Raw genomic sequence first — 243793 nt, 5'->3', positions numbered from 1 at the left:
TAAATTAATTGCTCAATTTTACGATGGTGCAAGTGTAATGGCTGGCTCTTTAAACGGATTACAATCAAAAATTAAAGTAGATGCTCCAAAAGCAATTTTTAAACATTGTTGCGCTCATAGATTACATTTAGTACCTATTGCAAGACGGCTCAAAATGTAGTACAAATTGTAGGATATTTTTTGTCGCCTACCCGAAGTATATGTGTAGCCTACCCGCATACTGAGGTCACGAGCCGCCACTGACGAAGTAACGAAGTAATCAAAGTAATCAAAGTAACGATTCACCTCTCTGTATAGTAATCGTTACTTTCGGTATTCGTAAGTAGCGAGTACTTTGTAACGAATAGTTATTTTTTCAACATCACTAATGGAAGGTTTTTGCTTTTAAAGTATTTGGTAAGTTTGATTTAAATACTGTTTGTAATATATTACAGCTCCCGGAGCGAACCATGACCGGGGAGAGAAATTACTGTATAGAGATGAGGTGGGTGTACGACCGACGACAGCGTTTGTCATCGGCCATGGTTCGTTCAGGGAGCTGTATAGGTATATTGAAATAAATTAAAGAAACATAAAGGTTAATTTATATATTGCAAAAATATAATAATAGTGAATAATTGACCACAAAATTCGAACGGCTTACTATCAAACCTTCTTATTATTACTAGTTTCAAGTTTTTGGTCGAGACTTCTGCTGCTGGATCTCAAAGGAACAACTGATGCAGTTCTGTAACTTTTGTGAGATACCTCATTAGTTTTTTTTGAGTTTTTGCTTGCAGCGCTCAAAGTAGAAGATCTCTAAAAATGTTTATCATATAAGTAAATGCTTAGAAGATTTTAAATATTAAGCTAAATAAGCTTTAAATATTAAAAATAATACAGGAATATTAATTTGTGATTATTTTAAATCGAGTAGACAAAACCTAATACTATAGAACAACACTACGTATTACCCTTTTTTCCTTTCTCTTTTTCATCATAGTGCAAAATTCCTGATTTTTAGTAGTTCCAGGTGCTAAGAAAGGTATTACTTGTTGATCTGCAGATAAAAAATTAAATCGTTACTGAAAACCATAACTAACTACAAGATGGATTCTACAGAAACAATATACATAATTAAAATCTTCAGTAAAGTGATGTGGTATGCAAAGTGATTAAGTAGGTTAATATTTTCCTCATTCAAAAAGTTAAGTAGCTCAGCAGGGATTTGATCTGGTCCATGTGCTTTATTTGGCTTGCCGTATTGCTTTTCTTGACTTCTAATTTCAAGATGCTGTGACCTCTGTCTAAACGGTTGTCACAGGTAGTATGCTTCTTTTCATGAGCATTTTTCAGTGCGTCACAAATGATAGAAAAAAAGGTAAGTCCGTGATAATATACATTTATAACATTTATTCTAACAGGACATTTTAGTTAAATCTGACAGTTGTCACATTTTATTTGCAATTTGGCATAAAAACAAATCAATTGTGTTTATTGCATTTATAAAATGGTATTTTCTTTGATTTGTATAGTCTTATAAATTGTAGATTATGTTCGTAGATATATTATATAATTCGTAAATATTTTTTTCGATTATAGCGCCATCTATCGACAACTAGAATAAATGTTCTAAATGAGTATAATCACCGACGTACCTTTTTTCTGTTACTTCCAACTTAATGCGTTAGAAAGAAATCGAAAAACTGTGACGCACTGAAAAATGTCTATGAGAAAAAGAATATACAGTGAGGTGGAATAAGTGTTGCCCCCCCCCCCTGTTAACTTGTTTATTTTAAGAATATAAGCAAAACGCTCGGATATGTCGATTTTTAAACTAACCATAGTATATTATAGCATCAACGTTTCGAACTTTACGCGATCCCTCTTCAGGTGACAGCCATAACTTTGATTTTTTTAAATGGGAAAGTACATCATGTGACACCTCATTTAAAAGCTCTTAAAATACTGAGTTCAAAAATGTATAATATTTTAATCCTGTTTGAGAGCGTAGGCGAAAAATTTCGGTCGAATTCTTTCTAAATGCAATCATTTTTTTCGAATCCTGAAAAAACCAATAAATATTTTTGAAAAATTTAAACGCAGAATGAAATATTACAGTATTCTCGATGATCCAAAGTCCCTGAGAACTCCTATAATGTTTATTTTAATAAGTCACAGTGGTGGAAAAAAGAGAAAATTTAGTGTGATTTTTAATTTCAAATATATCATTCAAAATAAACTTTTTGTTTATTCTAAGGGACTGTCAGCCCTCGGTAATAATCTAATCTTTCATTCTGCGTTTAAATTTTTCAAAAATACTTATTAGTTTTCTCAGAATTCGAAAAAAATAAATGCGTTTAAAAAGAGTTCGACCGAAATTTTGGGCCTGCGATCTCAAAAAGGATTAAAGTATTATACATTTTTGAAATCAGTATTTTAAAAGCTGTTAAATGAGGTGTCACATGATGTACTTTACCATTTAAAAAATCAAAGTTATGCCTGTCACCTGAAGAGGGATCGCGTAAAGTTCGAAATGTTGATGCTATAATATACTATGGTTAGTTTAAAAATCGACCTGTCCGAGCGTTTTGCTTATATTCTTAAAATAAACAAGTTAACAGGGGGGGGGGCAACACTTATTCCACCGCACTGTATACTGTATGTGTATATGTAGCTTTTTCTGGAGAAACATCGTAAAAGAGGTTACTGATGTATATCTCTATATTTTTTGCACTATTTTAATCTGCGTTTTTAGCTACATGAGCATTTTCTTTTCTAATTTCGTATGTGTATTTTAATTTTTTGTGGAGGTTGAAACTGTCGTCTTTTTTTGGACATCTTCTATTTCTTTACATGAGTTCGAGAACTCTATTAGTTACAAGATTCTTTAGCTTACTTAATTTTTCTTATTACGAGCTTGTTGATTTCACGGTATTTGTTAATAGTTCTATTTTTATGTTTTCATTCAAACTTCCACCAGGTCTTGGATTTCCTGTGCCATCCACTCATTTTTTGTCAATATTGTAGGTGTAAGACTCTTATTTTCTCTAAAATCGAGTTTTGTATGTCATACCAACATTTTACGACTAGTGTATGTAGTTGTCATCAACAAAATAACTATCTGCAGGATATACATAAGTTATCAATTTTAGATCTAACTCATAAATATAGTTACTTGAAAATATCTCAATACCGAAGTACTTTCTATACTTATGAAAATCAAGTTTCACCTATGTATTCCCATGTATTAGAAGAAATTTTCTCAAAACAAATTAATACTTTTTTTATGGATATTAATTTAAATCCAGCCGTTTTTCAATCATTTATACTTCATAAATGGCCACATTATCAGTTTTACTATACAGATGGATCCAAAGTACAAAACAAAGTAGGATGTGCAATAATCAATATTCAAAGTGGATTTAAAAAATTATTCAAATTGCCTTGTGAATCATCGATATACACCGCTGAAATGATAGCGATACTTTTGGCTTTAAGACACATATTTAGTAACGAACCCTATAGCTGCATAATATTTACAGACAGTAAGAGTGTCGTTGATAGACTAACTAACGTACATAAGTACCAACAAAAACATCATTATTTCATGGATAAAGGGACACGCAGACATTAGGGGTAACGAAATAGTAGACAGGCTAGCCAAATCCGCTCTAGAAATAGGCGAAGAACTTCCCATGAACTTACTACCCATTTCGGATATTGATATTATTAGTAGACGACACCAAAAAGAAAATTGGCAAAGGTATTATCGAAACACGAGAACTGGTAGTAATTACAAACAAATGCAGCCTGAAATTCCCATTAAAAGATGGTTTCATTCTGTATCAAATCGCCATTTCATAAGAGTTATAAATAGATTGAGATGTAATCATGCTCTTACCCCCCTTCATATGTACAGTTTGGGTTTCACAGAGTCACCTAGCTGTGAGTGTGGAAAAGAAGGTGATCTACTACATATTCTCCTCGAATGTTCACATCAATCAGTAAATATAAACAAATTTTATGATAATCTTAATATATTAAAAATTCCCCTTCCCGTCTACCTGAACAATTTGATATTTTCTGAAGATATTAATATATTAAAAACAATTTACGAACATATCAAAAACTGTAAATATAGATTGTAGCAATAAAATTTACCCTGTATTTAAGAAATTTTGTTAAAACAAAGCAGGCATGTTTGTTAAAACAAAACAAACATGTTTGTTTTGTTGTTATTTTGTTTTAAACCCTGTAGATTTAAGTAATTATTGTATATTATAATTGAAAAAAGAAAAGAACAAAAAAAGAGAAAAGAAAAGAAAAAAAAAACAGAAAAAATAAAAAAAGCAACAAAAAAAAAAGAAAAAAAAACTAAGAAGATGTAAATCTCCGCGAGATGAATCGGGTTTACGTCTTAGCGTAGTAAAAAAAAAACAATTTATAAAAAATAACAATAAAAAAAAATAAAAAATTAACAATATAAAAAAATGCAACAAAAAATACAAAAAAAAATAAAAATTTACAAAAAAAATTAACAACCAAAACAGAGTATTATTTAGATAATAATTGTAGATAATAATGTTAGTTTGTTATGTATTTAGAGTTAGAAATACAGAAAAAATTCCTCTGATTGAAAAATCAAATTTGTTTGTTTTTAAAATAACAAAATGTCTGGCTAATTGGCTCGGCCAAGGCCATCAAATTCACTCAAAAAAAAAACAAAATAACTTTTAATACTTACTTTCTTTATAGACTAAATAATACTCCATTTTATTGTTAAATAGTTCTATACCTTCATAGTTTGGACTGTATAGTTGAATGTTTAAAAATTTCATTTTTTCGTCAATCATGTCGATGTTTTCTGAAAATTTAGAAATATATTTTTTATTAAAAACCCAAACAAATCTGATTTGAGAATGGCAAGTGAGTCCTTGCCGAAACATCGACAAGAAAATGATTTTTCCAAAAATTAAAATTATCCAAGTCTGAGTCAAACTAGGAAACAATGGTGTAAGTTGCGCAGTACAAACGTGCGTTGTACAAACATCACCGCTTAAACTGAGAGAACCAGAAATGCATACCTGGAAGAAACAATGCGCCTAATGAAGAAAAAAATGTGTGCCTGGATGGTTAAACCTCTGATAGGTGAATGCCAAGGAAGTCAGCCAAGACTATATCGACAATATAGCATCGAACTATTGATTGACATCAGGGAAAATGTTCTTTAAAACAGTATTCCCTCGTCGCCATTCACGATCCGATTATACCAATGCAAAATTACCTGAAATATATCATCAATGACACCCAGATCCAAAACGACGAGTGCCGATATGAATATCAGGATCAAGAATCCATCCAACATCTTATCATCTTATCAAGGGCTGCCAGGAATTTGCTGCAACTGAATATAAGGAACGACATGACTTAGTAGGAAAGATCATTCATGAAGAGATGGCTAACAAATTAGGACTTCTCAAAAACAACTAACTTTCCTATTAGTTACGCTTGATAATGGCAACTACAAGCTATACTGAGACCACACTGTGCTCAAAGACGTACCAGTTTGTAGCGCATAATACACCAGATCTTACACAAGTTTATAAAGTAACTAGACAAATTGATGTGGTAATATCTAACAAAAATAATCTGCGTCCAGAATTCTGGAGATTTAAATACGAGAAGACAATGGATAATGAAAAATAACCAGACGAAAGCCATGCAGAAAGCGAACCTTCTCTCGGCATCCAGACGTGTACGAAAGTTTTTGGAAGACACTCCAGCATATAAAGCCACCTAGCACTGGGCTTGATAACACGGAGAGAGCCACACCAGAGCTCTACCCTTTTGGTACCTTAGGCATCTGGGATGAATGAGTTTCCACTTAGAGGAAGAGAGAGCCATATAGCTTAAACCTGGATAATAAAATATAAATCAAATTACCTTTTTGATCTCTTGGTATGCCAACATGTTCAATAATATAGTCCAGAATAATCCCAATGAAACAGTCAGGATTAAATAGAAGTCGTTTGTTTTCTATAACAGCAGAAGCAGTAGCTTCATCATCAGATTTATAGTTTTTACGAAATTGACAAAAGTCAGTGTAAGCTGAAACATTGTTATTATTTAAAAAATTGTAAACTAATACATATATATCGCTATAAGTCCTAGTGGTAGGGGAGCCCCAGTGGGGATTTTTGCAGTAACTCGAGCGCGTCAAATTATCATTTGGGGAGAAACCTGGTACCCTGTAGATGTACCTCTACCATATATTGGCTCTAAACACAGGGAGTTCGTTAAGGGATGGGGGCGAAAAGAAAATCTATCCTTAGAAAAACTCGAAATCGTCAGATTAAGATAGGGTAAGTTAAGTACATGCAAAAGAGTGTATATTTCAAAAAATCTGACGATTTGGGCGGGGCGTAAGGAAATGGGTGAGTCCCAAAGTTTCACAAGAAAAAAGCGAATATTTCGCGAAATGAATGACAGATCGAAAAACTAAAAAATACATGCTCAATATTTGTCAAAAATATATCGAATTATACCAAACACGAATCCCCACGGAGAGGGGTGGGGGGTAAATTTAAAATTTTATATAGGAACCCCCCTTTGTTTATTGCAGGTTCGGATTACTTACGTAAAAATAAGTAACTTTGATTTGAAAGATTTTTTCGAATTATGGATAAATGGCGCTATAATCGGAAAAAAACGATTGTTTGAAATGGAAAATTAAATTAAAAGTGGAAAGTCCCCATTAAAATGGAAAACTCCACTTAACTTTTTTTGGTTTTAGAACCTACTCTTCACAACCCAATAGGTCCCCAAAGCGCTCGAGTGACTGCACATTTAGCATACTTTCCTCCCCTACTATAGTCATATTTACTATTTATAAAATCTGAACGGCAAAATGTTAGGAAAGGTGTACCTAGCATTTTATTGGTATATTTTATTTTTATGGCTTTTTGGTTTAAGTGAAAATATGGGCACAGAAAGCAAAAATTTTGGATTTTTTATATTTTGTGAATAAAAAATTAAACACAAGGTTAGTGACTGGTGCATATCGTGATTATGATACAAGGTAGGTACATCATGAACTGTGTGTGTGTGTTTGCGTTTTATTGGCACTGGTTTAAGCAACCAACTGGCCAGTCAATGTGTTTTCAGTTCTCTATTTTACAAAATATATGCTTAGTATCTAAATTCAAAACTATTACTACTACTAAGTTTTTTACTGTTTTTTTTTTATTATTTTTTAATGTATTTTTTATTTTTTTTTATTTAGTTCTTTTTTGTTTTTTTTTCTTTTGTTTTTATGTATTTTTTTGTATATTTTTTTACTACGCTAAGACTTAAACCCGATTCAATACATCATGAACTGACTGCAGCAAAAAAATAGACTCCTATGGAAAATGTCCATTATGGTCTGCTTTTCGATATATCTCGCCTGGACTACTAAGAAATAAATGGTTTTAAAAAACTGGTCGATTGAGAAATAAATCGCTTACAATCAATAGAAAATTCTTTGAACGGTAAAGTATTGTGGTAATTAATAACAGAAAATAATGGCAAATTCCATTAATATAAATTGCTCTTGTACTCTTTCGGGTGAAAACGGAAGCAAAATAGAGAGGAAGTATTTTTCAAACAGTTCAAAATTTTCAAAAAATCTTAAATTGTAGTAATATTTTAAAAGATTTTTATACTGATAGGAATTTATTTTGACAATTAGCCAATTTTGAATATTAGTCATTGATATTGATTATAATATTCGCGGTGTGCAAGTACTTGGAAGGGAAACGAGAAACGACCGTGCGCGAGTCGCGGAGAAATATTGCAACTATCTTAAATAATTCATATTGTCAATTGAAATTGTCAAATTGACGTATATTTCATACCTTCTGTCATTGAAGCAGAAAAATTATATATTGCTCCACAATATTGATATGATATGCAATTATTATATAAAGGTAAATTTAATTATTGTATTTTGCTTGCAGTAGTGCATTTTAATAACTAATTTTATTTACTACATACAATTGTTTACGTTTGCCTAACATAACCTGCATCTTATTTTTTCTTCTTATTATTTTTTTGGACTATGGCCTTGACAATTATCCAGCAACCAGGACTAATATAATTGGCCAATATAATTAAAAGTGCGAATAAAAGTACAGAGCGTAGAAATAGAGGTCGCTTTGCCGAACTTGCACGGTCCCAATAGGTCATCATCATCATTCTCTTTGCCTTATCCCTATGCGGGGTCGGCTTCCCTAATTGCATTTCTCCACACAACTCTACCTTGGGTCATATCAATGTTAATCCCCTTTACCAACATGTCCTGCCTTATCGTTGATTGTAATGTAGGTACTTTAAATAAATTAATCTTTGTTACTTGTACTAAGTTACTTGTACTTACTTATGTATTGGAGATAACAAAACATTGTACACTATAAATTCCGTATTTATGTTTATAAAAATTAATCTAAAAACACTAAGTTTGCACCATAAAAATGTAGCTACAAATGTCAAAACGACAATGATTTAAACGTCGTGTTTAATCACTTATCGTATAATAGACTTATCATTAAAATTTTTATTTCATTTTAATACGACACACTTCATCATTGCATTAAAATTTTTATTTCATTTTAATACGACACACTTCATCATTGTTACACAATTCACTATACACTACTTCTGCAATTTTTAAGCCCAGATGGTACTTTTGTACCATCGTTAGTGACGTCGGTAATTATTGTTTCTGCATGACAACGCAAAGACAAACAAGAGCGTTATGACAATGGTAAAAATTCATGCGTTGGGTTTCGAATTGCTTTCTTATCCGGCTTATTCCCCTGATTTGGTCCCCTCCGATTATGATGTTGTATATGATAATAACTAAGAAAACAAATATGCAAACAAGCATACATTTGGGAAATGTACCGATAGAAAGGGTTGGTAAATACAAATGCCTAGGACTCTGTATTTCAGACAATAATGATCAAACAACAGAAATAAGGGCCAGGATAGAAATAGCAAGAAATGCGTTTGTAAAAATGAAAATAATTATCTGTAACAAAGACCTTAGATTAGAACTGAGAGTAAGAGCTTTGAGATGCTACGTGTTTCCGATAGGTACTGCAGTATGGACATTGAAGTAAGAATACATAAAGCTACAGTCATTTGAAATGTGGTGTTACAGAAAGATGCTTAGAATTGCATGGACACAGAAGAATACGAGCACGGTATTATTGCGAGAAATGGGCAAAGAATACGAAATCATAAACACACTAAAAATTAGAAAGTTACAATATCTGGCAGACGTAATGAGAGGACAGCGATATGAAAGGCTAAGACTGATAATACAGGGAAAGATAAGAGGAGGAATGAGTATAGGAAGCAGAGTGTCATGCTTGAAAAATTTAAGGGACTGGTTTAAATGCAGTCCTATAGAACTCTTGAGAGTAGCGGTAGATAGAGTAAAGATAGTGATGATGATATCATGATGAGTGAGAGACGGCACTTGAAGAAAAAGAAGATTATGATGTGCTCGAAAAAACGTCAATACTAAATAAAATTTTATTTTAACTACAAGTAATCGTATCTTAAACATATTATTTTTGATTTATGCAGATATACAGAGTGTGTTTTATACAGTGATGAGCGTGCTAATAACCGGCAAAATAGCGCAAAAGATGGAAAACGTATTAAGTTGTAAGATAAAAAGAAATGAAACTAGTCGAGCTGGTAAATTTAGCGATATTAACATATAAATTTACATTATATTGATTGTTTCCCACCTTTACAGGTATCAGTGGAGTACGTCAACTAAAACTGTCACTGTGACAGTGGCATTTCTCAAACTCGTCCGATACGTCTAAAGGTGGGAAACAATTAATATAATCTAAATTTTGAGGTTAATATCGCTAAATTTCCCAGCTCGACTAGTTTTATTTCTTTTTATCTCGCAACTTAATACGTTTTCCATCTTTTGTGCTATTTTGCCGGTTATTAGCGCGTTCATCACTGTAGGTATATGAAACGTCTCAATTATCTCAGACACGTCTTGCATGAACATTTTAGGTTTTAGTGAGACTTTTAGAAAAACGAAAGATCTGACAACAATGTAAATACCATAATATCGGTTGCATCACAAGATCCTTACCGTGCAAGCCGTTTCCGAGATAATTAAGGCGTTCCATATATAAAACTCACTCTGTATTACCTATTTAATATTTTCAATACCATTCCACCCCGTAATTGAGTCATTTTTCTCATAAACTTTTTATTTGAACCCCCATTCCAATTAAAAACCAACGCTGCACTGGCTGACACCTTCATCCCTATTTGTTTGTATTTTTTTTGGTTCCTAAGCAACGCGTGAACTAATTGACCACTTTCTTGATTTAATGACATCTCCATAGCTCTTGTCTAGGAACTGCAGCTATCTTTTTTTCTCTTCGTATTTCTCTATCAACTGTCTTAAAGCAAACAAGGCATCTGTTGTCTTTCTTTCTGGTACAAACCCAAACTGTTCTCCTATCGATTTCTCTTTCCTCATCCTTTTTCTCTCTCAAATTTTCATTGTGTGCGACATTAACTTCTTTGGTTCTTACAGTCCTGAATGTCCCATTTATCGTAATACAATGACACCATCACACTCTCCCTACATACATTGGGCATCCTTTATTCCTCATCTATCCTACTTATCATTTGCATAAAATAACAACACTTTCCTCTCCTAAAGTCTTCCAAATCTCCACAGGTATTCCATCCAGGTATCTCCATCAGGTCCTACTGCTTTACCATTCAGAGGTGTAACTAGGATGATCCTAAAGGGGGGGAGGTGACAACTGCTTGATCGTCTCTGGGAGGTATGGAATAGTAATGGTGTTAAGCGTATAGAGCTCAAAGTACATCCAAATGAGGGGGGGCTAACACCCCAAAACCGCCCCCTGGTTACACCTATGTTACCATTATTCATTCTATTTAACACCTCAACAACCTCGTATCTCACTATCCCTGGTATTACATTCTCATTTGGGATCCCTCATCTTTTGTCTCTCCTCTGGCCTCTGGTGTTCTTTGTTTAGCAACTTTCTATAGTACTCATACCATCTTTGCTTTATTTCAACATCGGTTCTTCACACTCCGTCCACACTCTTAATCTGCCGTATACAAGTTAAGTCATTTGATGACTTGTACCCTGCTTTAGCAATGCTGTATAACCTTTTCATCCCCTAGTGTGTTTCCAACTCTTAATACAGCCGTGCAGACGATCTTTCCTTAGCAGCAGCTACAGCTACCCTCATTGCTACCTTGTATGTCTCCTTATCTTCCCCTGTTTTAGTCCTGCCATACCTTTTTCTAGCCTCTTTCTTCTTTCTAACCTTCTGTTGCATTTCATCATTCCACCACAAAATTTATTTGTTCCTAGAAGACCCTTTACTAGATGTTTTTCCTAGCACTTTCTCTCCCACTCACCTCCTAATTTTAATTATAATTAATTGTGGTTTAATCTCGTCTTCAAAATGTCATTCTATTTTTAATTTAAGCAGATATTTATTTAATATTAACAATAACATTCCACCCCGTAATTGAGTCAATTTTATCATAAACTTTTTATTTTTTCTCCCCTTCCTTTTACCCCATCAGGGTGTCGGATTAGACTTTTTATTTGAACCCCCTATTCTAATTAAAACCAACGCTGCACTGGCTGGCACCTTCATCCCCATTTGTTTGTATTTTTTCTTTCGGTTCCTAGGCAACCTATGAACTGATTGACCCCTTTACTTTTTTACTGTCGATGTCCTGACAGATACAAATATAATAATTTCTTATATGGTTTTTTCAAAATATTTAAAGAATGGACTGGAAATATTTGCTTTCTGTTGATTTAGAAGAGTTAAATGATGACGAAAAAGATGATTTGTATAACAGTGTTACGTGGTTTGATGTTGATAGTGAAAATTTGGATGACAAAAGATATAAAGTCTTGGTTAGGTGAGTTTTATATTTTAGATTTTTGCAGATCGGTTTTATTATAAGGGATTTCTTCTTCTTTCTTTCTTTCTTTCTCATAATCCTTAGTTAGTGTCCTTCAGGGCTTCGGATGTAGGGTTACGCCTCGTATTCATTTCTTCCATGCACTTTACTGGTGGCCAGGTTCTTCATATCTTTTACAGTCATGTCTCTCTTTTCACCTATATTATGGATTTGGTCCATCCATGTCTTCCCCGGCCTTCCTTTTTTCTTTTGTTTCCTATTTTGGCGTCAAGTGGGTACCTTCTCTGTTAGTCTCTTGCTCCATTCGCTCTTAGACCAGGACTAATCTGTAAAAAAACGTGTATTTTTGGATGTGAGAGGTGGCATTCGGATTTTTGCAGATAAAGTTAGGTGACATCTTCAGTAATAATAATTGACTTATGCTCCTTCTCAAATATGCCCGGAACATTAATAAAAAAATAAAATATTTAAAAATTTCGAAAAACATCGATTTTTTCTGCTTTCTTTGCTTATAACTTTAAAACGGTTCGTTTTGGAACAAAGTCGTACAGAAATAAAATAAAGATAATTGAATTTTGTATGATACACGACTGGTCAAAAATGTCTTAAGGTATTATCTTTTCTGAAATATAGCAATAAATACAAAATAAGGGGGCAAAATACGCCTGTTGTTATTTAATGTTTCTTAACCACTTTGGTGGCACTTAGAACCTTAGTAATTCGCTTAGAAAATTCTTATAGCTTACTTAAATGTCTACCAAATTTCATTAAAATCGGCCTAATAGATTTTGCATAGTAAATTTGCAATGTAAATGTTTTAAAAAAGTTCAAATTTTTTAAAATCTTTCTGAACAAAAAGTAGACCATTTAGAAGTTGGCTAATTTTTTTACATACAAAGAGATGCTCTACCTATCTAATACACTGCTCTTATTTAACGGGCCTCAGCAATGTTTTAAAATTATAAACAATTTTTTGGCTTATAAACAAATAGCTTTTAGGTCTGGATCCCGCGTATGAAAAAAAAGTTGATTAATAGCAAGCTGACAATTTGTTAATAGCTTAAGGGTGTCTAGTCAGACAAACTTTGATATATGGGAACACTGGAACAGGGGCAGTTTTAATTGTGGAACAGGTTAAAAATTTGGAACGGTCACACCACGAAAACGGCACATGTATTTTGTCCGACAGAACAGACTTAAACTCTTCGAACAGAGGTTAAACTCTCATGCAAAAATCAGACTGCTATTTATCACCAAATGGGCGTTTTAATGAGTGGAACATGTAGAATATGTCAAATGACAGGAATTATGACAGGTGATAAATAGCAGTCTGATTTTTGCATGAGAGTTTAATCTCTGTTCGGAGAGTTTAAGTCTGTTCTGTCGGAGAAAATAAATGTGCCGTTTTCGTGGTGTGACCGTTCCAAATTTTTAACCTGTTCCACAATTAAAACTGCCCCTGTTCCAGTGTTCCCATACATCAAAGTTTATCCGACTAGTTACCCTTAAGCTATTAACAAATTTTCAGCTTGCTATTAAAAAAATTAATTTTTAGCAATGCAAATAATTAAAACCGGTATAATTTGACTTAAACTTTCAAATGCTGTCAGCAGAATTGCTATTTTATTTTTTAATTAAAAGTTATTCTCATTCAAAAATTGCATTTCGATTTTTTGAAAGTTCCACCGCGTTTATCTCGAAAACTATGCATCCTACGAAAAAACTTTTAAGAACATTTTTTGCTTAGAATTACCCAAGAAATACAAAAAAAAAATGTTTTATTTTGCGAAAAATCGATGTTATGTAATTTCTCAAGTTCTTTGTTTATAACAATCTTATCGACATCCGGATCAACTGTTACCCAAAGAATTCGTGTTCTACGGGTCAAAATACATAAAAAAAATTGGGTAAGTCCATCTAAATAAAGGAGCCCGTAGCACCCCCTCCTGGACACAGCACTAATTTGTTTATAAGCCAAAAAATTGTTTATAACTTTAAAACATTGCTGAGACTGCTTAAATAATCCGATTTCAATTCTGTAAAGTGCATTGGATAGGTGGAGTGCTTCTCTATATGTAAAAAAAATGACAAATCTTTGTATGTTCTAGTTTTTGTTGTGCAAGATTTTAAAAAATTTTAATTTTTTAAAAAAGTTTAGATTGAAAAATTATTATGTGAAATCTAGTTAGTCAATTTTAATGAACTTTGGTGGACGGTTTTAGCACATTACAAAAATTTTCTAAGCGAATTAGGAAGGTTCCAAGTGTAACCTAAGTGATGGAAAAACATTGAATAAGGACAGGCTTGTTTTGCCCCCTTATTTTATATTTATTGCTATTTTGCAGCAAGGGTGTTAAATTAAGACATTTTTAACTAATCGTATCTGATAGAAAATTTAATTATTTTTGTTTTATTCTTATACGACTTTATTCCAAATTGAATCGTTTTAAAGTTATAAGCAAAGAAAGTAGAAAAAAATCAATGTTTTTTGAAATTTTTTAAATATTTTATTTTTTTTATTAATGTTCCGGGCATATTTGATAAGGAGCATAAGTTAATTATTATTAACGAAGTTATCACCTAACTTTATCCGCAAAAATCCGAATGCCACCTCTCACTTCCACCTAAAAACAGATCTTTCCTGGTCTATCTATGTTGCGAAACCAGTTGAATTGTTTGTTTTCGATCTTCCTCATTATCGGTTCTTGCTCCAGCTTTCTCCCTATATCTTCATTCCTAAATCTTTCAAACTTTGTAACCATTCGTTTCAATGGTTCGTGACGTGGTAGATATTGAATCGATAATGCTAATACATAAGATAAATTAATGGATAAATATGTTAAACAGTACCTATGAGTAGCTCTCTAAGGCCTTTCCAATATTTATCATCCTTAATGTATTTTTTAACTGTTCCTCATTTAGCTTTTGAGTCACTAATATTTTCCTTGTATCTTCTCATTCCTTTGTTTTCTTTTTCTGTTACTTTTCCCTGTTCTCCATTTAGCAATCTGCTCAAAATGTTTCCTCCATCTTTCCATCATTACCTTATCATCGGAACATTATACTGTTTTGTTAATTATGTATTTTAATTTTATTTTCCTCCATTTTTCCTCCAAATTTGGTCCAACTTTTCCTTCCTCTAACTTAATAACTTTCTAAATATTTAATAAAATATATTTAGGACCTGTCAGGAGATTTTAAAATACAAGGGAGAACAAGTAGAAACTCTTTTACACGAATTAGAGGAGATGGCTATTAAGCAAGCAGAAGAAGAGGCTAGAAGACAAGAAAGTGAGGCTGACGTGAAAAGCTCCAAATCGAAAAAATCGAGTTCGTTAGAATACGAAAGTAAGTAGAAGTTAATTAAGAGCGTAGGCGCAAAATTTCGGACTAATGATTTTTAAATGCATTTATTTTTTTCGAATCCTGAGAAAACTAATAAACATTTTTGAAAAATTTAAACTCAGAATGAAAGATTACTTTATTACCGAGGACCTAAAGTCTCTTAGAATAAACAAAAAGTTTTTTTTAATGAGATATTTGAAATTGGAAATCACACTTTTTCTCTTTATTTTCACCCTTGTAATTTATTAAAAATAAACATTATAGAAGTTTTCAATGTAAGTAATATTTCATTCTGCGTTTTTTGTCAAAATACTTATTAGTTTTCTTAGGATTCGAAAAAAATTAATGCATTTAAAAAGCATTGGCCCGGAATTTTGCGCTTACGCTCTTAAATAATATATTTTTTTTAAATTTAAGTTCACATGTGTTTTTGTAGATTTAGAACACAAATATTTAGAATTAAAAGCAAAACACAAAAAGGCCGTTAAAATCAATGAAAAACACGAAAGTGAACTGACAAAGGTAAGGAAAATTTCAAATCAAATCAATAAAGGGGACATGAGAAAGTTATAAAAGTTTTAAAGTTTTGGTCCAATATTTGGACTACATAAATGAACAAAAGATGTATGTATATTTGTGATGCTGAATGATGTGAGTTCGATAAACGCTACACAACAAAAAATCAAAAGTATTTTAAAAATTCTGTATGGTCTACCAATATATGATTTAGGAAACATTGTTGATTTTTTGGTTTTATTAATTTTTCATGAGATATGCAATAATGTTTGAACTATTGAAAATTCCACAATTTCAGCGGCGCCCTTTCTTTTTTTTGCTTTGAATTAATTTATTAATAATTCCGTGCGTCGGGATGTCTCGGTACCTAGATCATTCAGTGACTTTTTTATTTCTTCATTTTAAATTAGTTTGGACAATTGGAACTCCAATAAGACAATCTTTTAAAAAAAATTATAAATTGAGAAATTATGTTAAAATGTAAATTTTTATTAATTACCGCGGAGGATCAATTGGTAAAAATTTGCAGGTTAACATAATATTTTAATTTATACTGTTTTTTAGACGACGATTTCCGGTTTGCAAATCGAAACGGCAAAACAAATGTAAAAAGCTCCACGTTGGGCGCCTTTATTTTGTTAAAAAAATGACGTATTGATACGTTAAAAAAAAAGAAGACAATAGTTACAGCCAGAGCCGTTTTATCATCGTCTTTTTTAACGTAATAATTCGTCATTTTTTTAAGTAACAGTAATTCTCATTACAATCCATTATGGTTTAGAAATATAATATTTTACTTAAACGTGCCACAATAAAATAATCTCTCCTTAGGTTTGGTTTACTGATATAGGAATATAGGTACGTGACTTGCATTGGTAAATGTAAAGAATTAAGAATTCGGATAATGTGTGCTGACCAAGCTTTAATTTGCTAAAATTCGTCATGAAATCGTCTGTTGTTTCAACTGGATCATTGTAAAGGACGGCGTAGTACCTATTAAGATGTATGGAGAGGTATTAAAGTGTAGTGAACCGATATTATTTTGATTTTGTAAGCGACGTATTTGATTTGATCCTCGCACAATAATTAGAAGATCAAGTTATATTTATGATTCGAAATATACTCTGTAATATGTCATATCATAATTTCTGTCTGTCATAAGGATAACATTAAAATTCCTTACGTGGCTTTTACTTCAGAAGTCCACGAAAGTAAATTTAAGTTTAACTTATTATCTTAAAATACATACATCAATTATTATATCAATGTCATATCAATAACACTGTGAATACCATTAAAAATTAGTGACATTGAAATGGAATAGTCTTTAATATCTTCTATAGAACATTTTATGACTTGTCAATCTTGCCATTTTTAGTTAGTATTACAAATTTCATTTAAAAATAACTCAAGCGAGAAAAATTTTCTTTTATTTGCAGTTAAACAATAAGCTAAAAGTTGTGGAACAAGAGAACAAGAGATTACAGAATGAGTTACAAACGATGCCGCACGATGCTGGTAGCGAATCCGATTATTCGGAGAGTATTAGAGACCGGCAAAAGGAGTTGGTGGAAACTTTACACAATAAAAATACACAGATATCCGATTTACTGAGGGATATCGAGGTAAGATTATTTAGTTAGCAAACTTTTAGATAGGGGTACACAGAAATTCTTATTACGAACGTACAGTGTCGTGAATCCATATACAGTGTCCCAAAAGTAGCAGAACGATCGAATATTTCGCGAAATGATTATCAGAACGAAAAACTGAAAAATACATGTTCAATATTATTCAAAAATCTATCGAATGACACCAAACACTATCCTTACTCCACCCCCTGGAGGTAAAGTAACTTTAAAATCTTAAATGGAAACCCCCATAATCGGAAAAAAATATTTATCGTGATACCATAGGTAAATTATAGAAACGGTCTAATATCTCGAGAAATACACTTCCAAATGAAAAACCAAGAAACACGTGTCTAATATTTTTCAAAAACCTATCGAATAACACCAAACACGACCCCCATTCCACACCCTGGTGGGGTGGGGGTAACAACCCCCGATTTTTATTGAAGTTTTGGATTCCTCATGAAAAAATAAGTAACATTTATTCGAAAATTTTTTTATAATTGTTGATAGATGGCACAAATATGGTCCTTTTCATAGGCATTTTTCAGTGCGTCACAAATGATAGAAAAAAGGTAAGTCCGTGATAATACACATGTATAACATTTAGACTAAGTTTTCAATTTAATAGCACATAAAACAACATCAAAAAAATCTTACTCTACATCCTACCAGACTGAAAACAAAGGGAACCTTCTCTGATTACACCTCCGAGGCTTCTACAGTTTGCAAGCAATTTTTACATTGTTATCAGTCCCGTAGGATGTAGAGTGATATTTTTTGATGTTGTTTTATATGCTATCAGATTGAAAACTTATTCTTTTGCTAGCAGTTGCCTCTAGGGCATCCCTGCCATTTCGTTCGCTTCAATCCGTGACTGCACGCCGAGGTTTGTCCTAGTTGGGTCAGAGAGAGCAGCATATGTGCCTCCTGATGAGAGACTAACAAGTTTCGAAACCGGTAGAGGTGCTGGCTGCACCCTCTGATTGAACTGGAATGATGATGCGACTGTAGTTTCGTGTTGCAACGAAATTGAAAATGGTTATTCATTTTTGATTTACATGTTTATTCTGATTGGAGTACGAAGGGAACCATTCTCGTTGGAACTTTACCGCGCTGAGCAGATGGGACGTGAATTATAAATTGTAAAATTCCCTCATCTTCTTTAGTCTCAGCATCCGTATGGCTTGCAAATTGTAGAAGCCTTGGAGGTGTAACCAGAGAAGGTTCCCATTGTTTTCGGTCTGGTAGAATGTAGAGTAACATTTTTTGATGTTGTTTTATGTGCTATTAGATTGAAAACTTAGTCTTTTGCTAGCAGTTGCCTCTAGGGCATCCCTGCCATTTCGTTCGCTTCAATCCGTGACTGCACGCCGAGGTTTGTCCTAGTTGGGTCAGAGAGAGCAGCATATGTGCCTCCTGATGAGAGACTAACAAGTTTCGAAACCGGTAGAGGTGCTGGCTGCACTCTCTGATTGAACTGGAATGATGATGCAACTGTAGTTTCGTGTTGCAACGAAATTGAAAATGGTTATTCATTTTTGATTTACATGTTTATTCTGATTGGAGTACGAAGGGAACCATTCTCGTTGGAACTTTACCGCGCTGAGCAGATGGGACGTGAATTATAAATTGTAAAATTCCCTCATCTTCTTTAGTCTCAGCATCCGTGGGGCTTGCAAATTGTAGAAGCCTCGGAGGTGTAACCAGAGAAGGTTCCCATTGTTCTCAGTCTGGTAGAATGTAGAGTAACATTTTTTGATGTTATTTTATGTGCTATTAGATTGAAAACTTAGTCTTTTGCTAGAAGTTTCCGCTAGGACATCCCTGCCATTTCGTTCGTTGCAATCCGTGACTGCACGCCGGGGTTTGTCCTAATTGAGTCAGAGAGAGCAGCATATGTGCCTCCTGATGAGAGACTAATAAGTTTCGAAACCGGTAGAGGTGCTTGCTGCACTCTCTGATTGAACTGGAATGATGATGCGGCTGTAGTTTCGTATTGCAACGAAATTGAAAATGGTTATTCATTTTTGATTATAACATTTATTCTTAATTATTTATATGGGAAATAAGCCACAATTAAAATGAAAAAAATAATTTTATTAACGTTTCGACGCCCAAATCGGGTGCCGTTGTCAAAATACAAAATATTACTAAAATAAACAAAAGTGTTGTTGTTAAGCAAAAAAATTTTTCTAATAATTTATTTAATCTCACTCATTTATATTGGCAATTCAGACATATATTCTACATTTTAAAGTAGAAGACTTTAAAATGATATTGCCAATATTTATGAGTTGCGTTCCTGGGACGACTTACTGAAAGATAGTTCATTCGATTACATGAAAGTAACCCCAACTCAAGAATATCCGTCATAAAAAATTATAGCATGTGATATGTCTTTAAAAAGACAACCAAATGCAACGACAGTAAAATTCTCGAGTTAGAGATTTCATAGTAAATCACAAGGGAAAACCAGGAAAAACCCTGTGATACTATCCCGACATCGTAAGTATTTGGTCTTACATTAATTTACTCTCAAAAAATAATACCAAATTTTTGAGAGTAAATTAATGTAAGACCAAATACTTACGATGTCGGGATAGTATCACAGGGTTTTTCCTGGTTTTCCCTTGTGATTTACTATGAAATCTCTAACTCGAGAATTTTACTGTCGTTGCATTTGGTTGTCTTTTTAAAGACATATCACATGCTATAATTTTTTATGACGGATATTCTTGAGTTGGGGTTAATTTCATGTAATCGAATGAACTATCTTTCAGTAAGTCGTCCCAGGAACGCAACTCATAAATATTGGCAATATCATTTTAAAGTCTTCTACTTTAAAATGTAGAATATATGTCTGAATTGCCAATATAAATGAGTGAGATTAAATAAATTATTAGAAAAATTTTTTTGCTTAACAACAACACTTTTGTTTATTTTAGTAATATTTTGTATTTTGACAACGGCACCCGATTTGGGCGTCGAAACGTTAATAAAATTATTTTTTTCATTTTAATTGTGGCTTATTTCCCATATAAATAATTAATCATAAAAATGCCACAAGGAAATAGCTTCAGAACAACATTTATTCTAACATGACATTTTAGTTAAATCTGACAGTTGTCACATTTTATTTGCAATTTGGCATAAAAGCAAATCAATTGTGTTTATTGCATTTATAAAATGGTATTTTCTTTGATTTGTATAGTCTTATAAATTGTACAAATTATATTCGTAGATATGTATTATATAATTCGTAAATAATTTTTTTTTCGATTAAAGCGCCATCTATCGACTTCTAGAATAAATGTTATAAATGTCTGTAATCACGGACGTGCCTTTTTTTCTGTAACATACAATTTAATGCGTTAGAAAGAAATCGAAAAACTGTGACGCTCTGAAAGATGTCTATGAAAAAAGATTAGATCACATTTTTCCGATTATAGCGAAATCTATCAACAATTTCAAAAAAATAGTTCGAATATAAATGTTACTTATTTTTTCATGAGGAATGATGTTATTCGATAGATTTTTGAAAAATATTAAACACGTATTTTCTGGTTCTACATTTGGAATTGTATTTCTCGAGATATTCCACCGTTTCTATAATTTACCTATTATGGTATCACCATTGTATCACGATAAATCTTATTTTATGATTATAGCGCCATATATCCACAATTCGAAAAAATGTCTCGAATGAAAGTTGCTTACTCGTTCGTAAGGAATCCAAATCTGCGATAAAACTGGGGGTTTCCATTTAAGATTTTAAAGTTACCCCCACTCCACCTCCAGGGGGCAGAGATGGAGATCGTGGTTGGTGTCATTCGATAGATTTTTGAAAATGATTGAACAAGTATTTTTCAGTTTTTCGATCCGGTTCATTTCGCGAAATATTCGACCGTTCAGCTACTTTTGGGACACCCTGTATAAGTTTTTTCGTTTTTCAGACGGAAACACGGTTTTGGAAATGTCAGATTTACTTATGACAGTGTTGATTATATTATTATAAGGATCTTCGGTGTCTGCCTCTCTTCTTTCTTCCTGTCGGGTTCCATTATGTTATTCTATTTATCCAAAGTCTTTTGTCTGCTCTTATGACATTTTTGTACCAGGTTAATCTCTTCTGTTCTACGTAATCTATTATATCTGAGTCCATTCCCATTCTTTTCTTAACCTCTATGTTATTTATTCTATCTCTTTTTGTTACTTTGCAGCTTCTCCTTAGGAATTCCATCTCTGTTGCTCTTATTTTGTTGTTGGTTTTCTTATTTATTGTCCAATTTTCACACCCATAAGTGAGGATACTTCTTGTCATGGTCTTATATATTCTTCTTTTTGTTTGTGTACTGATGTTCTTGTCTCACAGTATCAGGTTCAATTTTCTTATGCAATCTCTCGTTTGTCCTAGTCTATTTTTTATATCTTCTTCAGCTGTTCCTTTGTTTGATATTATGAAACCTAAATACTTGTACTTATCTGTTCCTTTGATTTGTTTACTTTCGTCTATTTCTAGCTGTTTTATTTTTGTATTCTCCGTTGTTAGGTATTCAGTTTTCTTTAGGTTTATTTCCATTTCATTCTTTGTATATTTCTGTTATAAAAGAACTATTATAAATTATTTGCTATTCTTAAAAGTTACATACTTATTTCAGGAAGTAGAACAGGAGAATATAGTTTTACGAGAAAAATTTACTAAAGTCAAGGATGAATTATCGTCAGTGACGAAAGATTTAGAAAAGCTCAAAGATTTGCTATCGGAAAAAGATGAGGAGATCAAAGATCAGGCAGGTAAATGTTGTTTTAATATTATTTCTCATACTGTCTTTTTAATTTTAGACAAATTTTTATCTTCGTATATCTATCTCCTATCTGTTTTGACAATTACTACACAAAGATATAGGTATAGCTATTTCTATACAGCTTAAAGTAATTCAAACCAAAAAGGTTTATAAAAAGCCGAATGAGGTAGCGCATGAAATGGTTAAAATGGGTATCCAGAATGAAAATATTTTGCGCTTTTATTACAAGGTGACAATGACAAACCTTGATCAAGAAACGATAGGTTATCGATCATATCTTTATGCCGAATTTTGAATAGAGTACCAAGAAATTTAAGTATCTGAACAAAGGGTAGCAGATCAATATTGGGTTATTATAAGAAACAATCCGAGAGACTAGACGTGATACCATTAGAAGCAAAGTCAAAAGGCAGATTAGTAACCAAAAGATAGTCGTAGATGAAATATATGAACAGATTCCTGAGCTTGTCATACAAGAAACTCAACCTGATAATACACAGTAGGACAACAACGAGTTGCGCGATAGTCTGGTAAGCGAAATGGCAGTATCGTACAATAGTTTAATGGAACAAACCCACTTAGCAGATCACCGCAACCAAGAATAAACTCTTGTAAGAAACTAGATGCGCTGTTACTTACACATTGTGAACAATGTGAACAAGGACAATTGCTAATATTATAGACAAAGATCAGAACACGACAGGGTACTAATACTGAAAGGACAGATAACAGAGTTGCACCCTGGGAAAATGGTTGCTAAGGAATCTTGAATCATTGCGTAGGGATATTGGTCAAATCACGGAATGTATTCGAGAAAATACAAGTAGAAAAATAATCAGAAGAGCTGAAGAAATAATGATGAGCACTGCAATACACCCGCAATATGAGGCAGAAAACCACACAGTCCAACACTGCCTGGATACATTAAAACAAAAACTATCCATTTATTCAGGACAACTAACTAAATACAAAGTTAGTAATAGCCGAAAAATCTTCCGCCATGTGTAATACAGTTATCAGTGCGCCAATAACCGGCAAAATAACGCAAAAGACGGAAAACATAATACGTTGTAAAATAAAAAGAGATGAAACTAGTAGAGATGGGAAATTATCAATAGAAACGTATAAATTTACATTATATTGATATTTTTTCACCTTTAGTTAGACGTATCAGAATCAAACTGTCACAGGAGCATTTTATAAAATTATTAGCGCACTCATCATTGTACATCTTTCTTCCATCAAATCTAATTTTATGTCGGTTAATGATTGTATAGTCCTATTTGTTATTAATATTATTATGTATATACGTGTCATCTATATGCGTATAATGCGTATATTTATAATTTAAAGATATGGGTTTTCTTAAAGGAAATATAAACAAAATTAACCAGGAATATGAAGAACTTAAGAAAACATTTGAAACCTGCCAAAAAGAGAAGCTACTGACCGAAAAAAAATTGAACGAAACTATTGAAGACCTAAATAAACAGGTTGCAGAATTTAAGGTAGTACTGAAAACAAAGTTGTAGTTTTATTCTATATCCAATTATGTTTCAGGAACAACTGCATGCTAAAAACGAAGAAATTGAAAATCTTAAACTACGTCTCAAAGAACCCAGCTTAAACTCTTCTTTATCCAGTCTTCCCAAAGACGATCCCGAACCTTCCCAAACGTTAATCCTCCAAAAGTCTTTAAACGACAAAGACCAACAACTTAGAAAACTTACCGATGTCGTAAGTAGATTCAAGAAAGAAAAAGATGATTTCACAGATATAATTCACAAATTAAAAGCTCAGAAGAAAGCAGGACAACAAAAACTTACAGGAGTTCAAGAGAATGTAGAAGAGTTAAAGAAACAACTGAAGACTGTACATGAGAGATGTCAAAAGTTGCACGATGATTTAGTATTTGCAGAAAAAAATGCTAGATGCAAGGACGAAGAGGTAAAATTAATATCAATGTTTTAAGATATTCAATAATTATATTCAATATGTTCAATCACGAATTAAATTTGTAATACAAATTTGTGATTTGTAATCTCACATTAATCTTAACGTACCATATACCTACATAATGTTTTACATGTTATGTAATGGTATCTGTAGAGTAGGGAGGGCTTGTCAAGTCCCACAGCACTAAGCCACAATTGACCCATTTGTTCCCCTAGGCTCCCAGGGGGTTGTCGTCCTTAGCTGATTGTCCATTTTCATACTTTTCTGATGCTGACTTCCCAAGGTTCCTTAGTGTTACCTTGGCAAGTCTTCATCTTGGTCCTTCTTACCATCTTTTCACGGTTTGCGTGCGGGAATCAAGTTTCGCGATTATTGTAGTTTACCAGCCAAAAGATCACCAGGTCCTAAGAGTCTTGGGTCCGCTGCTATCCTAGCTAGCTAGTCAGCAATGCGGTTGCCTTTATTTCTATTATGTCCTTTAGCATTTAACCCACCTCAGGATGATGTTGTTACCATCCGAAGTTTGGACTAGTGACTCATGATACTCCATTACTAGCCCTGATATGACACGGGGTCTATTCAGGGTTAGTAGCGCTTGCTGTCTGTGCAGATTATTATGGTTTTACCGGCTATACCTTTTCGGGTTATCTCTTTACGGCTATGGCTACAGCAGCCAGTTCAGTCTAAACTAGTTTCGAGCTTTCCGTAGCTAGAAAAATAAACTGATTATTGAACTGCAATTAGTCTTTTGTCAAATTGTTCATTTCATAAACTCTCAAAGTATTTTTCCGTGGTTTTTTTGGCATCTATTTCGTGAACTAGTATTTTATCTATTTTCGTATAAATATATCTAATCTGATTAATTTTTTTGCGTTTTTTGTTTTGTTTCATAATTTTATATTTCGCCCCTTTCAACATTTTCCGATATCAAAACTTTATATATTTCTTCTTAAGCTTTTGCTTAGAGTAGTTCTTTCTTTCTTTTTAGCTCATCACTTCATTTTTGTTTTCTTTTATATAGGTAATTTAAAAGACAAAATTTTATTCTAGTTAAAAGATTTAGTAAAACAACTTCACGAAGAGGGAAAAGACGAATTGGCTGTAAATATACAAACACTGTCAGAACTTAAATCAGAAAACCGCTCCAAAGAGAAACAAATTATTTCTCTGGTAAAGGCAACTAACAAATTACAAGATGTGTCTGATATTTTAGAAAAAGAAAATTGTTGTCTAAGGCAAGTATATCAATAACATTAGCTTGGATTATCTCATTATCACAATAAAATGTTTTTGTCTTGTTTTTTTTAGAGAAATTGTTGGCCTCTCTGAAGAAGACCAAGTTAATCTGTCGAGCTACACTTCAAAACAAAGAAAACTCAAAAAAGAAAACGACCATTTAAAACATCAAATGATGAACAAAGAAGAATCGATTCTACAACTTAAGACTGAGCTACAAAAATTAAATAGAGCCAATGCGTCACTGACTAGTCAGATATTAGAACTAGGCCACAAGCCTCTACACGAATCGAAAGTTTCTGCACCAACAATAGACTTTGACTCGAAAGAAGACAATAAAGCATTAGTTGAAGAGAACGAAGCATTACGAAAAGGTTTACATGAGGTAATGTCCTGTATAAACGACAAGAAAACCCACCTAGAGATAAAATCTGAAACTTTTGAAAAACTTCTTCGAGCTCTAGACGTTAAGCACATTACTGGATGGTATCACCCAGCGATGAGACTTCAAGCTGAAGTCCACAATTTAGAAGGAATCAACTCAGAATTAAGAGAACAGCTTAGACTAGCAAGAAAAGAAAACAAAAGTGCTAAAGTGTTTTCAAAAACAGAAGAAATACATGACGTTGAAAAGGACGATGTTGATTGTGTTACCTCAGATTCTGGAATACAAACAGAGGAATTGTCTTCAGATAATTTAGAGGGAAGTGTAAATGCTTTGTTTGCTAAAAACAAAGCTACAAAAGGTAGAGATCTTGAAATGATCCAGCAAAAAGTATCAGCTTGGTTAAAGCAAATTTTGTCTTCGAAAATTGAATTACAAGAAACACTTCAGTCTACACAAAAGAAATTTGACAACCTTAAAGATGAACATGAGCTTGTTTTAGAAAAATTGAAGATCTTAATCAGTGAAACTGATGAAGAAAAAGTGAAAAAAATCAATGAAGTGATCGGATCTAATGTTACTCTTAATAGAAAAGTGGTTTACTTAGAGAATGAAAGCAAAAAATTGGTAGGTAAAATAGAGCTATTAGAGAATGACTTCAAGGTGAAGGAAACCATATATTTAAAGAATATTCAAAACATTGAAAACGATAAGAAAACTTTAGAGAGTAGGTTAAATGTAGAGAAAAATTTAAATAGTACATCAATTAGTTTTGACAATTATAAAGATATGCAAAACAACTTAAATAGAATGACTGCAAAATATAGAGAATTGGCAGCTACCATTCAAAGACAAGAAGAAGATATATCGTTAGAATATACCATCCTTCTCGAAACCCAAAAATATTTAGAATCAGATAAAGAAGAATTAACAAAAAAATTAGTAACTTTAATGTCCAATCATACTCTTGTTGAAATTAGAGGAACTGATGATAAAATTGAAAAATTATCGCAGAAGTTAGCAGAGGCAGAGGTAAGAGAAATAAATGAAAGACAAAGGGCAAACCATATTAACAATCTGTATAAACTAGTGAAAGAACAGTTGAATAAATCCGAAGAGAAGTTTAAAGACTTTTCTAAATTTAACGAAGAACTTCTAAAGAAGAATATCAGTTTTCAAGAACAACTGAAGAAAATGGAAGAAACAATATGTGATTCTATCGATAGGTTAATTTACGAACAAGTCAAGAAAGAAAATAGCGAACTTGTCAAAGAAAACGAAAGCTTATCGATTAATTTGAATAATATAAAAAGCGAGCTAGAAATAGAGAAACAAAGTAAAGAATTCGAAAAAACTTGGAATAACTCCAAAGAACAGGAGTTGTTGAATCTGAAACATCAAATCGTTGATCTGATTTCAGTTTCTGATGAAAAAGTTATTATAGCCCAACTGAGTGGCGATGTTCTACAAAACAGGAAAGCAGTGGAATATTACAAAGTGAGTGCGAATGGTTTGAATGAAGAGTTGAAGAAAATGAACGAATTGTTTCAAAAGGAAAGCAAGAAGTACCAAGATGGTTTCTCTATGGCAGAAGAGAGGGAGAAAGTACTAAATGGGAAAATAAGGTAATGTTTTAGCGTCTATGAGTGTTGTTAGTCTTTCCTAAATGTTTTTTTTATTAATTTTTTGTTTTGCTTTTAGACAATTGCAAAGCTTATTAAATAATCAAAAACTTCAATTTTTTGGTTATGTTCCTATCGCATCTGAAGAAACATACATCAATAATCTTATCACAGTAAATCAACAAAAACACGAGACATTTTTGGCTCTTCAAAGAGCCAAACAAGTGGAAAACGAAACAGCTGTTTTGAAAGAAAAACTTGAAATTGAGCTAGATTATCTTTCACAACAAAAGGAAATGGGAACAGATAGTTGCAAACAAGCATATAATAAAATGGCAAATTGGATGCAAGAAAAAAAGAACTTCCAAATAAATGTAAGTACCTATATTGTTGTTTTAATATTGTCGTAATTAAAATAAAAAATTACTCTTTATTTCGACATGATGAAGCATTATGATGTAGAATTGCACAATAAGTTAGGTATTTTACATTTACATAACTCTGAAGAGCATTTTTTTTATTGCAGTAGCATTTTATAAAATCTTGTCACCCAAATTTAGAATCTCTTGCTCTGATTTTTCTTCAAAACAGCTGAATGTCGGACACATCTTCGAAATTAAGAAAATTCTCTTTGTATTCCTTTATTTGATTCCTCGATTAAAGTGTATTTATTGTTCCATGTTTCATCCCCACTCTGTATAAATCGTCAACTGTCCTATCTTGTATGATAGCCAAAACATTCTGAGCATCTCCTTTGCCTCTATCAAAGCTGAGAATAGGTATGTTAGTTGTTTCATAACATTAATCTACCATGAAGACCTTCAATCGCCTTGAAGCCTTCATAATCTGCACTAAGTGCGTAATCAGCTCACACAACATTTATAACTTTCTTCTTCTTACGGTGTCTATCGGTTCCGGATGTTGGCGATCAGTATGAATATCTTAACTTTGTTTGCTGATATTCGGAATAGTCCGGTTGCAGATGTATTGAACCAGTTTCTCAGATTTTGAAACCAATGTATTGCTCCTCTCCCTGGTCCTCTCTTTCCAAATACCTTGTGCTGAAGAATGAGCTAAAACAATTCATTTCTCATGGCTAAGATATTCTAATTTGCGCTCTTTGATGGTACTAATAACCTCACATTCCTTGCCCATTCTATGTAGAACCCCAACATAGTCACACGATCCACCTATGAAATGCTTAAAATGCGTATAACACCATAACTCTAAGACCTCGAGTTTTATTAAAGAAACTTCAGTAAGTTTCCAGCCTACCCCGTATAATAAATTAGAAAATACAAAGCATCTGATGCTAGAAATTTTGATACGAAGTGGTAAATCGTAAAGAGACTTCACCGTTGCAAACGCTAATCTTGCTTTTCCTATACGCTGTTTTATTTCAATAGAGTGGTCCCATTAGCTGTTTATGTTGGTACCAAGATATGTCTAACTGTCCACCCTGACAATAGGGAACTTGCATAAATTTTTTAATTCGAAAAAAATGTTATAAATCACAACACAACATAATTTAAAACATGTATCAAAGATAAAAAAAGTTTTGTTTGTCTTTCGTTTGGCCCCTAAAGACGATTAAAAATTCAAATTAAAACAGGTGGTCCAAAACGCTTCGTGACGTCACTTGGTTTTACATTTACATTTTTCCAATAAAGTAAACAGAATTTTAAATTAGACGTTATAAACGTCAGTAGAAAATACATTTATGTGACGTTACAAGTATTTTTGATCGCTTGAACTATTCATAGAAAAATTCGTACTTTTACAAAATGGTTTTATTTTCAATAGTAAACCTTCGTTCCTTTCCTTCAAAAACAGTATAAAACTACAATTTTAACAAACTGGTATGTATATATTATTACAATGACATACAATAAATGTCATTAGAATATAAATATTTTTGACTTATTCCACGACGATGAGCTTGCCAAATACCCAAGTAGGTGGAGGCCAATAAACTAAAGAAGGAGAAGAAGAATATACCTAAATATAAGGTTGTGTGTAGGTATACGTTACCGTGTACGCAAATAAAAAAGTTAGAATGTCAGTGATTTCTTATTTTTTATTTGCTTAGTGTTTGTTTTTAAATTAACTACGGAGTGTGGAAAATTATTTAGTTCTTTTAACGAGTTTAAGAACATTTTAAAACAGTACGAAAAAGATAAGAGACTATAAATTAATATATATTTTTTTTAGTTATAAATGAAATAGTATGTATTACCGTAAAAGATTAAAATAAAAAGAAGACCTAAAGCTTTCACAATAATAATTAACTTGTTCTGAAGCTATTATCCTTGTGGCATTTTTGTAATCAACTATTCTAAATGGGAACTAAGCCAAAATTTAACCAAAAAATGATTTTATTAACGTTTCGACGTCTAAATCGGACGTCGTTGTCAAAATACAAAATATTATTAAATTAAACAAAAATGGTGTTGCTTAGTAAAAAATTTTTCTAATAATTTATTTAATCTGAATAATTTTTGTATTTTGACAATGACATCCGATTTGGACGTCGAAACGTTAATAAAATCATTTTTTTAGTTCAATTGTGGCTTATTTCCCATTTAGAATAGTTGATTATAATAATTAACTTACGTATAAAAATTATTTTAGCAATATTTTGTACGTGTCATATCAACTAAATACATATATTTATTTTGATAACCTAAATATATACTTTTATATATACATTGATTTATTACAATTAAGTTTGAAGCATCTAAATAGTTCTGCTTCCCTTCCCTTAACAAGTATTTTTCTATCAAACAAACACTAAACATATCAAAATAGCATGTACCAAAATATACAGTCACTGCGCACGTTAAATAATGAAGTCACTGGCTTGATCAAGTTTAATTCGCGTGTACCTAACTTTTTTATTTGCGTACACGTTAGAGTGTACCTAGACACAGCGAAATATAACCATAATAATAACTAATGTAAAACTATATGACGTCACGGGTCGTATGAACTATTTTATACCGCAGAAGACTTTAAATATGTATTTCTAAGTTATTACGAGTTTTTGAAGCGTGAAATTTTGGAAATCTCATTTTTAAACAAAACTGAACATTATTATGTAACAAAAAAAAATGTGCAAGTTCCCTATTGGTTGTTGGTTAACCAAAATTCGTTTATTTAATATTTCGCACTTACTGACTACCATGTACTTTGTTTTTTTTTCGCATTGAGATCAAGTCCATATTCTCTATTTATATCTTATGTGGGTGACATTATTTTTTGCAAACCATTTAAGCAATCTGTAAAATCTACTGCGTCGTCGGCATATCTTGTTTACACGCACTCCGTGGACTAATACGCCTTCCCGTAGTTCTCCCAGTGCTAGCTCGAAGAGTTGCTCAGAATACATATTAAATAACACCAGGGACAGAATGTATCATTGTCTTACTCCTCTATACATGGAGACTGTCTCTGTTACAATACACATAACCTGATATTTAACAAATAATGCACTGAGTGCGTCTGAACCCTCTTTTTGGTAGATGGAACAAGCCACATCTGAAGAAGCAACCTTAACTATGGAAGCATTTTTATAACTGGCCTTTAAAGTATTTTTTCAATACATATTAAGTTTATTGTGAGTCAAACTTGTGAGATCCAGAGATTTGATTGAAGAACAAAGTTTAGAACCAGTGCATACTGCCGGTAACAACATATGGTTCCAAAACCATAACTTTGACTAAACATTCTGCAAGTAAATTAAAAATAACCCAAAGAAAAATGGAAAGAGCAATGTTGGGAATAACAAGAAGAGGTATGGTACTGTACAGGATTTATATTAGCATCCAAAAAAATAAGAGTAATCCATATCGATTTAATTTTTAAAAGTCTCAAACAAATATTATTTACATGTACTGTTTACATTACGTAAATGGGTGACATTGCTTCTGCAATGTAGGCCACTCGTTTTGAAAACAACGGAGTCAGCAATTATGTTATTATTAGTAATTCACGGTCACATTCAAGTATGGTCAATCATAACAAACAATTGGGATTTATTTATAGATACGTAGAAAGTAAAGAAAGGGATTAATCATTATTCAGAAACCGACGTGGTTAGAGTAGAGACATTATCCATCCCGACACCAACTAGTTACTGTCGTATTTAGTGTTCTAAATAAATATATTTCGGTAATTAGTGTTTCAACCTAAGCAACCTCATCATCGGGGTTAGCAACTCCCGTACCAAGATAGTACCAAATATGATAGTGAGAGAGAGGACCAAAGTGACATATCATAGAAAAAATCGCAAAAGCCAAATGGAGATGGGCTGGACAAGCACGTTTAAATGATAATAGGTGGACCAGAAGACATAGAGTGGAGACCTAGAGAAGATAGAAGACACCGAGGTAGACCACCAAAAAGATGGATGGATGACTTGAGAAAAACAGTGGAAAATTGGATACAGAAGGCACAATATAGAGAACAATGGAAGAATATGGAGAATACCAGACCTATATCTAATAGTGGATGCAACAGGTTGTGGAATGGTGATGATGATTAAGTTTATTGATTACCATTTTGCTCAGCACTGTTATCTTAAATAAATTGTATTTCTTCTCACATATATTTATTTCTTTTTGTAGGAGATTCGTCTAAAGCGCCAGTTAGAATTCAAACAAAGTGAACTCCAGCACTATATAGAAAGGTCCAAATTACAAGACGAACAAATACTAAAACTAGACCAAGAACTCTTACAAATCTACAAGTATTTAGATATACCAGATGGAGTTACACAAAAATCGTTACAAGTAGAGACCCAAGAGACTATTTCGCAGAAATCGCCAACTCCAGCACCCAAACCACGTACCCTAAAAGCTAGTCGGTCGGTAACTGTTCAAACAGAAAATCTAGAGCCAGTTTCATCTACTAAGGTCACTTCTGAGCAAAACCATATTGTAAATAACTTAAAAGCAGAACTATTAACTCTTCAGGAAGAGGTTAAAGTTAAGGAAACCCAACTAGATCAACTGAGAAGTAAAATAACTGAGCAAGAGATGACGATTAGTATGTTTCGCAAACAGATTGGAGATAAGCAAAGTCAGATTACTTTTTATGAGAGGCATATCATGGACCTTCAAAATAAGAAAGCGGAAGTGGCTTCTGCTGGAGCTGGTGGAGATAATGTTAATGTTGGTACCGAAACTGTCAGCCAGACACAAGAGCAAATAGCACTAAAGGTAAGATTTTCACAGTTTTCCCTGTATTCCTGCACTCAACCGTTCTCTTCAGTTCTTTCTCTTTCGCAAGTCCCCTTCCTGCAGATTTCTTCTTTCCATTGCTTCATCCACTTCATCTCCGAGAGACCTTCGGGGTCTGCCTCTATTCCTATTTCCTATTAGACTCCTCTCGGGTATACTGTTTATCCAACGTTTTTAATATGCTCTTGTAATTTCAGAATTCAGTGAAAAGTCTTCAAGAAGAAATAAAGTCTAAAGACGAACAAATTATGAAGTACCAAACTTTGTTAAAGAATGATAGAGATAAACACAGTCTAGCAGCAGCCAGGTTGCAAGAAGAGCTACAAAATTTACAAAAACAGTTGATGGAAGAAACTCAAAAGGCCAAAAAGTAAGTAACTTTTTTATATTATCCTACCTTTATTAGCATTTATTCAAATATACTACAATTGCCTGTGACAAAAGAAAAAATAGTGCTCATATAACCAAAAACCTTCCTTAATGAAATTCAACGTAGTTTAGACTTATAAAATAATATTTGTGTAGGTACTACTGTTAATTAAACGATGTTAAAATGATTTTTTACGTAATTTATTAGTCTTTATTTTAAATTTATTGAGATACAATTTACTAATCAAAATCAGCATTACAAGCTATTAGCGGTCATCCAATAAACCAATTCCGAAATGCCTTAATTGTAAACATTAAAAAATTAATTATGGATCTTAAACAAAGTAATGTAAATGTTTCGTTTATTTGGACGAAAGGACATTGCGGAGTGAAAGGTAATGAAATTGCGGATATAGCCGCAAAAGTACTCACAGTTGCCACCATATTGACAAAGTATTTAATTTAAAAGATTTGAATAATGCTCTCAAACCTAATATCAGAAGGAAATTGGAAACTGATTACAAAAGAATTGCAAATGAATCTACAAACCATTATTTCAGTATTCACCCTACACTTCCAAAAAACATTCCTCATTTCACCTTTAATTATAATAGAGCACAAATGTCAGTATTGACTCGTTTAAAATTGAACCATGGTCGTTTTCCATCTGACTTATATAAAATTGGAATACTTAAATCTCCTGTCTGTAGTTGTGACAATGTATCCATTGGTGATCTAAATCATATATTTCTAGAATGTTCTCTAAACTCTCAATCTTCTTCAATTCTGTATCAAGAAATAATTCATGACGAGTGTCCATTGCCGCTAAATATTACAGCTCTCCTTTCTTCCTCAGATAAATCGGTACTAGATTCTATCATTAATTTTATCAGAAATTCAAAAATAGCGGTATAGTTTAGAAATAAACAACATGAAAACATTTAACGTAATTAAGAATTTACGTGTTTTGTGGCAAATAGAATTTGTCTGATGCCAGGATCTCTCTCTCTCACACACACACACACACACACACAATTTACTAAAAATATAATTTATAAATATTTATTTTACAAAGTTTCAGTTATTATAAAACGAACGGTTCATATAATAATCGGAAGAGGAATGAATAATATCTATTTGTATAACAAGGGAAGAAAGTGCTACTTTTCCTCCCGAGAATGAACATTACTGCCCGACGCGTAGCGGACGGTAGTAATCATTCAAGGGAGGAAAAGGCACTTTACTCCTATGTTACACTTATGATTTTTCCACCTTCCTCAAATAACAAGTCATTTTTTCATTTTTAAATAATTTATTTATGTAACTAACTGACAAAATTTATTAGACAACTAAAACTAACAAGTAGGTACATTATAACTGTCAACTGTCAAGTATAAGTCAAATTATTAATGTAAACATTGTTAAATAAAAAAACAATTTACTGTTTTTTACCATTCTACAAAATATATAAATATATAAATAAACGTTAAAGTATATAGATACTTACAATAGATAATAGAATATTGTACAAGGCGTCAATAAGTTATTTTATAAATGACATACCATGACGTCACTTTTACTTTTACTCCTTAGGGAGTCAAAGTACTTTGTCTCCCTAGGGAGGAAAAGTACGACTTTGGTCCCTACAATCAGGTCAGGAAAAGTATACTTTCGGTTGAGGTAGGTGGAAAAAATTATTTATTGGGTCATTGGCAGGTAGTTACGTAACGTTTCATTCATTTGCAGTTTGGAGGAAACTTGTGCCAAAAATAGGCCAAACAGAGCGGCTTTGGAGCGGTACGTAAGTCAAGTACACGCATTAGAAAAACACGCTTCTGAGCTGCACACCAAACTGTCAACGTTAGAGGTGCAGCTGCAGTCTAGTCGACAAGAATCTATAAGGTGGAGAACTATGGCCAACGATAGACTGACTGCTATGGAAGACCTGCGGAAAGAGTAAGATTAAGTTTATTTATTTTTAGGTTAGATTTTAATTTCAATTGATTGTATAAACACAAAGTTTGTTCTCTAATTTATACCAGACATAGAGGACCTCTTCTTCTTCATGTGCATATCCGTGACGAATATTGGCGACCATCATGGCAATTTTTATCTTATCTGCAGCGGCGCACAAAAGCTGCATAGATGTTGTGTTGAACCACGTTTTGAGATTCTTTAACCAGGATGTTCTTCTTCGTTCTAGATCTCGCTTCCTTTCCTTGCAGGATGGCTTGTAGAAGTACATATCTGGATTCATTTTGCACATGGGTCTGAAGTATGTAACTTTGCAGATGATTTGATGGTGGTTAGTACTTCTCGGTTCTTATTCACTCTTATGAGGACCTCCTCATTTGTGACCCGGTCAGTCCACGGGATTTCAAGTAATCTCCGATACATCCAGATCTCAAATGTAATTTTCTGCACATATCTTTGTTCAAGATCCACCATTCAGCACAATAAAAAAAGACAGACAAGACATTGTATCACAGCATTCTTATTTTTGTAGCTCCTCAAGAAGGCCTCCATCCGGTTGAAGGTGGATCTAGCTTTTCCAATACGCGCTCTTTCTCTTGGCTTCATGGTCCATTCTTCATTAGTGATGTTGAAAACGTAACTATTCGTTACAAAGTACTCGTTACTTATGAATACCGAAAGTAACGATTACTATACAGAGAGGTAAATCGTTACTTTGATAACTTTGATTCGTTACTTCGTATCAATCGTATCAGAGCGAGCACCTATTTTGATTTTGAGTATTGTATCTACTCGGTTGATATCGGAGTCGGACCGGTATTTCACGAGTGTTCGGTATCAGTACAGTTAACTAAAATTTTATGTATGAAGGGCGAAGGCTACGAAGAGTTTTACAGGATTACAGAGAAGTAGCTGAAACAGAGGGAGGTATATCATTTAACAAAGCATGCACCCAGAAACAGATGTCTATACGATTTGTCGAGGTAGATAATTCACAGAATTTCACAGATGTTAGTTCTTTTGAAAATAAAAATGCAAAACATTAGATTTAAATAATAAATAAACACTATTCTTATCAGGCCTAGAAAAAAATAGCTTAGATTGACCGGAAAATATGTAGAAATGATAATATTTCTAGACTATGATCATCAACTTTAATTTTACATGTAGATATGGCATTGTTTTTATTAGACCAGGTTTAACACTAAAAACACAGGAATAAAATTATTTTTAAATATAGTAAGTGCATACAGACTTGCAACTTTTTGCTTTGTATTTTGGATTAGGATGACGTCTGGAAAAAAGTCTACAATTAAAATATAGGTGGAAATGCATTATTGCATTTTAAAGTGTATAAAACGCATCGAAAAATGCATAAACATGTTAAAATCAGTATATTAACGGCAGTGGCGGCTCGTGGCCTTGGAGACTGGGTCGGCAAGGTTTTTTTGTCTCCTCATATAGGTATACCATCAAACTAAAAGGCTTAAATCATCATAGGAGATTTTGTTGTTTTTTGCTTTTTTTTTATTTGATGTACTTGACATTCTATCTTGCTTCATGGTGTTTCGACAATACGTGTTGATTCTTTTGAGACAAGGTAAATCCCGTTTATTTGAGGCAGAAATTAGTGGTAATAAGAAAATTGATGAACAGTTTTTTGTAATGAATTGCAGTACTTACTACATAGAATTATACATACATATTTTGTAACTTATCCCACTTATTTGTCAGATACACGCACAGTCCTATAAGATTTGTACGCGGGCATGAGATTTTTTATGATTTAAGTTCAGATTTGCATCTTTTTTTTTTGTCATAAATATTTTATCAGAGTTCCATTATTGTTTTTATTGTATTATTATTGTATTGTATTATTTATTGTGTTACTATATTGTTTCTGTTTATTTTGTATTAGGATTAGGATTGTATTTTGTTTATTGCAACTGGCTGAATGACTAATGTCTATGCCATTAAAAAAAAAAAAAAAAAAAAAAAAAAAAAACTTATCCCACTTTCTGAAAATATTTGGATCCGCATAATTTTTAAGTACCTAACTTGTAATAATAAATATCTTGGAAATTCTTTGGCGAAGGTAACTTTTAAATTTTGAATCGTCAAAGAGGTCAAAAATTTGCAAATCTTTAAAATTCGAAAAACGAGTATCTATTTGCATATAATAGTAGGTATCCAAAATTTCAAGATATACTTACTCGTTTTTTGAGATATGTATCATGTCGTTTTTTTTGGATGGTTCGGAAATATCAAGCGAATCCAAAACGTCACTGCGTATATATTGGAAACTACTATCATTACGAAAATCTCTGAGATTTTGCACCAGCTTTCGTATTCTATTTTTGAAATAAATAATGTCAGTAGACTGATTTTGAACAACAAGGAATATCTTGGGCAAACTCTGTCTTAAAAATATTTAAAAGGATATTAAAAGAGTAATTATTATTTAATAAAGTTCTCAAACCGATTGCTTCACGGATCTAGGTATCGCCACTTTCAAAATCATCGCCTTCGATAATAAAATCAAAAACTTCCAAAAGCTGCTCACGAAAATCTGCTACAGATACTAAAACTACCAGAGATAATCCGCTTAGATAAAACTAACCGAGATTTAAAATTTCATCGCGTCTGACAAACTGTTCGCTTTTTTTTTCATCACTATTCTTCATTCGTTAAATACGCTAAAGGCAAAACATTCCTTGTTTCTTGAAATACTGCATTAAATTACTTATAATATTTTAATTTTTTTACTTTGTGATAATCTTGTCTAATTTGTAGTATTATTTTTACAGTTTAGATAAACAACATCAATCAGAAATGGTACAATATAAGTCTGATATAGAAAAATTGAGGGACCTTGGAAACGACGAAATAAATACTTTAAGACAATTAATACTAAGGCAAAAAGGAGAATTAACCGGAAGACTAGATATGGATATTCAACGGTTGATCAGAGAAAAAGATGATAAAATACATGAAATGATTGTCAAGCTCAGACAAGTAAAGGTAATAGTGTTATTCTCACAAAATAGTATATTTTCTTTAAAAAGAACTATTTTGTTAGATAGTTAATAATTTCTAACTCAATTTTTATCTCTCTTCAGTCCTGATCCTCCTGATGTCGTGTATTGTCCATCTTCAAAGATTTCTATCTCTTGTAATTTCTATAGCGGTACGCTTTAATTATTATTTTTGCTAATTTTATTTTCTTAATTTTTAATAACTTTTCTCAAAACGAAATAATATGGGTCATATAAATTCACATGTAAAAGACAAACCAGATGCTAAGAGGGACACGGTTTTACGAAACGGAATGTATCCTTAACCATATGTTTTTGGTGTGTTCAGTTTAACAAACTGAATTCTTCATAAATTAATTACCTTATCAGACCTTATGTCAATAACTCACAATTGGACATGCATTCGAAAACGTAAACTGCAGAAATGTTTCAACCTTTAAACGCCAGATCTAAATAATTTATTGCCCATCTGGTCAGATGGTAAAACACAAACAGATTAACGTTGTGGTTTCTTTTCAGCGACTCAGTCAGTCGGTTACAACACCCCAGAGGCATCGGCCGCTCGCTGGGCCGAAACAATAACAAACCCTCTTACGCGATGTATAAGCAAAACACCTTTTGTTACCAAAATAAATAAATATTTTACTGTTCTTCGTTAACTTATTTTTATTATTTTTAATTAATTCCGTCAACTCACACCTACCGGAATATTTCTTTCAACTGATGCAGAGGTCTTTTGCGTATTCCTGTTGTTTGGCCAATCCATCTTGTTGGGTATCTTCCTCGTGATTTCCGGCCTTCTATCTTTCCTTGGATAATAAGTTTTTCCATATTTTCTGTATCTGCTGTCATAAACTGTCCAAAGTATTTTAAATGATGCAGTTGGACTTTGCTGGAGAGCCGTTTACTGACCTTTAGCTCATTTAAAATTGAATTATTTGTCCTGTGGTCAGTCCACAAAATTCATAACTTTCTTCTCCAACAGACCATATCAGTGGCATCCATCTTCTTCTTCTTTCCGCTTGTCCTAGGATCCAAGATATAGATCCGTATGTCAGTACAGTAGAACCCCGGTCAACCGAAATCAGGTTAACCGGAACCCGGGTCAACCGGAACGTGAATATTTAAAAGTGTTTGTAATACTCCTACTGACGTCCTTCTAATTAAAAGATGGCGGAACATCGCTGCTCGAAAACCACTCGAAAACGATGTGAAGGACTTACGAAAAAACAAACAAAAATTACTGACTTCTGTATTAAGTAATGTACAATGCTGTAGTAACTTAAGTTATTCAGTTTATACAGTACATACTCTAGTAGCCTACTATGTATGTATTTAGCAATCCATTATTGTATTTTAAATATTTTGTATATCTGTAATAAAATACTGTATTACTGTGCTGTACATACTACAGTATATACAATATATATTATGCCTATATTATAGGCATTGTTTGTAAATTCATTTTCCCTATACGCCGTGTTATTAGGCTATTTTTAGCATATGACGGCTAAACCGAAAAATTGGTTATCCGAAACGGCTCTCCCCCCTTTATTTCGGTTAACCGGGGTTCTACTGTATTGAGAATATTAAGTAGTTGATCAGCCTTATTTTCAGAGTTCGTGAAATTTGAGAGTCCTTCCATATTTTAGTCATCTTTCCTATGATGAATTCTGGTAGATCACATCTATTATTCACGTTTTATTTCTTTACCCACATAACAATGATGTTCGCATCATGTTCTAAGCATATACTACCAACATTCGTCGGAGTATATTCTTTTTAGTATATGTGTAGTACAAGCATAGCATCTACCTTAAAAAACATTCTAAATTTCATGTTTTTTGCATATACTTCAAAGTATATTCTCGTACCGAATATACTAAGTATATTCGTGTACGTAGGATCTCGGAATATTCGTAAAAGTTTATTCTTAGAATATACCTTTATCGAATATTCTTAACACATACTTATAAGTACATTCTTAACACATACTTATAAGTAGATACTTTTAAAATACCTATCTTAAAAATAATTTGTATGTATAGGAAGTATAATATTAGCCTTATAGATTATCAACTTCGTTATTTTTTAGAACACATAATTAATAAAAATGTATGTAGGTAGTATTGGACGAATTTCATTTCAAAATTGTTGTAGGATAAAAAAGTTTAAACATTAATTGTATTAACGTTTACATAGATACTATTAAAAATTCGTTTTCATAATTGAAATGACTTTACCATTTCGAGTTTATCATGAATCATTAGTATTTTTACATCCTTGGAATTTGAATTTAGGTACATTCAATTCAATAGGCCATTTCGCAGAACCAAAACGTGTCAAACTGCACAACCAAAGCAACCAAAGGCTTTGGCGTTGCCAACCGTCGAGTAAGATTTTCCCGTCAATTTACCTTAAAAATTCCCACTTTTATAAAAAAAAACTTCCCTCCTGTTTACAAAATCTGAGAAGACATGTAATCAAATATTTTGATTTTTTCTTAATATTTTACAATTTGGACTGGAACAATAATTCCCTTTTGAGTTAACTTTTTCCCTTTATCACCTTTTCTGTTGAAAATTCCCGCAAAAAGGGAAATTTCTCTCCGTTTGGCAACACTGACCACCGATTTTGTTATTCCACAATACATTCATGACCCCCCCCATCATATTCTGACCATTTCTATTCTTCTGAATGGATCAGGGATAGGAAAAAACCGTAAAATATGAAAAAGAAAACAGGCATTATTTCATTATTTGTATCATCTATGGATCTATGCGTATGCAGGATGCAGGCAGTGAGGCACTGGCAGGCAGTGTTAAGGATGAAGGCGAATGATGTAGTACTAGGACTAAAGAACATACATAATCTGTTTATTTTGTTTGCGGTGCTTCAAAATACATATAATATATTTTGATAACTCAATATTACTTAAATAGGTAAGTACATATAAGTATTATATAAATTTTAGTTACTTATTATGCATAGTTTAGTTTAGCTAAATATTATGTAATGATTTATATAAATAACTAAAATTTATAAATATGTACTTACTTTTTAAGTAATATTGTAGAATGTAGGTACTAACTACATATTTGCAATTAAAATATGTAAATAGATATTTGGTAGAACCAGTAGAACCTAAGATGAGATTAGGTGATGCTGAAAACATACTTCTAAGCAATATAGCACTTGATAGCACTTTCTTAGAATATGTATTCTTAAAAATATAATATTCTTCCCATACAAAGATGTGCGGTAGTACGTTCTTAGTATATAAATAGAAGGTTTATAGCACTTCCTTGGAATATTCTAAAAAGTACCTTCTTGGTATAAACTAAAAAGATGTGCGGTAGTATGTTCTAAGTATACACATAGAAGGTTTATAGCACGTCCTTGGAATGTTCTCAAAAGAACATTCTTGGTATATACTGAAAAGAAGTGCGGTAGTACATTCTAAGTATATACATAGAACGTTTAAGTACTGTAATGTAGTATATACTCAGTATCTGCTCTGCACATTCGCAATGGTAATTACGCACATTCTCAGTATATACTTTTTCTGAAAAGTATGTTCTATGAATCTACTAAGAACATGAAATTGTTATGTGGGTAGTGACCCTGTGTTTGTGATCAATGATCCCAGATATAAGTATGAGCTCTGGGTAAGAAACAGAAGAATATAATGGAATGACCACATAAGCCGAATGGCAACAAATAGGATAGTCAGGACAGCGAGAGACGGTTCCCCAAAAGGAAGACGATTAGTGGGAAGACCACGAAAATGATGGAACGACAACTTACTAGAGGCACATTGAAAAAACAGACAGAGTCATGTCTACACAAAAAGAAGAAGAGAAGGAGAAGCATGAGCTCACAACCTCAAACCGCTCAATCGTGGTTATGTTTGGATGGTTGCTATGTAGTCTATCCACTAACATGATCTTTGTCTTTGAGATTATGTTGAGCTGGAGACCAAACTTTTAACTTTCGTTATCAAATACTCGTCTGAGATCAATTAACTCTTCTTGATTATTTTCAAGAAGGACTGTGTCATCTGCAAAACGTAGATTGTATATTTTTCGGCCATTTATGGAGATGCTCTTTTCCCATCCTTCAAGCGCTCTTCTTATAATATGCTCCCCATATATATTAATATAATACATCCTTGTCTGACACATTGTTCTGGATGGAATTCGTTTGAGAATACCTCAAGCACTTTTAACTCTTCTAGTAGTGTGTTCGTCTAGTTCAGTTATAAGCGAAATTGTGTACCTATTGTGGTACGCCTACCTCTTTTAGTATCTGCCAATAGTATTGCTATTTGACCCTGTCGACAGCTTTACGATAATCTATAAAACAGCATTTTGCTAGAAAACGAGCATATCAGGTGGTGGAATCCTCTGTTTTGGTCTAATAGAATTTACGAAACATATAGACTAATATATATTAAAAATATATTTTCTGCATTCTTTTTTCGCAGACCTCAAAGAAATCCGAACCTCTAGAATCAGAATCGACCTCAAAGTTTTGCGAGATGGAATCCGCAAAAGATTTACTTAGCAAAGAACACGATTTGCTGAAAAAACGATACGAACAGTTGTTGATGAAAGAAAAAAATGCTAGAGACGAGATAAGAGAGCTAAAAGCTCAACTGCTAAAAAAGTAAGATTGCATGTACAACATTTTTCATCAGTACTGCACCATAATTAGGTAACTTATATATTTAGATCTTCAGGAATCAATTAAGCCTAATAGACCAGGGCGGATCGGTGAAAACACGTATTTTTTGGATGTGCGAGGTGGCATTCGGATTTTTGCAGATAAAGTTAAGTGACAACTTCAACAATAATAATTGACATAATATGCTCCTTCTCAAATATGCCCGGAAGATTAATAAAAAAAAATAAAATTTTTAAAAATTTCGAAAAACATCGATTTTTTTCTATTTTCTTTGCTTATAACTTTAAAACGATTCATTTTGAAACAAAGTCGTAGGGAAATAAAATAAAGATAATGGAATTTTGTATGATAAACGACTGGTAAAAAATGTCTTATATTATTACCCTTTCTGCAAAATAGCAATAAATACAAAATAAGGGGGCAAATAAGCCTGTTTTTATTCAATGTTTTTGTTAACCACTTTGGTTGCACTTAGAACTTTCGTAATTCGCTTAGAAAATTCTTACAACGTACTTAAATCGTTCACCAAATTTCATTAAAGTCGACCTGATAGATTTTGCAGAATAATTGTGCAATCTAAACTCTAAAAAGTTCAATTTTTTTTAAAAACTTTCTGAAGAAAAAGTAGACCATTTAGAAGTTTTCTAATTTTTTTTACATATAAAGAGGTTCTCTACCTATCTAATACATGTTACAGAATTAAAATAGGATTATTTAAGCGGCCTCAGCATTGTTTTAAGGTTATAAAATTTTTTTGAAGTTATACTTCTTTACCGGCGATAGAGGGTGAATTTTTATATGTTAAAACCTATCAGCCCGGCGCATGCGCATTATAACTTTGTTCTGATTGGATGTTCAAATGACATGTCAAAAATTATCCGATATGGCAGCTGTAGGACAGCTGTGGTTTGGAGGTAAAGGTAAAGGTAAACAAATGTATAATATATTAGTTTCATTGTTGTGAGGACAGAAACAAAAAAGTTTATAATATTGTAGTGACTTTTAAATAGTTTTTAAAAGCAACAGGTACGTAATAATTGTTAATGTATCATGGGTATAAACCTACCTATTTGATCTGCCAAAATACATAGTATGTAATACTTTTATTTATATAATTTGATTACCATCAAAATTTCTATCAATATTCACCTAATATATTGTTTTCTTACTCTATGTTTTGTTGTATTTTTTCAATTCTAAATCATTTCAATTCAAAATTAAAATAATTTGATCAATTTTCAAAATATCAAAATATCACAAGTTTAATCCGTTTAGTTAGTCGATCTTCGTAAATAACGACACATAGTGTCCGTGGCTAAGCGTTGAAGGCGAATGAATTCCAATACCAACCGCGCTTATCAGCGCTGGTTCGAGTCCCAATAGAAACTTTCTTTTTTGTTTTTTTTAATACATTTTATGATTGTAAGTATATTTATTATATAATTTTATTTCCAGAAAATACGTATTTAGTTAAAAAAAATTTCGACAATTAATATTCAGACATCATTTGTGGCTTGTTTAATGTGTTTGTGTGTGTTTTATTCTGTTAATTTTTGGCACTGTTCTAATAAAAATGTTTGAGAAGTAGTAAGTATAAATTAGTTTAATATTTAACCCTTAACTACAGACATCCGGTATTTTTTACCGGCGGGCATTCCCAAAATGTGGATTTCGTGGTAACCTCACAACTTACAAGTTCATGTGTCTCTGTACCTCTCGGGCAGTTTGTATAACAATGCTAGTCAAAGCGTGTATTGTGTATTGTCAATATTTTCTTTTCTGGTACACATCAAAAATCTTAACCGGTAAAAATTACCGGATGTCTGTGTTAAGGGAGTATTTTTATATGAGTACTATATTTGTAAATCTGAAATGTTTACATTATTTTTTTGTGTTTTTGGGGAAAAAGTAAAGAAATGGACTGTGGAAGACATCCTGGACCTTCAATGAAGGTTAAATTTGAAGATAAAAATTTTGAGGCCACTTTGCAAAAATGGAATTGCCATTTAATTTTATTACAATTTTACCCCTTGCAGATTTTTTTTCATGGATGTAAAAATTTTCGTGGATGCTATTTTATATTTCCTTTGTGATTCTATGTTACGTTTATTTGTTAAAAAAAAGTTTAAATTTTTGTCCATAGCATTTATGGCCGTTTGTTTCAATAGACCAAAAATGTTACCAAAATTCTGGTTTAATAGATTATTCTTCAAAAATCTTGTCATTATATTATTAAAATCACTCATTTTACCATTTTTCCCATATCTAGAGACTCCATAAAAACACATAATGCAAAAAGTTTTTGTTTTTTATTATTAACTTTATATTTTGACTCTATTTTATAATGACCGGTAAAAAATACCGGGAGTCTGTAGTTACGTGATAATATTGGGATGTCTGTAGTTAAGGGTTAAACAAAATATAAATAAAAAGTACATTAATTTCGTTTAAATCATATAATAGAAGTATAACTTCTTACGTGCGTACAAAGTACACACACATTCTTTTTTTGACTTATAAACAAATACAGGCATTTGAGTTGACATAAATTCATTGTCTCGAGAATAGGCGTCTCTGGAGATAAATTCCGAAACAGGTCGATTTTTATCTTGATATTCTATTTTTTTGGTATATACATCATACTAGTGACGTCATCCATCTGGGCGTGATGACGTAATCGATGATTTTTTTAATGAGAATAGGTGCCGTGTGATAGCTCAATCGAAAGGCTATTCAATTTTGTATTCACTAATATAAACATTAACATAATTATTTATACAGGGTTTTAATTAAATTTTTTTTTAATAAAATTATTTCCAATATTTATATTACGTCATCACACCCAGATGGATGACGTCACTAGTATGATATTTATGCCAAAAAATTATAATTTAAAAATAAAAATCGATCTGTTTCGGGATTTATCTCAAGAGTCGCCCATTATCAAGAAAATGAATTTATTCCAAACTCAAATATCCTCACTGTATTTGTTTATAAGCCAAAACATTGTTTATAACTTTAAAACAGTGCTGAGGCCGCTTAAATAATTCGATTTTAATTCTGTAAAGTGTATTAGTTAGGTAGAGAACCTTTATACGCAAAAAATTAGCAAACTTCTAAATGGTCTACTTTTTGTTTAGAAAGTTTTTAAAAAATTTGAACTTTTTAAAAAAATTTATATTGCAAAATTATTATGCAACATCTATTAGGCAGATTTTAATGAAATTTGGTGGACGGTTTAAGTATGTTGTAAGAATTTTTTAAGCGAATTATGAAGATTTTAAGTGCAACCAAAGTGGTTGAAAAAAAGAATGTGTGTGTACTTTGTACGCACGTAAGAAGTTATACTTCTATTATATAATTTTTCAACGAAACTAATATACTTTAAACAGTTTATTTATATTTTATTTAAATATTAAACTAATTTTAATACTTACTACTTCTCAAAAATTTTTATTAAAACAGTGCCAAAAATTAAAATAATAAAATAATAAAACACACACAAACAAACACATTGAAAAATACCACAAATGATTTCTGAACAATGTAGGAAAAAATTTTAACTAAATACGTATTTTCTGAAAAAAAAATTATAAAAAAAATTATATAATAAATAAACTTACAATCATAAAATGTATAAAAAAAATAAAAGTTTCCATTGGGGTTCTAACCCGCTTATCAGCGCAGTTAGTATTGAAATTCATTCACCTTAAACTTTTACCCACGGAGACCATGTGCCATCATGTGCGAAGATGAACTAACTAAACGAATTAAACTTTTGACGGTTCTAAATTTAACCAAATTATTTTGATTTTGAATTGAAATTATTTAGAATTGAAAGAAATGTTAAAATACAACAAAACATAGAGTAAGAAAACAATACATATATCAGAATCAGGTGAATATTGATAGAAATTTTGATGGTAATCAAATTATGTAAATCAAAGGGCCGGTTGTTCGAAGGCTAATCAACAATGATCACTATCAAATATTTTAATTACTGTCACAACTGTCAATGTCAACTTTGGTTGGGCTGCTGAAAACATAATGATTATAATTATGAGATTAGTTAATCAATTAACATAACAATTATTAACATAATTGACTAACTAATTTCACAATTGTAATCAATAATTATGTTTTCAGCAACCCAATCAAAGTTGACATTGACAGTTGTGACAGTAATTAAATATTTGATAATGATCATTTTTTATTAGCGTTCGAACAACCGGCCCAAAGCATTACACTCTTTTGGCTGGTTCTTTTTAAATTTTCCAAATAGGTAGGTACCTATGAAATTTTTTATTAGGATACTGAAACATTTAAAATTATTACGTACCTGTCGCTTTTAAAAACTATTTAAAAAGTCACTACAACATTATAAACTTGCTTTCTTCTCTGCCATCACAACAATAAAAACTAATATACACAACATTAATTTGTTTATCCAAAATCTCCATATTGAACAATTATTGACAGATGATTTTAACACCCAATCAGATCCCGTATAACGTTTATACCACACTGTCTGTGTGCGCATGCGCGCAGTATTATGAATTTTACTCTCAATCGCGCCTAAAGAAGTATAACTTCAAAAACATTGAAAATAAACAGTCTTTTTTGTCCCCGTATTTTCTATTTATTGCTGTTTTGCAGAAAGGGTAATAATTTATGAAAAAATGAATCGTGTTAAAGTTATAAGCAAAGAAAGCAGAAAAAAATCGATGGTTTTCGAAATTTTTAAATATTTAAATTTTTTTATTAATGTTCCGGGCATATTTGAGAAGGAGCATAAATCCATTATAATTATTGAAGTTATCACCTAACTTTATCTGCAAAAATCCGAATGGCACCTCTCACATCCACCTCAAAACAGATCCGTCCTGGTCTATAAAACCATATTCTGTTTAGTTTCCTAATAATCATTTTACATAATAATCATTTTACATTTTACATGGCCAAAAAATGCAACACTTGGTCGGTTTTGGTTTACAGTAAATTTCATGAAAAGTTGAAGCTAATCTATCAAATCTAAAAGTTTGGAGAAGTTGGTCCAATGATGAGACTTATCGGCGTCGTGTCCGAGGATCTGGATGTCCTAGAATATTGAAAGGCCATAATTTGCGCCATCTTTGACTTCTTGCTCTCAGAAATAGACGGGACAGCGTACATCAAGAAAGAGATGATTTAGTTGCAGCTACAATCTAGTTGCAACTACGTCGGCTTGTGGTTTTTTTACCTTTGACACCAAAGTATAAGGATCGACACACTTAGAATGATGCAAAGCTCGGCAAAACTGGAATTGGCCAATGGAATTTTGTCTGATTCAATGATGACTCTACGTTTTTTTTTTGGGTGGTTTGGATGAGCGCATAAGGGTGAGACGTTTTCGAGGCGAGAGACTAAATATATACTTGTCTGTTGAATGTCATACAGCAAGACAACAAAGTATTATGGTATGGGGTGCTATATGTTTGGGAATCAGATCACCTCTAATTTTTATTAATGACACTCTGACAGTTCGACGATATATTGGTGAAGTACTGCAACCAGAATCCGGTATAGAGACTTTAGAGGGGCCATCAAGATCACCTGATTTGTCACCCATCGAACATGTGTAGGATATGGTAGGTCGAAAACTAAATCGATTGCCACGTTCTCCAACAAATTTAGAAGGCATATGGCATGTCATAAGAAGAATCTAAATGAGTATTCCATCATATGATAAAGACAATTAATTCGATCCATACCCCATAGAGTAACTGAGTACCTATATAGAAAATCAAGGAGGAGTCATCCATTATTAATTTTTTTACTAAAAAATAAATATTTAAAAAAATATTTGTCCTTCTTGGTGTTGCATTTTTTGGCCATCACTATATGTATTATTAATGAAAGATACATTATTTAATAATTCTTTTTCAAGACCCATAAGTGCCCGAAGTGATAAATCCGATAAATCGATTAAAGACCAACTTCAGAAAAAGGTTTCTTCATTAGAAAATGAAATTATAGATCTCAAACGGAATCTCAGCGAACAAATTGCCATCAACGAAGCTCACAGAGTACAAGCTAACGAAGATTTCGAAAAATGGAAGAAAATGAAATACTTTCAACAAACGGCCGAAAAGTTGAAGAATAAATTGAAGGAGAGGGACAACGAGTTTGAAAAGTTACAGCAAACTAATACAGGTAAGATTTTCACTTCAATTATACGTTCCAAGAACAATTTTTTATATTTTTTTATTTGTGTACAAGTTGTTTATTTTTAAATAGCTTTTGTAATATATTTAGCTCAAGGCTTTTCAGAGTGCTTTTTGATAATTTGGCTATTCTTATACGGTAGTGGGATTAATTTCTACGGGCTTGGGATGCCGAAAAAACTTTTTAACAAGCAAAATCTTTCTTTATCTCTGTTTGAATGAATTAGAAAAATAATTTAAGACTTTATATGTGTGTGTTTTTCACTGCAGAAACTTATAAATTTACGTCACCAACCATATAGACGGTAAGGTAAGAAATGTCTCAAATCGTGGCTCTTTGAGAAGATATACACTCGGCTCGGAAAAGCAAAGCCGAAGGGATACTTTTTTTAACTCCTTTATTCTTCAATTTTAACTCCTTTATCAACAAAGCGTCTTTGTTGATAAATGATTATGACATGTACAGGATGCTCCATTAAGCACCCTGTTTTATAATGTAGCTATTGCTAACTTTGTGGCATTACCTCTACTATTTACAATATTTTACTATTTACAAAAATATGTTTATTACAAATTACTTAAACCTATTAATTAAGTCTCTTGGTTTGAATTTTTTTAATCTGCTTTCTTCATGTTCATGTAAGTCTTCAAACAACCGCTTGGCTAACTCGTTAGGATGTTCAGACACTCTTTCGCGATACGTTGCACTATATTCACTTATCACTTCTTGCACTGTTGGAATTGCTAAGTCTCGTTGGATCACGTAGTTGGGTACGTAGTATGGAGCATCAAGAATCAGCCTTATCGTCTTGTTTTGGAACCTCTGTATTATATTTATGTTGCTATTAGAAGCTGCTCCCCAGAGCTGGATACCGTAAGTCCAAATGGGCTTTATAATGGCTTTGTAGACCAGTAGTTTGTTTTCTAGTGACAACTTGGAGTTTCTGCTGATAATCCAGTATAGACGGCTTAGCTTTAGTCCTAACTGTTTGCGTTTAGTGAAAAAAACAAAACAACAAATGTATCCTTATTGGTTTAATGAATGGTTGAAGATATATTATTAATTAGGAAATAAGAAGGGTCATGATAAATGTCTTATAGTCCAGAGAAATAAGATCTTTCTCGTGACACATCCCCCTCCAGGCCGAAACTAAATTTTTTGAGTAGTATGGACATCTATATTAATAACCTTTATGTTTCCTGCAGCCGATTTTGATGATATACATAGTTATAAACAAATAAAGATCAAAAAACGGTAAATTTTCGCTTTTTTCGTCTATAACCAAAAAGTTAAGCATTTTAAACAAATTTGAGTGTAAGAAACTCATAAATCTAAAAAATTTCAATATGGCGTTCGATGAATATGTCTATCCTTATTGGTTGCTTAAAAAATTGCAAAATAAATAATAAATTTTGAGTTTTTATAAATATTCATAACTTATGTAAAAATTAACTTAGAACCTTCTTATTAAACGGATTGCTGAGACTTCTGGTGCTTAAATTATATTTTAAATTTCAAAGCAATTGGTCAAATAGTTTAAAAGTTATTTAATTTGTTTATCCCAAATTAATTTTTTTTGCAACACTCTAAGTCAGAAAATTATGAGGTTACAGTAAGACTTCTGACAGTTTATGGAAGAAGAACAGAAGAAAAGTAATTTTAAACAGTGTAAAATTATTTTGCAAAAACACGTCGATTTTTTGCTTACTTATAAACAATTAGAATAACTTTTTAACCGTTACTCGTAGAAAAATTATTTTTTTGCACGATTGATCATTTTTGACTGTTTACCGTGACAGATTTTACGTCAGTAGGTGACATTTACTAGCAACTCGACGGTAAGTAATCCAACTCGACGGTAAGTACTCCAACTCGACGGTAAGTAATTCACTTACCGTCGAGTTAAAAAATCTCTTAATTTTAATTTATTTTTTGAAAGAATAAAGAAAACTAACGAATTATTTATTAATATTGAAACTTATGGTACAATTTGTTAAATTATTTAATGAAATCCCACTTGTTTGGGCTGTGGTTTCACTTCTAACAGAAACTTCTGCAGAATCGCATACATTAGTAGTATTACTAGTATTGCACAATATTTTTTCGGCAAAATCTATTTTATTTTGAAGAGAATCTTCTACATAGCTTTCTGCCACTGTCGATGAACGCTAACCTCCATGACGCTTTAATCCGAGGACATCAACACCTTTATTAGCCAAAAGCGTTGCTGATGTCCTACTGAACGAATGGCCAGTATAGTTCTCGGGATTAGGCAAATTTAAGAATTTGGCAATTTGAGAAGGCCAGCCCCAATTGTCCCTTTCCCTATTACTTGAGCACATCATTTTCCTTTGGCGTATCTTAAGAACAAATGATTTGATTTTACTTGTAATGGACGAAGTTTTATATACTTTAAAATTATTGACAACTAAATAAAAACTCAATTCTCCTTTGTTGTTATGCACCCTAGTTACTACCTAACAACCAAAGTATCTATCGTTGATAAAATGAATGAAACTAGTCAATATGACGAAAATGTTTAATTTTATAATTTATAATGGTATCAATCGTGCAAAAAACGTTATAAGCATGTCGAACGTTAAGGGTAACCGATCTCAGACAATAATTGGAGTCGTCGCTCCGCTCCTCCTCCAAACAATTGTCTTCGATCGGTATAAAATCCTTACCGTTCTCCATACTTAATATACTATTTCATATTTGGAAAGACTGAATTTTTATACACATTTAGAAAGAAAAACAATTGTCCTAGGACAATTAGGGACGAAGTTAGCCACCCCTTTTTTAATTCACATGTTTTTGCAAAATAATTTTGCAGTATTTAGAATTATTTTTTGTCATTTTTTTTAATTAAATTAATAGTATAAATCTTCTTCTTCCATAAACTATCCAAAGTATTAGTGTAACTTGATCATTTTCTGACATAGCGTTGCAAAAATAATTAATTTGGGATAAACAAATTAAATACCTTTTAAACTGTTTGACCAATTGCTTTGAAATTTAGGGTATGATTTAAGCACCAGAAGTCTCAGCATTCCGTGTAATAAGAACGTTCTAAGCTAATTTTTACATAAGTTATGAATATTTATAAAAACTTAAAATTTATGATTTATTTTGCAATTTTCTAAGCAACCAATAAGGATAGACATATATAGTAAACGCCATATTGAACTTTTTTATACGATTTATGATTTCCTTACTCTCAAATTTGTTTAAATTACTTAACTTTTTGGTTATAGACGAAAAAAGCGAAAAATTACCGTTTTTTGATCTTCGTTTGTTTATAACTATAGTCCTGTCGCCAGGGGGGGTACAACGGCCTCCTGTATTCAGATGGACTTACCCAAGTTTTTTTTATGTATTTTGACCTGTAGAACACGAATTTTTTGGGTAACAGTTGATCCGGATGTCGATAAGATTGTTATAAACCAAGAAGTTGAGGAATCACATAACAGCGATTTCTCGCAAAACAAAACATTTTTTTGTATTTTTTGGTCCATTTTAACCGAAAAATGTTCCTACAAATTTTTTCGTAGGATGCATAGTTTTCGAGATATACGCGGTTGAACTTTCAAAAAATCGAAAAATTGGAATTTGTGAACCCGAAAAACTTTTGATTGAAAAATAAAATAGCAATTCTGCTTACCGCATTTGAAAGTTCAAGTCAAATTATATCGGTTTTAATTATTTGTATTGCCAAAAATGTATTATTTTATTGTTAAAACAAAGCTGTAAACACCTAGTGCTTGAGTGATGTTTCAATGATTTCTCATTTAAAATCGAACGAGTACGTAGAGGAGGTAAAAGTGCAAGCGGGGCTATTTCTAAGTAGCATGCATTAAAACGCATGTATTAGGCACGGGAAACAGTATGTGTTTATAGCTTTTTTTAACAATCAAAAAATAAATTTTTAGCAATGCAAATATTCAAAACAGATATAATTTGACTTAAACTTTTAAAGGCGGTAAGCAGAATTGCTATTTTATTTTTTATTCAAACATTATTCGGGTTCAAAAATTGCAATTTTTCCATTTTTTGAAAGTTCAACCGCGTTTATCTCGAAAACTATGCATCCTACGAAAAAACTTGTAGAAACATTTTTTGGTTAGAATGACCCAAAAAATACAAAAAACTGTTTTGTTTTGCGAGAAATCGCTGTTATGTAATTCCTCAACTTCTTTGTTTATAACAATCTTATCGACATCCGGATCAACTGTTACCCAAAAAATTCGTGTTCTACGGATCAAAATACATAAAAAAAACTTGGGTAAGTCCATCTGAATTAAGAAGGCCGTTGTACCCCCCTGGCGACAGGACTACTATGTATATCATCAAAATCGGTTGCAGGAAACATATGGGTTATTAATATAGATGTCCATACTACTCAAAAAATTTGGTTTCGGCCTGGAGGGTGTTGCGTTACCAACAGGATATTTTTTTTCCTTATTTCTCTGAACTACTTAATAAAGAAATATAATAACAATTACAGTACGTGTTTTCTCATAACGTTCACTGACTCTTCATGGACTATTGACTTTATTTGTTTCCCATAAAACCATATTTTTATATTGTTGATAATTATTTTTAGGATATAGAATGGCGATAGAACGATTGGAACGCGAAAAACGAAATCTGGAAAATAGAGTCAAGACTCTAAAAGCTTCCAACCTAAACGTTAATGCAAATGCTGAATTGGAAATTTTAAGAAATGAAAATATAAAATTGCTCAACGATGTAGACATTTTAAAGCACAAACTGGAAATGCAACAGCACCATGCAGGAGCTTTGGGAGCTACGATGTTGCAGGAAAAGCTCGAGGGACAGGAAAGGAAGATTGCGATTTTAGAATTATCGGCCAAGGTAAGAATTTTTAAAGCTTTAGTTAAACTTTGTAGATTATTTACCACCTTACCATATCCATAATGTTGTCTGTACCACTGATATGAACATATTAAATCTGCTAGTTAGTTTTCTCAAAAGTAATAATATATATTTATAAATGTTTATAATATGAATTTATTTTATTATCGTACATAATTATCTTGATAATTATGACATAAAAAAATCTGTGACAAATGGACTTGCATCCAAGCCAAAAACAAGCACACACACACACACACACACACAAACTTTGTTTAAATTTTCGTGTATTTTTCTGTTTTAATTCCGGTTGTGTCGATATGGGCTGAATTTGAAGAGTCGTTACTTAACCAGTTCTTACTAATATGTCATTATCTGCCTTTACATCGGATTTTAGTCTTGTGTCCACTATTCCCCCAGGATAAACTGGGTTGAGAAGTTCTCGTCTCCGACATGGCACCTCCCAATATTCAAAAACCCCTGATTTTAGTTCATTTGTTAGTTTTTTGTCGAAATGACCGCTGATGTCAATTTATAAGTTTTTTAAGTAGTAAAAAACCACAATCTGTGGTTTATTATAATCCATTAAAACACGCTATTAGAAGTTCTTTTTTTAGATGTTTTTTTTGCAGGGCTAAGTTTCTTGAGCCAGCATTCATTTCCATATAGTCCGTTCTTTAACGGTAAAATATTGCAAAACCTCTAAATTTTAAAGAACTGCTTGGATTGACATGAAATTTGACATACACATAGCTAACAAGTCAAAGAAAAAAAGTGATATTGTGCCGATATGTGCTTTTGCCCTGGGGGTGGTTTTCACCCCCTTTTGGGGGTGAAAAAATATTCGTCCAAAGAAAGTCAGGAAATGGATAAACTGGCTAATTTTAAGTAACTTTTGTTCTATAGAGTTTTTTCACTAAGTCAATACTTTTCGAGTTATTTGACAGTGAATATGTTCATTTTTTCAACAAAATAACCACGCTTTTGGACGGTTTATCGCAAATAACTCAAATAGTAAGAATTTTGTCGAAAAAACATTCTTAGCAAAAATATAGCCTGTACAAAATTTAAAAAAATGGTGTATATATCACGTCTCTACACCTAGTAGAAGCAGAGTTATAGCTAATGGAAAATAGGTTAATATTCGTCAAATTCCAAATGGAATATTTTAACGTGAAATGACCAAAAATGAAGCACATTTCGGGGAAAACTCATTACAACTTATTTAAAGTGTTTAAAAAAAGCTTCATTTTTGTTTTATAAAAAAAATTTCTAGCATCAAAATTAAACAAGTTACGCTCAAAATAAAGTTAGTCCCTTTTGGTTTTGGTAAAAAAATCGAGAAAATCACCCCCTAATTAGTATCTTAAATGAACTTAATCGTTACGACTTCACAAGTTTCTAGACTCGTGTATATATTGTTTATATAATCTGTAAGTTTCATCGGTTCAAAGTCCTTATTATTGAAAGGGCTGTAGTTAAAAGGGGTTGAACGAGTCACTGATCACGAATGTATGCAAATTTAGAAACACCAAATTTTAATCAATTTTTGTCTAACAGAAAAACCAAAAAATACATGATATTCAGAAAAGCAAATCTGACTTTTTCTGTTTTTCGAGATTTTTGGTATCTCTAACAATTTTTAAGTTATTTTGAAAAAAAGCATATTTTTCAAAATTTAAATTTTTAAATATTTTACTTTGAAAACAATTTTTTTCGAAAATAAGCACTTTGAGTCGATTAAACTTACAGACCATATAAACACAACATAAGTAAAATAATTTGTGGAGCGGTAACGATTAATTTCCGACCAACTTTATTTTGAGCGTAACTTGCTTAAATTTAATGCTAAAAACTTTTTGTAAAAACAGAAATAAAGCTTTTTTTAAACACTTTAAAAAAGTTATAACGGGTTTTCCCCAAAAAGTGCTTAATTTTTTGGATATTTCACGTCGAAATATTCTATTTGAAATTTGGTGACTATCAATCTATTACGTATTTTTTTATGGGAAATAAGCCACAATTTTACTAAAAAATGAATTTTAAAATTTATTAATTTATTAATTTATTAAGTAAAATTGTGGCTTATTTCCCATAAAAAAATACGTAATTATAAAAATGCCACAAGGAAATAGCTTCAGAACAACATTATCAATCTATTTTTCATTGGCTATAACTCTGGTTCTACGAGATCCAGAGACCTAACGCGTACACCATTTTTTTTTTACTTTTTTATAGGCTATATTTTTGCTAAGAACTTTTTTTTCGACAAAATACTTACTTTTTGAGTTATTTGCAAAAAACCGTCTAAAAATATGGTTATTTTGTTGAAAAATGAACATATTCACTCGCAAATAACTCGAAAAGTGTTGACTTGGCGAAAAAGCTCTATAGAACAAAAGTTACTTAAAATTAGTCAATTTACCCATATCCGTGCTTATTTTGGACATATATTTTTTCACCCCAAGAGGGGGTGAAACTCACCCCCAGGGCAAAAGCACACATCGGCACAATATCACTTTTTTTCTTTGACATGTAAGCTATATTATGTATGCCAAATTTCATGTCAATCCAGGCGGTTTTTTAAAATTTAGAGCAAAAACCGTGAAAGAATGGACTAATAGTACCATTCTCTGCATTTTTCTTGTTAAGGGCACTAACTGAGTAAATCGACCCTTTACTTTTATTTGGTATGTAAAAATACGATTTAAAATTTCAAATATAATATAAATACAGTGCGGTGGAATAAGTGTTACCCCTCCCCCTGATAACTTGTTTATTTTAAGAATATAAGCAAAACGCTCGGACAGGTCGATTTTTAAAATAATCAAAGTATATTATAGCATCAATGTTTCGAACTTTACGCGATCCCTCTTCAGGTGACAGGCACAACTTTGATTTTTTTTTTAAATGGGAAAGTACATAATGTGACACCTCATTTAAAAGCTTTTGAAATACTGATTACAAAAATGTATAATACTTTAATCCTTTTTAAGGGCGCAGGCGCAAAATTTCGTTCGAATTATTTTCAAACACATTTATTTTTTTCGAATCCTGAGAAAACTAATAAATATTTTTGAAAAATTTAAATGTAGAATGAAAGATTACATTATTACCGAGACTGAAAGTCCCTTAGAATAAACAAAAAGTTTCTTTTGAATGAGATATTTGAAATTAAAAATCAGACTAAATTTTCTCTTTTGTTTTCACCCCTGTGACTTATTAAAATAATGATTATAGAAGTTCTCAAGGACGTTTGACCATCGATAATATTGTAATATTTCATTCTGCGTTTAAATTTTTCAAAAATACTTATTAGTTTTCTCAGGATTAGAAAGAAATAAATGCGTTTAAAAATAATTCAAAACAAATTTTGCGCCTACCACCTTAAAAAGGATTAAAGTATTATACATTTTTGTAATCAGTATGTCAAAAGCTTTTAAATGAGGTGTCATATTATGTACTTTCCCATTTAAAAAAATCAAAGTTGTGCCTGCCACCTGAAGAGGGATAGCGTAAAGTTCGAAACATTGATGCTATAATACACTATGATTAGTTTAAAAATCGACCTGTCCGAGCGTTTTGCTTATATTCTTAAAATAAACAAGTTAACAGGGGGGGGGGTAAATAACACTAATTCCACCGCACTGTATAATATTTTTATTATACGTGGGATTATTTATTCGCCAGACGAATGGAGAAGCAGTATACTGGTACCTGTTTACAAAAACAAGGGAGATATACAACAATGTACAAACTACAGGGCTATAAAACTGCTTAGCCACACCATGAAAATATGGGAAAGAGTAATTGATAGACGGATACGTGAAGAGACCGAAATATCCGAGAATCAATTTGGCTTTATGCAGGGTAGATCAACAACAGATGCAATTTTCATTATAAGGCATTTGATCGAAAAATATAGGAGTAAAGAAACAAACGCTCATATGATATTCATTGATCTTGAGAAAGCATATGATAGAGTTCCTCGAGAGATTCTGTGGTGGGCACTCAATAAGAAAGGAGTCCCTGGTGAATATGTAAAGATTGTGAGGGATATGTATGAGGGAGTAACGACTAGTGTTAGGACAGGTGTGGGAGAGACTGATAAATTTCATGTGAAAGTAGGATTGCATCAAGGTTCTGTGCTTAGTCCGTATTTATTCTCATTAGTTTTGGACCAGATAACAGCGAAAATACAGGGTAACATTCCATGGTGCTTAATGTATGCTGATGATGTTGTGTTAGTAGGAAATAGTGAAAGAGACTTAGAACAAAAACTGGAACAGTGGAGACAAGCTCTGGAGGAAAAAGGTTTAAAACTTAGTAGGACAAAAACAGAGTATTTGGAATGTTCATTTAAAGATGGAGCTACTACAAATAAAATGGTATCTTTAAATGGTGAAATGATTGTAAAAAGCAATCATTTTAAGTACCTAGGATCGGTATTACAGAGTAATGGAGAAATAGATGGAGATGCATGCAGTAGAATTAGGGCTGGATGGATGAAGTGGAAAGAAGCGAGTGGTGTGTTGTGTGACAGAAAAATTCCAATGAAGCTGAAGGGAAAATTCTATAAAACAGCCATAAGACCAGCTATGATGTACGGAACTGAATGTTGGGCAGTGAAAAAGAAAGAGGAACAGCGAATGCATGTGGCGGAAATGAGAATGCTTAGATGGATGAGTGGAGTGACAAAGAAGGATAAAATTAGAAATGAGTATATTAGGGGAAGTCTAGGTGTGGCACCAATTGATGCCAAAATGAGAGAGCATAGGTTAAGATGGTTTGGTCATGTTCAACGTCGAGACGTTAACCACCCAATACGAAGAATAGCTGAAGTGCAGATTCCTGGAAGGAGTAGGAGAGGAAGACCAAAGAAGAGCTGGGGGGAGACGATAAGGCAGGACATGTTGGTAAAGGGGATTAACATTGATATGGCCCAAGATAGAATTGTGTGGAGAAATGCAATTAGGGAAGCCGACCCCGCATAGGGATAAGGCAAAGAGAATGATGATGATGATTATACGTGGGATTATGTATTTACATTTTATTTTTATGTTGACACAAATGAATTCTTTCATACTTTTTACATCAATATTGTATCGTCACCTAATCTACTTTTGAAATATATCACACACATTATTTTTTGTAATTTCCGTACTCCTGATTTTAGTTTGGCTTATGGTCTCTCGGTTTTAATTTTAACCACAATCCACCTATAGGTGTTAAGATAATTCCTTTTGTTTCCATTTTCAAAGGTAGTTTCGTCTTTTCACTAAGTTCAAAATCAAAGTTTCTCAAAGTTAGAGATAGAGCTATTTTTGCCTGAATCATGGCAAATCTCATACCTAAAATTAAAAATATAATTAGGTAGGTATATAGTACAGTGGAACCTCGATAAGTTGGATTAATCGGGACTACGGCCGATCCGGGTTATCTAAAATCCGGGTTAGCCGTAGAATATAGTAAAAATTAATAAAATACGGTATCCTTAGAGATAAGCTCCATTATAATTGCAAAAACATGAAATACATTATGCACAGTACATGTGAATTACGTACAGTTATATACAGTATTGTTATTGTTCATTCCTTGGTAAAAATTTCAGTCAGTTTCGGTTGTCAGTATTACGTTTTTATTGTTGAAATGTTTGTCTGATGAAAATCGGTCCGGGTTAGCCGCGTTATCGGAGGCCGACTTAACGGGGTTCCACTGTACTTATTATTTTATTATAAGTAATGTTATTTAACTTGTTATTGAAAAATGTCAATATTAGTTTAGTTTATTAGTACAGTGGAACCTCGGTAATTCGAATTAATCGGGACCGCGGCCGATTCGGGTTATCGAAAATCCGGGTTAGGCGAAGAAAATGGTAAAAATTAATAAAATGAGGTATACTTACAGATAAACTCAGTTATAATTGAAATAACATGAAATATATATGCATAGTACACATCTGAATTACGTATTAATTACGCCTTTATCAATTCTACCTAATGCTTCTAGTTTCTTTTCCATTGTCACTACAACATTTTTACGTTTTGTTGCCATTACGTAGATAAAAAACACGCAAAGACAAAATCTGAATAGATTTACGAATTATTACAGAACGGAAGCGAACAGAAAGACTGTACTACACACAATACGGTCTCAATCGCAACGATGTTATGTTATTTAAGAACAGTGGAGACCAAGACCATTGTTTAAAAAATAATTTTTTAATAGTCCTTTAGTATTTTTTAAACAATGCTAAGACAGTTTTAAATAAATAAAGGATACTACAGGTGCCTGCTGTTTCCGATAACATGACAATGAACGTCGTCGTGTGCCATGAGTCATTTTTACTATCGTATATGTAGTTCAAATTACACAAATACCTATTATCTCTCAAATATTATATTACATACATTTTTATTGTTGAAATGTTTGTCTGATAAAAATCGTTCCGGGTTACCCGGACTTCCGGGTTATCGGGGGCCGACTTATCGGGGTTCCACTGTATTTCGGTTGACCAACGGTTACAAATTAAAATAAAACAGAGTCAAATTCCCAAATAAAGTATAGTGAAAAAGGGAACTCACCAATACAATTTCTAGGGCCATCACCAAAAGGTATGTATGTGCCTTCCCATATCTTCGATTTGTTTTCTTCTGAAAAACGATCTGGGTCGAACAGTTCTGGGTCTGGAAAATACTCTGGATCTCTGTGTAGACCATAACAAGGTATAAGTACCGATAAACCTTTCTCTATAACTACGTTACTGTTTGGTACTGGATATGCTTTTGTGCATTTTCTAAGAAACACGGGTGCTGGAGGATATTTTCTCATTGTTTCTGCAAATTAGTAAACTTTATTAGAGACAGTAGCGGATAGACGGTAGGTAAAAATGGGAAAATTCCCCCCTTCACAGCAAGGTCCAAAATTAAAGAAAAAAATTGTTGAAACAAAAATATGTTAGCTAACATGAAACTTTAACAAAAGACATACAAATCCAACCCAATAAAATCTCTAGTTAGGAAAATTAAGGAAAATACATCTGTGTTTCAATTATTCTTTATATATAGGGGAGTGCAATTAGAACGAAAATATGCATTGTTTCGGAAAAATTCAAACAAACTTATATTTTTCTAAAACTCTTTTTGTTAGTTTATATACATGTTAAAGTAAAAAGTTCTACTAACTTTGACCGCTAATTGTTTATTAATTGTTTAAACAATAACAATTGTTTTGTATAAATAATTTTAAAAACATCGTTAAATTCATTATTTTACTTTGATCATATATGATTCTATTTTGTTTTTGATTATGCTGATTATGGCATTGGAAAATTCTTACACAGAAGCTCTTATACAGTGTGTCTGCGTAGCTAGGAAACACATGGAAAACTTTTTAATTTTACGAAAAAAAGTTATTCTTAATAAAATGCTCTGGATAGTCAAAAATCTAAAACTCAATCATCAGATATCAAATTTTATTAATTTTATACGAGTTATGTCAAAAATATTAATTTCGTTAAAGAGTAAAGTACCTTTATATTCCAGAATATCAAAAAATGCTATTATGAAAAGTTGTTTGAAATTATAAACTACGTCTAAATATACAATTACATCATTCTAATCGAAAAAAAAATTCAATTTTTTCTCAAATTACGAATAATTATCATCATTTTATTACAATTATGATAACTATTTTATTATCACTTTTACGAAAAAAAGTTATTCTTCATAAAATGCTCTCCCTGGTCTAAAATCTAAGATACAATCATCAGATATCAAACTTTTTTAATTTTATACGAGTTATGTAAAAAATATTAATTTTTTTTAAGAGTTAAGTGCCTTTATTATTCACAATATTTTAATTAGAAGGATGTAATTGAACACTAAAACAAATTTTTTAATTCCAAACAACTTTTCTTAAAAACAATTCTCGATATTGTAAAATGTAAAGGTACTTTACTCTTGAGTGAAATTCATATTTTTTGACATACCTCATATAACATTAATTAAATTTGATATTTGATGATTGCATCTTAGATTATATACGATGCAGAGTATTTTAGAAAGAATAACTCTTTTTCGTAAAACTGATAATAAAAAAGTTATCAATAGGTTCCAAGTTACGTAGACATACTGTATAAGAGCTAAAAAATTTTTTGCTGAACATTTATTATTGTTGAAGCTTATTATTAAATGTATTTTAAGTAAGTTTTACAGAAAAAAGTTATGATCGCTTTGTATAAACATTTTTTTAGCTGTTAATTTTCGGTTTTTGTATTACATTTTTGTTATCTTTCTTAATTTTCTTAAAACGAAATAGTTTATTTAATTTCTAAAGTAAAATAATTTAGTGCATTTTAAAGATTACATCCTAAGCTTTAAAAAAGCACTTATAAAACTGTAATAGATCTGTTCAAATTTGAGTAATACCGTCTTAAATTGGTGGTAATTCTATAAAACTACGAAGATTTCAAAAATTACATTTTTTGAGACGTCATATCATTTGAATTAAATTTTTGAGATTTTTTTTTTGAATGAAACATCATTTAGTAAAATGATTTAAAAGTAAGTTGTGCAAAATTGAGAGTTTTATAAGAAAAATTGTATTAGTTACACATTTTTAAATCATTTTTAAACAAAATTCATGTAAGGCTCACTTTCCGCCCACACCGTACTTATGCCCATACATTTTATTTCTTTCTATTATAACCATAAAATAGCTTAATTATTCTTCTTTCATGTTCAATTTGTAGAATTTCATTTGATCTATTAGTTAAAGAATAACATTAAAATAACTCAACCGTGCACTTCGCCGTACGCTAGTTTACATACAGTGCGCCAATGTTTGTGAGAAGGGTGACTTTAGCGTTATAAATAAAAAATTGTAGAAGATACTGATTTAATTTTAGAAAATTCTTTATATAAGGTTTTTTTGTAAAATTTTCTGAATTTTTCAATGGTCAAGTCAGGAGTATTGTCGGAGTTATTTAAAAAAAACCATCTAATTTCGTAGTTTATTTGTTTAATAAAAAATGAAGCACCCACTTCTCCAGTAGAACTTTTTGATATGTTGTTTATTAAACATTTCTTAATGAAATTAGAAAAAGTTTTATCTTGTTTGATTTTTTGCGAAGTGAAAATCTATATGCACTCCCCTATTTTGTGTTCTTTATATTCTGTATTTAATACTTTAAATTAATTCTTTATGTAGTTTGGGTTTATCTTTTTTATGTCTTTTGGTTGGTGTTTCATTGGAAGTCTCTCCCTCCAGTGGCAAATGTTTAGATCTATCCCTGAAAAGAAATCAACTTTAAATAAAAAGTGAAATACTTAGAACTCAAGCTGAAATACCTTAGAGACTTCTTTTAATAATTCAGGTTTTTTAAATTTTATCAGAAATGAAATATGTGTACCAAATATTACTGTATCCAAATAATTCATCTCCATTATAGATTCATACGATAATTCCTGGTATTTCTCCAATAGTTCATCCACTTCTTTCCTCGCTTTATTTTGAATCGATTTATTCACAGCCATTTCATATAGAGCAAAGCTTATTGTGGTTGAAGTAGTTTCAAAACCAGCGAGAAAGAAAATAAATGCTTGGGCTGCTGCCTCTTCTATGGTAAGGGCTGTTCCAGGAGGCGGCTAAAACATATTTTTTGGTACAAAGGTTTTGTACAACAAAACTTGGGCCAGGGCCTATTAAATCTAAAATCTACATCTTATTACCTCTTTAAATTCATCAGCAACATCCTCCTCTAGTTGTCCATTGCGTCTTAGCTGTATCAACAACTGAAGAAAATCTGGTCTGGTTACATTATTCTTTTCTCTGAATTCTATAGTGTCTCTTACAACTCGGTTAAAAAAGTCTGTAACGTTTCCGGAAAATACACCAAGACCTAATAAACCGGCTACGGGTGGAAAACTCCGAATTACTACCTGTAAAACAAAAATAAAACGAAAAAATATCGTCGGTGATGTGACAATACATCCTATCTGTTTTTCATGAATTTTGTAGGAGATACGAAAAACCTTTTTTAGTCACCTCCTGTTTTCATATGTAAGTTTTGACTTGTTTTGCAGTAAATAAATAGTTGAATTTACTACAAAACGAGTCAAAAAATATTAGGAAAACAGGAGGTGACCCTAAAAAAAGTTTTTGGCCTCTCTTACAAAACTCACGAAAAAGCAGATAGGAGCATTGCCACATCATCGACGATATAATATAAGAGATAATCAAATGACCACAATGTTCCTCAACCTTGCACAATAAAACGGCACATTTTAGAACAAATCAATAAATTTAAGTTCCTGGAATGTTGGATCGATAGAAGCCTAAATCCTGATCTGTAAATAAGATCGAGAATAGAACAGGCCAGAAAATCTTTCGAAAAATCAAATAATGCTATGTTATTCCCGAATAAAACTCGAAATAGTCCATGTGGTGAGACCACTCCCGTCTGAAAAAATTTCTGATTCGGTTTCTTTTTGGATTCCTATTCAAAAATGTCCCCTTTAACACTGAAGGGTGCCGGTCGGAATTTTTGGGCAGACATTGTTTAAACAATTTTTTTAAACAAATACAAAAGATCACCTTTTTTTGTCCTGAAACATATATTTTTAGATTTTTTGGGTTATTCTAAAGAAGAAAGGTATCTTGTAATTTTTCTTAAAAATTAAGTTTTCGAGTTATAGGCGATTTAAAATCTGAAAAATGCCAATATACGCATTTTCGAGGCTTAAAACTCATATTTAAAGTAGTATTTTTGAGGTTGCCAGATACTTAAATTGAAGATTAAACATTCAGCTTCAAGATTCTGAAAAGTGATTGCGTCTAACCTTAATTTATACCGTTGTTTTTTAATTGTTAAATATGCGTGTTTATCCGATTTTATTGCCGGTGCGGCGCGCTCTATTTCAAAAATCACCTATTTTCCTCAGAAAAATATTTTTTCTAGATTCTTTGGGATATTCTAAATAAAATAAGTTTCTTGGCATTTCTCTTAAAAGTTAATAGTTTTAAAGTTATAAGCGATTTAAAATCCGAAAAATGCCAAAAAACGCATTTTTGGATTTTAAATCGCTTATAACTTTAAAACTGTTAACTTTTGAGAAAAATGTCAAGAAACTTATTTTATTTAGAATATCCCAAAGAATCTAGAAAAAATACCTTCCGGAGCAAAATTGGAGATTTTTGAAATAGAGCGCGCCGCACCGGCAAAAAATCGGATGGACATGCATATTTAACAATTAAAAAACGACGGTTTAAATTAACGTTAGACGCAATCATTCTTCAGAATCTTGAAGCTGAATGTTCATTCTTCAATTTAAGTATCTGGCAACCTCAAAAATACTAATTTAAATATGAGTTTTTATGCCTCGAAAATGCGTATTTTCGCATTTTTCAGATTTTAAATCGCCTATAACTCGAAAACTATTAATTTTTAAGAAAAATTACAAGATACCTTTCGAATGACCCAAAAAAGGTGATCTTTTGTATTTGTTTAAAAAAATTGTTCAAACAATTTGTGCCCAAAAATTCCGCCCGGCACACTTCAGATTTGTTTAAAGGGGACATTTTTGAATTGGAATCCAAAAAGAAACCGAATCAGAATTTTTTTCAGACCGGAGCGGTCTCACCACATGGACTAAAATTCGACTACGTTTATCAAAATGCTACGTCTGGTCGGTTCTTCTCTATGGAGTTGAGACGTGGACCCTAAAACATCAACCGTAAATAAATTGAAGGACTTTGAAAATGTGGATCTACTAGAGAATCTTCAAAATTTCATTAACATCGCATACCTCAAACGAATAAGTGCTGCATAGAATATGCAAGGAACGAGAAATTTTCAACACAGTGAAAGAAAAACATCTTACCTAGGCCACATACTGAGAACTATTGAGTACCAATATGCTCAACTAAGAGTGAAAGGAAAGATCAAGGGAAAGAAAGGACTAGGAAGGAAAAGACTATCGTGGCTAAGAAACATCCTACAGTGGACAGAGCTAAATTGTGAACAATGATTTTTACCATTTTTAAAACATCCCCAACAGTTTGGGTAAACGCTCTTTTTCCCATCAATCTAAACTCCGCTTCGGGATCAGTCATACAATGACATTCTAGTCCAAAGGCACACGAGCCTATTACATCGGTCGTATATCTAGCTAGAATTTCTTTGATTTCAACTTCACCTTTCTCGTTGGCGATTTCTTGTAGCTTTTTGGTCATGGTGTGGCCGCACTTATCTATGGTTCCAAACATGTATTTCAGTTTGCCGGGTGAGTACGCTGGGGTTAGTTTCGATCTCAAGTTTTTCCATTTGGTACCTACAATATACGAATTAAAGTATGTAAAGAACATTAATGATAATGGAAATGAAAGATAGTTAATATTTCATTCCGTTTCAGAGCAACCACCATCCTCTTACGTATGTTTCATCCTTTTGGGATCTTTAGAGAATTGCTACACTAAACTCGGCTTTGGAAAGAAAGATAGTCGAAGTTAGTTATGCAATTTGAAAGAAAGTGAAGAAAGTATAGAATAGAGAAGAAGGGAGGAAGAAGAATAGAATAGAGCACCGGCTAAGTAAGCTAGAAAAACAAGAGACTAAAAAGAAGGTGGGATTCGAGAGCCAGAAAAAGGAATAAAATTAAAACAGATTTCTTTCTGAAATAATTTGAGCGTGAAAGAAGGAGAGCTGGAAGAATAAAACAGAAATTAGATAAATAAAAACAGACAGAGATCCTGAACAAACTAAAATGGAGGGCGCCAGTCTTACACTTCAGCAAATTAACATATATATAGATTAACTAAACTTTCCTAATATAAAATTTATGTTGTTTCATCCTAAACCAACTACCCTTTGAAGTGAAACTGGAAAGAGATATGTAATAAGGAAAAACGAATTTTACTAAATTATTTATTACAATTTTCACAAATAGGAGTACAATTTACAACAGAAAATATACAATTTTACAGAGTGATACATATAGTTGGTAAATAATTGAAAATAAAAGTCTTAGTGAGATTTGATGGTTTAAAAATAGAATACCCTATCAGTTTTTATGTTTGTACTGTTCATTGAAATTTAAATAAACCCAAAAATAACATAGAGGAATATTTGAGATATATATTTTACCGCTTTTTGACTAGTAGCGATAGAAAATCCTCGATAAAGTCTCCCTGAAGACTTTAGTTGGCTGATATTCACATCAGCGATCACCACACCGTAATTGCGACGAAATTTAATGGTACTGGACCCATAAATTCACGTACGATAGAAGGAAACCATTCGATTTTCGGAAACGTCTAACCATAGACCATTCCAGACAGCCTCCAACCAAAAAGTAAGCCTATTTACTTTGAAGAAACGGAAAGTTTCCAGGTACGGAAAATATGTAGAAAAGCCAACAAAAACCAAAACCAAAACACTATAAGACCAAACTCCAAAATCTAAACTCCAAAACTCCAAAATCCAAACGAAAACCAAACCCTGAAACAATAGAATATTGTTTAGGATTTAGAAAACTAAAGTGACAATTTTTTACCGGGATAGAAAAAGAAATCAAAGAATTATTACCTTGTACAATGGATCTTCTCACAAACGACTGCTTGCCATCACAGCAAAATGAAGACAAATTAGATATTAGCGGTCTTTCAAAATAACGAACTTTAAGCCGGACTCAAACGACTCGTGTACTTGGCGAATAATCGTTACTTGCGTTACTTACTATGTCTTTTGGGAGGGTTACTAGAACAATTCTTTGACAATTAATAGTAGTATTAACATTATTATTATGAGTGTTTGACAAATAGTACAATAAAATTGTGCTAGTAACCCACTCACACAGCATTGCCAGTATACGCAAGTGACGATTATTCGCCAAGTACACGAGTCGTTTGAGTCCGGCTTTACAAAAACTAAACGATGTATACGCTGTGAGCTCGTACGTAGAGGGGATATTTACAAATTCGCGAACGCCAGTAGTGACAAGTTTGTAAACGTTTACCGGAAATTTGACATAAATGTCAAAGTGATTAATTTAAAATTAAAATTAAAAACATTAATTATAAACAATATTAGTTGGTCAAAGCTGTGGTATATATTTTTACCTTAAATATACTTACGTTTTAAATACTGAATTTAAGTTTTTTTAATGTTCCGTAATATCTAATTATAAATAATCTATTATACTCTTAGCGCCATCTACACGATTATTGTCAAAGTATCCGAAGTAAGAAATTGATATTTTATCAATAGAACGTCAAAATGATTAGAAAAATCTTAAAAAAATCGATTACAATTTAATTACTTTTTTGCGTTGTAAATATTAAGCGATAACAATTAAATAATATATTTAAAAATTACCGGTAAAAGTTGAATTAGTAACCGCTAGGAGCGACACCAGCGAAGCTCAGAGCGTATAGAGGTGGAAACGGATATATTTTTTGTAGAGGCTTTGTAACTGCACAACAAGATGCCTGTGATCTGCTATGAATCGTAACGAAAACCAACCGTCTTACTAAGTAAAATTATATAAAATAATTCGCTGTTAGACGCTGTAGCGACATCTATTTAAAACAATAAAAACCATGTTTCTGGTGACAACCTGAATTCGTTCCTTCTAATTCTATTCTTTCAAAGAAAAAAGTTTTGCAATGGCAACGCAGCTTATTCGATAAAGTATATATTTTTGGAGAAATGAGAAGTCCCATGTAAACAATAAATCTGAAACTTCTCGTGGAACCAATTTCTGAGTACATCCTTAATCTCTGCTTTTTATAATTAATAAGGCAAGGAGACGACGAATAAAGAAGACGAAAGGGACTTTACAATATGCAGTCACATTCCGTCTATTCGTCTAGGAAAAATTCCAACGAAAGTTAGTTCCGTGGACTCAAAATCTGAGTAAAATGAAAAATCAAAGACAGCTTACGTTATATTTCGGTTCAGAGATGAACCAGACCAGCATCCCCATCCGTATGTTTCGGTCTCTCCAGACTTCCTCAATGGGACTACATGAACACCTCTTCAATCTATATAGGGTGAGGCAGATAAAGGGCCTATTAGAAATATTTCGAGAACTAAAGGCAACTAAATTATGAAAATTAGAAGGGGGTTTTGAAGACTGATCCATTTAATGAAAATATTTTCATATACTTGGTACTTCCGGTTATACCGGAAGTTGCTTATAACTTCGTTTTTTTAAATGGGACACCCTATATATTTTTACATTTTTGGATTCTCCTCGATTTCTTCTTTCTTAAAATATAAGGTTTTGTAACATTATACAGGGTAAGTTAAAAGATAATTACGTTTTCTTAATAATTTAGTAGCAATGTTCACACCCTGTAGGATTGTAGTAGTCTGACATAATAAACTCTATTTATGTTCAAATGATTTTAAATATAGTCTACTATTGTTAACAATTATTAGTATAGCCAAATTTTTAATTTTAGTATACAGGATTGGTCGAAACTCGGAATGAGTATTTTCTGAGTTTTCTTAAATGGAACACCCTATATATTAGTATTGTAATGAAATGATATTTCACGGTACTTTTTTATTTCTTAAGCAGTCCCTATACCTAACTGCTTTAATTTGTGCTTAATTGTTAATCGCACCAACAATCTTAACTTCGATGATATTTTGATAGCTCAACCATTATTGGCAATTTTAAGTATCAGTCTAGATTAATATGTATTTATTTCCAAAAAATTATTTGTGATTGAATATTTTCACGGCCAACCTAATACAATTTCACATATTTTGTGTTGCAATTAATGTTTGGCTTGAATCACCAATAACTCACAAATTAAAGCAGTTTAGTATAGGGAATGCTTAAGAAATTGAAAAGTACCATAAAATAACATTTCATTATAATACTAAAATACAGGGTGTTCTATTTAAGAAAACTCTTAAGATACTCATTCCGAGTTTCTACCAACCCTGTATACTAAAATGAAAAATTTAACTATACCAATAATTCCTAACAATATTAGACTATATTAAAAGTCATTTGAACATAAATAGAGTTTATTATGTCAAACTACTACAATCCTACAGGATGTGAATGTTTCTACGAAATTAATAAGAAAACGTAATTATCTTTTAACCTAACCTGTATAATATTACAAAACCGTATATTTAAAGAAAGAAGAAATCGGGGAAAATCTAAAAATGTAAAAATATACAGGGTGTTCCATTTAAAAAAACGAAGTTACAATCAACTTCCGGTATAACCGGAAGTAGCAAAGAGACCAAAATATTTTCATTAAATAGTTCACACCTCAAAACCCCTGTATTCCAACTTTCATGATTTTCTTACCTTTAGTTCTCGAGATATTTCTAATAGGCCCTTAATGGGGATTCATTTTTTCGAATCCTGAGAAAACTAATAAGTATTTTTGAAAAATTTAAACGCAGAATGGAACACTACATTATAACAGAGGGCCGAAAGTCTCCGAAAACTTCTATAATGTTTATTTTAATAAGTTACAGGGGTGAAAAACTAAGAGAAAATTTAGTGTGATTTTTAATTTCAAATAACTCATTCAAAATAAACGTTTTATTTATTCTAAGGGACTTTCGGCCCTCGGCAATAATTTAGTCTTTCATTCTGCGTTTAAATTTTTCAAAAATATTTATTGGTTTTTTTCAGGATTCGAAAAAAATGAACACAATGTCCGTGGTAATATTTTCCAAATTTATCTTTGTCTTACAACGCACTCAGTCGAATAGAATATTGTCAGTCAGACAGTGACAATCAGTGGCAATTTTAAATATTTGACATGGCATCGGGAATATTTTGAGTTGTTGATTAAATAATGTTGATATATAGTGTATTTGATAAATAATTGATTTAAGGCGTGAACTTAATAATAAAAAGTTATTTATTGTGTAAAATCCTTTATAAAAGGTATATATTTAAAATCCCCAAAAAGGGCTACATCACAATCACATAACTAGTTTTCGACTGGTTTACCAGTCATCATCAGTGCTTACGTGAAGTTTACATGCTAACCACCAAGATATAATATAACAAAAATATGAGGGTCAAAGCTATGTATAAGTAATCCATCAAGGAACCATAGGTTGAAAATGCTAACTTAAGCGTGAATGTTTGAAATATTTTTACTAATATGCCCCAGGTAACATCTGAGCTGTGATTCGACTTGTTCACATGGTGGAAATGTGGCAGCAAGTGACAATGGAATGAATAGAAACTTCCGAACGATGACAACTTGTCCTCGTTCGGAGGTTTCTCTGTTGTTTGTATCTCTGCTCCCCCAAATGATGTGGTGAGCGTTGGAGTCGATTCCAATGATAAGTTCTGTATGCTTATTATTGGTGTATTCTAGAAGGTTCTCTAGGTTAGTCCCTGGAAGTTGTTATTTAGTGTCAATAGGAAAGTAAAGAGACGCAACAATCAACTCTGTAACCAACCCATTGCAATTCAGTTTAATTCTGGCAGCTGCCATGTCTCCCCTACAGAGCTCCATAACTGGTACCAGGTTAAGGTCAGATCTACAAAAGATACAAGTTCTGATTTAATTGTCAGGTACTCCCAAAATTAGTTCCCATCCCTTAACGTTTAATCCCCGTATCTTACCTTCATTTATCCACGGTTCTTGAATAAGCACCATATAAATGTTCTTCTCAGCTACTTCCTGGCACAAAAGTACCGAAGCTGTTTTTTTGTGCTGCAAATTGATCTGTATGATCTTAATTTTGCAGTTTATTCATTTTTGGGGTCTCTAACAGGCCCTCTTGTAATTTCTTCCACCTGCATAGATTCCTCTTCGGCCTTCTGCAGTTCGGAAGTAATCGTTGCAGGTTTTGGTTCCCCAATGTTCCCTGCCTGTCTTGCTTTACCCTCTTCCAACGGTATAATACTTGCTCGCTGTAGAAGGTAATAAGGCTTCCATTGAAGCCTTTCGAGCTGTGCCTCTGACTCCTTATCAATTCGGAGACTCACATACAGTCCTCCGTCAATGTCCCACCTCACATCTGATTTCAATTTTCTTTAACACTGTTCAATCTGTTCGTTAACACGTATAATACATATACATGCATAAATAAAATATTTGTAACATTTCTTTCTTTAACAGACATGTGAAAAAATAATATAAATTTCACTTACCAGCAATGGAAAATAAATGAGCACTTAGAGGATCTTTCTTTTCGTTATAGTAAATTCCCCTATCGTAAAAGTATTGGAAATCCTTATTTAAAATATCTTTAATTAATATTGGATCTAGTGGCAAAAATGCTTTCCGGCTAAAGAAATATAGACCAACAAACCTACAAATATAAACAAAATTATTTATTTGGTAATACCTAGTCCTCCAAAATTGAAGTTTATATCGGTAACTTATATTGCATTATTGGTGTGTTGCCATCGATTTATTCTCTCTCTCTCTCTCTCTCTCTCTCTCTCTCTCTCTCTCTCTCTTTCCTGCTATCACCATCATAATCTAACTGCTACAACCCACGGAGGGTCTTAACATCCCCAAAATTTCTCTGCGTGATACTGTCTTATTCTCTATTCAATTAGGAGCCAGTCCTCTCAGGATCTTGCGTTATTACCGATGTATCATGCATGATACGTCAACATGGCTATCCATCTGAATCTTGGTCTTCCAGTTTTTTCATTCTCACCGTGCCAATAATTTTTCTATGTATAAAAAACGATAAAATTCTTTATAAAAGGTATATTTGTTAAAATCCGTAAAAAGGGCTACATTACAGAACAGAACTAGTTTTCGATCGGATGACCGATCATCATCAGTGTTTACGTGTATCTAACATGCTACATGCTAACCACCAAAATAAAAATATGTGGGTAAAAACCATTTACAATTGATCCGTCATAGGAACATGATAGATGAAAGATGTGAAATTAAAAATGGATGTTTAAAACATCGATGTTTAATTTCACATTTTTCATCTATGTTTCTATGACGGATCAATTGTAAAGGGTTTTTACCCACATATTTTTTATTTTGGTGGTTAGCATGTAGCATGTTAGATTCACGTAAACACTGATGATGATCGGTCATCCCATCGAAAACTAGTTCTGTTCTGTGATGTAGCCCTTTTAGGGATTTTAACAAATATACCTTTTATAAAGGATTTTATCGTTTTTGTAATGTATGGTATACAGCCAACTACAGGTAAACTTTTCCTCGTGGATTTCCTATGTATGTACGTATAATGTGGTATCGTTTGCTTAATTTAATATATTAGTCTACGAACCAAAGCTTTTCATCTCGCAATTTTTACAGAATGGATCAATTTGCTTGAAAATTTGAGAATAAGTAGTGGATAGTCCATGGATCAAAGTCTATATGATGCCGACAGGCGCTTTTACCATGGGGGTGATTGCCACTTCATCTCGGGGGTGACAATTTTTTATTATATTTTGACCGCAAAAGTTAATAAAACATTCATTCTAAGCAAAAAATGTTCTATGCATTTTTTTGATAAAATTAATAGTTTTTGATTTATTCGCTATCGAAAGTGTTGGTTTTATATCTAAAAAATCAATGTTTTTCGATGGTATACTAGTATACTCATTTACGATTCACTCAATTTGTGCCCTAGAACAAATTTTATCAAACCAAGTTCTTGGAAATTAAATTACCTACAATTTCATATTTAAACATTTTTTCGTATCTCTGATGCTAATCTTTCTATTCTGAAAAAAATGGCATTTTTATCAAATTGCAAACATCCGTTATTCGCTTTAAACTTCAGTTTTTTAAAAACTAATCATTTTAAGCCAATCAAACTTCCAAAATCTATTAATAAATAAATAAAGAAGAATAAATAAGGCCAATGACTAAAAATACCGCTAACTTACATTATTATGCTTCCAATTGTATTTTTCCTTTTTTTTTTTCAAAAAAATATATTGATTTTTTAACCGTAACTTTTTTATTTTTTATCTTAGAAAGTTCTTTAGAATTTTGTAGGTTTTTAGAAGATCTATAAGGCTATTAATATTAAATCCTTTTAAAGTTCTCAGTCAAAAAAAGAGGTGGCATTGAAAGGGCTGGCAAAGGTGGTTTTTGCATGATATTACAAAGTTTTAATTGTCAACAGCTCACTCAGTTTTTGACGTAAAAAATTTTGCAAACCAAGTTTTTGGCAACCACTCCAACAAAAGAGTATTTTTTACCAAACTACTAAAACTCGCTATTCGCTTTTAACTCCATTTGTTTAAAAACTGATCATTCTAAGCCGATCAAACTTCTAGAACCTATTAACAATACATAAATCAAGAAAACCAAATCAGGTCAATGACAAATTTTAATTAGGGTGGTGATTAGGGGGTTGTTTACGATCACTTTTTTGCTGAAAAAAATAGGGACTGACATTCTTTTCATTATGTCACTTAATTTTTTTAGCTAGAAATTTTGGAGATACATATTTTTAAATACTTTAAATTAGTTTCAACAAGTTATCAGTAAACAATAAATATTATTGTTGTATAACATTTGGCGACTCTATTTGATAATACAATTACCTATGTGTAAAGTTAACATTGACCCATTGGTAACAATTATTAACACTTCATTTCTTGCCGATAACATAAACAAACGCATCTCATCTCGATAATAAAAAGGAAATAGCCAAGGTAAAAATGCGTATTCTCGTAGAGTGTCCATGACCATTTAGTACGTGAAAACGTCACTAAGAGAGAAATTTCAAAAAAGATTCATTTTATATTAAATCATGCAAAAAATATAACACATAAAATAGTCCTGTCGCCAAGGGGGGTACAACGGCCTCCTTTATTCAGATGGACTTACCCAAGTTTTTTTTATGTATTTTGACCCATAGAACACGAATTTTTTTGGGTAACAGTTGATACGGATGTCGATAAGATTGTTATACACAAAGAACTTGAGGAATTACATAACAGCGATTTCTCGCAAAACAATAGTTATTTATGAAACAGGTCGTGAAGTATGCTGAAGTACTTCACGCACAGTTTCATACAATATTTTATCTACAATAAACAAATAAAAAACTGTAACTTTTCGTCATTGGAATTCATTTCTATTATATAATTTTTAGAACTTTGACATTTAAAAATTCTAACTTCTTTCAAACCACAAAACTGTGAAAACTTTTATTGTAATTTATAGCTCACATGTCATCACCATGACAACGCGAAAGTTAAGGATATTTGATTATATAAAAGTGTGCCAAAAACAGTGCGAAAAAGTAAATCCCATTTAAAATACATTGTTACTTCACGCACACTTTATATCCTTCACGCTCTGCTATCTATAATGACAATGACAGTTTTCACAAACTAAAAACTTATACATAATATGAGATAGAGTAGATAAAACATTTTTTTGTATTTTTTGGGCCACTCTTAGCAAAAAATGTTCTTACAAGTTTTTTCGTAGGATGCATAGTTTTTGAGATAAGCGCGGTTGAACTTTCAAAAAATCGAAATATTGCCATTTTTGAACCCAAATAACTTTTGATTAAAAAATAAAATAGCAATTCTGTTTACCGCATTTAAAAGTTCAAGTCAAATTATACCGGTTTTAAAATTTAATTAAAAAAAAAATCTATACCATTTTCATTCAGTTGCAATGCGAAGGCAAAACAACCTTACTTTTCAATTAGAATACGGAGCGCAGTCCAGTCCCTTGAATCGCGATTTTCGGCTCTTATTGGAGCCTCATCGGAGAGAACGTAGGCACTGTTCTCCAAATCCTAAATGACCAGCACCGAGAGTTTTCCCACCCATTGCAACCGAAGTGAAGGTATTAGGTGACTAGCGTCATCTGGCAATTGAAAGATGAAGTAGTTTTCAATCCTAAAAGCAAAATTAATAATATTGAAAATATTAAAAACATTACTAAAAGATTTTTAAATTGAAAACTTATTGGTACACTTTCCTGGTAAAAAAAATCTTTTAGTAATGTTTGTTTTGCCTTCGCATTGCAACTGAATAAAAATGGTATAGATTTTTATTTTATAGTCGTATTACTCCGTAGAGTAACCAGGTGCATTTTCCGTTGGAACTTTACCAAGCTGCAGACGGGGGATGTGAATTGCATAGTGTAGAATTCCTTCCCTTTGTCTTCACTGCAGCATCCATGTGCTTGCAAATTGTAGAAGCCTTGGAGGTGTCACCAGGAAAGTGTACCAATAAGTTTAAGTGTTCAATTTAAAAATCTTTTAGTAATGTTTTTAATATTTTCAATATTATTAATTTTGCTATTAGGATTGAAAACTACTTCATCTTTTAATTGTTTTATTCTCAAGCAAAGCTATAAACAAATAGTGTTTACCGTGCCCAGGCATGCGTTTTAAGGCAAGCTACGTAGAAATAGCCTACAAACGGTTTGCCTACTCGTTCGATATTAAATGAGAAATGCATTGAAAACATCACTCAAGCACTATGTGTTTATAGCTTTGTTTAACAATAAAGAATTAATTTTTAGCAATGCAAATAATCAAAATCGGTAGAATTTGACTTGAACTTTCAAATACGGTAAGCAGAATTGTTATTTTACTTTTTAATCAAAAGTTATTCGGGTTCAAAAATTGCGGTTTTTCGATTTTTTGAAAATTCAACCGCGTTTATCTCGAAAAGTATGCATCCAACGAAAAAACTTGTAAGAACATGTTTTGCTTAATGATCCAAAAAATACAAAAAAAGTTTTGTTTTGCGAAAAATCGCTGTTATGTAATTCCTCAAGTTCTTTGTTTATAACAATCTTATCGACATCCGGATCAAAAAATTCGTGTTCTACGGGTCAAAATACATAAATAAAACTTGGGTAAGTCCATCTGAATAAAGGAGGCCGTTGTACCCCCTGGCGACAGGACTAAAAGAACAAAAAGATAATAAAACTTGAAAACTAATTCATTTCAAAATAGTCTGTTTCATAAAATATTTCTCCTTTCACTAAGATATTAACTTCTAAAGCTTGATACTTCTTCAGAACTATTCTTCTACGTTGTGCCAGTTGTCGCATCTTCTTGATGGGTCATTTCTTTTATCTCTTGATAGATTTGCTACACATTGCAGCATCAGCAGAATACAGCAGACTTTGGTTGTCAAGAATTAGAGAGGAAGTGAACAACAAGAACATACCAACAGTAGAGGAAAGAACGATAGGAGAATGTGAAACACAAGTCTATCATACACTATAGATATGCAACACACAATACACAAAAATACTTTTTACAATAAATTATGTCCCAATAATCGATATAATTTATGAATATCCACACACACAGAAGCACATAGCATAATTATTACACAAACACACAGAATATCCCATATAAACATAACATGTAACTTAGACATGCCAAAAGATAACAGTTCGTAACTTGAACATATAGCTCAATAGGTAATTTGCATAAAATTTTAAATTCGAAAAAAAATGTTATAAATCACAACAGAAGATAATTTAAAACATGTATCAAAGATAAAAAAGTTTTGTTTGTTTTTCGTTTGGCCCCTAAAGACGATTAAAAATTCAAATTATACCAGCCAGCCCAAAACGCGTCGTGACGTCATTGGGCTATATATGTTTACATTCTGAACCAACAAAGTAAACAAAATTGTATATAATTTTAAATTAGACATTATAACCGTCAGTAGAAAATGCAGTTATGTGACGTTACAAGTGTTTTTGATCGTTTGAACTATTCATAGAAAACTTGTACTTTTACAAAATGGTTTTATTTTCCATAGTAAACCTTCTTTCCTTTCCTTCAATAACTATATCAAACTCCAATCTCAACCAACTGGTATATATTATTACAATGACATACGATAAATGTCATTAGAATATAATTATTTTTCCTTTATTCCGCAACGACGAGCTGGCCAAATACCCAAGTAGGTGGAGGCCAATAAACTAAAGAAGAATCAGAAGAATATACTTAAATATAACCATAAACGGAACCATATCGTTAAACGATGTGACGTCACGGGTCGTTTGAACTATTTTAAAATACAGAAGACTTTAAATTTGTACTTCTACGTTATTATAAGTTTTTTAAGCGTGAAATTTTGGAAATCCCATTTTTATACAAAACTGAACATTATTATATAATAAAAAAATGTGTAAGTCTGCTATAGTAGACAATAAACAATAAACAAAAAATGCTCAAAGACATAATGATATAAAAATTACACCTTTCACTTACCTCCGACCTTTCATTTTGTCATATATTTCCTTTATTTTATCGCCCATATTTTGTTTCCTAAATATGGTATCGTACATATCTCCAAAGGGAAACTCTGGATCCAGTTGGGGCACTCCCATATTTTTCCAGTATTTGTAGGCATTTTTGTAGTATATGTATATTAGAAGGAATATTGTGAGAAATAACACTAAACCTAAATTCTCTTTGACAAACTCCATTTTGTGATCTAAAAAAAGTATTTTTTTAAACACTATAATCTTCGTTAAACAAAAGAATATTTTAGAAATATGTATTAATAAAAGTAATGATGTCAATCCGAAAAGCCAAAATGTACAACAATCTTGCACAATAAGTGGTACATTTTAGAACAGGTCAATAAATTTAAGTACCTGGGATGTTGGATCAATACCAGCCTAAATATTGACATGGAAATAAGATTGAGGATAGAACAGGCCAGGAAATCTTTCGATAAAATCAAAAGACTGCTCTCAAAAACATGTGATTCTCAAATATAACTCTAAGTTCGACTACATTTATCAAAATGCTAAACTGGACCCTTAAAACACTAACCTAAATAAATTGGAGGCCTTTGAAATGTGGATCTACCGGAGAATTCTCAAAATTGCATGGACAATGGACATCGCATAGCTAAAACGAAGAAGTGCTCCATGGAATAAGCAAGGAACGAGAACTTTTCAACACAGTGAAAGTTAGAAAAACATCATAGAAATAATAAGTACCGATATGTTCAACTAATAGTGAAAGGAAAGATCGAGTGAAAGAGATGACTAGGGAGGACTAGGATGGAAAAGACTATCGTGGCTAAGAAACATCCGATAAGCCTCTTATTTGTGTACCGTCCTTATTTTCAAGCGTTGGCTATGTCGTATTAACAAGCTGATGAAATGTTTCTCAGTCGGCAGCTATTTACAACAATTCCTCGACCGTTCGACCTGTCCATTGTCTAATGTTACGCAGCCAGGACAATTGTTTTCTTCCAACCCAGCGTTTTCCTTCAATTTTGCCCTGAATGATCAACCGGAGTAAGCGATATTTAGGTCCTCTCATTATACAGTCGAACCCGCTTATTAGAATCCTTGTTGTAGGAATATCTCGGTTTATGGAATATAAATTCGAGGTCCCGAAACGTTTCCATTTACTCCTTAATAAATGTATCCGTTTATTTGAATATGTTCTAATTAAATAATACCGCTTATAAGAATATTTTTGAGGTCGACGAATAAATTTTTTGTACAATTTACTAAAAAATTAAATATTATGGTTTGTCGTCAAGGGCCTGTAACATCTGTATTGATGGTTTATATATTATTAGGGTTTCATAATAAGTAGATAATAAAAATTTATTATTTTTTTACGAGTACCAATTCGATCTTTAGCCAACAAATGCATAGGTCATAAAGTAATTTTTATTTGTCTACAAAGTTCTATACAGGGTGTTAAGACGAAAATTTGATTCCCACCCCAGTAACTCAGAAACCAAGAGTTTTTTCAGAATAAAAAAAACATGTCAATTTGTATTGAGGAGGTGGACGAATTGTCATGCAAGGGGGTCATGTAGGGGGTTTGTCCCCCTTTCCCTGCCCCGCATCAGGCCCCCATTTTTTTATATAGCGAATGTAGTCGAGTGGCACATCATTTGAAAGGTATTTGCTTTCTCTACATGACCCTCGATTTTTTTTTAATTTGCGGAATAAACTTACAGCTAATTTTGGATTTAACTAATTTATAATAAATTTGTCAAGTCCAAAATTATCTTCAAACTTATTACGTAAATTAAAAAAAATAGAGCGTCGTTTAGAGAAAACAATTACCTTTCAAATGATGTGCCACTCGACCACACTTGCTATTTAAAAAAAAAGTGGGGGTCGATGCGGGGCAGTAGGGCGTTACATTTGTGGGCATGCATTTTGCATGAAAATTCGTCCCCCTTCCATTAAAAATTAACGTGTTTTTTTAGATTTTGAAGAAGCTCTTGGTTTCTGAGTTTCTGAGGGAGTCAAATTTTCGTTGGTTCAGACTGTACATATTGCCACCACTTAGTTGCTTGTTATAAAATTTTTAGAAGCAGTTTACATATTTAGAATTTACCCAGAGAGTACCTACTTGTTTGCAAGAAGTGGATCATGGCTTTGTTAAATTTGAAAAGAAAAGATCTTTAACCAGACTTGACGTTGAATAATGTAATGTAACAATCCATGTCTTGCCGCCAATACAACTTCGATTCAACCAATGGATTAAGGATGACCACAAGGATTAACAACAAAAAAAGATATAATTACCGATGATTTCTCAAGAAAAAATAAGTAATTTTATTATATATGCATCTTAATAAAAAAAGTATTTACATATCTATATATTGCATACATTTTATATTAAGGTGATACAGTAGCGATCAACAGGTAGCAAAAACGCGTTCCAAGATTTCGGCTGTAATTTTGAATATTTTTTTCGAGATATTTGGCACACGTATCCGTAATATAATAAAAAATGGCGATACAAAACCCAATTTGAAAAATATATTAATATGTGGAAATTGCTCTGTAATTAAATACAATATTAAAAAACGAGCCTGTACCGCCATTAAGAAGAACAAAAAAATACACTTTCTTCAAATAAACTTTTTATACTAAATTTTTTTATTTCATTAGTAGTTCCAAAATGACACAAAATCTAGGCATCGGATAAAAAAGTTTATTTGAAGAAAGTGTATTTTTTTGTTCTTCTTAATGGCGGTACAGGCTCGTTTTTTTAATATTGTATTTAATTACAAGTAATTTCCACATATTAATATATTTTTCAAATTGGACTTTGTACCGCCATTCTTTATTATATTACGAACACGTGTGCCAAATATCTCGAAAAAATATTCAAAATTACAGCCGCAATCTTGGAACGCGTTTTTGCTACCTGTTGATCGCTACTGTTTCCTCTTAATTACTTTCCATATTAATTACTGTATTCATTCACATACATATAATGTAATTTGGTATTTAATAAATAGATAAGTAGTAGTTACACTGCTGTATTATTGACATAAAAAGACGTAAAACCATATACATACATAATATACATTATACATATTGGCATAGTATATAAATATGTACTATTATTGCGTATATTCGGTACACTTATTTCGGCTAGCCACCAATGATCGGTTATTAGAATATCCCGGTTATAAGAATAATTTTGCCTGGCACGAAGGCTATTCCAATAAGCGGGTTCGACTGTATGACCGAAGTATTGAACCTTTCTCATTTTTTCGACGTTGATTAATTCTCGCTCTTTGTACATCGTCTCTAGCACACGTTCGTTATATGTGTGCTGTCCATGGGATTCCGAACGCTTCTAATTTGTTGAGATTCTTCATTTTTGTTGTCCAAGTTTCACATCCATAGAACAAAACGGACCAGACGTAGCACTCCAATACTCTTAGACGTGTGGTCAATGACAGACTTCTACTGCACAATACAGAACGCCAGCTAATAATGCTTTTTGTGCAAGTTCTATTCTAGTCGAAATTTCCTCATCACTTTTAACCCTTTAGTCAATCCAGCTACCCAGATATCTAAAATGTGTTCCACCCTTTCCAGGATTTTGTTATCTAATTTTAGTATTGAGTCTTTGATTTTAATTTTTCCGACCACCATCCATTCTGTTTTCTTTGCGTTGATTGTTAAGCCCTTTGCAATACATTCGTTGTTTACAGCGTTCAACAGGGTTTCAAAGTCTTCCAGAATCTCTACCATTATGCGTATCATAATGGCAGATATTTCACCACCGAGTTTAGCATCTTCGCGACGATTATTTATCGCTTCCTCAAAAATTGGTTCGGTGTAGGCATTGAATAATGTCAGCAGTGATATAACACATCCCTGTCTGACAACACGCTTAATATAAACTTTAGCTGAAACTTCTTGATCCAACTTAATACAAGCGGTCTGATTGTAGTAAAGATTTTTGAGAGAGATTAAAGAGAGATATTAAAGATCAGACAACGGACAGGGTTAAATTTTGAACAGCCAATGAGCAATAAAGGACATGATAATACAAGTCCCTTGAATAATTTTTAATATATTTATAATTTGTAGCATGGCCTATTAATCATTCACTGTGTTTTCTATTGTTTACTTTAAATGAGGGAGATAAATTTTTGACACATAATTAACGATTACATAATCATTTCAACTTCTTGAAACAAAATACCTAACGACTGTTTTACATCAAGATGAAAGCATAAAATATTTACTTCAAATAAGTTTTATGTCCATATTAAAAAGTCGTTAAAGCCTTTCCTTGCACTTTCAATAGTTTTAAGTATGTCATTCACATTATATTCGCACAGTTGCGTAATATTCGAGTTAAGCAATGAGTTTGTCACATACCAGATGGAGATTAACCCACAAAAAATGATCAAAGTATGTTACACACGTTTTCTTTATGGAACATTAATGTAGATGAATTCTTTAATAGTTCTGACAATAAAACACTGAAAACGTTTGTTTCCTATACTTCCACAAAATTTATTATAACTGTGACTACAGCTGTTTCGGCAGAGTGCCTTTCTCAAGTGATTTAGTTTACTATGGGTTTGCCTTTTTAAAGTCTTTAACTGAAGAGGTTGAGGAGTGGGGAGCTGTTTGTCTCGAGTTGGTCATTCAGAATTATATCTGTATTTTTTAATTTATTAATTTCCATAGATTCCAATAAAGATAGCTTAAGGCCTTTATTTTGAATATGCAGAATTTGAAACTCTTCATTAAAAGAATGATTATGATCTAGAAGGTGAAGTGCGTATGTAGAAGTGTCTGTTTTTCTATTGTTGAAAGCCCTTTTGTGTTCTGCTATCCGTTTGTCAAAGGTTCTGCCAGTTTTACCGATGTAAGTTTTCGGACAGTCACCACAAGTTAGTTTGTAGACACTACTCTGTAGTTGTTTTCTCTTTCGGCTCGTATTGTTCTTAATATATTTGCTTAAGTTGTTGTTAGTTCTGAAAGCTGGTGTTATTCCTTTCTTTTTTCCTCCATAATGCTGGTGTTCTCAAAATCCATATTAAATCCAACAGAACAGAAATACCTTAATATTATGAACCCACAACCTCCTAAATTATACTCTTTTATTAAGAGGATGGGTACGTTTTTTCGGCTGCAATGCTATTCAAATGGGGATTCATTTTTTTCGAATCCTGAGAAAACTAATAAGTATTTTTGAAAAATTTAAACGCAGAATGAAAGATTACGTTCTTACCGAGGGCCGAAAGTCCCTGAACACTTCTATAATGTTTATTTTAATAAGTTACAGGGGTGAAAAACTAAGAGAAAATGTAGTGTGATTTTTAATTTCAAATATCTCATTCAAAAGAAACTTTTTATTTATTCTAAGGGACTTTCGGCCCTCGATAATAATTTAGTCTTTCATTCTGCGTTTAAATTTTTCAAAAATATTTATTAGTTTTTTCAGGATTCGAAAAAAATGGACACCATGTCCGTGGTGATATTTTCCAAATCGAACATTCGCTATCTTTGTCATGCAACGCACTGAGTCAAATATAATATGATGACAAGACACAGTGGCAATTTTAAATATTTGACATGGCATCAGGAATATTTTAAGTTGTTGATTAAATAATATTGGGAGTGTATTTGATAAATAATTGATTTAAGACGTGAACTTAATAAAAAGTTAATTGTTTGTTATTTATGGAAGATCCAATCAGATAATACATCAGGATATATTCTGTGATCCAAGTATTTTTTTTGTTAAAGATGTTCAAAATTTTAAGTGTTCCATAGTAACAATATATGTATTATTAAAAAGTCACTTTACCACTTTTTCTCTTTTCTCGATTGAGTATTAGTTTTTGTTGTACATATAAATTATTACAATCACTGAATACATAGTTAGTGAAAAAATTATCACATTTATTAACTGAATTAATAATTTGCATTTATACAAATAACAGTTATTCAAGAACATTCAAAAGCCATCTCTTTAAAGTTAATAATGACATTGTCAAATAAAATGACATTCTAGTAATGTTTACATATCCATACCAGTGTGAATTTCACTACACGTAATTTGCCGTGTAAAGACAGAAAAAGTAGGGATAGCCGTAAAATATTTGCGAATTATGTACCCATGACCTTAAACTACACAAACCTGACCACCCAATAAGGCCTGCAGTTTTTTTATACAGTTCCGTCATATAAACTTTAAAAATAACTGTCAGATATTATTACAGAATACATAGTTATCGTAAATTTTGTGGAAGTATAGAAAACAAAGGTTTTCAGTGTTTAATTGTTAGATAAAATGAACTTACATCCAGTAACGGTCGAATCCATCAATTCTTTAATAGTTATTTATGAAACAGTTAGTGCGGGAGCACGCCAAATAGAATTCTATTTTGCTGACGTCACAAAATAGAATTTCTTAATGGGAGAATCGACGGTTGCTAGGCAACGTGACGTCACTAAAATAGAATTCTAATTGGCGTGCTCCCGCACCAGCTTTTCGAATATGTAAAAATAATTTTTCTACGGATAATATTTTTTATGTGAATATAATTACAAAATACTACAGAATTTCACTTTTTGACATAAATGTAATTGATAATATTGCAAATTTTGTACAATATTTTTAATAAATAAAGTCAATAAATGTTAAGTTAATTCAAATAAATAAATAATCGATTACTGCCATCGACCACTTGTTAGGTTAATTTGATTAAAAATCGCGGCAGGTAAAGTAAAATTCTTCTTTCAGTACATTAAAGTGATACTTTACTGCCGCAAATGAGGGCAAATGAGTACAATAATGAATGACTTTAGTGACGGTTGGCGATAAAATATATTTAATTCAGTCTCCAGAGACAAAAATGACACTGAACCTCTAAAGCTTGTCACGCACGGGAAGCTAAACTATCATATATATATATATATATATATATATATATATATATATATATATATATATATATATATATATATATATATATATATATATATATATATATATATATATATATATATATATATGAAACTTAAAGCTAAAATCAATATCAACAAAAGAATTAATATTAAAATTAAACTCACCAGGCTTCCGGGTTGAACCGCGTCGTTGGTTTCTAGGCCGAGCTTTCGACGTCCTCTCTGACGTCATCTTCAGGGCTTCCGGGGTCTCAGTCTCCTGAGGCTCCAGACACTACACTCACTACTCACTACTTCACTACTCACTGCAATACTGTTGTTGCTGACGCTGGGGCGGTCATTTATACCGTGGACTGATGTGACTGACGTGGCTGTCGATGACGTGGCGGAGTGGGAATTAGCGCGAAGACTATTTGGAGTGGCGCGAAGATTTTTGACGGCTGGAATTGTATTTGTAGATGGAGCGGACGATGTTTTCTTTAGGAGGGGTCTCCAAGTCGAAGGTAAACGGATGCCGTCATCTCTTTTATTGAGACAACTTGGCCGTTTTTCGATTTCTATGGCTTCTCGGATAATCCTTTGTTTATAGAAGCGGATGGGGGCTATGGTTCTGGAGTTTTCAAAGTCAATTTTGTGACCTGTATGAAGATGGTGTTGGCCTAGGGCTGAAACTGAATCGGAATTGCGAACAGATATGGAATGTTCATAAATCCTATTTTGGATTTACCCCCCAACAAAAACTTTCATCTCTTGTCCGATCCGTCAAAGACAACATTCCAAATGAACAACACGGAGTTTATGAAATTCCTTGTGCAGACTGCCCCCGATCTTACATAGGACAAACCAATCGTAGAATCCAAAATAGGATTTATGAACATTCCATATCTGTTCGCAATTCCGATTCAGTTTCAGCCCTAGGCCAACACCATCTTCATACAGGTCACAAAATTGACTTTGAAAACTCCAGAACCATAGCCCCCATCCGCTTCTATAAACAAAGGATTATCCGAGAAGCCATAGAAATCGAAAAACGGCCAAGTTGTCTCAATAAAAGAGATGACGGCATCCGTTTACCTTCGACTTGGAGACCCCTCCTAAAGAAAACATCGTCCGCTCCATCTACAAATACAATTCCAGCCGTCAAAAATCTTCGCGCCACTCCAAATAGTCTTCGCGCTAATTCCCACTCCGCCACGTCATCGACAGCCACGTCAGTCACATCAGTCCACGGTATAAATGACCGCCCCAGCGTCAGCAACAACAGTATTGCAGTGAGTAGTGAAGTAGTGAGTAGTGAGTGTAGTGTCTGGAGCCTCAGGAGACTGAGACCCCGGAAGCCCTGAAGATGACGTCAGAGAGGACGTCGAAAGCTCGGCCTAGAAACCAACGACGCGGTTCAACCCGGAAGCCTGGTGAGTTTAATTTTAATATTAATTCTTTTGTTGATATTGATTTTAGCTTTAAGTTTCATTGTATTAACCGCGGAAACCTTTCCGAACATATATATATATATATATATATATATTAATTAAACGAAAAGATTTCTCTGGTATACAGAAGAAATCTTTTTTTTGTAAAGTAAGAAACGTGGCTTTGTAGACAAATCTGTGACACAAAGAGGTGTCTTTTGTCGTTCATCGTCTTTTATGAAGACTTTGAAATTTACATTTTCGCGTCCGCTACGGAAAAGATTTCTTCTGTATACCAGAGAAATCTTTTCGTTTAATTAATATAGATGTCGTACCAAGTGTACTGAAGTCTGGTTATTTTATTATTACCAGAAAGGCCAAAAGCATTTTCTTACACCTCGACCATCCACCTAGATGTTCCTGACGAGAGCTTGACATGAGCTCGAAACACGTCGTGTAGAATATCGGTGGTGGTCGAAGTGAAATAAAATGCAATTGCCGTTTCCTTTCATATATATATATATATATATATATATTGTTATATTTCTATTTGATATGAAAATTAAATTTTGATAATTATAAACAAAATTCACTTTAATATAAAATATTTTTAATTTTCTCAACCTCGGGCATATAAATTTAGAACAACCTGTATACAACAAATTGTTATATTTAATTTTAAGAAGTGATTAGAATAAGCGTACGAAACTCGGAACAATGTGCTTAGATAAAAAAAGTGAATGACGCGTACCATTATCGTTCTTCTCGGAAGGTCGATCATTAGCCTATGCTAAATAAAACTCAGTGAAATAGATGATAGTTCATTATCGTTTTTCGCGGAAGGTTTCGATCATTAGCCTATGCTAAATAAGACTCATTTGAAAGAGAGAATAGGTCATTAAAATTTGTAAATAGTTAGAAAGTATTTTAGAATGGGAATTAAATATTTTCTTTTGAAATCCATTAAGCATATTTAGAAAGATTAAAAATTGGTTTTGAGGAATATTACGAATGAGAGTTGGTGGTGGAAGATTGATTTGTGAATCTGGAAGGGATATTTAGAAAGTAGGTGAATGAATGACAAAGGGAGATCAGAATGTTTTGAGCTGTCGAGAAGTGAAGTCGAGTAGTAGACGGTAGTGTACGGAGAGTGAGAAAGCCGGTATAGTTCCGTGAGTGTGGAGTATCTATCGTGGAACGAGAAGTAGGCCAGGTCGAGAGTAAAAGAACCTCCTTGAGCCAAGAGTGTCCCGGTAGCTGATAGCAGTTTCGAAAAAGGTAGAACACAGCATCACGACAAAAGCGGGAACGAGAGCTATTCGAGCTAGTTTTTCAAAGGAGAACATTACTGGAAGCCAGGACGAGGTTTGATCGCAGCCAAGGATAGCAGGAAACGGGTCTTGTGTGAGGACATTTTCAGTTCACCAGGAAAAGGTCAGTCTCATTTGTTTGGACATGAATGTATGGGTTTTTCGTATTAAATTCCACATAAAAAATTGAATAACATAATCAATAATATCAGAAAAGCTTCATCAAACTTAAATAGAGTTGTTCCTAATAACTCCTAATAGTTAAATGTTAATAAAAACTTTCAATTGAAAACCAAAAGGAAATAAGATTCCCATTTGTAAATGTTATGTTTAAGAATAATAAGAAATAGCAAATATTAAGCATTGATTGCCTTTTAAATAAAATAAAAAATATTTTGATTATAATTGTAACCCATATGTGTATTTTTTTTACTTTTTTCTTTTCTATCCCGATTAGGAACCATTAAGAAATATTTGAAGCCACGAAAGTAAGTAATTAATTTATAATTCGCCCTGAGATTGAAAACATATTGATATGTGATCTGGTTAATTAATTAGATTAGTATTAATACATTGATTAAATTAAGTGACATATAAAAATATTATCTCATATCAATAATCAAGATCACATCAATATATATATATTCTAGATTTATTCGTGCAGCATGCCCCGAAGTAGGCGTTCTTCCTCTGGGTAAGTTCAGGATACGTTTGGGGCATGCTGAGCGAATAAATCTATAATATATTGTTACATAATTTTTATGGGAAGAATTTGAAAATAATTTTATGTCAAAAGACCACGAGACCGTAGATTTTCATGACGCTGTATATGGTCAAAGTTTGTAAATAAAATAACTTGGCCGTAAGAAGTGTTTCGCGGAAGAGTAAAATTTTAGTGGTAAAGTTTCTACGAACATTTTATAAATTTCAACAAAACGGACTACAACGTTTGTTTAGAAAGTTAATGTATACCGCGGTTGATTGAACAATAGACAATAAAATTTCTAAATGGTTTCCCAGAAAGAAACGATAGTAAACATTTTTGTTTGGTTTAGGATAGAGGGTTTTTTTCGATTGTAAATAAAAATAATTTTAATATCTCTTAGAAATTGTGGAGAAAGATATTTTGTATACATTACTATTTGTTCTTAAGAAAAGAAAGTAGGGATATGATGTGTGGAGAATGCTTGTGATTGGCTAGGAGACCGATGGAAGGAGAATAGAGTGGTGAGTTTCCAATTGATGAGAGAAAAAATGAATGTATTGTGTAATTACCATCCAAAGCAATCAGTCCAGTTTGAAAGTAGTGTATTTGTGCAAAGTGTGTTAATTTGGTGACCGTGGAAGCAGATTCGTATGAGACGAAAACGAGATCAAGTCGAGAAGTACAAACTCCTTGTGTCCGAAAATATTCCAGTTTCTGTCATTAACAAGTACCAGTATTATATAAACTTTGCACGAGGATACCTAGCTGAGTGAAAAAATCTTTGGATTCTAAAGATTGATATTGTTTTTATCGAGTCAGATATTTTAATTTGAGGAGAGACTTCGAACAAGTGCTGTTTTTTTGAAACAGATTGAAGGAGAAGGACAGTTTGCAGAATCCGAGGAGCACGTTGTGGGAGAACCAAGGACAACACAATCCAGCAGAAGAAATAAGATAGAGATAACGTCGGCAAATGTTAGTCAGATTATTTGTGAAAAGAGAGAGTTGTTTTGTATTACATACCATATTTGTTTTTATTGAAAGCCACGTCAACTTAATAGTAAAACAACATAAATTATTCATTCATAAATTCATAGAAGATATAAGAAGTAATCTATTTAAAGAGTATTAAGATGTGTTTTCTTTTTATAATAATAATAAGAACAATCTACCGATTCAATAGGGAACTTGCATAAATTTTTAAATTCGAAAAAAATGTTATAAATCACAACAGAACATAATTTAAAACATGTATCAAAGATAAAAAAGTTTTGTTTGTCTTTCGTTTGGCCCCTAAAGACGATTAAAAATTCAAATTAAAACAGGTGGTCCAAAACGCATAGTGACGTCATATAGTTGTGCATGTACATTCTGCACCAACAAAGTAAACAAAATTGTATATAATTTTAAATTAGACATTATAAACGTCAGTAGAAAATACAGTAATGTAACGTCACAAGCGTTTTTGATCGTTTGAACTATTTTACATTGGCTAAGGGTTCTTCTAAACCAAGGCCAGAAAACAGAAAAAAATATATAGATTTTAAATTATCTTCTAAGTTATTATGAGGTTTTACCGCGTGAAAGTTTGGAAATATTATTTTTAAAGGAAACTGAATAATATTACGTAATAAAAAAATGTGTAAGTTCCCTCATAGGTTTGGCATTCGTTTTGACACTGACACTAAGTTTTATAAATATATTTGATAATTTCTATTTCTGATATATTTGAGTGTTTTTAAGTATTTTTATTGGGGTTTTGAATGCTTGTACTTGTACAGAATGTCACTAAACAATACTTATAAAGTTTTTCTTTATTTTCCATATTAATCTTTCTCTTTTTTCCTTCAAAAAACTGTAAACTCCAATCCCAACAAACTGGTATATTTTTTATATTATTACAATGACATACGATAAAAAATGTCATTACAATATAAATATTTTCCCATAAGTAGGTGGAGGCCAATAAACTAAAGAAGAAGAAGAAGAATATACTTACATATAACCCTCCCACATCACTGATATAACCATATAAAAAACTAATGTAAAACTATATGACGTCACGGGTCGTTTGAACTACTTTAAAATAAAGAAGTCTTTAAATTTGTATTTCTAAGTTATTATGAGTTTTTGAAGCGGGAAATTTTGCAAATCTCATTTTTATACAAAACTGAACATTATTATGTAATAAAAAAAAAATGTGCAAGTTCCCCATTGAATGAATTTGGTTGATTTGGTTCACAAAAGGAGACCCGTGTTGAGCTGGCCCCCCCCCCACTTGCAAAAATCAAAAAACAAATAGCCCTGATTTATGAGCTATTTATGAGCTCTCATATTCCGCAAACTAAAAATTTTGAGCTCGTTCCACTGAGCAGGAATTTGATACCTTAGTGGGGGGGGGGGGGCTGAGTCAGCCCCCCCCCCACTACTTAAAAATAGGAATATTGAATCGGTTTTTGCGGCAGAATTACGAGCTATTTATGAGCTCTTGAAATTATATAGTTTCGATTTTTGAGCTCATCCCCTTCACCCCCAAACAACCCTTTAATTGATTTAACTTAAGAGAAAAATGCTGAGAAAACTTAAAATATATCGTATTGCGGATATAATTCCTATAGGTTATATACTCTAAGAATAAGCTATTAAATCACGTGCATTTCGATTATTGAGCTACAACCCCTTCGCAAGAAAACCACCCTATCTTCCCGGCTTAATAGAAAGTTGTACTTAAAATGCAATAAACTAATTATTTGGCGACTACATATCATTTAATAATTCATAAGCTCCCAAATTACGCGCATTTAGATCAGTAAATTGCAATTTATTTTGTATAGTGCAGTCACTGAAGGTAAAAATCAACGATTACCTTCAATTTCGGTGAACCTTCATCGATTTTCACGAAAATTGGTCAGTTGTTAGAGGATACGTCAAGAAACAAAGGTGACATGGTACCACCTTGCGCCTTTACCCTGAGGGTGGATACCGCCCCTTCTCGGGGGTGAAAATTATTTTATTAAAAATAACTGCACAAATCAATAAAAGAAAAAATTAAAAGCAAAATTTATTATATAATGTTAATAAAATAAGTCAATACTTTTTAAGTTATTAAAGATCAAAGATTTTAATTATTCGTGAAAAAAATGCATGTTATGAAGCGGTTTTTCGTAAATCACTGAAAAGCTGTATGTTTTTACAAAAAAGTTAATAGTAGTTTAATTCGTATAGCTTATATTCTAAGAATAAACTCTTAAATCACGCGCCTTTCGATTATACAGCTACAACCCCTTCGTAAGAAAACCATCCCATATTCCCGGCCTAAGAGAGAGTTGTACTTAAAATAATTTAAATTAATTATTTGGCGACTACATATCGTTTAATAATTTATGAGCTTGCAAAATATACGCATCTCAATTATTGAATTGCCATTTTCTTTCTATAGTGCAGTCAGTGAAGGTAAAAATCAACTATGACCTTCGATTTCGGTAAATCTCCATTCATTTTCAAGAATTAACAATAACAACTTGGGGTTTTAACATGGGGTACATGTCACCCCTTGTCGGGGGTGAAAATTACTTTATTAAAAATAACCCCACAAATCGAGAGAGGGACAAATTGTAAGCAAAATTTGTTATATAATGTGATTAAAATAAATCAATACTTTTTGAGTTATTAAAGATCAAATATTTTAATTTTTGTGAAAGAAAATGCATGCTTTAAAGCGATTTTTCATAAATAACTCAAAAACTGTAAGTTCTTACAAAAAAGTGTTCATTACAAAAATTGAAGCTAATAAAAAATATAATAAATTGCTTACTTGAAAAACCCTTTAATGTTAATTTAAAGTAAGTTATTGGTAATTAAATGTATATTTTTTCTGCGACTATTCAAATCTAAGGATTTAAGCTTAAATAACGGGAGAGAGATGCGTTTTATAACACTTACGTACTAAATACTTGTCAAAGTACTTAGAAATACCTATCAAAAATGAGCTCCGGAAATAGTTGATAGCATCAAAATCCGCTCACCAATTTTCGTGAAAATGAATGGAGATTAACCGAAATCGAAAGTCATAGTTGATTTTTACCTTCAGTGACTGCACTATAGAAAGAAAATGGCAATTCAATAATTGAGATGCGTATATTTTGCAAGCTCATAAATTATTAAACGATATGTAGTCGCCAAATAATTAATTTAAATTATTTTAAATACAACTCTCTCTTAAGCCGGGAATATGGGATGGTTTTCTTACGAAGGGGTTGTAGCTCTATAATTGAAAGGCGCGTGATTTAAGAGTTTATTCTTAGAATATAAGCTATACGAATTAAACTACTATTAACTTTTTTGTATAAACATACAGCTTTTCAGTGATTTACGAAAAACCGCTTCATAACATGCATTTTTTTCACGAATAATTAAAATCTTTGATCTTTAATAACTTAAAAAGTATTGACTTATTTTATTAACTTTATATAATAAATTTTGCTTTTAATTTGTTCTTTTATTGATTTGATCAGTTATTTTTAATAAAATAATTTTCACCCCCGAGAAGGGGCGGTCTCCACCCTCAGGGTAAAGGCGCAAGGTGGTACCATGTCACCTTTGTTTCTTGACGTATCCTCTAACCACTGACCAATTTTCGTGAAAATCGATGAAGGTTCACCGAAATTGAAGGTAATCGTTGATTTTTACCTTCAGTGACTGCACTATACAAAATAAATTGCAATTTACTGATCTAAATGCGCGTAATGTGGAAGCTTATAAATTATTAAATGATATGTAGTCGCCAAATAATTAGTTTAATACATTTTAGCTCAATAATCGAAATGCACGTGATTTAATAGCTTATTCTTAGAGTATATAACCTATAGGAATTATATCCGCAATACGATATATTTTAAGTTTTATCAGCATTTTTCTCTTAAGTTAAATCAATTAAAGGGTTGTTTGGGGGTGAAGGGGATGAGCTCAAAAATCGAAACTATATAATTTCAAGAGCTCATAAATAGCTCGTAATTCTGCCGCAAAAACCGATTCAATATTCCTATTTTTAAGTAGTGGGGGGGGCTGACTCAGCCCCCCCCCCCACTAAGGTATCAAATTCCTGCTCAGTGGAACGAGCTCAAAATTTTTAGTTTGCGGAATATGAGAGCTCATAAATAGCTCATAAATCAGGGCTATTTGTTTTTTGATTTTTGCAAGTGGGGGGGGGGGGGGGCAGCTCAACACGGGTCAAAAGGAGATAATAGAATTAAAGGTTTTTTATGATTAGATCAGAAATTTTACAACAGAATAAAGTTTAGCATAAATTTGAATTTTTATATTTATGGTATAGTATATAAATAAATAGTAGTTATAAAATTTATATGAGTTTTTGAGTATATTTATTATCCCTGTTTTGTTCTGGATAAAGCAAGCAACGAGAAATACTAGAAGCCTAGAATAATAGAAAAATAAAGATAATACATAATATAATCAATTAGCCCTGAGAATATGTTTTTTATTGAAAAATTTTATTAAATTTTGGTTTTGTTTCATGAGTAGCAATTAAAATAATTAATTAATTAATCTAAGTAATCAGAGGCATCTTAATCTCATAACAAGGAGAAAATACGGAGCATAATACATTATACAGGGTGTTTCATTGGGAAAGTAACATACGTTAACTGCAGAAAGAGGGTCTTACTCCATTAATAACAAAGATACTGAGTGTTTTATCTATTTTGCCATTTTCTTAATTGGTTCATAACTTTTTAACCACACTGTATATTTATTTTATATTTGGCACGCAAATATCGTTTAAGGTGTACAATAAATTATATTATTTACAATTGTAAAAAATCCAGGTCCGGATTAAAAAAAATTGGAAAAATATTCCAACCCAAAAACAACACCCTGTACATTAATTTTTTTTAAAATGGATTTTTCAGTTGAAAAGAGGATGAAAAACTTAATTTAGTGGTATACTTTGAATTTTTGGCAAAATGATTTTTCTGGTCAAATTTTGAATTTAAATTCTGAAATTATGTGAATTTCGAGAGCTCTAAGTAGAAAAAAATTGAAATACAGCTTACATATTGTCAACCGCACTGTATATTCATTTTATATTTAACACGCGAATATTCTTTTAGGTGTCCAATCAATTAATTTATTTACAAATAAAAAAATCCAGGTCCGGATTAAAAAATATTGCATAAAGGTTCCGACCCAAAAAAACACCCTGTATATTAATTTTTTTTAAAATGGATTTTGCATTTGAAAAGAGGCTGAAAACTAAATTTAATGGTATGCTTTGAATTTTCGGCAAAATAATTTTTCTGGTAAAATTTTGAATTTGAATTCTGAAATTATGTGAATTGCGAAGCTCAAAGTAAAAAAAAATTAAAATATGATTTAATTTTAATTAATACCATTATTTAATCTAAATTGGTAAAATATTAACATTTTGACACATAACAATAATTTTTGATGGTGGTAATTTTGAATAAGTACTTTAGTTTTGAATAGTTATGCTGCACATTTTCTCTGTTTTGTTATAATTTTTAGATACTTTGTTGATTAAAGTGATGTATTCTTTATTGACTCTTTATTATTTATTCATTATTTAAAGATGAATATTCGCCATAAACTATTTGTCACAGATAATAAAAAAACACTGAAACATTTTACCAATTTAGATTAAATAATGGTATTAATTAAAATTAAGTCGCATTTTAATTTTTTCTACTTAGAGCTCTCGCAATTGACATAATTTCAGAATTCAAATTCAAAATTTTATCAGAAAAATCATTTTGCCGAAAATTCAAAGTATACCACTAAATTTAGTTTTTCATCCTCTTTTCAAATGCAAAATCCATTTTAAAAAAATTTAATATACAGGGTGCTTTTTTGGGTCGGAACAGTTTTACAATATTTTTTAATCCAGACCTGGATTTTTTATAATTGTAAATAAAATAATTGCTTGGACACCTAAAAGAATATTCGCGTGTTAAATATAAAATAAATATACAGTGCGGTTAATAAGTTGTAAGTTGTATTTAATTTTTTTTTCTACTTAGAGCTCTCGCAATTCACATACATAATTTCAGAATTCAAATTCAAAATTTGACCAGAAAAATCATTTTGCCGAAAATTCAAAGTACACCACTAAATTTAGTTCTTCGTCCTCTTTTCAACTAAAAAATCCATTTTAAAAAAATTTAATGTACAGGGTGTTGTTTTTGGGTCGGAACATTTTTCTAATATTTTTTAATCCGGGCCTGGATTTTTTACATTTGTAAATAAACTAATTTATTGTACACCTTAAAGTATATTTGCGTGCCAAATATAAAATAAATATACGGGGTGATTAAAAAGTTATGAACCAAATAAGAAAATGGCAAAATAGATAAAACACCCAGTATCTCTGTTATTAATGGAGTAAGACCCATTAAGTATGGTATTTTTGAGACCGCCCAAGTATCCTCTTTCTGCAGTTAACGTATGTTACTTTCCCAATGAAACACCCTGTAGTTTAGGTCCCATGCGTGACAAGCTTAAAAGTCATACGAAAAAGCTGAATTTTGAGGAGAATGTCAATGTTGTGACCCCAAAAAAGATGCAAAAAAGTTTGCCACCCCTACCCCTGGGCTTCCCTCAAACCAGCCCTCAAAACATATTTCAAACATATTTCAAACAATGTAGCTGAGATAATGTTGAACAAAAATGTTTACTAGCACTTTTTACGTAGAAGGAAATGTTGTCTCAGAAAAAACGCTTGAAGCGACAGGCAAAAATGTCCGTTGCGCGTTTGACATATTAACGAAAATCAAAATGCGTTTTAAAAGTATAGAATGCAGCGTTCGTATGCAATTTGTGCATTTTACCGCAAATGAAATCCCTTTCCATAAAACTCTAAATAGACAAATAAAAGTTTTTTGACGATTTTTGCCATTTTTACGATTTTCTTACGAATTTCTATTTGTTATAACTTCTGGTGTTTCTGGCGAGTTATAGAAAAAATATTGTATTATTCATGGGACAAAATGCAGATTTTTAGCGCTCTCATGATTACATCCGTCCGCTACGCATCGGGACGTAACTTCCATACAGGGTGTTTCATTAATAATTGTCCATATAGTAACTGGAGAAACCTTAGCACAAAATACGAAGATTTAACCTAAAACACTTAAATAAAATGTGGTTCCTTACTGAGCTCCAGGGTGTTTTATCTAAGAATTTAAAAAATATTTTTGCTCAGAATTTTAAAACTATTCGATGTATCCTTTTCATACTTGGCAGCTAGTATTGGTACTGTACAAGCTATTAAATTATGTTAAACAAACGTTTCTGGCTATTACCAGAGGCGTACGACTGGGGAAAGTGAATGGTTGACCCTTTCCAAATTCTACGCCACTGATTAAACTGCTATTTTAGCATAATTTTTAGATTCTCCAATACTTTCTATGCAAATAATATACTCTTCATTCGTAACGATAAAGTCATTAGATTTCGAGATCTTTGAAGTTAAAAATGAAACGACACGGTTATTTTGATTAATGTAGTGTGTCGTTTCATTTTTAGTTACAAATATCTCGAAAACTAATCATTTTAGCGTTACGAATGAAGAGTATATTATTTATATAAAAAGTAGTGGAAAATCAAAAAATTACACTAAAATAGCAATTTCGTCAGTGGGGTAGAATTCGGGAAGGGTCAACCAGCCACTATCCCCTGTCGTACGCCTCTGGTAGTAGCTAGAAACGTTTATTTATCTTAATTTAGTAGGGTGTACTGTACCTACATTTTCTGCCTAGTATGATAACGATACGCCAAATAGTTTTAAAGTACTGAGTACAAATAATTTTTAAATTTTAATCATATGAATCATATCATAAATTAATCAAAATAACTGTGCCGTTTCATATTTAACTTCAAATATCTCGAAAACTAACGACTTTATCGTTACCAATGAAGAGTATATTATTTACGTAGAAAGTATTGCAGAATCTAAAAATGGCACTAAAATAGTAATTTCTCCAGTGGCGTAGAATTTGAGAACGGTCAACCATTCACAATCCCCTGTCGCACGCCTCTGGTAGTAGCTAGAAACGTTTGTTTATCATAATTTAGTAGGGTGTATAGTAGTCGCACATTCTGACAAGTATGAAAAGGATACGTTGAACAGTTTTAAAATGCTAAGTAAAAATAGTTTTTAAACTTTTAGATAAAACACCCTGTAACTCAGTAAGGAACCACATTTTATTTAAGTGTTTTAGGTTAAATCTTCGTATTTTGTGCTAAGGTTTCTCCAGTTACTATATGGACAATTATTAATGAAACACCCTGTATATTGCTCTAAAATCTGCTATTTTTGCCTCTGATTTAAAAAATAAGTATTTTTTACTTTTAATGAGTGTTAAAAAACAAAGCAAAATCAGCTGAAAGTCTTCAAGGATTTGTTATTCATTGTCCCCCGTATGCCTTTTAGAACCCTTATAAACCTGTATAAATTTTTTACGTGAAATCAAATATATTTTCACAGATAGACTAGGACTAGGGTATAACTTTTGCAAATTATAAAAACTGATTTCTAAAATTGTAGCAAAACAAGTTAAAGTTTCTAATGATACATATAATTTTATTATATTGTAAATTGCAATCACAAAATAGGGCCTTCTTTTTGATTCGGGATACATTCATTAAAATATCTAATAATTCATAAAACTCATTCATAAAACAATAATTTCCGAGCAATTATTTTTAATAAAAAAATCACTAAAAATATCACTTACCTTTATGTATTTACTATTTCACATTACACAAACCAAACAATCAACTAATTAAAAAAATTTAAAACTCACGCAATTAATATATCGTTCGAGATATTGCGGACACCCAATATCTGCTAATATTCCAACCAGTCTATAATAAAGTGGTACCGTGGTACCGCGACTTCTCACAGACGACAGCAGCACGACCTAGTTTACACACAGGGCGCTGTCTGTTCTTGCAAGAAAACGAAGACATTTTTTTGTTTACGCATTTTCCAAGTACAAACTTAATGATGTACACAGGTTGTTGCTAATCGTGGATATTATGAAATTAGGAACATTATTTATCGGAAACAGTCACGCGAGTTGCGAAGTTATATCGTTTTTTTGAAGATAGAAAATAATCGAAACAATATTAAAACAGTATAACTCAACATCAAACAAATCAACTACAAATGTAAAGTATTAATCACCTAAGTACTAACATTTTAACAAAATAATTGTCTAAATATTATTGCAAAACAAAAATTTCTTGAAATTTATTATTTATTCCCTACAGAAAAAATTCCTAAACGAAAAATAGGGGGTATCAAATAAATCTACATTATTCGAGGTGTCATCGCAAAATCCCGAAGTATCTAGTAACATCTGGAATGTCAGAAAATGTATATGAATACAGGAAGTTGACATTTCAATTAACAGTAGGTAATATTTGAGTCTTTGAGGTTGATAGTTGCCATTGAGTTAAAGTTGTATTAAATATTGTAATTTTTTTGCTGTTTAAATAAAATGATTTTTAATAGACGTTTAGCATTGGTGACAGCGGTGTCACCAGCGGTTTAAATTACTTTTATTGAAACACCAATCATATTTTAACTTTAACTCACTATTAACTTCAAAAACTCAATTACTTATTCTTCTTTATCTTTTTATTGGCTTGACTCAATTAGTACTGTTATTTGAAATGTCAATTTCCTGTATTTATAAACAAGTTCTGTTGTTCCAGACTTCACTAATAGACATTTCAAGATTTTTCGACGACGCACGTCTCGAATATTCTAGAATTATAATACAGAGGCACTTGACGAAAAAAAAAAAAAAGAATTATTAAGAAAATCTGGAATGTTCGTGATTTCATCGAAGAAGCTTCGGGCCCCTGATATTCACCAGTAGCGGGACTCTGTAACTTTTATAGCGAAAGCGTAAGCGTGATTTCCGAACGCTGTAATCAAGTTATACTCTGTAAACTGCTGTCGGATGACGTCGGCAACACCGAATGGAGTTCGGAAGTACAGCGAAACGTGATTATTTGTGGTTTCGTTTCACCACGTTTAGCGCTTAGAGTGACGTTTAGAAGAAGAATTTGACAATTTTACTTGGTTTTGAGGTTGTTTTTTACTGCGTTTCGTTTTTTTGGCCGTTGTTGTTTATAAATACATAGTGTACTCGAGTTTTCAGTTTTCACAAATACATTTTTTTAACATGGAAATATATATAATGTTATTAATCAACGGTTGCAATTCATTAAAAAGGTAATGGAATAAACCTTTATTTAATCTAAACAACTCTATGAATCGTAAATCCGGCAAACCAAAATAATCACTTCTATCCCTTAAAAATCTACCTTCTTCACGAATCAGCCGTAACTGATCCCTACGTTCTTGTTCGGCGAAAATTATTAAATTTATAGGCAACATTTTATTTAATTTCATCAATAAACACTTGTTTTTGTTTACCTTATGCTTTTTTGGAATTATAGGTTAGTTAAATCTGTCAAATGTGTAGAATCACATCACATTTCCACAGGCCGGAGTTTATCTATGGCATAGAACAAGACAATTATTACAGAACTCTAAAATCTTGAAACGACGTGCTGTGTTGCCGTTAATTTTTACCCAATCTTTCGTTTCAATTCGGTCCAGTTCGTAGAGTATTGCGATAGTATAGCGAAGCGAAGTCACACAATACAGAGTACGATTCGAACTGAACCGTTGCTTTGCTACGCTTCGCTACGACTTGCTTACGCTTTCGCTATAAAAGTTATAGAGTCCCACTGCAGTAGGCTTAGTAACTACTGATCGTAAAAAGACGGATCTACTCGTTTTTGTGTAAACTAAATATTAAACCAGGTTACACAAAAATGCAGTTATCCATTGACAGAAAAGATGATACACTAAACATTTTATCAGGTGCTAAATCAGCTTCTGGCAAAAGTAGAAGTATTGTACAAGCAATCTATACAGGGTGTTTCATTAATAATTGTCCATATAGCAACTGGAGAAACCTTAGCACAAAATATGAAGATTTAACCTAAAACACTTAAATAAAATGTGGTCCCTTACTGAGTTACAGGGTGTTTTATCTAAAAATTTAAAAACTATTTTTGCTCAGTATTTTAAAACTATTCGACGTATCCTTCTCATACCTAGTAGGATGTATAGGTACTGTAAAAACTACTAAATTTTGTTAATCAAACGTTTTTGGATATTACCAGAGGCGTACGACGGGGGAAGTGAATGGTTGACCCTTTCCAAATTCTACACCACTGGCGGAATTGCTATTTTAGTTCAATTTTTGGATTCTCCAATATTTTCTATGAAAATAATATACTCTTCATTCGTAACGATAAAGCCATTAGTTTTCGAGATATTTGAAGTTAAAAATGAATCAATACGTTTATTTTGATTAATGTATTGTGTCGCTTCATTTTTAATTTCAAATATCTCGAAAACTAATCATGTTATCGTTACGAATGAAGAGAATATTATTTACATAAAAAGTATTGGAAAATCAAAAAATTACACTAAAATAGCAATTTCGTCAGTGGTGTAGAATTTGGGAAGGGTCAACCAGCCACTATCCCCTGTCGTACGCCTCTGGTAGTAGCAAGAAACGTATATTTACCTTAATTTAGTAGGGTGTACAGTACCTACACTTTTTGCCAAGTATGATCAGGATACGCCAAATAGTTTTAAAGTAATGGCTACAAATAATTTTTAAATTTTAATCATATAAATCATATCATAAATTAATCAAAATAACTGTGCCGTTTCATATTTAACTTCATATATCTCGAAAAGTAATGACTTTATCGTTAACAATGAAGAGTATATTATTTACGTAGAAAGTATTGGAGAATATAAAAATGGCACTAAAATAGTAATTCCTCCAGTGGCGTAGAATTTGAGAAGGGTCAACCATTCACTATCCCCTGTCGTACGCCTCTGGTAGTAGATAGAAACTTTTGTTTATAATAATTTAGTAGGGTGTACAGTAGTCGCACTTTCTGTCAAGTATAAAAAGGATACGTCAAATAGTTTTAAAATGCTGAGCAAAAATAGTTCTTAAATTTCTAGATAAAACACCCTGTAACTCAGTAAGGAACCACATTTTATTTAAGTGTTTTAGGTTAAATCTTCGTATCTTGTGCTAAGCTTTCTTCAGTTACTATATGGACAATTATTAATGAAACCCTGTATAGTGTAATAGGTAAGATTTGTAGCTTTGGGTTGTTCTTCTTTAATATTAGGCCGGCAGCTGGTGTTTTCTGGTAATTAAATATGTAGTTAAAAATATTTATTTATACTTAGGTAAATACCGTTAAAGCAAGACATAATATTGTATGTGTTAAGATTAATTTTATCAATTTTTTAATAACATTTAACCTCACAGGGACCGCCCTCTTACCGCATGCTTGCATTAATAACTGATGTAGAATAGCTTTTATAATTAATCTTGTTATTGTTAGAATTACTGATACTAAAAGAACTTTATAAAAACACAGTTAGATCTAAAATTACTTTAGGTATACAGTTCAAAACTTTTAAAATTCAGCACAAAATGCAAGCATGTCACCGCTCTTTTTTTATTTATTAAAAATACAAAATCTAAAAATATTTTTTTAACCGAGTCTTTTCATTAGTACACTTATGCTTGGAAAATGAATTGCACAACACAACAATTAAAATACTGATACTCTTAACTCATTTTCTCCTTCTTCCGTATTTTCTTCGTCACTATCATCGCCCAATTCAATAATAAATTTATTTCCACCATTAATGTGGAAGTGCCCAATCTTCTTATAATATTCTTCCACTTTGATCATTTTGGCGATTCTTTTCTGCCAGTCTACTTTGGTAATATTGGCTACTTCTTTTTTAATTATCTCAATTACCTTTTTGTCAAATTTAGGAAATGTATTTGAACGCCTTATACTTGGTTTTAATTGTCCCCAAATTAACTCAATAGGATTGAAAACACAAAAGTCGGGGGGAAGTCTCAATATAGTGTGTCCATGCTTTTCGGCAATACTCTCTAGAGCGTATAATTTTCTAAATTGCTTCGTATGTAGAACTTCAATAAGTTGTTTTTTTGTGTAAAAATCTTCGAAATACAAATCATTTTCCATTAAAAAATTTTGCAGGTCAGCTTTCTTTGAAGATGTATTTGGTATTTTAGTGAGCTGTCGGGAACGATAGGAAGCGTTGTCAAGCACTATTACGCTGTTTTTCTCCAAGTTTGGGATCAGCGAGTTTTCAAACCAATCTTCAAAAATGTAAGCTTCCATATTCTTGTGGTAGTCAACGTTACAATCTTCCATTTTCTTCCCACATAATTTTAAAGTATTCGAAACCCATCCCTCACTTCCTCCGCAATGTACAATAATTAGCCGCGAGCCTTTATTTGCATTTCTGGTATGCACATGCTTGAACCATCTGTCCATCCTTTCTTTACTGTATCGTGGGTATCATACCAAGTTTCATCTAAATAATAAATTCTCCTATTTTCTTGTCTATATTTAGTAATTTCTTCTAGGTACATATTACGTCTGTTGACTATTCTTTGGCTTTCCATAATTGCTTGACGTTTATTTATTGTTGACTATTCTTTGGCTTTCCATAATTGCTTGACGTTTATTTATTTTTTTGAACTTAAAGCCCATTTTTTTTATCCAATTTTGAAGAGTTTTCTCACAGCAGTTCATATTCGACCGGTTGTTTCCAATTTCTTTCTTATTATTTCTATTGTAGGTATTTCATTGCTTTTGTAGCAGTCGTATATTGTGGTTTTCAATAGTTTTACAAGTGAAAGATGTAAAGGTCTTGAAAATTTGTAGTCACATCGTTTCTTGCGATGATAGGGTTCATTTTTAACTATTTTATATACAGTAGAAAGTGGAATTTCTGTTAAATCAGAGGTGGCTTCTGCCAATAGTGTTTCATCGAAGCCGAATTTCGTACGTAAATTTTTGTATACATTCAAACATACTTGCTGTGTTTCTGCATTTAAATGCATTCGAATCTTCTTTACGAGCTCTTTTTTTTAGTAATTACATTCACACTAGCACTGGCAATTTCTACAATATCAGCGTTATCGTACACGATATTTACATTATCCCATGGGCGCCACATCACTATTCACATTAATTAAATTACAATAATCAACACTTGACACTCTCCAAACGAAATACTAAACCAATATTCAAAATAATTACAGCAAACAAAACACTCGTATCACTTAACACACGCACACTCCAGTACTACACTGCTACCGAACTAAAAGTAAGGTTTTGCACGAAACTTGTGAATAGATATGCGGGAGGTCTGGCCGTAAAAACACAGATGCGTTCAAAGGGCCGCTTCTTAAACGGTTGACCTAATATCTATATTTGAAGAATAACATTTTTTACCGGCTTAAAGCTATACCACAATATTTTTTACTTGGACAATACATCCTAATGATCCAGACAAAACAGCTTTTTCAACTGGCCGTGGTCTCTATAAGGTTCAGGTTCTACCATTTGGTCTTTGTAATGCTCCAGCTACGTTTGAATGTCGGATGAAGATGGTTTTAAGAAGACTTACCTGGAAAACATGTCTAGTATATCTTGTTGATATAATGATTATCTCCAAAACCTTTGATGAGCATCTGAATAATTTAAGCGAGGTATGTGACAGATAAAAAAATGCCAATTTAGATCTAAATTATAGGAAATTTTCACTATTTACAAGAGAAACGTACTATCTAGGACATATCGTTTTAACAGAAGGAATTAAAACTGATACAGAGAAGACTTCAATTATTACAGATTGACCTGAACCAGGAAATAAAAAGGAAATTAGAAGTTTTCTTGGACTCTTGAACTATGTTCATTTTACCGAAAAATTGAATATTTTGGCCGCATTGCTAAGCCCGAATTATTTATTAACTAACCGAGAACAACATTGAATTAAACTGGACACCAATTAAAAAACGTTTTACAACAGCCCCTATCCTAATGTATCTACGAGAAGATGGCAAATTTCTGAGTACAGGAAGACATAGAGGAAGCTGTAGCATAATTTAGTAAAACAGTAGCAAAGCCTGAAAAGAATTATTGCATTACCAGAAAATACCTCCAAGCTATTATAAACTATAAAATATTTTCACACTTTCTTTATTACATTCAGTACATTCAAATTTGTATATTTAATGACATTTTTACTTTTTCTAACAAATATTTTCTCATACACATTCAATTTAAAATTATTGTCAAATTTATATCTCTGCGAAAGTTTGAAGTGTTGAAATACTAATCATTACATCTTAAAATAAAAATACCATGAATATTTATAACAACAATTTATTTTATATATATAGCGACAAATGTATTTGTAATACTTTAATAAGAAACATTTATGATAATCCTTCAAATTATGTTAAATATGCCGCCATGAGAATGACGTAACAATAATGTTTGAATTATAACGATATAGTCGAGGAAATGAATCTGAAAAAATGGCAAAACCTCGCAATTTTTTCGTCCAGCATCGATTTGTACAAAAATTTGGGATTAGGCTCATTTCACCCTCTAGTTCATTTTCTATATTGAGCCGTTGTACGCTTTTGGTTTTTTAAGGGTTAAAACCACCCCTAATTGTAAACAATTATAAAATAACATTTTAAACTTTAATATTATCAACATTTGCTTCTTATTAGTTACATAATGATTATTTTGTGCTTGAAGATATAATATCACAATATTTCAACCTTAAAACCACCCTTGTTGGAGCTATATATGAAAAGTTTACTTATCCTAAAAGAATAATTTCGGCTTGCATCAATTTACATAAAAATTTGGGGTTAGGATCATCTTACCCTGTACTTCATATTCTATATCATGCTCAAGGGCGTTGATTATTTTTAGGGGTGTAAACTACCCTTATCAAAAATTATATAAAGACATTGTAAACTTTAATACATATAGGTAAAATTTGGTTTTGACTGATTAAATAATGATTGTTTTATGTTTTAGGATATAATATCATAACATCTCAACCCTTAAAAACCACCCTTAATAACATTGCAATTTTTATAAGTAGACAATTTAATAGATCTATACAGAAAAAAAAGTAGAATTAAAGAATTACAAAAACATTTATTTACACAAAAATACGAATTTACAAATATATTAAAATACACATACAAATAGTTTTTTAGTCATCCAGTATAAGAACCGGCTCTGTGGTATTATATAGGTACCGGGTGTCCCAATGAGAATGGCTCTCGGCCATATCTCAGGAACCGTTTATAGTAGAGCTTTGAAATAAAAAATTTTATAACAAAAGTTGCCTCAGGAAAAGCCTGGAAATTATTTTCATAATTGTGGGTCCACCGCTAGAGGGCGTAATTGAATATCAAAAATAAAAAAATCTAAATTTTACAAAATTTTCCTAATAAAGGGGCACTGGAAATCCGATTATTGTATTCTTCATCAAATTCTGCGCATATTTGATTTAACAAGTTTAACTCTACCTTTGAAAATAAAAGGTGGGGGTGAGTGGGAACCTTGTTATGAAAAAATGGCTGTAAGTCCGGTTCTGCTAAATCAAATTTTGAAAACTGGGTCTTGTTGAAGACAGATCTTTTTCTTCAATGTTAGCGTGATAATTTTGAACCATCCTAATAAGTAATAAGCCAGCTGGGAGGCGTTATTTAATTTTTTTCAGAAATCTAGTTTTCTTTGGAAAATATTAAATACAAGTATGCATTTTTAATCATACTTTATAAAATTAGATTAAATTAGCAATAGAATAGCGAAAACCGCATGTCGATACCTTTTTTCTATATCAAGATATCTCGAAAAACGTGTAAATTTTATACATAACTGTTACTATCACCGGTAAACTAAGTTAATGAAAAGTAGTGCGCTGTGGAAAAAAACAAAATAAAATTTTCCAGATGTCAACGTATAAAAATATAATTAATTAAAACAACAATATAAAGAGAAGCAATACTATTAAAATTAAATATAACACAGAACAAAAAGAACTACTTAGTGACGACCTAAATATTCAAATTGTTGCCCATCATACACTACTCTAGAATACATTATCCAGAGAATACTAAACGCCATTCAAAGCATATCGAGAGCAGAAATTGAGACTGCTGTTCAATCTACTCTTGAAAGAGTAAATGTTTGCAACGAAAATGATGGGCAAAAATTTGAACGTTTATGTCATCACTAAATAGTTTTTTTTATTTCTTTGTAATAGGGCTTTTCAACGCTTCTCATTTGTTTCGAGCCTCTGTCATATGCCGTATAATCCGTGTATAATATTAATATACGAGATATGAACGAGGCTCGAAACAAATGAGAAGCGTTGAAAAGACCTAATATACGTTGAGAGCTGGAAAATGTTTCTTTGTTGTTTCCATAGCACACTAGGTACTTTTAATAAATTATTTCGTTTACCGGTGACAGTAACAGTTATGTTTTTAAATTTACACGTTTTGTAAGATATTTCGAGATAGAAAAAAGGTATTAACATGCGGTTTTCGCTATTCTGTTGCTAATTTTGTCTAATTTTGTAATATGGTATTAAAAATGCATGTTTGTATTTAATATTTTCCAAGGAACACTAGATTTCTGAAAAAAATTAAATAACGCCTTCTAGCTGGCATATTACTCAGTAAGTTGGTTCGAAATCATAACTTTTACATTGATGAAAAAGATCTATCTTCAACAAGACCAAGTTTGCAAAATTTGATTAAGCAGAACCGGACTCACAGCCAGTTTTTCATAACAAGGTTCCCACTCACCCCCACCTCTTATTTCCAAAGGTAGACCTAAACTTGTCAAATCAAGTATGCGTAGAATTTTATGAAGAATACGACGATCGGATTTCCAGTGCCCCTTCATTAGGAAAATTTTGTAAAATTTAGATTTTTTAATTTTTGATATTCAATTACGCCCTCTAGCGGTGGTCCCACAATTATGAAAATAATTTCCAGGCTTTTCCTGAGGCAACTTTTGTTATAAAATTTTTTATTTCAAAGCTCTACTATAAACGGTTCCTGAGATATAGCCGAGAGCCATTCTTATTGGGACACCCGGTACATTGAAAATGCTCTATAAGGGGACTATTCGAATTTTTCGAAAAAAAAAAATTAGTTTTATAAACATAGCTCCTTTATTTTTGGCGATAAAAAGATTTTTCAATAATAGTTTTGTAGGATTTTAGAAGAGTAATAAGACTGTGTAAATTAAATTCCGTAATATCCATTAATTTTTAATTAAGGTGGGTTTAAAGGGCTCGAATAAGGGGGTGTTTGCTCGTAAATAGATGTTTTAAACAGCTTGCTAACTGTTCACTGTAGTAAAAATCTATGCATAAGGAAATTTTAGCTATTAAAAAAGCTACAATTTAGTAGTCTATTATTTTTTTCGTATCTTCAGTATTTTCGGAGATATTTTGAAGAAAATGATAAAAAATGCAAAATTGCAAAAAATCAATTTTTCTTTAAACTCCAATTTTTCTAAAATTAGGCTTTTTAAATAGGTCAAACTTCTTGGGTGTATTGATAATATAAATATAAATGGAATTACAGAAAGGAGAAGACCAATTTTTAGTTACAAGGGTAGTTAGGGGGTTGTTTTCACCTGTTTTTTTTTTCGTAGAGAAAAATAGGTACCGATTTTTTTTTGATCATAAGTTGCTCAATTTTTATGCTAGAAACTTTTTATTATTTTTTTCGAAAGACCTTATTGTATGCTTGAAAAAACATCATGTAAGTTTTTCTGAAATAATGCAAAGTTTTTCCGTTATTTGGCTTTGATTTTTTCAAATTATGCATTTGACGAAAAAAGCTAACCTTTAACATGCCGTATCTCGGTGTGTATTGGTCGTAAAAATATTATAGAAAAACAGTTCCATTTGTGTTACTAAGGGTCGGTTTTTCAGTACTGGGTTAACCTATTTATTTTTTGGTCACCGAAATATTTATGGTTAATCAGTTTTTCAGTAATAGGTTAGCGTTTAAACCCGTTTAAGTTGACCAAGATTTTAACCGATACCCATTAGAATAGATGGTTTAACCATAATACTATAAACAACATAAATAATTATTTATAGTATCATGATATTGGTTAAAATTTAAACTAGGTTAGCTAACCAAAATTTTAACCAGTTACTGAAAAACTGGGCCTTAAAGATACAATTTTGATATCTACAGTTTTTTTTTGATTAAATGCATATTTTTCGAGTTATTCTCCAAAAACCCTCTAAAAAAGTCGATTTTTCCGTCGAAAAACTGTTACTTTCAACCACGAATAACTCGAAAAATATTAGTTTTACGAAGAAAATGTAAAAAACATTTTTTTCTTAAAATTACTTTTTACATCGATTTACATGGTTGAAAAACGTAAAATGCAAATACTTGTTTTTTTATGGTTTTTTCGCAATTATTGCTACTTTGCAACAAGGGTGACAATTTTTAAAATTTGTAACCAATCCTATATTGTAGGAAATTTAATTACGCAACTTTTATATCAATACTTTGCTCGGAAGTGAATACTTTGAAAGTTATAATCAAAAACGAAGAAAATAATTGAATTTTTCCTTCATTTTTTGACATTTTGATTATTTAAACAATGTTCCGGACATTTTTGAGCGGGAGGATAACTCAAATATTATTATTTGAGTTATTTTCAAGAATTTTCTGTAAAAAAATTTGAGTCACCTCTCAACGTCCATCTCAAAACAGATGCGTCCTGGACTAATAGTCCAGTTTTTTATGTTTTTTATACAGGGTTAGTCATGAGGAACTGTACATACTCCTACCTCGTATAGAGGCCCCTATGGGGAATAACAAATGACCATTAAAAAGTGTCTGCTCCCATTGTTTAATAATATACAGGGCGAGTTTCGCATTTTGACAGAAATTTCTATTCGTCATAATTTTTGAACGGTCAGATCGGTGTGTCTCTTATTTTGGTCAATCGTTACACTATTGCCACCTAATCAACTGATTTATTCAAACTAGAAAAAAATCAGGTCCGGCTTTAAAAAAATTAGTTCGTTTGGGTCTTAGAAAAAATTTCACCCTGTATAAGCTTTTCGAAAACTCTAATATGAATTTTACAAATTAGAGAAATAGACAATTAAAATAACATATTTATTTTTTTCCGCACACGATTGCTTAATTTTTTATAAAAAAATCAAATTTGATTATGAATTAAAAGTTTACATCTTATCGACAGATGCAATAAATGACGTCAAAGTTAGAATAAATAAAATATGGAAAAAAGAATGGAAAAATATTACAAGCATGTCAAAAAATTTATATTTTTCTTTACATCAAGAACTTCCTCCGCCACCTGAATACATATTTAAATATAACCTGCCAAAGCAAGATATTTCTACTATCGTTAGATTAAAAACTCGACACGGCAAATATGAGGCACATCTGCACAAATTAGGAATAATTAATTCATCAGTATGTTTTTGTGATAATGTTTCGATTAGAGATTTAAACCATATTTTCTTGGAATGCAAAATTAACGAGAGATATATAAATCAATTATATTACAATTTACGACAAACACAAGTTCATTTTCCAATTAGTATAGAATATCTACTAAGTTGTCATAAAATGGAAATATTTAAATTACTCATAAACGACTTGAAAGAAACAAATATAATAATTTAAGTGAAATACGTATAAATATAACAAAACTAATAAATTGAGGTAAAAATAAAATAAAAATCTGTGGCTAACGGACTCACATCCAAGCCATTTTACACACACACACACACAATTAAAAGTTTGGTAAAGTGAACCATATATTTAACAAAATTAACTTTTATTACCAAAATTAATTTTTTTTTGAACAAATATTTAATTTTTTTACCACCAATCAACTGATTTATTCAAACAAGAAAAAAATCAGGCCCGGATTTAAAAAATAAGTTCGTTTTGGTCTTAGAAAAAATTTCACCCTGTATACGCTTTTTGAAAACTCTAATATGATTTATACAAATTAGACAAATAGGTAATTAAAATGGCATATTTATTTTTTTCCCCACACGATTACTTAATTTTTTATAAAAAAATCAAATTTGACTATGAATAATTAAAAGTTTTGTAAAGAGAACCATAGATTTAAAAAAAGTAACTTTAATTACAAAAATGATTTTTTTTTAACAAATATTTAATTTATGTTATCACCCAATCAACTGATTTATTCAAACTAGAAAAAAATCAGGCCCGGATTTAAATAATTAGTTTGTTTGGGTCTTAGAAAAAATTTCACCTTGTATACGTTTTTTCAAAACTTTAATATGAATTTTACAAATAAGACAAATAGGCAATTGAAATGGCATATTTATTTTTTCCCCACACGATTACTTAATTTTTTATTAAAAAAATCAAATTTGACTATACATAAAAAGTTTGGCAAAGTTTTTGCATAGATTTAAAAAAATTAACTTTTTTTACAAAAATTAATTTACAAAAACAACGTTTTTCTTAAAATTAAAAGTTTTACCATTTTTTTTTCTATAACACGTCTAGATCTAAAACTTCCCATAACACTTATTTTGGACTCTATAGTTTAACATAGACGTGATCAAATTGATAAATTTTAAATTTTTCCACCTAATTTTTGCGATTTACAAGTTTGCAACTTTTACAAGAAGAAGACTGAAAGTCTACAACAATTTTCATAGTCTTCACAATGGTAAGAGGTATGTCCTGTAAAAATTTCAGGAAAAAAAATATTAAAATGGAACAGAGTTGTTGCGAGTTAAACCGTGAGTTCATTTTTTTTTTCATTTTTAGGTTAAAATTCCGATTTTGACAAATTTGATTTTTTAATAAAAAATTAACTAATCGTGTGGAGAAAAAATAAATATGCCATTTTAATTGACTATTTGTCTTATTTGTAAAATTCATATTAGAGTTTTCAAAAAGCGTATACAGGGTGAAATTTTTTCTAAGACCAAAACGAACTAATTTTTTAAATCCGGACCTGATTTTTCTTTAGTTTGAATAAATCAGTTGATTGGATGGTAACATAAATTACTTATTTGTTAATTTTTGTAATAAAAGTTATTTTTTTAAAATCTATGGTTCACTTTACCAAACTTTTAATTCATAGTGAAATTTGATTTTTTTATAAAAAATTAAGTAATCGTGTGCGGAAAAAAATAAATATGCCATTTTAATTGCCTATTTGTCTAATTTGTAAAATTCATATTAGACTTTTCAAAAAGCTTATACAGGGTGAAATTTTTTCTAAGACCCAAACGAACTAATTTTTTAAAGCCGGACCTGATTTTTTTCTAGTTTGAATAAATTAGTTGATTAGGTGGTAATAGTGTAACGATTGGCCAAAATAAGAGACACATCGATCTGACCGTTCAAAAATTATGACGAATACAAATTTCTGTCAAAATGCGAAACTCGCCCTGTATATTATTAAACAATCGGAGCAGACACTTTTTAATGGTCATTTGTTATTCCCCATAGGAGCCTCTATACGAGGTAGGAGTATGTACAGTTCCTCATGACTCACCCTGTATAACCAGAGTGTTTTTTAGACGCTTCTTCGATGATGATAACAAAAATTGAAGGTATTTTGAATTGGTAATGTTAGAATAATTATTGATACTAAAAGAACTTTAGAAAAACATAGTTAAATCTAAAATTACCTTAAGTATACAGTTCAAAATTTATAAAATTCAGCAAGAAGCATGTCCCTGCTATATTTTTTGTTTATTTTAGAAATACAAAACATAAAAATATGTTTTTAACACGAGAGTCTTTTTATTTTGTAATTGGTTGGAATATTAATTGACACAACAATTGAAATACTGATACACTTAATTACACTCTAGTAAAGAAGAGCTCCCCAACTAAAAAGTTCGGACTTCGTACAACGAATTTAAACCAATCAGTATACACCTTCGGCTCCTAAAGGGTTTCTATTATATTTCTTACTTACACTATACCATAATGGAATTATTGGCCATTGTCGCACTAAAAACTCACCCTGTATATTAAATATCAAATTTTTCAAGTAATTGGTTTTTATTTCGACTGAATATAATACAACATTGATTATGTGTAGTTTATCTCCCACTTTTTGATTTGCAGGGAACTGTGGAAGTGCGAGCCGAATTAGACCGTCTGCAGACAGCGAATTCGAATTTGCAGAAAAGCAACTTGCGACTAGAAGCTGAGAACTTGGATCTGAAATTGGATCTGGAGAAATCTAATAAGGAAGTGCCTCATTTGCATCAACAAATTCAACATCTGGAAAAGTAAGAAAAATATCGGAAATGCAATTTTAAGACAAGTTATGCGTTTGATCTAATAGGGTGTAGATGAATAATTTTAAATTTATTTTTATTTTTCTTCATAGTAACAATATGTTTAATTTTACATCTTATTTGTTTCTAGGTTTAGACGGTTGTTGCCAGTTCCAGAATAAATCTTTGTTCTATATTTTCCAGTTTATAAATTGATATTTGTTTAGACGATTTTCGTTCATTGTCTTTATGTTGTTTAAAAATTGTTCATCATCATCATTATCATCTTTGACTCTACAATCCTCTGTGGATTCTGGCCTGTTCTAAGATTCGTCATTATATTCGGCTTATTAGGCCTGGATCCCGCGTACCAAAAAAAAGTTTATTAATAGCAAGCTGAAAATTTGTTAATAGCTTAACGGTGTCTAGTCGGACAAACTTTGATGTACGGGAAGACTGGAACAGGGGAAGTTTTAATTGTGGAACAGGTTACAGCTTTCGAACGTCAGACTATGCAAACGTTCCATGTATTTTGTCGGACAGAACTTCCCATTGATTTGTTACAATTTCATTAAACTCTCATGCAAAAATCAGACTGCTATTTATCACCAACATATCACCAACATGTTCTTCGTGTCGAACTTATTAAAATGCCCAACATATTTTTCGGACAAACATTTTTTCATATATATAAAGTTTGCTATTGAATAAACTTAAAAATCCACAAGGAAAAGAAAAAGGTTTTCCTGTAGTTGGCTGTATACCATCAATCACAAAATTGGAAAGAAATCCTTTGTAAAAGGTATACAATTTTTTTTTTATTAAAAATCCCTTAAAAGGGCTACATCACAACAAAACGTTTTCGATTTTTATAAAAAATCATCATCAGTGTTCGATAAACTGGATGCTAGCTGAGCCACAAAAGAAAAATATTTGGGTAAAAACCCTTTACATAAAATATAGATGCCTTAAAAGTGCATACTTCAGTAAAAAGGCCTGTGATGGTCACATGGCAAACAGGATAATGCCCTAAGGTAAGGTATACAGGTTTCCCAACACGTGGGATCCAAATTGAGTTGATCACATTTCAATGACTTAATTTTCAAAGAGTTGCCATTAAGTCATTGAAATGTGATCAACTCAATTTGGATCCCACGTGTTGGGAAACCTGTATACCTTACCTTAGGGCATTATCATGTTTGCCATGTGACCATCACAGGCCTTTTTACTGAAGTATGCACTTTTAAGGCATCTATATTTTATGTAAAGGGTTTTTACCCAAATATTTTTCTATTGTGGCTCAGCTAGCATCCAGTTTATCGAACACTGATGATGATTTTTTATAAAAATCGAAAACGTTTTGTTGTGATGTAGCCCTTTTAAGGGATTTTTAATAAAAAAAAAATTTTATACCTTTTACAAAGGATTTCTTTCCAAACTTAAAAATAACCTGCTATACTAAATTTACAATCAAGATGCAGTAGAAATAAACAAACCAAGACATGTTAAATGCTACTAGGAGCACTCCCGAATCATAATTTACAACGTATAAACTTTGGAAATCATGATTTAGGATTTACAATATATATACATTGTAAATTATGATTCGGGAGTTCTCCTAGTAGAATTTGAGATGTCTTGGTTTGTTTATTTCTACTGCATCTTGATTGTAAATTTAGTATAGTTTTCACAATCATAAACTAGTCAGGATGACAAGTTCCACAATTAAAATCACACTCCACAATTGAAGACCTTGGGACTGGGACCAGAAGGGGACAAGCCACAATTTCGTTAAAAATGAGTTAAAGTAGAAATCGCACACTTTAAGATCATATTAATGTCCAAAACAGAAAATTTCAGCTGTTTTCTCATAGATGGCGCCGCTGTAGTAAGTCCCGTTGTGCCACCATTACTTTATATTGCAACAGAAGGAGACAAGCCAGAAGCCACAGTAGTAATCAACATGGCGGCGGAACATTCCCGTGCATGTAAACGGAAAATAGACTTTTCTGAGTTTGATTCTGAACACAGTTACATCCGTTTTTAAATGAAAGCGAAGATGACAAACACTATTCGCGGTGTGCAAGTACTTGGAAGGGAATTGAGAAACGATCGTGCGCGAATAGCGGAGAAATATTGCAACTTTCTTAAATAATTCATATGGTCAATTGAAATTGTCAAATTGACGTACATTTCATATCTACTGTAATTGAATAAGAAAAATTATATGTTGCTCCACAATATTGATACGATATGCAATTATTATATAAAGGTAAATTTAATTAATTGTATTTTGCTTGCAGTACTGCATTTTAATAACTAATCTTATTTACTACATACAATTGTTTACGTTTCAATAACATAACCTGAATCTTATTTTTTCTTCTTATTATTTTTTTGGTTTATGGCCTTGACAATTATCCAGTAACCAGGACTAATATAATTGTCCAATATAATTAAAAGTGCGAATAAAGTTGCAGAGCGTAGAAATAGGTGTCGCTTTGCCGAACTTGCACGGTCCCAATACAGTACCCGGAAGTAGCAGCGATTCGGAAAATATAAACTCAGGAACAGTAAGTTTATTAAATGTGTGGCTTGTCCCCTTATGTTATATTTTTCGGACCTAGGATTGTTGTAAAGGTTTTTTGTGGCTTTTCCTTTTTTAGTAAAATACCTACTTTATTGTAGGAAAATGAATGGGTTTATACCCCACAGACTTCTGGAGGTCTTTTGTTAACTCCAGAAAAGAAGGCACCTCCTAAATGGAGACACAAGGATACCCAACGACATAAAAATTAAGCGCAAGACTACAAGAAATCAAGATTACGAATATATAAATACAAAAGAGAAGAAAATAGAACCACAAAAATTAGATGCACCTTGCGGTTGCACAAAACAGTGTAGGCAGAAAATGGTGCTTGTCAATAGATTCTACCAAATACTGAGAATACTGAAAATACTGAACTACTGGCCACTGGAAGACATTGAACATTTGGACGACTTTTCAGCTATTGAAAATATTGACAACTGAATTATTTTATTGTTGCATTTTATGTTCATTTTTTAGATTATAATTTTTTATTATTATGGGCCTTACTTCCGAGAAAAATGTAAAAATTGGTTTTCAAGATTTGAAAATAAGTTTAAAATATGTTTTCTTCAAAATATTGTTTGGTGGCATGTCCCTTTCTTCAGGTCCCAATGTCTTCAATTAAAACTTCCCCTGTTCCAGTGTTCCCATACATCAAAGTTTGTCCGACTAGACACCGTTAAGTTATTAACAAATTTTCAGCTTGCTATTAAAAAACTTTTCTTGATAAAATAACTTGTTATTGAACATAACAACTTATTGGCTATTTTGACAAAGATAAAATATAATAATGACTGTTGTTGAAAACTGTTGTTTTCAAAGCATTACATTATATTGGATAATCTCTCTCCTATCGCGCTACAGCCCAAATCGCGCCCTGCCCTCCCCCTCCCATCCACCTCCAAGTATATCTGTCCCTGGCTGTTCTCCTCCAGTTCACCCTCAATATCTTTTTAGTATCGGCTCTCACTTCGTCTATCCACTTCTTCCTTGGTCTTCCCACTGGCCCACGTTTCACCATAGTTCCACTAGGTATTTCTGATAATCCATTCTTATAAGCTGACCTGCCCAGCGCAATCTTTGTGTTATTGGATAATGTTAGTGTTTGTAATTTTGAGTTCATTTTCAGTTATATAGATGTCCTCAAGAGTGAAAATAGCAAACAGCAAGTGGAAGTTTCAAGTGATCCGCAAGCTTCTAGTCCTGAAACCAAAAAAGTTTCTGAATTAGAACGAACTGTTTTTATATTAAAACGAGTTGTAGAGAAGCTTCAAGCAGAAAATAAAAGACAAGTTAGTGGAAAAAGGCCTCTTTCTGATCGATCAGTAAGTATTGGATTATTATGTAGGAATGTAGAAGGTTATGTATGTAGATGTATGTAGAAGGTTATGTAGAAACAAAAATATCGGAGAGGACCACAAAAAATCAAGTGGTGGATGCTAAAAGATGAGAAAGAAGGTCTATTCAGGGAAAGAATAGTAGAAAAAATATGTTGGAACGTGAAAGGAAGCCCTAACACAATTTGGAGAAAATGGCCAATATTATTAGAGAGACGGCTATTGAAATACTTGGGAAAACGTCAGGAAAAAAGTTTGAGAATAAAGAGACTTGGTGGTGGTCAAATGAAGTACAAGGAAAAATAAAAGAGAAGGAAAACTTATATAAAAAGTGGCAAGAAACCAGATCGGACATAGATCTTCAAAACTATATGGTCGCCAAAAAGTAAGCGAAAGAAGCAGTAGAAAAAGCTAAAGCAGAAGCGTATTCAAACCTATACGATCAACTTGATACCAGGGAAGGCGAAGCAAAGATATATAAAATAGCCAAACAGAGAGCAAAGAAAGCAAGAGATTTTAATCAGATTAGACGTATCCGAGATGAAAATAATAAAATACTTATTCATGAAAAGGATGTCAAAAAGAGATGGAGAAAGTATTTTGACAGTTTATTAAATAAAGAATTTGACACACAGAATGTGAAGTTAACGGAGACAGTAACAGCAATGGTTACCAGAATAACAAAGGAGGAAGTGGCTCAAGCTCTTCAAAAAATAAAGAACGGAAAAGCAGTCGGACCAGATGATATTCCTGGGGAAGTATGGAGAGCATTGGGAGAGACAGGAATAAGTTGGCTAGCAGGTCTATTTAATAGAATTATGGAAGTTGGACAAATGCCAGACGAATGAAAAAGCAGTATATTAGTACCTGTCTACAAAAACAAGGGAGACATACAACAATGTACAAACTACAGGGCTATAAAACTACTTAGCCACACCATGAAAATATGGGAGAGAGTAATTGATAGACGGATACGTGAAGAAACCGAAATATCCGATAATCAATTTGGCTTTATGCAGGGCAGATCAACAACAGATGCAATTTTCATTGTAAGGCAACTGATGGAAAAATACAGCAATAAAGAGACCAACGCTCAAATGGTATTCATTGATCTTGAGAAAGCATATGATAGAGTTCCTCGAGAGATTCTGTGGTGGGCACTCAATAAGAAAGGAGTCCCTGGCGAATATGTAAAGATTGTGAGAGATATGTATAAGGGAGTAACGACTAGTGTTAGGACAGGTGTGGGAGAGACTGATAAATTTCAGGTGAAAGTAGGATTGCAACAAGGCTCGGTGCTTAGTCCTTATTTATTCTCATTAGTTTTGGACCAGATAACAGCGAAACTACAGGGTAGCATTCCATGGTGCCTAATGTATGCTGATGATGTAGTGTTAATAGGAAATAGTGAAAGAGACTTAAAACAAAAACTGGAACAGTGGAGACAAGCTCTGGAGGAAAAAGGTTTAAAACTTAGTAGGCCAAAAACAGAGTATTTGGAATGTTCATTTAAAGATGGAGTTACTACAAATAAAATGGTATCTTTGGATGGTGAAATGATTGTGAAAAGCAATAGTTTTAAGTACCTAGGATCGGTATTACAGAGTAATAGAGAAATAGATGGAGATGCATGCAGTAGAATTAGGGCTGGATGGATGAAGTGGAAAGAAGCGAGTGGTGTGTTGTGTGACAGAAAAATTCCAATGAAGCTGAAGGGAAAATTCTATAAAACAGCCATAAGACCGGCTATGATGTACGGAACTGAATGTTGGACAGTGAAAAAGAAAGAGGAACAACGAATGCATGTGGCGGAAATGAGAATGCTTAGATGGATGAGTGGAGTGACAAAGAAGAGTGTGGCACCAATTGATGCCAAAATGAGAGAGCATAGGTTAAGATGGTTTGGTCATGTTCAACGTCGAGACGTTAATCACCCAATACGAAGAATAGCTGAAGTTCAGATTCCTGGAAGGAGTAGGAGAGAAAGACCAAAAAAGACCTGGGGGGAGACGATAAGGCAGGACATGTTGGTAAAGGGGATTAACATTGATATGACCCAAGATAGAATTGTGTGGAGAAATGCAATTAGGGAAGCCGACCCTGCATATGGATAAGGCAAAAAGAATGATGATGATGATGATGTATGTATATGTCTAAAAATGATTGTAGTATGTTTGATCAAATGTAGCATTATGTCTAAATGTTAAAAAGTCATAAACATTTGTTTGTTTAATCAAGACAATTTTTTTTCTTGATGCGCCATAATATCAATTTTCCTACATTGTCGATCACCATGGAGAAGGCTAAACCGGTCTTCTTCTAAATGGAACAGTTCAGAATTCTATTTTTCTGGTGGTCGGAAAGTGGTCGCCCTGGTATTCCATAGGAAACAAAAACTGACATTTTTTTGTCGATGATTGAAGATAATCATAAGATCATAAGGCTACAAGAATAATTGTAACCGAAATTGGCATCCCTATAAAGCACAATTGTTACAGGAACTGAATGAAGACGATTCAGATCGCAGAATGTACTTCTGTGACACAATGTTAAATATATTTAACATTAATCCTTATTTTTTAACCAAGTCCTTTTTTCTGATGAGGCTATTTTCCATTTAAACTGCACGGTCAATAAATAAAACTGTAGGTACTGGTCAGATGAAAATCCGCATTGGATGGTGGAGCCACATATATGCAGTGTCGAAAAAAGATCAATATGTGAACAGAAATTATTAATAATACTATTATTGGACCTTCTTTTGAGATACAACAATCCTCATCACGTGAATAGATAAATTTGGTTTCAACAACTCGAAGCACCTCCTCATTATCTTCGAGACGTTCGTGAATTTCTCGACAATACATTTCGAAATCGTTGGATTTGAAGAAGAGGGGCTATCGTATAGCCACCAAGTTCCCCTGATTTGACACCTTTGGATTATTTTTATGGGATAATTTAAAGAGCAATGTATATGTAAATAGGCCACAGACTATCCAGAATCTTAAAGATACAGAATAGAGAGTACTGATATCTCCGGATCGATTACAACAGTCTTGGATGAATTTTCATCCAGAATGGATTTCTGCTTCCAAAGACAAGGTGGTCTAATGAACACCCCTTTTATTTTTTTTTCTTTAGGTGCTTTCTGTTTATACCCATGTTTTTCTTAATTTCTGCATATTAATGGTTAACATTTGCCATTAAAAGCTTTTGTTGCATGGGTAATAAAAAACTAACAGAATATTATAAAATATACAGATAGTCCCATTTAAAAATACACATATTATCGGTATTCTTAGAAACCGTACATTTGGCAACGTCGAAAATATAAACTTTTAAATTGGTGGTTACAATATCATAAGAGATGTCACAGATATTTTTCTGCTTTCGTACTGTAGCGTTTCTACAGTTAAAATAAAACATACATTCGGCATTATATCTATAACTATAACACCGCGCGCTGTTTAAATAGATATTACGTTATTTTCTAGAATATTCTGCCCATCTCTATAATGCCTATTAGTTTTCACGCGACCTTCGATATATCGTACGCCCTCCTTGCTGTCTCTTCGCTTTTTCTCTAGATTCTTCGGTAAATATCTCTGTGTGCAGAGGTGGAACTTGTTATACGGGAGTCGGTCAAAAGCACTCTTGTTACAAAACTTTACGCGCACTGTATGTATAATACAATTTATGTAAATACATGAATATCTACACAATTTACATTATGGATGTAATGGGGATATTTTTCATCAAATATTTATTTTAGGCTTCTGCTGATAAACTGAAAAGAGACCACGTCCGTCTAAAAGAGCAACATTTAGAATGCAAACAAAGAGTCGAACAACTAACAAAAGAATTAGAAACTACCAAAAATGCTCTGCATAGTCTTACTGTATCTAGGAATGAAAACGACAAGTCAGTTGCATTATCCAGGGAACTATCCAGCGTTAAAGATCAATTGGAAATTAAAGCATCACTATTGGAGAAGGTTAAAATATTGCTGCATAGAGCCGCTGCCAAAGAAAAGGCACTTATACAAGAGGTACATTATAAATATACAAAAATTTATAAGAATATATTTTATGGTTCATTATTCTTCTCCCTTTTCCATAATTATCAACCCAAAAACTTTTCTGACAATTTTTCTTTCAAATATTCTTTATCTTTATCTGTGAGGCACAAAACCTCAGCTGCTTATCTAGTTACTCGTTTGATTGCAACTCTGTATTTTTTCAGTTTTGTATTTCTAGATAAGTTCTTGTCATTTATTAGTCTATGGTATCTCCACTATGTTTTGTTCTTCTTAAAGTTACCTCTCCTATCGGAGGTTGGATATCATAATGGCTATGGTCACTTTGTTTGCTGCTGCTCTGAACAGTTGTAATTAACTACAGTTAAACCATTCTCTAAGGTTCCTCACCCAGGAGATGCGTCTTCTTTCTATGCTTCTTCTTCCGTGGATCCTTCCTTGCATAATAATTCTCAGCAACTCGTATTTTTCTCCTCTGGTAATGTGACCCAAATATTCCAGTTTTCTAGTTTTTATACTCTTCATAATTTCTAACTCCTTATTTAAACGTCGTGGTAATTCAACATTGGTAATCCTTTGAACCCACTGGTTCATCATGTGGTTAACACCACATTTCGAACGCTTCTATTCTTCTTATGTGTTGTCTCTTCAATGTCCAAGCTTCCATTCCGTTCTGAAGCTATTTCCTTGTGGCATTTTTATAATAAACTCTTTTTAATGGGAAATAAGCCACAATTTTACCAAAAAAATGATTTTATTAACGTTTCGAAGCCCAAATCGGGTTTCGTTGTCAAAATACAACTAAAATAAACAAAAATGTTGTTGCTAAGTAAAAAAATTATTCTAATAATTTATTTAATCTGGCTCATTTATATGGGCAATTCAGACGTATATTATACATTTTAAAGTAGAAGACTTTAAAATGATATCGCCAATATTTATAAGTTGCGTTCCTGGGACGACTTTACTAAAAGATAGTTCATTCGATTACATGAAATCACATGCTATGATTTTTTGTGACGGATATTCTTGAGTTGGAATTGATTTCATGTAATCGAATGAACTATCTTTTAGTAAAGTCGTCCCAGGAACGCAACTCATAAATATTGGCGATATCATTTTAAAGTTTTCTACTTTAAAATGTATAATATTCGTCTGAATTGCCAATATAAATGAGTCAGACTAAATAAATTATTAGAAGAATTTTTTTACTTAGCAACAACATTTTTGTTTATGTTAGTAGTATTTTGTATTTTGACAACGGCACCCGATTTGGGCATCGAAACGTTAATAAAAATCATTTTTTAATAATATTGTGAGTTTTAATTTCTTTGCTTTGGTAATTTTTGTCATCGACCCAGGTTGTTCTACTAATTTACCCAGTAAAAAAATTCTTCTAATAATTTATTTAATTTGACTCATTTATATCGGCAATTCAGATACATATGATACATTTTAAAGTAGAAGACTTTAAAATGATATTGCCAATATTTATGAGTTGCGTTCCTGGGACGACTTAGATCTCTAACGCGAGAATTTTAATGTCACCGTTGCATATGGTTGTCTTTTTAAAGACAGATCACATGCTATGATTTTTTTGTGACGGATATTCTTGAGTTGGGGTTGATTTCATGTAATCGAATGGACTATCTTTCAGTAAAGTCGTCCCAGGAACGCAACTCATAAATATTGGCAAAATCATTTTAAAGTCTTCTACTTTCAAATGTATCATATGTATCTGAATTGCCGATATAAATGAGTCAAATTAAATAAATTATTAGAAGAATTTTTTTACTAAGCAACAACATTTTTGTTTATGTCAGTAGTATTTTGTATTTTGACAACGGCACCCGATTTGGGCGTCGAAACGTTAATAAAAATCATTTTTTAAATAATATTGTGAGTTTTAATATCTTTGCTTTGGTCATTTTTGTCATCGACCCAGGTTCCCAGATATTGGAATAGAATAGAAATATGCTTTATTGTCATGAAAAATTTAACAATTTTATAGACAAAGCTTACAAGAATCATAAATAATAATAAAAACAATAACAAATACAATTTACTAAAATTATAAAAATCGTCAATATAAATAAAACATAAAAAGTGAGATCAAAATCAGTAACAATCTATTGCAAAATTAAAAAAAAAAAGAATGTGTGTGTACTTTGTACGCACGTAAGAAGTTATACTTCTCTTATATAATTTCAACGAAATAAATATACTTAATTGTTTATATTTGCATTTTATTTAAATATTAAACTAACTTTCTTACCAACCACTTTCAAAAATTTTTTATTAAAGCTACCAAAAATTAAAAAAAAACGTGAATCGTCCGGGATTTGAACCCGCGACCTCTCGATCTCTAGTCCAATGCTCTACCTCTGATCTGTTTCCTCTCCAGAGTTCGGAGCCGTTTTTTAATTATGAACAATTCATTGCAACTAAGTACATACTGTCTGTGTGCGCATGCGCGCAGTATTATGAAATTTTAGTCTCAATCGCGCCTAAAGAAGTATAACTTCAAAAAAATTGCAAATTGCGTAATCTACCTTAAGAAATTTAATAAGTTAAGCTGCTGCATATGACACTCAAATGTATATTAAGATTCTACTTATACATAAGAATACTGTAATTTCTTAGTTATTGGTTAAGAAACTCTGCTATTGAATAATATGGTCTTTCAGATAAATATACTTTTGTCATTTTACGGAACTTGGGGAAAGATGTTACAGATTTAAGTTGTATAGGGAGATGGTTGTATAGTTATTTGGCAGAATATAATATAGATTTCTTTACTAACTCACTGGACGGGATCGGTAAATAGATGTCAAAGGTAGAATTTCTGGTGGAATAGTCATGTCTAGGTCTTGCTGGAAAAGACATGTAGATGTTTACGAATTAAGCAAACAGTTTCTAAAATATATAAAGAAGGTAGTGTTAGAATCCTGTGATCATTGAAGTAGCTTCTGCAATGTGTTGTTCTTCTGAGGCCAAACAGATATCTTATTGCTCTTTTTTGTAATTTAAAAATAACATCGGATTGGGCAGCTGTACCAGAACCCCAAAAAGGAAGACCATATGTATGTCTTTACTTTTTCTATTTGGGTTTGCTCTTTCATTAACCTTTCATTTCCATGTTCTGTTTTTGAGACGATCATAAATTTAGTTTTTTTCTTGTTTATTTTTAGTCCGTATCGAATGCAATAATCGTTAATTCTATTTAGCAATTCTTGTAGCGATTCCAGGGTGTCTGTCATTATAACAGTGTCATCAGCGAATCTTATGTTATTTACTATTCTTCCGTTTATAGAGATTCCATCACTTAGCTCCGCTATCGCTTCCTGAAATATGGCTTCACTGTATAGGTTAAACAGTAGCGGCGACAGAACACAACCCTGTCTTACCCCTCTCTTTATATCAATATTCTCGGATTCTTGTTGTTCTATCTTTATATTGGCCTTTTGATATCAATACAGATTTATGATAATTCGTAAATCTCGTCTGTCTATATCTCCGTTTTTCAATAATTCTATTAGTTTTTCATGTCGGACCCTGTCGAACGCTTTTTCGAAGTCGATAAAACAGGAATAAATATCCAGGTTCATATCTAAGCATCTTTGAGAGAGGACATTAAACGCAAACAATGCCTCTCTTGTTCCAAGTCCTTTGCGGAACCCAAATTAGGTATCATCCATATCATATTCTAGCTTTCTGTATAATCTTCCATGAATCACCTTTAGAAATGTTTTGAGGGTATATTTTGTTGCTTGCTAGTATATCTCCGTTACTTCGTCATTTCTCTTATTTTTGCCATTCACAAGTACTACCAAGTATTTTAGTCCATTCTTTCACGGTTTTTGCTCTAAATTTTCAAGAACCGCTTGGATTGACATGAAATTTGGCATACATATAGCTTACATGTCAAAGAAAAAAAGTGATATTGTGCCGATGTGTGCTTTTGCCCTGGGGTGACTTTTACCCCCCGTTGGGGGTGAAAAAATATATGTCCAAAATAAGTCCGGAAATGGGTAAACTGACTAATTTTAAGTAACTTTTGTTCTATAGAGCTTTTTCGCCAAGTTAACACTTTTCGAGTTATTTGCGAGTGAATATGTTCATTTTTCAACAAAATAACCACCTTTTTAGCGGTTTTTCGCAAATAACTCAAAAAGTAAGTATTTTGTCGAAAAAACGTTCTTAGAAAAAATATAGCATATAAAAAAGTAAAAAAAAATGATGTACGCGATAAGTCTTTGGATCTCGTAGAACCAGAGTTATAGCCAATGAAAAATATATTCATATTCACCAAATTTCAAATAGAATATTTCGACGTGAAATTTCCAAAAAATTAAGCACTTTTTGGGGAAAACCCATTACAACTTTTTTAAAGTGTTTAAAAAAAGCTTTATTTCTGTTTTTACAAAAAGTTTCTAGCATTAAATTTAAGCAAGTTACGCTCAAAATAAAGTTGGTCCCTTTTGTTTTTGCAAAAAAAAAACCGTGAAGACCACCCCCTAATTAGCAACTTAAATGAAATTAATCGTTACCGCTCCATAAATTATTTTACTTATGTTGTGTTTATATGATCTGTAAGTTTCATCGATTCAAAGTGCTTATTTTTGAAAAAATTTGGTTTCAAAATAAAATTTTTAAAAATTTAAATTTTGAAAAAGATGCTTTTTTCAAAATAACTTAAAAATTGTTAGAGATACCAAAAATCTCGAAAAACAAAAAAAGTCAGATTTGCTTTTCTGAATATCATGTATTCTTTTGTTTTTTTGTTCGACAAAACTTGATTAAGATTTGGTGTTTCTAAATTTGCATACATTCCTGATCAGTGACTCGTTCAACCCCTTTTAACTACAGCCCTTTCAATAATAAGGACTTTAAACCGATCAAACTTACAGATCATATAATATAAACAATATATACACGAGTCAAGAAACTTGTGAAGTCGTAACGATTAAGTTCATTTAAGATACTAATTAGGGGGTGATTTTCTCGATTTTTTTACCAAAACCAAAAGGGACTAACTTTATTTTGAGCGTAACTTGTTTAATTTTGATGCTAGAAATTTTTTTTATAAAACAAAAATGAAGCTTTTTTTAAACACTTCAAATAAGTTGTAATGAGTTTTCCCCGAAATGTGCTTAATTTTTGGATATTTCATGTTAAATTATTCCATTTGGAATCTGACGAATATGAACCTATTTTTCATTAGCTACAACTGTGCTTCTACTAGTTGTAGAGACGTGATATATACACCATTTTTTAAAATTTTTTACAGGCTATATTTTTACTAAGAATGTTTTTTCGAAAAAATACTTACAATTTGAGTTATTTGCGAAAAACCGTCTAAAAGAGTGGTTATTTTGTTGAAAAAATGAACATATTCACTGCCAAATAACTCGAAAAGTATTGACTTAGTGAAAAAACTCTATAGAACAAAAGTTACTTAAAATTAGCCAGTTTATCCATTTCCTGACTTTCTTTGGACGAATATTTTTTCACCCCCAAGAGGGGGTGAAAACCACCCCCAGGGCAAAAGCACATATCGGCACAATATCACTTTTTTTCTATGACTTGTTAGCTATGTGTATGCCAAATTTCATGTCAATCCAAGCGGTTCTTTAAAATTTAGAGGTTTTGCAATATTTTACCGTTAAAGAACGGACTATTTAAATTGTTGAACTCTTTCAAAAGTGTAGTTTTCTATCTTGATTTCTCTCGTTTTGTTATCTTCTCTTCTGGGCAGATTAGTTATTTTGTTTTTCCTTTGTTAATTTCTAGACCTCTTTTCCGTGCTTCATTTGTGTCAAGGTTTATCTGAAGTCTACGGAGGTGGTGTGGTGTTCTATGTTTTGTTCGTGACATTTCTCGATTGTTTGTGTAATTATGTTGATCGCATCTGTAGTAAATCTGACTTCCCTGAATCCTTGCTGGTAGTCCCCAATTTCCCCTTCTCTGTGAATAGGGAACTTGCACATTTTTTTTATTAGAGAATAATGTTCAGTTTTGTTTAAAAATGAGATTTCCAAAATTTCACGCTTCAAAAACTCGTAATAACTTAGAAATACCTATTTAAAGTCTTCTTCGGTATAAAATAGTTCAAACGGCCCGTGACGTCACATAGTTTTGCATTAGTTTTGATTATGGTTATATTTCGCTGTGTCTAGGTACACGCTAACGTGTACGCAAATAAAAAAGTTAGGTAGACGCGAATTAAACTTCATCAAGCCAGTGTCGTCATTATTTAGCTTGCGCAGTGACTATATATTTTGGGACATGCTATTTTGATATGTTTAGTGTTTGTGTGATAGAAAAATATTTTTTACGGGAAGGTAAGCAGAACTATTCAGATATTTCAAACTTAATTGTAATAAATCAATGTAGTATATTATATATTTTATAAAATTATATATTTAGGTTAGCAAAATAATTATATGTATTTAGTTGACATGACATGTAGGTACAAAATATTGTTAAAATAATTTTTATACGTAAGTGAATTATTCTAATCAACTATTCTAAATGCAAAATAAGCCACAATTTAACTAAAAAAAATATTTTATTAACGTTTCGACGTCCAAATCGGATGTCATTGTCAAAATACAAAAATTAGTCAGATTAAATAAATTATTAGAAAAAATTTTTTACTAAGCAACAACATTTTTGTTTAATTTAATAATATTTTGTATTTTGACAACGACATCCGGTTTACACGTCGAAACGTTAATAAAATCAATTTTTTAGTTAAATTGTGTCTTAGTTTCCATTTAGAATAGTTGATTACAAAAATGCCACAAGGATAATAGCTTCAGAAAAAGTTAATTCTTCTTCTTCTTCTTCTTCTTCTTGTAATAGGACTATGTCCTGTTTCTTCTGTTACAGTCTTTGCTGCGATCCGGAGCTCCAACTCTCGTACCATCGTTTTTTGGGTCTTCCTATGGGTCGCTTGGTGTTAAAAAATTTAAGTTAAAAAAAGTCGCTTAGTTAAAAAGTTAATTATTATTGTGAAAGCTTTAGGTCTTCCTTTTATTTTAATCTTGGACGGTAATACTATTTCATTTATAACTAAAAAAATATATATTAATTTATAGTCTCTTATTTTTTTCGTACTGTTTTAAAATGTTCTTAAACTCATTAAAAGAACTAAATAATTGTCCACACTCCATAGTTAATTTAAAAACAAACACTAAACAAATAAAAAATAAGAAATCACTGACACTCTAACTTTTTTATTTTCGTACACGTTAGCGTATACCTAGACACAACCTTATATTTAGGTATATCCTTCTTCTCCTTCTTTAGTTTATTGGCCTCCACCTACTTGGGTATTTGGCCAGCTCATCGTCGTGGAATAAGTCAAAAATATTTATATTCTAATGACACTTATCATATGTCATTGTAATAATATATACCAGTTTGTTAAAATTGGAGTTTTATACTGTTTTTGAAGGAAAGGAACGAAGGTTTACTATTGAAAATAAAACCATTTTGTAAAAGTACAAATATTCTATAAATAGTTCAAACGATCAAAAACATTTGTAACGTCACATAAATGTATTTTTTACTGACGTTTATAACGTCTAATTTAAAATTCTGTTTACTTTATTGGAAAAATGTAACGTACAACCGAGTGACGTCACGACGCGTTTTGAGCCACCTGTTTTGATTTGATTTTTTAATCGTCTTTAGGGGCCAAAAGAAAGACAAACAAAACTTTTTTATCTTTGATACATGTTTTAAATTATGTTCTGTTGCGATTTATAACATTTTTTTCGAATTTAAAAATTTATGCAAGTTCCCTATTGTGCTTGCCTGATGAGAGTTATTAGAATTTTATATGTTATACAAAGTAGATATATTCCTCTACGGTTCCTACAGAATGTTACTTTTCCTTTCTTAAATTACAATTCTGCCTTCTTTCCAATTCTCGAGCATTTCTTCTTCTTCCCATACTCTATTAGGTTGTAGGTGTTTGTTAATAATTTTTCCCCTTCGTTTTAAATCAGCTCGTTGGGAATTTCATCTGGGCCAGGTGTTTTTTCTCGTTTCATTTTTTTTTTAAGATATGTAAATATTCATCACATGTTGGGATCCGTATTTCATTATCTCTCATGTCTTCTGTTCCGCATTATCCCTCCTCAGGGCTTTCCTTGCCTCTGTATAGTTTTGTGCATTTTCTTTGTTGAGCTTTAAGGTACATATATAAATAGTTTAGAGCTGTTGTTACTATTCTCTTCTCGGTTATTTATCAACTCTTCCATCCACAGCCTATTTTTGTTTTTGCAACATTGGTCTGCCACTTTCTTTTTTTTTGTATTCATTTCGTTGATATTCTTCAGTTGGTATCTGTTTATTTTTTGCTTCGTTGTTCTGTTTGATTTTGGTTTCGCATCATGTATCGATTTTTACCTTTACACGTTTTCAGAGAGAGCGAGAGCCATATGGCTTAAATCTTAAAAAAATCGGTTTAAAAATTTGTTTAATAAATGTTAAATAAAAAATCTATAAATTACTTTAGTTTCAATGAATGAATGTGGTTAAATTACAAGTTTTCCAAAGCTCATTTTTCAAATATTTTTTTTCTACAGTTTACGATAATTAATATAATTTCCTTTTTAATTCATAAAAAAAATTAAACCGCATAACATACCAAAGTTATGAAGAAACCAAACTGCTCATTATGCATTGTTTTTACGATAATACCAATATTATTGTAGGTAGTCAACGAACGAACAAGTGAAAGTCCCTACTACTTTACAAGTTGGCGTTTGTCTGTTTCATGCAAACATTGCATAAACTCTGTTTGTATAAATAATGATCCAGTCAATGAGATGTGGCGCAAACTGGAGTTATTTTAGTAAACATTATTAGGTACACTTGAAGGACTCTTGTTAACATAGAAGTCATGTTTCTGTGGTAATATACCTATATACATCGGAACTTTTCTTTTGGGGTTTTAAACGTTAAGCGAAATAAAAATGGGCACTAAAATATACCAAAAATTATACTTTATGATTAACTGAGATTATTTTAACTACAGAAATGATAAAGTGGGAGGGAAAAAGAAAAGTATATCATCAAGTAGGGGGCAAACAAAGCAAAGAGGATATGAAAAACACGATTTTGCTATGGAGAAAACATGGTGATCAGAAATTATATTATAAAGAAAAAAAAATACAATAAAGTATATTGGCATCTGCAGGAGAGAACACAATAAACCAGATATACCACTCGCTCATAGAAGAAAATATAGGCACTCATAGATTTATTTGGTCCTGTGTGCTATTTGATCAGGCCAACATACTCCTGAGACAAATTAGCTAGTAGGTCTCATTTTTATATTTACATTTATAGAGATTGCAAAGGATCTATCTATATTTATCTATAAGTACTGGTGGCCCTCGCAAAACCACGTGTAGGTGTCTTACCTATTATTGTTTATACTGTATGTATTAAGTTACTGATTATTATCTCTTGTATAACAATACTGCTCTAAATATGTATTTCGATGGTTATCTTCAATATAAATCATGTTTTAATTAAATTTTAAAATTTGAGTGGCCCTCGAAAGACCGTCGAAAAATTTACTATATAATTAATAGGCCTGGATCCCGCGTACCAAAAAAAGTTGATTAATAGCAAACTGAAAATTTGTTAATAGCTTAACGGAGTCTAGTCGGACAAACTTTGATGTACGGGAACACTGGAACAGGAGAAGTTTGAATTGTTACAAGCAAGCACGAAGTTTGGCCATAAATATATCCATAAGGGTTCCTGGCTAGCTGTAAGTGGCAAATATACCAAGCAAATAGGTCATGTACTTAATCAAAGAGAATATGAGAAGATGGTAACAGATAAAACATCTTACACAGGAGCAGATGCAGATAGCAATCATGTCCTGTTAATCGCAAAATTTAACTAAACGTTTGAAAGAAAAAATAAAGCAATTTAATCCTGGAAGCAATTTTAAATACACAACAGATAAAAGAAGAAACATGTGTAAAAAATTTGCAGATAAAATTGTAAATCTACCTACATTGAAGAATATTTTTATCTTATATCGGTATATGTATTTTTTTAATATCTTGTAATTATATGTGTAACCGGTTATACACTACGTAATCGTACAGCTGGATATAGGCAATGTACATTAAGTTGAGTGTGGCAACTGCGCTAATCTGTGTTAGTTGAAGCTTGTGTTCGAGTTCGAGTTTCTGGTGCAATACAGTTGTTACAACGAATAGAATAAGTGAATTTGTAAGCAAGAATGTCCATAAATAACTCAAAAACAAAGATTATGATTAATGAGTTAATAATTTTACTTTAATTTTTAAAATATTTTTTATTTAAAACTAATTACAAAATTAAACAGACACAATTTTCTCATTCCCCAGGCCAAAAATATTCAGCTACTATATTGTCATGTTTTGACGTTTATTTGTGTCAGTAGAAATGAATATAAACGAGGATTGTGGCTTCACGAACGGCGGTCTTTGCGTGTCGTAAGGGGTCAAAGGAAAAAGTGTTCTAAGTGGCTACCTTAGTATTTTGAGGATACTTTGACCTGTGACCTCTGATCGGTCACAATCCTTTGAGTAAAGTAAATTTCTCCTTTACAAACATGTCTAGCCGTTTTCACACCACTTGAGGTAAGCTAGCCAGTGCGTTGATCTTTTCTATTGTGGAAAGATCGTCCCCAATAGGCCTGCAGGAAACCACACCTATTTTTGTAAACTCTATGTAGAATTTTCTTTCATGAAAAAGACGCTATTACGTGTGAATCGAGGGAGGTAATTCTGCTACGTAAATCTACGTAAATATGTAATTTAAACTTATTAAAATGCAGTTAAAAACCTTTCAAAAATTTTATTGTGTACTATTAGACCAGGGTAATAAGACAAAAATATACCCTGTTCGTGACACTTCAGCAGCCAGGGTACTAAAGCGTTTTTTCGACAAGTAATACCTATAGGAACAAATTGTAACTATTTCCTGCGTAGGATCTGGCGACCATTTTTATTTATAAACAATTAACTGTCAAAAAATGGCATTTTCCCCTTTTTTTTCAAATCGATTGAAAACAATGAAACTTATGATTTCTTTAGTACAAATATCTTTGAGATTATAGAAAAATCTTTAAAATGACATATTGCAAAGTTTGATATACTCATGTATTGTTAATATAATTGAGAAAAAAGGTCGGAATTGCAAAAAAAATTATTTTCGCAATAACTGCTGTAAAAATTAGTGTACAGGTTTGAAATTTTTGTCAAGTGAGGATTCTTTGGTGCTTAATATGCGATAAAAATTTCAAAGCTATTCATTCAATTGTTTAAATTTTATTCGAATTGTTTATCTCAGAGAGCATTTTTTTTGCAATAACATAAGTCAGAAAAAAATGACGTTAGGACCATTCCACAGGTATCAAATGGAAGAGCATGAGCTATATTTTCAACTTAGTTTAGAGAAAGCGAATAAAAAATGCATTTATTAGTAATAAATAATTATGCAAAAGTATGTAAATCTTCCCTTATGAATAACTTTTTCCAAAAAAATAACTTTTTTTACCCTGTTTTAAGTGCACAACTACCAAGTAATGTTATTTATATCATACTTGATTAAAAATTGTAATAAATATATATAATTTCTTATATAACAAAATAAAAAGTTTATAAGGAAAGATTTACGATACTTTTGCATAATTATTTATTACTAATAAATGCATTTTTTATTCACTTTTTTTAAACCAAGTTGAAAACATAGCTCATGCTCTTCCATTTGACACCTGTGGAATGGTTCTAACTTCATTTTTTTCTGACTTATGTTATTGCAAAAAAAATGCTCTCTGGGATAAACAATTTGAATAAAATTTAAACAATTGAATGAATCGCTTTGAAATTTTTATCACATATTAAGCACCAAAGAACCCTTATATGACAAAAATTTCAAAGCTATACACTAATTTTTATAATAGATATTGGAAATTAATTTTTTTTGCAATTCCGACCTTTTTTCTCAATTATATTAATAGTCCTGTCGCCAGGGGGGCGGTACAACGGCCTCGTTAATTCAGATGGACTTACTCAAGTTTTTTTTATGTATTTTGACCCGTAGAACACGAATTTTTTGGGTAACAGTTGATCCGGATGTCGATAAGATTGTTATAGACCAAGAACTTGAGGAATCAAATAACAGCGATTTTTGGCAAAACAAAACAATATTTTGTATTTTTTGGGCCATTTTAAGTAAAAAATATTTCTACAAGTTTTTTCGTAGGATGCACAGTTTTCGAGATAAACGCGGTTGAACTTTAAAAAAATCGAAAAATTGCAATTTTTGAACCCGAATAACTTTTGATTAAAAAATAAAATAGCAAGTCTGCTTACCGCATTTGAAAGTTTAAGTCAAATTATATCGGTTTTGATTATTTGCATTGGTAAAAATTTATTTTTTTATTGTTTAACAAAGCTATAAACACGTAGGGTTTCCCGTGCTTTTACATGCGTTTTAACGCATGTAACGTAGAAATAGTCTTGATTGCACTAGTACCTATTCTACCTACTCGTTCGATTTTAAATGAGAAATCATAGAAACATCACTCACGCACTAGTTGTTTGTAGCTTTGTTTAGCAATAACACAATAAATTTTTAGCAATGCAAATAATCAAAACCGACATAATTTGACTTGAACTTTCAAAGGCGCTAAGCAGAATTGCTATTTTATTTTTTAATCAAAAGTTATTCGGGTTTAAAAATTGCAGTTTTTCGATTTTTTGAAAGTTCAACCGCGTTTATCTCGAAAACTGTGCATCCTACTAAAAAACTTGTAGAAATATTTTTTGCTTAAAATGACCCAAAAAATACAAAATATTGTTTTGTTTTGCCAAAAATCGCTGTTATTTGATTCCTCAAGTTCTTGGTCTATAACAATCTTATCGACATCCGGATCAACTGTTACCCAAAAAATTCGTGTTCTACGGGTCAAAATACATAAAAAAAATTTGGGTAAGTCCATCTGAATTAACGAGGCCGTTGTACCCCCCCTGGCGACAGGACTATAACAATAAATGAGTATATCAAACTTTGTATTACGTCATTTTAAAGCTTTTTCCATAATCTCAAAGATATTTATACTAAAAAAACCATAAGTTTCACCGTTTTCCATTGATTTGAAAAAAATAGGGAAAATGCCATTTTTTGACAGTTAATTGTTTATAAATAAAAATGGCCGCCAGATCCTACGCAGGAAATAGTTACAATTTGTTCTTATAGGTATTACCTGTCGAAAAAACGCTTCAGTACCCTGGCTGCTCGAGTGTCATGGAAAAAACCTTATTACCCTGGACTATATGCCCAACGAAAAACGAAAAATTATTATTCAAACTAGTTAAACACAATAAATAATTAATTTAAAGTCATTGAAAATCCAACAATACATTATACGGTACAAAATAATAAGTAAACTAAATGAAAGGTTCAAATAGACCACCTTGCTTTGCAAGACAATATCCTAGTCTATCATAAAATGATTGCCTCACGTTTTCAAGCTGTTGTGGCGTAATCGTAGTACAAGCGTTTCTTATTTTATTTTCCAAATCCTCTAGACTCTAGACCTAGACTAAGTGCCCTCTCGAGATCGTTGCCATAGATGGTGGATTTAATATGTCCCCAGAAAAAGAAATCCATGGGAGCCAAATCGGAAAATCTTGCAGGCCATTTAATTTGGTTGCTTGTTCCGCTTAAAATGCGATCTTGAAAAATTGTGCTTAAATAATTTTTCACGATACGCGCATTATGAACGGAACAGCCATCCTGTTGGTACCAGACATCTTCTTAAACGTACATCTGAGAGATTCTGAATAGCTGGAATAATGCTATCTTGTAAAAGAGCAAGATATTTAGCTGAATTCAGAACTCCCTCAATGAAAAATGGACCAATTACATGGTCACCTAAAATGCCGGTCCACACATTAAGATTTTGAGGGCATTGAGTCCGATGTACAATACTTCTATGTTCATTTTCCTGAGACCAATACCGCGTTCTGGAAGGATTGTGATGATCCCATACAGAAAATGACGATTCATCGGTGAAAATAATGTTTTTTACAAAATCTTCATTTTCGTGTGATGCATCCATTGCAGCTTGACAAAACTCCATTCTACGATAATGATATCCGGGAAATAACTCCTGGGTTCTCGAGTATTTGAAACTCTTAAAGCCATATTTTTTAGAACTTTATGAACTATGGTATGCGACACCTTTAACTCCTTGGCGACACTTCTGGTGGTTCTGGAGTTATCTACCTCAATTGTAGAACAAATATCTTCATCCCTTCTTTCGATTTCCTGCTGTCTTTCCGGGGACTTCTCTTTTCTTTTGTGACATTTTGTACAATCTTTTAAGCAATATTGTGTTTCAAAACTATTTATAACATTTGCAATTGTTTGTCTACAAGGTAAGGGTCTAGTTTCGAAAGTATTAGCAAATAGATCTACACATTCTACCAACGAATTACGTTGATTATTTCATTGATAGGAGATTCTGACCAATAGAAAGCTAGAGAAATCTAAATTAAATCGATAATTTTTGATAATTTCCCGTCGTCAAGTATATTACGTCAGATGCCCTTCGTTGCTACGAAAAAATACATTCAGTGACATTAATGACAATTAATGTTTTAAAAATGATAAAAGTGATGACTTTCAACCGTCAAATTATTATTTATAACAACTGTTTGTTTAATTGTACTAATTTGTACTTACATAAATAAATTACAATAAAATTTTGGTTTTGAACAGTTTTATTCATGAAATAATCGCAACAAATTGCACTCGATCTCTAAAATTAATATAAAATTTTAGAGCTCTTGTGCAATTACTACTGATAATACCATTTAATTATTTGCATCTTTTCTGGAGAAGTATAAATAAACATTTTAAACAATACTCTTTGCTTCGGGGTTCAGATGACAAACCAATAATACTTAACGTTTAACGAATTTTGAAGTTAATGCTAACATCCAGGATAACCAATAATTACTGACAAATTGTATTTGTAGCTCAGTTGCCACAATTATCTCAATATAATACAATGTATGGATTTATGTATCTAAATACAGAGAGAGTCTGTAAAGTGGAATAAATTCAATATCTCAAATACTAATTGTTTTTTTGGAAAATGCTCAGACCCGTCGATTAGTATTTCAAATTGTCCTTTTTGACATTCAATAAAAATGTATACAGGGTGTCCCAATTTAGAGATATGACGTCATCGTCGATTTTCTTAAATGGCAACACTGTCATTTTGATAGCTAATTTGATAGGGTTTGTAAAGTTATACATAACTGCAAAATATCAAATTTTTATTCTCTACCATTTACAAGATAATAGAAAATAACAAAGTTATATCTGTAATTTGGAATATATTCAATAATTAAAATACTAACTGTTTTTTTGAAAAATGCTCAGACCCGTCGATTAGTACAGCGGTTCTCAACCACCGTGTCGCGACACACTGGTGTGTCGGAAGAACCTATCAGGTGTGTCGCGAGATTTACGAATACGATATTTTATTTATATTTTTTTACTTATTATAATATACCAATCATGCATTCAACCATTTTTGTTAACTATTAGGTATATACCACGTTATACCAATCAATAAAGTGACAATCCGTAATTGTTTCTTCTCTGTAAGTGTTTTTAAAACTTGAAAAGACATTTGAAAATTCATTTGATGAAAAGACATTTGGAACAAAATCATCAAAGCGTTTCCCAAAAACCGCGCGAGTATTTTCAACGTCTACGTTGTTCCATTCAATCATCCTCAGTTATAATAGAAAAACGAATAAAACTCCCAGATAAGGCACTTTTAGCATCATATAAAGTTTCTGAATTGATTGCCAAAAAACAGAAAGCCCATACTATTGGTGAAGAGCTTATTTTACCGGCATGTAAAGAATTAGTTGCTACAATGTTAGGCCCGGAAGCTGTTGAACAAAAAATATCAAAGATACCTTTATCAAATGACACAGTCCATCGACGTATATTAGATTTATGTCAATCGATATTCAAAGAAATATTAGGGAGGTATTGGCAAATACACAATTTGCTCCACAACTGGACGAAAGCACGGACATTTCGGGAAAGGCCCAATTGATATATTTTATAAGATTTGTGTACGGACCGGAAATTATTGAACAGTTCCTATTCTGTCGTGAATTGGAAACAACAACCACTGGAGCTGATATATTTTCTACTGTTGAAACCTTCTTTTAGGATCACGGATTTAAGTGGACGGATTTTATTGCGATATGTACAGATGGTACTGCTGCAATGACGGGAAATGTCAAAGGATTTTTAAGTTTCGCACTAAAGAAAAACCAGTTGATAATAATTACTAATTGCTTTTTACATCGAGAAGCTCTGGTAGTAAAAACTACGGATGGAAGCCAACTGGGTGAAGTTATTCATACTGTTGTTTCTATGATCAACTATATCAAAACTCGTCCGATGAAATCAAGGGTGCTTGAGAAACTTTGTAAAGACATGGGCGCAGATCATAAAGTCTTGTTATTTCATAGTGAAATTCGTTGGCTTTCGAAAGGAAAAATACTAAACAGAGTTTTAGAACTTAAAGACGAACTACTCGAATTTTTTAAAACACAAGATGGCCAAAGTGATAAAACCCTCTTTGGTGTGCTAAGTTGGCTTACCTTTCTGACATTTTTTATAAGCTAAATTCTTTGAATGCAACTACGCAAGGACGAAAGGAAACCATAATACTCGTATCATCAATTGATAAAATAAGTGCGTTCTCCAAAAAACTTACATTCTGGAACTCGGTTATAGAAAAAAAAACGATTTGACTGCTTTTCCCGAAACCTCTATATCTTTAATTAATTTGAAATCTGAAGAACAGACTCTACTAAAGGAGAGCATGAAAGAGCACTTATGTAAGTTGCAAGAAGGGATAACTAAATACTTTCCCTCTGTCTTGAGTGCTAACTGTGAATGGTTGATTCCACTTATTGAAGTGTATTCTGACACAGTTTTAAAATCAAAATTTTGAGAAGTAGCTCCGGATGTTTTTTGGATTTCAGTTAAGAATGAATATCCAGAATTAGCAAAGAAAGCAGTATCCCTTTTACTGCCGTTTTAGACCTCGTAATTATGTGAATCTGCATTTTCTGCGATGAAAAATATAAAATCTAGCTACCGGTCTCGACTACTTGATGTGGACAGCGAGCTGAGAGTGTGTATGTCTACAATTCGTCCTCGGATAGATATATTTTGCAAAGTCATCAGGGTCAAATTTCACACTGATTTTATGTATTCTTTCTGTTTTGTTTTTTACTTGTTATGTTCTTACGAAATAAAAAATAATATGCTTAATATATTCATCTGTACTTACCTACCACTAGCAAAAATTTGTACATATAAGGGTGTCGCGAATCTGTAAGGAGTACGTTAGTGCGTCGCTGAGTAAAAAAGGTTGAGAACCGCTGGATTAGTATATCAAATTGTCATTTTTGACATATAATAATAATGTATACAGGGTGTCCCAATTTAGAGATATGACGTCATCGTTGATTTTCTTAAATAGCAACACTATCATTTTGATAGCTATTTTGATAGCGTGTGTAAAGTTATACACATCTGAAAAATTTCAAAATTTTATTCCCTACCATTTACAAGATAATAAAAAATAACAAAGTTATGAAGAACAAGAAGTAATCAAATAATAATTGAATTTATTTATTTCAATTAAGCAAATGCTCATAACGTTGCCCATTGACAATTTGACAATAATTGAGGGCAACATTATGAGTTTTTGCTTAATTTATTGAAATAATTAAATTCAATTATTAGTTGATTACTTCTTTTTCATAACTTTGTTATTTTTTATTATCATCTAAATGGTAGAGAATACAAATTTGAAATTTTGCAGTTGCGTATAACTTTACACACCCTATCAAAATAGCTATCAAAATGACAGTGTTGCCATTTAAGAAAGTCAACGATGACGTCATATCTCTAAATTGGGACACCCTGTATACATTATTATTATATGTCAAAAAGGACAATTTGATATACTAATCGACGGGTCTGAGCATTTTTCAAAAAAACAGTTAGTATTTTAATTATTGAATATATTCCAAATTACAGATATAACTTTGTTATTTTCTATTATCTTGTAAATGGTAGAGAATAAAAATTTGATATTTTGCAGTTATGTATAACTTTACAACCCCTATCAAATTAGCTATCAAAATGACAGTGTTGCCATTTAAGAAAATCGACGATGACGTCATATCTCTAAATTGGGACACCCTGTATACATTTTTATTGAATGTCAAAAAGGACAATTTGAAATACTAATCGACGGGTCTGAGCATTTTCCAAAAAAACAATTAGTATTTGAGATATTGAATTTATTCCACTTTACAGACTCTCTCTGTATATACGATGTATGTTTCCTATGTCCAGCTGAACAATTTACGTACTGTATGTATTGTACTTAAATATTTTAATACCTGATTATGTTTTGTCTCCTTTTAGGTCGCAGAGTTGAGAACCGAAAAAGGACTAGGCATAAGTCCCATACCGGAAGAATTAGAAGGAAGCAGTAGCAATTCTGAAGTTTAAAGTTTTATACTTTTATACGTTTATACATTAATTTAAGAATAAACTTTCAAGGAATGTGATCTATGTGTATGAATAATTATTTTAGATGAATATATCACCGCTACGTTGTTGAATTTTACCCTTTTTCCTACTCAAATTGGCTTCAAAACTTCATCACTGCCAGAAGATGCTTTAAAAAATATTTTGACTTTAGAAGATTTGGAAGTAGTAGAAACCCAGTCAAGTCCTGATTCTGAAGAACGTGAAGAAGCAGAAGTGGATGAACCAAATGAGCTTCTAATGAAAAGAAGAAGAACCAGAATATGATTCTAGAAGAACTATTTTCTAATCAAATTGTGGAAATGTGGAAACCTTCACTTATGGTTTCTAAGGAACACTGTCGTGTAGAAAAAAAGGGATGCCCAAGAACAAAATCAAATGGACAATAAACTCATTTGAGCCATTATAAATCACCGTGTGTACTGTACTATTTAAAGGTACTTTACTAAATGATAAATCTGATAAAATCCGAAATATCTTGCAACGAATAGTATTTAAACATGATTTATCCAATACTTCTACAGAAAGGAAATGACCTGTAAAAAAATATGTATGATACTGCAGGCTAGCCTAGCATTGGTGTACATACCAAAAGTATGGATGCTCATAAGAGTGGATTTTATACAAAAAAAGTCCGAGAGGAAAAAACTAAGTCCTTGAGGCCGATAAGTCTGGTGTCATTCGTACTGAGCACTATATAACTGCTCATAGGCCCAGTGTGGAGGGTGCATTGGTTTGAAGTCCAATATATCAGAGACAGTATGCCTATTGAGAAGAAGTCTTTACAGAAACGACGCTGCACCGTCTCGTACAGCGAGATAGGGTGGAGTACGATCTGGAAAACCAAGAGGTGATGTTGGGTGCATTTATCGATACCTACAGGGTGTTAGTAAATAAGTATGAAACATTTTAAGGGCTAATTCTACATGAAAAATTAATACCAGTTTGCTCTATAAACATATATCCGCAAATGCTTAGTTTCGGAAATACGGGGTGTTGAAATTTTTATTTCAAACTGCCAATTTATTTATTGCTCTAAGATCAGTTGAGCTATGAAAATGAAATTTGGTGAGTTTTAGGAGGTAGTTATTGCAAATTTTTGACCTAAAATTAAGAATTTTGTATTCATCATTGGCGCGCCTACGGGCAATGATCTGAATTTTTTTAAAGAAAAAAATAAAACGGCACTGAGATATTTCGAATTAAAAATTATTTTTAAATTCCACGTCTAATTTATGATAAAAAACCTTTCTTGCCTTTTTTTCATATGATGCACCGTTTTTATGAAGAAAAATAAAACATATTGGCGCGTATTTTTCATTTCTTAATACATCATCAAGAACTATCCAATATAATAATACTAAACTAGAACAATAACAGAAAATATTACTAATAAGATTTCAACTAGGTGCAAAGCTGCAAGAAATGTTTAAAATGATCTCCTTTACAGATAACAGAAGAGTATTATATTCATCATTGGCGCGCGTACTGGTAATGGTCTGAATTTTTTGAAGAAAAAATAGTACGCCACTGAGATATGTCAAACTAAAAATCATTTTTGAATCCCTCGTTCAATTTACAACAAAAAATCTTTCTTTCCTTTTTTTTCATACGAGGCGCCGTTTTTATACAAAAAAATAAAACATCTTAACGCTTACCAAGTATTTGAGGTAGTTTCCAATATGCATAGAAACTTAGTTCAAATACTTTGTAAACGTTAAAATGTTGTAATTTTTTGCATAAAAACGGCGCCGTATATGAAAAAAGGTAATAAAGATTTTTTGTCGTCAATTGAACGAAGAATTCAAAAATGATTTTTAGTTTGACATATGTCAGTGGCGTACTATTTTTTTCTTCAAAAAATTCCGACCATTACCCGTACGCGCGCCAATGATGAATATAAAATGCTTCTGTTACCTGTAAAGGAGATCATTTTAAACATTTCTTGCAGCTTTGCACCTAGTTGAAATAGTATTAGTAATGTTTTCTGTTATTGTTCTAGTTTAGTATTATTATATTGGATAGTTCTTGATGATGTATTAATTAATGAAAAATACGCGCCAATATGTTTTATTTTTCTGCATAAAAACGGTGCATCATATGAAAAAAAGGCAAGAAAGGTTTTTTATCATAAATTAGACGTGAAATTTAAAAATAATTTCTAATGCGAAATATCTCAGTGGCGCACTATTTTTTTATTTAAAATAATTCAGACCATTGCCCGTAGGTGCGCCAATGATCAATATAAAATTTTTAATTGTATGTCAAAAAATTGGTAATAACTATCTCTTAAAACTCACCAAATTTCATTTTCATAGCTCAACTGGTCTTAGAGCAATAAATAAATTGGCAGTTTGAAATAAAAATTTCAACACCCCGTATCTCCGAAACTAAGCATTTGCGGACATATGTTTATAGAGCAAATTGGCATTAATTTTTCATGTAGAATTAGCCCTTAAAATTTTTCATACTTATTTACTAACACCCTGTATACAGGGTGTAACGAAAATACAGGTCATAAATTTAATCACATATTCTGGGACCAAAAATAGTTTGATTGAACCTAACTTACATTAGTACAAATGTGCATATAAAAAAAGTTACAAACCTTTGAAGTTACAAAATGAAAATCGATTTTTTCCAATGTATCGAAAACTATTAAAGATTTTTTATTGAAAATGGACATATGGCATTCTTATGACAGTAGCATCTTAAGAAAAAATTATAGTGAAATTTGGACACCCTATAAAAATTTTATGGGGGTTTAGTTCCTTTAAACCCCCCCAAACTTTTGTGTACGTTCCAATTAAATTATTATTGTAGTACCATTACTTAAATACAATATTTTTAAAACTTTTTTGGCTCTTAGTACTTTTTCGAAAAGTCAGTTTTTATCGAGATATTTTGAAAATTTGTCAAATTTACCACATATTTGTATGTTAAGTACGATTATGGAGACTTGGTAATAATATGAAAATTTATGTATGATTTACATTTTTAGGTATATTTTGAACCGTATTAAAAAAGAAGCCATATCTCGATAAAAGTTGCCTTCTCGAAAAAATACAAAGAGGCAAAAAAGTTTTAAAAACATTTTGTTTAACTAATGGTATCGCAGTAATAGTTTAATTGGAGCGTACACAAACATTTGGGAGGTTTAAAGGAACAAAAGCCCCATACAATTTTTATGTAAACATATTAAAAAAGAAGCCGCAACTCGATAAAAACTGCCTTATCGAAAAAATACTGAGAGCCAAAAAAGTTTTACAAATATTGAATTTAACTAATGGTACCACAATAATAATTTAATTGGAACGTACGGAAAAGCTTGGGGGGGGGGGTTTAAGGGAACAAAACCCCCATACAATTTTTATGGGGAGCACAAATTTCACTATAATTTTTCTTTAAGATGCTCCTGCCATAAGAATGCCGCATATCCATTTTCAATAAAAAATCTCTAATAGTTTTCGATATATTCGAGAAAATCGATTTTCATTTTGTAACTTCAAAGGGCTATAACTTTTTTTATGTGCATATTTTTACTAAGGTAAATTAGGTTCATTCGAACTATTTTTGGTCCCAGAATATGTGATTTAAGTTATGACCTGTATTTTTGTTACACCCTGTATAGGGAGAATTTGACAACACCTCCTATGAAGCAATCACAAGGACGATTCGTACAAAGGAATAGACGAATGAAGCTGCAGATGTATAGACTACATGCTGCGGAGAGTAGTACTGTCAGCGGGAGCAGTTTTATAAAAAGGAATTCTAAACGCAACTTTTCCCACAAATTGAAAAACTAGATTCCCAATAAAATAACAGTAATAAAAAATGGGCTAAATATTACAACAACAACAGTTTAACTATTTTGCGTTTTGAACACAAGTTCCGTGCAAAACTGTTGTAACTCTAATGTAACAGAGTTACAACAGTTTTGCACGGAACATTGCAACGGATTCGATAACAAGCAATGAAAAAAGTAAGATATTTGTTATTTTAATATCTATATCTGTGGTGCTTAATTTTAATATACAGTGCGTCTACGCAATCCATTAATGGCTGAGACCATAAACAAAGATTTTCGAGACCAATCTATTCATGTAAATTTTATGTCCTTTGTGTGTGATATTATATTTATTTTCCATAAGACGTGTGCGATGTCGTTTGACCATTTATTTGTTAGATTGGATTAAAACCACATAAATTAAGACAAATTATTTACGACCAAAAAGTATTTTTTCTCATGAAAGGAAAAACACTAATCTTAAAACTTGTGTATTGACAATACTGAGAGGTCAAAAATATCTATTCTCAGAAAACTTGCCAAAGAACAGCCAAAAATTCAATTGGCCAAAAAGAAAGATTTGGTATACTTATGCCATTTGGGTTTGATACCAGAAGCCCACCATAGTTTTTATAAAAATATTTTGGCACAAGATGATGTACGAGAAGAGGACAACAACTACGGTAAAACCTGTCAGCAACGGCCACTAAAAATGAAAGAACTATTGGTCGGTATAGAAAGGTGGCAGGTATTGCCAGTTTTTGTATTCTAGATATACATAATTGGTTTGGGGAATTTTTAAACTGGCCGTTAGTACAGGTGGACGATGTTGGCAGGTGGCCGGTAACACAGGTTTTACTGTAAAAGTAAATGTGTCTACACTTTTTACAATTTTCTCCGTGCAAAACTGTTGTAACTTTGAAATTCTAAATTTTTTTTGCATTAATATTATTTTATTTAAATTTCTATTTTTGGTTAATGTAATATAGGCTAAAGAGCATGTTAAATCATAATCAAATGTTAATTTTTCTTAAAACTTGTGTCTTATTTCACCGATATTAGCACGAAAATAAACAAAATCGTCTTTATCTCGAAACTTACTTATTTTGACTTACTGCAGTCTTGCACTGAGGGTGCGATATGTACAAGCATATTCTTACATTTTAAATATCCCTCGTAATTTACAAAGAGCTGCAGTAGGCATTTTACGATTACGGTGAGAACAATGAAGTGCCTTCTTAATTACATCCACTTTTACCTGCTAAAATAATAAACGGTGTATACCTCCGTAGGTACCGCACAAAAGTTAATTAAATTTTTTTATTAATTGTTATTATGGTAATGAGTTTATCAAGGTTAATGTAAGTTTAACTTGACAAAGTTTGTGTTATCAACAACTTAGTAGATAGTAGTAAGTCTCTGCGTTTGGTAAGAGATTACTACAAGCAAGCGAGTTCCTGACGTTTGAGCAGAGGACGCAGAGTTCTTAGTGAAAATGTCTTTGAATAAACTATGTGTTAAGTGCTTAGGACCTTTGAAAACGGAAATTAGAGTTTTAAATGGGTTAGTGAATAAAAGAAATCATTTCGTTTACACGCCAGATACAAATAGTCCAGTCAAAGGTAGGTTCAAAAAATTTTTTATTCGTTTTTACAAAAATATCTAATATTGATCAAAAATGGGTCTAAAAATGTTTTTGGATATTAACAAAGGTGAAATAAAAATCATTGTGTGTATGGTTCATTACTAAACATAAAGTTAATAAAAATGTAGGAAAACTGTTCTTCTGTAATCTTCTATTTCCTTCTACACACTTTTGTTTTATTTCATTTATCTCTGTATTTTTTTATCCAATCAATCTTCTTTAGCTCATTTCTATCCAACTTTGGACATAGGCCTTCCCCAAATATTTCCATATCTCCATATCTGTCTGTCCTTGGCTGCGCTTTTCCAGTGCAGAGCCTATTTTACTTCAAATCCGGCCCAATGCACTACACAATTTTCGGGCCCCTAAATATAATTTAATAATGATAATAGTAACTTTTTTAAAATGTATTAATTATGTAATAGAAATATAGTTACACCAGAAATTTAAATTTTTATTAACAATACAGTCCCTGGCAACATTATTAGACGCACTGTAAGATTTTATAAAATATGTTAATTGTGAGGTGCTACTATATAATCATAGGTTTTTTTGTATGTACTAAACACAATGTATGTTATTTGGTTGACCATTTAATTGTCTATATTTTATCACAACTAAAACATTATTAATGAACAGTTGTGTATTCATTGACTCTTGAAGGAAAACGGAAACATGGACAATTAGATGTTAATACTTTATTGAGCTACCTTTAGCCGCTATTAGAGCTTCAATTCTGCGCGGCATACTATCAATGCAAACCTGTACGGTCTCCTGCATTTAAGGATGATGATGACACACGCGAATTATCCTTTCTATTTTCCAACTGGTTCCTCATTTGGTCACCAGTCTTGGAGCTGCGGTATGAATCGCCTTTGCAAGACATCTTTGTACTGGTCTTGCCTCATTATTCCTTTTACCACGCATGGACGTTCAGTTCCCTTGCCGCTAATGACTGGCCAAATGTCATTTTTGCAGGGTGTTGCAGTCTGAATAACACACTCAGGATGAAACATTTCTCGAAGACGACGACGCAAAAAACTGAGCTTTATTCTGCAACATTTCAAATGTGATTTTATCCCTGAAGCAGACCTGTCACCAATAAAAAATGCTGTGGAGCACCCTATAAAAGTGATGATTTGGTCAATCATTATCGGCAAGGGTACTGGACGTCTGTACGTGGTAAAAGAAATTATTCGGCAAGACCAGTACAAAGACGTCTTGCAAAGACGGTTGATTCTGCAGCTCCAAGACTGGTTTCCAAATGGGGAACCATTTATTTTTATGCAAGATGGAGCTCCAATCATTACTGACTTCAAATTGCTGCTTATTTGGTAAAAAAATCCCCTCACACTAGTCTAGTCTCAATTTTATTGGTAATACATATGTGAAACTTGTAAACACCGGCAACAAAAGTTATTCCGTTTGTTTATTTATATTCTCCTGAACTAACCTTATTCGTTGCGATTTCCTTACATCTCATTTATTTTTTTCCAATTAGCATATTATTTATTGGTACAGTGTTTCAATTTGAATTTTAACTTATAGTTTTTGGATGACCAAGTATAATAGATATAATATACATTAATAGAATAATAGAATTTGTTTACTCAGTGGATACTAAATTGTTTATGTTCTGATAACATAATTGGTTTGTTGATTCAAAATGCTTTAAAATAGTTAATGTTATTCTGAAGCTATTTTCTCATGGCATTCTATTATTTTCTATTTCTATATGCAAACAAAATTTTGATCTAGCAATGGGCTCTGCTTTTCCTCCATTATTATCGAATATATTTATGGAAGGGGGAGCCCTAGGCCTTCAGATACTGTTGAGCTTGGGGATGGGGATAGATAGGGATATTTCCCCCTAAAAATTAAAGAAAAAAATTGTAGACAAAATCAACCCAATAAAACCTCTAGTTAGGAAAATTAATTGTTAATGCATAAAAGTTATTATTTATGTCTTTTATGTAGGATGGTTTTATATTGTTTACGTTTTTTGGTTGGTGTTTCAATGGAAGTTCCCCCTACGACAAATTTTCCGTTCCAAGGTAAATGCAGTGCCAGATTAAGTGCTTAAGCCCCTTAGGCAACCCAAGCTAGGAGGCCCTTAATAAACTTTTGTATTTTCCTTCCAAAACATCGGATAACCCCTCCATCGCCGAGCGATATTCCTTTGATAATATATTGTTGGACATTTTGTAGATTTAAACTTAAATTTTTGTTCCATTTTGTAAAACATGTTGCTTGAAGAAATAAAATAAAGAAATAGTCAAGAAACTATTTATATAATTTTGCAATGAAAAACGATTTTAGTTTTTTTTGTTATAGTTATCAATAAACGAACGATTCATTTTAAAGTATAATATATAATATACTATAAAAATTTTTCTAATAATGAATAAAAAATAAGGTCGTAGAAAGAGTATAGTATTCTACTCACATGTAATGGCTATTACTCACTCTGATGAATAACGACACTCGCCTTCGGCTCGTGTCGCAAACTTGATCATCGTGAGTAATACTCATCATTACATGCTCGTTGTTATTACATCATTATGTAATATTAAATAATTATGGATTAAATTTAGTCTGAGTTTTCACAGCCTTATAAATTATTTAAATGATTTTAAACTAACTTTTCTGAGTTTCATAGAAACAAACTTAAACTACTTAAAATATCTTCAACTTCCAAATTTTCGAGCACATCATCCTCAATAGCCATAATTGAGTGAAATGCACCAATGCGAGATTATTTTGTGCCACTGTCGAATGGTGACAGATTTTAATAATTTTCATTGTTGAAAATGACCGTTCGCCTGTTGAATTTGTAATCATTAGCGTAAGATAAATCTTACAAGCGACTGACAAATTTCGAAACTTCGATTCGAATTTGTTCTCATAAATAACTCAAAAAGACTATGAAGCAGGAATAAATTGTTTTCGCTACAAGTCCTGGAGGTGGACTATAAAATATTTGAATTCCATTAGTTCATCTCAAATTTCAGGTCCAATATCATCAGTATTTATACTTTTCATGTAGTTTTGAAGCACACTCCGTTATTTGAATATCACAGTTTTGGAAAAACACACAAGACACCAAATACTGAGTTACTGACTCGTACGTTGTCAACTGACGACTCAACTCAATAATTAGCTTATCCAAAATTGTTAGATTCGTTTCAACCTTCAACTTTTCTCCACCCTGTAAAAAAACTTCATTGAAATAAGCAGCATCAAAATGTAGTTGTCTTGCTTGCGTTTGTTTACTCTCGTAGGTTAATTGAAAGTATTGTAGATCGCAGACCTTCTGCTCGTAGTAAGCAAAATTATCTCTTTGGGATTTTAAGAACTCCAAAAGTCATTTTAGAAGCTGAACTACAGTTTCAAGTTCAATCTCTTCTCTCTGTAATGATTTACTGACAGCGTTGATGAGTTCTAAAATTGTTGACCAAAACTCATTCATTATGAGTGTTACTGTTTTGACATTTCTTTCAACAAACACTTAGCCTCATTAACTGTTTCAGCTTTCTGATTAGTCTTCAGCAAGAGTATGCAGAACAGATTTGCAGGCATCGAAACCTTTAGACAAAGCTCTTGTTGCGTCAGCTCTTGCAGTCCATCTAGTGCTGCTTGTTCTTTTAAGGTCAAGGTTTAGATTGTGGCGAATGGGATCGCCTAGTTAAGTTTTATTTACGCATTTGATCGTAGCTTCCCAACGGTGGATAGAGGCTGAAAAAAATGTGTACACGGACTGAACAAATCCAAAATACGATATTGCTCCAACGGATCCAACGCAAATTTTAGCAGCATTTACTCCAACTAAAGCGAGTATGCGGCGCAAAAAATGTAAGTTTCAAGTTTGTTATTCTTAGAAAATGAGCCTGGAGACAATTGTATTTGCCTGACATGTAGTGAAAGGCATAATATGTGAAGGAGAGGGTAACGAGGGGCGCTAACTCATTTGTTGCTCTTGATCTTACTACTTTTCTAAGAAACCTTGCAGACTGATAGGCAGTACTGTTCCTTGGGGCGGAGGTAAATTCCTCACCAACCAGTAAAAACATATAATCCGACAGGTATTTTCCTCACCAAATTTAAAAGTTCCTATTAATCGGGTAGGTATTTTCCTCACCAACTCACTCAGGTAATAAAATAAAAATATAGGTTTAATTTAAGAATGTCTATTATGAAAGCATCCGAAATCCGAATACAAGACATTAATTTCCTTACATTATAATAATAGTTTATAATATAGATAATATGCAAGACGTATAAATTATTATTTAATATTTACTGTAATAAGACAGACACTTTACAAAATCCATTCTAGTCATTTGATTAGACTGATATCTTATTAATAAATTTACTATATTTTTCAATTTCAGTTTAACTAGTTTATCTTTGATAGGTTTTGAAATATGCAAACTTTAAATTTTAACATACGTATCTACCTGAAATTCTTTAATTTTTTCAAAGAAAATATATATGGATGGATGCGTATTACAAAACGATAAATTAAAATGCGAATGAAAATATTCGCAAGCATTCGTAATACGAATAACAAAAGAATTTGCCTCTGTCCACAAATATGGGGAGAATATGGCATTTTCGTCTATATAAGTTTAAACTAAATAATCAACATATCTATCTTAAATTTCATTTGGGGGCGTTCAAGTATTACGTAACGCAGTTTTTAACGTAACGTTATGCAAGACCCTCCTCCCCCCAAGGTGCGTTACGTTATACTTGAACGCTCCCTTTCCTGGTTTGCATGACATTAAATCAAACACAAAACAATCTGATCCGTCTACTGGTTTTATATGTAAGGCCAAATGTATGTTTGAGCCACTTGCCTCTTTCAGAATCATTTTTATATTCTGATATTAAATCAAGAGACCAAGACATCTCTATACCAAGCTTAGTGTAGGTGAAATTTACAACCATGTATTTCAGTGTTCGGACACATTTCAATAATTGCACTCCTTTTCTAAATCTTCAAAAATTTTACTAGCATTAAACTCAATTGTGAGAGCTTTAAAAATTTCTGATTTTAACAAATAAAAAATATTGTTGTAAATTTCTGTTTTTTTGTTTGGCAGTAAACAGTATAATAAAGAAATATAATGCCCATTAATTAGCCCATGAATAATGAATAATTGCAATGTGCCATCCATATAATAAAATTCAATGTGGCTAAAAGTCTTATATTTGTTTCACAACTAAATACAATTGTCCTACTTTTGACACAGTTTATAAAGAGAAAATTTTCTCTTTTGGTTGTTTTTTGAGCACACCCCGTCACAAATTCTTGAACCTCATCAATATTGGAAGGAAGTCGACCAGGCATCATTTTTCGTCGATAATTATATATTTTTTCTTATGTAACTGACAACAATCGTAGTAATTGTTTCAGACAAATTAGCTGCAAGTGCTTGGCGTATAATTTTGCTGGTTTTTCAATTCTCTTGGACTTTACGTTTACAATATTTATAAACAATTTTTCGATCTAACTTCTGACAATCTGGTTCATGATTATGTTGTCGGCTACTTCTAGATATTGTAAAAGTTGCACCAATAGTAAAAAATTTCGCACTACAAGTTGTTTTATCCTCCAGAATACTTCTTTACTTTTTAAAACTTTCACTTTATAAAAAATAAAATTTTCAAATACCAATACCGCGTAAGGTTTACCGCTTTCACTTTCTATTAAACATTCCATTTTTGTCAAAATTCCAATTGTGACTAAAAATAAAATACTATAATTAATTAATTAATTAATTATTATAATTATAGGTACCTACTGTAATTTAATAGTAGATAAATAATTCAATTGAATGCCTTTTAGTAAAATCTACCTGAAATAACCATTTTGGTCTTGGTGAGGAAAATACCTGTGGGATTATGACATACCCTTATAAACGCAGACAAAAGATTATTTTGGTGAGGAAATTAAAGCAGTTAAAACCATTTTTAAGACTTTTGCAATCATCTTTCAAAAATGACGATGTATGTAATATGATTTACAATTTTTATTTAAATCTAATTATTATTTTTTCATTTTGGGCCCTGCGAGGCCCCGTTTGGGGCCGAGGCCCCTAGACAACTGCCTACTTTGCCTATTGGTTAATCCGGCACTGGGTAAATGTCTAGATCCGCCACTGGCTGGGAACTGGAAACTTACCAAATAATAAAATGGAACAACATTCATTCGTTTTTTTAACTAGATCATCCAGTTAAAAAATAGTTTATTTTTAGTTAGGTAAAGCCAGTTCTTTCCCTACAATTCTGCAATGTAGTACACCACCTACATATACACTTTTCTGTTTTGTCCCATATATTTTAACATCTGAGTTCACAATCTGCAATATGAACAAAAAAACTTAATTTCGGAGCTTCATTTATATGTTTTGGGTTTTAATTTTCCACATAGCATCCACGTAGATACGGTACATTGCACATCCGTTATTAAACAAATTACTTGTTTATCTCGCCGAATTACAGGGTTGTCTCCATTTTTCATTAATTTCAACAATTTAAATAAATTAAATAAACAACAACATATTTTAAACTGTATATCCCTACAATAAATAAAAATAATTTTAAATAATACAAGGTCAGAAACTAAGATCTTTTCGGCAAACAACTACATCAATAATATACTTTTAGAAAAAAGAAAGAATTCTTTTTTTTTCTGATGTTACTCTATCTGTTTCTTCTCAACAAAACTCATACATTTGTCTACCTACATTTGTCTAAATGCAGTAAGCCGATGACTATCAAAAACCTGTCAACCATAAAGACAGTTTTACATTATGCTATTTTCATGCTAGGCAAGAGCCATGCAAGACAGATCATGCAACTGCGCATGCCCACGCGCTATTTCCATGCAGTTCCTGTGCTAGACGAAAAATTAAAAAGCAGCTTTACCATCAAGGCTATGCAAGTCTCATGCTATGTAGGTCCGTCTTGCATGGCATAGCTCTTGCCTAATCTGACCTTTTTACATCAGAGCTATTTCTGTGCAATTTTTAATATCGCTTTCATTGTTGCCAACAAAAGAAATATACCAAAACATTAACTTTAGATATTTCAGTTGGAAATTTCAGTCTAACATTAAATATATTCAAGTATAAATCACACACGGGATATAAGAATAATAAATAATCTGTATTATGAACAAGAAGCTGTCATAAGAATAAATAATTTAAACACCAATAAAATAAAAATCAAAAGAGGCGTTAGATAGGGCTGTGTCTTGTCGCCATCACTGTTTAATGCATACTCAGAAGAAATATTCAAAAAAGCATTAGAAGATAAAGTAGCAGGCATACAAATAAATGACCTACCCATATGTGAAATTAGATACGCCGATGACACTACTAATAGCAGAAACTATTACAGATCTACAAAGAATTTTAGATAAGGTTGTTACAACGAGTGAAGAATTTGGTCTGCCACTAAACATAAAGAAAACGAAATTCATGGTTATATCAAAGAAAAATATTAGAAACATCAATCTACACGGAAATAATAAAACAATAGAACGAGTTCAGAATTATAACTATTTAGGAACAAACATTACTGAAACAAACGATTATACCAAAGAAATCCGAATTAGAATAGAAAAGGCTAGAAGTGCATTCACTAATATGAAACAAATATTATGTAGTAGAGACCTCAGCCTAAATCTTAGAAAGCGAGTACTAAAATGCTATATATTTTCTGTTCTTTTGTATGGTGTGGAGACATGGACTCTCAATAAACAATGCCTCAATGGATTGGAAGCATTTGAGATGTGGACGTATCGAAGAATGCTGAGAATCTCCTGGACAGACAGAATAACCAATGATGAAGTACTAAGGAGAACACAGAACAGCAGGGAGATACTGGATTCCATCAAAATAAGAAAACTTCAATACTTGGGTCATATATCACGTGGTGACAGATATGAACTCCTAAAATTAATTATGCAGGGAAAGATTCAAGGAAGGCGCAGCATAGGTAGGAGAAAAATGTCCTGGCTGAGAAATCTCAGAGAATGGTTTGGATGCAGCTCAACTGAACTCTTTCGGGCTGTAGTGTCAAAGTCAAAAGTGAGAATAGCAATGATGATTGCCAACCTTCGTCGCGGAGATGGCACGTAAAGAAGAAGATAAATCACAAATTATTGTTACTTCCAATAAATAACATTTAAATTTACACAATAAGGTTAAGTTTTATTCTAAACTGTAAATTTTATTATATTGGCAACATGAAATTTGACAACTTGCATCAAAATAGCATGAAAAATAGAACATGTTTTAATTTTCGTCTAGCACAGGAATTGCATGGAAATAGCGCGTGGGCATGCGCAGTTGCGTGATTTGTCTTGCATGACTCTTGCCTAGCATGAAAATAGCATAATGTAAAACTGTCTAAACATGTTCTATTTTTCATGCTATTTTGATGCAAGTTGTCAAATTTCATGTTGCCAATATAATTTGCGTAAGTGCGTAATACCTACGTGTGTCTGCATAACTTGGAACCATTTTAAAACCTTTTTATATACTTGGCTTGGTTGGTGTCACGGACTCCGCAAATTTTGTAATCCATTTTAAAAATAGTTCTAGGCTACCTAGACACCTGAAATTTTCAGGATAGCTTAGAACTAGCTAACAATGCAATATTTAACTGCTATTATACAGGGTAATTAATTATATAGTGGCGTGAAGCTCCGTAGATCCGTTATAGTAATGTATAGCGATAAAACTTAATAAAAATAAAAAAATATGAAAAAAACATTTTTAAGAAACGCTTTTCTTTAGTTACGAGTGACATCAACTATTTTGCCACAACAAGATCCCATTGCTTATCTCCCTAATTCAAGAAAGGTCTCGAATTCATTCTTTATAAAACCAGTCGATAAATCTGAACTGATCCAAACAATCAATAGTATCAAAAGCAAATCCTCCTGTAGTACTGATGGTCTATCGATAAAAATTTTTTCTAATCTCCCAGAAAATATGTTAGAAGTCCTCATCTCACTAATTAATGATTCCTTTGAGAAAGGTAAATTTTCAGAGTGCCTGAAAACAGCCATCATTATTCCTCTTCATAAGGGTGGTGAAATATCTGATACCTGCAATTATAGACCTATTGCACTACTACCGGTACTCTCCAAAATTATTGAGAGACTCATAAAAGCCCGACTTATGTCCTTTCTAGTTGAAAACAACATTTTATCACAAAATCAGTTCGGCTTTTTAAATAATAAATGCACCACTGATGCCATCTTTTCTGTACTACATGAGGTTTATCAAGCACTGAACAATAATCTTCACACTGCCACCGTTTTTTGTGACTACGCCAAAGCTTTTGATTGTGTAAATCATAACATTTTGATAAGAAAACTAAATTTCTACGGAATTCGAGGTATTTCTTTAGATTGGTTCCAATCTTACTTGGATGATAGGAAACAACTGGTTAGAGCAAATGATACAGACTCTAGTCTCAAAAACATTGTATGTGGGGTACCTCAAGGTTCAGTATTGGGTCCTCTACTTTTCCTTATCTTTATTAATGACATCACTAGTTTAAAAATCGATGGAAAAATCTTTCTTTTTGCTGATGATACCAGTATCACTTGGAGCAACTCAAATATTGCAACTCTTCATGCTACTATAACTTCTGATCTACTTACAATAAAAACCTGGTCTGACTCTAATTTACTCTCGTTTAACGTAGATAAAACAGTAGCATTGTCTTATAAAGGAGTCCTTCAACCTTTACCTCTTAATAACAGCCAGATCAGTACCGTTGATTCTGTGAAATTTCTTGGTATTTTTTTAGACAGCAACCTTAAATGGTCCCACCATATCGATTTGTTAAGGAAGAAACTATCCTCAGCTTGCTATGCTATAAGATCTGTTTCGAATGAACTAAATTTAGCATCTTCCAAAATAACATATTTTTCTTTGTTCGAGTCACATCTTCGTTATGGTCTTCCTTTTTGGGGTTCTGGTACAGCTGCCCAATTCGATGTTATTTTCAAATTACAAAAAAGAGCAATTAGATATCTGTTTGGCCTCAGAAGAACAACACATTGCAGAAGTTACTTCAAAGATCACAGAATTTTAACCCTTCCATCTTTGTATATTTTAGAAACTGTTTGCTTAATTCGTAAACATCTACATGTCTTTCCACCAAGACCTAATCATGACTACTTCACGAGAAATTCTACGTTTGACGTCTATATGCCGACCCCGTCCTCTGAGTTAGTAAAGAAATCTATATTATATTCCGCAAAAAAACTTTACAATCATCTCCCTCTACAACTTAAATCTGCAGCATCTTTCCCCAAATTCCGTAAACTGACAAAAGCCTACCTATCTGAAAGACCATATTATTCAGTAGAAGATTTTCTTAATCAATAACTAAGAAATTACAGTACCCTTTGCACAAGTAGTATTTTTATTATCATTTTTTTTGTCTATATTTGGGTGTCATATGCAGCAGCTTAACTTTTAAACTTATTAATTACTAGGTAGACTATGCATTTGCAATTTACTTAAATTTTGCAATTGACTACTTCTGTTTAACTTCATTATTATTGTTATTATTGTAAATATATTGACGATTTATGTAATTTTAGTAAATTTGATTGTTATTGTTTTGTTGTCTTGACTTTTTATAAGCTTTGTCGATAAAATTGTACAATTTTTCATGACAATAAAGCATATTTCTATTCTATTCTATTCTAAAATTAAAAATATAAAAAAATCAACTAAAAAGCAAAAAATAAAAAAAAATTGAAAAAATCTAACACATCCGTCAAAGAAAATCGTGGCGCGTGTTCATCGAATAAACGGTTTTCGCCTCACGCTTTTCTTTAACGAATGTAGATTTTTTCATTTTTTTTTTATTTTTTGCTTTTTAGTTGATTGCTTTATAATATTAGTCACTCGTAACTAAAGAAAAGCTTTTCTTAAAATTTTTTTTTCATATTTTTTTATTTTTTACTTTTTAGTCTTACACTTTTCAAACATTAAAATATATCGTCATGTTTATTAAAATATGTATAAAACATATTATGATGTACTAACATGAAAAGTAGTCGGAATCGGCAAAAAATTTGAAACTTTATTGTTTATTTATAAAGCATAACGTATAAAATTAACGTAAAAAGTAAAATTATGTATTGTTCATATCATTAGCTGTACCGGGTGTCCCAATAAGAATGGCTCTCGGCCATATCTCAGGAACCGTTTATAGTAGAGCTTTGAAATAAAAAATTTTATAACAAAAGTTGCCTCAGGAAAAGCCTGGAAATTATTTTCATAATTGTGGGACCACCGCTAGAGGGCGTAATTGAATATCAAAAATTAAAAAATCTAAATTTTACAAAATTTTCCTAATGAAGGGGCACTGGAGATCCAATCGTCGTATTCTTCATAAAATTCTACACATATTTGATTTGACAAGTTTAGGTCTACCTTTGGAAATAAGAGGTGGCGGTGAGTGGGAACCTTGTTCTGAAAAACTGGCTGTGAGTCCGGTTCTGCTTAATCAAATTTTGCAAACTTGGTCTTGTTGAAGATAGATCTTTTTCGTCAATGTAAAAGTTATGATTTCGAACCAACTTACTGAGTAATATGCCAGCTAGAAGGCGTTATTTAATTTTTTTCAGAAATCTAGTGTTCCTTGGAAAATATTAAATACAAACATGCATTTTTAATAGCATATTACAAAATTAGACAAAATTAGCAACAGAATAGAGAAAACCGCATGTTAATGCCTTTTTTCTATCTCGAGATATCTTACAAAACGTGTAAATTTAAAAACATAACTGTTACTGTCACCGGTAAACGAAATTCGTTAAAAGTAGTGTGTTATGGAAACAACAAAGAAACATTTTCCAGCTGTCAACGTATATTAGGTCTTTTCAACGCTTCTCATTTGTTTCGAGCCTCGTTCATATCTCGTATATTAATATTATACACGGATTATACGGCATATGACAGAGGCTCGAAACAAATGAGAAGCGTTGAAAAGCCCTATTACAAAGAAATAAAAACAACTATTTAGTGATGACATAAACGTTCAAATTTTTGCCCATCATTTCCGTTGTAAACATTTACTCTTTCAAGAGTAGATTGAACAGCAGTCTCAATTTCTGCTCTCGATATGCTTTGAATGGCGTTTAGTATTCTCTGGATAATGTATTCTAGAGTAGTGTATGATGGGCAACAATTTGAATATTTAGGTCGTCACTAAGTAGTTCTTTTTGTTCTGTGTTATATTTAATTTTAGTAGATTGTTTCTCTTTATATTGTTGTTTTAATTAATTATATTTTTATACGTTGACATCTGGAAAATGTTACTTTGTTTTTTTCCACAGCACACTACTTTTCATTAACTTAGTTTACCGGTGATAGTAACAGTTATGTATAAAATTTACACGTTTCCCGAGATATCTTGAGATAGAAAAAAGGTATCGACATGCCGTTTTCGCTATTCTATTGCTAATTTAATCTAATTTTATAAAGTATGATTAAAAATGCATACTTGTATTTAATATTTTCCAAAGAAAACTAGATTTCTAAAAAAATTAAATAACGCCTCCCAGCTGGCTTATTACTTATTAGGATGGTTCAAAATTATCACACTTACATTGAAGAAAAATATCTGTCTTCAACAAGATCCAGTTTTCAAAATTTGATTTAGCAGAACCAGACTTACAGCCATTTTTTCATAACAAGGTTCCCACTCACCCTCACCTCTTATTTGCAAAGGTAGAGTTAAACTTGTTAAATCAAATATGCGCAGAATTTGATGAAGAATACAATAATCGGATTTTCAGTGCCCCTTCATTAGGAAAATTTTGTAAAATTTAGATTTTTTTATTTTTGATATTCAATTACGTCCTCTAGCGGTGGACCCACAATTACGAAAATAATTTCCAGGCTTTTCCTGAGGCAACTTTTGTTATAAAATTTTTTATTTCAAAGCTCTACTATAAACGGTTCCTGAGATATGGCCGAGAGCCATTCTTATTGGGACACCCGGTACAATCCGTAAGTTTCAAGTTTTTATTTTGTAAAAAACAAGAGAATTTAAGCGTTTTCCATTAAAATCGTTTTTTTATTTAAACAATTAATAAACATGAAAAAATTTTTTTATTGACTATTCCTGTATTGTTCCCGCGAATGCATATTATGTCTGCAAATTTTCATTCATTTGCATTGAAGAAAAGGCAGTCAAATTAACGTCTAAAGATTTGACGCAAACTATTGAACTAAATAAAAGCGTTTAAAAATTGTAGCGAACTTTGAGCTTCATATTACAAAATTAGTAAGAATGTTACAGGGTGTTCGATAACATAGTGGCAGACCAAACTTATGTTTTTTTAAATAGAACACCCTGAATTTTATTTTATATTCGAAATCTTCGTAACTTTTCGATTACAAAAATATTAAGGTTTGGTATGTTATATGGGGTATTTACAAAGTTATAACCAATTTTATATGAAAATCGTAACAGGTTTAACTAGCTGTATAAATAAAAGCAAGCACATGGTCAATAGTTTATTGACGTCATAATTTTTTATTTATTGTCAAAATTTTCGTAAATGTTTGTTTTGCTAATTTTCTTTATATTGAATACAGGATGAGTCAAAACGCAAGTACATTATTTTCTCAGTAATTTTAAATAGAACACCCTGTATTTTATATTATTATCGAAAAGTACCATTACCATACTATAATTTTTGTATAACATTCCCTATGTGTAAATTTATTAGTTTTCGAGATATTTTCATTTTTCAGAGCAAAATTATTAATAATTACGGGTCTAAATCTTTCCAAATTTTAAGTAAGCCATGGCTGAATATATTGTCTAAAACTTACAATTTACGATTACTGATTATCAATCTGTAATCAAAGTTGACTACAATTTTTGTTATTAATCTTTATTACTATCTATTACTTATATAACGGATCTACAAAGCTTTACCCCACTGACCAATTAGTCCTGTCGCCAGTAGGGGTACAACGGCCTCCTTAATTCAGATGGACTTACCCAAGTTTTCTTTATGTATTTTCACCCGTAGAACACGATTTTTTTGGGTAACAGTCGATCCGGATGTCGATAAGATTGTTATAAACAAAGAACTTGAGGAATCACATAACAGCGATTTTTCGCAAAACAAAACATGTTTTTGTATTCTTTGGGTCATTCTAAGCAAAAAATTATTTTACAAGTTTTTTGGTAGGATGCACAGTTTTCGGCATAAACGGGGTTGAACTTTCAAAAAATCGAAAAATTGCAATTTTTGAACCCGAATAACTTTTGATTGAAAAATAAAATAGCAATTCTGCTTACCGCATTTGAAAGTTCAAGTAAAATTCTATCGGTTTTGATTATTTTCATTGCTAGAAATTAATTTTTTTATTGTTAAACAAAGCTATCAACACATAGTGATTGAATGATGTTTTCAATGCATTTCTAATTTGAAATTGAACGAGTAGGCGCGCATACAGAATTTCTACATACATTACGTCCATTAAAACGCATGCATTGGGCCCGGGAAACACTATGTGTTTATACCTTTATTTAACAAATAAAAACTTATTTTTTAGCAATGCAAATAATCAAAACCGATAGAATTTGACTTGAACTTTCAAATTCAGTAATCAGAATTGCTATTTTATTTTTTAATCAAAAGTTATTTCGGTTCAAAAATTACACTTTTTCGATTTTTTGAAAGTTTAACCGCGTTTGTCTCGAAAACTACGCGGCCTACGAAAAAACTTGTAAGACCATTTTTTGCTGAAAATCACCCAAAAAATACAAAAAAATATTTTGTTTTGCGAAAAATCGCTGCTATGTAATTCCTCAAGTTCTTTGTTTATAACAATCTTATCGACATCCGGATCAACTGTTACCCAAAAAATTCGTGTTCTACGGGTCAAAATACATAAAAAAAACTTGGGTAAGTCCATCTGAATTAAGGAGGCCGTTGTACCCCCCTGGCGACAGGACTAAATCACACTTTATGGATAAATCGCTTTTTTTTTAATTTCAAACTATTTTAAAAATGTGACTAATGCAATGATATTTTAAAGTACGTTAATAAATCGATATCTACAAATTGATGGTGCCTCAGTGGCATTAGACTGCAGATCGAGAGGTCCCCAGTTGGAACCCGGCTGTTGCGTATCTTTTTTTTAATTGTTTTAATAAATAATTAAAAGTTTATATACTTAAAATTATATATACCATTTTAAACAACCATGATATTATAAAAAATACTATTTTATACTAGTGTAATTTTTGGAATGATAATAATTATAAATAACAGTTAATACACCTACTAAAAATTCATATTTTATAAGCTAATTATTCTTTCCAAACATGTTGTGTCCTACATAATATGTACATATACATATTATGTACATGTACAATAACAAAACCGTGATATTATAAAAAGTACTTTTTATTAGTGTAATTTTTGGATTTTTAAGCATTTTATCATTAAATCGTTTATCGTTAAATTATTTTATATTCTTTCCTATAAATAATAAAAAGGTTTTATTATAAAAAAGTTCTTTTTTATAAAAGTGTAATTATTTAATATAAATTTTATGAAAAAAGTCATTAGTTATAAAATGCTCTTCATGGTCTAAAACCGAAGATGCAATCATCAGATATCAAGTTTTGTCAGTAGTAGGTATACGATGTAAGTTAAAAAAATATGAATTTTGAATTTAAATTTCACAATATGGAAAATTGTTATTAAGAAAAGTTGTTTGGAATTAAAAATTATGTAATAATATGTAATTACAGATTTTTCTTATTACATATACCCAACATCATTTTTATTTATGATAACGCCGTTATTATTAATTTTACGAAAAAAGTTATTGTTTATAAAACGTTCTGCATGGTCTAAAAACTAATATGCAATTATAAAATATCAAATTTTATCAATTTTATACAAGGTAGGTCAAGAAATATGGATTTCGTTCAAGGGTAAAGTACCTTTTCAGACATAGTTTTTAATTCCGAACAATTTTGTATAACAATAATCTTAAATATTGTGAAATATAACGGTACTTTACTCTTGAACGAAATTCATATTTTTTGACATACCTCGTATAAAATAGATAAAATTTGATATCTTATAATCGCGTCTTAGTTTTTGGAATATGCAGAACTTTGATAAAGAATAACTTTTTTCGTAAAATTAATAATAACAGCGTTATCATAAATAGAAAAAAATGATGTTGGGTATCCGTAATTTGAGAAAAAAATTCAAATACTTTTTTTCAAAGAGAAGAGTATAATTACATATTAGAACATAATTTTTAATTCCAAACAACACTTTAATAACAATTTTCGATATTGTGAAATATGAAGGTACCAACTTTATTCTTGAGCAAAATTCATATTTTTGACATACCTCGTATATCATTAAAATGATTCTTAAAATTGTGCCTTTTTGACATTAAAATGTTAACAATTTACGAAGTCCACCAAACTCACTGCAGGAAACAAACGTTTTGGTTATCGAAGTCCTTAATACCCAAAAAAACTTGTCAGATATCTTGCCGGATTACAGTCCCCAACACTACCAACAGGGTACTTTTTGCCCTATTTTTCTGGACTATTATCCAAATAACACTTTTTTGCTTCCCGTAACATCATTAAGTGTGTCAAGTATTGTGTATCCGTATATTATATTATTATGCTAATTCAAGAAATGAAAAAATTGCATGTTTTTCATAAGCTAGTTGTTAACTCATTTACTTAATATTTCTGTAACTTGTTTTATCAGTAGTTCATGACGTAGTTATCTTAATTGCCCAATTGTTTTTACAAGCAATAACTATTTGGTTGTGAAAGGTTTTATAAATATATTAAAGATAGTTTAATTAGTGTTAATATCCAAAAACCGAGTAAATATAAAGAAATTGAAATTTTCTATATAATCGATCAAAATAAATGAATTATTTTCTGCAAATAAGCCTTTTAAAAACTTCTAGGTGTCCATCAAAAAATGTATATTAGTAAACTGCCACTCCTTTCCATTAAAAGGTATATTGTTCTTCTTTCATTCAATGGAAAATTCATATTTTTCTGTCTTCACTATTTATATATCTTCTTCTTCTTCTTCTTTCTTGAAACTCCTTATGCCCCTCAGGGGCGTCGAAGGTTTTATTCATCCTCTATCCAGATCTTCCATTTCTTGCGGTCCTTTGCTAACTCTTTAATTTGTTGAAGTGTTTTTCCTTTTTCCTGTCCAATTTCTATAATCTGATCGATCCATCTCTTCCTTGGCCTCCCTTTCCTTCTTTTACCATATCTTTTTGATTCCATCATCTTCTTTGGTAGTCTTCCTTGGTCCATTCTGTTAATGTGTCCATACCATTTTAATTTTCTTTTTTGGATCTTGGTTATTATCGATTCCTGTTTCAGTCTTTGTCTAATATCTTCATTTCTAATTCTGTCCAATTTCGATTTTCCTGCTATTTTTCTCAGCTGCTTCATCTCCGCTGCGTTTATTGTACTGTCTATTTTTGCATTGTTTACCCATGTCTCACTTGCAAATATTAAAGTTAGTACAGATATTGCATTGTATACCTTCAGTTTTATTTCTTTATCTATTTCTTCCTTTCCAAATATTGTTTTATTTAGTGCATAGTAAACTTATTTGCTTTTTTCACCCTGTATGAGATTTATTGATCTAGCTTTCTAACCTCTGATATTATTATTCCCAGGTATTCAAACGTCGAGACTATTTCTATTATTTCGTTTTTGAACCTAAATATCGTTTGGTTTATTTCTTCCCTTTTCTTTTGGGCTACTATCATGGTCTTCGTTTTCTTTACATTTACCTCCATTTTCAAATTTCCTATTTCTTCCACCCAGATATCGATTAATTTTTGTATTTTCTCTTTATTGTCTGCTATTATTACTAGGTCATCTGCATATAGTAATCCCTCCATTCTCACTGGTACTAAATTCCTGTACCCTATTGTTGACTGTAATTGCCTTGACTTTCTTTTAGCGCTCTTCATTACTCTATCCATTACTAATATAAAAAAAACTGGGCTGTGACTGTCCCCTTGTTTTATTCTTCTCCTTAAGTTTATTATTGGCGATCTGTTTCCGTTTATTTGTACTTTAGCAAGTATGTTTCTATATGTACTTTTTACCACGCTTACTATCTTTTGCGGGATTTGCAGGTCTTCCATTACTGACCATATTACTTCTCTTTTTATAGAATCAAAAGCAGCTTTAGTATCTATAAACGTAATATATAAGTCTTCTCTTATTTCGTTTTTCCTTTCAATTATATTTCTGAGTATGTATATATTATCTGTTGTTCCTCTTTCCTTCCTAAAAGCAGCTTGTTCTTCTTCTAATTTTCCCTTCAGTTCTTTCCTGAGCTTCCTTTCTATTATCCCGGTGTATATAAGCTGATGATAAGCATATAGCCCTATAGTTATCACATTCCGCTTCATCTCCTTTCTTGTGTATTGGTATCAATAAATTTTCTTCCCAATATTTCGGTATCTTTTCTGTTCTCCATGCTTCCCTCATTATTTCCAGTAGCCAAAACTTGCCTCGTTCTCCCACGTACTTCATCATCTCCGGATCTATGTCATCTGCACCTCCCGCTTTTCCAATCTTTATTCTTGCCAATCCTTCTTCAATATCTTTGATATGAATTTCGTCTACTCTATTGTCCCTATCCTCTTTCCTGCTGTCCTCTCTCCTCATTTTGTTGGTTGCTTGCCTCGAATTTTTCTTTATAGTGCTTATTCCATATGGTTAGTATGTCCTGTATGTTTGTTTTCAATTCATTTCGCTCATTTCTAATTCCTCTTATTTGTTTCCTTTTTGTTCCTTTCATGCTTCTTATTTTATTCCAAAACTGTTTATTGTTATTCCCAAAACCTTCGTTCAATTCTTCACCGAATTCCTTCCAGCTCTTCTTCTTCGCAACTTTTACTACTTAGTTCTTTCACTATATTTTTCTGTCTTCTGTATTCGTCTCTGTCTTGCTCTTCATTTGTGTTTATGTATCGCTTCCACATTTCTTTCTTCTTTTTTACTGCTTGCTTTATTTCCTTATTCCTATTTATATATTAAAATGAAAAAATAAGTCATAAAACATAAATTACATAAGACTGTCCCGTGTGGTACTTCATCTTCCGGGAATTCGTATTCAGACAGATCTGGTCCTATCTGGACCCGGAACCTCCTTCGGCACGAAGAGATGAGTTTCGTCATGGCACCGCCGTATCAATAATCTCTCATTTTGTATGTCAGTCCTTCATGCCACACTCTGTCGTAGGCTTAACTTACATCCAGGAAGGCTGCTCTTGTGTACTGTTTGTTAAATCCAGCTGCTATTTATTCTGTTAGTGTGAGTACTTGTAGTTCGCTGGAATGTTGAGCTCTGAATCTGAATTGTGCTTTTGGGATTAATCTTAGCCTGTCTCTCTGACTGAAGTCTGGTTTGGATGAATCACTTTACTATCTTACTGACTGCTGGAAGTCAGCTATTCCGCTTGTAATTTTGAGGAAATATGTAGTTATTTCTTGGCTTGGGTATCATTATTATATTATGATCTTCCTTCTATAGGTTTGAGAAGAGCCTGTGTTCCGTAGTGTTCACGGAAACACATAAATAGAATAATATTAATAAAACGCAAACAACTGTCAATAATATATTTATTTATTTTTGGTAAAAAAGGCGTGCTTTGTTTATATCTCGTAAGAGTTTGTTATTCTTTTGCCCAGCGAGGGTTTATGACCGACCGACGCCTGCTGGGTTGTGTGAACCGGCTGGAGGCTGTGTATCGACTGAACTAGACCACAAACACTAATCTGTCATTATGTGGTTCTACCATATGGCCAGACAGGCGACAATTTATTAAATCTGGCGTTTTAAAAACTGAAAACATTTCTGTGGTTTTTAAGAACTTGACATAAAGAGGGTGGCTAATCTGGTACCGTAATTTATTATGGAATTTGTGTTTCCCATGAAAAAGCCATTCATTTTATACATTCTGGTTTTCTATATTAGGAGCGAAACACATGTGCATTTTAAACGACCCATATTATTTCGTTTAGAAAGGAAAGTTAATATTTAAAATTAGCAATTAAAAAAATAGTAAAATAGTAATTGAGGCGTGTCGCTACACCTGTATCTTAGTATTGCGTTTGTTATGTTTGTCAAATACACAACTGCTTTCGAAGAAAGATACTTCAGAGCTCTGTTATTAATTTCATCTGGACCAGGTGTTTTCTTTCTTTGGTTAACTTTGTCTGATCAGTTTACTTATTTCAATTGATGATGTGGGATTTAGTATTTCTTCTTGTTCTTCGGGCGTTTCTAGTTCTGTTTCTTCGACTACTTCTTGGATAAAGTCTATGTTTTCGTCTTCGTAATAATTCAGTGTACACTTTCTTTCATGGGTCCTTCTCATCACCTCTGCTTTCTCTTCTACTGAGTAGACGATTCCTTTTTCTACGTGTAGTAGGGGAATGGGTTTTCTATCGTTTCTTAAAGTTCTTTGGAGCCTCCATATTTCTTGCATATTTTGGCTCCTTTCTTTCATTTCTTTTACGTAATTATTTTTGAAGTTATACTTCTTTAGGCGCGATTGAGAGTGAATTTTTATTATTCTGGGCGCATGCGCACAAAGACAGTATGTTGGTAATTGCTAAATCATTCAAGTTATATATGCATCAGTGCAAATAAGGTTTGAAAAGAATGTGTTAGTGTTTTTAGTAAATAAATATATTTATTATAATTTTTGTGGCTTTGGATTTGTCTTCCTCGGGAGTAAGATCATAAGTATTAAACATTTTTATATTTTTATACATCACTTGATCTATTTGTCACCGTGGTTTGTAATTACGTCCGAGAAGTTGTGTACACAAAGCCCTGATGGGTTATTGGTAGAGCATTCGACTACGCATCGCGGAGGTCCCGGGTTCAAATCCGGATACGGACGATTCTTTTTTTTTAATTTTTGATATTGTTTTAATAAAATTTTTTTGAAAGTGGTAATATCAAAATTAGTTTAATAATTAAATAAAATAGAAATAAACTGTTTTAAGTATATTTATTTCGTTGAAATCATATAATAGAAGTATAACTTTTTACGTGCGTACAAAGTACACACACATTCTTTTTTATTTGTCTTACTTTTGGCTTCTGTGTTTTATTAGTGCCTGCTTGACTTGTCGATTCAGTCGGTTTGCCCTATTTTTATCTTTCTGATATTTCTTGTTCTTCTGGCCCTCTTTTTGGGAACGTAAAAGAAAGGAAAATAATAAATAAACATCGTTCCCTGATTATTTGGTCAACTTATTTCCGCTTGGTTTCAGAGGCGTCATTTGATAGCTGAAAATGACTGAAATTTACAAAAAATAGATCAATTTTGTATTATGTTTGCATATAAGTGTATTGTATATATAATGCTTGCCCCCCTCTATCAAAATTTCAAATGACGCTCCTGTTTGGTTTTATAACACACAAGTTGGAAAAACATTTAAATTATTGAAGTAATAAGTAGGTAGTGTAGTTTGTAACTAGGCATAATTTTGTATACCTAACTTTTGGTCATAAACATAACATTTATACATGTGTGCTGATTCTCTTCTTAAATATTGCCTAACCTATGTTACTTTGTATACCTTAGTGTTTAAATTTTTTAGGTGAAACAACGAAAATGAACATGTTCCAAGCCATCAACAATGCACTAGATACCGCACTAAAGACTGACGACTCTGCCCTTATATTTGGAGAAGATATCGGATTCGGGGGTGTGTTTAGGTGTACAATGGGACTTAGGGATAAATACGGAAAGGATAGAGTTTTTAATACGCCGCTTTGCGAGCAAGGAATAGCCGGGTTCGCGATAGGCGCTGCTGTAATGGGATCGACTACAATAGCCGAGATACAGTTCGCCGATTATATATTTCCGGCCTTTGATCAGGTAGGTCAGGTAGACTAATATTCTTGTAATGATGGAAATTTGTGCATTTCCACAAATCATCAATGCATTTACTTCATTTGCGACTTTCTTAAAAAATATGTAGATTGTGTAGATTGTAATGATGGCGTCATACAACCTATAATACTCGTTTGGCGCCAATGTGTAACGATAGAGCTACCACAGATGGCTGGGAGAACAATAAAACTTCCAACTAACTATAGGAGCCTACGGTTTACGCTTCGCCCAAGGTTCATAAATAGACAGGTTGCATGGTAACTTTCCACCAATCAGCGTCGAGAATCTAATGGCGGGAGTGACGTCACCCAGAATGCTGCATTCAAATTCAATCACTTCACTCATTGAAATAAACTCGGAAAGTAGGAATCTTTTTAATGATTGAAAAAATATATGTATATTTAAAAAAATACGTTTGGATTTTTAATGACTATTTATTTAATATATTCTTTAAAAAATGTCGTAGATACCTGTAGAGTTAGAAAAATCATAGAATATAATTGCAATTAAATTTATGCAGTAGAATAGCATTACTACTTAATTAAAGCAGAAGTAGATTCTTTCTTGTGTTATGGGACTAAATCATTCAAATATCCTAGGTATATTGATAATGGGTTGAATACAAATTACTTTGTTAAATGATTTTGAGTAGGTATATAATCATTTTGAATTGGGGATAATGCATGTAGTACATTATTATAAATTCCTTCTAACATGTGTTGTAAACCATGGTGAAAAAGAGATTCAACTAAAGATTTCTGTACCTATCAAAGTTAGTAGTTTTTCCCTTAAGTTTAACATAAGAGCATCTGATTACGTTAGGTACTGGATTATAATATCTAAAACTATTAAAACATGATTCTATTCAATAGGTACCTGTGAAGTTTTACATTAACAGTAAATTATAACAGAAATAGAATTTCAGTGCAATAAAGGGAATTTTTCCCATTTTATATATTCATTTACTGTATAATTGTTTATTCAAACGATCTTCAGATGACTGCAGTATTAGTTATAATTTTTTATGAAACAATTAGGTACATATAATAGATCTATTAATATGCTTAATTAGATATATTGTTCAATAAGTCTAAGCAGATTGTAACGTACACAAATGATGTAAACTTGATGTGAAGAACCGCAAGAGATATTACAGAACTGTATGTGGAGCTTAAAGAAAATGCGAAAGAAATATATAGGGCTAGGCGTCAACGTATATAACACTTCTTGTAAAAGAGTTTTGGATTTAAGTTATTATACTAAAAACACTTAATGATATCTATAGATACATTATATCTCAAGATATAAACACAAATTAAAACACTAACGATATTTAATAATAAAATATAGCCTCCAAACCATGTATCCTATTATGTTTACAAACAATTCGTAAAATTGATCGTCTGGGTGACGTCACGATGACAATATTTCATTTGTCAATGTCAAAGTTACCATACAACCTATGGTATAGGGACCTTGCGCTTCGCCTAGCTCATTCTCTCAAATACAAGTTCACCTTGCCTTAATCAGCCTCCTCAGCACGTCTCCAGGAAGTACACTCTCTCTCTCTTTCTCTCTCTCTCTTTCTCTTTCTCTCTCTCTCTCTCTCTCTCTCTCTCTCTCTCTCTCTCTCTCTCTCTCTCTCTCTCTCTCTCTCTCTCTCTCTCTCTCTCTCTCTTGTCGTTTCCCCATTACTGAGGATCGTGATCCCCCTTCCAATATTCCTAACAATGTTTCTACATTGGTCTCTATCTTCAGCTGCTCTAAGAGCTTCGCAGAATGAGTTTCCAGCTGAATTCTTTATTTGGTCAGACCATCTAGTTGGTGATCGTCCTCTTGATCTTCTCCCCGGAACGTTTCCAGAAACAATTAATCTCTCCAAACTGTCGTCACCTCTGCGAACCACGTGACCAAAGAATTGCAGTATTCGTTGCAGACATATTGTGGACAGCCTTTTTTTAATCTTGAGTTGGTTTAGAATGGAAAGGTTTGTCCTGTGAGCTGTCCAAGATATGCGCAGCATTCTTCTCCAGCACCACATCTCAAAGGCATCAATTTTTTGGCGCTCGCATGCGCGAAGGGTTCAAGTCTTTGCTCCGTATAGAAATATTGGGAATACAAGGGCATTCACCAGTCTCATCTTGATATTTTGAGAAATAGATCTGTCTTTCCAAATTTTAGTTAGGCGACTCATTGCATTTTTTGCCATACCAATACGTCTCCGAACTTCTGCTTCACAGTTGCCATCTTTAGTTATACTATACCCGAGATAGACAAAGGTGTTTACTATCTGGGATTCTTCTAACATGTTAGTCAGTTGAATAGTGAATCAGTCGACCACCATTATTTTTGTCTTAGGTTTATTGATTTTTAGACCAACTTTATTGCTTTCGTACTCAACTCTTCGCAGGAGATCAAACATTTCTTGCTCATTTGCTGCTATAAGTGTAGTGTAATCAGCAAATCTTAAATTGGAGATTTTCCTACCAGTTACTGTTACTCCACCGGCCCATCCTTCTAAAACCATTCTCATGACATGTTCACAGGAAGTACTAATTGAATTCATCTACCATCTATTCTTTTTATGTCGTCTGTCCAGCGTGTTGGTGTTCTGCCTATGCTTCCCTTGTCCATGAGAGGTCTCCATTCTAACACTCTTTTGTCCACCTGTCAGTTTCGCTATATGTCCGGCGAAACGCCATTTTAATCTGGTTATTCTTTCTATGATATCTTGCACACCCGTCTTTGCCTGATTTCTAAATTTCTCACTCAATCCGTAAGTCTTATTCCTAGAATGGATCTTTCCATTTTCCGCTGTGCTATTCTAAGCTTTGACACCCTTGCTTTGGTTGATGTTAGTGTTTCAGCTCCGTACGTAATGACTGGAAGAACACATGTATACTTTTCTTTTAAGGCTTAAAGGAATTCCACTGCTGAATATGTCACTCAATCATGAAAGAATAAAATGAAGATGAAACATAAAATTAACTAATCATAGGTATTTATATCTATCTATCTATCTAATCAGCCCTAAACATCCGTCCTTGGATATAGGCCTCCTCTTCCTTCATCCATGCCTCTCTATCTTGGGCAATTTGCATCCATTTTGACCCAGTGTGTTTCTTCAGGTCATCTGACCATCGCATCTGTGGCCTTCCCCTTTTTCGTTTGTGGTTCCATGGTCTCCAATGTATTACCATCTTAGTCCATCTTTCATCCTTCTGCCGTAGGGTGTGTCCGGCGAACTTCCATGTAAGCTTTGCTACTTGGGTTGAGACATCTTTCACTTTTGTTTTGTTACGGATCCTATGAATAAATACATAGGTATTTATTTATCATAAAACAAAATAATATAATGATATTTTATATATGCAAGTAAACCCTGCCTACAGCTTTACAAAGACAGTATGATACTTATGGTATCGATGGATTGCTTGCTTCTGTGTGGAGGTTGGAGTTGGATGTTGTTGGCTTCGGATGAGGTATGTAGGACTTAGATGTTGACCATGTTAGTGTCTTGAAGCGTTGATTGAAATATTAATATGGGTATTATCAATCAACGCTTGAAGTCACCTGAAGTTTGTGGTTTATTCCCACGTGGTTTTCATCGTCGATGATGTGGATTAAGAGTAAAATCCCTCCCAAAAGGGGGAACAGAAATTACTCAGTTTATTCCAAAAATTCAAGAGATTATTGACGAATTAAAATGAATTTTACAGGGAAACACGAACTAAATAGAAATAAGATTATATGTATAAAAACATTTCCCTAACATTATAGCGAAAACTAAAATCCCGAAATTACCAAATTACCCGAAGTATCCCGAAATTACCAAGTATCCCGAAATTACCAAAGTACGTGCCTCCTAGCGGCGGGATACGGGCAACAATACATTGGCTTATAGGGCAGTCCTTACAGTAGGGATCCTGGCCTATACAGAAAAATGCAGGCGGGTGTGGGGTAATACTGCACTTTGGTTGCATTGGTGGTGTATTGGCTAAACGTGCAGGGCAGGGTATGGTGCTGATAGAAAAGGCATTCAGGCATCAAATATCCAAAAATCTTTTCAGGCCATAATAATGAAAAGACCTTCTCCAAACGCAGTAAAAACTTATACTGAAATGATGGCATCTCCTGAGGTAAAATGTTCCGGAAGTAAAATGAGCCTCCGTTCGGATCTCCGGGTGAGGACTATCTCAGGGGGAACACCATTGCAGGTTAGAAAAATCAGGATAGGGTCTTGGAATCTTGGTAGTCTTACAGGTAAGAGTCTGGAGTTAGTGGATGCGCTCAAACGAAGAAGAGTTCAAATTGCTTGTATTCAAGAAACTAGGTGGAAAGGACAAAGGGCGAAAGAACTAGGTGAAGGATACAAATTGTGGTATGTAGGGAGTAGTAACACTAGAAATGGAGTTGGTATAATTGCTGATAGTGAAATGAAAGATAACGTAGTAGAAGTTGTAAGAACGAGTGATAGAATGATGTCAGTGAAATTTGTAATTGATAAAGAGGTATTGAATGTTGTTTGTGTGTATGCTTCCCAAACAGGTCTGGGTGAGAATGAAAGAAGAGCTTTCTATGATCAATTAGGAGACGTACTGAGTGATATTCCAGCAGAGGAGAAAGTTATAATAGGAGGTGATTTCAATGCACATGTGGGCCAAACCAAGACAGGATATGAAACAATTCATGGGGGATTAGGCTTTGGAACTAGAAATGAAGCTGGAGATGACATGCTTGAATTAGCAACAGCATTGGATATGGCGATTGTTAACACATTCTTTAAAAAGAGAGAAACTCAACTTATTACCTACAAAAGTGGACAACATCAATCCCAAATAGACTACTTCATGATACGGAAAGAACACATACGTGAATGCAAGGACTGCAAGGTAATAGTGAGTGAGACAGTAAGCCAACAACATAAGCTGCTTGTTCTGGACATCGAAGTAAAAAGCGAAACTAAACAAAAATATCGGAGAGGACCACAAAAAATCAAATGGTGGCTGCTGAAAGATGAGAAAGAAGGTCTATTCAGGAGAAGAATAGTAGAAAAAATATGTTGGAACATGAAAGGAAGCCCTAATACAATTTGGAGAAAAATGGCCAGTAGTATTAGAGAGACTGCTATTGAAATACTTGGGAAAACGTCAGGAAAAAAGTTTGAGGATAAAGAGACTTGGTGGTGGTCAAACGAAGTACAAGGAAAAATAAAAGAGAAGAGAAAATTATATAAAAAATGGCAAGAAACCAGATCCGACACAGATCTTCAAAACTATATGGTGGCGAAAAAGGAAGCGAAAGTAGCAGTAGCAAAAGCCAAAGCAGAAGCGTATTCAAACCTATATGATCAACTTGATACCAGGGAAGGCGAAACGAAGATATATAAAATAGCCAAACAGAGAGCAAGGAAAGCAAAAGATTTTAACCAGATTAGATGTATCCGTGATGAAAATAATAAAATACTAGTTCACGAAAGGGAAGTCAAAAAGAGATGGAGAAAGTACTTTGACAGCTTATTAAATGAAGAATTTGACAGACAGTCTGTAGAGTCAACGGAGACAGTAGCAGCAATGGTCACCAAAATAACCAACGAGGAAGTGGCTCAAGCGCTTCAAAAAATAAAGAAAGGAAAAGCGGTAGGACCAGATGATATTCCTGGGGAAGTATGGAGAGCATTGGGAGAGACAGGAACAAGGTGGCTAGCAGGTCTATTTAATAGAATTATGGAAGTCGGACAAATGCCAGACGAATGGAGAAGCAGTATACTGGTACCTGTTTACAAAAACAAGGGAGATATACAACAATGTACAAACTACAGGGCTATAAAACTGCTTAGCCACACCATGAAAATATGGGAAAGAGTAATTGACAGACGGATACGTGAAGAGACCGAAATATCCGAGAATCAATGTGGCTTTATGCAGGGTAGATCAACAACAGATGCAATTTTCATTATAAGGCAGTTGAATACAGGAGTAAAGAAACAAACGCTCATATGGTATTCATTGATCTTGAGAAAGCATATGATAGAGTTCCTCGAGAGATTCTGTGGTGGGCACTCAATAAGAAAGGAGTCCCTGGTGAATATGTAAAGATTGTGAGGGATATGTATGAGGGAGTAACGACTAGTGTTAGGACAGGTGTGGGAGAGACTGATAAATTTCATGTGAAAGTAGGATTGCACCAAGGCTCTGTGCTTAGTCCGTATTTATTCTCATTAGTTTTGGACCAGATAACAGCGAAACTACAGGGTAACATTCCATGGTGCTTAATGTATGCTGATGATGTCGTGTTAGTAGGAAATAGTGAAAGAGACTTAGAACAAAAACTGGAACAGTGGAGACAAGCTCTGGAGGAAAAAGGTTTAAAACTTAGTAGGACAAAAACAGAGTATTTGGAATGTTCATTTAAAGATGGAGCTACTACAAATAAAATGGTATCTTTGGATGGTGAAATGATTGTGAAAAGCAATAGTTTTAAGTACCTAGGATCGGTATTACAGAGTAATGGAGAAATAGATGGAGATGCATGCAGTAGAATTAGGGCTGGATGGATGAAGTGGAAAGAAGCGAGTGGTGTGTTGTGTGACAGAAAAATTCCAATGAAGCTGAAGGGAAAATTCTATAAAACAGCCATAAGACCGGCTATGATGTACGGAACTGAATGTTGGGCAGTGAAAAAGAAAGAGGAACAACGAATGCATGTGGCGGAAATGAGAATGCTTAGATGGATGAGTGGAGTGACAAAGAAGGATAAAATTAGAAATGAGTATATTAGGGGAAGTCTAGGTGTGGCACCAATTGATGCCAAAATGAGAGAGCATAGGTTAAGATGGTTCGGTCATGTTCAACGTCGAGACGTTAATCACCCAATACGAAGAATAGCTGAAGTGCAGATTCCTGGAAGGAGTAGGAGAGGAAGACCAAAGAAGACCTGGGGGGAGGCGATAAGGCAGGACATGTTGGTAAAGGGGATTAACATTGATATGACCCAAGACAGAATTGTGTGGAGAAATGCAATTAGGGAAGCCGACCCCGCATAGGGATAAGGCAAAGAGAATGATGATGATATAGCGAAAACTAAAATGAGAGAACAGGGTTTCTGACTGTCAAATGAAGCGTGGCACAGAAGCATAGAACTGTGGTTAAATTAGCTGTCTTTTAAATACGGGCAAGGTATGTAAATACAGAAGATTTAGCTTATAAAAAAAAGAGAGTGCCAACTATTTTTTGAAGAAAACATAGTAAAACCAAAACAGAAGGTTAAGATATTAATAAATTAAATAGAAATGATAATAAAATAATTATTTAAATATAAATTAATAAAGATGTGACGTTTATAGCGTTACAAGATTTAAAAGTTACTTAATATTTAAATTCTTTCTTCTTCTCGGCTCTCCACATCCTATTATTTTTTTTATTTGATATGTTATAAATATTTGTATTGATATTTCCTTATGACGACAACGGCGTAACCAGGATGATCCTAAGGGGGGGGGGTTGCAACTTCAAAGTGGCTTGATTTGTCAACATCACATAATGGTGTTAAGCGTATAGAGCTCAAAGTAGATCTCAAGGGGGGGTTATAACCCCCAAAACCCCCCTGGTTACGCCTATGTATGACGAACACAGAAATTCGAAGAATCCTCACCTATATTAGACATTTATTTACAATGAGTGGAATGTAGTATAAGATTGTATTTGTTCATACCAATTAATTTTATTTCGCCTGTCAAAAAAAAGGCTTTACAAAATTTAATAAAAATAGGATTTTTGCCTACGAAGTTTAATTTTTTTTCCTAAAATTGGGAGCCTTCTATAGGGAGTTATAGGGAGATGAACCTCTAGATTATTTTTAATAGATCTCTGTGATGTTAATATTTATATAATATTTGTATTTGTATAATAATGATTGATGTTTTTTTAAACACAATTTAATCAATATCACCGCATCTTGATACTTAGAGTTAGGCAACTCTTACTACAAAGTTACGCTTATATTTTTTTGAAGGTGGATGGTAGCATATTATTATACCTATTATATTACAAGAAGATAAGGAATCAAAATATTATCTTTACATTTCCTTGACAATTGTACATATATAGATAAGACAAAAAAAGATATTGATGAATATTTTTTTTTGAAACCTAAACCTTGACCTAAATAAAAATATGTGAAGAGCTCAAAGCTAAAAGGATGAGGGTCAATTTTTTGTCATTATGGAGATAATACTAATTTCTTGTACATTATCTCATGTAAAATATTGTATGGTATCTAACTATAAGCAAAAAAGATGAAGCTGTACAAGCCATCCAGCTTTAAAAAATACAAAATACATCTTCTAGGCTAAAAGAATGAAGGTGCTACATATATTATGCAGGCTAAAAGGATGACAGTCCACCTAGTTCAGATTGCTGACCACAGAGGTCTCTGCTATTAGTGCTGTTTATTGTCTATATATATATATATATATATATATATATATATATATATATATATATATATATATATATATATATATATATATATATATATTGTTAATGTACATACCTGTGTTTATTTCATAGACATATTATTATATATGTATGGTTTATTAACAGCTTTCTGTTATTCTGGTGTACATTGGTGTTATTCTGTAAACTTTCAAGCAAATTTTGACGCACTGCCACATGCTTAAAACTTTTCATTATATCCATTACTAAGAATCTTCTACTGTATTTGTAGCTTGGTGTAATCAACAGGAGCAGATCTGTATGATATAACTTTTCAAAATATAGATTACCTGATCTGTATTTTTAGTTTCATTTTAAGACACGTCAGTGGACCAGCATTCATTTAGTCTGAGATTTCATGACATCAAAAGATAAATAAATTTATAATTATAGTAATTTGTAAATTGATAACCCAAAAACATAACCTATACGTTTCCTGTAAGTTACTGCATGAATTAGTATCCAAAATGAATTGCCTTTTCTGTTAATTATTTTTATATTTAATTTTAAAACTTAAAAACCTAATTTCTCAAAACTTGTTTTTTTGGACCCTCGTCCCTTTAGCCCTGAGCTCTTCATGTAGGTACCTACCTATTAGAAAGATAAATGAGCAAATGCATAAGTTAAATCTTAGGAGAAAAGTAAGACCAACCAGTTCAAGCAATCTATATAGTGTAATGGGTAAGATTATTGTAGCTTTGGGTTGTTCTTCTTTAATATTGGGCCGGCAGCTGGTGTTTTCTGGTAATTAAATATGTAGTTAAAAATATTAAAAATAAATACCGTTAAAGCAGAACATAATATTGTGTTAAAATTAATTTTATCAATTTTTTAATAACATTTAACCTCACAGGGACCTCCCTCTTACCGCATGCTTGCATTAATAACTGATGTAGAATAGCTTTTATAATTAATCTTGTTATTGTTAGAATTACTGATACTAAAAGAACTTTATAAAAACACAGTTAGATCTAAAATTACTTTAGGTATACAGTTCAAAACTTTTAAAATTCAGCACAAAATGCAAGCATGTCCCCGCTCTTTTTTTATTAAAAATACAAAATCTAAAAATATTTTTTTAACCGAGTCTTTTCATTAGTACACTTATGCTTGGAAAATGAATTGCACAACACAACAATTAAAATACTGATAAACTTAACTCATTTTCTCCTTCTTCCGTATTTTCTTCGTCACTATCATCGCCCAATTCAATAATAAATTTATTTCCACCATTAATGTGGAAGTGCCCAATATTCTTATAATATTCTTCTACTTTGATCACTTTGGCAATTCTTTTCTGCCAGTCTACTTTAGTAATATTGGCTACTTCTTTTTTAATTATCTCAATTACCTTTTTGTCAAATTTAGGAAATGTATTTAAACGCCTTATACTTGGTTTTAATTGTCCCCAAATTAACTCAATAGGATTGAAAACACAAAAGTAAGGGGAAGTCTCAATATAGTGTGTCCATGCTTTTCGGCAATACCCTGTAGAGCGTATAATTTTCTAAATTGCTTCGTGTGTAGAACTTCAGTAAGTTGTTTTTTTGTGTAAAAATCTTCGAAATACAAATAATTTTCCATTAAAAAATTTTGCAGGTCAGCTTTGAAGATGTATTTGGTATTTTAGCCCACATAACAATGATGTTCGCATCATGTTCTAAGCATATCCTACCAACATTCGTCGAAGTATATCCTTTTTAGTATATGCGTAGTACAAGCATAGCATGTACCCTAAAAAAAATTCTAAATTTCATGTTCTTTGCATGTGCCTCAAAGAATATTCTTGCACCGAATATACTGAGCACATTCGGGTACGTAGTATCTCGGAATGTTCGTAAAAGTTTATTCTTAGAATATACCTTAATCGAATATTCTTAGTATATGCGTAAGTATATGCAAAAGTATATGCTTAACACATATACTTGTATATACTTTTAAAATATCTTAAAAATAATATACTGTATGTACCTATAGGAAGAAGAATAATGTTAGCCTATAGATTATCAACTTCGCGTTAAGAATAATTAATCAAATTTATGTATTTTGGTAGGTACTAGTGAACTATCTAATTCATTTTTTAAACCGTTTTAATTGTATGGTAAAAAGTTTAAAACTTAATTCTATTGAAGAAAAATGAGAAATTCTCGTTTCGTTTTCAGTTGAAATGAATATACCATTTTGATTTGAGTTTATACCATAAGTATTTTTACCTATAATTTTCGGGAATCCGGAAACGGCCATTCATTGTCATTCTGGCCCTTGCATTGCATTTTATACCTGCACAAGGGAAGGGGGTAGGTAACAAAAGAGCAAAATATGAAAATAGTTTGCAGTACAGTTATGCATTTATGTCTACGCTGTTAGGTAGGACCAAGTATTTCTAGCTACAAGGACTAAAACATTTTTAAGAACATAAAAAGCAGTTTGAAAATAATAAATTCATATTGGTACTTCAATATTTCCTAAATACCTAGTAAGTAAAAGTATGTATAATGTATATAGATACCTATAAATTTTAGTAATTTACATACATATTATATAATATATTTGGCTATTATATAATTATATAAGCAGCATTTTTATTTTGATGTGCACATAATAACTAAATATATTACTTATATTTTATATATAGGCTACTTACCCATATAATATTTATTATACATAGGTACCTATATAACTAACTAAAGTTTATATATTTTATACTTACTTTTTACGTAATATTGTAGAATGTAATAACTACATTCTCATATGCAATTAGAATATGTAAATATAATAATATTGGTAGAACCAAAGAATACTAACACACCCAGTGGGTGTGTTAGTATTCTTTGGTAGAACCTATAGGATGAGATTGGGTGATGTTGAAAACATACTTCTGAGAAATACAGCACATCCTTGGAATATTCTTCCCATATACTAAAAATATGTGCGATAGTACATTCTAAGTATATAAATAGAAGGTTTATAGCACCTCCTTAGAATCTTCTAAAAAGTATGTTCTTGGTATATACTGAAAAGAAGTGCGGTAGTACATTCTAAGTATATACATAGAACGTTTAAGTACTGTAATGTAGTATATACTCAGTATATGCTCTGCACATTCGCAATGGTAATTACGCATATTCTAAGTATATACTTTTTCTGAAAAGTATATTCTATGAATCTACTAAGAACATGAAATTGTTATGTGGGAGTGAGCTGTCGGGAATGATAGGAACCGTTGTCAAGCACTATTACGCTGTTTTTCTCCAAGTTTGGGATCAGCGAGTTTTCAAACCAATCTTCAAAAATGTCAGCTTCCATATTCTTGTGGTAGTCAACGTTACAATCTTCCATTTTCTTCCCACATAATTTTAAAGCATTCGGAACCCATCCCTCACTTCCTCCGCAATGTACAATAATTAGCTGCGAGCCTTTATTTGCAGGCATTTCTGGTATGCACATGCTTCAACCATCTGTCCATCCTTTCTTAACTGTATCGTGGGTATCATACCAAGTTTCATCTAAATAATAAATTCTCCTATTTTCTTGCCTATATTTAGTAATTTCTTCTAGGTACATATTACGTCTGTTGACTATTCTTTGGCTTTCCATAATTGCTTGACGTTTATTTATTTTTTTTTAACTTAAAGCCCATTTTTTTTATCCAATGTTGAAGAGTTTTCTCACAGCAGTTCATATTTCGACCGGTTGTTTCCAATTTCTTTCTTATTATTTCTATTGTAGGTATTTCATTGCTTTTGTAGCAGTCGTATATTGTGGTTTTGAATAGTTTTACGAGTGAAGGATTTAAAGGTCTTGAAAATTTGTAGTCACATCGTTTCTTGCGATGATAGGGTTCATTTTTAACTATTTTATATACATTAGAAAGTGGAATTTCTGTTAAATCAGAGGTGGCTTGTGCCAATAGTGTTTCATCGAAGCCGAATTTCGTACGTAGATTTTTGTATACATTCAAACATACTTGCTCTGTTTCTGCATTTAAATGCATTCGAATCTTCTTTACGAGCTCTTTTTTTTTAGTAATTACATTCACACTAGCACTGGCAATTTTTACAATATCAGCGTTATCGTACGCGATATTTACATTATCCCGCGGGCGCCACATCACTATTCACATTAATTAAATTACAATAATTAACACTTGACACTCTCCAAACGAAATACTAAACCAATATTCAAAATAATTACAGCAACAAAACACTCGTATCACTTAACACACGTACACTCCAGTACTAACACACTGCTAGCTACCGAACTAAAACTTAGATTTTGCACAAAACTTGTGAATAGATATGCGGGAGGTCTGACCGTAAAAACACAGATGCTTCAAAGGGCCGCTTCTTAAACGTTTGACCTAATATCTATATTTGAAGAATATCATATTTCACCGGCTTAAAGCTATTCCACAGTATTTTTTACTTGGACAATAAAGAGAATTTGATGTCTATATAATATACATTATACACTTTATTAATTACTATTTATTAAAATATTTCTCTTCGCGCCAATGATATAAAGTCAACAAATGTGTTTATGGTTTCCTTTTGACTGATTACACCATTTTTTTATTCTATTTATATACTTCAATTATTTTATTTTTAGCTAGTAAATGAAGCAGCAAAATACCGATACAGATCAGGAGGAACCTTCGACTGTGGTAAACTTACAGTTAGAGCACCATGTGGAGCTGTTGGTCACGGAGCTCTGTACCATTCCCAAAGCCCAGAAGCCTATTTTGCCCACACACCAGGTTTGAAGGTTCGTTTATAGTATGTGTACTTTTGATTTAAAATAATGTAGTATTAGTCAAAGAGTACCCAGTTTTAAATATATCTTCGTTGCCATATTACTGACCAACTAGATCCAGATAAAGAGATAACATGTAGAATCGAGATAGCCGCACAACATTTTTAAAAATGAGGTCATTCTTTTGTAATAACTTACAACTTCAATCAAAAATGAATAACCATTTTCAACCATAAACTTAGTCTTTTGCTAGCAGTTGCCGCTAGGACATCCCTGCCATTTCGTTCGTTGCAATGCATAACTGCACGCCGGGTTTTGTCCTGGTTGGGTCAGAGAGAGCAGCATATATATGCTGAGGCATATATGTGCCTCCTGATGAGAGACTAATAAGTTTCGAAACCGGTAGAGGTGCTTGCTGCACTCTCTGATTGAACTAGAATATGATGCGACTGTGAACTTTACCGCGCTGAGCAGATGGGACGTGAATTATAAATTGTAAAATTCCCTCATCTTCCTTAGTCTCAGCATGCGTTATGGCTTGCAAATTTAAAAAGCCTCGGAGGTGTAACCAGAGAAGGTTCCCATTGTTTTCAATCTGGTGGGATGTAGAGTAATATTTTTGGTATTGTTTCATGTGCTATTAGATTGAAAACTTAGTCTTTTGCAACTTTAATTTCGAAAGCGTATGGTTCAATGTTACATTTGGTCATTCCTCTTATGCGGTGTCGAAGCATGGACATTAAAAATATCCACCATTAATCGTTTGGAGGCCTTTGAAAAATGTGACTGCACAGACGTACACTAACAATACCATGGACGGCTATGCTGACAAATGTGGCAGTCCTTAAGAGAGCAAATGCTACTCGCGAGCTGCTTGAATATCAAATGTAGAAAGATGGCCTATTTTGGACACGTAGTAAGGGGAGACCGATGTAATATGACCGATATAATACGGAATTCTTCTGATTGATTTCTGTGCCCAGATATGTGAAGTCATCCACAGGTTCAATAGTGTAGTTGTCTATTGCGATATTAATTTCATTGTCAGATGTTCTTTTGATGGTCATGTACTTAGTTTTTGTTTCGTTTATTTTAAGCATTCTTTTTTGTGCTTCAGGATCTATTTCCTTGAACGTTTCCATTAGTCGTGTCTTGCTTCTACTAATAATGGCGACATCGTCTGCATAGGCAGTAATTTGTAGTGTTTTGGTATTTATATGGCCTGTTACATTGGTTTTTCTGATGACTGCCTCAAGAACTAGGTTGAACAGCATGGTTGAAAGTGCGTCTTCCTGTCTCACCCCCCATGTTGATGTCAAACAGGGGAGACAGTTCTCCATCTACTCTAACTGCGGCTTTTGAACTCTGTAACGTCATTTTTATGAGGCTGATATATTTTTTTGGTATACCTAGATTACGGAGGTCTTCCAGCATTTTGTCTCTTTTTACACATTCAAAAGCAAGTTTAAAGTCTATATACTATTGTGGATAAATCTATCAATCCAAGATAGAATAAAAATTTTATTTTTTAATATAACTCGGGCACATAAATTTGATACACCCTGTATATTGATTTATAAATATTTATTAGAAGTTAGTTGTCACGCAAGGTGGTTTCTCCTTAATGAAGTTTTCCATGAAGAATTAAAAACATTTTTGTAAATAAAAAGTGAAGTGAAAGTTATTTAGGATTATAATTTTAAACCGATTGTTTATTGCGGAAAAGGGAAATCCACAGGTAGATGTAATTATTAGTTTTTAGAAAAATAGAGGTAAAAAGAATTGGAGTTTTAAATATGTTTGTTTAATGACAGGAATATTTAGATAATTTCCGAAAAGTCATTAGTTTTGAGTAGAAATATTGTTTGAAAGAATGACTGGGTTTTTCGATTGAAAGAGAGGGAGGTGGAGAGAGAAATGTTTCTGATTGGCTTGGTAATTTGGAATGGGGAAAGTTTTGTTTGAATGTTGAGATAGTTTTGGAAAGAGGAATTTGTTGTGTTACCGGCATCCGAAAGGGGCAGTCAAAAGGTTTCGTGAGTAGTTCAGCAGCAAGTACTAGTGTTTTGTTTTGATAGTGGGAGTAGCCGAAAAGTGGTACGAGAGACAAATCAAATCGAGAAGAAATACCTCTTTGATTATGTACAGTCCAAGAGAGTAAGTTACAAGAATTATCATTATAAAAATTATTTGTGACACCAAGTAAAAAAGATACTTGGGTCTCAGGAGATTATTGTTGAGAGAAAGAAAGGAGAGAGTTTAGGAGTTTATTGAACGAGTACTGGCAAAAAAGAGGCTTGGCTTGTGTTTTGAAGAAATAGTTGCTGGTATCCTGCTGGATTGTTTGCTGAGAACGGAGAGGGCTTTGATTGGTAGCCTAACATAATCAACAAGGAGGAGCTGTTTGGGTCAAGAGGAGACATCATTGTGCGTGAATCAAAAAGGTCAGTCAATAACCTATGTGATAGATTTTTTTTATAATCAGAAGTTAAATTTTTTTACGTAAAAGCATATGCATTTAAGATTCCAACATTTCAAAAATTTAATAGGAAGTATAAGTAATTTGCGAATACCAAATTTGTTTGTTTAGCTTGTTTTATTAATAGTATCAAGAACAAAGCGATAAATATTTGTTTGAATTAGATTAATTTATATGGTAAAAGTTTCTTTTTAAATTTACAGAGCATTACTTTTGATAATAAAGGTATTTGTATGTGTTTATTTATGATTTTTCTATTTATTTCCTTTTCCTATTTTATCCCGATAAGGATCAACTAAGAGATACTGAAACCACGAGAGAAGATAAGTATAACATAAGACATTTTAGACATTTTTTTATATTATAAAAAGGCACCCTGAGATTCTTTCTTAATATTTTTATGTATGATTTGCGTTAATTAAATAATTGATCAAGTAAATAATTATTAATATAAAAGTAATAGAAAGCAGATCATAACAATACATATTATATAGTTCTATGTCGTATTCATAAGCTTTTTCTTGTATTGTTCTTAGTATGAATATAGTATCTATAGTGGCTCTATTTGGTCTGATCCTCCATTACACCTACATTAAATATTAGGTATATTCCTTGCAACTTTCGAGATGAATTTGAATAATTATTCTTATTTTAGGTTGTCATACCTAGAGGACCAATAAAAGCCAAAGGACTCCTGCTTAGTTGTATTAGAGATCCAGATCCATGTTTAGTATTTGAACCAAAGATTTTATACAGACAAGCTGTAGAAGAAGTACCTGTCGATGATTATCAATTACCTATAGGAAAAGCTGATATTTTAGTAGAAGGTACGAAAAGTTAAAAATTATGATACAGAACAATTAAAAACTTCGATTGTATAATGGTATAAAAAGTTTATTGAAAAACTATTAAAAAATCATCCAAAAGGATTCGCAAAACGTTTTCAATCTAGATCAGATCATCTTCAGTGCGTTCTCCTTAGTACATGAAACTAGCAACCCTAATATAGAATAGGTGACATCGATAAATATGATTTACATTTTTAAAAACTGATGTTAGTAGCGACTCTACGTCGATGTTAAACGATAAATTTAAGAGTGCTCAAAGGGCAACATGATTCACTGCTCGATGGTAACGTGTGGTACACTTCGCGTCAATAAAAACTGGTACACTTTTTTTTCCCAATGTAAACCTGTGTTCAGACTGGACACAATGTCGCGTGAATCACGGCGTTGTTGCCAGCACAGATAATGGAATTGCACTAACTCTAAATACAAAAAATAACTCATAGGAAACTCAGTGTAAAATTCTAAACTGTTAAATTCCTGCTTCTCTAATTATTTTACAACAAAAGTCATGAGAAGCTATTTGTAGAGGATTAAAATCTGTATTAAAAACAAAAGCTAAAATTGTTCTAGGATTTAAACACATTCCAAAATTTTGCAAAATACCTACATTTGCCACAGTAGGTAGGTGTGTAAAAGTTAGGCCCACGTTATTATTTACCTGATTGTTCGCACACTATTGACTGAACAAAACATCTTTATTATTATTATTAGTTTCTCCTCAACTGAGGCTATCTTATCAATTTTATTATTTTTTAAACAAGAAATGATAAAATAAAAATTTTGACAGTTCAAATTGTCAATATTTATAATATCTTCACTGTGACCGAACGCAACCGATACACATTATGGTAGTGTGTGTGGCCTAACTTTGGCGTATTTCTGTGAAAAATTATTATATTTTTACAAAATTTTGGAATATGTTTAATTCGTAGAACAATTTTAACAGCTGTTTTCAATACAGATTTCAATCCTCCAGAAATAGTTGTTTATTTGTTTTGATATTAAATAATTAGGGAAGCAGGAATCAACAGTTTTTACATTGAATATGGCCCCAACCAATTCACGGAATGGGACGTTTCGATGCCGCGGGTTCATCGCCGGCCGTTTCGATGCCGCCGGTTCATCGCCAGTCCATTTCATCGCCGTCATATCTCGCATTTCCTAGAATTCCTAATTAATACTAAAAATAACTAATAATTATAACTGTCGAAAATTCGGAAATATATCAGATAGCGATTAATTGACTGGCGATGAATCGGCCGGCATCGGCATCGAACTGGCGGCATCGAAACGGCGGCGATGAAATGTCCTAGATCCACCAATTCACCATCCGGTACAAAATTTTTAGACCGAACTCAGAATTCTAGTCAGAATTCAATGTGTTTAATAAAACGCATTGAACATTTTGACAGGCGACATTTTCCACCTATGTCCTTAATATTTCAGCAGTTTCGAATTTTATTGTAATACATAATATTTAAGTTCCACACCTGTTCACTGTAAAAATTATTCATTTTGTATTAATTTCAAATTTTAATATTTCCAGTGTGTTTTATTTATTAGTATCCCACAACTCTGAAAGAGTTTTGTGCTACACTTTACGAGAAACCCTTCACACTTCTCTATTTTAAATTAAACATAATAATTTAATGTCATGTCTAGAGTTATTATCTGTCCTTCATGTCATACTTAATTGAGATGATGGAACATTACAAAATTAATAAGAGAATTTTTTAGGATGCATGTTTAAATAAATGCGACTGACTAATCGAGAATTCTCGACGTTCTTTTAATTTTTAGTAAACCTACTAAAAACTTGCGGTCTGCCGCACAGCCCTGCTTTTAGCTGGTTTGATATAATATTTTAGTTGAACTGGCAACGTTGCCTAGAAATAAGAATGACATATGTGATAAGACCAATTTACACAACTAGAAAAACACGATTTTCGGTTATAAGACTTGTACCAGTTTTTTTTGACGCGAAGTGTACTTGCCAGTTCGATGGACACAGACCAACGTGGAAATAAAATCAAAATCAATGGGAAAGTCCCAGTAAAAAATATCTTCTTTTTCTTTAACTGCCGCGGCTGTGGTCAGACTTTGGTTGAACGTGGTAACATCTTGTAGGAATATTATGAATACGAATTAGAATAATTCATATAGGCGGAATTTGGTGTTCCTTGGGTGGAATGATGAACAAGCGTAAAAAACTCTTAAGGCCAGCAATGATAGTAATAGATCTGCTCTGACAAACAGTCAGTGCTGACTACACTTGCCTATTAGAGAACAATCTCGAAGTTGGTTAAAAGGAGGAGGATGTAGAAAATAGCATATCACATAAGCTGGCGGAAATGGGTACCTTGTAAACTAGGGAAACACCGTAAACATTTATGGGACTTTCAATGTGCTAGATTGAAAACACCATTCAATCAATAAAGAATATCGGAACTGATCTAAATCCATGATCTTCTCTAGCTGACAAATAGAAATGAAAGAAAAAGTTGACCAGTGGCACATGTGTATCACAGATGAAAAATGGAAGTACAGGATTATGGAAGATGTAGAGGTAGTATGAGGAATTGAGTGAAGTCGTCCTAAAGTTGAACTAGAGAACCAAGAGAGTCATTAATATTCAGCTGAGTGGGGTGCTATTGTTCAAGGTATGACATTCCATAAACAAGAGATCTACCTGGTTTATGAATTGATCCTTTGTGTATATAATTTCACACCTCAACAATAGCATCCCGTTTATCTGAATATTCATGGTCTCTTGCTATCTAGACTCTGGTCTCTTGTTCTCATGGACAGTCCAAAGGACCCCGCACAAACCTTATGGAAAATAGGTCCCAGTGGATTTCGTTCATACTTTGGGAAAATACTCTTTGAAGCATCCTGATAAAAAGTTCTCATGGGCACAACTCAATCTTATGAAGGATTTTCAAAATATAGAGGCCCAAACTCGGAAAATTATAAGATTTACGGGGTATTCTAATTCCGTGAGTTACTGGTTATTTGGCAACATGTAGAAGTTTGGATCAAGGAAAAGTACCAGTCGTCTAGGATTTTTTCCTGGCTATCCAATGGCGACCTTTACTTTGACCTTGACCTTCAACGGACGTCATCTTCTAGAGTTTCGAGGGTTTCCGGCATTCAATTGATGTAAACAGATTACTCATGGGTTTTTGGGATCGCTAAATGCGAATATGCCATCAGAATTGCCCTCCGGATGACTTGGTGGCCAGGACCTCTGCAAGGGACGACATATTCTAGATTTTCGATGGTTTTCGGCATTTAATTGACGCAAATGAATTACTGGAGGGTTTTTTGAGGTCGCTATATACGAATATGCCACCGGAACCTGTAACAAAAATACTTCTTTGCAGTAGTATTTGTTGAACTAAAATGATAAGATGAAATGAATGAAGGAGGGTGATGAACTGATAATGGAAGTATGGAAAGACAGAGGCAAACTGAATAGAGTTGGCTAGCTATAGATGCAAGAGAGCAACTTGACACTCAAGGATGGATACGGCTCGTTTGCATGCCTGTCGAAGAACAGTAGCTCAACCTAAAGAGAGATGATGACTAGAAAAAGGGAAATCTTTTAAGATAAAAATATATGTTCAGAAAATAAATTAGATAAATATAATAATATAATAAAAATAGAAGAATATAAAAGATAAATAAAATAGACTGAATTATGGGCGCCAGAAGTGGGAATGGACCAAACTTCCAGGTATCTTACACTGCTGTTAAATAGTAAATATATTAAATTCAAAAATGGGAAAAAAAATAATTGATATACAAAACAAATAAATATTTATTAAATATAACTACTTAGATTTTTGACAACCTCTGAGTTAGAAAAATACAAACTATGTAACTCTAAAATGACAATGGGAAATAATTACCTATAGTAATATAAATATAATCTATAGTTACATTAGTAATGGAGTAGCTCTTATATGGAGCATACCCCCAACTTACATATACTAGGTTAAATAACAACCTTCACCAAATAATTGTACGATTGCAATACGTACAGCAACGTTAAACCCTATAGAACTAATGAACCAGAATATAATTAAGGGAGGATTATTCACAATGAATAATTTCCGTAACTCTCAAAGAGTTAAATAGGCACTAGCCTCATTAAGGTGAACCTACGGTCTACTTGATATATAAAAATCAGTTGCTTCGACACGTAGTCACTAAAAAATATAACAAGTAAAATGGATAGCTATTCAAAGGGAATAGCGTCCAAAGATATAATTAGAAATTGATTAAATGAATTTAAGTAAAGTTAAGCAAATAAGTTAAATAATTATGATTGACTAAAGAAAGATTAAAGTTATATGAATAAGTTAATAAATTAAGCAAATTAAGAGGACAAAGTATATAAATTTAAATTGATAAGTGGAGACAAGCAAGGTTAGTACTAAAAATATAAAGTTAATTAAGTAAATAAATGGTACAAGTAAATTTCAGGTAATATATAAAGGTAAAGAGAATCTCATATGGGGAAAAGATGATCTGAGCTCAAACCTCTTTGACCAGAGAGTTTACTGGTTTGGGGAACACTATCAACTATTATAGATATATAAAAACAATATGCAACTTAAATATTGAAACAAAATATGTGCGATAAACTATAAAACCTAATCATCAAAATAAATGTCCCGAGTCTTATACAAAAAATGAATGTGGTGTAATAGTGGAAGTGACAATCACTAGCAGATACCAAGTGTCCCAAAACAAACCCTATATGGTCCCCGAGAGTGTCCTTGCTACGGATTCCAAAATCCCTGGTAGGCGAATTAGCACAGGGATGGTGCTAGCTTGTACCAATTAATATACCGATGCCCTTCTGGGGTGCAGAGGGCAGGATACAAAGTAGGTATGTGGGAGGTTCTCCAGGCTGGTCTCCAAATGACCTGGCTTGGCGTAGAACGGTTGCTCCCAGTTGTGAGGGGAGCTGACGGACTGGTTACAGTTTAAGATTTCCCCCAAGTGGCGGATGACATGACTTCCAATTCCTCCGGGATCTCCCAAAACTTAGTCTCCTAGCTTCTCCAAAGCACCACCAATAATTTGCCACTAAATATCACTTATAAAAGCTTGAAACTATTGTATTAAAATTTCCGTCCTTTTCAATCAGTCATCCGCTACTTTTCCGTTCTAGCGTACCAAGCGAAGTCAATTATTTCCCGTCGTTAGACGAGGAGCCTCACAGAACGAAACTCACATGACAGCGAATGGTGTCTAATACCAACTGAAGTACTTGTGCCAACTAATAGTTAAGTATGACGTCAGTCAAAGATTTATTTTAGTTAGATCTTATTATTTTTAAGTATAATTTAATGACAAACCGTTATTAAAATTTAAATAAAATAACTATAAAGATAATTAAAGTTAACGGACTGTTATATTCCCCTTCTACTCGGAGAAAAAAATTTTAAGCAAAAAAATTTTTTTTTTTTTTTTTAATTCAAAATATTAATAACCAAGTGGTAATAATCTATCATTCTACGTTGACCCGCAAGATTACAAGTAACCACAAATTAAGGATCAGGGAAAGAAGGATGATCACTACACCAAAACTACGAATCGGAAAAGATGAGTCGAAGTCATATTAAAATGTCATCGACATTTTGTCTGCAAACCAAAACATAAGCTAAATAATGTACTAAAGTTCATAATGACAAATAAATGTCGAATTGGCACTAAGTCCAAAATTGAACTATCCATGGACATCAAATTTAAAAAGGGTATATCCAAGGACGAACAACCAGGCAAAGGTATGAGCCAATTCGCACCATAAACCAAATAAATATACTAAAGTAAGACAAAAGAAATCAACAACTGAAATAAGTGAAGAATGGAACACTTCATCCAAAATTGAACTACCAATGGACACCAGATTCGTAATAGCATATCCAGAGAAGAACAATCAGGAATATTTATGGAACAATTCTCACCAGTGCCAAATAATACAAATAGTAAGCATATGAAAGTTATCCAAAAACTCATTAATCAAAATAAATGTGGAATCGGACACTTAATCCAAAGTCGGACTATCAATGGACACCAGATTCATAAAGCATATCCACAGAAGGACGACCAGGAAGATTTATGGACCAATTCACACCAATACTAAATCACATAAATTAATTAGGCCTATGTACAACCACAACCGGTAATACGAGCCTATACAACCAAATAAACAAAATAAGTGAGGACTCGGACGCTTTATCCAAAATCGGACTATCAATGGACACCAGATTTATAGGAGCATATCCAAAGAAGAACGATCAGGAAGATTTGTGTACCAATTCTCACTAATACTAAATAAATTAAATTAGGTCCATCGACTCAAGTAAGTCGTTGACTAACTAAAATTGGTCCGTGCTGTTGTTCACTAGCTATAGCTATAGCTGATAACGTACCAATTGTAATAAAAAAAAAATCTAAAAGGTGAACTGACAAGGTCTATGACACCATGATAAATGATAGAAAAAAAATATGACAAGAACGAGCAACCAATTTGGAATAAAACTGTAGATTCATACGTTCTCGCATACATAGAATTATCCAGGAAATATTCCTGAATCTCAACAACAAACTAATGCCTCAGGAAAGAAGAGGAAATCTACTAAAATAAGCAATTCATTTGTCCAAACACCTCAAATACTAAAAGGAACCTACTACCTATGAAGTACGGGACATAATGTAAACTAAATATTCCCTATCAAATGCTAAAAAATGTAACTGGAATGATTGGAATAATTACACAAGGATGGTCAGGACATGTGGCCAACATTTCCTGACCAGAAATATTTTGATGAATAAACATCTGCGTACTCTGCTATGAAAACATAGGTTACGAAATCGGATAGCAGTGATCAGTTGCTGAATTTCGAACCCACGCATTCACTAGGTTACCTAGGAACCCAAATTACAGAGCATTGGCAGACTAGTTCTTAAGAAGAAATCCATACATACATCAGAATTCCAAACTAATTCCAGAATCATACTGTGTAGGGCATAAGGATATAAATTATTATAAAGTATTTAGGATATCTGTGACAAATGTTGATAAAGTAAACCAATATAAAATTAAGAACCACCCCATCTTTCCAATATGGCAAATCTAATAACAAGATAATAAAAGATACATATAAAAAAAATAGTATGTAGTCAAATATCAAAAATACAACACACAACCTGAGATAAGTAGTGTATAATATTCTTAGTTCCATAGTTCCATACCAAATATCAATATTAAACCAACGTACTTGCATGAGCTTACATATTCAAATATATAAATATACAATAATCAACAACCCTTCTATGCTAAGGGGGTAGGTGCACAATCTAAAAATTACAAGTTGGTTCTTATTAACTGGGTAATCCTACTAACAGTATTAATAATTAATAATGTTGATGCATAATAATTAAAGTGCAACATTAATAATGAAAAAAAAATGATAAGCTCATACCTAAGCGTACTAAAAAAAATAATTAACCTAATGATTCATAAATTGGAAGTCATCTAACAACCATGCCAAAAGATAAAAATGGAGATATGTACCTGCTCTATCTGGTGAATAAAATATTAAACTAAAATACTGAATCTTAATAAGGATCGAGCTAAAGACAAATAGAGGAAGAAGTTAGCTCAAACAACCCTATAAAGTTAATCTTCTTCCGAAGATGATGAATCAACCTCATCCATGGTGTTATCAGGCAGTAAATCCTTTATGTGAAATTGTCCAATTCGTTTGTTAGTCGAATTGTCCTTCAATTCATACACTAAAGGAGATATTACCTTCACAACCGTACAGGGAATATATTTCTGGCAAAATTTTGCCGAAATAGCATCACCCTTATTAGACTTTACAAAGTTTCGCTTCAACACTCTATCTCCAACGAAGAATCGCAGATCTCTTTTCCTCAAGTTATACTGCTGCTGGTTCCTTAGATAGGAAGTTTTTAACTTCTTCCGAATGTCAGAAAAAATTTGAGGTAGAGTCTGGAGATCTTCTAAGCGATGAAGGTTATCGGATATCTGAGGGAGATTTGTGGAAGTGTCGGAAATTGTACCAAAATAGTCACCAGATAAAGCAACATTTCTACCAAAATTGAGATATGCAGGAGAACATTGGGTAACCTCATGGACAGAGGTCCTTATGGCTTGAGCTATGGAATGGATATATTGATCCCAAGCTCTGTGATCTGGGAATGTATAGGACCTTAGGGCGGTGACGATACTGCGATTCACTCTCTCAGTATGATTGGCTTGAGGATGGTAGGCAGCATTATAAAAGGTCTTCTGGACCTTATATTTAGCTAAAAGATCTTTAAAAGCCTTCGACACAAACTGAGGACCATTGTCACATGACACAATTTGGGGAACACCAAACAACAAAAAGACTTGTTCCTCTAAATATTTCAGAATGGCTGGAGTTGTGGCCTGACGAAGAGGACAAACTACAGGAAATTTGGTGAAATAATCCACAACTACCAAGCAGTAAGTATTACCCTTATAACTACGAGGATAGGGTCCAATGAGATCCAACGAGATCATCTGCCAAGGAAAATTAATGTTCCTAAAGGAACCCATGAGTCCAGCTTGTGGTAAATTACTGGGTTTACAAGTCGCACAAACTAAACACTTAGAAATATACTTTTTGATAGACTTGCGCATGCCAGGCCAATAATATAATTCGGCAATACGATGAAAAGTTTTATAAAAACCAAAATGTCCAGCAGTAACTTCATCATGAAACATACGTAATATGTTCTCCCTATTTGGCGTAGGTACAACTATTTTCCAATCTGACATATTGGATAAGGCCTCTATAGGACTTAAGATATGTTTGTACAGTATATTGTTCTCTACCTTAAAATCAGGATAATTTTGTGGGTCTTGAGTAACCCTATCAATCATATTCTGATACCACTCGTCAGGAGTTAAGGTGGACAAATCTAAGACATTAAGATCATGGACACGGGAAAGAGCATCAGCAACCACTACACCGTTGGCCTTTCGATGAACAATCTTATATGAATAGGCAGCCAGTTTGCATATCCATCGGGAAAGTCTCTGAGATGGGTTTTTCATACTATGAAGCCATACCAAGGAACTGTGGTCCGTAATTATGGTGAAATTACGGCCCTCTAAATAATAACGAAATGCTTCCAACCCATGTATGATAGCTAAGAGTTCTTTCTCAGTGGTGGAATAGTTTTTCTGGGCCTTATTCAATTTCTTACTCGTGTAAGCTATGGGATGTTCCGAGCCATCTTTCAACTGGAACAATACGCCACCAGAAGCAGTATTAGAGCAATCAGTCATCAAATAAAAATGCTCATTAAAATTAGGTGACATCATGACTGGTGCGCTAGTTAAAGCCTCTTTAACGCGCCTAAAAGCTTCATCAGCCTCAGGAGTCCAGGTAATGGTCTGCCCCTTTTTCCTGTTCTTCAAAAGATCCGTAAGAGGTGACAACAAGGTAGAGTATGAAGGTACAAACCGGCGATAATATCCACACATTCCCAATATCCTACGGACTTGGGTGGTGGTCTTAGGTATAGGAAAATTCTTAATAGCAACTATTTTCTCAGGATCAGTCCTTAGACCCTGATTATCAACAACATAACCCAAAAACTTAAGACTAGGACGACAAAACTGACACTTATCCAGATTAATTGTTAGATTAGCTTCCTTAAGACGTAAAAACAATTTATCTAAAATTTCCATATGAAGGGAAAAATCAGGGGTGACTACTAAAATATCGTCCAAATAATAGAAAACATAGGGCTCTAACTGTGGACCAATGACTAAATCCATCAGACGACACATTGTCTGAGGAGCAGAAACAAGACCGAAAGGCATGGTGACAAACTGGAATAATCCTTTACCACTGACAGCAAAAGCAGTATATTTCTTGCTCTCTTCACTCAGTGGGATCTGTAAAAAGGCCTTAGACAAATCAATCGAAGAGATGTATTTGGCATTCTGAAGTTTGCTCAAAATCACGTCGATTCGGGGAATTGGATAAGCAAGAGTGGGGAACAATAGGACGACGTTGAATGTTCTATGATATTTAAAGCAAGCATCGAATCGACTTCTTTTTCTAAATCTGCCTGCCAGGCTTGAGGTATGGGATACTGATATAATCTGAAAGGAGTAGGATTTCCCACCTCAATAGTGTGAGATATTAATGAAGTACGACCTAGTTTGTCATTTGAAGAAATAGTAGTAAACTGAGAGATCATATTCTCCAATTGCCTTTGTTCAGAACTAGATAAACTGGAAAAATCATGAATAGCACTAAGGGTAGACAGATTAAATTCAGATATGGAAAAAGAAAAATCAGAACAACTTAAGGTGCTATTAAAAGCATTGAAGAAGTCCATACCTAAAATTATAGAATTCTGTACAGAAGGAATAACATAAAATGTAATTTTCCTACATAAATTTGCCACTGTGATTTCAATTTGGAGTTTGCCTGTAATAGATTGGACTGTACCATCTGCAGTAGATACTTGCAAAGATGAAATGGGCATAATGGGAATATTAGCATTTTTCAATAAATTTAATGAATGTGCTCCTATCAATGAAATATTAGAGCCACTATCTAATAAAGCTAAACACGATTGTCCTAAAATTTGAATAGGTAGATATGGCCTATTATCATTTTGTTTCCTAACTAATAAAGAGTTAATATCTAAATCTAAAATATTTGGTTGGATACAACCATTATATGGAACTACTTCACCATCAAAATTATTATTATACTTAACACTACCAATTAAAGAAGAATTTGTGGCTTTGCAACCCTGTGAATCATGTGCGTTCAACGTATCATGACTAAAACTTAATTTCTGGACTGATTTTGATTTGTGGTGTGTGCTTGTTTCCTGAACGATGCCTTCTTCCCTTTCCGATTGGAAGATGGGTTTGAGTTGCTTGGTGTGCTTGGGCCAGCTGTCTCGTTTTCTGATGGGGTTTGATTCCCTGATTGGGTGTTGGACGGAGAAACGCTCAGGGGACGGACCTCCGACATTTCGTTTCCCGAACACTTGACACAATTTCTTTTGAGGGTATTTTCCCTACCACAACCGTGGCAGAAAATACGAGTTTGTGGGATACCACAATCATTGAACTTATGATTAGACTGGTGACAATTCCAGCAAACAACGGAACTAAAAACAGAAACATTACGTTCAGGGCCCTTATTTTGCCAAGAACGTTGTCTAAAGGAAGTTGGCTGAGAAGAAGAATTAGAAGAGGGTCGAGATGTGGATGGAGGCTGAGAAGACCAGGATAACGTTTCCTCCAAACGTTTGCACTTTACAGTGAGGTCATCAATACTCTGGATGTCCATAAGAGCTAACTGTTGATGGTAAAAAGGCAATAAACATTTTAAGATGATTTTTATTTTGGACAAATCAGATAAAGGAGTGTCTAAACGGCTACACATGCCTAAAATAGTGTTAATGAACATAGTGACAGACTCCCCTGGTTTCTGCTTATGGTTTTTGATTTCATCCAAGAGATCATCCTGGTATGAGTAAGGAAGAAAATCTGACTTCAACTTGCGAACCAGATCAGACCAACAAGATAAATTTCCTCTATTATTCATGAACCAGGTAAAAGCAGGACCGGTAAACAATTCAGCTGAAGCAGCAAACAAATTTTCTTCAGAGACACCTCTAGATACACGAAGACATTCGACCTTTTCTAAAAATGTAATCACATCATTGTGCTGTTTTTCACCGGAAAATGAAACACCCCATTTGTGTACTTGCACAGGTTTGGAGTATGTGAAACTAGGAACGACACTGACTGGAGCATTAGGAGTAGATGTGGCTATGGGGTTAACCTTAGAATCAAGCTCACCCTCCAAGGTAAGGATTTTAAGAGAAACAGACTTTTTAAAAGGTTCCTGCTCTTCTGTAGTACACTGTAACAAGTGTACTCGGCCAGAAATATGAGCTAGACGAGATATTAATCTAACATATTCATTGTCCTGTACAGTTCCCCTAAACTTCTCTATTTTCTTCGACAAGCTATCCAACGTTTCGGATATTCCTTTCCGTTGGTCCTCAAAAGGGATATGTACAGCCGAAAGTTGGGTGAAACTCCTATTGCCTTCTTCTTGCTTCAAAGCACCCCGCAGAAGATTGCGTTTCCTATCGACAGTTGCCGACTCCTCTGGTACTACGTCCCTAATTTTCAACTCATAGTCCAATTCGTCCACCAGAAGATGTTCAACTTTAAAAGCACACATGATGAAAGCAAAAATTATTGACAAGCAATCCAAAGGTCAGAAATATGAAATATACTTAAGTTTGTACGCAAAATATATAAGTACGGAGAAAATATTAGCAACACACCAACAAAATCAAAAATGGCCAGCAAAATATATGTATCAAATAAATAAAGTAAATAAGGTATAATCAAGTAAATATAGTACCTAAATATTGGAAAAAAAAATTAATTATTATACTTGTACTAGAAAAAAAAATATGTAAGTATTAACGATTACTGTACGTACAAATACAACACTGGCTGAAAGAGTAAAATAATATAATCTAATAGATGCTAGTTACTTATACTTCGTTTCAAATTCAACCCAGAATGTAAGCTGTATGACAAAACTATAAACGAGGTTTCAAAATCTCAACTAATTAATAGATACAGCAGTGACAGTATACCTGTTAAGTATTAATAAGTAATTAAAAACAAAATAAATCAGAACAGAATGTATAAAAAGATATCAGAAGGAAATAATATAAATAAAAAAAAAAAATGAACTAAAAGAACTACTGTCTTAGAACCTATAAAAGGTTGGCACCAAGTTGGGCTGCCGATGTAACAAAAATACTTCTTTGCAGTAGTATTTGTTGAACTAAAATGATAAGATGAAATGAATGAAGGAGGGTGATGAACTGATAATGGAAGTATGGAAAGACAGAGGCAAACTGAATAGAGTTGGCTAGCTATAGATGCAAGAGAGCAACTTGACACTCAAGGATGGATACGGCTCGTTTGCATGCCTGTCGAAGAACAGTAGCTCAACCTAAAGAGAGATGATGACTAGAAAAAGGGAAATCTTTTAAGATAAAAATATATGTTCAGAAAATAAATTAGATAAATATAATAATATAATAAAAATAGAAGAATATAAAAGATAAATAAAATAGACTGAATTATGGGCGCCAGAAGTGGGAATGGACCAAACTTCCAGGTATCTTACACTGCTGTTAAATAGTAAATATATTAAATTCAAAAATGGGAAAAAAAATAATTGATATACAAAACAAATAAATATTTATTAAATATAACTACTTAGATTTTTGACAACCTCTGAGTTAGAAAAATACAAACTATGTAACTCTAAAATGACAATGGGAAATAATTACCTATAGTAATATAAATATAATCTATAGTTACATTAGTAATGGAGTAGCTCTTATATGGAGCATACCCCCAACTTACATATACTAGGTTAAATAACAACCTTCACCAAATAATTGTACGATTGCAATACGTACAGCAACGTTAAACCCTATAGAACTAATGAACCAGAATATAATTAAGGGAGGATTATTCACAATGAATAATTTCCGTAACTCTCAAAGAGTTAAATAGGCACTAGCCTCATTAAGGTGAACCTACGGTCTACTTGATATATAAAAATCAGTTGCTTCGACACGTAGTCACTAAAAAATATAACAAGTAAAATGGATAGCTATTCAAAGGGAATAGCGTCCAAAGATATAATTAGAAATTGATTAAATGAATTTAAGTAAAGTTAAGCAAATAAGTTAAATAATTATGATTGACTAAAGAAAGATTAAAGTTATATGAATAAGTTAATAAATTAAGCAAATTAAGAGGACAAAGTATATAAATTTAAATTGATAAGTGGAGACAAGCAAGGTTAGTACTAAAAATATAAAGTTAATTAAGTAAATAAATGGTACAAGTAAATTTCAGGTAATATATAAAGGTAAAGAGAATCTCATATGGGGAAAAGATGATCTGAGCTCAAACCTCTTTGACCAGAGAGTTTACTGGTTTGGGGAACACTATCAACTATTATAGATATATAAAAACAATATGCAACTTAAATATTGAAACAAAATATGTGCGATAAACTATAAAACCTAATCATCAAAATAAATGTCCCGAGTCTTATACAAAAAATGAATGTGGTGTAATAGTGGAAGTGACAATCACTAGCAGATACCAAGTGTCCCAAAACAAACCCTATATGGTCCCCGAGAGTGTCCTTGCTACGGATTCCAAAATCCCTGGTAGGCGAATTAGCACAGGGATGGTGCTAGCTTGTACCAATTAATATACCGATGCCCTTCTGGGGTGCAGAGGGCAGGATACAAAGTAGGTATGTGGGAGGTTCTCCAGGCTGGTCTCCAAATGACCTGGCTTGGCGTAGAACGGTTGCTCCCAGTTGTGAGGGGAGCTGACGGACTGGTTACAGTTTAAGATTTCCCCCAAGTGGCGGATGACATGACTTCCAATTCCTCCGGGATCTCCCAAAACTTAGTCTCCTAGCTTCTCCAAAGCACCACCAATAATTTGCCACTAAATATCACTTATAAAAGCTTGAAACTATTGTATTAAAATTTCCGTCCTTTTCAATCAGTCATCCGCTACTTTTCCGTTCTAGCGTACCAAGCGAAGTCAATTATTTCCCGTCGTTAGACGAGGAGCCTCACAGAACGAAACTCACATGACAGCGAATGGTGTCTAATACCAACTGAAGTACTTGTGCCAACTAATAGTTAAGTATGACGTCAGTCAAAGATTTATTTTAGTTAGATCTTATTATTTTTAAGTATAATTTAATGACAAACCGTTATTAAAATTTAAATAAAATAACTATAAAGATAATTAAAGTTAACGGACTGTTATAAACCGACTCCCGGAGCACCTGATTTCCAAGATCAATGAAAGGGGCTCCTGGAGTTTCGAGGGTCTTTGGTACTACAATAATGCAAACGGATTAGTTATAGGTTTTTGGGGTTGCTGAACACGAACACGTGATCAGCACAGACACAGGAACACCTGGTGCCTAAGACAGGTTATCTTCTGGAGTTTCGGAGGAATCAGATGGATTACTCTTAGGTTTTTGGGGTTGCCGAACATGCATGCATGCATACTACCGAACATGCATACTGTCGAAACTCCAGCAGAAGACCTGCCTTAGGCATCAGGTGCTCCTTGGGTCGGATCTGATGGTGTATTCACGTTCTGTAACCCCAAAAACCTGTAAGTAATCAGTTTACATTAATTTAGTACCGAAAGCTCTCGAATTTCCAAAGCGTCACGTGCCTTAGGCAACAGGTACTCCGATGTCTGTTCTGATGGGGTATTCGTGTTCAGCAACTCCAAAAAGCTATGAGAAATTCGTTTGCATCAATAGTACCAAAGACCCTCGAAACTCCAGGAGCCCCTTTCATTGACCTTGGAAACCAGGTGCTCCGGGAGTCGGTTCTGGTGGCATATTCGTATATAATGATCTCAAAAAACCCTCCAGTAATTCATTTGCATCAATTAAATGCCGAAAACCATCGAAACTCTAGAAGATGACGTCCCTTACAGTGGTCCTGGCCACCACGTCATCCGGAGGTCAATTCTTATGGCATATTCGTGTTTTGCGATCCCAAAAACCCATGAGTAATCTGTTTATATCAATTTAATGCATAAAACCCTCGAAACTCTAGAAGATGACGTCCGTTGAAGGTCAAGGTCAAAGTAAAGGTCGCCATTGGATAGCCAGGAAAAAATCCTAGACTACTAGTACTTTTCCTTGATCCAAACTTCTACATGTTGCCAAATAACTAGTAACTCACGGAATTTGAATACCCCGTAAATCTTATAATTTTCCGAGTTTGGGCCTCTATATCTTGAAAATCCTTCATACGATTGAGTTGTGCCCATGAGAACTTTTTATCAGGATGCTTCAAAGAGTATTTTCCCAAAGTATGAACGAAATCCACTGGGACCTATTTTCCATAAGGTTTGTGCGGGGTCCTTTCTGTTGGATGCTTCTAAAGGCAAAGTCAATTGTGAAACCCAAAGAAGGAGGCAATGAACTTATGGACTTTTAGGTTAAGTGGAGGGAGTTAAGTGACTTCTAAATTATAAATGACAGTATTTATTGTTTTGCAAGTCTTTTCATTCGATAATTCTAGAAGAAGTTGCAGTTCTCGTTAATACTACCTTAATTAATTTTAGGTAATGACGTTACCTTAATAGGATGGGGAACGCAGGTCCATGTACTCAAAGAGGTAGCTCAGTTGGCCAAAGAAAAATTGAAAGTATCCTGTGAAGTAATAGATTTGGTTTCTATCCTACCGTGGGATACGGAGACAGTATTTAAGGTAACGTGTTGATAATATATTTTTGTACTTTAACTCATTATTCCTTTTTATTAATATTTTTGTTCCATGTTCTCGACGCATATCTTATGGTAGGGGAGCCCAAGCGGGGATTTTTGCAGTTACTCGAGCGCGTCAGATTATCATATGGGGAGAAACGTGGTACCCTGCAGATGAACCTCTGCCATATATTGGCTCTTAACACAGGGGAGTTCGTTTAGGGGGGCCCGAAAAAAAAAATCTATCCTTAAAAATGCTCGAAATTGTCAGATTAAGATAAGGTAAGTTAAGTACATGCAAAACAGTGTATATTTAAAAAATCTGACGATTTGAGCGGGGCGTAAGGGAATTGGTGAGTCACAAAGTTTCACAAGAAAAAGGCGAATATTTCGCTAAATGAACGTCAGATCGAAAAACTAAAAACTAAACGTTCAATATTTTTCAAAAATCTATCGATAGATACCAAACACGACCCCTTTCAGAGAGGGGTGGGGGGTAAATTTTAAATTTTAAATACAAATCCCGCGATATTTAGCAAAATAAACATCAGATCGAAAAACTGCAAAATACACTTATTTAATATTTTTGAAAAATATATCGAATGGTACCAAACGCGACCCCCCACGGAGGTGGGGTGGGAGGGTTACTTTAAAATCTTAAATGGGAGCCCCCATTTCTTATTGCAGATTTGAATTCTCTGCATAAAAATAAGCAACTTTTATTCGAAACATTTTTTCGAATTATGGATAGATGGCGCTATTTTCGGAAAAAACGATTAATGGAAATGGAAAATTAAATTAAAAAATGGCAAGCGCCCGCTAAAATGGAAAATTTTACTTAACTTTTTTTGGTTTTAGGACCTAATAATCACAACCCAATAGGTCCCCAAAGCGCTCGAGTGACTGCACATTTAGCATACTTTGCTCCCCTACCATTAAAAATTGAGTAAGAAGGAGATTTCTGAAAGAATAGAGATGTTACATTTTAGATTTTTTATTTTAGCAACATATTTATTTAGCATTTACAAGCTTTTTTTCATCTCTGAAGTGAGAAACAAAGACATTGATTCTCAATACTTCTGTCTTTCGAAGAAATTTTCCGTCGAAAGTCGAATTTGTCTTTCCCATTATAGCCCGATCAAAGAACAATCTGACCCCAAAAAAAATAAAGGAAAGGTGAAAATTTGGGAATAGGTAGTTGAAATTGTCTATTATTATATAAGAAAAAGTTTACAATTCTACATCACCTCAATTTTTGTAAAATGGAGGGGAATACTCCCCTCTCGAAGGCGAAAAATATATATTCTAAATGAGACCGGAATTGTATAAAATGACTGATTCTAAGCCACTTTTGTTCTATAGAGTTTTTTCACTAAGTCAATACTTTTTGAGTTATTTGCGAGTGAATATGTTCATGTTTAACAAAATAAAACATGTTTTTAGACGGTTTTTCGGAGATAACTCAAAAAGTAAGTTCTGTAGTGAAAAAAAATATAGCTTATAAAAAAATGACAAAAATCGTGTATACATGCACCATCGTGTATACAAATGGTGTATGCTTGAGGTCTGTAGACCCAGTAGAAGCAGAGTTACAGCTAATGAAAAGTAGATTCTTCTTCGTCAAATTCCAAATCGAATATTTCAATGTGAAATAACCCAAATACGGAGCACTTTTCGGGGAAAATTTATTTTAACTTTTTTAAAGTGTTTAAAAAACCTTTTATTTTTGTTTTTTTTTTAACTTGTAACATTAAAAGTAAGTGAGTTACGCTCAAAATATTGTTAGTCCCTTTTATTTTTTGATAAAAAAATTTCGAAAATCACCCCCTAATTAGCACCACTAATAAATTTTATCATTACCACTTCACAAGTTACTTTGCCTATGTATTATTTATATGATCTGTAAGTTTCATCGCTTCAAAGTGCTTATTTTTGAAAAAGCTGTAGTTAAAATGGCTTGAACCTGTAACTAATAACGAGTTTAGGCAAATTTTGAACAGTCATAGCATAACCAATTTTTGTCTAACAAGAAAACAAAAAATCAAAAATATTCAGAAAAGCAAAACGTATATTTTATTACTCTTTGAGATTTTTGGTATTACTAATAATTTTTAAGTTAATTCCATAAACAATTCCATTATTTTTCAAAATTAAAAAAAAATGTTTTATTTTAAAAACAATTTTTTTCAAAACTGAGCACATTGAACCAATGAAACTTGTAGATAATATAAACAATACATAAGTAAAGTAACTTGTAAAGCGGTGAAGATTAATTTTATTTGAGAAGCTAAATAGGGGGTGATTTTCGCCATTTTTTGTCCAAAAAATAAAAGAGACCAACAATTTTTTAAGCGTATCTCACTTACTTTTAATGTTAAAATTTTTTTAAAAAACAAAAATAAACATTTTTTAAATGCTTTAAAAAAGTTGTAATGAATTTTCTTCGAAGTGTTCCGTATTGGTTATTTCACATTAAAATATTCGATTTGGAATTTGACGAAAAAGAACCTACTTTTCATTAGCAACAACTCTACTTTTGCGGTGTCTGCAGACCTTACGCATACACCATATTTTTCAATTTTTTATAAGCTATATTTTTGCTAAGAATATTTTTTTCGCTAAAATACTTACTTTTTGAGTTATCTCCGAAAAACCGTCCAAAAACATGTTTTTTTTTTTGTTAAAAATGAACATATTCACTCGCAAATAACTCGAACAATATTGACTGAGTAAAAAAACTCTATAGAACAAAAGTTGCTTAGAATTAGTCATTTTATCCAATTCCGGACTTATTTTGAACGTATATTTTTCACCCCCAAGAAAATATTTTTCACCCCGTATTTTCCAATTTTTGTAAAATGGAGGGGATGTAGAATTGTAAACTTTTTCTTATACAATAATAATAGACAATTTCAACTACCTATTCCCAAATTTTCATCCTTCCTTTATTTTTTTGGGGGTTTTCGTAAAATTTTGTGTTCCCTGATTTTTTTATTTTTTAGGCAAATAACTCAAAATTGTAGCCTTGGCTAAACAGTAGACACTATTTTGGATATATATTACGAAGTAAACAACTTAAGAAAAACAAAACAATTTTTAGAGCACTGCGTGGCATTGATTACGATGTCTTGTAATTAATTGGAAGATTTTAAGCAATTACTGGAGCGTAAAAAATTCCAGAAACCCGTTTAGTTTCAGTGACGGGGATGAGTGCTTTAAAACAGTCCCATCGTTCGTGAATTTTTAGTTAAGATTGTTCTTATGTCAAATTTCTTCTAATGTTGATAATATCTTGTACGATATAGTTAGTAGGCAACAGTGAAAGAGACTTAGAACAAAAACTGGGACAGTGGAGACGAGCTCTGGAGGAAAAAGGTTATTAACTTGTAGGACAAAAACAGAGTACTTGGAATGTTCATTTAAAGATGGAGTTCATCATCATCAAACAGCCCTTTGTATCCACTGCTGGATATAGGCCTCCCTTATTTCCGTCTACTGTCTTCTCTCCTGGGCGCTTAGAATCCAATTTGTGGTCATTCTTTTTATATCGTCCGTCCATCTCGTGATATCCAACTTTCACCTGTAAGACGGGCCAAATGACCGGCTAAGTACCATTTAAGTTTAGCCACCTGATATACAACATCTGTGATTCCCGTTCTCAATCGTAATTCTGAGTTAGTAGTTCTCAATAGTATTTCAAGATGGAGTTACTACAAATAAAATGATAACTAAAAGTTTAAGTTTTTCAACCTAATAAAAATATTTGTAAAATAAAATACTTTTAAAAGATTTTTAATTGAAAAACTTATTGGACCATTTTCCTGGTACATCCTCCATGGCTTCTTAAAATTGCCAGCCAGATGGATGCTGCAATGAAGACAAAGGGAGGGAATTCTAAAAAGTTGCAATTCACAACCCCGTCTACAGCTTGGTAAAGTTCCAACGGAAAATGGACCTAGTTACTCTATAGGAGTAATACTAATATAAAATTAAAATGTATACCATTTTTATTCAGTTGCAATGCGAGCCAAAACTGTCTTGATTTTTACTTAGGTTAGAGAGCGCAACCAGCACTCTTATCGACGATTTCACCTCTTGTTAGAGGCTCTTCAGAGAATGCATAGGCTGCTATCTCTACTCCAGGTAAAAATTTTCGACATTTATTAATCCCCCATTGCAACTGACGTGAAGGTAGTAGGTGCGTAGCGGCATTTGCTAAATGAAAGTCTAAGTTTTAATGACGTGATGGTAGCAGCTACCTTCACGTCTGTGAATTTTGAACCTTTTGACCATAGCTCCGAAGATGGCTTTATAAGCCGAAGGCGCTCAGGTAGGAATTATTTCTTTTACCCACTTCAAAAGTACACTTTTCCCTGTTCACCTGTCAAACTTAGAAAGAATAGGTTAAGATGGTTTGGTCATGTTCAACGTCGAGACGTTAATCACCCTATACGAAGAATTACTGAAGTGCAGATTCCTTCAAGGAGTAGGAAAGGAAAACCATAGAAGACCTGGGGGAGACGATTAGGCAGGACATGTTGGTAAAGGGGATTAATTTTGATATGATCCAAGATTGAAACTTATGGAGAAAGGCATTAGGTAAGCCGTCCCCACATAGGGATAAGTCAAAGAGAATGACGATGATTGATCATATCTTATCGGTGGTGTTCGAAATGAAGTAAAATACAATCGCCGATTTTGTCATCTTACGGCTTCTCCGTAATTGACGAAGCGTGGCCCAAAACGTCGATTTGTAGATGTATTTGTGGGACAAAGAGGTTACTTGCATCGTTTCATAGCTTTAACGAAGGCTTTGAATTCACATTTCACGTTCGTCACCGAGAGAATTCTTTCTATCCGAGAGAATTATCTCCCTTTAATATATAATGTAACAACAAATCTTTGTACCAAAGTTAAATTTACATTAATTTTTTTTAAATGTATTATAAATTCCTTCACACCCGCCCCTGAACATTACTATCGATGATAATAGGATGAATTACTCTTGCGCATTCCCTGAGAGATTTATTTATTCCCCATTGTGGCGCAATTACGTGGGCTCGTGTGATAAAAAAGTTTCCTTCCATTACACATCCATTTCCCGGCTTATAAATTCAACTCTCCTTTCTCTTTATCTTTTTTCTTAGATATATTTATTTTAGGAAGTAGGTCGTATGGAAGCACCATTATGTACCGTTTATTTATGACTGAAGCCTTACACATAATGTAAGGGTTTGTCAACAAAATGTGATACAAGCTTATAAAAAATAACTTAGCAAAAATTTTAAAGGGAGTCTGATATGTACCTCATAACTATTATATGGTTAGTATTTATGGTCTCTTTTTACCGAGTCATCCCTCAGTTTATGGAGTGTATAATATATGTATACAGTGTGTCAATTTTAAAACTTACAATGGCTATATCTCACGAACAAAAGCTGATATCGAAAAATGCTTGAAACCGTTTCTAGGATAGTAAGGGGGAACTAAAATGACATGAAAGAGAACTCACCCCCATCAACCCCCTAGGCCCCACCCATCACAACCAAAAAAGTTTAAATTGCAAACCCCTACTTGTGGTACATCATTGAAAAGGGTATAAAAAATGCTATTCAATGGTATACATAATAATTATACAGGGTGAAGCAATAATTGTGAAACTTTGGCTTAAATGAAAAATTTAATAAGGTTTTGTTGAATTACAAATTTATTAAAAATGTCAATTAAGTAAATATTTAATGTGAATTCCGTTGTTTGGTAAACAATAATACAGCCTATTTTCAAATTCTGCACGAAATTTAGCAAATGTTCTAGTAATAGGGCGACATGCTTGAGTAATTCTTTCTCGCAATTCCCCAAGTGAAGCAAGTTGAGTTTTATAAACAACTGATTTAGGGTAACCCCATAGCAAAAAGTAATATACTATCCTACTATAAAAAGTACTATCCAATGGTATAAATAATAATTATACAGGGTGTTAATATCAGCTGGCTTACTATGACTTTTGTATTTGTAATGCTATCTCCCGGATTATTATTTTAAATGGTAAGTGTCCGCTCGTACTTTTTTGTTAATTAAAACTTAATTTGCCATTTTTGCCTTAAATCAGTTGTTTATAAAACTTAACTTGCGTCACTTGGGAAATTGCGAGAAATAATTACTCAAGCATGTCGCCCTATTACTAGAAAAACATTTGTAAAATTTCGTGCAGAATTTGAAAATAGACTGTGTTATTGTTTACAAAACAACGGAACCCACTTTGAACATTTACTTAATTGACATTTTTATCAAATTTGTAGTTAAACAAAACCTCATTAAATTTTTCATTTAAGCCAAAGTTTCACAATTATTGCTTCACCCTGCATAATTATTATTTATACCATGGAATAGCATTTTTTATAGCCTTTTCAATGATGTATCACAAGTAGGGGTTTGCAATTTAAACTTTTTTGGTTGTGGTGGGTGGGGCCTAGGGGGTTGATGGAGATGAGTTCTCTTTCATCTCATTTTAATGCCCCCTTACTATCCTAGAAACGGTTTCAAGCATTTTTCGTTTTCAGCTTTTTTTCGTGAGATATAGCCATTGTAAGTTTTAAAATTGACACACTGTATAATCTTTTCAGTCCCTTTTACTTTTGTCTCAAAACTGACGTCTTTTCACGTGTGTACAAATATTGACCATTGTTTCTTGTTATATGCTAATCTGCTTGATTTTGCTATTGTTTTTCCCTTGCCACTGCTTTATCCCAATCTGGTTTAGGTCTTCCTCTATTTTTTTTTGTATTCTGGCTTGCCATATTTTCTTCACCCGTTTGTTGTCTTTCAGTCTTTTCATGTGTCCCACTAACTTACTTGTTTTCCCTTGATATGAGGTCAGGTGTGTCCGCATGTCTGTGTTTCTTATTATGTCTCTCATAATTTCTTATTATGATTCCTCTAACTCTTCGTAAATATTTCATCTCTAAGGCTTGTATCTTACTCTTCTTGTTAATATAATGATTCGCAGACGTATGTAAATACTGTCCTATGTATGGTTTTAAACACAGTTAATTTGGTTTTCTTTGTAATTTCTTTCTTGTTTAAGAGGTTATTTTTTCTTGCATGGAATAGTTTTGATGTTTTATTAATTCTTTCTTCAATATCTTTGTCCTGTCTTCCATTATTTTCAATTGTAACTTGCTCTATTTCCTCTCCATTAATTTGTATATTTATTACCATTTGTTCTTGCTAGATTACCGTAGTGTTTGTTTTATATGGATTGATCTTCATACCATGTTTATACAATGTGTTATTCCACGTATGCAAGTATTCTTCTTTTTCTGGCATAACGACTACGTCATCTGCGAATGCACATTCCGAAATGCTTACACTTAGGAGATTTCTATATTCTATATGCAGTTTCTTTAGTTTTGGTGTACAATCTTTCATGGTGTGTGTACAATTCATAAAGATGGTTGGGCTCATGACACCTCCTTGCCTTAGTGCTTCAGTTGTTTCGAATTCTGTTGATTTCATGTTTTTATGTATTATGTAATTCTTATATTTCTTATACAGACTTTTAATGATTTCAATCAGTTTTTCCTCAACATATCTTCTTATCAAGCTCTCCCACACAGTTTATCGTTTCACCCTGTGGAATGCCTTTTCCAGGTCTATAAAGGCTACAAATATAGTATTTGTTTTTAGACACGAACGTTTTTTCCAGGTCTATAAAGGCTACAAATATGGGCTTTGTTTTTAGACACGAACGTTTTTCAATTATTTGTTTTACCGTGAAATTATGATCTTGTACTCCACGTCCCTTTCTACATGGTTAATATTTATGGTTTCCTTTTATCCCTGTTTATGGAGGATGTATATTAATTTGTCATCTTTATGCTTATATATTTTTACATATTTTGTTGCCTCGTTAATTTTTCTAGTAAAATGAATAATAAACGAGGATTTTAAGTGTGTTTTCCCATTTCTTACATAAAAGCAGATATTCAATATTCAAAAAGATATATTTGATGCTAATACATAAGTTTTATAAAGTATCTGAATATCTCTTAACTATACTCTTTAATATTCAAGAACAGTATAAAGAGTCCATTAGACTGTATAGGAAGAAACACTGCAAAAATTTTCATTCCTGACAAGGCGTGTCTAAAAAACAAATGTGAATAAGTTATTAAGGTGTAGAACAGACACTTTTCGAAAAAAAAAAAACACAATCCAGTTATAATCGAGCACATCCTTGTAATAAAAAATACGGTTACTATCGTACTCAAAAAGTGTCTGAATGTAATCTTTGCATCTCTCTAGTTTGCCTGCTGTCTTTCTTTCACTTTCTTACGGACATTAAAGGTGATGTATCTTGCCTAAAGCTGTTCAATTTCTAGGTATTTTGTTGACATCTAGTTTTCTTTCGCTTCTCTGCACTTTTTTCTAATCATTTTATTGATTCGTTTGTTATTTATTAAGTTTGTTTTATGCTTTTGTCTTACATTCATGATATCTTCTTGTATCTTTGTAATTTTCGTTTTTAGAGCAGTCCATTTTATTATTTCAACTTCTCTCTATACTAATTTCTCTATTATTTCTCAACCTTGATACTTATTTCTTTTCCTTTCAGAATTCCCCAGTTGTGAGATGCCAATTTTTCTTGTCACTTTTTCTATTTTAACTTTCAGAAATCTTCTCAGCCTAAAATCCATTATAACTGGATTGTGATCGCTGTGAATCTCTGCTCCAGGGTACGTTTTAGTAGATTTTATGTACTTCTTAAAGTTATAAATGACCAAAATAAAGTCAATTTAATTCCAAATAATTCTGTTTTTTCTGTCTGCGGGTGATTTCCAAGTATGTAGCCTTGTGTACAGCATAATTGTACAAGTCTCTCTCCCCTATTGTTTCCGGTACCGAGACCGTTTGCTCCTGTGTTGTCTCCTTGAGATCCACGACCAATTTTGTCATTAACGTCACTACCCATGATCATCGTTATCTCGTTCCTATTTTTGTCAGCTGCATTATTATTTCATCTATGTTGTTATTATTGTTTGTTGGGATTCTTCTCACTCCTCTTTATTTTAGGGATGCCCCCTCCGAGGGCCACTTTCTTGTTTTCTTCTGCCATTTAGATTTTTGGGAAATATAATGGGGTAGTTTTTTGGAGAAGGAAGCTTGCCGAGTACTTATTAATTAGGTATATTTACTGGGAGACATAATTCACATGCAACACTTCGTGACGACCATTTTATTAGACTTCTTCAACTGTCAATATTGCCAACCTGATTTACATATACTTGGGGATCAGGATAGCTAACATTTCAATATAGTTATCCCGTTGCCTTTCTCATCGCAGTACCACAACCAATCAAATTGCTCAGTCATGCTTGTGGTAGTCCAGTTTAAAGCCGGTCCAGAATCATTTCCTCTGCACCTTGAGCTGGTACTAGGGATAGGTAATAGGTAACCAGATTTTGGAAGGATAAAGTAATGGGATATGCTTTCTATCAGTAAGGAATTGAGAGCAAAACGTGGCTTGTGTGGACAGGGTCGCTTCCCAGAAGTAGGCCTATTCTTTACCGAGATCGTAAAAAAGTAGTGTCGATCCGCTACATGAATTGTTAATAGCATATTTGATTTCTCTCGTGATATATGGTCCTCAAGGTTTACTCAGTTCATACTTATTCACTCTGCTTCTGATTAATGAATTAAATTTTTTTTTGTTTACAGTCGGTGAAAAAAACAAAACGTGTTCTTATAGCACACGAAGCACCACTCACTGCTGGATTTGGTGGCGAAATTGCAGCTACAATTCAGGTAAGATCATATTTATTTTTATATATTATTTTTTGCTATATATTCCTGTTTGGGCAATAATATTTGGTAATATGACAAAAAGGAAGATGTTAACCTAACTTTACTATCACTTGTCACTTTTTATTTCCCTCTTTTTTATGTAACCCGCAATACTTTTCAATCAACGGGTCCTTACTTTTATTTTTTTTTTAAATTAAATCCTAACCTAAGCTTTCTACCAACTGATCGCTAAGATTTAGGAGCCTAGTTAATGTAAAATTCTTCTCGTAAACTATGGAAAGCTATAGCGCAGGTCATTTAAACAATATTGAACTGCACAAATATGCTTTAAATTTCATAATATGTCTGTGACATAACAGTGATACTGTTTTATACAGCGAAACCGTCTTAAAAGAAGCTTTAGGAGAGTGTGAGGATGGAATGACTATAAATATTGAAATTCTTAATATTATAAGATATGCCGATGACACTGTCCTATTTACTTCAACTCTACAAAGTCTGACAAACATACTGGAATGGCTGAACGACAACCATATATGGTATTAAAATGAACTTAAACAAAACAAAATTCACGGGCATTATAAATCATCCAAAAGACAACGATGCACACCATATTAATAATATCCAGATAGAAAAGCTAGACAAATACAACTGTCTAGGAACATTGGTTAGCCAAAACGCAGAATAAATACAAGAGATTAAAAGCCGCATAGAAATAGCAAGGGCAAAATTTATAAAAATGAAATATCTCTTATGTAGTAGAGACCTTGTACGTTTTTACAACTTTGCTCTACACAGATCCGATTCTTGGACATTGAAGCAATTAGAGATTTAAAAATTGGAAGCTTTTTGAGCGTTGATGTTATCGAAGGATGCTACGAATATCATGGGTAAACAAGATTAGCAATATTGAAATCCTTGATAGGGTTAATAAGAAGGAAGAAATAATACAGATTATTTCATTCATAGGAGATTCTGACCAATAGAAAGCTACAGAAATCTGAATTAAATCGATAATTTTTGATAATCTCCCGTCGTTAAGTATATTACGTCAGATGCCCTTCGTTGCTACGAAAAAATACATTCAGTGACATTAATGACAATTAATGTTTTAAAAATTATAAAAGTGATGACTTTCAATCGTCAAATATTTATAAAAACTGTGTGTTTAATGGTACTTACATAAATAAATTACAATAAAATTTTGGTTTTGAACAGTTTTATTCATAAAATAATCGCAAAAAATTGCACTCGGCCTCTGAAATTAATATAGAATTTTTGCTCTCGTGACACTTTGACATAATTTCACTCGCCTTCGGCTCGTGAAATTAAAACTGTCAAAGTGTCACTCGGGAAAAATTCAATAATTTCAGAGCTCTTGTGCAATTACTACTGATTATTTCATTCATAGGGGATTCTGACCAATAGAAAGCTACAGAAATTTGAATTAAATCGATAATTTTTGATAATCTCCCGTCGTTATAGTATATTAAGTATGGAGAACGGTAAGGGTTTTATACCGATCGAAGACAATTGTTTGAAGGAGGAGCAGAGCGACGACTCCAATTATTGTCTGAGATCGGTTACCCTTAACGCTCGACATGCTTATAACGTTTTTTGCACGATTGATACCATTATAAATTATAAAATTAAACATTTTCGTCATATTGACTAGTTTCATCCATTTTATCAAGATTTCATCCCGATTTGGTTGTTAGGTAGTAACTAGGGTGCATAACAACAATGGAGAATTGAGTTTTTATTTAGTTGTCAATAATTTTAAGTACAATTTTGATTATTATAAATTAAAATATGAGCGAAAGTGAATTTGAAGAAATTGAACGGGCTTGGGAAGAAGGGTGTTCCGCAATTATTCCCGAAAAATCCAAAATCCGTTATCAAAATACCTACCAAAGTTTTAAAAAATGGTGCGAAGGCAAAAATTTAAGAATCGAAGAAAAGACTCTATTGGCATATTTCGTTCAAAGACATATGCAGTTAAAAGCTCCTGGAAGCCTCTGGGCAGAATATTCAATGATTAAATCCACCGTTTTTCTTTATGATGGCATTGATATTTCCAAGTTTTCAACTTTGATCGCGTATTTGAAGAGAATAATTAACAAATTGTACCATAAGTTTCAATATTAATAAATAATTCGTTAGTTTTCTTTATTCTTTCAAAAAATAAATTAAAATTAAGAGATTTTTTAACTCGACGGTAAGTGAATTACTTACCGTCGAGTTGGAGTACTTACCGTCGAGTTGGATTACTTACCGTCGAGTTGCTAGTAAATGTCACCTACTGACGTAAAATCTGTCACGGTAAACAGCCAAAAATGATCAATCGTGCAAAAAGTATATTACGTTAGATGCTCTTCTTTGCTACGAAAAAATACATTCAGTGACATTAATGACAATTAATGTTTTAAAAATTATAAAAGTGATGACTTTCAATCGTCAAATATTTATAAAAACTGTGTGTTTAATGGTACTTACATAAATAAATTACAATAAAATTTTGGTTTTGAACAGTTTTATTCATGAAATAATCGCGACAAATTGCACTCGACCTCTGAAATTAATATAGAATTTCAGAGCTCTTGTGCAATTACTACTGACAATTAAGAGGCGGAAGCTAAAATATTTCGGTCATATAGTAAGATCCTCGTTACAGTCTGCTGCGTTTGGTTATGGAGGGCAAATAAAAGGTAAAAGAGATGTAAGAAGAAGACGAACCTCTTGGTTACGATGGTTTAGTCTGACTCTAACCTAAACTATTTAGTGTTGCTGAAGAAGAAGAAGAAGACGCAGCGATACTAATTTAACTTTGTAGCTCATTCTCTATAATGTCAGGAAGCTTTGACGAAATGTACGAATTGCCTTTCCGCTGTTACCCTAACCAAACTTTTCTGTTTTTCATTGTTATTTGGTCAGCTACCATAATTATATATAAACGAGAAATGAGAATACGAATAGAGAAAGGCTAGCAATTATTACTTTAACAATAACCGAAAATGGCCAGTTGATTTTCAATTAACATTATATATACTCATTATCCAGTGTGCCAGCGCATAAACAAATGTCAGCAAGTTCAATGTTGCATTAAATGTACCTACATTTACTTTAAATGTATAATTAATTGGTTAAATAATAATTAAAACTTTATTGTACTGTTAAGTGACAAGAAATATTATTTTGATAACTAAACGCAATTAATATTAACTGTGGAATTTTAATAATCGATATAGCTATTACATAACGCATTAGCGTATCGTACAAAGGAAAAATAATAAAAATCTTAATAGTCCAGTTTTGATGTATTTAGGGTGGGTTGTATTGAGTTGAATCTTAAATATTTGAGAAATATTTTTGGAATAGAAATATTCAGCTGAAAGGAAAAAGATAATTTAGGAATATTAATTTCAGAATATCTCAAAAAATATTATATCTATATCTGCACTTCTCCAAGAAATTAATGCACCAACTTAAAAATGGGTCTTTTCTGTTATCTCTAATTTCCTAAACCTGTTGTCCGATTTAAGTGGTTTTTTAATATGATATCTAGACCAGGACGGATCTGTGAAAAATGGTCTATTCTTGGACGTGCGAGGTGGCATTCGGATTTTTGCAGATAAAGTTAGGTGACAGCTTCAATAATAATAATTGACTTATGCTGCTTCTCAAATATGCCCGGAACATTAATAAAAAAATTAAAATATTTAAAAATTTCGAAAAACTTCGATTTTTTTCTGCTTTCTTTACTTATAACTTTAAAAGAGTTCGTTTTGGAACAAAGCCGTAGAGAAATAAAATAAAGATAATTAAATTTTGTATAATATACGACTGGTTTAAAATGTCTCAATTTATTACCCTTTCTGCAAAATAGCAATAAATACAAAATAATGTTTTTCAACCACTTTGGTTGCACTTAGAACCTTCGTAATTCGCTTTAGTCCAGAAAGCCACTGCGCATCCGCTAGGAAAAATATTCTAATTCGGATGTTTTACACAATCTTACTCAAAAAGGACTCCTTTTAACAAATTTGCGTGTTGCCAGGACCAAAAGGTGGTCAAAAAATTTTTAAACGTTTTTTTTTTTGTTTTTTTCCTAAAATTTATTTTTTTACATGGAAAAAAGTTTTTTTAGGTTTTTTGGATCATTCCAAACAGAAAAGGTCTTTAGTGACTTTTCTCTAAAAATGATAGTTTTTGACAAATAAGCGATTTAAAATTGAAAAATTGCGAAATCGGCCATTTTTAACCCTCAAAAACTATGTGAAAAACTGAAAATTTGAATGTTGCCAAGGTAAGTAGATATTCTTTAAACATCGATTTATGAAATCCCGAAGAGTTTTTTGCAATACAATATTCAAACCTCCTTTGTTTTTTAATTGCTAATCAAGCGTGCGCGACACTATTTTCCACCGACAGTATGGTGCAAATGAAAGGAATAAATTAGTTATTTCGTAAATCGCCGACTCTAAGGAAAAATCCCGAAAGAGGTCGATTTTTATTTTTAAGTTATGATATTGTGGCATATATGGTATACTAGTGACGTCATCCATCTGGACGTGATGACGTAATCGATGCTTTTTTTTAAATACGTATAGGGGTTGTGTGCTAGCTTATTTGAAAGGTTCTTCAATTATCTATTCAGTAATATAAACATTTACATAATTATTTATCAGGGTGTCCAAAAAATGTTTATTAAATAACATTATTTGACAAAAAAAGAAGTAGAAGGACACCCTGTATAAATAATTATATAAATGTTTACATTGCTGAATAGAGAATTGAAGGACCTTTCAAATGAGCTACCACACGACCCTTATTCTGATTTAAAAAAATCATCGATTACGTCATCACGCCCCGACGGATGACGTCACTAGTATACCATATATGCCACAATATTATAACTTAAAAATAAATATCGACTTGCTTCGGGATTTTTCCTTAAAGTCGCCGGTTTACGAAATAACGAATTTATTCCTTTCATTTGCACCATACTGTCGGTGGAAAATAGTATCGCGCACGCTTGATTAGCAATTAAAAAACAAAGGAGTTTTGAATATTTTATTGCAAAAAACTCTTCGGGATTTCATCAATCGATGTTTAAAGAATATCTACCTACCTTGGCAACTTTCAAATTTTTAGTTTTTCACATAGTTTTTGAAGGTTAAAAATGGCCAATTTCGCAATTTTTCAATTTTTAATCGCTTATTTGTCAAAAACTATCATTTTTAGATTTTTAGAGAAAAGTCACTAAAGCCCTTTTCTATTTGGAATAATCCAAAAAACCTAAAAAAACTTTTTTCCATGCAAAAATAATAATTTTAGGAAAAAAACAAAAAAAAAACGTTTAAAAAATTTTTGACCACCTTTTGGTCCTGGAAACATGCAAATTTGTTAAAAGGAGTCTTTTTTGAGTAAGTTTGTGCAAAAAATCGGAATTAGAATATTTTTCCTAGCGGATGCGCAGTAGCTTTCTGGACTACTTAGAAAATTCTTACAACATACTTAATCCGTCCACCAAATTTCATTAAAATCGACTTAATAGATTTTGCATAATAATTTTGCAATCTAAATTTTTTTAAAAAAGTTAAAATTTTTTAAAAATTTTCTGAACAAAAAGTAGACCGTTTAGAAGATTGCTATTTTTTACACATAAAGAGACGCTCTACCTATCTAATACACTTTACAGAATTAAAATCGGATTATTTAAGCGGCCTCAGCACTGTTTAAAAGTTATAAACAATTTTTGGCTTATAAACAAATACAGTGAGGATGTTTGAGTTGGAATAAATTCATTTTTCAGTTATTTATCAAATAAACATTTTTTTCTGATTTAGGGCAACAGTAAAATGTATTTCGAATTAAATAAATTGTATTTATTTTAAAACATTTTAAAACAATTTAAAACATCTGAAGGCCTAAGACAAGGAGTCATGAGCCCTACACTCTTTAACATCTTCATGGACGAAATAATGAAAGAATGTATACCACAATTAAAAAAGCTACATGTAGGTTACCGAAACCAAGAAAGAGTAGGAATATCAGAATGTGCATTTGCTGATGATGTAATTGTCATGGCAGATAAAGAGGAAGATCTAAGAAATAATCTACAAACATGGAATGAGGTATTAAATAGGCATGGGATGAAAATAAACACATGCAAAACAAAGATTATGGTAGTAGCACAAGAACAACCCGTATTAAACATACAAATCAATGGAGAAACAATAGAACAGGTAAACCACTTCCAATATCTGGGAGTAACAGTGGAAAACAACGGAAAACAACACAAAGACATAGAAGAAAGGATTAACAAAACGTCTAAAATATTCCACGCAATTAACAACAAATTTTTAAATAAAAAAGAAATATCCAGAAAAACCAAAATAACTGTCTTCAACACGATATACAGACCAGTACTTACATACGGGTGCGAGTCTTGGGTATTAACAAGAAGAATGAAGAGTAAGATTCAGGCACTGGAAATGAAATACCTAAGACGAGTAAAAGGAGTAACAAAAAGAGACAGAATAAGAAATATAGATATACGAGCGGAGCTCAAAACTAAACCACTCCTAGAATACATCGAAGAAAAACAGCTGAGTTGGTGGGGCCACATGAAAAGAATGAGAAGAAACATACCAGTAAGAAAAGTATGGGAAGCAAGAATACAGAAAAAAAGAAACAAAGGAAGACCATCAGAAAACTGGGATACAACCATTGCAAAGATTATCCAAAAGAAAGGGCAAACCGTAGCAGAAGCAAGCAGACTGGCGCAGGATAGAAAACAATGGTCAAAGTTTGTGCACACGTGAATAGACATTAGTCCCGACACTGAAAAGTAAAAGGGACTTAAAAGACTATATATATATATAAATAATAATAAATAATATATATATAATAATATAATAATATATAAATAATATATAAATAAAAATAAATAAGCAAAATCATTGGCTAATACTCGTAAAGTGAATGTGAATTTAGTTGGAAATATATAAAATGATGAAGGGTCATCATTCCATACATTTCTTTGCAACTATATACACCGGTGTTTCGGCCTATTTGGGCTTCGTCAGTATAGTGCAGCAAGTTAAAAAAGGTGTTTATTAACTTGTAAAAGGATTACTACAGGAGCAAGGTTACCATTTTTGGTCAGATTGTTAGAAGACCCGCAGTCGCAAGGCTACAACTAACATTGCCACGGAGGTAAGGCTACCTGAGGAAATGAAAAGCCATAACATTATTAAATAAAATGATGTTGGATAATCGAGTACAAATATAAAAATAAATAAGAAAAATCATTGGCTAATACTCGTAAAGTGAATGTGAATTTAGTTGGAAATATATAAAATGATGAAGGGTCATCATTTCATCATTCCATACATTTCTTTGCAACTATATACACCGGTGTTTCGGCCTATTTGGGCTTCGTCAGTATAGTGTAGCAAGTTAAAAAAGGTGTTTGTTAACTTGTAAAAGGATTACTACAGGAGCAAGGTTACCATTTTTGGTCAGATTGTTAGAAGACCCGCAGTCGCAAGGCTACAACTAACATTGCCAAGGAGGTAAGGCTACCTGAGGAAATGAAAAGCCATATATTAAATAAAATGATGTGGGATAATCGAGTACAAATATAAAAATAAATAAGCAAAATCATTGGCTAATACTCGTAAAGTGAATGTGAATTTAGTTGGAAATATATAAAATGATGAAGGGTCATCATTCCATACATTTCTTTGCAACTATATACACCGGTGTTTCGGCCTATTTGGGCTTCGTCAGTATAGTGTAGTAAGTTAAAAAAGGTGTTTGTTAACTTGTAAAAGGATTACTACAGGAGCAAGGTTACCATTTTTGGTCAGATTGTTAGAAGACCCGCAGTCGCAAGGCTACAACTAACATTGCCAAGGAGGTAAGGCTACCTGAGGAAATGAAAAGCCATAACATTATTAAATAAAATGATGTTGGATAATCGAGTACAAATATAAAAATAAATAAGCAAAATCATTGGCTAATACTCGTAAAGTGAATGTGAATTTAGTTGGAAATATATAAAATGATGAAGGGTCATCATTCCATACATTTCTTTGCAACTATATACACCGGTGTTTCGGCCTATTTGGGCTTCGTCAGTATAGTGTAGCAAGTTAAAAAAGGTGTTTGTTAACTTGTAAAAGGATTACTACAGGAGCAAGGTTACCATTTTTGGTCAGATTGTTAGAAGACCCGCAGTCGCAAGGCTAACAATTCTAACAATCTGACCAAAAATGGTAACCTTACTCCTGTAGTAATCCTTTTACAAGTTAACAAACACCTTTTTTAACTTGCTACACTATACTGACGAAGCCCAAATAGGCCGAAACACCGGTGTATATAGTTGCAAAGAAATGTATGGAATGATGACCCTTCATCATTTTATATATTTCCAACTAAATTCACATTCACTTTACGAGTATTAGCCAATGATTTTGCTTATTTATTTTTATATTTGTACTCGATTATCCAACATCATTTTATATATATATATATATATATATATATATATATATATATATATATATATATATATTTATATATATAAATTGTATACTTTCTTCTTTTTGTCTCAATTAATTAAAAAAAATTTTTTGGGCACCCTGTATAAATAATTATGTTAATGTCTATATTAGTGAATAGAGAAATGAATAACCTTTCGAATAAGCTAGCACACGATCCTTATTCTCATTTAAAAAAATCATCGATTATGTCATCACACCCAGATGGATGACGTCACTAGTATGATATATATGCCAAAAAATTATAATTTAAATATAAAAATCGACCTGTTCGGGGTTTATCCCCAGAGCCGCTCATTCTCGAGAAAATGAATGTATTCCATCTCAAACGTCCTCACTATATTTGTTTATAAGCCAAAAAATTGTTTATAACTTTAAAACAGTGCTGAGGCCGCTTAAATAATCCGATTTTAATTCTGTAAAGTGTATAGAGCGTCTATTTATATGTAAAAAAATTAGAAAACTTCTAAATGGTCTATTTTTTGTTCAGAAAGTTTTTAAAAATTTTTAACTTTTTTAAAAGAATTTAGATTGCAAAATTATTATGCAAAATCTATTAAGTCGATTTTAATGAAATTTGGTGGACGGATTAAGTATGTTGTAAGAATTTTCTAAGCAAATTACGAAGGTTCTTAGTACAACCAAAGTGGTTGAAAAACATTGAATAAAAACAGGCTTATTTTGTCCCCTTATTTTGTATTTATTGCTATTTGCAGAAAGGGTAATAATTTAAGACATTTTAAGAGGTCCGGTCCTGATAGCAAGCAAATCTTACAGCTTTATATCGGTCCTGACAAATTTATAAATTCAAGTAGTTAAAAGTTGAAATATAATTTAATTTTTACATTGTTTGCAAGATAAAGTTTAAATGTGACAGTGTGTTAAAAAACCAACGATTCTGTGAGTACAAAATTGCATTATTTATATCTAACCATAAAATCAGAAGTTAAAAGGCAATATTTTATCGATTTCAATCCAAATTATCGATTATCGACAACAACTTTTTGCTGATTCAAGTAATTAGGCTGCCGTCTAATTTTGTTAAGAGGCCAGGTCCGGCTTCAGATCCGCTGTTTCAATGCATGTAAATTTTCAACGGGACGATGGCTGAACCGGAATTAGCTACTACTTCACGAAATATAGCGACTACGTCACATATCTCTTACTCTCATGCATTAAACAGTTTTAAACATCCTTCAAAAGACCAAGGTATCATACTTTCAACCATACAAGGAATACAAGTTTTCGAATATGTAAAAGCTGTTGGATCAATAGTACAGCCCAAAAACGTTATTTGGGCATCCAGAATCGCAAACAACCGCATCTGCATCTACCTCTCGTCTAAATATATAGTTGACCAATTTCTTAGCTCCCACAAACATGTAATTATTGACGGCAACCAAATTGAAGTAAGAAGATTAATAACTCCTGCCCAGAGATTAATCATATCAAGTGTATGTCCTACTATACCTAATAGCATAATTGAAGACCATCTAAAAACTATGGGTATAAAATCCATCTCCAACATGACGTTTCTACGAGTAGGCATGCAAGACCCGGAATACAGCCACGTGCTTAGCTTTAGAAGGCAAATCTTCATAAGTCCTTTAGAAAATGCATCGATTCCTGACTCATTCCTAATTTCATTCGACAATACATCATATAGAATATACATTTCCATAGACGGTTTAAACTGCTCCAGATGCAAGACGGTCGGACATCAAGATTCTGACTGTCCTTCCTTATCATCATTAAGTAGTCCAATTAATCAAACGGAAACTGACCATCCAGTGAACGTACCCAACTCTGCCAATAAAGAATATAGCCAGCCAGAAGAACAACCACGGAAAGAACACGAAGAAAGTACCCAGACATTAAAGGAACCGAAACTTAACATCACAAAAAATCACGAATTAACATCAGCCACAAACGACCAAACCACTTCCTTACAAACATACAAAGAACTACAGATTTCGTCACAACCACAAATATCCCAAGATTCAGTAATTGAATGCGATAGAAAAATCTCTGAAGCTATTCATGTTACTAAAAGACAAATTTCCACTTCTCCCGAAATCCTTGAAAATGACCTACCTCCTCCCACTACTGAAAAACAAAAAAATAAAAAGCCTAAAACTCAAGATTCTATTCCAGATATTCTCAATGAAATTAAAGAAAAAATTGAAAAGAGAATCCCTTCCTTCACACTTTCTTTTCATGAAATATGTGATTTTCTATCAAATTCCCTTCACTCAAAACATCCTGAACTTGTTCAATTATTCCTCAACTTGTTGAAATTATTCAAATGAAAGCGATGAAATCAAAGAAATTCTAAACTTTATATATTCTCAAACACAAAATAAAAGTTTAAAAAACAATATTACCAGATTGAAGAAGAAACTACTTTTAAGCAGTCTTTCTTCTACTGACGAAACTGACTACGAATCAAGTTCTCAAGTAAATAGTTAAAATGGCCAATAATACATTCATATTACAGTGGAACCTCAATGGTTATTTTACCCATATAGAATCCATCAAGCTTCTTATAAACGATTATCTTCCTTTAGTCATATGCATAGAAGAAACCCATTTCAAACATCAAAATGTAACATTAAAAAATTATGTTCCTTTTCTAAGAAACCGAGTTACAGATCATTCAAGCGGCGGAACAGCAATCTTCGTAAGGGATGACATAGAGTCAACCGAAATACAACTGCAAACAAACCTGGAAATAGTTGCAGTGTCAGTCACCCACAAAATGAAAATTAATATTTGCAACGTATACTTACCTCATCCTACTGATTTAGATATAACTGAACTAAGCAATGTTTTAAACCAAATTCCACACCCAAAAATAATATTAGGCGATTTTAACTGTCACAACAGTACCTGGGGAAGTAACAAAACCGACAAATGTGGTAATCTCTTAAACAATCTCATCGACAATTTAAATTTAGTGTTACTGAACACTGGCAAATCTACTAGGTTAAATTCATACAATGGTACATTTTCAGCTATAGATCTCTCTTTATGCAGTCCGTCGCTAGCTACTTTATTATACTGGGACACATTGGGGTATTTATATGATAGTGATCATTTCCCTATCACAATAAACATAGATACTAATGATATATTGACTTTTCCGATTCACCAAACATGGAAAATAAAGTCAGCTGACTGGGATTTGTATCGAACACTTATAGAAGGACAAACAAACAACTTCAATTTAACCAATACCGCAAACGAAAATCTGGAACTATTTAATAATATTATTATTTCTGCAGCAACAATCGCAGTGGGAAAAACAAAATCTAGTAAAAGGCAGCCAGTTCCTTGGTGGAATAACGAAATTGCGCAAGCACTTACTTTGTCTAAACACGCTTTCAACGTTTATAAGAAACATAAAACTATCGATAACCTTATAATTTTTAAAAATCTCAGAGCAAAAAGCAGACAATTGATCAAGAAAGGAAAACGAGACAGTTGGAAAAATTATGTGGCTTCAATAAATCCTTCCACTCCCATAGGCGACATATGGAACAAAGTACGCAGAATAAAAGGAACAAAATACTTCCGAGGCATAGATACGCTATCATACAATAACCAAATGCATTCAAACAGGGTAGCTATTCCAGAAATACTAGCAGATATATATGAACTTAATTCTAGTGATTCCAACTATAGCATATCTTTTTTAGAATATAAAAATCTAATGGAATCGTCAAATATACAAATCACCGAGAGCGACAATCCAATAAACAAACCCATAAGTCTTCAAGAATTAGAATTTTGTTTAAGCGCAAAAAATTCGACGCCAGGACCTGATGATATCCACCCTCTTTTCTTACGAAATCTTCCTCTAAATGCAAAACTAATATTAGTCGATATTTTTAATAATATGTTCATTCAGCACGACTTTCCTGATCTATGGTCGCAAGCAACTATAATTCCAATCCTTAAATATAATAAACCAAAAGACGATCCAAATTCCTATCGTCCAATCTCACTTACTTGCTGTACCTGCAAACTTTTAGAAAAAATCCTTAATTATCGTCTTAAATGGTATCTCGAAAACAATAACCTAATAAGTATCAGACAAAGTGGATTTCGTACGGGTAGATCCACAACAGACAATCTAATAACCCTTGAATCAGCTGTACATGAATCTTTTCTGCACAATCAAAAACTTATTGCCGTATTTTTTGACATAAGAAAAGCTTTTGACACAACATGGAGACATCTTATACTAAAAACACTTCAAGAATGGAATGTCCAAGGGCATATGTTGTCGTTTATTAAAAATTTTCTAGAAACACGAACTTTTCGAGTTAGAGCCAATGGATTCACATCTTCCAGACGAGTACTGCAAAATGGCACTCCACAAGGATCTACTCTAAGTCCTACACTCTTTCTGATTGCAATAAATAGTATTATACATCAAATAAAGCTTCCTGTATTTACTAGCCTATATGCAGACGACTTAGTCATTTATCTAAAAACAAATAATGTAACTCTGGGATCACATATATTGCAAACGGCCTTACATACAATTGAAAACTGGTCGCAAAACACGGGTTTTATATTTTCTGGCGAAAAAACACGTTATTTAATTTTTAGCAAAAGGAAAGACTATCCTAATATTCAATTAACACTTAACGGAGTTATGCTGAAGCAGTCAGAAGAAATAAATTTCTTAGGACTTTCTTTTGAACGTGACTTAAAATGGAAAAACCACGTAACGAATCTGCAACGTTCTTGCCAATCCAGAATTAACCTACTAAAAATGCTGTCAAATACCTCTTGGGGGGCTGATACAACAACTTTACTTAATCTATATAGATCATTAATAAGAAGTAAATTAGACTACGGCTGTTTATGCTACGATACTGCTAACAAAACATCTTTAAAAAAACTTGACTACATTCAAAATACGTGCTTGAGATTGGTTTTAGGTGCCACAAGAACTAGTCCAGTAAGTAGTTTACAAGTTCTGGCTAATGAACTCCCTTTAAGCCAACGAAGGCAACTTCTATCACTGAATTACGTTGCCAGAATTTCAGCAAACAAAAGCAACGTAACCTACTCAACAATATTCTACAGAACAAATATATCTTCTGATCATTACGAAAACATTGCAAGAAATATGCTACCATTTCCTGAGCGAACAAAACGTATTGGTTTTAATTTAGAACAGTTCAGTCTCACTACACCCATTCATGTAAATTTTCCTCCCTGGATGATCAAACCTCCAAAAATAGATATGTCTCTAAAAGATCTCCCTAAACATTCCACACATCCTTTCCTTATCCAGCAAGCTTTTAAAAATTTAATTTCCAAATACCCAACAACTCATCGAATCTTCACTGATGCTTCCAAATGTGATGAAGGACATGCTGCAGCTTATATCTGCGGAAACATCAAGTCTACCGTACGAATCCCAACAAATTGTTGTATATATACCGGAGAACTTACAGCAATTCACCAGGCAATGAAAAAATGTGGTTCTATCCATGAAAGCAAATTTGTGATTATCACCGATTCAATGAGCGCATTACTTGGGATAAAACAGCTATATACAACTCACGCTATTCTTCTCAAAATCAAAGAAGAATTATCTTATCTACAGAATCAACAGAAAGATATTTTCTTCATCTGGGTACCTTCCCATATGGGAATAATTGGCAACGAGGAAGTCGACTCTCTAGCAAGCAATGCAACTACCGACCAAAGTATTTCTATCACAGATCAAATACCTTGGACTGATCACAAAGTAAATATCAAAGGTCATGTCCACAGAACGTGGCAAACTACTTGGGATCAGACTAACAACAAACTAAAAGAATGCCTAAGTCAAGTAGGAACTAAACTCATGTTACCAAGTAATAGAAAAGACCAAGTCATCATCAACCGACTCCGAATAGGACATACGTTACTAACACACAAGCATATCTTCAACAAGGAGGCCGCTCCGATGTGTACCAATTGCAACACGCGACTGACAGTGAAACATATAATTATCGAGTGTCCAGTGTACCAGAAAGAAAGGATCGCGTGTGCTCTTAGTGACAATATTAAAAGTGTACTGACTTCAAACCTAAACTCCTTATTAAATTATCTCAAAATGACTAAACAATACACCAGATTGTAAAGCATTTTTATATAATAATATGTATCTTACTGTTTGTGTATGTCCCCCCGCTAATAACCCTTAGTGGTTGATGCGGGTTTATTTGTGTAAATAAAAAAAAAAAGACATTTTAAACCAATCGTATGTCATTTAAAATTTAATTATTTTTATTTTATTTCTTTACGACTTTGTTCCAAAATGAATCATTTCAAAGTTATAAACAATGAAATTTGAAAAAAATCGAGGTTTTTCGAAGTTTTTAAATATTGTAATTTTTTTATTAATGTTCCGGGCATATTTGAGAAGGAGCATTAGTCAATTATAATTACTGAAGTTGTCACCTAATTTTGTCTGCAAAAATCCGAATGCCACCTCTCACATCCACCCCAAAACAGATTCTTCCTGGTCTAATCGCCTTATTCTTTTACAATATCGTTGTAATAATATTGTTGTTAGACAGGTAAATTGTCATTGTATACAGAGTGTACCAATCAAATTTTGGTTTTTTCTCAGGGTGGATTACACATCACCCTGTGGAATATTTTTATGGCCGAGTGAACCCTTTCTTTTTGGCCAGCCTGATTCGGCGCGAAGTGTTCCATCGTTTGTCGCTAAGTGAGCACGGTTCGAAGGAAGTCAAAAGCTGAAACAGACCCTTCCAACTCGGCTAGAGGCTCGTACAGTCAGGGCCGTGGTAATTTTGTGGTCTAAGGACGTGTTTTTAAATGTTTATCATTGTATGAATAAACCAACTTACTAAAAGTGCTACCGCCAACACTGGTGGTGTACCCTCGATGCTTGAGTATACTAACATGGTCCTTTATCAAAAAGTATATGTTTATTAATTTGCCGACGTAAACTAGTGAAGCGTGCCACGCCACCCTCCATTGGATACCAGCTTTAGAACATGTTTAAAAATCGATGTTTCCTAGCGATTTTGTTTATCTTTAAAATGCATCAGTCATAGGGGGTACGACTTTATCCTCTCACTGTATAAATGTTAATGAACAATCTACTTTCGGAATACTAAATAATAGATATTCCTATATTGAAAATTATCATATTTAAATTGTGTATCAACAAAACGAAAACACGCATAAACCAAAATACAAATAATTCAAGCGTAAAGTTTAAAATTAGTTCTCTCGTACGTCACTGGCTGTCAAGACCCAAACGTCCTTGTCTGTACTTATTCTCGATCCGCCTTGCGGTTTACCAATTTGTCCACAACCACAACGTCTCTAAATAAACCGGCATGGCATTTAAAAACAAAGATATGAAAATTGTATTATTTTAATGAAAGTTGTCTTTTGCAGGAGGAATGTTTTTTGCATCTTGAGGCGCCCATCCAGCGCGTCACGGGCTTCGACACGCCTTTCCCGCACGTTTTTGAGCCTTTTTATTTGCCAGACAAGTGGAGATGCTTCGCAGCAGTACAAAAACTTGTCAATTTTTAAGATAAATTATAAATAAATTTTTTAGTATTTGTTTTTTTTCTAATTTCACATTATCACTACGTCATTCCAACGATTTTCCTATAAACTCTGGTGTCCCACAGGGCAGCTTTATTGGACCAATATTACATGTGCTATATACAGCACATCTACCCTCCAATAATGAAACCATCACTGGTATCTTTGCAGATGATGCTGTTATGTTTGTAGCAGACGAAAATATAATTATAGCATCTAACATTCTACAGGTACAATTGAATGAAATCGAGGCGAAGGGAACCGAATTAAATCAAAATTATTGAAACAGTCCAAGTGACTTTTAGTTTGAGAAGAGACCAGTATCCCCCAATTTCACTTAACAATATCCAACTTCCTCAATCCTCTAGCACCAAATACCTAGGAATACATCTTGACCCAAAACTCAATTGGAAAGAACATATTCATTAAGAAGCGGAAACAAATTGACCTTAGAATGAAAGATCTAAACTGGCTAGTCGGTAGGAAATATCTACAACCATAATTCAAAGAAGCCAATCGAAAATATTGCGAACGATAACTGATGCTCCCTGGTAAGTGTCAAACCTGATCACTAAATGTAACACGAAGCACCATGAAGAACTGGAATCACACAGTAACCCCCTACTGCAACCTCTAATAGAACATCAAGCCAATAGGAGCCCTTTGCTCCGCAGCCAGCAAATTATCTTATAGAACATTATTTGTGTTTTGATTACTAAAGAGTGTGACTTTCAAATGCCGTAGGAGCATTACAGAGTCCAAATGGCATTAGGTTGACTTACCACAATCCAGATCCCATGATGAAGGCTTTCTTCTCTTTATCTACTGTGTCTAGTTCTATCTGCCAATATCCAGAGTTTATATTAAGTTTAAAGTAGAAAACAATTTACTTCCAGCCAATGTATCTAACGTGTCATCGATCCGAGGCAGAGAGTAATTAAATTTCTTGATAACATTCTTCAATAAACGGAGTCCAGATAGAACACAGAATCTCGTAGTTCCGTCTTTCTTCTTAACCAGGACCACGGGAGAGAACCATGGAAGGTAGAAGGTTCTATCCCGTCTTTCTTAATTTCCTGATCAATCCTTTCAGCTTCCTTTCTCTTTGCCTCTGATAATCGTCGAGCGGTTTAACAAATGGGTTTGGCATTACCAGTATCGATTTTATGTTTGACAATAATAGTTCTGCGTTCCTTTCCTTCTTTCAGTACGATGATGTCACGATCTCACTGAAGGAATTCCTTTAATTTCCTTTTCTTGGCCTGATCTAGAGACTGGGCAGCTTACAAGTACAATATATAGTAGAACTTGCGTACCTCGTATATTCGTACCTTTCAAACCCTCATACAAATTACACCTTCTTATTCTTCTTACGGTGCTTTATTCTTAAGGACGTTGGCCATTACATTAGACAATTTAATCTTATTTGCAGCCGCTCTCTATGGAGGTCATATTCGTCCATTGTAGTAGGTTTTTCGAGAGTTGCGTTTTCTTTTGCTGGTCCCCTTTTGCTATTGATTTTGTATATTGCTTTTGATTATAAATTGGAGCAGTTCATACTTTGATTTCTTAAGATGTTACCAAAATATTGTGTTTTCCTTTCTGTTATTATAAGCATAAGCTCTCCTTTTGAGCATTTTACGGTAACACCAGAGTTCGAATGCTCGGATTCTTTTTTTTGTTGCTTCTGTTCTTATCTCTAGTGAGTGGTCCCAAGTTTCATCAAGATTACTTCCAACGTATGTTATTTTGTTGCTCCTTCCAGATCTGTCCCGTCGACATTGACGTTCACCCTTCTGTTTTGGTTTTTGCTGATAACCATCGTTTTTGTCTTTGTATTCAATTTCTTTCTAAATTCTCTATAGGTTGTCGTTACTCGGTCCATTAGGCGTTGCAATGCTTCAGCATTATCTGCCAGAATGACCGTATCATCAGCGTATCGCAGGTTATTTACATATTGCCCGTTTATAATTATACCATCTGAGGTGCCTTCTAAAGCTTTCTTAAATATCTTCTCAGAGTAAACGTTGAACACCAAAAGTGACAGGACACATCCATGTCTTACTCCCTTCTCGATATTGTTTTTTCCAGATGTTTCGCTTTTTATTCTGATTTTAGCCTTTTGTTCTTGGTAAAGGTTTAAAATGATCCTTAACAAATTACACCACTTATTCAAAATGTAGGCCCTTTACCAGCAGCTTACATTTACATTCAAATGTTACAGGTTACATGTACAGTTTAACTGAATGAAGAAATATAATAACTTATTGGAGTTTTGTAAGTGCTCTGCATTAATTTAAAGTTGTGTGTTCAATTAGCATGTAAATTAAGATTAATTCTACATACTTATCCAACTAGTTATCTAACACGTTTACTATAACTTATATGAAAATAAATTTAATTCAACGATTCTCCATATTAGCCTATGTATATGTTTGTTGATTACAAGAAGTGCAAACCTATAAATAACTGGTGGAGTATGCAGCAAAAACAGTCAGTAAATAGACATAAGCTGTGATAATTTTAATGCAGTTGTCAGGTTATATAAAAACTGTTAGTTAATCATGTAAACATTTTGGACCATATCTGGAAAGTATAATTAATCATACCTAATGTGTTTTGTAATTTTCTCTCATAAGTGTTATTTTGAAATAGATCTAAAAGAAAATAGTAGTACATACTGTATAATTTCGATGTATTCCCTGAATGCACGATTCGATTTTAAGGATTCACTTTAGGAATACGATTTTTTTGTTTTTATTATTTTCTAACTAATTTTCAAATCACAGCATCAAGCATCACAGCAAATTAAAGAAAAATTCTAATTTATGGTGAAGTCGCCGGTACTACTGTCAGAGCGAATATTTTTACTGCAAGCTTTGCTAAGTAGTGCGGGCAGATTCGTGCAAAATTTGCACGATAATATTTAATATTATAAGAATTGTGCATTTATTGATAGAAGCATATAATTTATACCACACATACTACACATATATAGGTTCAAAATTAGATACAAGGCCATCTCAAATTTTGCCTTTTACAAAAATGGCGGGCATTCAAAATGACGACTATACATATGTGACTAATAGCATAATAACTTTTGAACGAGACGTCCGATTTCAACCACATTTGGTATATAGGTTCTTTTTTTGGTGTATAAGATTGAGCTCTTGAACCGGAAGAATCGGTTTACCAGAAGTTGTGCTTTTACTGATTTTGTATGTAAAAATATGTTGCCTTTTTAAATTCTTTCACCCTGTATATATTAATTTTTCAAAAAAGTAATAACGCATTGAAAAGAGCTTAAAAATATTTTTTAGGAAGTATTTTGAACTTTTCAGTTATGTTAATTACCATTTAATAAATGCATAACCTATCTTCACATGTAGCTATCTGCGGCAGATTCGTGCAAATATTATAAGAATTCTTGTGCGTTTAATGGCAGAAGCATGTTATTTGGACCACATATGCTACACATACAAAGATTCAAATTTGGATATGAGGCCATCTCAGATTTTGTCTTTTACAAAAATGGCGGTCATTCAAAATGAATCTGCCGCACATAGGTACATGTGAAGATACGTTATGCATTTATTAAATGGTAATTAACATAACTAAAAAGTTCATGATTAAAATATTAGTTCAAAATATTTCCTAAAAAATATTTTTACTCTTTTTTTAATAGCGGTATTACCTTTTTGAAAAATTAATATATACAGGTTGAAAGAATTGAAAAAAAAACCACATAGTAAAACACAACTTCTGGTTAACCGAGTCTTCCAGTTCAAGACCTCGATCTTACTCATCAAAAAAAGAACCTTGATGCCGAACTTGGCTGAAATCAGACTTTTCGTTCAAAGGTTATCGTGCTATTAGTCACATAATATGTAATGTATAGTAGCCACTTTGATTGCCCGCCATTTTTGTAAAAGGTAACATCTGAGATGGCCTTATATCTAAATTTTAACCTTTATATGGGTAGTATATGTGGTCCAAATTATATGCTTCTACCATTAAATGCACAATAATTTTTATAATATCTGCCGCACACAGGTACTTGTGAAGATAAGGTATGCATTTATTAAATGGAAATTAACATAATTAAAAAGTTCAAAAAATTTCCTGAAACATATTTTTACGCTCTCTTCAAGAGCAGTATTAACTTTTTGGAGAATTAATATATACAAGGTGAAAGAATTGAAAAAAAAAACAACATATTTTTACATAAAAACCATGAAAAACACAACTTTTTTTAAACCGATTCTTTCGGTTCTAGACCTCGATCTTACACATCAAAAAAAGAACCTATATACCAAATTTGGTGGAAATCGGACTTTTAATTCAAAAGTTATCGTGCTATTAGTCACATATGTATAGGCGCCATTTTGAATGCCCGCCATTTTTGTCAAAGGTAAAATCTGAGATGGCCTCGTATCTAAATTTGAACCTTTATATGTGAGGTATATTTGGTCCAAAGTATATGCTTCTATCATTAAATGCACAATTGTTTCACATATCGGCTGCACTAAAGCATCCCATACCGGTACTATAGGGTGTCAATTTAAAAAGTTGCCACCCTTATAATTTGGTCCCTATAGAAAATCTAAAAATATACAAAAACACGTCAAATTTATTTGTGAGGGGGACATTTTATAGACCAGTTTTCAACTAAATTACACTAACCCTCTAGCGGGGGTGGACACAACCCCCAAAATCTTTAATGGAAAGGGGGGTTGAGTGATACCTCATTTTAAAGGTCGTTCGATTACCTTTTCAAAAATACCACATACATTATATTTCTTTTCAGTAATTTTAATTTTTTTATTTATTATATTTTTTATAATTAAATATCGAGTTCAGAACTCCAAAATTTTTTTTGGAGTATTGAACTCCAAATTGAATTTTTTTTGGCGTGTTAAAGTATTTGGAGTACTTTTTTGAAGTATTTCTGGAAAAATCAAGTAAAACCGTAAAGATATTAAGTATAGAGTTCAGAACTCCAAAATTTTTTAGAGTATTGAGTCCAAGATTTTTCCAAAAGTACTGAAAAGAAATATAAGGTATGTGGTATTTTTGAAAAGGTAATTTAATGACCATCAAAATGAGGTATCACTCAACCCCCCTTTCCATTAAAGATTTTGGGGGTTGTGTCCGCCCCCGCTATAGGGTTGATGTAATTTAGTTGAAAACTGGTCTACAAAATGTCCCCCTCACAAATAAATTTGACGTGTTTTTGCATATTTTTAGATTTTCTATAGGGACCAAATTATAGGGGGTGGCAACTTTTTAAATTGACACACTGTAGATATTATACTATAGATAAACATATGCAGAAACTACTGGCAACGTTGTAATAAAATCTTATATTTATAAAAGTAAATACCAACGTCCTTGCTTCTATCCATGTTGTTCCCCTTTTTTCGAATATTTTTCCTGGGTTTATATCCCATTTTTGTCGTGGTCTATCTTTCTTCTTTTTTCCTTGCGATTTAGCCTGCCAAATTTATTTCACCAGTTTTTGTATAATTTATTCTTTGAACATGACCCCATCAACTGAGTTGCCTCCTTTCTATATACACTAAGCATCAAAATTAACGCACCACTTTTTTGTTGTCCGTTTTTTGTGATTTTTTAATATGTTATAGCTTTATTCTTCAAGAATAACGATATAATAACATTGTTGCTCAACAGATAAATGTCATTGTATACCGGGTGTAACAATGATAGTGTGTTTTTTCCTCAAAGTTTGGAATACCCTGTGGAATATTCTGGCGCATATAAAATATTGAAATTAAAACTCAACTATAGCCTTAGGCTTTCTTAACATTATGCTTTTTGATTCATTCGCTTATGTTGGATAGTAAAAAAGTTAGGTACTTTAATAACTAGCAACGTTCTTCATCAATATAGGGTGTTTCTATAAATAAGTGCGACAAACTTAAAGAAGTAATTCGGCATGAAAAATAATGACCGTTTGCTTTATAAACATATGTCCGCAAATGCTTTGTTTCCGAGATACTGGATGTTGAATTTTTTCTTACAAACTGACGATTTATTTATTCCTCTAAGACGGGTTGAGATATACAAATGAAATTTGGTAGGTTTTAAGAGGTAGTTATTGCGCATTTTTTGCATATAATTAAGAATTTTATATTCACCATTGGCGTGCATACGGGTAATATGACCGGGTAATATGACGCGTGTGCACGCCAATGGTGAATATAAAATTCTTATTTGTATGTCAGAAAATGCGCAATAACTACCTCTTAAGACCTACTAAATTTTATTTGCATATCTCAACCGGTTTTAGAGCAATAAAAAAATCGTCAGTTTGTAGAAAAAATTCAACATCCCGTATCTCGGAAACGAAGCATTTGCGGACGTATGTTTATAAAGCAAATGGTCATTTTTTTTCATGCAGAATTACCCCTTAAAGTTTGTCGCACTTATTTAAACACACTCTGTGTTGACGAATAACATGGCTAGTTGTTAAAGTACTTAACTTTTTTATTATCCCACATAAGGGAATTAATCGAAAAGCAAAATGTTAAGAAAGCTTAAGGCTACAGTTGAGTTTTAATTTCAATATTTTATATATGCTAGAATATTCCACAGGTTCTTCCAAACTTTGAGGAAAAAACACAGTATCATTATTACACCCGGTATACAATCACATTTACCTGTTTAGCAACAATATTATTACATAAATATTCTTGAAGAATAAAGCTATAGCATACTAAAAAAACCACTCAAATCGAACAACAGGTTTAGGAAATACAAGACATCAAAAATGTACCATTTTTAAGGTGGTGCGTTAATTTTGATGCTTAGTGTATATTCTAGGGCTGACTCTATTATATCTTCTCTTATTTGAGTGTTCCGTAGTCTATCTATTTTAGTAACTCCTCGAACTCATATACGGTATTTCATTTTCACTGCCTGAATTTTACTCTTTTGTTATTTCCTTTTTATTTTTAAATTTATTGCTCATTGCTTGGTATAGGTTCATTGTTTTTTGAACTCTTTTATTAATTTCTGTTTCTTTCCTTCCGTTGACTTCTAATTCTACTCAACGTATGGAAGGTTCGTGCTTGTTCTATGTTTATTTATTCTATGACCATAACTTTTGTTTTATTTTTATTAATTACACATTACTTTGGTTACCACTTCTTTCCGTGTCTTTTTGGGTCTTCCTCGTTTTTTGCGGCTTGGTGGTACCCACTGCATAATCTTTTTGGGCAATCTTGTGTCTTCCATTCTTTGAACATGACCATATCAAATCAACTGTTTCCTCTCAATGTCTGTTCTTAAGTGACCATCTATTCCAATTCTTACTTCCTCATTTCGAAATCTTTCCCTACAGAATATACCTAACGATCTTCTAAACACATCCATTTCTACAGCTTCTATTTTTTTCCTGTTGTTCTCGGTTATTCTCCAAATTTCTGATCAGTAAAGTAGGCTGCTTTTAATAAGTGTTTCATAGATATTGTATTTTCGCAGTATTCCTATTTCGGAGCTCCAAAGTATTGTATTTAGGCAGCCAATTGTTCTTCTAGCTTGTGTTACCCTTTTCTTTATTTCCTCATCGTCTTTATATTCTTTTTACTGTTCGAAATCATATGATTTTATGAAGCTGTTTCATATTTATGAGCTTATAAAGAAAAACATGACTCTGTCTGTTTATCCAATTTAGTGAAATGTATTTAATGTAGTAGTATATCTGAGTATGGATTAAATAGTTACTCAATTACCATCTATCGATAGCTTTCGACTAATTTGGTATATAAAACACGCAGATTCTAGATTAAATCTTACATAAGTCTGCTAACAACCGATCGAGATGAATCAGTAAAAAGATAGGTTATTAAAAGATAAACAATCAGTTAGTTAAAGGTACAAATAGCAATAACTTCGATATACTAGTATCCTTTTAAGGAGCGCCATAAATTCGCATCATATGCACCGATAATTGCATCGAATTTATTGAAGACAAGAAAGGAATGAGGAACGATGACCTCTCAGACGCTATTCTTGTTTAATCCTACATAAAAAAAAAATATTTTTTTTGGTTTTATAAGTTTTGGTTTTGATTTTATGATAAGACCAAAATTCAAAAAGTGCCAGTGTAAACCTTGGCTCATCTACAAAAAGAAGAATATTATAGATAAGATATAAAATTAGCCAATTTTTTCTTAATTAGTTTCTTAATTTAGGCGTGTTGTGGTGTTTATTATTCTTTTCCTTTCCTTTAACTGGTGTTAATTAACGGTTTTTTTTCGTTAATTCGTAATAAATCTCTCCATATTTGTTTTGGTGCAACATAGCAGCTGCGTTCTATTCCTTCATTATTGTAAGTGTTAAATATTTCTTCTTCTTCCTTTATATAGGCAGTACTGCCTGTTTTTCTTCAACGATGCCTTTCATTCTGCCCCTAAGTTGTCATTCCATCTTTTGCTTGGGCGTCCTATACTTCTCCTGCCTAACGGTGACTTGTCCCTGGCTATTCTTGCTATCCTTGATTCAGACATCCTGCTTATGTGCTCATTCCACTCTTTTTTTGTTCTTTACCCAGGTATTTATATTGTTTACCCCGCATATGCGTCTGATTTCCTCACGTCTTACCCTGTCCTGTAGTCCATTTCCAGAAATCCTTCTGAAGATCTTCATTTCGTTGGTCTCCAGATGTCTTTGTGTTTTGCTTGTGTCTAGTCTTGTTTCGGCCGTGTAAGTCATAACTGGGCCAATAACTGACTTATATATTCGAGCCTTTGTTTCCACTCTTAGATGTTGTTTTTCTAAATTGTGTCGTTTAGGCATCCGGCCGTTCTACTGGCTTTAATTATTTGGTCTTTTATCTCTTCTTCGATATTGTTGTCGGTTGAAAGTCATTACTTGTTGTATAATTTGATTCGCTAACACCAATTTGCATCTTATTGGTTCTTTGGCTATTACTAAGCTTTTTGTATTTTGGGCTGATATTTTCATATTCATTTCTTTTGCATAATATTGAATTCGTGCTGTAGTCTTTGTAGGTCGTTTTCCTACATTTCTCATGTACAATATCTATCAAAACTCCATCGCTGATCTCTGGAGAGAAACTGTAAATTATAGATAAATCATAAGAAGACGAAGAAAAATACTCGGAAATGCAACATATTTATGAAAATTTCCCTTTTTGGTAAACGTGAGGTTCACTACCTAACAAAAACATTCCGTGTAAACTGAATAAATCATTTTGGTATTCTAGTTCATTCAGAAAAGCAATAAGCAATGCATTTTACTTCTCAATATAATCGCAATTGCGATATGTTGCAATAACCGTAATAAAACGGTGTCGGATTTAAAGTACACAAAAGCAAAGACCATATAAATGCACCAGCTATCTGCTATCTACCAAGAAAGAATTGGAGAAATAGAAATCAAGCTGCATGGTGAATTGAACTGCTAAGCCGCAAGCATTCCTCTTACGCAGAACCGCACTAGAATAAAAGGGATAATAAGCTTATTTTTATTTATTTTAACTAAGTACGAGCTTTTTATGTTTGTATTATTTATATTTATATGGTATAGTCTGAAAGTTCTGGAAAATATGCGTGAGTTTTGACAATTATTATCGATTGAATTTTAAATTTACCAGCCTTCTCTTCAGGTTTGGAAAAACGTAATAGTCGATAGTGGACAAATCAGGAAAATAGGCTGGACGAGAAAGCAATTTGAAGCTCAGCTCATTAATTTTTGCCAATGTCATATGGGGGAACAATTATAGAAGATTGACTGGAAAGAATAGAACTTTATTTTTGGGGATCCTGGTGAGTATATGTCCGTATCGATTGCAAGCGATCTTTAACACGTTTCTGGCTGTTATTTATTAATCGTACGTTGTAATGTCCATTAATCGTACGTGTTGTGTATTTGCTGCTGAGAGAAGGATTTCTCTCTGCGATAGGGGGATTTTAGCTTAGATTTCATGATAAGGAAAAAAGACATACGTGAATGCAAGGACTGCAAGGTAATAGTTAGTGTACGCCAACAACAAAGCTGCTTGTTCTGGACATTGAAGTAAAAAGGGAAGCTATTCCAAAATATCGGAGAGGACCACAAAAATCAAGTGGTGGATGCTAAAAGATGAGAAGGAAGGCCTATTCAGGGAAAGAATAGTAGAAAAAATATGTTGGAACATGAATTGGCTCTAACACAATTTGGAGAAAAATGGCCAGTAGTATTAGAGAGACTGCTATTGAAATACTTGGGAAAACGTCAGGAAAAAAGTTTGAGGATTAAGAGACTTGGTGGTGGTCAAACGAAGTACAAGGAAAAATAAAAGAGAAGGGAAAATTATATAAATAGTGGCAAGAAACCAGATCCGACAAGGATCTTCAAAACTATATGGTGGCGAAACAGGAAGCGAAAGTAGCAGTAGCAAAAGCCAAAGCAGAAGCGTATTCAAACCTATACGATCAACTTGATACCAGGGAAGGCGAAACGAAGATATATAAAATAGCCAAACAGAGAGCAAAGAAAGCAAAAGATTTTAATCAGATTAGATGTATCCGAGATGAAAATAATAAAATACTAGTTCACGAAAAGAATGTCAAAAAGAGATGGAGAAAGTACTTTGACAGCTTATTAAATGAAGAATTTGACAGACAGAGTGTAGAGTCAACGGAGACAGTGGCAGCAATGGTCACCAAAATAACAAACGAGGAAGTGGCTCAAGAGCTTCAAAAAATAAAGAAAGGAAAAGCGGTAGGACCAGATGATATTCCTTGGGAAGTATGGAGAGAATTGGGAGAGACAGGAACAAAGTGGCTAGTAGGTTTATTTAATAGAATTATGGAAGTTGGACAAATTCCAGACGAATGGAGAAGCAGTATACTAGTACCTGCCTACAAAAACGAGGGAGATATACAACATTGTACAAACTACAGGGCTATAAAACTGCTTAGCCACACCGTGAAAATATGGGAAAGAGTAATAATTGATAGACGGACACGTGAAAAGACCGAAATATCCGAGAATCAATTTGGCTTTATGCAGGGCAGATCAACAACAGATGCACTTTTCATTATAATAGTCGAGGCATTGAAGCACAAAAATAGGCCTTACTGTCGATTTTTGGCGCAGTAAGACGGATTTTAATGCAGTTTTGTGCGTTGGATTCGTGAGAATGTCAGGAAATTTTGTGAACTAATGTAATGAATAAGAAATCTCAAATTGCATTTGTGCATAAGAAAAATGCATTTCAAAAATGCATTTTGGTAAATAGTAGGAAAAATTGGCTCAATTTTCTTACTCGGGGGGTTTTTGTGGTCACTGCAAACGAATATGAGGTCGGCGAGAGTGTTCAAACTACCTGGTGCCTGCAGCGGGTGTAATAGACCTCTTCCTCTGGAGTATTGTGGTAATTTATCATATAATTGGCTTAAACTCATTACTCGGGGGGTTTTTGGGGTCGCTGAAAATGAATATGAGGTCGGCGAGAGTGTGCAAACTACGTGGTGCCTGCAGCGGGTGTAATAAACGTCTTCCTCTGGAGTATTGTGGTAATTTATCATATAATTGGCTTAAACTCATTACTCGGGGGTTTTTGGCGTCGCTAAAAATGAATATGAGGTCGGCGAAAGTGTGCAAACTACCTGGTGCCTGCAGCAGGTGTAATAAACGTCTTCCTCTGGACTATTATGGTAATTTGTTAAATAATTGGCCCAAACTTGTTACTCAGGGGTTTTTGGGGTCACTCAAAATAAATATCGCAACGACTAAATTCTAATTTCATATCATTTAAAGCAGTTTAAATTAAGGTGCAAGTGGATGATGTGGTTTTGCCTTGAGAGAAAATTACTAGATACAGAATGTACTTAATGGCTATTGCCAAAAATAAAAAGATTGTCATTGGAAAAATTCTTTCATCTGTTGATGCATTTACCCAGCATTTAAAAAGTGTATATTTACAAACACAAATTTGGCTGCATGGAGAGGACAGTAACATGAACCCAACCGATTGGGGATGGGAATTACAAAATAATGTATAAATTCCAGTTAGAATGACTGAGCCACCTGGTCCTCCAAACATTTTAAATGTAATATTCTGTAGTTGTAAGTCAGACTGCGGCAACTCATGCGGGTGCAGGAAGCATGGGTTAGATTGTAATTTAGCCTGCAAAAATTGTGCAGGCTCTGATTGCACAAATATTGCATTGGACTCGAGAGAGGAAGGCAATAATGAAGAAAAAGATGATAATGATGAAGAAAATGAATTTTAAAGATAAATTACGATAAATTTTGTATGATGAACTTTTTTAATCATAAATATATTATAATAATAAAAATTTATGTTTATTTATAATAAAAATACCACCCTTTTCGATCACTATAGTTACATCGAAGAAAATAGATTATCCCAAAAACTCCCGAGTAACGAGTTTAAACTAATTATATGATAAATTTCCATAATACTCCAGAGGAAGACATTTATTACATCCGCTGCATGCACCAGGTACTTTGCAGACTCTCGCCGACTTCATTATCATTTTCAGCGACCCCAAAACCCCCGAGTAAGAAAATTGAGGCAATTTTTCCCACTATTTACCGAAATGCATTTTTGAAATGCATTTTTCTTATGCACAAACGCAATTTGATATTTCTTATTCATTAAATTAGTTCACAAAATTTCCTGATATTCTCACGAATCCAACGCACCGATTCGCATTAAAATCCATCTTACTGCAAAAAAATCGACACTTCAATCCTTCAATGCCTCGACTATAAGGCAGTTGATGGAAAAATACAGGAGTAAAGAAAAAAACGCTCATATGGTATTCATTGATCTTGAGAAAGCATATGATAGAGTTCCTCGAGAAATTCTGTGGTGGGCACTCAATAAGAAAGGAGTCCCTGGTGAATATGTAAAGATTGTGAGAGATATGTATGAGGGAGTAACGACTAGTGTTAGGATAGGTGTGGGAGAGACTGATAAATTTCATGTGTAAGTAGGATTGCACCAAGGCTCGGTGCTTAGTCCGTATTTAGTCTTATTAGTTTTGGACCAGATAACAACGAAACTACAGGGTAACGTTCCATGGTGCTTAATGTATGCTGATGATGTCGTGTTAGTAGGAAATAGTGAAAGAGACTTAGAACAAAAACTGGAACAGTGGAGACAAGCTCTCGAGGAAAAAGGTTTAAAACTTAGTAGGACAAAGACAGAGTATTTGCAATGTTCGTTTAAAGATGGAGTTACTACAAATAAAATGGTATCTTTGGATGGGGAACTAATTGTAAAAAGCAATAGTTTTAAGTACCTGGGATCGGTATTACAGAGTAATGGAGAAATAGATGGAGATGCATGCAGTAGAATTAGGGCTGGATGGATGAAGTGGAAGGAAGCGAGTGTGACAGGAAAATTCCAATGAAGTTGAAAGGAAAATTCTATAAAACAGCCATAAGACCGGCAATGATGTACGGAACTGAATGTTGGGCAGTGAAAAAGAAAGAGGAACAACGAATGCATGTGGCGGAACTGAGAATGCTTAGATGGATGAGTGGAGTGACAAAAAAGGATAAAATTAAAAATGAGTATATTAGGGGAAGTCTACGTGTGGCACCAATTGACGCTAATCACCCAATACGAAGAATTGCTGAAGTGCGGATTCCTGGAAGGAGTAGGAGAGGAAGACCAAAGAGGACGTGGGGGGAGACGATTAGGCAGGAGATGTTGGTAAAGGGGATTAACATTGATATGACCCAAGATAGAATTGTATGGAGAAATGCAATTAGGGAAGCCGATCCCGCATAGGGATAAGGCAAAGAGAATGATGATGACGATTGGGGAGATTTTAGCGAGTGAGTGTACACCGATAGATGACTCCAATGCTTCCTGATGCACCTCCTAAGCATTCTGCGTTCATAACCAAATACAAAATTGGCAGAAAATCTCCACATTTTATAGTTTTGATTTTCTGCCAGTGACCAATCAAGATAAATTCCTGATCGGGGGCCGAGGCTGCCCGACAAAAGTGCGTGATCAGTCCACTGACCTGTGCACTTGGTGTCAATATCATATAAATTGATTTTTTATCTACTTCTCACTGTCTTATATTAACTGATTTGATGTAGAACATTTTCGCTGGTACAGTTGTTGAAAGTGCAAGTAGCAAGTGGGAAAGTGAATTGTGCCGGACCTGCATTTGTCTTAACACATAATCTGAAAGAAGTGGCGGGGAAAGAGGCGGGGAGGTAGCTAACCGCCCGCACAGGCGTCCTTGTCAAGGATATCAACTACCGTTAGAGTTTACAGAGTTTAGGTTTCGGTTTACAATTTGCATTCGGTTCTGCAACTGTTAACCCATTCAAATCACTGGATTGGATACTGTTACAGAATGTCTTACAATCCTGCTGACGGAAATAATCAGTTAAAGCGATTTATAGTAGATTACGTCACATCGAAAAATCTAATATGTCCGAGGAGTAACATAAATTATCCTCTTTGGAATATATTATGTTGTCTATATTTTGATATTTTTTCCATGTCACATAAAAAAAGAAGAGATATAAATATAACAATAAGCATAAAAAAATATTCTTCTTCTTTCTGTGCCTCATCCTTTGAGGATAACGGCGATATCACTGACAATTTTTCTCTATCTTCAGCGGTTCTGAAGAGTTTTGTTGTTTTTCCACTCGAATGCTTTAACCCTTTCAGCCCTGAATTCTTTATTTCAAGGCTAAAATTTTTCTGTTGATATTTTCTTCAATAGGACACATAATTAATACTGAAAATATTTTTTATAAAATTTTTGCCCCCCACTTTTCATTTTACAAATTAGTAGCAACTGCCACCAAGAGGTTATTACGGCATAAATAAATAAAAGTATATATAATATTTTATTACAGAAAAATCATATATAAAAATATATTAATTATGTTTTATTGGCGTCTTGTATGATTTTTGATGTTTTTGGTGTTCATCAAAAACATCATAAACATCAAAAACATTGAGGCATTCGAGATGTGGTGCTACAGGAGAATGTGGAAAATACCATGGACAGAAAGAATAACAAATCAAGATGTTTTGCTGAAGATGGGGAAGGAATACGAAGTCATAAAAACCATACAAACGAAAAAACTGGAATATATAGGCCACATAATGAGAGGAGAAAAGTACTCTCTGCTAAGACTCATAATCCAAGAAAAAATCTCGAAAAAGAGAAATGTGGGACGTAGGAGGGTTTCCTGGTTACGAAATTTAAGGGAGTGGTATGGGTGCAGTTCAATACAGTTGTTCAGAGCTGCAGCCAACAAAGCTAAGATTGCTGTAATGGTAGCCAACCTCCGATAGGAGACGGTACTGCAAGAAGAAAAAGAAGGCGTCTTGTATGATAATTTTTTAAACAATTTCTGTCTTGTATATTATTCTTAATTCACCACTAAAAATTAAAGTATTTTATGCCCCAAGGATTTGGCTTGTCTCTAATATAGTGTTTTAGAGAAAATTGTCCCTTGAATGGTTTAATTGTCTCATGTATGCAGTTATCTTCTTCAAGCAATATTTCTTCGCAACGTTTTTCAAAGCCGGTAATTATTTTCCTTACTTTCCAAAGCTTATCGTTGGTATTTTTGTCGGTGTTGACATCTGAGATATGTAAATGATTACGTAAACTTTCAAATTGGTTTCGAGATACACCAATATCTTTAATCAAACGGAAATGTGTACGAGGTACGTGGGTCCCAATAAAGTCTTAGTCTGATACAGCCTCCTCAATACTCCTCTTAATCTGGATCTCCATCATCTTCTATATATCAAAACAGTCGTCACTCAGGGCAGCTAATGCTTCTTCTGCTTGGTCAAGGGCAGCATCAATTTCAGTTTTCTATTTCCCGTAAAATACAACTGTAGGAATCGCATCTAAAAATAATTAAATATTGAAAATCTTGTCATAAATTCTAATTTATTTAATCCACTTTTTTAACTCTTGACATCTACTGGTGGCATTTGCGTACGCCATTTATAGGACCATACCAAAAATTAGCAAATGCAATAACAATTACAATTTATTCTTAAATGAAATTTTCAAAATGTTAGTTGGTAAAAATACCAACAGCTACAGGAAGCTATTTTCAATACAATAGCATTAGAACAAAAACCAAATATTTACCAAGAGAAAAAGATCTCGTTCACCTGACATTACTTCAAGTAGAACAACAAAACTTGTTTACATTAAAAATTAATTAAATACATATAAATCATCTTATATACGAACTGTAGCCGCTCTCTATTAGATTTACTTTAAAATTAAATAAGTCGTATCACAGATATCTGTGCGGAATTATGGGCTTCGCAATTGCCACCATCAGGGCCGAAAGGGTTAAATTTTTCAACCAGGACGTGGTCAAACCTGGCAAGTCTTTTTCAGTTGCGCCCATAATTGTCCAGGATTCAACTCCATATAAAAGGACAGAGAATACGCATCATCTCAATACTGTTGTTCTTATTTCTATCCCCAGTTTTTAATGGCATAATACTGCTTTCATCTTATTGAAAGTGCTTCTGGTCATCTCAATGAGTCGTTTTATTTCAAGGCTGCGGTCCCATTGTTCATTTAGCTCACATCCCGCATAGTTGTATCTAAGTACGTTCTCTATAGCCGTTCCTTTAAAGAAGATTGTTCCGTCTTCAATCTTGTTCTTACAATCATGAGCCATTAACCAATGAGCCAATCACTTTTTTGTGTTCAGAGCAATTTCATACCTCTCGCAGTACTGCGTAGCGCGATCAATTAAAATTTGCAGTCCTTCTCTAGTGTTCCGATAATTGACAAAAGGGACTTACGAATAATAACAAACCTTTACTGGAATCAAAAGACACAAATTGTAATAGACAACGAACCCAGTCCTGAAATTGAAATCAGGAGAGGAGTTACGCAGGAATGTATTATGTCTCCATTACTATTTAATCTACATAGCGAAGCATTTTTGAAGAAGCATTACTATCTCAAACTGAAGGGATAATTAACAGAAGATGTTATAACAACATTTATTTATTTATTTATTTATTTCTATACTTATATTCATTATACAGTATGTCCCTGTAAGTTGTATCCATATGGAAAACTTTTTTATTATTAATTTTACTAAAAAAAGTTATTATTTGTAAAAAGCTCTGCATGGTCCAAAACCTAAGATTTAACCATCAAATATCAATTTTTTTTATTATTATACGAGGTATGTCAAAAAGTTTGAATTTCACTCAAGAGTAAAGTAGGTAGCTTTATTTTTCACAATATTGAAAATTGCTATTATGAAAAGTTGTTTGGAATTAAAAACTGCATTCTAGTATGCAATTACATCCTTCTAATTGAAATTTTTTTTTTTGGAAAATTATGGATAACTAACATTATTTTCAGTTATTTTAATTCAGATAACTCTTTTATTATTAATTTTACGAAAAAAAGTTACTCTTAATAAAAAGTTCTGCATGGTCTATAATCTAAAATACAACCATCTTTTGTCAAATTTTATCAATTTTATACGAGGTATGTCAAAAAATATGAATTTCGCTCATATAAGAGTAAAATACGTTTATTTTTCACAATATCGAAAATTGTTACTATGAAAAGTTATTTAGAATTAAAAACTATGTTTTCAGTGTGTAATTACATCCTTCTAATTGAAATATTCTGAACTATAAAGGTACTTTACTTTTGATCTAAATTTATATTTTTTGACATACCTCGTATAAAATTGATAAAATTTGATATAGGATGGTTGTATTTTAAGTTTTATACCATCCAGAACTTTTTATTAAGAATCACTTTTTTTCGTAAAATTAATAATAAAGGAGTTATCAGAATTGAAATATGTAACTGAAAAAAAAAAATGATAGTTATCCATAATTATTTCTCAATTTTTTTTAATTAGAAGGATGTAATTGCATATTAGAATATAGTT

The 243793-nt window shown here is 32.6% G+C and overlaps 4 protein-coding genes across 4 annotated transcripts; 2 read left to right on the top strand and 2 right to left on the bottom strand.

Annotated features, from left to right (window-relative positions):
- Positions 1–572: 572 nt before the first annotated feature.
- On the bottom strand, positions 573–8544 carry LOC126880650 (uncharacterized). The gene is made up of 5 exons (XM_050644692.1): positions 8399–8544; positions 5926–6090; positions 4727–4846; positions 954–1039; positions 573–798 (listed from the first exon to the last, which is right to left on the bottom strand). Exons 1-5 carry the CDS (start codon positions 8421–8423, stop codon positions 646–648), a joined length of 549 nt encoding a protein of 182 aa, XP_050500649.1. The 5' UTR covers positions 8424–8544; the 3' UTR covers positions 573–645.
- A 3248-nt stretch (positions 8545–11792) lies between these two features.
- LOC126880648 (centrosomal protein of 290 kDa) lies at positions 11793–139445 on the top strand. Its single transcript, XM_050644690.1, has 21 exons — positions 11793–11985; positions 15170–15336; positions 15770–15855; positions 17289–17474; positions 22142–22277; positions 23660–23796; positions 23849–24235; positions 25295–25479; positions 25553–27490; positions 27567–27861; positions 32113–32706; positions 32925–33097; positions 34843–35052; positions 37878–38091; positions 42592–42773; positions 48718–48983; positions 53602–53873; positions 112615–112781; positions 116489–116684; positions 120469–120744; positions 139306–139445. The coding sequence occupies exons 1-21, from the start codon at positions 11849–11851 to the stop codon at positions 139390–139392; spliced, it is 6291 nt and encodes a 2096-aa protein (XP_050500647.1). The 5' UTR covers positions 11793–11848; the 3' UTR covers positions 139393–139445.
- LOC126880649 (probable cytochrome P450 6a13) lies at positions 58909–98460 on the bottom strand. Its single transcript, XM_050644691.1, has 8 exons — positions 98218–98460; positions 78076–78301; positions 72023–72183; positions 65910–66205; positions 63605–63814; positions 63286–63520; positions 60458–60709; positions 58909–59224 (listed from the first exon to the last, which is right to left on the bottom strand). The coding sequence occupies exons 2-8, from the start codon at positions 78291–78293 to the stop codon at positions 59046–59048; spliced, it is 1551 nt and encodes a 516-aa protein (XP_050500648.1). The 5' UTR covers positions 78294–78301; positions 98218–98460; the 3' UTR covers positions 58909–59045.
- Positions 139446–144550: 5105 nt separating the features above from the next.
- On the top strand, positions 144551–225858 carry LOC126880647 (2-oxoisovalerate dehydrogenase subunit beta, mitochondrial). Its single transcript, XM_050644689.1, has 7 exons — positions 144551–144840; positions 166584–166864; positions 179983–180138; positions 183261–183432; positions 199730–199875; positions 209589–209675; positions 225689–225858. Exons 1-7 carry the CDS (start codon positions 144714–144716, stop codon positions 225827–225829), a joined length of 1110 nt encoding a protein of 369 aa, XP_050500646.1. The 5' UTR covers positions 144551–144713; the 3' UTR covers positions 225830–225858.
- Positions 225859–243793: the final 17935 nt, after the last annotated feature.

This window comes from Diabrotica virgifera, chromosome 2, assembly GCF_917563875.1.
Source record: "Diabrotica virgifera virgifera chromosome 2, PGI_DIABVI_V3a".
In the NCBI taxonomy this organism is placed as follows: domain Eukaryota; kingdom Metazoa; phylum Arthropoda; class Insecta; order Coleoptera; family Chrysomelidae; genus Diabrotica; species Diabrotica virgifera.
Note: the sequence above shows the minus strand (reverse complement) of the source record. Positions and strands in the feature narration are given on the sequence as shown.

Bases quoted from the DNA above. Each gene is read 5' to 3' on its own strand.
- LOC126880650 (XM_050644692.1), bottom strand. From the start codon at position 8,423: ATGTTTTGTTATCTCCAATACATAA. The intron at 6,091-8,398 runs GTAAGTACAAGT...ACAATGTTTCAG, and splicing joins TTGTTATCTCCAATACATAA to CTTACACTGACTTTTGTCAA. The intron at 4,847-5,925 runs GTAATTTGATTT...CTAAATTTTCAG, and splicing joins CATACCAAGAGATCAAAAAG to AAAACATCGACATGATTGAC.
- LOC126880648 (XM_050644690.1), top strand. From the start codon at position 11,849: ATGGACTGGAAATATTTGCTTTCTGTTGATTTAGAAGAGTTAAATGAT. The intron at 35,053-37,877 runs GTAAGATTAAGT...TTATTTTTACAG, and splicing joins ATGGAAGACCTGCGGAAAGA to TTTAGATAAACAACATCAAT. The intron at 38,092-42,591 runs GTAATAGTGTTA...CTTTTTTCGCAG, and splicing joins TCAAGCTCAGACAAGTAAAG to ACCTCAAAGAAATCCGAACC.
- LOC126880649 (XM_050644691.1), bottom strand. From the start codon at position 78,293: ATGGAGTTTGTCAAAGAGAATTTAGGTTTAGTGTTATTTCTCACAATA. The intron at 63,815-65,909 runs GTAAAAATCATT...TTTGTTTTACAG, and splicing joins TTGGGGATGTTTTAAAAATG to GTAGTAATTCGGAGTTTTCC. The intron at 59,225-60,457 runs GTGAGTTCCCTT...TTTTAATTTTAG, and splicing joins TGGCCCTAGAAATTGTATTG to GTATGAGATTTGCCATGATT.
- LOC126880647 (XM_050644689.1), top strand. From the start codon at position 144,714: ATGTCTTTGAATAAACTATGTGTTAAGTGCTTAGGACCTTTGAAAACG. The intron at 166,865-179,982 runs GTAGGTCAGGTA...TTTTATTTTTAG, and splicing joins TATTTCCGGCCTTTGATCAG to CTAGTAAATGAAGCAGCAAA. The intron at 209,676-225,688 runs GTAAGATCATAT...TGTCTTTTGCAG, and splicing joins AAATTGCAGCTACAATTCAG to GAGGAATGTTTTTTGCATCT.